Source organism: Ochotona princeps, chromosome 6 (assembly GCF_030435755.1).
Source record: "Ochotona princeps isolate mOchPri1 chromosome 6, mOchPri1.hap1, whole genome shotgun sequence".
Lineage (NCBI taxonomy): Eukaryota > Metazoa > Chordata > Mammalia > Lagomorpha > Ochotonidae > Ochotona > Ochotona princeps.
Genome location: NC_080837.1, coordinates 53,300,323 through 53,539,792, shown reverse-complemented (window position 1 = coordinate 53,539,792; position 239,470 = coordinate 53,300,323). Strand labels below are relative to the sequence as shown.

The window sequence follows — 239,470 nt, the reverse complement described above, 5'->3', positions numbered from 1 at the left end:
GTAAATAATGAACTGTAAAGAACTACACATTATGTGTGTGGCTTGAGGGTCAAGTGACAGAGAAGAGGATGGGATGCAGGTTGACTGGGAACTGGCATGTGGCACAGCAGATTAAAGAGTGCCAGCTAAAGGTTCAGCTGCACCAGTTCCCCCACCCAGCTCTATGCAAAGGCACCTAGGAAGACAGCAGAAGACTGACTTATTTGCATCCGTATTACCTCTGCATGGGAGACCTGGATGGAGTGCCTGTTCCTGGCTCCTGGCTGCTGCCCGGACTAGCACTAGTTGTTATGGACTTTCGGAGAATGGACCAGCAGATGAAAGATCTCTTCCAACCCTTCACTGTTCTCTCCCTCTCTCTCCTTCTCTGCCTTTCAAGTAAATAAGAGAAATCTTTAAAATATATATAAGGCAGCTGCCCAGATTATGAAAGTCTCTAAAGAATGCCAAATCATTTGGAGAGACTCATAGAAAAGTTTTAGGCAAAGAAATATCATGATCATGTTTGTGTTTTAGAAATATCATTATTAGTCCTAGATTTTTTTAAAAAGTTTAAAATGGCAAAATTAGAGAAACATCAGAGGGAAGAGACAGTTATTTTAGAAATCCAAGAGAGATGTTGAAGCATTGACTGAACATTTTTAGATTTCACTTGTCTATCAGCAAAACACATTCTGCTACCTGTGGTACAGTAATGTATTGAATTTAAGAATGCATGGAGAATGTTTATTACATAGGGTATGTTCATAGTCAATAAATGATACCTATTGTGATGTCTGCTGCTTGTGTGGAGCTTTGTGGTATGGGCAACTAGATGAATGGGCTGGCAGTTGTTGAGAGAACATATGGAACAAGTGAGACTACCATGTTTGGAGTTGAATGAGCCATTTATTGGGTTTATAGTTCAGCAGATGAAAAGTTCAGGACAGCAGTAGAGTTGTCCATTGTTTCTTCTCCAGCAACCACTACCTCCCACACGTATGCACACAGTCTCTTCTCAAAAGAGCATTCACCTTTAGTTCCTATGAATTACTACATCCTCTGACCCCTTTACCACAGTCAGTAATCCAATCAAATTTTGACACACAGCTGAAAATTGGTCTAATCGAATTCTCTCACTAGAGAAATTAAAAAGTAAAAAAAAAAATATTGCTCACTGTGGGCTTGCTTTTGAACTGATAGAGCTGAAGTGATTGTTTTCAGCTACATTCTGTGAAGCAGAAATGGCCGGTTCTAACAGAGCAGAAGGAAGCAGATCAAAAGAGATGGTGTACCTGTGGAGAACTGGTAGAAGAGCCGAGCTGGTTCCAATTCACCTTCAGGTTCCCACTGCAGTGCGCAGTGAGGCCTGCACCTGCTCTCCGCAAGTCTGAGATACACTCACATACATCCTGTCAATTCTGCTTCTGCCTTAGCCTTCTATTAACTCGTGAGATATATTTTTGATAACTAACCAAAGAATTTTTTCCCTGGAATTCTTTGTATCTCAATAACTCTTCCTCATTAGGCAAGTGATGGGGCATATTCTGAAACAGAGAAATGTCTGAACTGCAAACTGTCAGAGAAAAATTATTTTTTCTTTGCCTTTAAATGTTGGGACCCTTAGGAGAATGAGGACAGCTCTGGCATGGAAAATAAATTTGGTAGACCTGCATCATGATAAAAAGTAATGTTTCTCTCCTATCTTTTTTGCTATTATGTTTGACTACAGGTAGCAGAAAAGTATGCAAGTGTCTGAAACAATTAGGGGCATATCAGTCCTTTACAAAAAAATGCAGAGGTAGTAGTAATTGCAACTACCAGTGTGAACATAGGCTGACGTGGGTGACAAAATGAACAGGACCCATTCAGGTGGGTGCACACATGAGACAGGTCTGAGATCTCCAGATACAGGAGGAAGGAAAGGAGAATGTGAAACAGAGATCTCACCCGTTTTTCCCTGATCCTGGACCCTTCCTATTCTAATAAACTATGGAAACATCATCAAAAATAAAATTGATAAAAATGCAAAGGTAGGCCTTACCAAAAAAGGTAGGCCTTCCTTACAGAGCTTTGCAATAAAGTCTCAATTGTTTTGTGTCATTAGCTTGTTATGCTTATGTTTGTGGCCTCACAGTCACAAGATGACCGCTATACCTTCAGACACCAAGGCTGTGTTCCAAATACAACAAGAAAAGAGAGAGAGTTTTCCCTCTGAGCCTCTGCATTTTTTAATTCAGGAAAGGAAAACCTCCCCACACACCCAAATCCCAAATGGAGTAAAACCAGGCCAAAAGATTATTTGTGGAAACCAGGAAAGCTGATACATCAAGCATTTAGACATCTCTAACCATATTATAGAGCAAAGCAATAGAGACATAACTAGAATGGATCCCCTCAGTGTCTCCTAAAGAGACTGTATAAAGCTTCTGAGACTATTGGGAATGAATATATCCATTGGTTCTTTTTTTTTTTTTTTAAGATTTATTCATTTTTTTTATTACAGCCAGATATACACAGAGGAGGAGAGACAGAGAGGAAGATTTTCCATCCGATGATTCACTCCCCAAGTGAGCCGCAACGGGCCGATGCGCGCCGATCCGAAGCCGGGAACATGGAACCTCTTCCAGGTCTCCCACGTGGGTGCAGTGTCCCAATGCACTGGGCTGTCCTCAACTGCTTTCCCAGGCCACAAGCAGGGAGCTGGATGGGAAGTGGAGCTGCCGGGATTAGAACCGGCGCCCATATGGGATCCCGGGGCTTTCAAAGCGAGGACTCTAGCCGCTAGGCCACGCCGCTGGGCCCTCCATTGGTTCTTACAACAAAATTTGTAGCTAAGTAATCCAGTAGCTTTCTCAAGCCTCTTTTCCTTTGCCATCTTCAATTGTAGAGATTAGAAATCCACATACTTACCTTCCCAGTCTTCTATGCCAACTCAGATCATCATTCAGATATGGATGACTAATTCTGAACAATGTGTTATAAAGAAAATTTTCTGGGATAAGGGCTTCTGAGAAAACTTTCACTGTTATAATAGAAAGAAACATTTTGGTGCTATTTCTTTTCCCCATCTTAACCATGGATGTGACACCTGAAGATACGGCACTTGTCACCACGGAAACCACCATGACAAAAGACTCCCCTAAACTGAGAAAAAGCAGAAAAATGAATTCTTGGTGACATTGTATAACAGCTTTCTCCAGCCTTCTTGTTGTGCAGGAGTACTCAAGCTACTGTTAGCATTACTGTTACCCAAACTAAAATCATCTATCTCTACTACTGTTCCTAAGGATAATCCCCATACTTTTTGACCACCAACACTCTGTTCACACAAAGTCAGTCTCAGGTGGGCAGCAGCCAACAGAATCTCAAATCCTTTTGGGTGATGCGAGAACAGTAACATCAACACTGTTATTCCCAGGCAGAGCTCAATGCAGGACCACAGGGGAAAAATGGTTGAAGGAAGATTTAGACAGATAATTGAGTGGTCTAAGGTGTCGCCGATCATGAAGAGACCTCAAGGTCAAGACTGAGGGAAAACACAGCAACAATATGCTTGTTTATGTATGTGGTATCTCCTAGAATGCTGGGAAGAAGGAATAAGGACCTTAAGAGTTAAATTCACCTCACTGTGTGGAAATCTGAGTACTGCATAAGCTCCTGTAACCTAGCTATAAGCCTGGTGCAATCTACATCGAAAAAAGTTAAGTTTCAACCACCCTGACAGAGATGTACAAATAAATAAACACTGCTCAAAACAAAGAGGAATCCTTCGTATGTCTCTGAATTACAGGATGATATATTGCTTTCTAGAGAGCATGTATTTGCACCTGTTAGATTGCTTCTCCCTAATCATCCTAAGTGACCAGCAACTCCCTAGAAGAGCAGATTCCTACACGAGGAGGGAGTTATCCCATTACCTATCCATAAACCTACACGTCTCAGTGACCGCTGAGAACACGTTCTCCACTCAACTCACTAAGGAAGAACGGCATCCAATCTCTGTTGAATATAGTGAATAAAGTTCCTTCTATTTAAGAATACTGTCCACAAATGAACCTCTCATCCTATCCAAAGAGTCAGCAAAAGGTAAGCCTTACCTCATCTTTAGGACTTGTGTAGATGACAACCCCATCAATGACCTTACTTTTCCTCATAGCATGATCTCTCAAACTTGTGTTCACAACTTTAGCCATGAAACTGTCTCTTATCTACATTGAACACTGATTTTCACATTAAAATATAGAGTTTTAAGCCTCTGTAAATATCTTCCCGTTGATCCAATCTATCTACAGGAAACCTGGTCTAGGAAATTTGTGAAAACTTTGCCATAGCAAAGATTTTACCAGCCTCCCAATATCTTAGCTCACATAAGCTAGACAGAGAAATGCCCCCATTTTTATAATTGAATGTTAGACAAAGGATTAGGCATTGGGCTTGGAGGTTAGATATTGGTTAGGCTTCTGGATTCCCACATTGTACAATTACCTGGTTTTGATAACCAACTCCACCTCCTGATTCAACACAGCTGTAAAGACAGGTGGGTTCCTGTGGCACACCTTGGGGTCCTGCACTGAGTTCCTTCTTCCTGACTGTGACCCTCTGACTGTTGAAGAAATACAGAAAATGGGTCAGCAGATGGGAGATCTTTCTGTCCCTTTGCCTCTCAAATAGGTAAATAATTTTTAAGATCACACAAAGCAAATGTATGTATACATTTTAAACTGGGTAGACTTCTGAAAATTTGCCTCCAAAGACTAAAAGTACACATCTAAAATGTGACACAATTCTTTCCAAATGCCAGTCTCCAGAGCTGGCTGAAGCATAGATCACCTGACATTTGAATATCTGATTTATATATTTGAACTGAATCCTTGGACAAAGCTCACAGGTTTGCACTACAAATGAATATAGTCTCTACTTGATGTTTAAAATTTCAAAAAGTCCCTATCCTGAGAAAGCAGCCACATAACAGAATTAGGAAGCAGAATTTTGTCATTTCTAGACAACCACTTCCTACATACGGAACCTTAGCATTCCATACTTTTGCTTATGTTTTCTCCACAGCACCAAACTTGTATTCTTTAGTCAAACTCATCCTACCCCTCGATTTTGTCCTAGCGATTAGAGTACACAACTTTTCTGCAAAATTTTACTAAAATTTTATTTAATTGTATATTCACAAGAGATGTTCCTGTGTGCATTTTAGAAGACATTTCAAGGACAATGACAGAGCCAAGCCCCACCAACACACCAAACTTTCAATCCAGAGGATGTGAACCTGTGCTTTCTTCAGGGAAGAGGAAATAATGTCGGTTTGTGTCTGTACTACCAAAGTGTGAGCATGCCCTCTCTAATCATCTGGCTAGGATAATATCACAGTGCAGTTGATGTTCCGTCAAATCTTACTGCTTCATTTATTAGATTTTCTCTTTGTAATTTATTAACCATATTTTAACATATTATAGATTGTAAGTAATAAATATAGCAGGACCAAAGTCTGCTCAATCCATTTATGTGAGTGAGGAATACCTACAAATCATTATAACTTCTCAAAATGAATTCTATGTTCTTATTTATACCAATAGAGCAGAAATATCAACATTAAGGATTATAATATCAGTTTATTTTGGGGCAGGCTGGCAGTCTATCTCTGTTTCTGTCTTCTGTTGCTGCATCAAGTGTTCCAATTCCTACCAATCACCCTTGCAGGCAATATTTAGGTCAATTTTCCACAGCTTTTTCTTCTGTAGTTTAACTATATTACAATTTGAAAATAGGATTTTACTGGCCACCCATGAAACAAGCTAATGAGCTTCCTCTCAATCCTATTAAATCCCATCCACTAGCTATAACTCAACAATCCAAACTCTATTGAAGTGATAACTTCTAATCATTCTCATTTCATGCTTTGCCAGCCTTTACTGGTCTTCAAAACAGATTAAAATGACTTTGCCTGAAATATGTTCAGTTGGGGCCTAATTGCTCTAAGTAGTGTGATAGCTAATGTTTTGACCTGGTTAGGAATATCAACACCTCCTTCAGATATCTGATGAAGTTTTGCCAATTAATCAAAATCAAATATTTTAATATATCAATGCTGTATTTAATCTATTTGCAATTTCTAATCACAGGAAAAGATTATTTTATTCTCCTAAGATAATTTTTATGGGGTGATATTTTGGCAATTTGCTATTGGAAATGCCATTTTTGATAAGTTACTAGTATAACAAAATCAATATTTGCTGATGAAATCCATTATTCAAATATTTTTAAAAGATTATATTTTTCTCTAATACTTTTCTGAAATACAATTCTTCATCACTTTCCTAGGATCCAATGTGAAATTTTCTCATTTTATAGATGACAGCACAGAAAAAAATATAAAATAATACAAAAATACTTACTGGTTTGTAATACAATAGACAAATAGCCAACTGGAAATTTAAGACAATCCTACTTGTTTCCTTCTGGATTATAAAATTAATTGAATATGATTTTTTAATGAGGATTTGAATTTCTCTTTTTTTATTTTTACCTACACCATGAGTCAAATTAATCAGTTCTTGCCCAAAAGACTCTAAAATGGTCCTAGTGATCTTTCCTCCTAGTATTTTCTCCTTGGTGTAATCTTCTTCTAATAAGAAGGAACAAGACCTGTAACTTTCTTCTAAGGAGCAGAGCACAAATAGACATGATGCAACATCACTTCTGTGGTTACATTATCTAAGAGGACTGCAACTTCTGTCTTGCTATAGGATCCTTCACCCATTATCTAAGAGGATTGTAACTTCTGTCTTGCTATAGGATCCTTCACCCTCTAGTTCTAAAGAAGCAACCTGCCATGCTCCTTTTATAAATTTTTTTTATTTATTTTCATTTTATTTTATAGCTGGAGAATAACATCTTCATTCTACTAATTCACTCTCCAAATGGCTACAAGATTCAGGAACAGGCCAAGTCAAAGTCAGAATGCGAAAGTTCACTCCTGGTTTCCCATGTGGTTATCAGAGACGCAACTACTTGTTGCCTCTGAGGTTGTGCATCAGCAGAAAACTAGATCAGAAGTTGGGGAACAGAGCCTCAAACCAGGCACTCAGTGATGTAAGATGAACATGGCTCACAATGTAATTACTGTGTCAAATGCCCCTGCCCAAGCTGCCTATTCTGAAATGTCCCATAGAAATGCCCATTGGTAAGGAAGAGTCAACCGCCAGCAAAGAACTGGAGGACTTCAGTCCAAACAGCTGCTGGAAACTGACTTCACCCAACTGAATGACATCAGAACTGGATCCATTCCAGTTGAGCTTTCAAACGGGTCTCTAGCTAGGACTGATGCCTTAATTGCAGCCTTGTGAGAGATACGAAATAAATGACTCAGTTAAGTTATACTTCGATTTCTGACCCACAGAAAATAAGCAGTAACAAATGTGTAGTTTTTTAAAGCCCAACTCATGATAATTTATTATGCAGCAGTAAATAACACACTCAGTCATCCAGATTTTAATAAAACTACAATGAAATTGTAGTTCCTTGTGGGCAATTCTTTCTGCCAGTTTGGGGAGAGAAAAAGTGCTGTTTTGTTAAAGAAAGGATTTCCTTAGCAATTGTGATCTCTGTTGAAAGTTATTAATAAATATTAAAAATTCATTTGTTTTTATGACATTATCAAAACCATAAAATCTTAATATTTATGTTACTACACATAGTATAATATTATTTAACATTTGAGGGCCAGAGAATGTGGACATGAAGGCAGTGAGGTAAGAAAAAGTCTGCTTTACAAACCAAGTTTTGTTTTCTTAGATAGCATTGCAGTCATTTATAGGTGAAAAAAAAAAACTAGCTAATGTTAATACTTCTAATTCTGTCTTTCATTTGATAAGCAAATAATCTCCTCTTTGGTAGTTATGTAAAAAAACTAAGAGTTCCATCGCCATCCAGCGCCCGCACTAGCAGTTCATTACCACTCTTCAATAAACTAATTAATCTGAACACAAACATGAAGAAAGCACTTTTAATTCTTCATATCCAAATAAAATATAATATAAATAAGATGCTTTCCAATAATACTGTAAATAACAGTTAACTGCCGAGCTGGAAATTAACTCTGCTGATGAAAGATTATTTAATTCATATAAAACATTCCATTAATTGCACTGCACATATATCATATAGCTGTCTACATTTCAGGTAAAATAGAATAATCTCTATTAGAATCTTTGAAGACAATCCAAATCAATGCTGCAGAATTTGTCCCTAAAATTGCTGTATACAATCCATTAGGCCATAATCAGTACAATCCGTGTGTCCCAATTCTGGAGAAGAAAATGAGAAATCAGAGAGGTTAGATGGCTTGTGTGGGGGCAAATTGTTGAAGGTAAAATGGAAATGAAAATCTCTTATTACCTGTACAATAGTATTATGTGAGGTGAGGAAACAAAATTGAGCTAGAATCAGGAGAAAGACCTGGGGAAAACAATACCACCTTCACAGAAAGTAATCGAAATTTATGCAACATTATTTAATTCAGTAGGCATTTCCAACCCGAAGCTTGTAACAGAAATTTCAGTTTCATTAGTTTTAATTAAAAGTGATTTATTTCAGAGACCCATAAACATAGTAATGTCCTTCATTTGGATTACTTTTAAATTACTTTTTAACTTACAAAGGTGTTCAAATCTTCATTAAAACACTGTTCGTTTTGCGAGTTGTAACAATTTAATTCCCTCTGCTGTTCCTAATTTCATCATTTACTGAAATTCTGTCTCAAATCCACAAAATCTCTGATAATTAATGAAATGTTAATCTTCATCTTCCATTACATTTGCCCACATTTTATTGAACAAAGCATGAATTTAAGGTGCATCCTGATTGCTTTCATTTGAGTCAGTTATTCGCAAAGCTAACATCTATCAGCTAACGTCTATAAGGCCTCTCTTGAACAACCTGTTTTCAGTCACGATTCTCTATCACCCCTCATAATCAGGTTTATTTAAAATGAGGCACAACATCACTTTAATACTGCTTTATTCTTATCACTGTATCCTTAATTCTATGTAATTTTGAGAGAATCTTTCATCAGCTGGCTCACTACATAAATGCTGAAATGGCCAAAGCTGGGCAGATCTGAAGCCAGGAGCCAGGGGCCTCTTCCAGGTTTCCCATGTTGGGATAGGGGCCCAAGCACTGGAGCCATCTTTCTCTGCTTTCCCAAGGCATCAGAGGGAGCTGGATGGGAAGTAGAGCAACTGAGATGTGAACTGGTGTCCATATGGGATGCTGGTGCTGCATGTGGAGGCTTAGTTTACTATTCTATAGTGCTAACCTCACCTTACACCATTTCTTAATTTTGTATTATCTTACATAGGACTCTGGAATTTGAGTCAGAGTTACATCATAATGATTGTATGATAAGGACTACAGTGCCAAGCACATGGTAAGGACTCAGAAGTTGCTGAATGATTAGTCATCATTATAGCAATGCTCAGTGGAAATGTCAATGGGGAAGAGAAATTGGAAAGCCTGGGATATTGTCAGAACTCTATTACTAGCTGTATGACTGTGTACAAATCATTTAGCTTCTCAAACTTAATTATTCCATAAAACAGGAAGGCATTGAACTAGATAATTTGTAGATTTTTCTTCCAAGCTGTTATTGAGTTACAGTAAGAACTGAAGACAATAAAATTGTATAACCTGATGCCTGTAAAATAATTTTTGAGGAAAAACAAGCAGTTTGGAAATATCACAGACCAGAAAAAGAAAAACGTGTATTGCTTTACTTATGGAGGGCACAAATCAAAGATTTATTAAGGGATGTTTCATATTTAGTAGTGTAGCTTCATCTTAGAAATGACTTTTATTTTGGCTTATAACTTTTGTTCTGACTTTTCGTGATCCAGGAAGTCTTCAGCATTAACCCCAGATTCTGCCAGATAAATTGTTGTCAAAAATACCTGCTGAGTGCACAATGCAAAGACGCTCTCAGTGGCTACGATTGGGCTAGTTCAAAGCTGGGGGACCATCATTCTATCCAGTCCCATGCCCTGCTGCCTCCCAGGATCCACAATGGCAGCTTGATAAATACTTGAATTTTTCAAAACAAAGTCTTTCCTTTTTAAAGATTTTCATATTTTCTCTTTTCCATAGCCTGATCCTACAGCTCCCTGACCTGTGCCCCTCTCGTTCATACTAGATGATCCCATCCCTTTAGGGATTGAGAGTGTTATCAAAAACAAAACACTCAATGTTCTCACAGTGCGATTCTTATTGAAAGCTGTTTTTCTCTCCTGTGTAAAAGAAAAAGACTATGATTTACAGTTCTTGTATCTTGGTAATCTCATCCAAATCAAAATGGGAAGAAGCATTGGCTAGTAATATTATTTCCAAAGATAAAGTTTAAACAAGGAATCAGGAAGGAAAAAATGATTTAAAAGAACATAGATAATAACGATTCTCCAATAAACGGAGACAGTACTTGCAGAAATGGTAACATGAGCTTAGACTATCTTGAGCTTGTAGCGCAAGATTGTAAGGAAGTACTAAAAAAAAACACACAACAAAAAAATCAAAACCAAAACAAAACACATTGGTGGGAATATGTCACATTGACACAGAAGCCAAAAAAAACTGGCCCCAGTAATCAAAGCTAGAAACAGTGTAAGCAGTGACCCAAAGTATAAAATATTCATGAATCCATGCAGATATTATTAAATGATAGTAAATAACTTGGGGAAGACACAAATCTCTCTCATTAAATAGTTTAATGTAAACATTGTCCCATCTAGGAGGTGGAGCACAACTCCCCACACTTTACCTTGGAGAGTTTACAGCACGCATGGTTGATCTTAGACTCAGTGAGTTAAGCTGCTACCTGACACACTGGCAGTCTATGTGGGTGTTAGTTTTAGCCTCCACTCTTCCACTTTGTATCCAGCTCCTGGATAATGTGTCTGGGAAAGCATCAGAAAATAACCCAAGTACTTGGACCTCTACCACTTACATATAATTTTCTGATGAAGTTCCAGGATTCTGGCTTTGACTTGGCCCAGCCCAGGCCATTGCAGCTGCTGGAAAAGTGAGCCAGCAGATGGAAGATCTGTCTCTCTCTCTCTCTCTTCCCCTCGCCTCCAACCCTCTAATACAGCATTTCAAATAAATCAACAAGGAAGGAAGGAAGGAAGGAAGGAAGGAAGGAAGGAAGAAAGGGAGGGAGGAAGAAAGAAAATCAAGAATAGTATGAAAAGGTGGGAGGAGGGGATTCTTTTGCAGGGAGAAATCTAATAAATATCACCTCAGGGAGATTCCTGAGGTCAACGCCAATACTGTGTCATGTTGATAGTAGGTACTCAATGCATAACAGAGAATTTGACTGGTCTTCAGCTTTGGTTCCTGCAAACTAAACACTAAAACCTTAGAATTCCCCAAGTAATGGTAGTGTCTCTCTCACTAGGGAACAGCTCAGAATTAATCTCAAGATGGCTTAGGGCTGCGTGCTGAAAGAAGACCAACCATGTGTTAGCTCTTGAGGGCTTTGAACCAAATCAACCAGCCCAATTACAACTACTTACACTGAGAGGAGGGAGGGAGGGGATTAGAAATTTAGTTCAATCAAGAAGTCTACAATTCAATCATGTCCATGTCATGAAACTCCAGTGTAAACTTGGCACTAAATAATCTCAGGAGAGCTTCCCGAAGGCTAATGCAACCTGAATCTGTGGAAGAAAAGACATAAAAGCTCCATGTCTGAGACCCTCCACAATCTTTCACTGTCTCTTCATTACAATCTCTCTGTGTAATAAAGCTGGAATCATAACTGTCCTGTGAGTCTTTCCCATTAATTATGAAACTCAAGAGTTTTATGAGATCCCCTGAATTTGCAGGCAGCTGGTTAGGAGCACAGAAGACCTGAAACTCCCAAACTTAAGACCAATTTAAGAACTGAAGGACCCTTAACACAGAGTCTGTGCTAATTCCAAATGGTTAGTATCAGAATTGCAGTATTATAGCAGCTTTGTTATGATGTCACTAAGATGGCACTTAACCTCTGTGGTCTTACTCCTATAAACCATTAACACCAGTTTTATAATATAAAAGCACAAATCCTAGTTTAAGGACATTCTATACATAATCAGTGCTCCTCAAAATTGTCAAAGTCACCATAAACAAGTACATCTGTTGTACATGCAATACTGTGGAACACTAAAACAACATTAAATATAAACTAGGGGTACATGAATAAAGCATAGGCATTAATATTGATGCATCAACATTGCTTCATTAATTATTGCAAACATAGCTTAATAAAGACAGATATTTAAAATAAGGAAAAGTGGGTGTGAGATTTATGACTATATTCTTTATGATATTCACCACATTTCTATATATCTAAAATTGTTCTAAAAGAGAAGGTTTTTGTTGGTTAAAAGAACACAGAAAAGTCAACGTAGCTATCTAATGGCCTAGAATACAACTGATACACTAAATAAATCAGAAGCTAGTGAGTGGCTATCAATTGACATGGTTTAGTTTCTGCTCCAAGCACTCAAAGACACTTAATTCAATAAATGTACTTACTGAGCTATCCTTCCAGTTAAACAAAGCTAATTGAAGACATTTATCTATTGCCACCAAAATGTGGAAAGAAAATACAAAAGATATGAACCCATAAGGACAGAAAAGAATGGAAGAGAAGACAATCAACTATATACATTGTCAACATTCTAGAAGACAGGAAGCAGATGGGACAGCAGCAAATGGCTCTGGAGTTGAGACTGCATATAATCACCAACACAGAAGCTGACGATGCTGTAGTCATGTCCGGCCCAGTTCACCACCCCCATTCCAGTTCTTGCACTCACTAGCGAGAACCACAGCCCAGCAGGGGCGTCCTCTTAGCTTCCTGACCAAGTTTGCTCCCAGCCACGGATTTTGCACATGCCAGCAGTTGCTCTGACCCAGCCTGGCATAACTCATCACCCAGCTTGACCTTTGCCATCAGATGTTACAGCCTGGTCTTACCTGGTCCAGCCCAAAGCCCACTCCCAGTCCCAGCTCTCATTTTGGGTGCTATAGCCTAGGTCTGCCCAGTCTACCTGCATCCCAAACTTTCATGCAAACTGGTAGGGGTGATAACCTGGCCTGTTTCAGCATGGCCCACACCCCATCCTGGTTCCTGTACATGCCAGTGTACTATGGTTTGGCCTGGCCCTGCCTGGTCGGCCCACTACAAAACCAACCCACACAACTACCAACAAGTAAAGCAGCCCTGCCCAGCCTGATCAACCCAACCCTGACTTACATGCTCACTGGAAGTAGTGATGGCTCACCAGGGGAGTTCCCCAAGTTCTCCCACCAGGTGCACTCCCAAACCCAGATCTCACATGTGCCAGTGGGTGATAAGCCCTACCCAGTAAGTCTGCCCCACAGTGTCAGCCTTTGTGTGTAATGTGGAAGTTACAGTCCGACCTCTCACCCAAAATCCGTATGTGCCTGTGAGTGCTAGAGCCTGGACCAGTTTGGGCTGTTCCTAACCCCAGTACCCATGAGTGCTGGTGAGTTCCATGTCATGTCTAGCTCAGCCCATCAACACTCCAGCCCTTGAGCAAACCTGCTGGTGCGGCAGTCTCACAGGGGTGAGTCCACGATCCCCCACAGAATCTGTTCCCAGACTCAGTTCTCTTATGAGGTGGTTAGTGTCGTGGCCCAGCCTAACATGATTGGTCCCTTACCCCAACACTCACTGGCAGATACTGTGGTCAAGACCTGCCATTGTGCTATGGTTTGGCCTGTGTACCGGTAGGTGGAGGTTGATATCAACAATCCCAGCTTAGGTCTCCCATGTAGGCTGGTGTATTGGTTTGACCCCAAAAGTTTCTCTGATATCCACCTCTAAACCATTAGGTCTCAGCTACCTTGTTTACTTGCACGTGAAGCAGCCAGGTTGGTAGAAGTCCCCCAGAAGTCACGCCTCACCTGTCATGTTGTCCCTCAGCAGTCCTCTTTCCCACATACCTATATACCCACTTGCCTGAGCAATCCACAGCCACTCCCTGCTCGCTGATCCCCAAGCCTGGTCTGTGAAGCTGTGCCATGCCAGCCTGGGGGCCTGCCTGCTACACTGCCTTTCAAATAAATATTTTTAACAAAATCAAATTACAGGGCTGTTGTTGTGATATAAAAGGGTAATACACTTGTTGTAACACTGGCATTTCCTATTGGTGTTAGTTCTTATCCTCGTTGCTCTACCTCCTACCCAGATCCCTGCTTATGAACCTGAGAAAGCAGTGGAGGATGACCAAAGTGATTGGGTCACTGTGCCCACATGGGAGGCCTCCACTGAAACTTCTGGCTTTGGCATGTCTCAGCCCCAGACATTTTGGTCATTTGGGAAGAAAACCAGTGGGTAGAAGATCTCTGTCTCTTCCTCTCTTTCTGTAACTCTGCCTTTCCAACAGATAAATATATCTTTTAAAAGCAAAAATGAAATTACATAAACTTACAAATAAATAGATTAGGTTAAAAATAGCAATAACAGATACTCAAAGCTTATAGCAACCTATTTATTTCTACTATATTTTACTTTTATCTATTCTTGAGATTATTTATGCTGCCTACCTGAATAGCAAAAAACCTACATAATGATGAATTATTGTGCATAGCTTTTCAAGACCACTTTGAAGTTGGCCATTGTGAGAATATTTACATTGCAGATTTTGGCAAATGCTACAAAGCAACAATCTCCTCAGCACCTTTGTTAAAGTGAATCAGCTCATCACTGAGAAGGACTAGTGAAGGTGCAGGTAATGGACTCTGAGGCCCTTTCACCTTTCCTGCTCCTAGCATCTTTGCCTGTATCAATATCCCTCTTAAGGATTCCTCTTTGGACACATCAAAAGCTAAAAGAAAGGATCTACAGAAAACTCTAATTTAGAAACCTTCAACAAAAAAGCTTACTACAAAAAGCTCCACTCAACATTTTAGGATCTTTTGTGAACATAAAAAGACAAATTATGTCATTCAACCATTAAGAAATACCTGCAGTCTCAAAAGGCAACAAATAGAACAAAGGCTCTCAGAAGAGCTATTCAAATAGCAAAAGAAAAGCTTTCAAAACACTGATGAACAGCAGAGACTTAACAGAGAAAGTTATTTTCATTAGATAAGATGTATTTCTCTCTCTCTCTCTCTCTCTCTCTCTCTCTCTTTTAACATGAATTAATTTACTTGAAAAACAGGCAGAGTGAATGAACAAGTGCCCAAAAGAGCTTTCATCCATTGAGTTATTCCGTAAATACTTACAGTTAATGCTGAGCCAGTAACTTATCCAGATCTGTAGCATTAGTGACAGGGACCCAAATACTTGCACCTCCCAGGTCATGGTGTCTCCTGGATAAAACCAATGCATTTTTCCAGTTTTATAGTGGAAAAAATAGTCTATTTTGTCAAGGCAACTAGAGTTGACTGGGCTTGCAACAATTAATATATGCTAAAATTACCGATATACAATCAGAATTAAGTCAATAATAACAACAGCTAGGTCAATCTCACATACTCACTAACCCCACAGAGAGAAATTTGGAAAGGGGCAATAGTGCCTCTGCCAAGGAATCTGTCCACCATTTTCTCAGACCAAGATAGACATGCTATCTAAGTCTTTCCCCTTCTACTCCCTCCAACTTTAACCAATTCCTTCCCTGTGTGCATTTTTACTTAGAATATCACATCATACTTTCATAACTGAGATACAGTTAGATATAAAATCAGAATCCATGGAATGTTGAGGTTTACTGGAAAGAGCTTCATCTTTGAATCTTCTAAATCCGCCTTGGAACTTTCCCAAGGCTCATGAGTAGAATTCACTTATCACAGATCCTACGACAACTCAAGAAAACACTCAGAACAAACCTCTTCATCTTCAATCAGGCTTTTCCCCTTCTCGCGCTACTCATTTCTTTCCTGTAATATAGTAGAAGGCAGATTGAAACAAGAAGCCAGGCATTGTGCTGAATGTTAGCAATACAACAGAGAATTTCTTATGGAGTTTGAGAATTACTGAGACAGAAGAAATAAACCTTCATCAAAGATCAGGGCAGCTGTGAATGTGTGTCTTGATAATGCCACATCCCTGCTCCCATCATTGTCGGAACCTACCATGAAGATCAAGTTTTCTAAGATTTTACAAACCAGCCCTGACCTCCTCTTCTGTTACCCAGTGAAAGCAAGGATGCTAAGAGTGGAAGGTGATCCCATTCTTGCTAATAGCTACCAGAAATCTTCAGAGAGGTATCAGATGAAATCATAAGCACATATAAGGCAAGAAAAGATAGCCACAAGCAGAACCATGAAAAATGCCTGCAACTAGGAAACAAGAAATAGATCCAACAAAGGAGTAGGGAATCACTTAAGGGGAAAATAAAAGGCAATTTACGCTATGCCACATGGAAAGATGGAGGGAAGTCTTAGCAATAGACACTAGAAGCAAATTTTCTCTAGTGGCCAGGCAGTCATTTGTCATCCCCAAGAAGGTGATGTGAAAATTGTGGTAGAGTATTAAGCCAAAAGACAAGTGACAGTGAGGAGGAATGTAGTGAAGTGGCAATAATGAGTGTTACCTAGATGGTAAGAAGCTAGAACCCTCTCACTTTCTCTTCAAATAACCTTGACCAAGAAGGAGGTGGGGAAAAAAAAAAAAAAAACTCTTCTATACGAGAAGCTTCTCTCTTTCTGTCTCAAAGGTTGACCAGCCTAAGATTTTTCAAGTTTTAAAAGTGCCACAAGTGGAGAAATGGCTGTTGTTAAAAATGTTACATCAAGATATAACCGAAATATTGTAAGCGTCGCTGGCTGTGGTGATCATTACAACAATAATCCCTACTGCTATACAGTACATTGCTGTGGAGCTTTCAATGCCTACCAGTCACAGATCTCCACTTCTGGAGTGAACAGAATCCACACGGAATTTTCAAAAGTAACCCAGTTGCTTCTAAAGTACCCAAGATTAAGGCCTGTTTAATTAAAATAATCATTCATAATATCAGTGCTTTTCTCTTTTTTTTCCAAGACAAAGAACTACTATCCATTCACTGGTTCATTCCTCAGATACGATTAAGGACCAGACCAGGCCAAAGCTTGGAGTAAAAACTCAATCTGCCACATGGGTGACAGGAACCCACTTAACTCAGCATTCACTGCTGCTTCCTAAAGTCTGTATTGGCAGGAAGCTGGGCTCAGGAGCTGTATCCCAAAATAAGGGATGCAAGTGACCCTGTTGTCATTTTAACTAAAAGGCCAAACACCTGCCCATTCTCTAAGTTTTAAAATAACGAACATCCAACAGATGTAAAGATTTAGACATCCCTAAAAGGGTACATTTCTGCGAAAAGCGTATTTTAAATATTTTTACTTTGAATTCTAGGACTAAATTCAAGCAACCAAGTGAATTTTAAAATCAAAATACAGTGTAGTACTTTTCTTGCTCTGAAAATCTACATTTTGCATGAATGTCTGCTACTGATTACACAAAAAATCTAACAAAATAAGAAAGCATAATATTTAATTTCATACTGGTGAATAAATGTTTCCTTTGTATAAAAAGAAATATTTCAAGATTCAAATCTTTAGTCAGCTTTCCAAAAGCTTTTACATTAAAATGTAATTGATTTGTACATAAAATGAGATTGTTCTACAAATATATTACTCTCTGACTCAATTAAACAGACTCTGCTATAACCAGAAGAGTCTATCTAAAAAAAAAAAAAAAATGAGAATTCCAAAAAGTGCTTTAGTGTTTAAAAAATTTGTTCTCTAAGACACTACTTTGCTTCATATTAGGTGGACAAGCACACAAAGACATCACTAAAAGTTATTACATAGGTCATTGCTAATTATGAAAGAAAAAGACTTGATATAAAAGCTATTTAGTGATTAATAATAAAACAGTGACAAGGGACCTGAGCTCACAGTTTGTGTAGACAAGCTAAATAACGATGTTCTTACAACCCAGATTGGTCTCTACACTGAAGTTCAATTCGGTCTGCGTGGAGCAAGGCACAGCCCGTTCCTCTTCTCTGCTGTCCTGGACAGTCACAAGGTCTCTTTCTCTTTGGGGCTCTGTCCAGAAGTCACAGCACAAGACCTTCTATGAAAGAGCCAGCAGCATCTACTTTCCCATATTTTCCTGTATATTTACTCAAACAAAACATTTATGAAAAACCAACAGCTAATGTTACAATCGCTATTAAAGACAGCATGCTATTTCCGTAAAATCAGGCACAAATCATTTTGTCCAATCTCAATACTTTCATTCAGTATTATAGTGGAGGTTTGAGCTTGTATGCAAGAAATTTAAATAGAAATCTAGATTAGAAATCAGAAAGTATTACCACCTGTGCTTGCAGATGATATCATATGTATAAAATTATCATAAATCTACTAACATCTATTAGACCTAATCAATAAATTCAGCAAAGTTTTCAGCACAGAAGATCAATACACAAAAATCAGTGTATGTCTCTTCATTAGAGATTAAATACTCCAAAAATGAAAACTTCTGAAAGTCCATCTACACAGTATCAAGAAGAACAAAATACTTAACAAGTGTAGCTTTTCAGTGTAAAATCTATACTTTAAGAAAAAGATTTACATGTCACATAATGCAATGTAATCAATAAAAACAAAAAATTTTTTAAAAAGATTTACTTATTTATTTTTATTGGAAATTCAGATATACAGAGAGGAGGAGAGACAGACAGCAAGATCTTCCATCCGTTGATTCACTTTCCAAGCAGCCAGAACAGTTAGAGCTGTGCCGATCCAAAGCCAGGAGCCAGGAACCTCTTCTGGATCTCCATGTGGGTACAGGGTCCCAAAGCTTTGGGCCATCCTCCATGTCTTTCCCAGGCCACAAGCAGAGAACTGGAACGGAAGCCGGGTCTCCAGAACACAAACCGGTATCCATATGGGGTCCCAGTGTGTACAAAGCAAGGACTTTAGCCACTGGATTATTGCGCAGGGCCCAGAATTTATACTTTTACTGTACAGATTGTTGAACAAAAATAATATTTTTAAAAGATCTATTTATATTTGAAAGGCAAAGTTACACAGAGAAGGAGAGACAGAGAGGTTTCTATGTGCTGTTCCATTTTTCAAATTCCCCTAATGGCCAGAGATGTGCCGATCTGAAACCATGAGCCAGGAGCTTCTTCTGGGTCTTCCACATATGTGCAGGGCCCAAGGACTTGAGCCATACTCCACTCCTTTCCCATTCCATAAGCATGGAGCTGGATTGGAAGTGCAGCATCTGGGACATTATCCAGTACCCACTGGGATGCCAATGCCACAGATGGAAGCTTAGCCTACTATGTCATGGTGCCAGCCCCACAAAAAAAATATTTTAAATAATATAAAGACACCTCTTGTTCATAGATCTTGCTATTAAAATGGCAATATCCTTGCAAATTGCTATACATATTTAATCCAATTCTTGTGAAACTCCTATGATTCTTTACAGAAATTGACAAACTAATTCTAAAGTTTGTGTGGTGGAAATACAAAAGACTCAAAATAGAGAAAACAATACTGAGAAAAACAGAACAAAGTTAAAAGACTCACACTTACTTTCCGATTTCAAAATTTCCTACATAGCAACTGTATTTAAGACAGTATGGTGCTGACATGAGGATATGAATACAGAGCAATGACTCAGGTGGAAAGTTCAAAAACCAAACTTGCATGTTATAATTAATTGATTGTAATCAGAGTGCCTGGGCAATTCAAAGGAGAACGAACAGTCCTAACAATATACGCTGCCAGAATAACAAAACATTCTCATAAAAAAGAATGACATTGGACTCCCAACAAAGTCATACATAAAAATTAATTTTAAGTGAGTCAGAGAGATAAAAACTAAAAAACTCTGAAAAACAGAGAAATAAATAATAATCTTGGATTTAGCAGAGCCCTTTTGGACAAGACACTAAAAGGAACAACAAAAGATAAAAGATGAATAAATTTCATCAAAATTCAAAAATTTTGTGCTTTAAAGCACACCAACTGAAAAGAAACTGAAAATAATCCATATAATGTGAAGTTTTGCAAATCATTTACTTGTTGGAGGAGTATATAAAGAACTCTTACAACTGAATAATCAAGCAACAAAACTCATACACCAATGTTTAGAGACACTTATTAGAGCCAAAATTTAGAAGCAACCAAGATGCTCATCAGAAGATTAAGGGCCATCTGGGGAGTGAAACAGCAGAGGGAAGATCTCTCTGTCTCTCTCTTAGCATGTACTTCTGCCTATTAAATAAAATTTTTCTTGAAAGTACAAAAAAGAAAGACGTAGAGGGTCAAACTGTGGCAAGTGATACCAGCATTCCACAGGAACACTGATTTCGTGTTCTGGCTCTTCCTTTGCTGGTCCAGCTCTCTACTAATGACCTAAGAATGCAGCAGAAGATGCTCCAAGTGCTTGGGCTTCTGCCACCTGTGTGGGAGACTGCATGAATATCCTCACCCCTGGCTTCAGCCTAGTCCAGCTTCTGTGGCCATTTAGGGAATGAATGAGCAGGTAGAAGATCTGCCCCCACCTCTTTTTCTGTAACTCTGAGTTTCAAATACATAAATAAATCTTTTTAAAAGGTTATCAGCGTTTCTAATGCTAAAGCAAAATAAAATAAGGGAGATGGTGGAGTAGCGTAATAGGATAATCTTCCCCTGTGGCACTGGCATCCCATATAGACACCAGTTTGGTTCTTGTCCCAGCTGTTCCACTTCCAACTCAACTCCCTGCTAACGGCGTGGTAAAGCAGCAGAGGATGGCACAAGTCCTTGGGTCCCTGCACCTTAGAGCGAAACCTAGAGGAGGCTCCTGGCTCCCGACTTTGGATTCACAAAGTTATGGCCATTGCGGCCATTTGGGGAGTGAACCAGTGAATAAAAGGTCTCAGTCTCTCCTTCTCTTTCTCTGAAATTCTGACTTTCAAATAAAATGCATAAATCTTTAAAAAAAAAATAAAATAACAAGGAGGAACCACTGCTGATAAGATTTCTTTTGGGGATGATGAAATGCTTCAAAATTGACTGTGGAGATGGATGCGTGTCTTTGTAAACATTCTAAAGACCATAGAATTATGAAGTTCAGATTCATGAACTGCATAGTAGGTGAATTGTATTTTCATGAACTTATTATGAAAAATTGAGAATGGGCCTGGCGCGACAGCGTAATGGTTAAAGTCCTCGTCTTGAATGCACTGGGATCCCATATGGGCGCCGGTTCTAATTCCGAAAGCTCCACTTCCCATCCAGCTCCCTGCTTGTGGCCTGGGAAAGCAGTCGAGGACGGCCCAAAGCTTTGGGACCCTGCACCCGCGTGGGAGACCCGGAAGAGCTCCTTGCTCCCGGCTTCAGATTGGCACAGAACTGGTCGTTGCAGTCACTTGGGGATTGAATCATCGGAGGAAGATCCTCCTCTCTGTCTCTCCTTCTCTCTGTATATCTGCCTTTCCAATAAAAATTTTAAAATCTTAAAAAAAAAAAGATAAATTGAGAATGAAAAAATTTCTGAAAACAAGAAACAAAAATTTAAAATAGGCAATAGTACATATTTATTGATTTATTGATTTGAAAGGCACAGTTAGAGACAAAGGGTAGGGGGGAAGAGATCTTCTATCCTCTGGTTCACTCCCCACAATGGCCATAATAGCTGGAGCTGAGCCAGGCTAAAGACAGGAACTAGGTATATGTGCATCCCCACTGACCATTTCCTGTCTGGTTCTAAGCTTTCCTTGTTGTTCTCTGTCTATCTATTCTAATTTTTGGGGGGTGGGGTGGGGAGGATCCGGAGCGACCCTGATGGTCATTGCAAGAGAGGGTGGGGATCCAAAGTTGGAACTAAGTAAGGACCAGAGAAAGCTCCTCTCCCTAGTCCTGAAGGGAGTTTACTGTTCTTCTGTTTCTGTGGACCACTCAGGGCTCCTGGCTGTTGTTCCGATGACCTTGGATCCTGCAAGGAAGGATTTGGGCTTCTTGCATCCCATGTGGCAGATTCAAATGGGGCTGAGTGACCTCAGAGTTCTTGGCCTCTGAAGGCACTCCAATTCCCCGTGTTCTCCTTGGCTGTTGGGATGTAGTCCTTGGTGCCCGTACTGATAGTCCTTGGTGAGGATCCAAGAGTCTAGGTAGGACACAAAGATTAGTTACTCCTCACTAGGGTATTGAAGATTTCTCTGCACACCCCTCCTAAAACTGTTCTGCATCTCAACTGTTGACAAATGCTTTGCTAGATTTATAAGCCAGTTTAGACCAAAATTAAATAAGAGCTGAACAACTTGGTATAGCTGTTTGATTTCTCCATGGACCTGTTTTCACCACTCCAAAAACCACCATTTCTTAGAGGAAAAGGTGTACCACAATCTGGAATGCATCAGGATTAGCACACATTCTAAAAAGTCATTAGAAACTTGCTTGAAAGCTACTTTGATCATAGCAGTATTTTTACTTGTCTGTATCATGAGACTAACATACATGTTATGTCTAACTATGTATGTAGATGGGTCAGCAGGGGCCATTCCAGCCTGTTCTGCTGTAGATTCCACCTGTGGGTTGAGTTGACAATAGTCTCACTTAACAATTCCAATAAAACCATTTGGCAGTGATCAGGCTGTCTTCAACAAGGATAAAAATCATTCTTCTTGGCCATACAACTGCTTCAGCGGAGTGGGCTACTATCTCTCAATCCACCACTATAAAGTGGAGGCAAACTCACTGTAAAAAAACAACTGCCTTGCTGGCTCAAGGTGTGTCAGCTCAGCAGGGAGGGATGTTACAAAGGCTGATTAAGTGCAAAGGCAGAGAGAATGGGCACAGCCTTGAGGCCCTTTGGGAGCAAACCAGTGAGCAGAGGATCTTTCTGTCTCTCCTTCTCTCTGTAAATCTACATTTCCAATAAAAATAAGTAAAACTTACAAAAAGAGAGAGAGAGAGAATCGTCTCCCCAATAGCATGTTCTAGGCATCTACAAAATGAGAAGGTTGAACAAGATCATCTCAAAAGTCCCTTTCTTTTCTAAAGGTATATAATTCTCTGATCAATAGCTTGACTTTTTTAAATGTGGAAAAAAAGACTCAAGAAACTTTTAAGAGCTTGTTCATGTACATTCAGAATTATGTTACATGTTCCTAAAAACCAACTCATTCCTAAAATTCACTTTGGTCTTTGCCCTTTGAATATTTTCAATGTTCCATTTTAAAGTTCCTCAACACGTGATCCATAACACATTAGTCTCAACATCTAAATATATCAATCAGAAAAAAATACTATATTTTTATTTATACCAGGAATAATGTTTTTTAATCAAAATTTTGAATTTCAAGAGAAAAATTTCTTTGGAGAAAAGTGTTAGACTCTACTATAAAATAAATTATTTGAAATATATAAAATGTCCTAAAGCTTTGATTCTCATTGAATCCCATCCACGCCTTTACATCTAATGGGAAATCTCACCAATTTCAGGGAAAAAAAAGAATTAATAAATGTAGATATGCTGCTAATGAACCATGTCAAAACAGACATCAAGGTATATGAGAGTCATGAATTTCCTGTATGAACTATGACACCAAAGTGCTCCGCCTCATCTTCTGTCCTTAACTCTGTCTTTTCTTCTCCTGTCTTCTCCTAAATATTTCCTAAATGAATATAAAATGTGTGTGAAAATGCCAAAACAATGTCATCAAAGGCACCTAGTCTAAGAACAAAAATTGATTCAAACATAGGGCTAGTCCTTTCCTGATGTTGTGCAATGCCAAGAAGAGAGGACACAGCTCACAATCGCACTTCCTAAAATTCCCTGCCATGGTCTCCTGTCAGCTCTTTGCACATATCCCAGGCAACCCTTGCTTCTTTATTTTCAAGCTCCCAGAAAAAAAAAATGCTTCACCCAACCCTAACCTCTTCTTTTAATAAAAAATATATATATATGTCTTTTACTGGAAAGGCAGATCTACAGAGAAAAGGAGAGACAAAGGTCTTCCATCTGTCAGTTCATTCCCCAAGTGGCTTCAACAGCTGAAGCCGAACCAATCTGATGCCGGAAGCCAGGAGTTTTTTCTGGGTCTGCTATGCGGGTGCAGGGTCCCAAAGCATTGGGCCCTCTTCTACCGCTTTTCCAGGCCACTAGCAGGGAGCTGGATGGAAAGTAGAGCATCTGGGAACGAACTGGCACCCATGTGGGATCCGAGTGTGTACAAGGCAAGAATTCAGCCACTGGGCCTCGTATCAGACCTAAACCTCTTCTTTTCTGGAAATCTTCATCCCAATTCTTACCATAAGAATCCAAAACAATCCAGGCTAGAAATCATGCATTCATAATGTTTGTTAAGTTACCCATTCCAAGTGCTTTAGAAGATATATGAACACAGATATACCTTTAAAAGCCTATCCTCAAATGAGGATCCTTCAATTTACTGGTCACCCATAACAAGTCAAGTATTGTGCCAAGTTCTATGAACATAAAAATTAACAAGCAAGATTCTTGGTCATGGGAAAGTTGCTCCACATCCCAGTGTGGAAGCAACACATGGGCAGATAACCCTAACGCCACATGATAAATGCTAAAACTAACTTGACACAGAAAGCACTATGAAAGCTTGACAGAGGTCCTTGAAAAATAACTTATTTAAATCTGGAATTGAAAACAATTTATTATGGTGTGCCCATTCTCTCTGCCTTTCCACTTAATCAGGCTTTCATAGTTGGCAGCTTTATTTCTATTTCCAATAAAATCCTCCCAGTATGTGTTAGGGCTGTGTGGGAGAGAACAGGAGAGAAAGCTTAAAAAAAAAAAAAACACTAACTCTATCAGAGAGCTGCCTCACGAACCGTGAAATGTTTGGCATGGCTTTCATTGTATCCCATAGCAGTATCATAATCACAAACATTTCGCAAAGGTTAAAAAACAAAAAGCAAAATCTTATGTCCAAGTATTCTGTACCTTCCTGTGGATTTGTTTTTAACTCACATTCTTGCAGTGCCCTTATTGTCATCAGGGCAGACTCCCTTTGAAGTGGGCTCTGCACCAGTGTCTCCCAGTTGTAATTCATCTCATCCACTTCCAGATTAACATCCTTAACAGTATTTCATCGCATCACTCCCTCTTAAAAACTGCAGTAACTCCCCCAATGCTTGTGGGATAAAGCTCAAATATTTTTGTTTCACATAAAGACTCTTAAACATGGGCCCTCAACTGTCAGGTTGCAGTCTCTCTTTTGACTTCGGATTTAACCATAAGCTCCCATCAAGCCTTATGGGCAGTGGTTCTAAGAAACACCCCTGATTCTCCAGCCTGGTCTGAGGGGCTCCTCCTTTCCACCATTGTGGTTTCAGTTACCATGTCCTTCCAAGGTAATCCTGACTAACATCAATGATGGATCCTGCAGTGGTACCTAACCCTACACTGGTCCAGTGAATCCCTTCCCTGAGGAGTTTAGAATGGAAACTGAAAGATTCGAAGTTGCGATTGTCATTTTCCGTCAAACAAACCAGAAAGAGGAAAAAGTGACTACAAGGGGAAATGAAGTAAGCATGCAAATAGGAACAAAGACAAGAGGAGGAAAGACCACACTCTTGGTTCTGTTCCCCCAACCCAGCTGCATCCTGCTCACGAGGCCCAAAGTCCCCACTGCAACCATAATAATAAATGACGCCCTCTGCTGGGTAATCTGAAATGAATCCCCAAAGACTGGTAATTAATCATATTTGCATTTCAGAGGGTTCTTTATGTCCACATGTGGAAGGACCATAGACAAACAAGGGAAAAGGGGACAGGTGGAGAAACAATGAAATCTATACAGAATCCCTTGGAAGGATCCGGAGACAGAATTTAATGTTGACCGGACGAGGGATAAGTGGGATGGATGATTGAGGATGACCCAAATGAGTGGAAAGGTAGAAAAACTGAAGAATGTGGGGAATGGTATGAGCTCAGCTCTGCATGAAATAACGTGGGGAAGCAATGAACACAAGTCCCAGGCCAGAGCAAGTGCTGCACGACAGGAGCAGCCTCAGTCTCCTGCCACCCTCCCCCAGGTCTCTGTCTCCGTTGGGCTGTAAGCACCTAAGGGACCAGAAGGCCATATTCTGTTTCCCCATCACATTTGCAGTGGCTACTCGGGTCCTGGTGTACTACACTCAGCAAGTATCTGTGGATTCTCTTTGATTTGATGCAAGGCAGCTTTGTTTTGTTTATAAAAATGCTTCTTGTCAAAGTGAACAATCAGAATAGTATTGTCTTGATTTCCTGTTTTCGTGAAGAACTGCAATAATGCTCTTCTCACTGTAATCTTGTTTGATTTTAGATAGGTCTTGAAAAAGCCTGAATTCTAATAGAGGATCATTTTTCTTTTGAGGGGAAAGAAAAAAAAATCCAGCTCCAAAAAGAATAAATAAATAAGCTTTTTATGTATAAATATGTATAAACCTAAAAGCACTCAGTAAACATCAATGCACAGTACTCGAAAATAAATCCAAAAGCTGAATACAGAGCCTCCCTCCTAGTATAAACACAATCTAATCAAAGCCAGGAATTTGGAGTTTGAAACAGCTCTGACCAATGCAAGTCGATATGCATCTCAAATGTAACTATAAATACTTTTTTGGAATTAGTATCTTCTTTATTATCTATGCAAAAAAATATTTTCAATGTCCAGATAGATTATATCTCTGTATCTATTACATAAAATTATAGATAATACAAAATTACTTCATCTGATATATTTTAACTTCTGATATTTTAAGATCTAAAGTCTAATACAAATATGTATATTAGACACAGGGTAAATGTAGCAAGTATATTTAAATTATGTATTTAAAAATTCACCTTGGAGTTGAAGTTTGCCACGGTGGTTAACATTCTGCTTAAGACATTCACTTCTCATATCAGAGTGCCTTATAGATATGAGGTTCAAGTCCTACCTCCGCTTCCTGGCCAGCTTTCTGCTAATGTACATCAGGGAAGGCAGCAGTGATGGCTCAAGTCTCTGGATATCTTTTACCAACATGAGAGACATGGATTGAACACAGAACAGTCAGGACTCAAACTGATGCTCTGATACGGAATGTAGGCATTTCAGGCAGCAGCTTAACTCACTGTACCATAACACTAGACATAGAGATAAAATATTTTGAAAATAGTTTTCAAGCGCCCGGTGCGGTAATTTAGTGACTAAAGTCCTCACCTTGCATGCACCAGGATCCCCTATGGGCATTCGTTTGTGTCCTGGCTGCTTCACTTCCCATCCAGCTCTTTGCTTGTACTCTGGGAAAGCAGTAGAGGATGGTCCAAAGCCTTGGGACCCCTACACCCATTTGGGAGACCTGGAAGAAGTTCCTGGCTCCTGACTTCGGATTGGCTCAGCTCTGGTCATTGTGGTCATTTGGGGAGTGAATCAGTAGATGAAAGATATTTCTCTCTGACTGTCCTCTTTGTAAATCTGACTTTCCAATAAAAAATAAACAAATCTTTTCTATATATACATATATATATATTTAAAATACATAACTATAAAAGACCTGGATGCTCAGACATAAATTTTAAATAAGCTACATTATGAAAGAATACTTAATATCGTGATAAAATGTCTAGGATATAGTGTCAAATGAAAAAAAAACAACATATAAAAATGTATAATTTGATCCTAATTTCACAAAAAGGATAAGAGTACCACACATAGAAAGGAATTGTTGCATACAGCAACATACCTAAATATTGGTGGTAGTGGATAAGCAATTTTTCTTATTAATTGTATTCCATATTTTGAAAACATCTCTATAATGAAAATATATTAATTTTATAAGTGAATAAAAGAAAGTTATTATACAATCTAAATAAATCCCTAGTGCATGACAAATATTCTGCTAATTACTGAAGGATTCTATACTTTGGGATAATTAACATTCTTACTACACTCCAATCATCCAAAGTTTATATCACATGTAAAATCATTTCTAAAGTCCATCAAGAGCTGACCATGACAATCATCAGCAAGGTGGATGAAAGTCAAGTCACGACAAGGTTGGGTGGGGCAGGGTTGGGCACCGCGTAGGAGGAGTAGGCGATGAGGAGACACCAGACATCAACTTTATAAGGCACATGCTCTGCTGTGTCACAGGGTTTCCATGATTCATGAAATAGTTGTCCCCTGCCCTGAAATTATAGGTGGGTAGGCAGGTGAGAAAATCAATTACATTACAGCTCAATTACATGATGAAGCACAGGAAGTTATAGAAGTACAGAGAAAATGGGAATGATCAGAAAACACTTCTAAGAGAACCTGAATCCATGGCAAATTCCAAAGGACAGAAGACAAAAAAAAAAAAAAAAAAAAAAAAGCAGTTGAGAAAAAGCAAGCAAAGTATGGAAGCATGAAATCACTTGGCTATCAAGATGTGTTTGGCTTCATGTAGCCCCAACCAGGACGCCTGATGTCTGTTGAAAATTGATCCTTTGTGATAGACATGAAAAACCTCTCTGAACAAGCTCTGATGGTGTGAATCCAGACGTAATTAATAATTCCCACACGGCCATACATCTCAGGCATTTTTCACCGTTTATTTCATTTATACACTAAGAAGAAAAAGAAATCTGGGCAACAACTAGCACATCAGGGTGAAAGACCACAGGTAAATAGCAGAACTCACAGTCAAACACACAAAAAAATCCTTTTCCTCTTAGCATGGACCCTTTCCCTGGAAGGCAGAAGGGAATCATGCTGATTTAATTTGTTTGGTACATGGTATGATTAATGAGATTTACTTTAAGTCTCAATCCTCCCTCTTTTGAAGGACATTTAAATTCAGCCTGATAGAATGAGGTGAGCAAAGCTGGGTTTCTCTTCCCTTTGTCTCAAGCAGTACCCTAGAGCTACCCTCATACCAAAGCCTCAAGGTAAAGAACTAGAGAATCCACAGGCAATGCCTCTGTTCTCAAAAACCCATTAAGACCTTAACCACACAACCAGGGATGGCCACAAACACCAACTGACTGAATATGTAGTAAACAAGAAAGCATCAACATATTTAAATTATTTGCTAAAAGATCCTATAGACAACTTACATTTTTTTCTCTACGTTTAAGCTATAACTTTGAGCTTAAATTTTGAAATATAATTTTAAATCTTAATTTGAATAATTCAGAAACTTTGGAAACCACTCATAATGCCAACGTGCCAGTGTAATAGCTAAAGAAGTTTTCTCATAAAGTGCGTTACAAATCAGCTTACTTTGCTTCTAGAAGGGGAAATCTGCTATATTTTTAACCTCTTTAACCTGAATAAATTATGAGTCAAATATACTCACAGATTGAATTTATGTCTAGCACCACTGCTATAATTTTCACCATAATTAAGACATTTAGAGTATGTATACATAAACATGATAAGAAGTATATATTTTCTCCCTCTTCTGGATGGAATTCCCAGGCACATAATATCAGATTATAAGCAAAAAAATTGAGGTCAAGTCCAAAATAAAGAGAATTACCTCCAATTGGTCAAACATAAAATTCTGATTACTCATCAATGAATAATCAATATCTAAAGGTGAGAATTTTCAAAAAGCAGGAAACAAAATTAATAAATACAAAAAATCTTCAACTTCAAAGAAAGGTGATCTGGAACAAGAAGAAAAAATTTTCCTAGTAAAAATGGTCATCAACAAAGATTTTAGCTTTTCTGTCTTTGTGATATCAATTTTTTTTTTAGAAATTGCCCCTTCTTTGTTCCAAGAATCTTGGTGAAGTTGCTCACCACTGTTGACCTATATTCCTTCTTGTCCCCTCATTGGCGTCATCAGTCAGTCCTCCCTCAGAACATGGACAAAAGCATAACTTCCTCTCTTTCTGCTAACATTGAACCAACACAATGCTGGAACTCTTTGTTGATCAGTTTCTCTGGCCAAATAGAAGTTCCTTTTTAATAAGAGAGAAGACGCCAGTGCATGGAAGAAAGTACAGGAAATACATTGAAAGGGAGATAAAGAAGTTAGGGTGAAAGAGAGCTGACCCGTTAGTAACACCAATAAAGCTTGATTCCAAACTCTTGCACTTACCCCAGTACAAGAACCAAAAACTGCAAGTTTTTGTCATTTGCAATCAAGAATACTAACAGAGTATCCTGTAATTCATAGTTTTAATGAAATACTTATTAATGTACCTAAGGATAATTACAAACATATAAAAGTATTACTATTAGGGTTTTTTGTGGTTTCATTCAATAGAAAATTGACTAATTGTATAATTAACCATTAATTTTATGAACTAGTTTTTTTTAAAAAAGGTTTGTTTTACTTGAAAGTTAGAGTTACTGAAAGATCTCCCACCCACCGGTTCACTTTACAAAGCCAGAGCTCAGCCTGTCCAGAGCCAGGAGTTAGAAGCGTTTTCCAGGTCTTCCACTGTGTGCAGAGGCCCAAGGAACTGAGTCATCTTTCGCTGCTTTCCCAGACCATTAGCACAGAGCTGGATCAGACGTGCAGCAGCTAAAGCACCAACCAGCACCCATATGGGGTGTAAGTGCCACAGGTGGAGAATTAGTCTTCTTTGCCACTGTGCCAGTCCCATGAATTAGTAAAGTTGATCGACTCTTCATGTAATAACATAGAGGAAGAACTCTAGAGTTGATGTACGTGTTCAAGAAAGTACCAAGCTTCTTTCAACTTCCTGTTCTACCATCTTAACTTGTGACCTTCATCTTCAAAGTTGCAAAAAGCTGCATTAAGAGTCAGAAAGAAGGAACAAAGGGAAAAAAAGGAAAAAAGGGAAAGGTATTGGGTCACCAACATATTTCTTTCCTTAATTTAAAAAGTTTCTAGAAACTGAACCCAACCATCATCATAGAACAGAGTGCATGCAGTATTATGAACTTATCTAACTGCAAGGAAGTCAGAAGAAGTGAGGTTTTGTAAGAAGGTGCATTCCTGGGCCCGGCGGCGTGGTCTAGCGGCTAAAGTCCTCGCCTTGAATGCACCGGGATCCCATATGGGCACCGGTTCTAATCCCGGCAGCTCCACTTCCCATCCAGCTCCCTGCTTGTGGCCTGGGAAAGCAGTCGAGGACGGCCCAAAGCCTTGGGACTCTGCAACCGCGTGGGAGACCCGGAAGAGGTTCCTGGTTCCCAGCTTCGGATGGGTGCAGCACCAGCCGTGGCGGCTCACTTGGGGAGTGAATCATCGGATGGAAGATCTTCCTCTCTGTCTCTCCTCCTCTCTGTATATCTGACTTTGTAATAAAATAAATAAATCTTTAAAAAAAAAAAAAAAGAAGGTGCATTCCTATCCAAAAAGCTTTTATTGGGCCCGGCGCCATGGCCTAGCGGCTAAAGTCCTCGCCTTGAATGCACCAGGATCCCATATGGGCGCCAGTTCTAATCCCGGAAACTCCACTTTCCATCCAGCTCCATGCTTGTGGCCTGGGAAAGCAGTCGAGGACGGCCCAATGCCTTAGGACCCTGTACTGTGTGGGAGACCTGGAAGAGGTTCCTGGTTCCCGGCTTCGGATCGGCGTAGCACCGGCCGTTGCGGTCACTTGGGGAGGGAATCATCGGAGGAAGATCTTCCTCTCTGTCCTCTTATCCTCTCTGTATATCTGACTTTGTAATAAATAAATCTTTTTAAAAAAGCTTTTATTAATAAAAATAAGAATGGCTATTAGTTGGAGTATCTCGGTGTCCTTACAGATTAGTAAAATGCTTGTGAAATGCTCATTTGTCTTTTAAATTTATTTTATTTACTCAAAAGAGTGAAAGAGAGAATCTCTATTCACTGGTTCACTCCCTAGATTCCTGCAATAACCAGAGCTTGATCAGGTCAAAGCCAGGAACTGAGAACTCAGTCTAGTTCTTCCCCCTGGGTAGGAAGGAGTAAGTACTAGAATCTTCACCTCCTGACTCCCCAGGTGTACTTTAGGAGGAACCTGGAGTCATAAGCAAATGTAGAGCTCAAAACAGGTAATGTCACACAGGATGTGGGTACCTCAAACATCCATCTTCACCACTGTGCTAAATGCCTGCTCCATATTTTTAAGCAGTGTTAACAGATCAGTAAGATGAATGGATAGACAATAAGGAATTGGCTCACATAATCATGAAGGCCGGAAACTATAAAATCAGCAGAGCTTTTTGTCCTAGTTTGAGTCTGAAGGTTAATAGGCTATTGTAAAAGTAGGAAGAGTCCAGTCCCATTTCTAAAGTTATCAGGCAGAATTCACTTACACTCTTATAATTGGGGAACGGTTGGCCTTTTGTTCTGCAACCTGCCTTACTCAGTCTATGGACTTAAAAGTTAAATAAAATTATGTATTTTAAAATTAAATAATTTTAATAATTACTAATAATATGACAATTAAATTAAAATTTTTTTAATTTATTTGAAAGAATTTCAGAGAGAGTAGGAAAGAAACACTTAGAGACAAAGAGACAGAGACAGAGGAATCATTCATCTCTGATTCAGTCTCCCAATGGCCACAGTAACTGGGGCTGTACCATGCCAAATTCAGGAGTCTAAATCTTCTACTGGATCTCCCATGTGGGTGCAGGCGTGTGAGCATTTAAGCCAACTTGTACTACTTTCACAAGAGCATTAGCACAGAGCTGGATCAGAAGTGGAGCAGCCAAGACTTCACTCATTTGCAATGACACAGTACTGGCCCCTTAAATGTTAATTTTATCCAAACTTTTGTTAGAGAAATGACCAGAAAATTGTTTCACTAAATATCTGAACACTCTGTGGTTCAATCAAATTGACACATAAAATCATCCATGATAAATAGTTATAGGATAAACTGAATGTATGTCCTATGTTAAATTAGATTTTTTTTCTGCATTTTGGTCTTTTTAAAGAAAAAGGTAAAAATATTTTTGCACACTTGAAAAGCAGAAAGACAAAGCCAGAAGGAGACATTCTGTATATTGTTTGTTCCCCAAATGCTGGGGGAGACTGTCATTCTTGGTGTTTCACAAGAGTAACAGAAACTCTACTACGTGTGTCATTACCTGTTGCCTGCCCTGTGCATGTTAGCAGGAAGCTGAACTGGAAGTCGAGGTAAGACTTGAACTCTGATACGGGAGGCAAGCTTCCCAAGCAGCAGCATTTTCACCACTGCACCCCATGCCTACCCCTACATTTATATATTTTTAGATCATATATTTCCTCTGTTTAGTGCCTTTGTGGGGGTCATGTATTTTGCTTTTACACAGCAGGAATTTTTCTTCCACGTCTTTGTTCTTTCTGCTCTCTACACTTGCAATGCTTCTTCTGTAGTTGTGACATTTCTAAACCCTAAACCACTTCAGGCCCTATTCCAATGCTATAACCATCATGAAACATTTTCTGAATCCTACGGTCTTCATGCCCCCTACCCTTAACCACACCCCCAAGACACGTTACACTAGAAATAATTTTCCTTTCTCAACAAACAAAATGCCCCAATTCTGCTTTTCTAAAGGTATGTCCCATATCACTCTTGTTTTATTGCTTTTCATAAAAAGATTTGTTAGAGGTTGGCCACGTGGTGTAGTGGGTAAAGCTGCTGCCTGAGGCACTGGCATCCCATATGGTTTAGGTTTTAGTTCTAGTTGCTCCACTTCCAATCCAGCTCTCTGCTAATGCACTTAGGAAAGCAGTGGAAGACTGCCCAAGCGCTTGAAATCCTGTGCCCACCGGGGAGATTCAGAAGAAGCTCCTGGCTTCCGACCAGCCCTGTTCCAGCTATTGCCATCATTAGGAAGTGAATCAGCAGATAAAAATCTCTGTCTCTCTCTCTCTTTCTCTCTCTCTCTCTCTCTCTCTGTAACTCTGACTTTAGATAAATAAATAAATCTTTTAAAATGGTAGGTTAGTTTATAAATTCTGAAACATTTACTTTTTTCTTTATTAGGCAAGTTTATTTGGTAAAGTCACAGTTTGAAGAAAACGAACTGCTGGTCAAGCGCAGAATGTGGGGTGTCACAGTTTTCAGAGAAGTCCCATCATTCTCCTGCTACGTGATTTCCTTGGGATCTCTCCAACCCGCAGCTCTCCAACAGCACGCAGGATGTACCAATGCCTTCTTTGAAATCAGATTTTACTACAATTAGAATGATTCATGGTTGGCATTTAAATCAGCTTTCAGATGTGTCAAAATTTTCAAAGCTTTTCTTGTTTCTCCCTCTAGTGGTCAATAACATTCATTAAAATGGAAAGCCATGTAAGATGATCTTAAACACAGATGAAAGGTAAGAATGAGCACTCAATTTTGTTGCAAATAAATGTGAAAGTTTTCTAAATCTGTGTCTCCTAATCTTAGAAGTGACTTATTTGGGATGCAGTTTCTTAACAAACCACACAAAACAACCTCTATCTTTATTCTTCTCAATAATGGATACTACTGTGTTATAACAATTATTTAGGTGGTAGGTATACAATTAAGAAAAATGTGACTTTCCAAATTCCTGATTTGGAAATATATTCATATAGTTGATAGTAAGCACAATATTAAGTTTCTTTTTTAAATGTTTCCTTAATTTGAAGCCCACCACCATCCAATTTGCATTGCTTCATTGATGTTCTATAAGGTTATACTTTTGACTGAAAAAAAAAGTTATTTTTAATTAGAAAAAATTTTAAATGTCATGGTACTTTGGGTAAGTGTTGAGATTCTAATGTATGTGAGATACAGACTGCTTAGAGGCATAATTAGGAAATTCTTATTTCAGAGTTGGAAGAATATGGTCTAATATTTCTGAAAAGAAAACCCATTTTGTTTTTTAAATGTTTTTATTAAAAGTGATACAAAGTAAATAATCTTAAACGGAACACTGTTAAACATTATAAAATGCTGGTCTGCTCTGCCGAGGTCTACAAACTAGTACTTTTCTTTAAGAAACTGGAAAGTCATTTTGTTAAAGACAAAAATGTACTTTGTCATTGAAACTAGGGCATTATTTTTTGAGACTTATTTATTTGAAAGGGAGAATAAGTAAAAAAGAGGAAGATACAGGGAATTAGATAGAGAGAGAGATAGGAGAGAGAGACAGATCTCCCATGTGCTAGCTCACCTCCCAGATGGCCCCAGAAGCTGGGACTGAGCCATATCCAAGCCAGAACCTTGAAATTTCATCATGTGAGCGCAGGTGCCCAAGCACTTGGGCCATGATCTGCTGCTTTTCCAGGCATATTAACAAGGAGTTGGATCACAACAGGGCAGACAAGACTTAAACAAGCACCTACAAAGGATGCCAGCATTGCAGATTGAGGCTTAACTCACTGTCCTGCAACACCAGCTCCAAAATTGGGACAGTTTTGAGAATTAAGGAGACACTATCAATAATATGGGACTACAGGCAAAAATTAAGACTCTCCTGGCCAAATTAGAACATTCAATTACTCTAATGATCTGTATTTTATTAAAAACTTAATTTAGGACCTGGCATGATAGTGTAGCAGTTAAAGTCCTCGCCTTGAACACGCCAGGATCCCATATGGGTGCCGGTTCTAGTCCCAACAACTCCGCTTCCCATCCAGCTCCCTGCTTGTGGCCTGGGAAGGCAGTGAGGATGGTCCAAAGTCTTGGAACCCTGCACCTGCCTGGGAGACCTGGAAGAGGCTCCTGGTTTCAGATTGGCTCAGCTCCAGTCATTGTGGCCACTTGGGGAGTGAACCAACGAACGGAAGATCTTCCTCTCTGTCTCTCCACCTCTTTGTATGTCTTCCTTTCCAATAAAAATAGATTAATTTTTTAAAAACTAAAAATTTGTTTTTTCCAAGATATATGTATTTATTTGAAAGACAATTACACAGACAGAAAGAAGGAAGAGACAGAATGAGAAAAAGATCTTATACCACTTCTTCACTCCCCAAATGGCTGCAACGGCTGGGGCTATGCCAAGCTGAAGTCAAGAGCTTAATCTAGGTCTCCCATGTGCGTACAAGGTCCCAAGCACTTGGACAATCTTCCACTGCTTTCCTAGGTCATTATCAGGGAGTTAGACCAAAAGCGAAACAGCCAAGTCTCAAACTTTAGCCCATTTAAGATGCTGGTATTGTAGGTGGTGGTAAAATCCATTCTGCCACAGTGTTGACCCCTGAAACATAATTTATTTCATATATTTAAAAGGCAAAACAAGCCAGGCATTGGGCATGGTGATGCACATGAGGCTTGGAATGCCCACACATCATATCAGAGTGCCTGCATTAGAAACTTGTCTTACTTCCAGTTCCAGCTGAAGCACATCTTGAGGTGTTCAGTGACTGCTTAAATGAGGGGGTGCCTGTCATCATGTGGGAGACCCAGCTGAGTTCCAGTCCAATCCTGGCTGTTGCAGGCTTTTGGGAGGATGAGTCAGAAGATGGAACTTATCTAGCTTTCAAATAAATTAAATCAAAACTAAAGTATAAAAATACAAGACAAAATGTAGCAATCCTTTTACTAAAGAGGCTATGGCTAGTGTTTTGTTTGCTTTTAACTAAGGTTGTTTTTTGGGAGATCACAAAAGAACCAAAGACATTTAACTATTGGAATCGTTTCATATGGCGACCAGGTTTTCCATTGCCCTGAGACATCCCCAGTTTCAAAACCAAAAAGGTCCACATCTCAAGAACCTGTCAGCCCCACACAGCCCAGGCCTGCTAGTTATGCTAATCCCTGATGGCTACATTTTAGCAAGGTGGCATCACTTCATTGATGTGAGAAGGGCACTCAAAGCAAACCTCTGTCTATTACCAGCCTCCACATAACAATCTTGCTTCTTGTCTAGGCTTTCTGTTTCACTCTTCATGGAAAAGAATTGTTTGTTTTTTTAAAAAAATGGTTGATTAAGTTCTTTCTTGACTAACCTTGACCCAGATCTCGCTTGTTTCCCACTTTCCCCTGGAGCACACTTTTATCCCAGGGACACCACTGACCATGACCTTGGTATCACAAACGCCTTGTGCCGTGTGTGTGTGTGTTGGGGGAGGGGGCAAGTAGCAGATGTATCCCTGGATCTTTATGTGCCACACAAAGACCTTTGATTTTTACCAGCTACATCAGTGTTTTATATAGACTTCATTTTCAGTGGTGACTTCATCCTTTACTAAGACTTGGCATGCAGGAAAGAAATGAAGAGAGATTTCATCCTCAAAAAGAGTCATTATATTAAGCAGTATCTTTAGGTGCATGATAGCAATCACAGATCAAGCTGACTGGAAAATTTTTATTAAAAGGAATATTCCTCAGTGTTAACTACAAGACGCTAAAACTACCTAGGTGAGTAATTTTTTCATTTCTAAGAGGAAGATTTTTAACAGGGGATATACATTTTTACTGAAAAGTAAAGCAAAAGCAACAAGCAATATTGGTTGTTAGGGAGAGTGGTCAGTGTGACAGCAACTCCCTGTGTGATGGAAGCTGATTTCTTCTGCAGTGAGGAACCTCTGTTTCATCCATTGATGGTCCAGCTACATCAACAGAACTGCGCTTTTTTCACCACAAACCACTGTTTCTCTTTTGTAGCACCGATCAGATGCAGAAACCAGAAATACAGGTCACCCTACTCTCCCTGTACCCCTTATGCCATTGAACCCTTCCTCCCCCCCCAGGAAATGCTTCTGAGCAATTTCTCATCAGCTCCACCCTGTCCTCATAGCACACAGCCTCCCCAGGTCACAATCACCTTTCACAATAGCCTCACGATCACTGCCCTCTAATTCACTCCTCGTCCTACAGCTACAATCACATACTTGGATATGGAGCTATGAGCTGAATGAAGCGTGTCCCGGCATCTGTGTGTTCAAGCCCCAATGCCTGTATTTCAGAATAGAACTGCATTTGGAGACAGTTCCTTCAAAGAAATGACTCAGTGAAATAAAGACATTACTGCAGGCCTTAATCCAATCTGACTGGAATCCTCAGAAGAAGAAGAAATATACAAAGCGAAAGAGGAACCAGGAGCTCATCCATGAGGGCTAAGACCTCAACAGGAGTGTAGGCAGGCTAAGGAAGGATGCCTCTAAGTGTATCACTCCTGCAACATCTTGACCTAGGACTTGGCAGCCACCAGAAGTGTGAGAAAACAAGTGTCTGATGTTTAGGCCTCACAATCTATGACAGTTTGATTTGGCAGCCTTGAAAGTTAATACAGATGGCATATTCCACTTCCCATCATCTTTAAAATGGAATACAATAGATTCGATGTGGTTAGAAAGCTCTCCCTGGATTGGTCCTGCACGTGTCTGCTGCTTTCTCCCTCCCCTTAGCTCTCTGCCCTCTGGCTGTACTGACCTGTTCTCAAACAAACCTGGAGCCTCCTCACAAGGTGTGCAGTCCTTTTGGTGCTTCTTTACCCTGCATCTAACATCCAGCCTGAGCTCAAATCTCACTTCCTCAGGGAAATCTCCCTAACTGCTTGGTCAAGGTCAAATCCCCCTTCACATCAATACACACAATTGCTATTATTTACTTCCTATTTACGATGTTTTCCACTAACTCAGAGGCTCTACAATGATTCAACCATTCCTGTCTGCATCACTTCTCCATTTACAGAGCCAGCAGAGTATTTGGCACATAGCATGCTCTCAATCAACACTCATTAATCTGACGCTATCTCTCTTAGTACTGTACAGCCACACATAACACCTATAGCTCAGCAGGAGGTATAATATACTGGAAGGATGGTTACCAACAGACTACGGTGTTCTAGGCTCTGCCCCATTGTCAGGCATGTGTCAGGCATCAGAAGATGTGTGGGAACCTGAGACTATCTGGGAGTGCTTCTATACATGGTATTTAGAGGGAAACCGTGAACTAGCTCACCCAAGGCTACAGTGCTTTGAACTGAAGCCAAGATCACTTATAAAATTAATTCTTGGAATGTTAAAGGGGGTATTTTAAAACTAGAAATACAGTAGGAGGAACATGTATTTTTAATTAGGAATCTGGAATGTTCCCCATGCTCTGATCTCACTGAAAAGAGATCCTAGAAAATGGAAGCACTCTCTCTCCAGCACCCCTTCCCTCTCTCTCTCTCTCTCTCTCTCTCTCTTTTTCTCTCTCTCTCTCTCTCTCTCCCCTCTCCCCCCTTAAGTAAAATAAAAACAAATCAATAAAAAATGCTAACAAAGGACTCCCAAGGTCAACATTGTGGCATAGCAAATTAAGCTCCCATTTGCAATGCCACCAGCGTTGCACATCAGAGCACCAGAGTTTCACCTGTTTCCATTCACCTACCTTGGAAGGCAGCAGAAAATGATCTAAGTGCATGGGCCCCTGTCATTCATGTGGGAGACCAGCAGGGAGTTCCAGGCTCCTGGCTTTGGCCTGGGCCAGATTTAATTATTGCAGCCATTTGGGGAGTGAACCACAAGATCAGAAGATGAACAATCTCTCTCTCTCTCTGTGTCTGTCTCTCCCATTCCCCCATCCCTCTGTCTTTCAGATAACCAAACAAGTATTTTTAAATAAATAAAATTAGGGTCAGTGCCATGCTGTAGTATATAAAACTTCCACCTGCAGTGCCAGCATCCCAGATGGGCACCGGTTTGAGTCCCAGCTGCTCCACTTCCAATCCAGCTTCCTGTTTATGGCCTGAGAAAGCAGTGAAGAATGACCCAGGTCTTCAGATCGCTGTCTTTAAAAAAAAAAAAAAAAGATTTATTTATTTTTATTGGAAAGGCAGATATACAGAGAGGAGAGACAGAGAGGAAGATCTTCTGTCCGATGATTCACTCCCCAAGAGGCCGCAATGACTGGAACTGAGCCAATCCAAAGCCAGGAGCCAGAAACCTCTTCCAGGTCTCCCGCACAGGTGCAGGGTCCCAAAGCCCTGGGCTGTCCTCGTCTACTTTCCCAGGCCACAAGCAGGGAGCTGGATGGGAAGTGGAGCTGCCGGGACTAGAACCAGCGCCTATATGGGATTCGGGCATGCAAGGCGAGGACTTAACCACTACACTATCACGCCAGGGGCCGGACCCCTGTCTTTACATGGGAGACCCAGAAGAAGCTGCTGGCTCCTGGCTTTGGATCAGTCTAGCTCCAGCCTATGCAGCCTGTTGGCAAGTGAACCAGTGGATAGAAGATTTCTCTTTTCTGTAAATATGTCTTTCAAATAAAACTTAACAAATCATTGACAATTTTAAATAAAATAAAGTTTAGGACTTCCATGAAAACCAACTTTTTGTTCTGAGGTGCCATCTTTTAAAAATTCCTTTCCTCTGGAGCCATGGCTTGTCAGATCTTGAGTCAGCACACTATACACTTTGTATAGACTTTTTATATACTGCAAACAATGACTGGCCATTCCTTCCAGCTTGTGAGGCCGCCCCACAGTATGCATTGCACACCTCTTCACGAGTTCACCTGTGGGCTTATAACTTAACCACCCACAGCTGAAACTTGTTTGACAGTTCACCCTTTACTGCTTCTGTCTTCCCTTCTTTTCAACCTTACCAGGTTTCCTTGGATCACTTCACAAATAAACCATTTGCCCTGTAACTTTTGTCTCAGGGCCAGCTTCTGGGGAACCTGAAATCAAGAAAATAATTGTTCTTACAGTTTTCACTCTCACACTTAACCAATCCATTCTCTAAACCTCAATACCAGCTAACTCTTTAAACTATTGCTATGACCATATCACTCCCTCCTTTCTTTCCTCTTTCCTCTTCCTTTCCTTCCTTCAACAGAGAGACTTCATTTGCCGGTTTGCTCTTGAATATTCACAACAATCAGGGCTGGGCTGAAGCCAAAGAGAGAAGCAGAGATTGGTCATCAGCACCTAGATGCAGCCAGGAGCCACAAACAGGAATCACATCCAGCTACTGTAATTCAGGACATGAAGATCATCTTGACCATTAGGCTAAACAACCATTCCTTTATCGGTTCTTGCTTATCACCTTTCCCGTTGCTCTTATGATACTGACCACCTTACATCCAATTTCTTAATGTCAATTCTAGTGACTGATTCACTGCTTAATTTCCTTTGCCACATTATTCTTTTTTTATTTACTTATTTTTACTGTAAAGGCAGATTTACAGAGAGGGAGGAAGAGACAGAAACAAAGATCTTCCATCCATTGGTTCACTCCCGAAATGGCTGCAATAGCTGAATTCAAAACCAGGAGCCAGGAGCTTCTTCTAGGTCTCCCATGTGGGTGCAGGGTCCCAAGGCTTTGGGCCATCCTCTACTGCCTTCCCAGGCCACAAGCAGGAAGTTGGATGGGAAGTGGAGCAATCGGGACACGAACCAGCGCCCATATGGGAGTCTCACAGTTGCAAGCCACTAAGCTACAGTCCCAGGCCCCGTTAGCCACATTCTAAAGACCTTGCCATCATGGAAAACTGCTGCACCTCAAAAATTTTAGGTTCTAATAACCATGCCTCAGACTCCTTTGCTCATACAAACACTCCCAATCTGCCTGCCCTAAGACATCCAGTCCCTCAAGTCCCCCAACTGACAGATCCATCATGTATTGTACAGCCCTGTTCCACCTAAGCCTCACCATCATTGCGTCTACTGCTATCTTGTCAGCACCTTCCGTTTGCCTCCCCTCCTGGTAGTGTCACCCTGAAAATCATCCTAGATATCTTCACAGTCTGCTTCTGTTTCTACCCCAGACTGGAATCAAATGGAACAAAATTAACTGCTCAGAATTTTAAGCTTGCATGATGGAGTGCAGCCTCCTTCCCAGGAGGACAGACCCACACATAAGTGCTCCCTAATCTAAAACAGACCCTTAATATCAGTCCGTAATTTTTATACATCTCATTACTTTCTCAGGCAACTCTAAACCTTCAGTACTCGCCAACATCCTACATCTGTTAACTCTCAGCAGATTATCCTGTTTCTTCATTGACAGAGAAACAAATCTATCCAAGATCTTAACATTTTCACTCCTGTACAAAGTCTTTCCCACCTGTGCTCCAAATCCCAACCCTATCTCCCTTGATACTGAACCTAAATCCAAGGCCTTTTATCATCAAGATCTAGGCCAACATCCTAGCCTCACTTGCTGCTTCCCCTCCAGGCACATCCTGTCTACTACAGCCCTGGGAATAGTATCGAAGCATGGGGCGGGGAGGAGGGGCGGATCTAGGGTTCATCGTAGTAGATCAGATCCAATAAGGCCACCTGCTGGAAACAGATTCCTAGGAGAGTCTCCTACACAAAACTGAATTCCTGTTTCCACAAATGCTGTCATAACTAGGAGCTCGTGTATCAGTTTGTTTTCTATTACCATAGCAAAATGGAGGTGAGAACTCAAGCCTCCCTTATGACCTGAGTTCCAACTGCTTCCTTACCTGCTTACTTCAATACAAACAGGAAGCTGGAGTTGTTGGTAGAGCTGGGACTCCAATATAGGCATTCTGATATGGGATGCAGGCATCCCAGAAAGGTGGCCTAAGCAATAGGCTAAGAGAGACCACCTCTTTTCTCCTGAGAATTAGCAAGGATATTATGAGAACTATTTCAACTCCTTTGAGGTCCAGGCCCCTCACTAATGATAGTTCCACTAAACTCCATCCTTTAAAGCTTCCACTGCCTCTGGAGACCAGCCTTTCCACACGTGAGCCCTTAGGGGATAAACCAAACCACATCCAAACCTCAGTGTCCTTTGAAGGAGGGAGAAGCCGAGCTATAAACTGTGGAATAAAGTTAAAAAGTTGTGAGGCAAGGATTCTAGCTAATGGAAAGCCACATTAGGAGAACAAGAACAAACAAGGGGTAGAAAGGAGTCATTATGGAGAAAAACAGAAATGCAGCAGGTATGTGAGGTCCAAGGTTATGCTCTTCCTCTTCACCAGAGAGTTGGTTTCTTTGTGTCACAGTAACCTCATTTAATTATCACTGCAGGAAGGCCTTTGGGGATCACACCCATAAAAAGCAGCCACTTAGTCACATCACATTTCCATGTGTTTTTTTTTAAAGATTTATTTATTTTTCTATTTACTTGAAAGGCAAAGTTACACATACCCCACAGATATCTACCTACTGCTGGTTCACTTCCCAAAAGGCTGCAACAGCAGTACCCTGAAACCCCACCCAGGTTTCCTGCGTGGGAGGCAGGAACCCAAGTACTTGCATCTTCTTACTCCACTAGCTAATGTTCCTCTTCTTTATGATTTCAGCTACTGATGTATTGCCCTTCCCTCCCTACTAGGATATAAGACTCATTAACACACAACTCTTTACTCTGTACCCTCAATGATAAGAACACTGCTTCAAACACATTAAAACTCAGCAAATAGTGCATGGATGAATTAAATCTCAAAAACACCTCATACTTTTTTTTACATTATGTTTTATTTAAGAGGTGAAGAGAAAGCACTGTCACCTACCAGTTCACTCCTCAAATGCCTGCAACAGCAGCTGACCCAGGCAGGGTGGAGAGCTGACAGTTCAGTCCGGGTCTCCCATGTGTGTGGCAAGGATACTACAACTTGAGCCATCCCTGCCACCTCCCAGTATCTGCATTAGCAGGAAACTGGAGTCAGAAGATGGTTATTGAACCCAGACACCCCAACGTGGGATGTGAGCATCTTAACCACTAACCTCACCTCCAGCATTGTTTTTAAAGATTTCCAGGTGATTTTGACTCCAGCCAGCCTGGAAACCACAGGGCTAATGACTACAATTTTGTTCCCCTATGCCAGGATGTGGAGAGTGGTGAGAAGGAAGTTTGAAATGTTTGAAGCTAGGCAGACCAATGAAACATTGCTCTTGTTGGCTATGCAAGTAAACATACTACTAATCTTGTTACATGCTATACATGGAAGCTCTACAATACACTGTCTCCAACGTCAAGGAAAATTAGTCTGAATCACGAACTTTATTCTCACCTCTTTTAAACACTACATGGCATGCAACAGATACTCACTAAGTGTTTCTTGAATTCCATTATTCCGAGATTGGCTCCAGCCCACTGAGCTTGCTGATGTTCTTGTCTATCACTTACATAATAGTGCACAGTTGATTTAATGCACTGCAGCAACAATGAACCACATATAGCACAGTGATTCCACATGATTATAATATAGCCTAGGTATGGAATAGGCTATCTTATTTAAGTTTGTGTAAGTGCACACTACGATGTTCACACAATCATGAAATCACCCAACAACACATATTTTGGAATGTACGCTCATGGTTAATCGAGGCATGAGTGTACTTACTATATGCCAGGTATTGTGTAAGTCCTTGTCTATAGTGTCACTTAATCCCCATAAATTGTTTCACACTTAAAATGATGGGCTGAGACTCAAAAAGGTTTTTCATGTATACACATATGTATATGCAGGATAATCAAGTTTGGATGTATACCAAGAGTTTTGTTTTCTATCCTATATTGTCTTGTATAATCAATATAATCTCCAAAAGTACCTCATTGTTTTTAGTGTATGTTACTTTTGTCTCAACTCCTTTATTAACTAATTATGTAGTATAGGACAAGATCTTAAACATATCAAGGAAATTATTCTCTTCACCTGCAAAATGGGAATTAGGTAAAATTAACTCACTATCTCTTTCAGCAGCACCATCTACTTCCATATTTCTACGTATTTCACACTGGTTGTATCATAACAGCATAAAACGGGGCCTGGTGAGGTAGCCTAGTAGCTAAAGTTCCCACCTTGCACGTGCCAGGATTCCATGTGAGCAATAATTCTAATCCCAGCAGCCCACTTTCCATCCAGCTGCATGCTTGTGGCCTGGGAAGGCAGTCAGGGACAGCCCTAAGCCTTGGGACCCTGTACCTATACGGAGACCTGGAAAAGACCCTGGGCTCCTGGCTTCAGATTGGCTTAGCTCTGGCAATTGCGGCCACTTAGGGAGTGAATCAGCAGACATAAGATCTTCCTCTCTGTCTCTCCTCCTCTCTGAATATCTGACTTTCTGATAAAAAAAATTTTTTTAAATCTTTTTTAAAGGCACAAAACACTTTCCATTTCCGTAGTTCTTTCCTTGAAATCGCCTGACTTCATTTGAAATGAAAAGTGAACTGAACAGAGGAACATCACAAAGCCACAGAAGTTCCTTTCTCAAGTGCAGCTGTGCAGTTCCTGCCAGTTAGTATGGTGAGTTCAATTACCTGTGGGAGGAAATACTGGCTAATTCGAGTGTTGCATGGAAAAATTCAAAAGCAGCCACTGACAGTGGTACACACCCTAGTGCATGTTCTGGGGGGAAGAGGGAGGAATGAAGCACTGCTCCCTGTTGTATTTGTTATTTCTGAATGTTATTCATTGTAGAATTGAGAAATACAGAGGGGGAAAGGAGGAAGAGCTTCATCCAAATCCGTCCCTCCTTTTTTTTTTTTTTTTTTTAATTTTTTTTCTTTTTATTGTATTGTTGTTGACAATCTTTACATATTTAATTACAGTTAAAGGAAAAAGAAGAAAAAAAGAAAAAAAAGGTTCAGGGGGATAGGAAAGTGGGCAATGCCATTATGTCTTCCTTTTTAATCAGTGAAGAACTGTAGGAAGAAGCCTTTGGCTCTCCTCTTGGTGAAAACCTGAGTGATTCATTCACTCAGCGTCTCTATACTCAGCTTGCTAATCTTCAAAATGAGCAGTTTGGGATCAAATAATCCATGTTGATTCTGAATCTGTAAATTAAACCAAAGGGGATGGAAACATAGCAAGAACCGCTTTTAAAATGCAGTAACAGGGCCAGCATTGTGGCATATGGGTTCATCAGCCACTTGCAATGCTAGCTTCCCATATGGGAGTGCCAGTTCAAGTTTGCCTTCCATTGCTGCTCCCTGCTAATTCACCTGGAAAGTCAGTGAAAGATGGCACAAGTACTGGGGTTCCTGCAACCCAAGTGAGAGATGTGAAAGGATTTCCTGGCTCCTGGCTTTGGCCTGGCCCAGCCGCAACTGCTGCAGCCATTTGGAAGTGAACCAGCAAATGGAAGGTATTTCTCTCTCTCTCTCTCTGCCTTCCTCTCCCACCCCCATCACTCTGCTTTTCAACTAACTAAGAAAAAAATTTAATGCAGTACCCAATATGAAAAAGTTATTTCCAACTTGCAAAGAATATCAATTATTAGGATGAATGTCAGACAAATGAAGTAAGAGCTAAACTCTGAGCCTATGTTTGGTAAAACTACAGTCAAGTTTTAAAACTCTATCACAGATAACAGTTTTGATTCCTCAGCTCTTCCCCACAGAAGCTACACAATGGTTTGGATGATTCTGCCCATTAACAGTAAAGAAATGAACCGTAAAGCAAGAAGAAAAGAAATCGGAGTACTGAGGTCAGCAGGAGGAGGTTCCAGGAGCCTTTCAGAGACGGATCAGTGAGGCACCCAGAACATGCAGGGCTGTCAGTAATGGTTCCTAAGTGCGTTACCTGTGTGGCAGGGTTTCATATAATGAGCTCACCTTCTAGGATGTGTTCACCATCTCTACATTTTTTCCAGCCATTCTCCACAATTGTGCAAATGCAGATCATTCTGCCTGTCAGTCCTCATTTTGTCAAACTAAATAACACAAATCCTGGCCCTGTCCTCACACATTGCATTTTAATGTGAAATTCAATTTTTTCATACATTCCCTTTTAACGTGAAATTCACTGTTGAAGTTTTTCTTTATAAGCATTTTCACTCCAGCAAGCTTAAGTAGCTCATTTCTATTTTTGTCCATGCCCAATATTTAACACTTCCTTATGTACCAACACCAACCATCCATGTACTAAGAAATACAAGAATTGAGACAAACTGGATGCCTGGTGGTATGACCCAATGTAAGAAGGTAATTTCTGGGCCCAGCATGGTATCCTAGTGGTTAAAAGTCCTTGCTTTGCATCTGCTGGGATGCCATGTGGATGTCAGTTCATGTCCCAGCTGTTCCATTTCCCATCCAACTTCCTGCTTGTGATCATGGAAAGCAGCAGAGAATGGCCCAAAGCCTTGGGACCCCTGCACCCACATGGGAAACCTGGAAGAAGCTCCTGGCTCCTGGCTTCGGATTGGTTCTGCTCCAGCCATTGTGGCCACTTGGGTAGTGAACCAGTGGATGAAAGACCTTTCTGTCTGTCCGTCTCTCTGTAAATCTGCCTTTCCAATAAAAATAAATAAATCTTTTTTTAAAAAAATAATGTTTACATAGTCAATCAGAGTGAGGAGGATCTAGGGCTAGGGAGAACTGGGTATGATCATTGTTTCCAAACTTTCTACACTTGATCTTAGCCAAAAGGCCGAGAAGCGATATTGTTTCCAAACTTTCTATATATTCCTTCCATTTCTGGGGGCAGGGGAAAGATAAGGGGACAAGCCATACCCAACCTTTCCACCATCCCAGTACCTAAGGATGGGGTAAGACCAGCAGATATCAAACCAGGGTCACAATGGCACATGTTCCAAAGGTTATGCCCAGGTGGATATGTAGTTTCAAAATGTTGTGGACCTTGCTGATCTATGGATGAGAAATCCCTTCCAATGTCCATTGGCTGACACCATTGGTCTAGTAGTATCCAATTGCCCAGATATTTGGTGTTATTGTTTGGCTGGGGTTGTTGTCCATATATTCTGTTCTCCATTCTCTGCTATGGTACCAGATGTCCTCTGCAGGCCCCAATGAGCTACCATGTCCTCCATATGCACCATGGTCTGCCTTCCAGTACTCCATCCTTTACACTGACGAAGACCAGTTCTTCTAGGTGGGCTCATGGACCTGAGCTAGGCAACCTGGGCCATGCTGGACCTCGCACCCTGGGGCTCACAGACCCGGCCCCCACCACGCAGGCAGGCTTGGTGACCTGGACCAGGAGACCCAGGCCCCTCTCTGCTCCCCACGCCTGTGGCTCATAGATCTAGCACCTACTGCACAGGCGGATCCAACAACCTAAGCCAGGAGACCCAGGTCCCACTGGACCCCCCATCCCCAGGGCTCACAGACCTGACACCTACTACGTAGGTAGGCCCTAGCACCTGTGCCTGACGATCCAAGGCCAAGCCAGATCCCTCCACCCTTGAGGCTCACAGGCCCAGCACCCACAGGGCAGGTTGGCCCATAGCCCCAGACCATGTGACCCAGGACCCACCAAACCTCTCACCCCTGAAACTCATCGTCCCATCCCCCACCATGCAGGCAGGCTCGGTGACCTGAACCAGGAGACCCAGGTCCAGGCCCCTCCTGGACCTCACTCCTGGGGCTCACAGATCTAGCTCCCACCACATAGGCAGGCCCAAGGACCTGGGCCAGGAGACTCAGGATCCACTGAACCTTCTCTCCCGTGGGGCTCACAGACCTGACACCCACTACATAGGTGGACCCTAGGATCTGGACCAGGAGACCCAGGGCCAAGCTTTGTTTATAAAATACTTAAGTTATCCTTTCCAAATAGGGAAATAATTTGAAGAAGTACTCATATCTCTCCCTCCACCCCTTAAACACTGCTTTACACAGAAAAAAAAAAAAAGAACAGGAAGATATTGCTGGATATTTAAATAGTACGTTCAGGGTTGGAAACAGCCTCAGCAAGAAATGAAGGTCAAGTGCCAGTGATTTTTGTCCCTGTCCATAGAAGACTGATGATTTACAGTCACTTTGGCCTGCTCCAGACCTTCCTGGCGTGACATTACCCCAAGGTAAGAGTCCATGGACCAGTGGGTTTATTTTAATGCTTTTATCATCTGAAGAGACTAGGCTTGCATCAGATAGGCTTCCTGAAGTTTTCATGTTCCAGAACAGTCCCTCAGTGTCTCCACTGAGGAAGTGGAGTCTCTTGCCACCCTCATATGCCAGTTGGACATTTACCATCAGAGCCACAAAGAAGATGTAAATTTCAGAGTTCTGTCCAAGTAGATTTCAGAACATTTAAATTATTCTGAAAATCCCTGGAAATATTCTAGATTTCAGTATAGATGCTTTGGGGAAGAAAGAAAAGTAACCCGTGGTATTGAAAGCAAAATGAGCCCCTTGTTGGCCTTATTAAGACAAGTTGAACAAAACAGTAGATCAAACAAAATTGAACACTGTGTGCCATGAAAGGCACATTATCTCATTTAGACCTCATTAAAACATGGGGTTTTAGAACTAGAAAAGGCTTGAAGAGGTAAATGTCAAAGATAGCAAGTAAACCCAGGACTGTGGGGTGCCAGAACCTGAACATTAACTCATATTCAAGCACTTTAAACATATTTTAAAACAGGAATAAGGAAGAAAGATTCTCCCGAATATGTGTAATAAATCAAAATTCCTAGGAAACTTAATGATATTCAGAGAAGTTTTACTTGGATTCTGTCCAACTCTTACGTTAGTTTCAGATGCCTGTCCAGAGCTTTGTCACAGAATGTTTTTAATTAAAACCTTTCTTATAGCTAAGTTTCTCATACGCACTTACCAAATGAGACCACACACACACACAAAGCACAGACACACAAATATCATAGCTACTCACATTCCACAGATAAGCACACAAAGACCACAGACTCCACATACCACACACACACACCCACAGAGATCACACAAATATACCACTGACAAAGAGACACAGACCACACATTCAACTCCCTGCACCTATTCCATGGATGAAAACACTCACCACAGAGACCCATCAATAAACCACAAGATGCACAGAAAGACCACAGGCACATATACACAGACATGCACACACAGGTATACACACAGCACTGAAACTTCTCCTCGGGATTCTGTTTCTCCTTTTCCACTCAAGCCCCAATATCTATCCAGTTTTCACCACATTCATAATCTCATTCACAGCTCAACTCGTGCTGCTGATCATTTCTCTCCTTTCCATTCCATTCTAAATAGGAGCACAAAGTCTTCTTCTCTGCTTCTCTAGAACCAGTTCCAACACAAGACAGGAAGGAGATGAGCTACACCAAGGCAGAGCAAAGAAATTAAAATTCCAAATTGAACCTTCCTATGTTTCAATGCCCTGCGTCTTTTCTGCTTTTTAGATTATCTAATTGACCCTCTCTCCCCCTGAGGTCCCCTACCTTCCTCCTGGATTTTCCACATCTCCTCTCTCAAGGCCATACTCACTTCTCCCTCTTCCTCGGGACCCAAGACCTGCACGCAAACCCTTTCTCAACTTCTCACTTTCACTTGCCATGGCCTAGTGATTCCATTCCCTTCAGATTCCACATTTACTCCCAAAGTAGACTACTAAGGTGTTTTTCTGAAGACCATTTTTCTACCTTAGAGAAAGGTGATTCGAGTCCTTTAGAAGGCAAAATTAGCTAAAGGCAGTTGCAAGAATTTTTAAATTATGTATTTGTTATCCATTTAAGTGTGACAGCAAGGAGATTCCCCGTCTGTGGGTTCACTCTCTAAATGCCTATGACAGGAAGCCAGAAACAATCCAGGTTTCCCATTTAGATGACAGGAACCCAATCACTTCAGCCATGGACACTGCTAGGAAGCTGGAGTAAGAAGTGAAATCAAATTAGTGAAAATCCCTGGAAATTCCCATGGATGGGACACAGGCATCCTAACCTTCATCTTAATCACTGGCCAAACACACTGGTTTTAAAAACTATTTTATTCTCTGTGTAGTTGTAGAATGTTTTGTCCAGTGAGGGAAAAAAATCATTAGCAATTTCCACTTCTCTATCCAACTTATTGAAAATCAATTTGCTTATATAACTATTATAATAGTTATTTTCCAGAATATTCTCAGGCTTATATTTTTCATACTTTAAGAACCGTTATCTCCAACAAATTGGATATTTTTTAGGTTATCAAATACTCTGATTCATAAAGTACCATCAAAACACCGCAGAGGAATCATCAAAATAGATGAAACAATGGCAAGGGTTCTGACGTGATGCAATGGAGGCATGGTGGGAGGTGTTGATAGATAAGACATGTTGACCATTTGAAAGCCCCACTTTCTACTCTAATTAAAGATTTCCATTATATGCTTTTTGAGGGAAGAACTGTTCTTATGGCCATCTCCTGGCACATGAAAAATACTGGGTAAATGTGAACTCTTTAACTTTTCTCTCCTTCATTTACCACATAAGAAAGAACTATCAGTAAAATCCTGCAGAGCACTGATTTCTCCTTGTTGATGGTTCTGAAAGCACCTCAAAAGCTCATAGTGCCCTAGGATTCCTGTATGAATGTGGGTGCTTTCTACCACATGTCTAGTACTAGACTACTAAGTAGTAATGCTTACTAAATATAGCTAGCATATGAAGGAAATCTAATTTAGTAGTCCATGATTATAATTTGCAACAGCTGCTGGTTTTTTGGTTCTTTTTTTTCTTTATTTTTGGTTCATTTCATTAATAACATTGCCCTGTGTCTTAGTCAAGTACAACTAATCCTATGTTGCCATATTTAAGACCAGCCCAAGAGAGATCAAACTTCTGTTAAACATTCAAGTGGATTTCTACCAACCTAAATACATTTGTTAAGACTTGTCAAAATGTTGCCTTTTCTTTCATTTGCATTTCATTTCATCTGTAACATTGCTCTTTCTGATGTTCAAATTAATCTGATCTTAACTTCTCATGCAACATCAAAGTATAGACCTTATGAAAATATTTGATTGGTATTCTTGTAGGAAGATCATGTTTGCCACTTATAGAATGTTGTCATTTAGGGGCCTGGCATGCTAGCCTAGTGGCTAAAGTCCTCACCTTGCATACACCAGGATCCCATATGGAACCAGTTCTAATCCTGGCGGTGGTCCCCTTCCCATCCAGCTCCTGCTTGTGACCTGGTGAAGCAACAAAGGATGGCCCAAAGCCTTGGGACCTTGCACCCACGTGGGAGACCCGGAAGAAGTTCTAGGTCCTGGCTTCAAATCAGCTCAGCTTCAGCTATTGCAGCCACTTGGGGAGTGAATCAGCAAACAGACAATCTTCCTGTCTCTCCTCCTCACTGTATATCTGACTTTCCAATAAAAATAAATAAATCTTTAAAAGAATGTTATCATTCAGACTATTGCCATGCAAAGCAATCATTTTAGGTTTTTTTGCTTTTTGCTTTTTATTATTGTTGTTTTCATTGTTTTATTTTATTCCACAGGAAACTATGGATCTGATCAACACTACGGATTACTTGGTTGATGACTTTGCAGTAGTAAGAAACGGCACTCACTTCACAGTTCCTGCCAGTAAACTTGTCACTGTCCTTCCTTTATTCATGACATTTATAATTGGTGTCATCACCAATGGCCTCTATCTGTGGGTGCTAAAATTCAAAATGAAAAAGTCGGTCAATACACTCTTATTTTTTCATCTCATTCTCTCATATTTTATTTCAACATCGGTTTTGCCCTTTATAGCCACGTCCTTTCTTCAGGACAATCACTGGATCTTCGGAACTGCCTTGTGCAAGATCTGCAACAGCACTTTGACTGTGGGGATGTTCGCCTCGGTGCTGTTCCTCTCAGCCATCAGTCTTGACCGTTATCTTCTCACACTTCACCCAGTGTGGTCCCAACAGCACCGAACCTCACGCTGGGCTTTCGGCATCATCCTGGCTGTATGGATCTCTGCTGTGACCTTCAGTGTGCCCTATTTAGTTTTTAGGGAGACATACCATGACCAGCAAGGAAAAGTGATCTGCAGAAATAATTATGCTGTGTCTACCGACTGGGAAAGCGGAGAGCTGCAGACATTAAGGCAAAGGATTCATGCCGCCTGTTTCATCAGCCGCTTCATACTGGCCTTCCTTCTGCCTTTCTTCTTCATCATCTTTTGTTACCAAAGAGTAGCTTGCAAGATGAAAGAGAGGGGCCTCTTTAAGTCCAGCAAACCCTTCAAAGTCATGATGACTGCTGTTATCTCTTTCTTTATGTGTTGGATGCCTTACCATGTACATCAGGGTTTAATTCTCACCAAGCAGCAGCCACCACTTACAGAGGTGACTCTGACTCTCACAGTGGTGACCACTTCCTTCAATGCTGTCTTTTCTCCCATCCTTTATCTATTTAGTGGAGAGAACTTCAAAAATGTTTTTAAGAAATCGATTCTTACTCTGTTTGAGTCAACATTCACTGAGGATGCTTCTGCAGAAAGAACACAAAACCTACACTCAGGAGACATAATTTAAATTCTGAATTCTCCAGCAAACCTAGACTGTCAGTTACACCACCAGATACCTGTCCTTTGCTGTTATATACTGTGTTCCCTATATTAGAGAAACGTCAAGATTGTACTATAGTTAGATCTGTGAATATTAAAACAGCGGAGACAAAACAATAGGTCATACCACAAATGTGACTGTGTGATTTTTTATTATGATAAAGTACATATAACATAAAATTTGCCAATCTTCATGTATGTTTCAGTGGAATTTAGTATATTTAATGCTGTTTTAAAATTTTTCATTGTTCCAAAAAGAAACTACAGCCAATAAGCAATGATTTCCCATTTCTTCTCTCAACAAGAAGACACATTATTCTAATTTACTTTGTGTCTATTAAATTGCCTTTGTAAATATTTCATATAAGCAAAATCATACAAAATCAATCCTAGAAAATAAATAAACAGGGCCAGGCGCGGTGGCCTAGCAGCTAAACTCCTTGCTTGAACACGGCAGGATCCCATATAGGCGCCGGTTCTATCCAGGCAACCCCACTTCCCATCCAGCTCCCTGCTTGTGGTGTGGGAAAGCAGTCGAGGATGTCCCAAATCCTTGGGACCTTGCACCCGCGTGGAGACCTGGAAGAGCTCCTGGCTCCTGGGCTTCAGCACCAGCCATTGCAGTCACTTAGGGAGTGAACCATCAGACGAAAGATCTTTCTCTCCTCCTCTCCGTATATCTGACTTTGCAATAAAAATAAATCAATCTTCTTAAAAAATAAACAACTTTTTAAAGTTGTTTTAAAAAATTGCATTCATGGGCCAGCAACAAGGTCTAGTAGGCTAAGCTTCCACCTTGACATCTCATATGGGTACCAGAGTTCATATTCCAACTGCGTCACCTCTTATCCAGCTCCTTGTTTATTGGCTGGGAAAACAGCAAAGGATGGCTCAAGTCCTTGGGTCATTGCACCCATGAGGTAGACCCAGAAGAAGCTCCTGGCATCAGACCAGCTTAGTTCTAGCCATGAGACCATTAGAGAGTGAACCGCCAGATGGAGGATCTCTCTCCCTTTCTCTGTAACTCTACCTTTCAAATAAAAATAAAAACAAATACATCCTTTAAGAAGTTTCATCCAGTTTGTAATATGTATCACAATTTCATTCCTTTTCTTGGCTGAATTATATTCCATTTTATGTTTATACCACATTTTAAAAATTAACTCACCTACTGATGCACACTTGAATTGTTTGGCTACTATGTTAAACTCTTTCAGGAACTATCAAACTTTTGAGTTTACACTATGTTATATTCCAACCAGCAATATAAAAACTAAAAACTATTAGCTGTGTAACATCCTCAGCAAAGCTTGTTGCTTTCCTTGTTTGAATTGTTACTCTATTAGATTGAACTAGTACATATGTGATTCTAGCTAGGATATCAATTTTCAAATCTCAATAGTACTTGTGTATTTAAATTTTCTATCACAGAATCATTTATAAAACAGATCTTGAACTCTTTCTTTGCTTAACACCAAAATAACATGAGGATGACAAGACATTCATCTTGTCATATTCATTTGAAGCATACACTTACACTTTTATGTTATAAAGATATCTTAAATGTCTCTTTTTAATACCTATAGACTAAGCTATCTCTGAAATACTGGACTAAGACAGCTATAATGTTTAAGAATCTCCCAATATTGGGCCAGCACTATGGCACAATGGATTAAGTTGCCATCTGCTGCTACAGCACCCCCAAATCACCAGTTCGGGTCCCAGCTGCTCCAGTTTCTAGCCAGCTCCCGGCTAACATACCATCTTCTGGCTCATTCTCCAGATAGTTACAATGGCCAAAGCCAAGAGCTTCACCCAGCTCTTTCATGTAAGTAGCAGATATCCAAGCACTTAGGCCAAGCACTTCTGGTTTCCCAGCACAGTAGCATGGAGCCGAATTGAAAGTGGAATAGCCAGGACATGAACCAGAGTTGCCCCAGACTAATTTTAAATTGAAATTTTTATATGGTTTATAAGTGATGTCATAAATTTCCAAATAACCCTTGGCAGACAAACGTTTCCCCATCCTGCCCAAGATTGATGATGTTAATTCCAAATTACAGAAAGATAGGGAGATTAATCTTCCTGATTCGTTTCTACTGAGAGAAGGCAACAGGGGGAGGGGAATGCTCTAGAAATCCTGTGAATTGATGTGTCTGTCATTAAGACTTCCCCGGCACCTACATGCTTGTTCTCTTTTGAGTATGACAAAAAGTTAGGATGACTGAAAACTCACCCCTGTCAAGCTTTTTGAGCCTAGTTACTCTCCTTGGGATGGAGAGACGGGGTTAGTGGCTGGCCTGTGGCTCCCAAGGGGCTTTCCTAGCCTCCCCACAGCCCTTGGGGTCCTGACAAGCCCAACCGGAGCTCTGTCATGCCAGACTCAGGAAGGAATTGTCCTTTGAAAACCTCACAACCACAGAGAGTGCCTTTTGTTTGCCTCCTAAGACCTCTATAGTAACAAATGAAGAACAGTTTCTGGTTTGGGCGAATTTTGAGGGTTTTGGTATTTTTCACCCCCCAGTTGTATGCTGTTGTTCCTTGTAGCTGTCTTTGTACGCTTTGAGATTTTTTTTATGAGGCCTATTTGAGTGTCCATGTCTAGGAATTTCTTTCATCTTTCCATAGATTGTAAACTCCTTATGGACAAAAAGAAACCCAAGAATTTTTTCTAAAGTATAATACACTTCTGCTCTCTGATAAAAGATAAACAAAAACCAAATATAGGAATACAATATATAAAGTACTATACAAAATATAAGCTATTAAGTTTTTTAAAAAGAAATCATTTTAAGAACATATAGACTTAAGGAAATTTCCTCTAAATATATTTTTAACCTCCAATCAAGATATGGTTAATTTTTTATTAAACCACCTCAGTCAATTTTTCTTGATCTCATCAACTCCTCACAAATTCTCAGGACATAGGAGGTTTTATGAGCAAAGGATGAGCGGTTTTGCTTTGGAGGAGCTGCTAAAGGGAATCGGTGTTTCCAAACAATGTGCTTATTAGCGTCCAATTATGTAAACCTGCTTTGCTATAACTGAAAACAGCCATAGTTGGAACGGGTTTTCAACACCAGTCCTAGTGCTTTCTTCACAAAACAGCTCTTTGTTTGGACCAGATAAATAGGCTGGCCAGCTGTGGACATGTGAAAGGGTGAAGGTGAAAGGTAGGAAGGCAGGGCACACCTGACTCCATAACCGTGAGGGACCAGGAGAGTCATTGTTTCCTTGAGTGGTGTGTACACCTGGCTCAGGCGACCTCTGCAGGTGCAGTAGGAATGAGATAGTTTCTATCCTTACAGAGCCTAAATGTCTAGCATAATGGTTCCAAATTTGGCTCCAAGTTATAATTGTCAGGGATACTTTTTGAAAAACATTCCAGTGGTTACACCTCAACCAAGCAAAATAAAACAACAATCTCCAGAACAAGGACCCCGGAATTGCTATCTTTTAACAGCTTTCAGACTAACTCTAACTACAACCAGGAAGCCCCAAAACAGAAAACTTTGATTTTAGGGAAGCGAAAAAAAACATCAAAAGGTAATTATAGTACAAAAGAGTAAGATTAATGTTCCAGAAAACAGGCAAATGCCTCCAAACAATCCTTCATCAGGAAAAAAAAAAAAGTTTTCTTTGGTAAAAGACAACCTAAGTCACACAGAATGGTGTCTGGCAGATAAAAAATAATTCAACTGGAAAAACAGGCATACACTGCATAAAAAAAAATAGCATTACATGCACTTCAATATTCAAAGGAATTATCTACTGGTCGGGTTAAAATGTTGATGTTACACCATGCTGTAGCAAGTAAAGCCATTGCCTGCAGTGCCAGCATTCTCCACTGCCCAACCAGCTCGCTGCTAATGACCTGGGGAAACAGCAGACCATGACCCAACTGCTTGCAGCCACGTGAGAAACCCAAAGGAAGCTCCTGGCTCCTGACTTCAGACCCACCATTGCTGTCATTTGAGGGGTGAACCAATGGATGGAAAATTCTCTCTCTGTGCTGTGTCAGCCCATGGACCTTGGAGGGGTTTCCTCTTCCTTGCATCTGCAAGATCAACAGCACTCCAGAACTATCAGAACCACTTGGATCATGCTCCACATCTGAGACCCTGGGATGACATCAGGTAGCCGCTCCCCATCGCCAGGTACTGAGTCAGTTGGGAGGCTGGGTGTGACTTCCTCCCTTATCTCCCTCCTTCCCTCAGATACAGGAAGAAGGAAAAGAAATTTTGGAAACAATGATCTCACCCTCTTTCCCCTTATTCTGGACTCTTCCCACCCCTATCAACTATGTATTTGTGTAAATAAACATCATCAAAAATAAAAAAGATTCTCTCTGTGTATTATGTCTGCCTTTCACATACATACCTACATAAATAAATAAATCCTTTAAAAAAATAATTTGATGCTGATTCATTAAATCTAGAATATTAGCTGCTACCCAGAACAGAAAAACAATAAAAGACACTCCAGGAATTTTTTTCTTTACAAATAAATAATTTTCCTCTTTATGTAAAAAAATACTATAAAAAATCTGAAATAGCTCACAGACTTATTAGAATGGCTGGAGAATAATTCAATGAGGAGGTATCAAGAACGTGCCCCAATGTTCCCTGCCTTATAGAAAATGATGCCCACTGCCACTGATGCTACTACTGAGCCTAAAATACCATCCACTTGATTTAACTGCAGCTCCATGCTGTCAGAACCCTTTCTGGAGGCAGGCTTGGGCCCTCTGTCCCTCAAAGCTCTGCCAACAGGAGACAGTCTATCTCGTGCAGAGCTTGGGACTCACACAGATCACTTGCAAATCTAGTTTACACAAGGGCATCTGAGTGACATGCCTGCATCCTAGCTGTAAAAGATGCTAGTGTGCTTGGCACAATAGCCTAATGGCTAAATCCTTACCTTGCATGCGCCAGTATTCCATATAGGTGCCAGTTCATGTCCTGGCTACAACACTTCCCATCAAGCTCCCTGCTTTTGACCTGGGAAAGCAGCAGAGGATGGCCCAAAGCCTTGGGACCCTGCACCCACCCAGGAGACCCAGAAAAATCTCCTGGCTCCTGGCATCAGATTGGTTCAGCTCCAGCCATTGTGGCCACTTGGAGAGTAGACCAATGAGCAAAAGATCTTTCTCTGTATCTCCTTCTCTCTGTGTATCTGCCCTTCCAATAAAAAAAAATAATTTTTTTTTGAAAATCTAGTTGTGATAGGTATATCTTCATCTCCATATAGATAGGTTTTTGTCCATAGTTCCTAGTTCGAATCTTCCTCCTCAAAGCAGGCCATAGAAACTAGACTTTCTCTTCCCTGTGGCAAACGAAGGAAACTATTACTTTCCTGCCTGTCTTGGAGCTGCCCATACAGAAATTTTCTTACCTACCTTGCCTGACAGTAGGTCTTAAGCTCTTCCTCATCCCAGCAAGGTTGTGTGGCACGAGGGAGACAGCAAAGGATCTGATTGGGTAAGCTTTGCTAGGTTGCCCCTGCCTGCCAGTATACTAGCAATCCTGCCTGTCTCATGAAGCTCCACAAACACTCGACAGGATGGGTTCAGAGAATTTCGGCAGAACTGAACAAGCAGAGGGGCACAGATTGTGTGGTAGCTCTGCATGACTTCCCACATACCCTGTCCCAACACTCTCTATCTGTAGCCTTTGACCATACTTTAGAACGAAGCAGTACATGTGTTTCCCTAAGTCCTGTGAGTTATTCAAGAAAATTAATCTGGGTCAGCATTGTAGCACAGCAGATAAAGCCACCGCCTTTGGTGCCAACCCCCCCCCCCCATATGAGTGCTGATTTGAGTCCCGGTTGCTCCACTTCTGATCCAGCTCCCTGCTAATGTGCTTGGAAAAGCAGTGAAAGATGGTTCATGTCCTTGGGCCCTGCATACATGTTAAAAACTTGGAAGAAACTCCCAGCTCCTAGCTTTGGACTAGCCCAGCTCTGGATGTTCGAACCATTTGGGAAGTAAACCAGTCTCTCTCTCTCTCTCTCTCTCTCTCTCTCTCTCTCTCTTTCTCTCTCTCTCTCTCTCTCTCTCTCTCTCTCTCTCTCTCTCTCTCCTCTTTCTCTCTTTTCTCTCTTTTCTCTCCCTCTTTCTCTCTTTCTTCTTTTTCTACTTCTTCTGTCTGTGTAATTCTTTCAAAAAAATAATCTTCAAAAACAAAAGAAAGTTAATCAAATGTAAGACAGGGTGGCAGGAACCCCAGTCTGGAGCTAGTTGTCTAGAAGTTCTGCAGTCTCTGACTTGCAATTGATTCTTAAAGTGAGCTCTGGGGACTGAGCCTCCAATTTGTAAGAGCTGATACTATCCCCAGAGAGATGGTAGCACCACTGAGTTAGAGGATACCTTACTGGTATCAGTGATGCAAAAATGAGCTTTTCTTGCAGGTGTGGGGAAGCCCTCACCCATCTGGTATCATAAGTGATCTATACCGTCAGCATACACACAATAGGAGAAGCTAAAGTCGAGGTGTTCTTCCCCCCACCCCTTTTGTATAAACAGAGGCAGGAGTTGAATTCTAATTTCCACATGGAAAAGATGATATTCACCTTATGTCTTCAGAGACAAACAGTGGTGCCATTGCAGGTGTGGGGAACACATTGGGGACCGACACTTCAGGGTAGCAGATAAAGCTGCTGCCTGCAACACCAGCATCCCATACAGGTGCTAGGTTAAGTCTCACTTGCTTTGCTTCCAATCCAGTTCCCTACTAATGACCTGAGAAAGAAGTGGAGGATGGCCCACATGATTGGGCCCCTAACATCCACATAGGAGACCAAGAAATTCCTGGTTCCTGGCTTCAGCATGGCCTAGCATTAGTTGTTCTGGCCAACTGGGGGAGTGAACCAAAGTGTGGAAGACCTCTGCATCTCACCCTCTCTCTTTGTGACTCCAACTTTAAAGTAATTAAAATTTTTAAATAAAGAAAATAAGGATATATACAAAGAAGAAGGGAAGAAAAGGGGAGAGAGAAGGAGAGAAATTAAAGATGATGGTGTCCATCTTGAACATGTTAAATTTCAAGCTTCTGAGGGGCATCTAAGTGGCTTTCAATACATACTTGGATTTAAGGATCTAAAGTTGAAAAGTGTGGCCTTCTGTGTAAATGGATCCCTTTCTCTGTTCACATGTTCTCCAAGAGGTACACTTGCTGAAAACCACTCCTTTACACCTCTCTTTCTCTTCACAGCTCTATCACTTGCCTGACCATACACTTAATATGTATTTATGCACTGTCTTTCCCATTCTATACAATAAGCTTAATAAGGCACAGACTTTGTGATTTTGTTCCCTGCTATATTCCCATCATGGAAAACCATCCTTGGCTCTATGGATCAAATGAATAAATAAATAAAAGCTTAGTAGCTACAATTACGGAAGGAAGGCATAGCCTCAGGTGATTGTGCTAACACCGATCAACCAAGGCCAAGGTTGGGATACTGTTCACAGGCAAGCAGAGGCAGACCCATGACGAAGACTGCAGGAGTACTTGGAAGAGTCAGAAGCAAAACTGAGTCTCCTGTTTCTAGACCTTGTGTATGCAGACTGGTTAAGGAGAAGCGCTGAGCCAGGTCTGCTGACTTCAACCTAAAAAGCTGAGTCTGCAGAGGCCTTGAGAGTAGTGGCAACTCTTTTAGAGAACTCAGGAATAATTCTTTTTTAAGTCCTATTCTTTTCTTTTTCTTTAAAAAAATGTATCTATTTTTATTGGAAAAGCAGATTTACAGAGAGAAGGAGAGACAGAAAGATCTTTCATCCATTGATTTCGTTCTCAAATGGCCACAATGGTTGAAGCTGAGCCAATCCAAAGCCAGGAGCCAGGACCTCTTCAAGGTCTCCCAGGTGAGTGCAGGATCCCAAGAACTTGGGCCATCCTCTACTGTTTTTCCAGGGCATAAGCAAGGAGCTGGATTGGAAGTGGAGCAGCCACAGATGTGAACCTGTACCATATGGGATGCTGGCACTTGGAGTTGGAGGATTCTCCAATTGAGCCAGTGTGCTGATCCTCAGGGATAGTTTTTATCTTCTTCCTTCCTCAATAAAGCAACTCACCCATTCTACCAATTAGAGATTAATTTGTGTTAAAGAACTGCTATTAAAATGCAAATACACCTTTTAAGAAGGATAAATCTCACTCACAGTTAATGGGAATTGCTTTAATCAGCTTCACACTCAGCAGAGTGTATCTAAACACAGTACTTTGAATATTACACTTTTCATTATAGCTTGGAGGAAGGAAACAATTGGGACTGGAAGTCAAGCCTGCAGCAAATTGTGGAAACCCTGAAGACAACAGAATACAGGTGTAAAGAAGCTGTAAAAAAGAGAAAGGGGCATTGTGTGGTGGCACAGTAGATTGGAGTACTTAGTCCAGCAGTTCAGGGATCCCCAAAGAAACCTCATCCAAAGTAATCCCAGACCTGATTCTTGTGTGTGCTTGCCAGTACAGAAACTAATTCAGTCCGCCACCACCATCAGCCTATTCACTGGTAGTTGCAGTTAACTGAGTTGGTTCTGTCTCCAGCCCTGACTCTTATGTAAAACAATGGATGCTGTGGCCCAGCCCAATCCTGCCCACCACATACTCAGCCCTCACATACGCCAGTGGGAACTATAGTTTTCTCAGTGCAAACCCAAATAATCCCCTCTAGGCCCAGACCCAGCCCTGGTCCCTGTGCTTGCCAGTAAGTGCAGAAGACTGAGGTAGGCGTTGGGGCCTAGCTCTACCTAACCAATGCCACTATCCAGCCCTCATTCATGCTGGAGGATGCCACTGACTATCTGGCCAGGCCTGCCCCCAGCCCTGGTTTTCATGCTCACCAGTGGGAGTTGCATGCAGCCCATCAGAGGAGTGCCCACCATTTCCCTACTGGATCCACTCCCAAACCCAGATTGTGGACTCTCCAAGTGCTTCTGCAGTCTGGCTTGACAGGATTTGCCCCCCCCCCCCAGTCCTAGCACTTGTCAGCTGATGTTATGGCAAAGCCCAACCAACCTACATGTACTCTGGCTCATGCCTCTACTAGTGGTACAGTTGGTTAGCCCAGCCTGGCGCTCTCTCTAACCCTGTTCACATGCAGGTTAACAGGTATTAAGGCCCTGCCCAGTCTGGTCTGCTCCTGATCTCAGCTCACACTCACCAGTAGAGGTGATGACCCAGCAGGGTAGCCCATACCATGCAGCCCCTACACCAGGCTCTCACCATCAACCCCCTCAGATCTCACATGTGCTGGTAGGTGCTATAACCTGGCCCAACCCAGTCTGCCTCCAGTTCCAGCTTATGCTTCTGGGTGCTGCAGCCCAGCCCAGTCCAGCCCAGCCCTCCAGTACCAGCCCTAACATAAACTGGCTGGTGTTGTGGTCTGACCTGGCCAGTCCTGCATCCCATCCTGGTACTCAGGTCTGTCAGTGGGTGTTATGAACTGGCCCAGCCTGGCCTGACTCCAGACCTGACCCAAATGTCTGCCAGAGGATACCATAATCTGGCTTGGTCTGGGCTGCTCTCAGCCTTGGTTCTTGCATTCACCCACAGGGACTGTGTCCTGACAAAAGAGTTCCCCAAATTCTTCTAACAGATCTTGTGCACGCTAGTGGGTCCTTGACCCAGCCTGACTTAGTCCACTTCCTGTCCTGGCAGGAACAGTGGCCTTGCCCAACCAGCCCACAGTCATTCTTGTTCTCTTTTTTTTTAAGCAGGTGTTAATTTTTTTTAAGATTTATTTATTTTTATTGGAAAGTCAGATATACAGAAAGGAGGAAAGACAGAAAGGAAGATCTTATGTCCGATGGTTCACTCCCCAAATGACCACAATGGCTGGAGCTGAGTCAATCCAAAGGCAGGGATCAGGAGCTTCTTCCGGGTCTCCCATGTGGGTGCAGGATCCCAAGGCTTTGGGCCATCCTCAACTGCTCCCAGGCCACAAGCAGGGAGCTGGATGGGAAGCAGGGCTGCCGGGATTAAAACTGGCGCCCATATGGGATCCCAGTGCGGTCAAGGCTGGTTCTTAACACTGGATGCAACAACCCAGCCACACATGGTCCAAGCGCAACCCAAATGGTTCAGCAGGAGCCGAGACCTAGCCCAGTCTGTCCCACAACCACCGTGGCTCTCATGAGCACCAATGGGTGCTACATCAAGCGCAGTCTGGCACACCCCAGACCCTGTCCACATTCATGCCGAGAGACACTGCAGTGATGTCCAGCCCCAATTGCCAACCCCATTCCAGTTCTTATGCTCACCAGTGGGAACCACAACCTAACCAGGCATCCTCTTAGCTCCCCAACCAGACCTGTTTCCAGCCACAGATCTTGCTCAAACCAGTGATTGTTCTGACCCAGCTTGGCATAGCCCACCCTCCGTCTTGGCCTTTGTCATCAGATGCTGCAGCCTGGCCTAACCCAGTTCACCCCCAGTTCCAACTCTCACTGGCAGGTGCTGCAGCCTAACCCTGTCCAGTGTGCCTCTGTCCCCAGCTCAGGCAAATCAATACCTGTGATAGGCTAGCCTGGCATGATCTGCATTCCAGCCTGGCTGATATGCCAGTGAGCTAAGCTTGTCCAGCCCTGCCTGGTTTGCCTTCCTCCAGATCCAACCCACACACTTCCCAATAGGTGGAGTCCCCTTGCCCAGCCTGAATAACCCCTCCCAGCCTGAATCACATGCTCACCAGCAGGAACTACGGCCCACCATGGGAATTTCACAAGTTCCCCCACCAGGCCCACCTCTAGACCCAGATCTGACATGCGCCAGTGGGTGTTAGGCCCCTACCTGGCATATTCTACTCGTCCATCCCAACCTTTGTATGAGCTGGTGGATATCGTTGCTTGGCCTCCCCCACACTCCATTCTTGGGTATGCCTGCAGGTGCTGCAGCCTGGACCAGCCCAGTGTGTTCAAAACCTCAGTACTCATGAGTGTCCATAAGCTCCATGGTCATTCCTAGCTCAGCCTGTCACTACCCCCCCAGCTCTTAAGCAAACTAGCAGACATTGCAGTTCCACAGGTGTGGGCACACATATGCCCCACAGAATCTGCCCTCAGACCTAGTTCTGTCCCATGCTGGTCAGCGTCATGACCCAGCCTATTGTGACCCAGCCCCTGTTCCCACACTCATTGACAGGTACTGTGATCTAGCCCTGCCAGGTAGGCACTCCAGCCTGTAGTGTGCACTGGTGAGTGGAAGTTGGCAGTGACCCATGCTAACTAGCCCAGCTCAGGTCTCCCACATGGGCTGGCGCATCTGTGTGACCCAAAAAGGTCTGCAGCTACTCTCTCCAAACCGCTTGGTCTCAGCACCCTTGTTTACCATCAAGTACAGTGGCCTTGTTGGTGAAGTCCCTCAGAAGTCACTCCTCACCTGCAACACACTCCCTCAGCAGTCCTCCCTCTTACACATCTTTTCCCTTGATCAATCCACAGTCCCTGCAGCCAGCAGCACTTGGGTTCTCCAGCTCAGCCCAGTTTTCCAGTGGGGTGGTATGCTGGCCTGGAGCTCTGCCCATGCACTAGGGTCCCAAGCTCCTGGCACATATGCTGACCCAGGACCCTACCCCTCCACACACCGAAATCCCAGGTTGATCAAAGTTCCTCAAACCCAGTCCACCAGCACACCAGGCCTGCATGCTAACCTAGGGCTCTCCCCTCCCTTTCCTCATCTGAGACCAAGTACATGGGGAAATCCCCAGGCTCACTCTGCCTGCCTGGATGGGAGCCCCCGGGTTCCTGCACACACATCCCAGCTCCATTCACCAGGCCACCCTCAAGTCCGCACCCTCACAGACATAGAGAGGTGGCAGGCACAAAGAGAAATGTTATATAGGACCAGGAAATCCTCACAGGTTTCAGTATTCCATTAAAACAATAACCAGAAAACTCTTTCACCCAAATCAAATTTTCTCTTTTTTTTAAGAAAACTGATGCACTTAATTAAAAGGTAGTAATAGCCAGGCAATGAGAAATCTTCCACCTAATGATTCACTCCCCCCCTCCAAATGCCAGCAATAACCAGAGAAGTGTCAGGCCACAATCAGGGGCCTGAATCTCAGTCTGCCTCTCCAATACGAACGGCAGTGACCCAAATACTTGAGGCATCTTCTACTGCTGCCCAGGGTGCCCATTACTAGAAAGCTAGATGCAGGAGCAGAGCCAGGACTTGGACCCGGGACTCTAGTGTAGGATGCAGCCATCCCAAACTGAGGTCTAACAGCCAAACCAAATATCCACCCTCACAGTTTCCTTCTAAAAAAGGAAAAAGTACCAAAGTAGGAAAAATGTTTTAAAACAAGTTAACCTGGGCCCGGCGGAGTGTCCTAGCAGCTAAAGTCCTCGCCTTGAACGCCCCGGGATCCCATATGGGCGCCGGTTCTAATCCCGGCAGCTCCACTTCCCATCCAGCTCCCTGCTTGTGGCCTGGGAAGGCAGTCGAGGATGGCCCAAAGATTTGGGACCCTGCACCCGCGTGGGAGACCCAGAAGAGGTTCCTGGTTCCCGGCTTCGAATCGGCGCAGCACCGGCTGTTGCGGCTCACTTGGGGAGTGAATCATCAGATGGAAGATCTTCCTCTCTCTCTTCTCTGTATATCTGACTTTGTAATAAAAAAAAATAAATAAATCTTTAAAAAAAAAAAAACAGGCTAACCTGATTTGGCAAAAGGCCTCACAGACATACGCAAATATGCAAAAGGTCACAGAATGTTTTGCTATCACAACAGTATCATTTGAAAAATAACCCAAAGATTAAGATAATTTATCAACCTACCCTGGGGAAACCCTACAGACTGCCAAAGATATATATCACTGCCTTACAGCTAAAAGCACTTGCCATATTGTTACCTAGGCAACACACTAGCAAGTGATGCAGTAACAAATAAGAATTTTTAAAGGCAAATTATAGAGAAGACCGATGGACAAAAAGCTCCAAACCACAACCCATCCACTAAGCTAGGTATACAAACTATTCATGGGAAAGACAGATTCAGTTCAGAGGTGACACCCATCATTGGGTGGGTTTTGCATTTCCACACAGAGGAGTTGCCATGGACTGGCATTTCCGGCCTCAGTATCAGTATCAGCTCCACCACAAGCCCTATGCTAGTGGTCTGCCGTGGGCCTTTGACCCCTGGCTCTCATTTCAATATGCTTGCCTCACAATCTTCATGCATTCATGCCAAGCTCTATGCCTTCAGAATTCGCCTGGGTCTTCAGCCTCAGGGAAACCTGGCTACTGCCTCGTATCTTTTCTTCTCGTTGTTTTGGTTATTTATTTTTATTGGAAAGGCAGATAGGCAGAGAAGAGGAGAGACAGAGTGGAAGATCTTCCCATCCTATGGTTCCCCAAGCGGCCACAATGGCTGGAGCTGAGCCAGTCTGAAGCCAGGAGCCAGGAGCTTTTCTAGGTCTCCCACACGGGTGCAGGGTCCCAAGGCTTTGGGCCGTCCTCGCTGCCTTCCCAGGCCACAAGCAGGGAGCTGGGTGGGAAGTGGAGCTGCCGGGATTAGAACCGGCGCCCATATGGGATCCCGGTGTGTTCAAGGTGAGGATTTTAACCACTACGCCATGGCGCCGGGCCCCTGCCTCATATCTGTTGATGCCTCACACCTCAACACGCGTGAAGTTCACACAGACCTAATCATAGAATTCCACACATTCTCTGAATTTTTGGTAGGATGCAATAATAGACAAAAACCTAATTTCACTTAAATATAGTTTTGTTAGCATTCTCTGATTAATCTCAAAGAGACAATTGTCGAGGAAGCAGCAGCGGCAACAGCTGAGGAGAAAGCGGCTGAGGGGGCTGCGGCTGAGGAGAAAGCCGCCACAGGGGTGGGCGCTGGGAAGGGACACACAGACCCGCAGCCTTGAGCCCTGGGGGTCCTTCCGTTCTCCCTCCGTCCGGCAGTCCTCCTCAGAATACCCAGCTGGCTTCAGGACAGGAGTCAGACCTTGTCCCGACAGCTCTGGGAACACTCACCTCCTCCCCAGCGGTTCCCTGTATCTGGGGTTCAGCCCTGCACCTCCTTACCTTTGGTTTTGCCCGCGTTCTCTCCTGACTCCCTCCGTCCAGCCTTCTCAAGAGCCTGGCTCTGTCTGAGACACTGGAGGTTTGGTACCACCGCTCACTTCCGCCGCGCCCCGTCGCTCCAGCCTGAGAGTTCGACGTGAAGGGAAGCTGCTTTACCTGAACGTTGTCCCCCTCCTCTGTCTAATTTAGGGCATTTAGAATTTTTTACCCTTTATGTTTTTGAGAGAGTGGTAGATGCTTAGAAAATGATGTCAAAATCGGGGCTGGCATGGTAGCCTAGTGGCTAAAGCCACTTGCATGCCTTACACACGCCAGGATCCCATAGGGATGCCGGTTCTAATCCCGGCTGCTCCACTTCCCATCCAGTTCCCTGCCTGTAGTCTGGGAAAGCAGTCAAGGATCGCCTAAAGCCTTGGGACCCTGCACCCGCGTGGGAGACCTGGAAAAGCTCCTGGCTCCTGGCTTTGTATTGGTTTAGTTGTGACTACTTGATGAGTGAATCAGCAGACAGAAGATCTTTCTCTCCATATCTCCTTCTCTCTATAAATGTGACTTTCTAATAAAAAAGGGGAGAGGGGAACGGTTGGCAGGGTAGCCTAGTGACTAAAGTCCTAGCCTTGGATGCACCAGAATCCCATATGGGCACCAGTCTCCCTGCTTGTGGCCTGGAAAAGCAGTCGAGGATGGCCCAAGGCCTTGGGACCCTGCACCTGCTTGGGAGACCCAGAAGAAGCTACCGGCTCTTGGCTTTGGATCGGCTCAGCTCAGCTCCAGCCGTTGTGGCCACTTGGAGAATGAATCAGTGGGTGGAAGAGGTTCCTCTCTGTCTCTCTCCTCTATATATAACTTTCCAATAAAATATAATAGAATAAATCTTTTATTTAAAAAGATATGTGGAAATGGAAAGGATAGATGAGTCCGTTCTCTTATCTGACACTTTTTGTGTGTGGAGTTCAGGAGGTCTAAAGGCTTGGCCTGTATTCCCACATTCAAAGTTGGTGCCTCCCCCATATTGAAAATAGAGTTTTTAGTACCCACTAGTGGCAGGAATTCCTGGGGGTTGGGGGTCAGGAGAAGGGAGTGGAGTGGTCCTTCCTCTTTGTTTTTCTTCCTCTTCTTTGTTTTTCTTCCTCTTTTTTTTTTTTTTTTTTTTGGTTCAGGAAGACCCACGACCTTCCACTCAAAAACTGAACACCAAGATCTTCTAACTTACTTTATTGACTGCTTAAGACATGAAGTCACTTAGACTCCTTGTTTTCTGAGGTGGAGTGGTTTTTCTTTTCTTTTTTTTTTTTTTTTTTTGAATGCTCAAGTGACAGCTTGATCCAGTTTGCTTTCCAATCAAAGGAGTTTTTCTTTTTTTAATGTCTATGCAAAAATGATGGTGGCTTACAGTGGCGGTACATCTGCAGCAGGTCACCCCCCCCCACCATTACCTTCCACATCCTCCACCTCCTCATCTTCACCTCCGCTGCTACCTTCAACTCTGCCTTCCAGGTCAGCTGCTGCTGTCCACCCTGTGCAACAGCACACTGTTTTTTGCAGCCGAGGCAGCACTCAGAAATATGCCCCGCATCTTGCAGAATCTGATCTATTGCAAAAGAGTCATCCAGAAATTGAAAATGTTGTGTTTTTTTAACACAATAATGTAATCTCTGCATTTGACATACTCCAAATCCACATATTAACTATTTTGAAGAAATGTATCCTACTTAGGAGATATGAAAGAAGGGGACAATTTATTCTGATGATTATTAACTTATTCTAGTACCTTCTAGGGTTTAGGCCTTGAGGTATATTAAGTTTCATCCTTGCACAAATGGTAGAGTACCTGGAGCCAGGTAATTTTGATCTTCTATGTATCTGGAAGAGATGTTTTTTTTTTGTTTTTTTTTTTTTTTGCCAATTTATTATTTTTTTTTTATTATTATTAATTTCATTGCATTATGTGACACACATTTTTTTTTTTTTTGCACTGGAATTCCCCCTGCCCCTCCCCAAACCCTCCCCCTCCCACAGTGGATTGCTCCACCCCGCTGTATTTCCATAGTTCAAACTCAGTTGAGATTCTTTCATTGGAGGTTTTGACCAATCGTAAAGTCCAGCATCTAATTGTCCTGGCAAATTCAACGGCTTCCTGGTGAGACCATCTCTGGTCCAAAGGCAGAACCAGCAGAGTATCATCCCAATCAAGTAAAAAACTCAACCCAATATTTACAACCATTTACAGCATTATGGCATTAATTGACATGGTATTGATTAACCAATATGTTACTAGGAAAATGCATGTTCTCGACCACAACCTGTGACTTCCCCATAGACATTTCAACTTTGGTTTACATTCAACCATGGTCTATATACCTTAAAATGGCTATAGATTGCTATTCAGCTGTCTCTTGTCTTTTTCAATGTTAGTATTTAGCATTTTATAGCATTGAAGCGTGATTTTGCTGAACCTGGCTGTTTTTCGGGTAGTCCAACTCTATAACTTTAACAGGACAAATGTCAACAGTTCAGGTGAATATTTTTGGGAGGGGTGTGCAGAGAAATCCTCAACACCCCAGAGAGGAGTATCTGATCTTTGTGTCCCACCCAGTGAGTCACAAGTGCATCCCGGCTGGCCACTTCCTGTCTGCTTCCAAGCCTTCCCATCTGTTCTCTGTCTGTCTATTCTAACTTGTTTGTTCGTGTTTGTTATGAGAGGTTTCTGGAGCAATCCTGATGGTCCTTATAAAAGAGAGTGGGGACCCAAAGTTGGAAGCAGGCAAGGGCCAGAGGAAGCTCCCCTCCCTAGTTCCGAAGGAAGCTTACTGTTCTTCTGTTTCCGCGGACCGTCCAGGGATCCTGGCTGTCGCACCGATGTCCCTGAATCCTGCAAGGCAGGAATTGGGCTTCTTCCATCCCATATTGTAGGTCCAAATGGGGGTGGGCGACCTCAGAGTTCCTGGCCTCCGAAGGCACTCCTTTTCTCCCGTGGTCTCCTTGGCAGTAGGGATGTAGTCCTCGGTGGTCGTACTGATAGTCCTTGGTGAGGCTCCGGGAGTCTTCAGGGTTGGGACACAAGCCTCCTCCTGTCCCCCTGCTCCGCTCTAGGGTCCGCCACCGACTCTATGCGTATGACCTCCTGTTAAGAGGTTGTTAGGATTGCTCCTGATTCCCTCCACATGTCTTTGTAGTTTTGCTATTGTCTAATGCTGACTCGAGACTGCTTTCTATGAGTTACCAGTTATGATCCTGATGGGTTATATTTCCCCCGTCTTCCTCACACCTACTGGGGTGATGTAAGATTTCTCTGCCCTCCCTCCCCATTTCCACGTGTCATAGGGCTTTACAAGTTTGTTAGGTTTTACAATTCTTGATGTAGATCATAAGCAATCTGACTCATATCAATTGTTGGTTCATTGGTTACTTCACAATGTCTTATTGCTTGAGATACAGGCTGTTTGGGGTTGGAATAATGTTACTGTTTTCTGCATTGACATCATTTCATAACAGCCACATCATCACAACCACAACAACATCATCAATACCAGAGTATAGCACCCTGGTAAAATAATGGGCAGCTGAGTAACCAACACATGCTTAATTAAAAGGAAACACAGAAGTCTTTTGGGAAAAAATGATGCCATCGTCTGCTTCATGAGCATGTGATGAATTCTAGTAGTGGAAAGAGATTATTTGGGAGCAATCAGACATACATAAAAAACTTTACTGCTGTCTTGTCCAGTCTGTCCCGCCCCCCATCAAACTCTGGAAATTATTGATGCATTTTGATGCCAGACTCGACCCGACCAGCCCTCCACACAGCCCAGATAAAAACTGGCATAAGCATCTCTATTAAGCAATCCCACCCCTATCTTGGTTCCGTGTCCATCAGAGGGGTAGTTACCCAGGAGGAAGATGCCCACCACCTCCCAACTAGGACACTCAAGTGTCTGGGTCCTGGCTTGGTTGGCAACCCAATCTGGTTATAATAGTTCTTATGGGTACTCTCATTCAAGCCTTCATGTCAAAATTCTAATACTCCCACAGTGTTTATGTTTACCATTGCTGGGAAAAACCAGAAATTCATTTCTATCCCATACAAAGGCTGGCGCTATTCAAGAGTGTTACTGGGAAGCTTTTTCTGATCGTAAAAACTCTGTAGCTGGCCGCGGGGCGGCCAGCAGGCAGAGCCTGGCACCATTTGGTGCACTGGCCGCCCCAAGCCAGGGACCCCCCCACTGCCTTGTGGCGGTGGTCTTAGCATGCTGGCTCCTCGTTCTCGGTCCGGCCTGGCTGGGCCGCTCCCCCAGGGCCGCCCCAGCCCTGAGGGGCAGCCAGCCTCCTCTAGGCCAGCAAGGTTCCAGTCCCTCCCCCACTCGCCCCACCTGCAGCTTATGGCTGAGGGGCGGAGCTAGCCCTCCAGCTTGGTCTGGAGGTTCCCTCGTAGCAGGCTTACCCTGGGGGAAGCGGTAGCACTTGGGCCTGGAAGATAGCCAGGGACCCCAACACTGCCTTGTGGCGGTGGTCTTAGCATGCTGGCTCCTCGTTCTCGGGTCCGGCCTGGCTGGGCCGCTCCCCCAGGGCCGCCCCAGCCCTGAGGGGCAGCCAGCCTCCTCTAGGCCAGCAAGGTTCCAGTCCCTCCCCCACTCGCCCCACCTGCAGCTTATGGCTGAGGGGCGGAGCTAGCCCTCCAGCTTGGTCTGGAGGTTCCCTCGTAGCAGGCTTACCCTGGGGGAAGCGGTAGCACTTGGGCCTGGGAGATAGCCAGGGACCCCAACACTGCCTTGTGGCGGTGGTCTTAGCATGCTGGCTCCTCGTTCTCGGGTCCGGCCTGGCTGGGCCGCTCCCCCAGGGCCTGGAAGAGATGTTATTAACCTGTGCCGAAAGGTGATACACAGCTGAACAAATATTTAATACCTACACAGTCATATGAAAATCGTCGGGAACCCATTTAAGGATCAAACCAACCATACTGTAGTGAAATCCAGTAAGTCCGGTTCAGTTAAAAAAAAAAAAGGGAAAAAAAGATAACTGTCCTTCATTCTCTAGCTAAAATAATTACTCTTAAAAGCTGCCATTCAAAGTTTAATTGTTTCATAAAATAACCTCTTATCTAGTGTATATCGAGGTGAGAGCTACCATGCAATGAACACAGGCTCAAGTTGTGGGTTTATGACGTTCGCCTGCTAGCAGCAGTTGGCAGGTTGGTTTTATGGATTTCTCAGTAATTCTTTCTCCCTTTTTTCTGCAGAGATGGGCAAGTTCATGAAACACAGGATACAGGAAAGTCAAACTGGTTCTAGCCAGACAGGATGTAAATCTGTCACCTCGTCTGGCCCCTGTAGTCAAGCTCGGATGGCTGAGATTGACTGCTGTCCCTGTAAAGTGACAATGGCCAGGGAAAAGAAGAAAATCACCAAGAGATTAAATACCAAATCCTCTCCTGCTCGCGAGGTATTTTGTGGATATTTCTGTGGTCAAAACTATAATCAGAAAGCATGTCATCAGAGATCGTCCTCTGAAATGCAAGACATGCCAAAAGACCAAAGTCAAGTTCAGAGACAGGAACAAATCTGGCAATAAGTAATTCTTCCAGAAGGTGTGGTTTCAGATTCTTCTTTATATTCCGGACATTAAAAAACTGAAATATAAATAAATAAAAGGTAGCAAGGGAGATAAAAGTGGCTGTAAGGGTCAGGGCCTACATTCAGCCTTGGGAGGCCGTAAGTCCTGTCAAGTATTTTTCCTTCAGCCACAACTGCTTCTTCTTAAAGGCAACTGCTCCTCCTTCCTATTGTTTCAGAGCAGTAGTTGCTTCTTGCTGTTGCCCAACTGAGGCCCTGTCCACTCACCTTAACCTTTCACATACCTGCATAAGGCTCCTTCATTCAACTCTGCCACCATTTTTTAAAGTGTGGCATTCTATTCTCTATTAAGCCTGCCACTTTGACATTTTTTTCAAACCAGTTATATCTGCCATTGTATAGGTCTTGGGTGTCCTAATTTTTCACTTGCATGATATAGCACACATAAAACTGCCTCCAGAAATCCTTTTGTCTCTGTGTAGAACCAGCATAGCTGGTTCCTAATGTAGCCACTCATTTTCAATAAAAACAGTGACCTCATCAGTTGCTCTTTTGATCTGTAAATTATATTATCTTGGCTTGATAATATAGACTATCCTACTCCACAAGCCTAGCCAAGTATTAAACCTTGAAGTGCTCCATTTGTCAACACTACTCAAAAGCTCAGGTAAGAACATTGATTAAGATTAGGTAAAGGTTACAAAGTTTGTACATTAATCTTTGATAGTATGACTGTCAGACCAGTACATGACCACATTTGAAGACTTTCTGTTTTTCTTCTTCTATTTCATTTAATATGCAATGTAGCAGAAACAATGTGAGAGAGGTCTTGCATCTGCTGGATCATTCCTTAAATGTCTGCATCAGCCAGGGTTCGACCCTTGTAGGCTTCCTGGTTCTGGCATGGTGCTTGTCCCCACTGTGTCTCACACCAGAGTGCCAGTTTAAGTCTCAGCTGTTCTGCTTGCTGTACAGCTTCTTGCTAATGCTCTTTGGAAGACAAAGGACAGTAGTTCAAACACTTGAGTCCTTGCTATCCATGTGGGAGACCCAGCTTGAGCTTGTGGCTTCAAACTGGAATAGACATGGCTGAACCATCAGGTGGAAAATCTCTGTTTCCCATTTTCTCTGTCACATTGCCTTACCAATAAACAAAAAAGTCCTATCTGGTGAGCATGAGAACCAGGGCCAGGGGTGGGTCTGGCTAGACAGTCAGTGGCAAATGCTGACATGAGTGTGGACCAAAGAGTGAGGTCAATTGGGTTGATCTAGCTCCAATGCTCAATGATGTGTAGGAGAGCAGAATGGTATGTGGGACAGACTGGACCAGTGTGCTGCATGTGCAGGAACCAGCACCGAGGACAGGCCTCGTGGGAATTATTGAAGATTGCTTCAACTAGGCTGCAGTTCCCATTGGTGTTTGTGAGGGCTGAGTGTGAGGTGGTCAGGGTTGAGCTAGGCCGTAGCATCCATTGGTTTACATAAGAGACAGGGCTGGAGAAAGAACCAACCTAGCAATTGCAAGGCTGTGTATGCGTAGGCTGATGGGGGTGATAGACAAAACTGAACCCTGTACTAGGAAGCACACACAAGAGTCTGGTCTGGGATCACTTCAGATGAGGTTTCTTTGATGACTCAGAAAGCCAGTCATGGAGAGAATCGCAGCACCTGTGGTCTGACTGTGCAGTACAAGAGTCAGAACTAGATCTCCTCAATGGCTTAGACAAAACAGTGCATCCACCTACTTACAGTGCATCCAGTGCTTACCCAGATGCACATGGAGGATATGGTAGTCCATTGGAGCCTGCACAGAACATCAGGGAGGAAGACAGAATAAATTGGTCAACTACCCAGCCAAGCATTGACAGCAAGCATCTGGGATATTGGAAAGTCCAAGATGGATTATGTTAGGCAATGAAATTTGGAAGGATTTTCTGATGCTTGGATTGGCAAGATCACATTTCAGAACTATCGAAAACACTTCAGCAGAACCCTTGGAGCATGCTCCACATCAGGGACCCTGGGAGGACATCAGCTCACTGTTCCCTTTCCTGGGTACTGAGACAATTGAAAGGTTGCATGCGGCTTCCCCTCTTATCTGCCCCCTTCCCTTGGGTACAAGAAGAAGAAAAAAAATTTTTTTGAAAACAATCATCTCACCCACTTTCCCCTAATCCTCAACCCTCCCACTCTGATTAATATATAATCATCATCAAAAATAAATTTTAAAAAATTATATCTGTTCATTGGAAAGGCAGTGAGAGAGAGAATGAGATCGACCATCCTCTGGTTCAGCCTTCATGTGGCTGGAACAGAAGCCACTTGAGCTGAAGCCTGGAGCCGAAAGTTTCATTTGTGCCCTATGGTGGGTGGTAGGGGACCAAGCACTTGGTTCATCTTCTGCTGATTTTCCCAGACTAGGGTGCTTGGTCAGCAGTAGAGCAGCTGGAACACGAGCCAACATCCCTACAGGATGCCAAAGAGACAGGCAGTGGCTTTACCCACTACTCACAACACCAGCGCCAAATAAAAAACTATTTTGTTTTTATTGAATTCTCTCCTATGGGTGGGGAGCCATCACCTACTGCCTTCCGGGTTATGCTTTAGCAGGAAGTTGGATTGAAAGCAGAGGTGGAAGGTCTCGAACAGGGCATTCCACCATGAGAGTCCCAAGTGGTATCTTAGTCACTGTGCCAACGCCCACCCAGAGAGTCTGCTTTTATCAGGGGACATTTTAAGAAATTTACCTAGGAAATCTGATACTACAGTTGCCATAGCAACAGTCCACCATTGTTTCTCACTGTGTCCTATGGTTAGTACTTGGGGTCATGTTTCTTCATTCCCTGGAGAAATTAAGCTTTTCTCACCTCATTTTTTTTTGACTCCTCACTAAGAAACATTCTAACTTCTGTTTTTACTTTGCCTAAGAAAAAAGAAAATACTGGTCATAGAGACAAATTATTTCTCATAGTAAATTGAAACTTCTCAGAGTTAATCAAAAGGGCACATGTACCAGTCATGCTTGATGTGAGAAATTCTATTCCATAGAATGTTAATATTTTTCATTAAGAATGACTAAATTAGCATGCTAGTTCAACTGGCAATAGGCAATTTAGTTCATGTGAATCGATTGTTCAGGACCTCCCCACGCACTGTGCTTCGAAATAGAAGGCTGTGTTTGTTCCTGCCTTTCCTAAGGCAGAGTCCACTTCTTGTTGTTGCACTTCTTCTGATTAAAATACACCTCTGTGCAAAGTCTCACGTGAGGAGCTCATGCTAAATTTGGGGAAATGTTTTTTTTCTTGAGAACTATGAAACTGATCATCATTCCCTTCCCTGGCCTTTTCCTCTTTAGAATCAGGAAGGTAGGCCTGGAGGCGTGGCCTAGTGGCTGAAGTCCTCGCCTTGAAAGCCCCGGGATCCCATATGGGCGCAGGTTCTAATCCAAGCAGCTCCACTTCCCATCCAGCTCCCTGCTTGTGGCCTGGGAAAGCAGTCGAGGACGGCCCAAAGCATTGGGACCCTGCACCAGCGTGGGAGACCCGGAAGAGGTTCCAGGTTCCCGGCTTCGGATCGGTGCGCACTGGCCCGTTGCGGCTCACTTGGGGAGTGAATCATCAGATGGAAGATCTTCCTCTCTGTCTCTCCTCCTCTGTGTATATCTGGCTGTAATAAAATGAATAAATCTTTAAAACAACAACAACAACAACAACAAAAAAGAATCAGGAAGGTAAGGGGAGAAACAGCAAAGAATCCATTAGAGGGGCCTGCATTGTGGTGTTGGGTCAAGCCGCTACCTGCCGTGCTGTTTACCCACTAAGCCACAATGCTCAACATACTACTATTTTATTGAGTCTGGGACCTGTCTTCTTAAATTCTATGTGGAATTAATAATAAAAAGGAAATGTCTAATTTATAAATTCTGTGTGGAATTAAACTAGGCTTCAAGAAGGAAAATACAATTGGGAAGAGAAGGAAGAGAGGAAGGAAAGAGGTTAGATACACGGCACCGAAACGGCTTCAAAAGTTCTCAACATATAGAAATGATTAATAGTGTTAGAGGAGACATAAACACTAATTATTCTTATTTGATCAAATTATACTTTACCCCATAAATACTTACAGATATTGTTTGTCCATCTTTAAAAGAAAAAAATGAAGACATAGTTGACATTCTGTGTACAACTCTTCAACCCCAAAAAGAAAATAAAGGAAATGATATTTCTTCAATGACTGTTTGTTACTGCCCTCTACAGGTTGAAGGAAAGATTGCTGGGCCAGAACGTTACTCAGGAGACCTTCAACCTATTTGGGAAGCTACCTACAATCAATTAGGCTCCATTTATTCTCAAGAAGAAACTCCCAATTTGTTAAAGATCCTCTGTGGTGAAAAGATCTCTCTCTCTGTCTCTCTGTCTCTCTCTCTAGCTGTGTGTGTGTGTGTGTGTGTTTTACAATATGTATTTGAAAGGTGGAGTGATTAAGAGAGAAATCTTCTATTTATTGATAAATTCCTAAAATAGCCACAATAGCCAGAGCTGTTACAGGTTGAAGCCAGGAGCCCAGAGCTCTATGTGGTTCTCCCACAGGAGTGGCAGGGACCCAGGCACTTGGGCCATGCCTTCTCAGGTGCGTGCAGCTAGAAGGAAACAGAGCAGCTGGGGTGATGCTCTGCCATGGGGTGCTGACATTGCTGACAGCTGCGTACATCAGTGCACCACAAAGCTAGCCCATGTGCCATGATCTCTGGGAACCTTAAGCCCGATTTTAAACTGATCTCCCTCTCTCTAACATCTATGTGCAAAATGGACATAAAAGCTTTCTTATTCGAGGCTAAAGATCTCTATGACAAAGTTCCTTCCAAATCTAGGTCTAGGAGAGAAAGAGAGCAAAGATTCAAGAGTTACACTGACATAAACATGCAGACATTAAGCAATTCAATTTATCCGTACTTGCAGACAAACGTAAATAAATGTTGGAACCCCCGTAATACAGCCGTCAGATAATGAGAGATTTTGCTTCTCTTATTATTATTAAAAGTGTAAGACATGCTACAAGATAACTACCAAATGCACATCTTCAATGTTAGGTACAAAGAATCATTGGTTATGCCTGGATTATTTCAGTCATGCCACTTTGTATGAATAGCAACCCTGTCTGTGATGTCATCTTCTGCAACAGGCCAGAATGTATAGGCATATTGTGCCAACTGAGCCCAAATCAATGACCTGGGTAATGCAATCAGGGTAACACTATTATTCTTCATCAAAACCCTCCAAGCCCGTCGAAAAATACATGTTAATCTGATGCATGTTTCAGGAATGTGTTGGTGGGAAAGAGAAGTCAAGCCCTTGTTTGATTTTATTTGCATTTTAACATGTACTCACAGAGAATGCATAGCAAAACCTAACATCATACGTGCATTAGGATATACTGTTTTTGTAGCAGGCTGCATAGCTTATTAGCAGTCACACAGTTGCTTGAATAAGAATGTTTTTACAGAGGATATCTCCCAGCAAATGGATATCCGAATGTGTATTCAGGTGGCATACCAGTAATTCCCACAGCTGTGAATCAGAATGATTAATAGCGTTCCTGATGGAGGAGGCAGTGCCATCTTATTGACTGGGGTAAAGACATTTTTGAAGGATTTATAAGGTTTTCGTTCCATCAGCACTTGGTGTCACACCCAATTGATTTCGTGGTATTTACTGATCTTCCTAATGAACATAATATGGACTTAAAATATCAAGCATATTTAAATGTCTAACATCTGGAAATCTCAGCTTTCTGAGGTCGAAAAATGGTTCTTCAACATGTGCGCAGCAGAGACTCAATGAGACTTTTCACTGCTTTCAAACACACACCCAGCGCCTTCTAGAATCAGGCAGGTGAAGCAGAAGGGCTGAGGGGAGCACCGGCTTTGAAGCCGGCACATCCGGGACACCCAGGGCCAGGAGGACGCCCCGCCCCCAGGGCGGCAGGCAGGGGCGGTCCCTCGCCGAGCCCCGCCCCGTCCACCAGGGGCGGAGCCTCCGGGACGCGCGGCCGGAACCCGCGGCATCCTGGAGCGAGGGCGGCTGCTATGGCCGACGGCGGCCGGACGCCGCAAGCCCGTGCGCTCCTCCAGCAATGCGTGCACGCCCGGCTGCAGGTTCGCCCGGCCGAGGGGGACGCCGCGGCCCAGTGGGTGGAGGTAACGTCGGCTCCTTCCTGCGTCGTCGCGGTGCCCCGTCTCCCTCCGGGGTTCGCTGCCGGGTTCCCCGGCTTGTGCGGTGGGCGGCAGGGGACGCCGCGGCCGGGGTGCCGAACGAACGCTGCCTGCCTGCCCGCCCTCAGAGGAAGACGGGGGCCTTCCTGGGAGTGAGGACCACGGAGGTGTAGACCTCCTCACGCCCCAAGCTACTGATCCGGTCTGCGTCAGGCGTGGCCGGGGAGGGGTTGGCTTGGGCTCCAGATGGCGCCGAATGAGCCCCCTGCAGTTGACTGTAGCTTGGGTCTTTTCCGTCCTAAAGCAAACTATGGTACTTCGAGCAACCGAACAGAGGCAGAATCTGAGCTCTTCCCAACTAAGATACAAAGACCACCACATTTATAAAAATGGAACATTGTCCTCGAACACATTTCCTCCAAAGAATTTGCAACATGTCAATTCTTGCATCCTTGCCTTGTTCAAGACAGCCTGCCCACTCCTCCAGGCAAGAACAAGTCAGGTGTTCTTTAAAGCTCCTCACATACTTTGGGGAGTAACTGGAAATGAAGACTTTCTGAGGTGTCGAATATTTGAATGTGGGTCCCAGATCTTGGATTCCTTAACACAGTCCAAGTCTTTATTTGAAATACCATCCTTAAACCACAGCGTGCCATGGTTGCTGGAATCTGTTATTGTGTGCTGTTTTGACACATAAAGTTGACAGGTAGAAAAAATCCTGTATTCTCCCCTCTTCTCAGAAATTCACTTTTATTGCTGTTGAGATTTTGTTGATGGACTAAAGTCTCCCATATTTGAAATTTTATTATTTTTCTGTTTGCTGAGCTATCTAAAGAAGCACTCATGTTTGTAGTGGCCCCCTATCAGTATGAATTCCAAGCTAGTAAGCATTTAGGTTCCTTCTGTGCTTCTTATATTCGTTGTGCTAGAAAACAATTCCTACATGTTTTATTGCAGGCTTCCAAACTATTTGCTTGTGTTTGTAAGTTTTGAGTTTTCTTTTTTTCTTAAAAAGGCTTTCCCTTCCACTCCCACACACTTGAGTAAATTAAAAAGCTGACAGGTAATTAGATGTTAAGTGTAAATTCTTTCCTCTTTCTCAGGCACTGTTTGCCCTGTTCCTTATGAAGAGTTCTTTCAGAAGCAGTTTTCTGATTGACAAAAAATGTGAAGGTTATTTTGTTACTGCGTCTATCATTTAGTACTTGGCAATCACAGATAAATGTTTTTCGCCCCCCTGGAAATTAGATATTTCTAAGCTACAGTGAGGAATCTCTGTACTTTATAGGATTTTTTTTCAAGAAGTTTTGTATTTGAAAGGCAGAGGGACAGTAGGAGAGGCCTTCAGTCTGCAGGTTCACTTCCCAAGCAGCCACAACAGCCATGTCTTTGCTAGGCCAAACTTGGAGCCAGGGATTCCATCCATCCTGGTCTCACCTGGATGACAGGGACCCATGGACTCAGACCTCCTTCTGCCGCCTTCCTGGGTATAACAGCAGGAAGCTGGATCTGAAAAGGAGCAGCTGAGACTCAACCCAGTATGCCAAAGCAGAATGCCAGCTTTAAAAGCAGTGGGTGTGCCACAATTGCCAGCCCCTCTACATATATACATATATATGCATATATACACATACACACACATATGTATAAAGACTTCGTTTATTTGGGGTTACTGGCACAATGTCTCAATTGGCTAATCTGTCTCCAAGAACCCGAACGCCATTTGGGCGCTGGTTCATGTCCCAGCTGCCCTACTTCCCGTCACTGCCTGTGACCTGGGGAAACTGGAGTACGGCCCAAAGCCTTGGGACCCAGCATTCACATGGAATCCCAGAAGAAGCTGCTGGCACCTGATTTCGGGTCTGCTCAGCTCTGGCCGTGTGGCCATTTAAAGGAGTAAACCAGCAGATGGAAGCTCTTGCTCTTTCTCTCGTCTCTGTAAATCTTCCTTCCAGTAAAAAGAGATAAATCAGAAAGACAGATTTTGCAGAGCGAAGATATTTCATCACTGATTTATTCCCCTAGATGGCCACAATGCCCGTAGCTAAGCTGATCTGAAGCTTGGAGCCAGGAGCCTCTTGCAGGTCTCCCTTGTGAGTATAAGGTCCCTAGGACTTGGGCCAGCCTTTTGCTGCTTTCCCAAGTAGTAAACGGGGAGCTAGATGGAAACTGAATAACCAGGACACAGACCAGCACCCATATGGGATGCCAGCGTTACAGGATGGATGATTAGCTCACTGCACCACTGCACTGGTTACCCCCTATATTTTTCTGTATACAATCTGGCCTTCAGTTTCTGTGGTTTATACCTTCAGGATTTCAACTAACCTCAAAAGGAAAATATTTAAGGGGAAAAAAAAATAGCATCTTTACTGAATGTATACTTTTTTTCTTAGCAATTCTTAAACTAAAAAGTTTTATAAATTTCTAAACTGGATAGTTTTCTTTTTTACAATATAGGCAACAACTATTGCATCATGTTTACATTGTATTCGATATTTAAATAATCTAGGTAAAGTAGAGGAGAAAGTGCGAGGAGTAGGAGCATGGCCCTATGATTAAAATGCCCATATCATGTGTTGGAGACCCTGGTTTTGAGACCTGACTCTGACCCTGCTAATGCAGATCCTGGGAGGCAGTGGTGATGGCTCAAGTGGATGGCTCCTTCCAGCTGCAGTGTGTGAGAGCTGGATTGAATTTCTGGCTCCTGACTCAGCCCCACCCTAGTTTGAGCTGTTGTAGACATTTGAGGAGTGAGCTAGCAAATAAAGTTTCTCTGTGTCTCAGATAAGCATTTTAAAGGTGAAGGATGTATATAGGATATATGCCAATAGTATGCCTTTTTATATAAAGGACTTGAGTATTCACCAGAGGTCCTGGAGCCAGTCCCTCATGGATAATGAAAATGAACTATATTTGAAATATTTTATACCAAAGAAGCTACAGTGGAAGTGATTGTGATTTGAAGAGAGGCTTATCTTAATGAGAAGGTTATGGGATTAAGTGGAAAGAATATGCATAGGCTTAAAATTTTGACCCATGCCAAAAGCAATACCAGGGGCTGGTGTTTTAACCCAGCAAATTAAACTGCTGCCTGCAACAACAACATCCCATCAGGGTGACTATCGCATATGGCTGCCAACCCAAGTCCCAGCTGTTCCACTTCCAGTTAAGCTTCCTGCTAATGCACCTGGGAAAACAGTGGAAGATGGCCCAAGTTTGGGGGCACCTGCACCCACATGGGAGACGTGGATTAAGTTCCTGGCACCTGACTTTGGCCTGGCCCATTTCTGACTGCTAGAAACATTTGGGATGTGAACCAGCAGATGAAGAATTATCTCTCTGTATCTCCCCTTCTTTTTCTGTAACTATCTTTCAAGTAAATAAAATAAAAATCTTTAAAAAAGGAAAGTGGAGCTGGGTCATAGATGCAGGGACTGCAGTGTGGGATGTGGATATGCAAAAGATTACTTCATCATGGCACAAAACGTGCATTCTTTTTTTTTGTTTTTTTCTTTTTGTTATTATATTTATTGGAAAGTCAGATATACAGAGAGGAGGAGAGACAGAGAGGAAGATCTTCCACTGTTGATTCACTCCCAAAGTGGCACAACGGCTTGAGCTGAAGCCAGGAGCCAGGAGCCTCTTCCAGGTCTCCCATCTGAGTACAGAGTCCCAAGACTTGGGCCTCATCTGCTTTCTTAGGCCACAAGCAGGGAGTTGGAAGGGAAGTGGAGCTGCCATATGGGATTAGAACCGGCGCCCATATGGGATCCTGGTGCATTCAAGGTGAGGACTTTAGCTGCTAGGCCACGCCGCGGGGCTCAAATAAATACCTTTAAACTGCTGATAACTAACTAAGCTTGTGATGTAGAATTCATCTTGGGTGCCATTGGTGACACAGCTCTAAAACCAGTGGACGTCAGCATCGCGTATGGATACTGGTTTGTGCTCTGGCTGCTCTGCTTCTAATCCAGCTCCCTGCTTATGCATGTGGGAAAGCAGTGGAAAATGACTCAGAAACCTGGACCCCTGCAGCCATGTGGGAGGCCAGTATGAAATCTTATCTCCTGGCCCTGCCATTTTGGTCATTTGGGGAGTAAACCAGCAGATAGATCTCTCCCTGTGGAATTCTGCCTTTCAAATAAATGGATAAATCTTTTTTTTTAAACTACTTATTATCATAAATGTAATTTTCAAGGTCAAATTATTTACATTTAAAGCATTAACAATAATAATAATTGCTCTGCTTCCTGGAGTTGTACAGAGTGGATTCTTCTATATTAGCAAATGGATTGGGGAGATAAAGAGTGGTGCTGTCAGAAGGCATTCATTGCATTGTGGGCCCTCCAGCAGCCACATCTGGTGTAACGTAAACCCACTGGTACTGTAAATAGGGCCTGCAAACCGACTGAGAGTGTCCAAATTTGTCAGTCTTGTCTAGTGGAGAGGAAGCTGGTTGACAGGCTGAGTGGTTTTTGATTAGGAGTTAATGTTTGGAGGTAAAACTTTGCTCTTTAGTGCTCTTGGATAAATTTTAAACTTAATGAAAGGTGGAATAACAGGTGACTGTTTCTCATGTATTTTAGAAATCACTTTGTAAAATTTCTGTCTTTTTTGTCATCTGTGTCAATAACAGTTGTGAAATTAAATTTAGGTAGCTCCATCTCTCCATACAAATGTCTTTCTAATCCGAATTTACTATGTTGATTTCTTGTAGGTTGAGAGAGCTTTGGTGATCTATGTGTGCTTTTTCAAGGGAGCTGACAAAGAGCTTCTTCCTAAAATGGGTATGTAGTTGATGTTCTTTTTTTCTTTTTTTAAGAGCGAAAAAGAACACCAGCAGACAAATGAATCAGCAGTGGTAATAAGCACGAGGTGTTTTTAAAAATATGTGATTACTTACTTATGTATTTAAAAGGAGGGATTACAGCAAAAGAGAAGGAGAAGCAAAGGGACTGAAGGAACGAGAGAGAGATTGATTTTCCATCTGCTGGTTTGCTCCCCAAATGGCCACAGCATCCAGGGCTGGGCCAGCCTCAAGCTTGGAACTCCATCCTGATTTTGCATCTGTGGCAAAGGCTCAAGTGTTTGGGGGATGCTGATGTCGGAGACTGTGGCTTGACCTTGTGCACCACACTGTGTCGTAGGATATGTCATTAAATTATGTAATTCTGTCTAGTGTTGCAAGCTTTCATTATTTTAGTATTCCAGAGTTTGAGGGAACATAGTGAAATTCTTTTAAGATACATGCAGCATTAAAGGTGGCATTATCGATTTTTTTTAAGATTTTTTTTATTTTTAGTGAAAAGTCACATTTACAGAGAGAAGGAGAGAGAAAGATCTTCCTTCTATTGGTTCACTCCCCAAGTGACTGCAGTGACCAGAGCTGAGCCAATCTGGAGCCAGGAGCCAGGAGCTTCCTCTAGGTCTTCCCCGCAGTTACAGGGTCCCAAGGCTGTCCTCTACTGCTCTCCCAGTCCACAAGCAGGGAGCTATAAGGGAAATGGAGCAGCCAGAATATGAACTGGCACTCATATGGCATCCCAGCACATTGCAAGATGAGGATTTAGCCACTAAGCTATCACGCCAAGTGTGCTTAGGGCCAGTGTGGTGGTGTAGCACGCTAATCCTCTACCCACAGTGCCAGCATCCCATATGGGCGGCAACTCATGTCCTTCTTGCCCCATTTCCACTCTATTCCCTGCTTATGCATTGGGAAAGCAGCAAAGGATGGCTCAAGTCCTTAGTCCCCTGTACCCACGTGGGAGACCTGGAAGAAGCTTCTAGCTCCTGACTTCAGAGCTGCCCAGCTGTGGCCATTGTGGTCATTGGAGGAGTGAACCCATGGATGGAATATCTCTCTGTGTGTGTCTCTCCCTCTCTCTGTAACTCTGACTTTGAAGTTCAATAAATAAATTTTAAAAAATAATCAGAGAGCATGTACTTATATACAACCCATTTGAGCCCAGGATTCAGAAGCTTTTTGGAAACAAGGTGGCCACTTCAGGAGAAATAGGTGCTACATGTCTTAGTACAGTATTCCTTATCCTCCAGAGCCCCTGACAGGGATAGTAGATGACATTGTAAAAAGAAGGGGCATCACATCAGACCTTGCCAACTCAGGCTAAAATTATTGTTATGGACAAGTTTATACTGACTGCTCCTGCTCTTATTTATTGGATATATGTTGAAATATAAGGTTCTCCCGATTCTTGATTCAAACTCAGTGTCATCACAGGAAAATAGAGCCATGTACAAAGATCTCAGCAATAATTAACCTGCCTCCGATTTTCTAGTACTCTGGACAGTTTGGATCACTGCATATTCATCATAATAATCATGTTTTTTAGATAAACCAAATCAAATCATACCATGTCAAGACAATACTTGGCTATATCAGTTATGTTACACATACCAGAAAAGGGTCAGCAGTGTGGTGCAGTGTATTAAGGTGCTGCTTGCCATGTTTGCTGTCTAGTCTGAAAGGCAGAGTAAGCTAGTAAGATGAGATTCTCTCAACTGCATCTCATACTTACTACGTGAATTCATGATTTGGTCTTTCCAATCAAATCATATATCATATATCATTATGTTGGAAACATAACGATCAGTTGTATCTAGAATGTCCAAAATAGCATAGCTAACATAGAGATGTGTAGAATTTTCCTCAGTTCATCTTTTGTGTAATTGTATAGAGATTCAAGGACCTATACAAGCTTACCTTTCCGTGTACAACATTGTAGGCACTTGACTGATAACCTGTCTTAGGACCTTTGCATTTCCAATGTGTTATTAATTCATTGTCTCAATTCAATTCTGTTTTATTTGCATTGGGTTTACCTCTGCATACTTACATGTGTATACTAACAGTGTTGAGTTCTCATTCACTGCCAGTAGAGGGAGGTGTGTGGAAGTGTAATAAACTGCATTACCTCTCAGACATCATATTCTAAAATTGTCTATGTAATCCAAGGCCTGGGTAGCTAAAGAATGATTTCCACTAGAATGAAGTGTTCTGGAGGGTTACAGTTTCCTTAGAAAGCAGTCAATAAGAACTACTGGTTTCTTAGTAAACTCTAACTGTAATAGAGAAAATTAGAGTTGTTTAAAAGACAATTGATGGTGCTTAAAGAATAGCTTAGGGATTCATTAGTTTGTGCCCTCTGATGAGTTTGTAAACTGTGACAGTCGTGTTAAATCCTTTCTGATATTTACTACAAACTCTAATAATTGAAACAATTGACCTCCTTCCCAGAAAGCATGCCTTCTGAGGCCTAATTTTGGGAGCAGGGGTGTGGGGTTTACATGGTGTTAGAGATTCATTTACTTATTTGAAAGAGTTAGAGCAAGGGAGAGACAAATAGTTGGAACAACCAGGGTTGTTCCAGGCCTGAGTCAGGATCCAGGAGCGTCATCCAGGTTTGCTATATGGGTATAGGGGCCCAAGGAACTGGGCCATCTTCCGCTGCTTTGCCGTGTGCATTAGCAGGGAGCTGGATCAGAAGTGGAACAACCAATACTTGAACCAGTACTCACATGGGATGCCGGCATCACAAGTAGTGGCTTAACTTGCTACACCATCATTCTGTCCTCTTACTAAATTTTTTTTTTACCTTTGTTCTCTCAGGCTGGTTCTTTGCAAATGGGAGTCATTCATACCTTTATAGAAGCAGAGAAACCCTAAACCTGTTTGTATTAAATACCATACTTATTTATTGTTTTAAAATGATCGCAGTTGAAGTATAATTGTCTTCCAACATTGTTTTAGCTACACATGAATATTTATGGTGATTTTGACTCTTATTAGCCATAAATAATCTCATCAATGTTATATAGGTGATAACATCATATTTTCTTCCTTGTATATAAAGATAATGCCAGAAGCTCCATGTCTTTTGATTTACTTTTCCAGTTGTACTAATTAATTTTTGATAACTCTTGGTTGCACTTTTGCCCTTTTTTCCTGGGTTGTATTTGTAAAATATGTAGTGCTCTTAAGGTTATGAAACCACAGAGTTGACTGGCTTATAATGAGATTGAATCTGGAACCTTTGTGTCAACTTCAAACTCCAGGCAACTGTGTTTAAAATAATAAACACACTGAAACTTGTGTTTGCTTTTCTTTGCCAAAAAGCAGAATTTGATGTGGAAAAGTTCATTAGTCATGGTCTTTTCCAGTGGGATTTGCTTAAAATGTAGGGCAAAAGAAGTAAAAGCTTGTAGGAAAGTTTTCTACAGAATTATTTTGAAAACAAATTGATTTATTCATTCTGTATTATCTGCTTAATTACTTGAACTGAATGGCACTTTCTTTGTTAGTAGATATTATAGACTAAATATCCTCTTCCTCAACTTTCCCCTTGCCCACAGGCAACAATGTTTAAGGTTCTAGTATACAGTGAATTCTTTAGAACTTTCCAGGTAAATTTAGTGTTAAGTAATTTTAATTTCAAGTTAAATTTAAAGCTTTATGTCATTTTCTGCCTCAAATTTGCCTTATTTTTCATGGTAATAGCTTAGTGAAGCAATTTTTAAAAATCTAGGTAGAGACTTTACAGGTATAAGCTGAGGGGCCGGTGTGGTGCTGTGTTTTATGCCACCTCGATGCAGGCACAACAAATGAGTGCTGGTTTAATTCCTGACTGCTCCACTTCCAATCCAGCTTCCTGCTACTGCAGCTGAGAAAACAGTGGAACAGTCCCCTAATGTCTGAGACCCTACCACCCACATGGGAGACAAGATGAAGCTCCTGGCTTTAGTTTGCTTCAGCCTCAGCCATTGCAGCCATTTGGAGAGTAAATCAGCAGATGGAAGATTCTCTCTGTATCTCGCTTGGTCTATGATTCTGCCTTTCAAATAAATAATAAAGTAAACGTTTTTTAAAAACCTAGTTAAAAAGTTTGAGCTGACACATCAGACCTAAACGTGAAATTTGCCAAATAAAGAAGGTCGATGATTTCTCCTGACTTGTTTTTTTCACTTTCAAGATGTTTTGCCTTTCTTCCCCACCCAGTTAATACACTGCTAAATGTGAAATTAAGTGAGACAGAAAACGGCAAGCACGTCTCTGTACTGGATCTGCCTGGCAACGTGCTTATCATCCCTCAAGCCACTCTTGGAGGGCGAGTGAAAGGAAGAAGCATGCAGTATCACTCTAACTCTGGGAAAGAAGAAGGCTCAGAACTTTACGCCCAGTTTGTGTCTCTGTGTGAAAAAGAGTTAGCTACCAACAGCAAGTGTGCTGAAGCCGGGGTTGTGGTGAAACATGGCACTTACGGGAACCGGCAAGTGTTGAAGCTGGACACCAATGGACCGTACACACACCTGATTGAGTTCTGAACACATGAAAAATTTAGTTTCTATAGCTGTCTTATGGCACAGGAAGATCCAGACTATAATTAGGTTTTCTTCTTAGCCTTCAATATGCTGTTCTGCAGCATTTTTAGATAGGGAAATCCTGGGTTCCATAAGTAATTCTACAACCTAAATTCAGGATCTCAGTCACCTCTTGTCCTGTTTTTCTCCAGCTTGCCATCCAAAAAAAATTGAAAAATACTGTCTGTTCATTGAATACTCACTAGGGAAATCTTAGCTATATTTAAAAGCATAGTTTAAGTATTTTATGCAATCAAGAACAAAACATGTTTATGCCCCTGACTTTACTCAGTATGCGATTAAAAAATACCTTTGTGTTAGAACTAGTAAAAACCAGCATAAACCAGAGATAATCTTGTGAACTTTGTTTTGTTGTTTCAGTTTTCTGTATTTGGTATGAGTAATATGTATTTTACTATTTCATTTAATATTTATAAAAATGTAATCTTGAAATGCATTATATTATTTCCCATAAACATCCAAATGTTTTACATTGTTTTAAGCACCCTTAATTGATAAAAGAACAAGATACAAGGGTTTTTAAAATTATTTTTATTAAACTTTCATAAAAATTAGTTGATGTTCTATTTTTCTTTTTTTACCAAAATGATGTATGTCTTAACTTTCTGTTACTGGTTTTTAAAAGAAATTCTACTTCACAAGATTTTTGTCGGTTCATAAGTTTTTAGCATGCTCTACTGTTGGATAAGATAGTTGTCAGAGTAAGAAAAGGAAGTTTTCTGCAGGAATACTTTGGAAACAAATTGATTTATTCATTCTATATGATCTGTTTGATCACTTGAATCCAGTGGCACTTTTTTTGTTAGTCGATGTAACAGATTAAATGTCCCCTTCCCCTTCCCACTGTGTTAATATTTGTATTTGGGCCCTTGAGATAATCAGGATTGTTTGGAGTTGATAGGCTAGATGGAAACCATCAGAGATGTTGGTTTCTGTCTCCCCTCCCCCCCCCACCTACCCCACTCCACCTCCGTCCAAGGATATAGCAAGAAAGCAACTGTCTGCAAGTCAGGATAAGACCTCTCGCCAGAAACTGGTCATGCGCACCCATTGATCTTGAACTGTTGGCCTCCAAAACTCTGAAAATCATTGTTTAAACCACCTAGTCTGTAGTATTTTGTTATAGCTCACTGAGCTAAGATAATGAAATAAAGATGTACAGCTAATAAGTAACTTGCAAAGGTAAAAGAAAAATAAGAAATTAGAAAAACAAAAGTTAGTGAAAGGTAATACCCAGTTTTTGCAAACCCCTCTGACCTTGGAAAGATGTTTTTGAGAGTCAAGACCAAATTATATTTCCAGTTAACAAGATGAAGAAATAAGCTTGAATAAACATCTTAAGTAGCTGCAGAAAATTTCTTCATTCTGACTTCTTTAGGTATGTCTTCTAAGCCACTTAAAATCTTTATTACCACAAAAAAATCCTATTTTTTCTATACCCTTCCTGTACAATTCTTTTTTGAGATTTGAGAATCAATAACTGGCTCTGTAATGAGCTCATTGTCCCTAACTCTTGCTTTATTGATTCACAATATACTTACTGAAATGTAATAAACTACTCGTAAACTTGCAAACTCCCAGTTCTCTCAAAGCTTCTCCTGGAAGATATGTGTGTCTTTCAGAAAAATTATATTACCGATTTTAAATCATTTTGACTTTATGTCTAGGTAAAATGCTGACTCACAGTCCTGGATTGCCATTTTAGAGTTCAGGCAATTTTCTTTCTTAAAAAATTTGCTTGAGGTATTTGTAGAGAACAGCAGTTTTAAGTACAAGTGATAGGTTATTAAGCAGAAGGTGATGACCGACTTTGTTTCATTTACAGAGAAACTGCCGCAGGAGAAATGGTAGCTGTGAAAGTAGCTACCCCTTGGCTCTCTTTGGCTCTTCAGCTTTAAGGTTCTTAAACTTCAGTAGATATGCTCATAGTGTATCTGTTATGAGAATAGCGCCCTGAGAAGTAAGGAAATAAATGATACTTAAGTAATTTTGCCAAGGTCACAAAATTAGGAGGAATACTACTTTTTCTTTTTAAGATTTATTTATTTTCATTACAAAGTTAGATATACAGAGAGGAGGAGAGACAGGAAGATTTTCCATCTGCTGATTCACTCCCTAAGTGGACACAACGGCCAGAGCTGAGCCAATCTGAAGCCAGGAGTTTCTTCCAGGTCTCCCACGCGGGTGCAGGGTCGTCCCAAGGCCTTGGGCCATTCTCGACTGCTTTCTCAGGCCACAAGCAGGCAGCTGGATGGGAAGTGGAGTAGCTGGAATAGAAACTTCAAGGTGATGATTTAGGCACTAGGCTCTCATACCAGGCCCCAAAATAAATAAGTCTTAAATAAAACTTTCTGATACCTAATGATTTCATTGATAGAGCAACTGATATATAGGCAATTTTAGCCTCCTTTTCCCCAAACTTTTCCATGTTATTGAATTATTTGGTGCTGAGCTAGCTCGTGTTTTTCTCTTAAGGGCCCGGCGGCGTGGCCCAGCAGCTAAAGTCCTTGCCTTGTACGCGCCAGCATCCCATGTGAGCGCTGGTGCTAGTCCTGGCAGCTCCACTTCCCATCCAGCTCCCTGCTTGTGACCTGGGAAAGCAGTCGAGGTTGGCCCAAAGCTTTGGGACCCTGCACCCACGTGTGGGAGACCTGGAAGAGGTTCCAGGTTCCCGGGTTCAGATGGGCGCAGCACCAGCCATTGCGGCTCACTTGAGGAATGAATCATCGGACGGAAGATCTTCCTCTCTGTCTCTCCTCCTCTCTGTATATCTGACTTTGTAATAAAAATAAATAAATCTTTTTTAAAAAAGTGTAATAAAATTTGGCCTATTATGTCAGCGTTTTATCAGAATGTGAAAAGATGAATTTATGGGGAGAAAGCACCATACCCTATGGAGCAGTCTGAGTGTCCTTAACTGTTATTGTTATGAACCTTTAGGCTTTGGAAAGTGGGGGCTTTTTCCCAAGGGGAAGTATGAAGGTTTTTTAGGGACTGTCTGGCCCATTCAAGCACAGCTAATCCTTGGCTCCCACTTGGAGATAATGTTTACTTAAGCCTTGTATTATTGTGGATAGACTTGCAGGCCCCATTTCTGTTCCCTGCATTCTTTTGATTGATTTTGAAGCCTCAAGCTTAATACCTGGGCTATCTTATCTCTTGATTCTGTTTTTGCTTGTTTTCATGTATCCTTTTTTGTTTGTTTGTTTTGTTTTGTTTTTGCCATTTTTAAATACATTTGATTTATATTTTTTAATACATTTTATTATCATTGTATCTTTAACCTACATGTTTAAATGTTCGCACATTTGCTTGATACTGCATCTTTAATAGCCGTTCTCTACTCAAAGATTGTTGTCTTTACAATCTGCAGGTCAGCAGTAGAGTTGGGAGCTGGGTGACATTTTTCAAAATAAGACGCTTAAGCTCAGGAAACTTCTGTCAGTAAGAAATATGTAGATATAGAACTGCACCAGGTTGCTGTGGTCTGTGAGCATTGAATGAGGATTCTATACAACTGTAGATCAGAATTCTCAGGAATGGCCGTTCTCTGACATTAAAGGCTTAGCGAGCACCAGCTGCACAGTACCCAGGTTCTCCACTTTGCCTCAGTCATTCATGAGCCAGTCCCAGGATAGCAAGCAACAAGTGTTTCATTGATACAACACAAGTACACACTCCTGGTCAGATCCACGGTCTCTGGGTTGTGTGGAAATTATATGGTTGTTTAATGAAAGAGGAAATGATACATTCTAATGAAGGAGAGGAAGATTTGTGGCTAGCCACCAACCCTTTTCATTTATATTTTCACTTTTCCTGTCTTGGTGGGCTGGTGGGTGAGTCATTTTGCATATCAATGTGTTTTGAAGAGCATGTAATGCTCATTAGATCAATCTGGATTCATCTTAGCCCTGTAAACTGGTAGGAATCTGGTCTAGGCAGGGGGGCCGTTCATCTCCAGAACAGGGGGAATCAAACTCTCAACCGGTAGACCTTGAGATAATAGGAACTAGTTCGGGTGGCTCAACCACTGCCACCCTGTGTCAGAGAGGCTAGCCAGGAAAGTCCCAGATGCTGGAACAAGTTCTACATCTACCAGCAGCAAGGCCAAGAGAATTTTTATAATGAGAATATAGGGGAATTTGAGAGCAAATTCTTTACATTGAACTTAGCCAATGTTAAAGGGGTAGTATAATGCCAGTAGGAGAAAGTTTGGGGCCGGGAAGATGGTCAATAAAAAGGTTCTGATTTGCTTGGGTGAGAAATCTAGAGAATCTGCAGTAAACCGGTGGTGCCTGGTGGCTAGCCAACGTAGGAGTCTTTTATTGCCTTGGCCTACATCTATCAAGTGATTCACTTTCCTTATCTCTCCCTCTCTACCTTCTAGCCTTTGCAATTAGATTTAGGACTTCTGAGGCTTTTTTTTATTATGGTGATTTTTAAAAATTATTTATTATTTTTAATTCATTAATTACATTGTATTATGTGACACAGTTTCATAGGTACTTGGGTTCTCCCCACCCCTCCCCAAACCCTCCCACCATGGTGGATTCCTCCACCTTGTTGCATAACCACAGCTCAAGTTCAGTTGAGATTCCCCCATTGAAAGCGTATACCAAACATAGAGTCCAGCATCTTATTGTCCAGTCAAGTTCAACGGCTTCTTAGGTATACCCTCTCTGGTCTGAAGACAGAGCCAGCAAAGTATCATCCCGATCAATTAAAAGCTCCAACATACCATCAGCAAAAATTTACATCATTATGGAATTAATTGACATAGTAATGAGTAACCAATGGTGATTTTTAACTGCTCTAGGTATAGGTAACTGCAGAAGGAGAGAGCATGTCTGTGCAGCAGCAAATCACTGTTAAAGGCATGGCAACTTGAACCCTCCATTAAAGAAGAATTTCTATGGCAAAAGAGTAGGGAGATGCTTCAAGTTTTGTCTGGATTAATGAATGATAAGGTACCACTGAGACTTTTAAAGAGCTGAGTGACATCACTGAAACAGGTTGAGGAGCATTGACTTGGTAGTGTGGTACATGGGGATTACAGGAAGGAGAGAAGTTGTAGCAAGACAGGTTTCTGTTTTGAATAGTGGAGACATGAATTGATTAAAATTCACATCTCACAAGCTGTGAGCAGGGAAAGGAACACAATTAGAGATCCCTAACGAAGTTTTGAATAAAAAACACACTTCAGAATAGCTAATTGGTTAGCGACTCATAGTGGGGCTAAAGCTAAAGGATTTAAAAATCACTCAAACATGTTGTGTGTACTTTCTCTTTGCCTTTCAAATAAGTAAATTTAGAAGAAGGAGAATGGAAGGAAGAAAGAAAAAAGAAAGAGACAGAGAAGAAAAAGTCAAGTGGATGGGGCCTCATTTGTGATTTCATCACCCTGTACCTGCGTGCTGGAATGAGTCCTGTTAGTTTTGCTTCCAGCCCAGCTCTCTGCGGAGGCACCGGGGAAAGCAGCAGCAGTTGGCCTGTGTACTTGGCCCCTGCATCTACGTGGGAGACCTGAACGGAGCTGCAGCTTTCTGTCCTTATCCTGGCCCCGCCCTGGCTGTCAGAGCCATTTGGGGAGTGAACCAGTAGGTAGATGATCCCTCTCTCTCCCCCTAACTCTGCCTAAATAAATAAGTAAATATTAAGAGCGAGAGAAAGTAAAGTAAATAGAAACTGTTTCAGGAACTGGGGAACTGGGCACAAACATGTAGTGTTTGTTTCAGAATTTGTTTCAGGAATTGGAGGAGCAATCTCTGTGGAGCGCAGAATTGAATCACTACTTGGGATGACGATAACCCTTACAGGAGCGCCTGGCATCAAATAGGCGCCAGTTCTAATCCCGGCAGCCCCACCTGCTATCCAGATCCCTGCTTGTGGCCTGGGAAAGCAGTCGAGGACGGCCCAAAGCCTTGGGACCCTGCACCAGCGTGGAGACCCAGATGAAGCTCCTGGCTCCTGGCTTCGGATTGGCGCAGCACTGGCTGTTGCAGTCACTTGGGGTTTGAATCATCGGATGGAAGATCTTCCTCTCTGTATATCTGACTTCGTAATAAAAATAAATATTTTTTTAAAAGAGTAAATAAATCTTTATGTTTTATGTTTTATTCATGTTTAAAATAAATTATGTATAATTAATTAATTAATATTTTAAATGTCTTATTCATGTTCACTTCCCAAATGACCCGAACAACCAAAAGTGGCCTGATCCGAAATTAGGAGCCAGGGCCCAACGACTGGAGCCATCCTCTGTTTCTTCCCCAGGCCATTAGCAGAAAGCTGGATCATAATTAGAGTAGCTAGGACTCGCAGTGGTGCTCATGGGATGCCAGCACCACAGGCTGAGCTTGCTATGCCTCTGCACTTGCCCCAATAGATCTTTTTGAAGAAGATCTCAAATGATGCCTGGGAGGAATGATATCCATTTTTCCATTAAAGTTTATTAACTGTCCTTGGAAGTCTGATCTTCAAACTTTAAAGACAGAGTTTGATTTGTTTTCGAACAGTCTACCAAATATGGTCTGAGGACCCTTGAATCAGAATTACTATGAAAACATGTGAAAAATGCAAATTCCTGCCTCTATTGAATCAGAATTTCTGAGAGATACCTTGTAACCTACCTTTTAACAATCACTTCTCCGACCTAGTTTCTCTCATGTGGGCTGGCGTTTGAGAGCTGATGGTGCAGTCGTGATGAGCCAACGTCAAGAAGCTTCTGTTGGAGATTGTGTTTTCCCGTGAATCCCGTGTTATTCAATCACTCCAAGACTTGTCCCAAAAGGAAGGGAATTGTACTTGATAAACTGTAAGACTGACAATTTTACCACTTTGTAATAACCTTTAAGATTAGAAGGAGTTGGTATAACTTTAAAACAAGCTGTAAAAATATTTATGTTTGTGAAGACTTGAGCCATCGCTGTTTCTTTTAATTCAGCTAGTATATGAGTTATTCACCAAAACACTGACAGACTTCTTTGCGCAGTCTTCATTTGGTTTTTAAAAGCCCAACCATAGACAGAGCTTCAGGCATTTTTCACAGTCTTTTGACATTTCATAGTTGCAGGTTTCCTTGGTGATTCTAGTGTTCTCAGTCTGCCAGGTGCTCTCTGAGCCATTACCAGACCTTTTCCATTGTTGGTAATATCCCTTCTGCTGCTGCTTCCCATAAAGAAAGTGACTTATTTTCTCAGGGCTCTCAATTGACAGAAGTGACTGCAAGTTTTCCAGCTCTCTTCGCTAGTGAAAGAGAAAAGTGTGATAGTCTTTAAGCAAAGATTAAATTTTGTGTCCTCGGTCACCTGGGTGCCAGTTAGGTTTCTTTTCCATTGTAAATCAGAGCCTAAGTTTAACTTCAAAACGTTGTTTAAAGTGTTACTCAGGGGCCTTGCTGTCATCTAATAAATAATAATAATGAGCTTCCATATCCTCCAACAAGAGTTCTAATTCTTTTTTCCTATAGTGCTGGTAAAGATCTTCTTCCCAAACAAAATTTTGGCATATTCTGGTTTATTGGTGTTGTATGGTCAGCATAAAATTCATCAAGTATATGGTCCACATGTGCATTTATCCTAAAGCCCGTTTAAAATTTCACTTAGACTGGTACCATTGTTACCATCCCACTGTTCCCATTTTCCTTTAGAAATAAGAGAGAAAAATTACGCAACTGTTTCAATACTGGATCTTAGTTCATTAAGCAGCTAAGATTATTGCTGAATTTGGACCAGCTCCATGACTCAACTGGCTAATCCTCAGCCTGTAAGTGACTGCATCCCATGTGGACACTAGTTCATATCCTAGCTGCTCCACTTCCCATCTAGCTCCCTGTTTATAGCCTGCAAAAACATTGGAGGATAGCCCAAAGCCTTGGGACTCTTCCCCTGCATAGGAGACCTGGAAGAAACACCTGGCTCCCAACTTCAAATCAATTCAGCTTTAGCAGTTACAGCTATCTGGGGAGTGAACCAGCAAATGGAAGATCTTCTTCTTTGTCTCTGTAAATCTGCCTTTCCAATTACAAAAAAATCTTTTTAAAAATTGTTGCCTAATTTAATCAAACACATACTCTGTGGTATGTATCTGATAGACCACATAAGAATATTATATTCATGTTGCAGAATACCTACTATAAAGAAGTTTAAAACAGGGCTGGTGCAGTGGCAAATCAGGCTAATCTTTCATTTGTGGTACCAATTTGTGTCCTGGTTGCTCTACTTCCCCATCCAGCTCCCTGCTTAAGACCTGGGAAAGCAGTGGAGGATGGCCCAAGTCCTTGGATCCTTGCACCCATATGGGAGACCTAGAAGAAGCTCCTGCTTTCAGCATCCTATAAAATGCAAAGTTTGATCACAAGGGGAAAGGTAATGAGTATGATTTCAGGAAAGTAGTGACTGATTTAGACAACTAACTGAGAATAAATCATAAATAATGCAGCAAGTTAAAAAACATGGTCATGGGCCTGGCGGCGTGGCCTAGCGGCTAAAGTCCTCGTCTTTAAAGCCCCTGGATCCCATATGGGCGCCGGTTCTAATCCTGGCAGCTCCACTTCCCATCCAGCTCCCTGCTTGTGGCCTGGGAAAACAGTTGAGGACGGCCCAATGCATTGGGACCCTGTACCCGCGTGGGAGACCTGGAAGAGGTTCCTGGTTCCCGGCTTCGGATGGGCGTGCACCAGCCTATTGCGGCTCACTTGGGGAGTGAATCATCGGACGGAAGATCTTCCTCTCTGTCTCTCCTCCTCTGTGTATATCTGGCTGTAATAAAATGAATAAATCTTTAAAAAGAAAAAACCATGATCATGCAGTTTTCTTGGCAGTCCAAGAGCAGATTAGGGGAAAGTAATTTGTTAGTTAGATCCAGATACAAGGATGACCAAAGAGATGCAATATATTGAGGTCATGAAACAGAAGGAATTGTGAATACTAGTAACTATTTGAAACAAATGACCCCACAATCCAAACTGAATGAGGTAGGGATAAAATCAATAGTGAGCTAATTGACTAAATAAGGAGAGTAAACAAGTCAAGAGTAGCAGTACAGGGAGCAGTTGTGTGGCATAGTAGGCTAAGCCTCCACTTGACATAAACATCCCAAATGGGTACTGGTTCTAGTTTCAGCTACTCCACTTCTGATCCAACTCACTGCTTATGGCCTGAAAAAGAAGTGGAGGATGGCCAACGTCTTTGAGCCCTGCACCCATGTAGGAGACCCAGAAGAAGCTCCTAGTTCCTGGCTTCAGATTGACCCAGCTCTAGCTGTTGCAGCGATTTGGGGAGTGAACCAGCAGATGGATGATTTGTCTCTCTGCATCTTCTTCCCTCTCTGTAAATCTTTCAAATAAATGTATAAAAAGAGAAGAGAGAGAGCAGTAGAGTGGGGCTTGCAATTTGCTCAGTAGATTAAACTACCACCTCTGACTGGCATTCATATCAAAATGCCTGTTTGAGTCCCTGGTGCTCTGCTTCTGATCCAGCTTCCCACTCATGTGCCTGAGAAGGCAACGGTACAAGTACTTACACCCCTGCCATCCATGTGTGAGAGCAGGGTGAAGTCTCTGGATTGTGGCTCAACTGTGACATTTGGAGATGGAACCAGTGTGTGGAAGATTGTCTGTGTCTCTCCCTCTCTGTTGCTCTTTCTAATGAATAAACAAATAAATCTTTAGATACAGAGAGGAAGCGAGAAGACAGTGCTTTTAAGACTGTAGAAGAAGCATATTCAAACAGAGTAGGAACGGGTGACGCTGAAAGATCAATGACTGCTTACAGAATGACGTCTCTGAAGGAGAGCCATTCTGAGTGTAACAAGGTCTTGAATGAGACTGTGGAAATGTATAGTTACAGTGGAGGAGGCCAAGGCTTTTAAAAGTTAATAAGAGAATTGCTAGCCCATGTGAACAATAAACCAGGACGATAAAACTCAGAGGAGAAATACCCACAACCCTGTGCTCCAATCTTATCAAAGTGAGAGTCAACAAAGGTAGGGCTGAGATTGGGTGGAAAGCATGTGAGCCTCAGGAGGAATAAAGCACAACCATGGTCTGAAAACCTAAGATAGAGCCAGGTTAATGGCACCTGCCATTGGATCACCTTTCACTCAAAGGGACCTGTGTGATCGGAGGAAAGCAGGTTTTGTTTATGGTAAAGAGAACAAAGATTTGTTAGAGAAAGTTTTGCAGTACTGAGATGATTATTAGTAACAGAATGGTATTTTGGATAATACTGTAGGAGAGTCGGCAAATTGACAATGAGAAAGACCTGAGTGACTTACAAGGGAGACAGGACATTGAGAAGTACACAGAATTGTAGGGAGGGATAGAAGAGATGTGAACAGGGCTGGTGCTGGGCTAGCACAGCATGTTAAACTGCCAGTGGTAACACTGGGATCCTGTTTCAGAATGCCAGCTTGAGTCCTAGTTGCTCAGCCTTTGGTCCAGCAGTTTGGGAATGTGCCTGGAAAAATAGTGGATGGTGAGCTTTGTGCCTGGATCCATGCTACCCACTTAGGAAACCCCACTGAATTCCAAGTTTCTGGCCAGTCTGGTCCAACACTGACCATTGAAGCCATTTGGGGAATAAACTAGTGTGTGGAAGATTTCCCTTTCTCTCCCTCTCTGCTACTCTACCTTTCAAATAAATGAAACCTTCTGAAAAAATAAGGAATGTGAACAGAATTGTAATGCTACTTTTAGGCTGAATAATGTTTGGGACAGGTGAAGCAAAGGAATTGAGAGATAGAATATTAATAAAACTAAAACATAAATTATGGCTTAATATTACTGAAGAGATAAAGTAAATGGTGGTGATGTAAATCAAATGAAAGTGATATATTTAGGTTTAATATTCTTTGGAGAGATGAGGCAAAATGGAAATTATCTAAAAGCCATAAATAATGTTAGCATTGCTTCTCCTTAAAAGTCTTAGATTTTAGTTTCAAATAGTTTGTTCTGGGAAAGACATGTGGGCATATTCTCCAAACCCAACTTTGTACAGCTTTGTGTCTTTTGGCATTGCAAATACATTCATTTTTTATATTCTGTAATGTGTATTATTCAATAATTTTTAGAATATTCATGAGGTGACATAATATTGTTATATTGTACAATATTGCAGTAAGATTATACAAAGCATACCCACTGTATAATTCCAAACAATTATGTTAGTTGAAAACAATCTCTGCATTCCATAATGTTGCTCACAATATGTGTTTGCTCCTTACCTCCAGCTCCTGGTAAACATTGATGTACTTTTGATGTGCATGGATTTGACTATTCTAGACATTTAAGTGTAGTCATACAATATTTGGTCTTTTTTGTTTGGCTTATTTAACTTTGCATAGTGTTTTCAAGGTTAATCCGTTAATGAGAGCTAGATTCCTTTTTTTTTTTTTAAAGATTTATTTATTTTTATTGGAAAGTCAGATATACAGAGAGGAGGTGAGATAGAGAGGAAGATCTTTCGTTCGATGATTCACTCCTCAAGTGACCGCAATGGCCGGTGCTGCACCAATCCGAACCTGGGAACCAGGAACCTCCTCCAGGTCTCCCATACCAGTACAGGGTCCCAAAGCATTGGGCCGTCCTCGACTGCTTTCCCAGGCCACAAGCAGGGAGCTGGGTGGGAAGTGGGGCTGCCAGGATTAGAACCGGAGCCCATATGGGATCCCAATGCGTTTAAGGCAAGGACTTTAGCTGCTAGACCATGGTGCCGGGCCCGAGAGCTACATTCCTTTTATAAGTGAATATTTCATTGTATTTACTGACCACAGTTGTATATTCATTTATCAGTCAAAAGATACATTGTTTCTACTTTTTCTAACAGTACTGAACATTCCAGTACAAATTTTTGTGTAGGTAACGTGTTTTCAGTTCAGTTCTCTTGGGAATATAACTAGTAGTAGAATTTCTGGGTCATCTGCTAACTCTATGTTTAACTTTTTGAGAAGCTGCCCATCTGTTTTCCAAAGGTGATGCATTATTTGACACTCCAACTAGCAGCATAAGAAAGTTCCTATTTCTCACTTGCTAACTATCATAGATTATTTACCATTTTATTGTTTTTAAATATTCACTTATTTATTTGAAGGTCAGAGTTACAAAGAAAGGTGGAGACTGAGACAGAGAGATCTTCCATCTGCTTCTGGTTCTCTTGCCAAATGGCTGCAACAGCTGGAGCTGGGCCAGGCTGGAGCCAAGGGTCTGGAAGTCTGTCCTGGGCTCCATCAAGAGTGACAGGAATCCAAGGACTTAAACCATCTTCCACTGCTTTACTAGGTGCATTTGTTGGGAGCTAGACAGGAAGTGATGCAGCGGAAACTAGAATTGTCAGTCATATGGAGGTAGTGTTGTAGGTGGTGGCTTAATTCTATGCACTGCAAAGCCAGAACCCTGTTTGATTGATTGATTGATTGATTGATTTGTTTGTTTATTTTTTGAGTCAATATATGATCCGTGGCAGACATCTGATACAGTGGCTAGGTGGTTGATCGGGCTCCCAATGCAGAGTCCCTGGATTCAAGTCTCACCTCCGCTTTCTATCCAGCTTCCTGCTAATGCACATCGTGGGCTGACATACTTGGGTCCTTGTCACTCACATAAGACCTGAATGGAGTTCCAAGTTCCCTGCTGTGGCATGGCACAACCCTGGCTTTTCTAGTGAGTGAAACAATGGTTGGATGACGGTTTTCTCTCTCTTTCTCTCTCTGTCTGTCAAATAAGTAAATACTTTTTAAAAAATTATAGTCATCCGTGAGGATGTGAAATGATGGCTTATTGTGATTTTGCTTTCCAACTTCTTAGTAACTAACAGTTTTGAATGATTTTCATATGTCATAGCCTAGGTTTTAGAGGAATGTCATTCAAATCTTCTGCTCATGTTTTTTTCCTAGCCTGTAGAAAGTAATTACTTCACATCCTCCACAGCAAGAACACTAAATAGTAAAGAGATTAAACAATATATTAGGATATGATTTAGTTTAAATATTTCTTATCGGGAGAGGTCATCACACATTTACTCGTTTAGAAGAAACATTTTTATAATCCAGAGGTCTTTTTTTTTTCATACTGACTCATAAATTGCTAGGACAGAGGGCCCAGCAGCTCCGGCCCCTTTCCACTGGCTCTCACATGTGTGTCTCTGAGAGGGGCAGACTGCTGCTTCAGGGCAACCAGATCCTGTGACCTCCCTCTGATCGGCTTCCTTTCCCACTGCAGGAAGCTGCTCAGCTCCAAGGGTGCTTCCAGTACTCCCTGCTCACCTGCCCTCTCTTAGTAAGAGTCTTGCTCTTGTCCACTAGAAGGCCAGCATTTGCTGGGCACCATTTCAACTCTTCCATTTTAGCCAGAGTAATATTTATGCAGGCTTCTCTTTTGGAAAGTACCTGTTCCCTTGCCTTTCTTGTAGATGTGCAAGGTACAATTGAAGAAACAACTCTGTGTATTCTAAAAGTCACAGACAGCACACAGTGGGCACCTCCCTTCTTGCCCTTTGTGCTTGTCATTTTGACCAATCATGGAAGATGGTAGCTTTTTAAGTTGGGTTTTCGTCTTTCTATATTTTTAAAATTATCTTTACATTATAGATACTAGACTTATCAGATAGTTTGCAAATACTTTCTCTTTTATGGATTTCTTTTTGTGTTTTCTTGATAATGTCATTTGAATCACTGAAGTTTTTATAGTTTTTAAAAGGTTTATGTATTTGTTTATTTGAAAGGCAAAGAGAGAGAGAGAAAGGGAGAGAGAGAATGCGTCCATTCATCCATTTATTCCTGAAATAGCTACAACAGCCATGACTAGTCCAGGCTAAAGCCAAGAGCCAGGAAATTATTCAGCCCAGCATTTGCTGCTTTCCCAGGAAGGGAGCTAAACTTGAACTGGTAGTCTGATTTGGAATGTAGGAATCACAGCCTAATACTCTGTGTCATATCAACCCTTCAAGTTTCTTGTTTTGATGAAGTCTGATTTATCCTTTTTTTTTTTTTCCTGTGATTACTTGTGCTTAAGGCATGGTATCTGAAAACTTAATAGCCTTCTTTTTAATTCTCAAAGTTGTTCTACTAGACAATAAATAATTTGAATCCTGTATTGATAAATGTCTGGTTCCAGCTCAAGAAAACACGGACTGGCAATTAGAGGCAGCTTGGCAGGTGAGTGGATAACTGCTAACTTATTTTATGTGTATGACCCTATGGCTAGTGCTGTCCTTTGGCTTCTTTTTAAAGAAAATCTTTCAGTAATTTCAGTTGCCATTTTGTAAACTTACTCAAGAAGTTTGTGTTAGATACCTGCTGTGTGTCATGTACTTTCCCAGAAAAGTTTGCACTAGGAATGGCAGAGGAAACTTTCAAAAATGCTTTCCTTTTTGGGGCCAGTGTGACGGTGCAGTGAGCAAAGTTGCTGCCCAGAACACCAGCATCTCACATGGAGTTGAAGTCCCAGCTCCCTCTCTTACTGTACACCTGGGAAAGCTGAATAGGAAAGCCCAAGTACTTGTATCTCTGCCATCCACATGGGAAACTCAGCTGGAGCTCCTAGAGCACCTGGCCCTTCCCTGGCTGTGGCAGCCATTTGGGGAGTGAACCAGCAGATGGAAGAATGGTCGCTCTTTTACTCTGCCTTTCAAATAAGTAAATACGTCATTTACAAAAAAAGTTTTCCTTTCTCCTTTTTGTAAAATCAGTTAACAATTACAAATATTGAAAAGATAAACATTGTAGATTGGGGTAGCATTCAAAACACCACTTGCAACAGCCACTTCACATGTTGGAATGCCTAGGTTCAAGTCCTGGCTCCACCTCCAGTTCCAGCTTCTTGCTAATATGTAGCTACGAGGCATCAGGTTATGGCTCAAGTACTTGAGTTTCTGCCATCCATGTGGGAGACCAGCACTGAGACTCAGTCTCCTGATTTTGAACTGGCCCAACTCAGGTCATTGTAGATATTTGGTAGTGATCTAGCAAAATTTAACAACTAGTCTGTCTTTCAAAGAAGTGAAAATTAAAAGTTAAGAAGTTTTTATATGAGCCCGGCGGCGTGGCCTAGCGGCTAAACTCCTCATCTTGAACAAGCCCCGGAATCCCATATGGGCGCCGGTTCTAATCCCGGCAGCTTCACTTCCCATCCAGCTCCCTGCTTGTGGCCTAGGAAAGCAGTCGAGGATTGCCAAAGCTTTGGGACCCTGCACCAGCGTGTGGAAGACCTGGAGGAGGTTCCTGGTTCCCAGCTTCGGATTGACACAGCACCGGCCGTTGCAGTCACTTAGGGAATGAATCAGCGGACGGAAGCTCTTCCTCTCTGTCTCTCCTCCTCTCTGTATATCTGACTTTGTAATGAAAATAAATAAATCTTTAAAGAAAGAAGTTTTTATGAATTAAATTATTACATTTCATTTTTCAAATAGAATTCTTCAATTTTATAGTTACCTCCCCATTTATACAATTATATAGTTTTAGAAGATTTATTAATTTTTATTGGAAAGGAAGATTCACAAAGAGATGGAGACAGATGGCTGCATCGGCCAGAGCTAAGCCTATCCAATCTGAAGCCAGGAGCCAGAAGCTTCTCCCTTGCCTGGCATGCAAATGCAGGGTCCTAAGACTTTCAGCCATTCTCTGCTGCTTTCCCAGGCCACAAACATGGAGCTGCATGGAAAGGGGAGCAGCCAAGATCTGGTGCCCATATGGAGTACCAGTGCTTGCAAGGGCAGGATTAGCCAATTAATCCAGGCCCTGTACATTTATAATTTATTCCGTATCTCATAACCACACATATATGACAGCACAGTTCATTTAGGTAGCATAAGTGAAATTTCTCGAGATAGACCAATAATTTGAAATTATGAATTTGACTACAAGGACTTTTGATTTTCATCATCAGTTTTCACAGTTTCACACTAGAGTTTACAAATATATCTCCATTGGAAAATGAGATTTTTGTGAGATGAATGAACCATTCGTAAAGGAAAAGATTCTTTCCAAGCTCCCCAAAAAGTTTGCAAAATTGGTAGTTATGAAAAAAGTATTCAGCGATTCCACATTGTTTGTACCAAAATGAAGTCTGTTTTTTTTTTTTTTTTTTTTTTTTAAAGATTTATTCATTTTATTACAGCCAGATATACACAGAGGAGAGACAGAGAGGAAGATCTTCCGTCCGATGATTCACTCCCCAAGTGAGCCGCAACGGGCCAGTGCGCCGATCCGATGCCGGGAACCTGGAACCTCTTCCGGGTCTCCCACGCGGGTGCAGTGTCCCAATGCATTGGGCCGTCCTCGACTGCTTTCCCAGGCCACAAGCAGGGAGCTGGATGGGAAGTGGAGCTGCCGGGATTAGAACCGGCGCCCATATGGGATCCCGGGGCTTTCAAGGCGAGGACTTTAGCCGCTAGGCCACGCCGCCGGGCCCAAAATGAAGTCTGTTTTAAGTCTACTTTCCTAATTACTTTAGGAAGCCCCCTTGACTTTCCTACTTGTCTACAGGTAAGCAGTTGGTCTACCTGAAGCTCTTAGGGCAGGAGTTGAGGGTCTGTGTAACACTGAATTAACATAGCCCTTCTCCTCAGTCCCAGGGCTTGACATATCCTTTGCTTAGGCTCACGTTTAAACTTGAGCAGCTAATGTCATTAAATTTTCCACCTTCACCTTGAAGAACAAGTTTATGATTCTTTTGGCACACGGTGCTGTTTCCTGTGGTTCCCAGCAGGAACTTTGTGGCAAGGTAAACACTGACAGTCAGACCAAAGTCTCTTCTAATTCCTTTCAGCCCCACTTTTATTGATTGTCCACAGGCCGCTCCTTTTCCCTTCTGGAGAGTTGGTCACTGCAGGCTTGCTGCCTGATCCACCCCCAACTATGCGCAGAACCTTCCCGTGTTGCTGCTCATTCCACAGGGTCACAGCCTCCCCGGTCGCAATGTGGAGATTGTGTTGAAGCAGTAAGCTAAAGGAGATGTTCAGGGTCCTGAGACCCACCCAGGCGACATCATCTTAGCACTAGCTTCCTAAAGTCTCTCTCCCTGGCTGTCTTGTAAAAACCAGGGGGATGATGAAGACTCCCAGACCTTCACCACAAACTATTAATACGAGCAACAAGGACTACATCCCAACTGCCTAGGAGACCATAGGGAATTGGATGCCCTCGGAGGCCGAGTACTCTGAGGTCACCCACCCTCAACCGGAGCTTCCGCAGGGGATGGAAGAAGTCCAGACACTACCGTGCAGAAACCAACGTCATCGGAAAGACAACCAGAAGCCCTGAGCGATTCGCAGAAACAGAAGAATGATAAACGTCCTTCGGGACCAGGGAGGAGAGCTTTCTCTGGTCCGAGCCTGGCTCCACCTCTGGACCCCCGCCCTCCCTCGCGATGACCATCGGGATAGCTCTGAAAACCCCTCATAGCAAACAAACAACCATACAAACTAAAAAAGCCTAAAATAAATAGACAAACAACAAAAAGTAGAGCCTGGAATCTGATAGGAAAGAGCTGGCGTGGATTGGCTCACGCCTCGCTGGGTGGGACACAAAGATTAGTCATTCCTCACCATGGTGTTGGGGATTTCCCTGCACACCCCCCCCAAAAAAAATGTTCTGCACCTTAATTGTCGACAAATGTCTTGTTAGAGTTACAAGCCAGTCTAGATTACCCTAAATTCTTCCAAGATCAGCAAAATTATACTTCAACACAACAAATGGCTAAATACTAAAATGAAATAGACACGAGACAGCTGAATGGTACCTTATAGCCATTTTAAGGTATATAGCAGTCGGTCCTGTATATAAAACTAAAACTGAAATGTCAATGAGCTAATCATAGGTTGTGGTTAAGAACTTGCTTTTTTTTTTTTTTTTTTTGTAACATACTGGTTACTCACAACCATGTCAATTACATAATGTTGCAAATTGCTGTTGATGTTATATCGGGACTCTTAATTGACTGGGATGATATTCTACCAGCTCTAACTTCGGACCAGAAATGGTCTCCCCAAGAAACTGTTCAACCCATCTGGACAACAAGTAGCTGGACTCTATACTTGGTATACGTTTGCAAGGAAAGAATCTTGATTGAATTTGAACTGTAATACTACATCAAGGTGGAGAAAGCCACCAGGGGGGAGGGGGGGGATTCCCAGAGCCTATGAAACTGTCACATAATGCAAAATAATTAATAAAAAAAAAAAAACCAGGGGGATGATTCCAGGAGATGTTAAAGCCATATAGGGGGGAAAGGAGAATCATTCTACTTGCTCTTTACTGCTTGCCAATTACACTTACTTGTGTGTGGAAGGTAGCAGTTTTCCCCACAAGGTGTAGATCACAGTAATGTTTCCTTAACCTTGTACCCATATAACTGAGTGTTAGCAGTGTTATACCCAGCAACTGCTGTGAAGATGGCTGGCTGTGATATAATTCCTATGAGTACAAATTCGACATGCTACATATGATTTTGCATACAAATGTGTATTTATAAGCTTTTCATTGCTACAGTGAAAAACTCAAGACAAGTCACTGATCCAGAAAGATTTATTTGAACTTATGGTTTTGGTGGTTCATACCCCAAAATCAGGCAAGGCCTGTTGGTTCAGCAGTCTGATGATGGTGGAGGACACAGGGTAGAGTGCAGATAGAGGAAGGATCATAAGATAAGTTGGGAAAAGAGAAAACAGCTATACCTAACTTGGCCTTCACAACTTACTCCATAATGAGGACTCATTTCTGAGGGTCCGCCCCTCCTAAGTCTGAGGACTTGTAGCAAGGTCTACATTCTGGGCAACATGATTGGATTAAGTTTCCTTCCTCTCAGAAAGTTTCCTTCCAATTTTTGACTTTGAAATATAACTGTCTGCATGACTTTGCTGGCCATATCCTGTTGAAAACATGCCAGTATGTGCATAGCCATGGGAAGAAAACCAAATAAATGAAAATAATTATTGTGTGTGGGTAGTAGCATTAAATTTGTTTCCTAGAGCTCAAAAACATTTATGCTGAGTTGATGTTAATAATATTGCTAAATAAACAGGTGGATACATACCTAAGAAGCTCTTTTAAAAAAATGTTAGCTCCCTGCTAATGGCCTGGAAAGGTAGCTGAAGATGGCCCAAGTACTGGAGCCCCTGACACCATGTGGGACACCCCGATGAAGCTCCTAGCTCTTGGAGTCATCCTGGCTCAGCCCTGTTGTGGCCATTTGGGAAGTAAGCCAGTAGATTGAAGATCTCTGTCTCTCCCTCTCCCTGACTATAACTATAACCTTCAAATAAATTAAAAAATCTTCTAAATGAACTGTTGTTAATATATTTTATAGAGTTTTTGAATATAGTACTGTGATAATATGACAAAAATATCAGGCAAGGATTCAGAAAGCTTTGTTTTAAAATATTGCTTCTGGAGCCCAGCGTGGTGGCCTAGCGGCAACAGTCCTCACCTTGAACACATTTGAATCCCATATGGGCACCGGTTCTGGTCCCGGCAGCTCCACTTCCCATCCAGCTCCCTGCTTGTGGCCTGGGAAAGCAGTCGAGGATGGCCCAAAGCTTTGGGACCCTGCACCCATGTGGGAGACCAGAGGAGGTTCCTGGCTCTTGGCTTCGGATTGACACAGCACGGGCCATTGCGGTCACTTTGGGAGTGAATCAGCAGACAGAAGATCTTCCTTTCTGTCTCTCTTCCTTTTGTATATATGACTTTGCAATAAAAATAAATAAATCTTTAAAAATAAAATAAAATATTGCTTCTGGAATCTTGTTCTCAACATGGATAAACCACTTAGGTGTTTTGGACTTGACTTTCTGTTTCTTTAAAATAATGGCACATGGAGTGTAGTAATTAAGTTTCTGCTTGGGATGCCTGCATCCGATACCAGAGTTTATGGATTTGAATTCTGTTTCTACTTTCAATTCTACTTCCTACTAATGTGCATCCTTTGCAGTGACAAGTGATGGCTGAAGTACTTGGAGGCATGCCATTCGTGTGAATGACTAGGCTAAATCTAGGCACCTGGTTTCAACCTAGCATGGCCTCCATCACTGTGGGCATTTGGAGGGATGAACCAATGAATTGGAGATGTCTGTTTCTCTATCTTTCAAAGAAAAACTTTCAAAATACCATGCTGGGCCCAAAATTTTAATATGGACTCTGTTTATTTTGAAGAGAGTTCTGTAAGAGCAATAACAGAATATTTTAATTTAAAAACTAAAAAATGTGGACCCTGTCTTGTGGAATAGTGGGTAAAGCTGCCACCAGTAGTGCTGGCATCCCATTCAGGCACCTGTTCACATCCCAGTTGCTCTGCTCCTGATCCAACTTTCTGCTCAAGATTGAGGAAAAAGCAGAGGAAAATGGGTCAAGTGTTTGGGCCCCTGCTGCTTGTTGTGCCCAGATTTTGAGATCCCCAGAAATTACCAGGAGTCTGAAGTTGACCCAAGTGCACAAGGATGGTTTACTGACTGGCCAACCCAACACCCCTTACTGGAGTGTGGCCCCAACAGCACATTCAGAGTTTTTATAGGGGCAGTCCACAATAACTTGAAAAGGGCAATTCACAATAGCCTGCAAGGTGAGGGGAAATGCCACACATTCCCTACCTATCTCTGCTGGACAGCCCATGCCTCCAGCAACTAAGGTAAGCACCCACTTAATTACTTGGAGCCACCTGCTAGATAACCAGACTTAGGTGGGCCTTGATTCTTAAGAATTGGGGTCCATCAGTGCTGAAGGTCACATAGGCCATTTGGCCTGCATGCTCACAGTTTCTTAGTAGCAGTGAGCCATGAACAAATAGTTGGGATTTTGATACTGAGGTTCTTCACTACTCATGTGGGAGACCTGTATGAAACTCCTTTCTGATTTTGGCCTGTCCCAGTGCTGACCTTTGTGGCCATCTGGGAAGTGAACTAGTGGAGGAAGATCTCTTCCTCTGTCTGTCCCTCTCTCTGTAACTCTAACTTTCAAATAAATAAATAAATCTCTTTTTTTAAGATTTTATTTATTTTATTACAAAGTCAGATATACAGAGAGGAGGAGAGACAGAGAGGAAGATCTTCCGTCCGATGATTCACTCCCCAAGTGAGCTGCAACGGGCCGGTGCTGTGCCGATCCGAAGCCAGGAACCTGGAACCTCCTCCGGGTCTCCCACGCGGTACAGGGTCCCAATGCATTGGGCCGTCCTCGACTGCTTTCCCAGGCCACAAGCAGGGAGCTGGATGGGAAGTGGAGCTGCCAGGATTAGAACCGACGCCCATATGGGATCCCGGGGCGGTCAAGGTGAGGACTTTAGCCGCTAGGCCACGCCACCGGGCCCAATAAATAAATAAATCTTAAAACACACACACACACACACACACACACACACACGCACACACACACACAGAGAAAGATGTATTGAAGATCTATTCCCACAATAAAATGTGCTCATTTTCCAGAGGAGTAAAATATAGTTCAAAGACATTAAATGACTTGGTGTATAAAAGATGACATCAACTTTGGGGCAAAACTAAGTCTGCTTATCAGTAGACAACATATCCAGGTGCACATGAAGGATATGGCAGTCCATCGGAACCTGCAGAGGATACCTGGAACCACAAAAGAGGACGGAGGACAGAAGAAATCAATCTACTATGCCAGCCATGTGTTGGCAAAGGAAATCTGGGCAAACAGATACTCTAAGGTAAACTATGTCAGCCAGTGGATTCTGGAGAGATTTCATCATACTTGAAACGGCAAGATTGGCAACAATTCAGAACTGTTGTGTTACCAGAAATGCCCAGTGGGTTGTTTCCTCAGCTTAGTATAGAAATAAAAAGCCAGGAATCTGTTGCAGACAGAAAAGTTTATTTGCGAAGGGACCAGGTGAGCAGGGAAGGGAGAAGGAAAAAGCCAGGAGGTTTGGTGGCTCTCAGAAGAGGAGGGAGAGAGAGACACCAAAGGTTTGAGGAAGGCTCTTGGGATTTTAAGCATTCCCTGACCCCTTCTTGTTTGGCGGGGAACCTACAGGTATGATGTTCCCCATTGGTGGTCTCTTAATTAGTTAGAAAATGGGTGGGCAATGCTGGCGCCGCCCACCTGAGTGTGTGGTCAAGACCTCAGCAGGTCTGGATGATCTCAATTGAACTATCAAAACCACTTGAGCAGTGCCCTTGTAGCATGCCCCACATCGGTGACCTGGGATGGGTGGGAGGCTGGGTAGGGCTTTCCCCTTTTTCTCTCCCCTTACCCCAGATACAGAAAAAATAATAATAATGTGGAAACAATGGTCTTACCCACTTTCCTGTAGCCTTTGACCCTTTGTGCCCTAATCAACTATGTAAAGATTATCAAAATAAAATAATAAAATAATTTAAAAATAATAAATAAATAAAGTCTGCTTATGTGTCCAGGCAAAACTCTGTTTCCTCATCAAATCACAAAATGAGGACTTAAAAGAGATTCTAGGTATTCTGCTCAGGTATGAACACAGGAATAGTCATTTATGGTGTAAAATGTTATCAGATGTACAGTAGCAGATCTACCATGGTTTAGTATTCCTACCAGTTCTGAGTTTCACTGCTTCCTTCAAGGTGAAATGGCCTACCTTAACCTACTTGCCATCCTGGGTCAAGATCTATACTTCTATGTTTTAAGTACTACTCTTTTTTAAAGATTTATTTATTTTTATTACAAAGTCAGATACACATAGAGGAGGAGAGACAGAGAGGAAGATCTTCCGTCTGATGATTCACTTCCCAAGTGACCGCAACGGCTGGTGCTGTGTCAATCCGAAGCCAACAGCCAGGAACCTCCTCCAGGTCTTCCATACCAGTGCAGGGTCCCAAAGCCTTGAGCCATCCTCGACTGCTTTCCTAGGCCACAAGCAGGGAGCTGGATGGGAAGTGGAGCTGCCGGGACTAGAACCAGTGCCCACATGGGATCCCAGTGAGTTCAAGGTGAGGACTTTAGCCACTAGGACACAGCACCGGGGCCTTTAAGTACTTTTTGACTGAATATTTATAGTGATAGTTTGCCTACTGAGGGAAATCCTATCCATGACCCAAAGTTCTCATTGGGGAATTTAGCACTAAGAGCTGTCACATATTATAGCAAGATCAGCAATTTGTTGGAAAGTAATGCTTGATAGACTAAAAAGTGGAAAGCTAAATCACAAAGGGCCTGTGGTACTTTTGTTGGAGTGGGGTATCAGTGTCATTTCAAATTGAAAGCAACAGAATGGAAGCTGTGTGGAGCACATGGGTTTGTGACTTGAACTTGTCACTTGTACACCCCAGTCTTCTCAATGGTTCCATTAATAGTGAGCAATCTGGTTTGCCTGGAGCAGATCAATAATTACGCACTTTTTTAGGGCTACATATTCTAAACTCAACACCCAGGAACATTAGATCTGAAGGACATTGGCTAGGATTCCTTAAAAAAAATTCATTATTATTGTCAAATAAGTTGGAAAACAATTCATTAAATGCAGCCTAATAACATGCATAATAACTTTACAAGAAATAGCTATGATACATTAATATATCATGTTTATCGATCGATCTCATTTAAGAGTTATTTTTGAGAGCCCAGTAGCCTAGTGACTAAAGTCCTTGCCTTGCATGTGCCAGGATCCCATATGTGTGCTGGTTCGAATCCTGGCTGCTACACTTCCCTTCTAGCTTCCTGCTTGTGGCGTGGGAAAACAGCAGAGGATGGTCCAAAGCCTTGGGACCCTGTACTCTCATGGGAGATCCAGAGGAAGTTCCTGGTTTCTGGCTGCGGATTGGCTCAGCTCTGGCTGTTGTGGCTATGTGGGGAGTGAACCAGTGACTGGAAGATCTTTCTCTCTGTCTCTCTTTCTCTCTGTATATTTGACTTTCCAATAAACATAGATATATCTTTACCAAAAAAGATTTATTTTTGAAAAAAAATATTTATTTGAAAGATAGAGTGATAGAAAGAGAGAGAGAAAAAGAGGTCTTCCATCTGCTGGTTACCTTCTGAAATGGCTGCAACAGCCAGAGTCCAGGCCTAAGTCAAGATCCTGGAACTCCATCTGCACCTCTCGTTTGGACAGACGGCAGACACCTAGTACTTGGAATTATCTTCTGCTACCTTCCCAGGGACATAATAGGATAGCAGTAGAATCATTAGGACTTGAACCAGCACTCTGATATATGGTAAGCCAGAGCTCAGGTAACAACACCAGTTCCTAAGAATACCTTTTTAAAAATATGTATGGGCCTAGTGCAAGGGTAGCCTAGTAGCTAAGGTACTTCCCTTGAATGCGGCAGGATCCCATATGGGTGCCAGTTTGTATCCTGGTGGCCCCACTTCCCATCCCTGCTTGTGGCCTAGGAAAGTAGTCGAGGACAACCCAAAGACTTGGGACCTTGCACCCATGTGGGAGACCCGGAAGATACTCTGGTTTCTGGCTTCAGATCAGTGCAGTTCTGGCCGTTGTGGCCACTTGGGGAGTGAATCATCAGACGGAAGATCTTCTTCTCTGTCTCTCCTCTTCCTTGTGTATCTGACCTTCCAACAAAAAGTAAATACATCTTTTTAAAAAAAAAGTTTATTGGGAGGCAGAGAGATGAACAGATGGACATCCCTGTCTCCTCATTCACTCCCCAAATGCAGTCCACACACACCCCTGGCGAGTGCCCAAACCAGGAGCCAGGGACTCAGGCCAAGTTTCCCATACACGTGGAAGGAACTTTCTTGAGCCTTCACCATTGTTTGCCTTACTAGAAAGCTGGACGCAGGAGCCAGAGTTGGACAGCAAACCCGAGCAGTCTGACATGTAGGCATCGCAATTGGTGGTTTTTTGTTTTCGTTCTGTTTTTGAAAAGAGACAGATCTTTCATCAGCTGATTCCACTCACCAAATGGCCACAATGGTGAGAACTGAGCTGGTTTGAAACTAGGTGCCAGGACCTTCCTCCAGGTCTCCCACTGCTTTCTTAGACCATTAGCAAGAAGTTGGATCAGAAGTGGAGTGGCTGGGACTTGAACCAGCACTCATAGGGAATACTGGCAGCTCAGGGCCCTCACAGAGGCCTTTTTAAAACAAATTCCTATCAGCATCTTGAGGGATAAAAGCAAGATGAGAACTTCACATGTAGTAGAGACTGATATGCTCAGATGTGGAGACACAGTGCTATACGTCTCTATGCATACAGACCAAAGATGGACTAACAGTGAAAGAACTGAAAATGTTGTAATAGTAGGATGCTGGATGCTCTGACTTTGTCCATGCCTACATTGTTGGGAAACACTTCAATAACGGCATGATGGACTTATGACTGTTCATGAAGGACATCCAATGTAAAACTAGAGGGGAAACTGGGGTGGGGAAGGAATTTAGGGAGGGGCATGGGTAATGGCAGAGCTTATGGAACTGTATCATAAAACAAAACAAACAAAATATGAGGACTTCATAGTCCCATGGGTATATTAGAATTCTGTTGTTTGTGTACTTTGTCTTACATAATTGATATTATTTTGAATTTACCAAATATATGGTAGTTGCAGCCCCAAATCCTTGCCTCACATGTGCTTGAAAAATAATCAGTAACCATTGGTTTACTTCATAATTTTTTAAATGTAAATCCTTAAAACCAACAGTTCTATTTTTGAGAATGCTTCACGTACTGGTAGGAAAATTATTCCGTTATAATACAAACATTTATGATAAGGAATAGAAAATAGGGGGCATAATTTTTCTCTTTGTCTTTAACAACTGTTGTTGCTTTCTGCATTCCAGACATTAACACCAACTAAGTTGACAAGCTGATGTAAGTTGTGAGCAGAGAGTAAAGGCAAATGCCTGTTTCTAGCTATCATTGGAAAATTGGCAACACACTAGCTATTTTTTGTTATTTTAAAGATCATATATTTTTATTGGAAAGGCAGATCAGATTGACAGGAAGATCTTCCTTCTGCTTGTTCCCTCCACAAACAGCTAAGACGGCTGAAGCCAGGATGTGAACTCATCTCAAGCCAGGAGCCAGGAGCCTCTTACGTGTCTTCCACATGGGTGCAGGGTCCCAAGGCTTTGGGCCGTCCTCCACTGCTCTCTCAGGCCACAAACAAGGAGGTGAATGGGACGTGGAACAAGCGGGACATGAACTAGTGCCCCTATGAGACCTCAGCGTTTGCAAGGTGAGGATTTAGCCATTGAGCCATTGTGCTGGACACACACATTAGCCTTGGTTCCTAATTGGAGCTACTGCCAACATTTGGGGAGTGAATCAGCAGATGGGAATTCTTTTTGCTTCTCAAATACAAAAATACAAAGGACATAAAAGGGAAGAGAAGACCGCGGTCATGTTCTAGACTGAAGAGAACCAGAGATACAAGAAAATATACTACTTAGATCGATCTGAATCCCTCAATATAAGGATCGTTATTGGGACAATTGGCAAAACATAATGCACCATGCAACTTGTTTTTACTTATCATTCGGCAGAAGGCAGTTAGAGACAATGTGGCAGAGTGTCACTGCCGGCAACTTAAGTCTCAAACAAGAAACATTCTTAGCTCTTGGTACTATAGTTGCAGTTTTTGTGAGGTTGAAATTTTTTTCAGAATAAAAATGGGAACATTACATTGAAAAATGCTGAACACGGCTGGAAAACGCACAGGAGTCAGAGCCAGCTAGTCCCAGTTCAGTCGCTGGCTTAGGGTGTGACCTTGAGCAAGTCACTTCTCCTCAGGGGCCTCTCACCGAAGGTTCTCTGGAGAGTCCGTCCCTTCCTTAAGCAACAACATTCCACCCCCGCCACCTACAGCGACAACTGGTCCTGTCTGGATTTCTCCAGGTTCCAGCTATATCTTTGCTCTCGGATACCCCAAGGCTACAACCGCAGATTCCGGCTGGAGATTAAAAAAAAAAAAAAGGCAGTCGAAAATAGCTGTGGCCGGAATCCCGGGACTGCCAAACTGTCGCCCTCGTCTCCCACCCGGCCCGCGGACGGTCTCCATCGCTCTTTCCGCAGTGGAGCAGTCACGCCTGCCCGAGTGGGCGTTCGATGGCTCGGCGGCCGGCGCCTCGGGCTGGCGGCAGGGCGCGCTCCCAATCGCTGGCTCCCGCCGCGCCCGGCCGGGCGAGCTGGGCGACCCCGCCCCGCGCGCGTCGCCGCCGGCCAGTCACGGCGCTGCCGGGCGGCCCCCTCAGAGCCGGGAACGTGGCGGGAGCCGCTCGGGCGCTGAGGCGACGGCGGCGGCCGGCCGGGAGGAGCACCGCACGGCGGCCGGCTCTGTGAGAGCAGAGTGCCGGAGGGACGGTGGTGGAAACGACCGCGGGGCCGGAGCCCACCGAGGAGGGACTGGCTAGGGCGGGTCGCTGGGCAGCTGTCCTGGCTCCCGGGCTGCAGGCGGGCACAACAGGTAGGCGTGGACTGTGCGGGTCGGCCCGAGCCCCCCAGACGGCCCGGCGTGCGGGGAGGGTCGGGAGCTCCGGCTGCGGCTCCCAGGACCCGCCCTCTGCGGCGCCCCGGGCCGGCCCGATCCCGGGCTTCGGGAGAGGTTTCCAGAAGCCAGCCCTTGGAGAGAGGATGTTGCTTTCAGTTTCTAGTCTTGTCCTCAAGGAAAGAACCCTTAGCTTAGCCTGAGAAAACGTTTCTCCCCGGACTCTGGGCCAGCCCAACGTTATCGCAGGTGCTTATCAGGTCTGGGGGTGGGGGGAACTTCATAAAGCGCTTCGAGATACTTATTAACCACAGGATTTGTGCATCTCTGGCAGGTTAACCGTCAGGGCAGATGATGCCTACAGGGCTGGGGATCCTTTTCGAGGGTTCTGAAGCATCTTGTGTTCTGTGCGCATTCATGGCTGCAAGACACAACCCACCCCCGGCGCCCGTTCTGTGAGGTCCAGGCGTCAGTCTAGAGGAGTTCTGAAAAGTTTAAGAATGAAATCGTGGAGTTGGTAACACCAGTAACTTTTAAGAGGAAGTACTCAGCGAGTGACTGAGAGGCAGGGAAAGCAGGAGTGCTGTCAGCATGGGAAGGCCAGTGTTAGCTGGCTGACAGAGACATTTGAGAAAGGCGTGTTTTTTTTTTTTTTTTTTTTTTTTTCAGAGAGGAGCCTTGAAACTGCGATTTGTTTCACCTTTTCATGCTCTCAGGAGTGAAAAGGTTTTTCTTGCAGTCAGGGTTTGTAAGCACACTGAGAGTGGGAGAATAGGCGAGGTTGGGCTCCTTGTGCCTTCCCATGCAGTTTACTGAAAGCTACCATGATAGGAAGAGGCTCCTGAACTGTAAGGAAACCTTTATTCTAACTTAAACTTGTTAGATTAAGCCGCTCACTCCCCCCCATTTTGTTTATATTGTATCCGACTTCGTTATGATCCTTTAAATTACCAGATGTGGTTTTTTTGCAGAAAAATGTTTTTCAATTGTTTTTAACCAAGAGACGTATCTTTTTAAGTACAGCTTTTCTTTGAAGCAGTCATTGAGGTAGTTTATAAAAACCTGTACAAGCCTTTCTTAATTGACAATAAAACAAGGGGCAAAACTTTACGTTTTATCTTTTTAAACATTTATTTATTTTTGTTGGAAAGGCAGGTATACAGAGAGAAAGGGATACACAGAGAATGATCTTCTGTTTGGTGGTTCATTCCCCAAGTAGCCGTAATGGCCGGAGCTGAGCTGATCTGAAACTAGGAGCCAAGAGCTTCCTCCAGGTTTCCCACGCAGGTGCCAGGGTCCCAAGGCTTTGGGCTGTCCTCCACTGCTTTCCCAGGCCACAAGCAGAGAGCTGGAAGTGGGACAGCCGGGATTAGAACCGTTGCACCTATGAGATGCCAGCAAATTCAAGGGCAGGATTTAGTTACTAGGCTATAGTGCCAGGTCCCAAATTGTACATTTTTAGAAAAAAAAAGTCTTTATGATTTTGCTTACGTATTCTAAAAGATTATTTATTTATTCGAAAGACTGTTACAGAGAGAAGTCTTCCATCTGCTGGTTTACTTCCCATGTGACTGCAGTGGTGGAAGCCAGGGGCCAGGAACTCCATCCTGGTGTCCCCCATGGGTGGCAGGGGCCCAAGCACTTGGGCTGCCCTCCGCTGCCTTCCCAGGTGCATTGGCAGGGAGCTGGAGCAGAAGCAGCGCGACTGAGACTTGACCTGGCACTCCAGCCTGGTAGGCTGCCATTGCAGGCAGCAGCTTAACTTGTTGCAGCACTATGCTGGTCCTGTAGGGTTGTTGTTGTTGTTGTTTTTTAATTTTAAAATTATTCAAAATCCTGGTTAACCAGTTTATTGGCATCTGAGTTAGAAAGACTTTATTGAGACTTGTGGTTCATTAGTTATCTTAGAGTATAATTGAAGAATTTGAACGATTCTTTAATGAAACCAAAGTGCTTTTATGTAAATACTTCTGCTTTTTGAGACAAAGAGAAATTGTTACTAAGCCTCACTTGAGATATGAATTAACAAGGCTCCAGGAATTTGTAAACACTTGCCTATCTCTTAACTGAATCCCTCTGCCAGTTATGGTTTTAAATCCCATGGATTAGAATAGGAATCTCTTAACTATAGACTATAACCTACCAGCAAATCCATCTTGCTGTTGGGATTTGTAGGCAAAGTTGTATGTAAACATAACCATACTCACTTGTTATGTATTGCTTTTGTGTGATTATGTGTTGGTTAGATGTTGCCTAAAGTATTTACTGTCTGAGTCTTTACAGAAAAAAAAAAAAAAAAGTGTATGTCCCTGGCCCCTGAACTAAATGCTTGATCTCTAATTTTTTGGAGAAGGTCCTAGGTTAAACTCAGTTTTAATTCTTGACTTTGCTTTTTCGTTATAAATGCTGCCGGATTCTAGACATGGAAGAAGGGCAAGGCTGTTCTGCTGCATTTTCCTGGTGTAAAGGTCTATTATTTTGTCAATTAATAGATACCCAAAGGTTAAAATGGGATCTTGTATTTTTTTTTTAAGATTTACTGTTATTTTTTTATTAGAAAAGCAGATCAAGTTTATGGAGAGGCAAAGAGAAATCTTCCATCCACTGGTTTATTCCCCAAATAACCACCACAGCTGGAGCTGAGCCAGTCTGAAACCAGGAACCAGGAGCCAGGAGCTTTTTCCAGGTCTCCCATAAGCAGGGAGCTGGATGGGAAGTGGAGCAACCAGGATACAAACATGCTCATATGGGATGCTGGCGCTTGCAGGTGGAAGATTAGCCAGTTGAGTTATCACACCAGTCCTTGTAGTGCTAATTTTAGTAAATAAAATACTTTATGTGTATATATTTTCGGTATGTAAGATAATTATCATTATTGCCCAAGTAATAATGTATATAGAGAATTAATTCTTCCCTTGGCCAACTATGCAATATGCAATAGATTTATATTTGTTTCTGTTGCATCTGTAAGTTTTATGTACTGAGTATATGCATACCTTTGTGTCTATACCCACAATGAGGTTACCCATTGAAACATCAGAAGTTTAAAACTATTTATTTTGGGGGGCCACTGCCATGGTGTGGTAGGCTGGGCCTCTACTTGCTGTGCCGGTGTCCCACATGGGTACTGGTTCAAGTTCCAGCTATTTTCACTTTGGATCCAACTCCCTGCTTATGGCCTGGGAAAACAGTGGAAGATGGCTCAGGTCTTCAGGCTCCTGCCACCGATGTGGGAGATCTGGAAGAAGCTCCTGGCTCCTGGATTTGGATTGACTCAATTCTGGCCAGTGGGACTATCTTGAGAGTGACCAGAGGATGGAAAAACCTCTGACTTTCTATTTTTCCTTCTTGCTGCGAATATGCATTTCATATTAGAAATACTTTTTTAAATGTAAATCAGGGAGGGGAAGACACTTATACAAAAATGTCTTACTGTAAGTTTTCTTCTTTGCTCACTGGGCAGCAAAATATAGCCTGGATGACTACAGACTTACTAATTGTCCCATGAGAGGTGACTGTGTCTGTCTTTTCCATTTTTAAAAAGGTTTATTTATCTATTTATTTATTTATTTATTTATTTATTTATTTATTATCTATTTTATTGTATTGTTGTTGACAATCTTTACATAGTTAATTACAGTTAAAGGAAAAAAGAAGAAAAAAAAAGAAAAAAAAAACGTTCAGGGGGATAGGGAAGTGGGTAATGCTATTATGTCAATATTGTTTCCATCATGTTTCTGAGGTAAAGGGGGATATTGAGGGAGAAGCCCCACCCGGTTTCCCGCCCACCCCAAGGGTTTATTTATTTTTATCAGAAAGATATACAGAGAGGAGGAGGGAGATACAGAGAGGAAGATTATCTGTCTGCCGATTCACTCCCCAAGTGGCTGCAACTGTCAGAATTGAGCTGATCCAAAGCCAGGGGCCAGGAGCTTCCTCTGGGTGGGTTTCCCACATAGGTCCCAGTGCCCTGGCCTGTCCTCAACTGATTTCCCAGGCCACAAGTAGGGAGCTGGAAGGAAAGTGGGGCTGCCGGGGTTCGAATCGGCCCCCATATGGCATCCTGGTGCGTGCAAGGTGAAGACCTTAGCTGCAAGGCTACCACTCCTGACTCTGTCTGTTTCTGCAGAAAAATCAGTTAGTTTGATTATGGAGTGCTTCCCCATACCGTTTTGGAGTTTGATTCAGTGGGTGAATCCCTATGACAGTGACAACCAGAGGCAGGGTAACACGGAGTTCCTCCTTGCAGCCCAGCTAGACGCCAGACCAGGAGAGTGAAGCACTCTTTGCTGTGGACATACCTCAAGTGGGGCCCCAGGATCTGAAATAGAACTAAATTCAGTACTAGGTGTTTCTTAAGGCATATTGCAGAAAAAAGTGGGAGAAAGGCGTGGGTATTTGGCGTGGTGGTTCACAATACTACTTGAGACTCTCTATTGCTATTATTTTAGAGATTTATTTATTTGAAAGGTAAAAGAGGGAGATCTTGTATCTTCTGGTTTACTTGCCAAATGGCTGCAGCAGCTGGAGTGTGGAGCCATGAGCTTCTTCCGACTGCTTTCTTTTTTTTTAAAGATTTATTCATTTTATTACAGCCAGATATACAGAGAGGAGGAGAGACAGAGAGGAAGATCTTCCATCCGATGTTTCACTCCCCAAGTGAGCCGCAACGGACCGATGCGCGCCGATCCGATGCCGGGAACCTGGAACCTCTTCCTGGTCTCCCACGCGGGTGCAGGGTCCCAAAGCTTTGGGCCATCCTCAACTGCTTTCCCAGGCCACAAGCAGGGAGCTGGATGGAAAGTGGAGCTTCCGGGATTATAACCAGCTCCCATATGGGATCCCGGGGCTTTCAAGGCGAGGACTTTAGCCGTTAGGCCACGCCGCCGGGCCCCCGACTGCTTTCTGAGGGCTGGCTCAGAAGTAGTGCCTCTATGGGATGCCATATTCCTGGCCCCTGCTTGGAACTCTTACATCCCATGTTGGAGAGCCTGGGTTCAAGTCCTGATTGCACTCCTGATTCCAGATTCCTGCTGTGGATACCCTGGGAGGCGGCACGTGATATGTCTGGGAGCTAGATCCTTGCCACCAGTTCAAGACACTGCAATTGAGTTCCTATAGCTCTAGTTTTGGCCTGGTTTCTGGCTGTTGAGGGCATTTGAATAGTAAGTACCAGATGGTGGGAGATCTGTTTCTGTCTTTTTGTCTGGCTTTTACATAAATAAATAAAAAGTCGAAAATAGAAGCAGGAGCTGTGAGGAACAGCTAGCTTGTCAGCCTAGTGTGTGGGTTGAAGTTGTAACTGAACACCAGTCAGGGTGTAAGAGCCGTAAGCAGAGCAGGGGAAAGGATTCTTGTGGCAGGCAGGCCCTGATGGCTGATCTGGAAAGTCCTGGGTGGCACATGGGAGAGCAGCAAGTATAAGGGCGGAGTTACTTCAAAAACTGAGCAAGGATGCTGACCTCCTGTGAATTCTGCCGTGCTGGGGGAAGTAATGAAATCTTACATATTTTGCTCCTGAATCACACTAAATTGCTGTTCTTATTAAAATATTTTTAAGAAGTAGCATTTCAGGCTTTTTCATCACAGTTAGCTACCTCCACTGAATTCTTCCTGCTTTCAGTGGACCTTTCCATCACTTCTTTTTTTTTAAGATTTATTTATTCTTATTACAAAGTCAGATATACACAGAGGAGGAGAGACAGAGAGAAAGATCTTCCGTCCGATGATTCACTCCCCAAGTGAGCCGCAATGGCCGGTGCTGTGCTGATCTGAAGCTAAGAGCCAGGAGCCAGGAACCTCCTCCAGGTCTCCCACACGGGTGCAGGATCCGAAAGCTTTGGGCTGTCCTCGAGTGCTTTCCCAGGCCACAAGCAGGGAACTGGATGGGAAGTGGAGCTGCCGGGATTAGAACTGGCACCCATATGGGATCCCGGCGCATTCAAGGTGAGGACTTTAGCCGCTAGGCCACGCCGCCAGCCCCCATCACTTCTAATATGGTACTCTAAGTACCCCCTCAGCGGGATTCTGGATAACTGTTATCATTGTCAAAATGAAGAATGAGTAAACATTTAAGGATTTACAACAACAAAATCCATGAGTTCTGAAACAACTAACTAATGCATAGACTTGGTACGGTCTTTCACTTCCTGTTAGGGAATTCTCAGCCATGACATACTAAGTAGTGAAATTGCTAGGCTGTGACTTTGACATGAGTGTGGTGAGAGATTGGAAAAGAGTAAAACTTTTTTTTAAAACTTTTTCCATTTTCTATTATATTTTTGACAATCTTCACATGGTTAATTAGGGCAAAAAGGTTCAAGGCTACAGGAAAGTGGGTAAAGACTAAAACTTAAAATGTGTCCCCAGATAAAATCACCCTTCCCAGGGAGATGGAAGAGTTGTTGTATGGAATAAAGAATGGAATAATTGTCATGAATGTCCAAAGACTTAGGGAATGCTTTTAGGACTTGCAGATATACAGAGAGGAGGAGAGACAGAGAGGAAGATCTTCTGTCTGATGGTTCCCCAAGTGACCACAATGGCTGGTGTTGTACCCATCCGAAGCCAGGAACCTGGAATCTCTCCCTGGTCTCCCACACGGGTGCAGGATCCCAAAGCATTGGGCCGTCCTCGACTGCTTTCTCAGGCTAGAAGCAGGGAGCTGGATGGGAAGTGGAGCTGGCGGAATTAGAACCGGCGCCCATATGGGATCCCAGGGCATTCAAGGCAAGGACTTTAGCTGCTAGGCCACGCCGCCGGGCCCAGAAGACCTAACAATTTAACAAAAACCTTCAAAGTTCTTGAAAACATATTAGGAGAGTGACATGGTAACAAAGAACAGCGAAGCTGGGAGGATTAGATGACTCAGCAGCTGTGGCAATAGCTTGTAGTAACAGTCATGATAGGAGACCAGCAAAAAACTCGTTTCGGAAGAACATGGACATTAACACTATGTGGAAGTGGGCAGTACTTTCTTCCACTTCAGTCATTTCAGCATTGGGTAAGTTTCTAAAATCATTGTCCTTTGTAAAATGAGAACACTATCTAAGTATCAGCATTATGGGATTAAGTAAGATAGTGAGTTAAGATGTTTTAGCAAGTAAATCCTCAAAAATCACTGTTTCTGTTTTCCAATCTGTCTGGTAAGAAGTTGGCTTCTGGACTCAGTGTGTGATGGCTCAGTTGGCTAATCTTCCTACACTCCTGCCCTGGCAAGTGCCAGGATCCCATATGGGTGCCAGTTCTGTCCTAGCTGCTCCACTTCCCATCCAACTCCCTGCATTTTTTTTTTCATCCTTCATGTTTACCCAGCTGACTTGGGTGGGAAGGGTCAAGGACAGGAAATAGCTGTTGAGACTGCTATCTCCACACCTTCCTCATGTTTTTCCTGTATCTCAGGGGAGGGAGACAAGGGGAGAAATTACATCCAACCTCCCAACCACCCCAGTACCCAGGGTTGGGGAACAATTCTGTGATGTCATCCCAGAGTCTCCTGTGTGCAGCAAGTTCTGAGGGCTCTGTTCAAGTGGCTTTGATAGTTCTGACACGCTGTCGAGCTCAGCCATCCAAGGATGAAGAAACCCTTTCAAGCTCCATTGGCTGCCATAGTCCACCCCAGAGTCCCCACTTGCCCAGAAATTCTGTCAAGCTTCTCTGGGGTAGCCAACCTACCTGTTCTGCCCTCCCTCCCTCTGCCATGGCACTAGATATCCTCAACAGGCTCCAATGGACCTCCCAATCCTCCATGTTCCTCTGGGTATACCATCTACTGCACCATTCTCAGTAACTGAATAGGCCCCGTACAGACAAATGTACTCCACTCTCAGATCACAGATCCTGCCACTCTCCCCATGGTTGGAATTCTGCGTCCAGTGGTTCAGTTGGCATTACCCTCAAAGAAATCTCGTCTGAAGTGATTTCAGACCTGACTCCCATGTGCACCCACCAGTATGGGATCTGGCCCATTCCGTCACATACATTAGCCTACACACATACTGATAGTTGTAATTGCTAGGTCAGATCTGTCTCCAGCCCCATCTCATATGTAAACCAATGGGTGCTACAGCCCAGCCCAACCCTGCCCACCACACATTTGCCACCCCCCCCCAATCAGGAGCTGCAGCCCAGTCAGAATGACCCTTAAAAACTTCCACTGGGCCAGCCCAAAGCCTGGTTTCTGTGCTAGCCAGCATTTACAGTGGATTGGACTAGTCTGTCCCACATCCCATTCTGCTTTTGTATATATCATTGGGCATTGAAGGCTAATTCATGCCAACCAACTTCACCCTACAGCCCTCACTCATGCCAGGGGGTGCCACTACCTGTCTCGCCAGGTCCACCCCCAGGCCTGGTTCTCGTGCTCACCAGTGGTAGTTGTAGCCCATCAGAAAAGTGCCCGTAGTTTCCCTGCTGGACCCATTCCTTATGCTGGGTCTTTCACTCTCCAGGTGGTTCTGCAGTCTAGCTTAACAGGACTTGCTGCAAGTCCCAGCACTTGTCAGCTGATGCTGTGGCAAAGCCTGACCAGCCTGACCTTACTCCGGCTTATGTCTGCACCAGTGGTTTCAGTCGGTTAGCCCAGCCTGGCTCTCCCCAACCCAGTTTACATGCAGGCCATCAGGTGTTGTAGCCATGCCTGGCCTTTTCTGCCCCAAGTCCCAGCTCTCAAGCTCACCAGTGAAAGCCAGGCCCAGCAGGGGAGTGCCCCCCCAACCTCTCTACCAGGCCCCACCCAGGTCATGTGTGTGCTGGTGGTGCTGTGGCCCAGTCAGTCTGGCATGGCCCACCTTACCTCGGCACTTGCCAGTGGATACTGAAACCTAGCCCAGCCCAGTCTGCCGCTAGTTCTAGCCTTCATGTGAACTAGCTGGTGCTGTGGCCCAGCCTGGCTCATCGTGCACCCTGTCCTGGTTTTCAAATCTACCGGTGGGTGTTATGAACTGGTGTAGCCTGACCTATCCCCAGACTTGACCAACATGTAGGCTGGTGGGTACTGTACCTTGTCTGATCTGGGCTGCTCATTGTCTTGGTTCTTGCACTCACCTGCAGGGACTGCATCCTGGCAAAGGAGTTCCCCAAGTTCCTCTATCAGGTCACCTACCAGTGGCAGATCTCTCACACACCAGTGGGTCCTTGGCCTGAGCTGACTTAGTCCACCTCCAGTCCTGACAGGAACAGAGGCCTTGACCAACCAACCCATACCCATTCCGGTTCTTACTGTAGGGTGTAACAGCCCAGCCGCACCTGGTCCATGCTCTGACACAGCTCTCGCATGGTTCAGTGGGAACTGCCAGCTCCCTGCTTGTGGCCTGGGAAAGCAGTAGAGGGTGGCTCAAGTTCTTAGTCCCCTACACTCACATGGGAGATTGGGAAGAAGCTCCTGGCTCCTGGCTCCTGGCTCCTGGATCAGCTCAGCTGCAGCTGTTGCAAGCCATTTGAGGAGTGAATCAGGGGATGGAAGATCTTTCTCCTTGTCTCTGCTTCTCTCTATAGATCTGTCTTTCCAAAAAAAATAAAACTTAAAAAATATAACAAAGAAGTTGGCTCATACTACTTGATCTCCAACTTCCACTTCCCCCCATCCACCAGAACATTTGTTTTTTTGCTTTACAGGTTTTCTCTTCTGTAATCTGGAGGGTGAATACCAGAAATAGGGTTGCTCCAGTTGGGGTTCCCGTTGGCAATGTATCTTTCCATCCAGTACAACTTCTGTCTATTCCATTGTTCAAAAGGCTCCGAAGAGTTTTTTTCCTTTGCTTATTAGGCTGCAAAACATGGCCTGAACTGCTGGAACAGTGTTTTTAGTCATCTCATCTTATGCAAATATGTCCATTTTTTTGCTGCAGAAATACCAAATTAGGTTGATTATAGGGTGCAGCCCTAGACCAGCTTAGGAGTTTGACACAATAGAAGGTGTATATCCAGTGCGTTATATGGGCAGGGTTTACTCTCATCCTTAATAGTAGACAGGTATTTTGAGAGGGGGCAAGGGGAAGGATGCAAAGAAACTTGGTTTCCACTTCTGGCTGTTTTTCACACACTTTGTTTATAGTCCTTGTCAATAATTCCTGTGCCCTTCCTGTACCATCCAGCTGCTCAACCTGCTCACCTACATTTGGAGTGGTGTATATTTGCTCTTCTTAATGTCTTGTATTACACAGTGGTGAGAAGCAACATTTTTGCCATTCATGCCACATTTGCCAGAAATATTCTTGGCATCTTGGTACAGTGAATGTGTTTTCATTATATATTAAAATAGTTTATTAGTGTTCTGTCTGGTGCGAGTATAAATTAGGCTTTTCTGGTATAACTTAGGAAACACAGTAGCTTGATTGGGATTTATTTTCAGAATTCCAAAAATTGATTTAAAAAAAATTTGTGTTTTACTTGAAAGAGTTACAAAGATAGAGAGGAAGAGACAGAGAGAGCTTCCATTTGCTGGATCACTCCCTAAATGATTTTGATGACCAAAGCTGGGAACCTAGGACTTCTTCCAGGTCTGCCACGTGGGTGCAGGTCTTGTGCTATCCACTGCTGCTTTTCAGTTTATACACAGGGAGAGTGGTCGGAAGGGCAGCAACCAGGACTTGAACCAGTGCCTGTGTGGGATGCTGGTGCTGCAGGTGGAAGATTAGCTTGCTGAAGCACCACACAAATCCCCAGAAGATGAATTTCAAAATTTACAGTACAACAAGCCAGTTTTAGTTTGAAAAGGATGTATATGTAAAACTTATTGAGAAGTATAAATAACACAAATTTTATGTGATCTAATAGGTTCAAATAAATTAAATTGATTTAAGTTACCTTTTTTCTTTATTCGTATTTTAGGAATAGCTAAAAAATATTCTATTGCTACTTAAAATTGTGGGTATAATAATTTCATATAAATACCATTGGAAATGGCCTATTTTAAATAGAAATAAGGAATTAACTACTTATGTGTCTATTTCTAATAAAGTATTATATTATGGCATGAACAAAAGGAATTTTTCAGTTCTTTGACTTATACTAGTCTTGAATAACTAATATTTCTTTTTTTTTTTAAGATTTATTATTATTGGGCCGGTGCTGTATCGATCCGATGCCGGGAACCAGGAACCTCTTCCGGGTCTCCCACGCAGGTGCAGGGTCCCAAAGCTTTGGGCCGACCTTGACTGCTTTCCCAGGCCACAAGCAGGGAGCTGGATGGGAAGTGGAGCTGCCGGGATTAGAACCGGCGCCCATATGGGATCCTGGGGCGTTCAAGGCGAAGACTTTAGCTGCTAGGCCATGCTGCCGGGCCCGAATAACTAATATTTCAAAAATTGTGTTATGTACAATACCAGGGCTGCCTGATTCCTAACATATTTAACAAAACTGGAGGGAGAATAGTGTCAGCGAGAGACCTGTAGCTAGCACAAGTTCAGAAAGGTTCAATCTCGTAACTGTATGAAGGTCTGGGGAAGTCATGGTACAGAAAACTGCCACCTCAGCGTTTTCCAAAAGTCTTTTCATGTGGAATCTGCCCCCATCAGAATACCTGCACTCGCTCTCTGCCACTGCACTTGTTCCGTAAAGTACTCTTGTTAGAGTCCGGGCCAGAGCTTCCCCCAGACGTTAGGGTGCGAGCTAGTCAACCCCCAGAAAACGACAAAGAGCCTCGCTGGTAATGCAAAAAGCGAACAGAGTTTTTTGTGCCAGCATGCTGGGTCAGATCGTACTTGGGGCACACAGGCCAGCCAAGAGGATCGGACCCCGACCTAGCATAAGGCTGGAGATTATATACCCTATTTTGGCTGTAACATATATCAAAGTCAACTCAAAAGTAACAAATTTAGACTTATGTGGCTCCCAGGTGTAAGCAGTCTATTCCGTTCTCACACTCATTATTTATGGCTCATCCTATCCTGGCACCCTTATCTTTATGGCTCCTTCAGTCCCTGGGACCGGGACCAGGGAATTGTGCCCCTGAATTCCTGCACCGGGGTAAATTGAAGGTTACAAAGAAACAAGGGAGACAGATTTATCACTAACGTGGGGCTTTCCCACAGTTCAGGCGCCTCCTGACCTAGCGAAGTAGTGGCTTCTCACCCTAATGTGCCTAAAATATCGCCTAAAGCTAATATTCTTAACATTCTAACATACTAACATACCAACACTCTAACAATCTTTGGTGAACACCACCTATCTTATTCTGTGAAAGTTAAGTACTTACAGTTTTTAGAATTTTTAATGAAAGTGTAGTATTATTTCAATATGCCAAACTTTAACTATTTTTCTGGAGATGTTTTCTTTCCAGTTTTTACTTTTTTTTTTAAAGATTTATGTATTTTTTATTACAAAGTCAGATATACAGAGAGGAAGACAGACAGAGAGGAATATCTTCCATCCGATGATTCACTCCTCAAGTGACTATAACGGCCGGTGCTGTGCCGATCCGATGCCGGGAACCAGGAACCTCTTCCGGGTCTCCCGCACGGGTGCAGGGTCCCAAAGCTTCAGGCCATCCTCACTTGCTTTTCCAGGCCACAAGCAGGGAGCTGGATGGGAAGTGGAGCTGCCGGGATTAGAACCGGTACCCATATGGGATCCCGGCACGTTCAAGGCGAGGACTTTAGCTAGGCCACGACGCCATGCCCCGGAAGAGGCATATTCTTTTAACTTTTCTTTACTTTGGAAGAGTTTTACTTCATTTTCAAAGACAAAGTAAAGTTTTGCTGGGTACATTATCCTGGGCTGTGGCCTAGTGGCTAAGGTCCCTGCCTTGAATGCACCGGGATCCCATATAGGTGCTAGTTCTAATCCTGGCGTCCCCGCTTCCCATCTAGCTCCCTGCTTGTGGCCTGGGAAAGCGGTTGAGGATGGCCCAAAATCTTGGGAACCCTGCACCCACATGGGAAACCCAGAAGAGCTCCTGGCTCCTGGCTTTGGATTGGCGCAGCACCGGCAGTTGCGGTCACTTGGGAAGTGAATCATCAGGTGGAAGATATTTCTATCTCTCCTCTCTGTATATATATCTGACTTTGCAATAAAAATAGATAAATCTAAAAAAAAAAAGAATGCTGGAACCACTAATCACCTAGTGGGCTAAGAATTTGAAATGACCTGTTGGTACAGGGTCATTTGAGCGCTGGTTGCTGTCCTGGTTGTATCACTTCTCATCCAGTTCCCTGCCTGTGGCTTGGGAAAGCAGTAAGACAAATGGCTGAATACTTGCAATTCACCTCAGTCTTCAAAGATCTGGCATAGTGTGTGGGAGACTATACTTTGCTTGGTCCTTTTTGCTGTGCACTCCATCACTCTCAGACTAACACATATATATAAATATAGAAACTGCTAACTATACCAGTTTCAAGACAAATGCTAACGTAGTTTTCTCTATCAAGGTCAGAGTTTTGTTTTGATAGTTTTTTTTTTCAGATCTATTTTGTTTTTATTGCAAAGTCAAATATACAGAGAGGAAGATCTTCCATCCATTGATTCACTCCCCAAGTGACTGCAGTGGCCGGAACTGAGCCGATCTGAAGCCAGCAGCCAGGATTAGAACTGGTGCCTATTTGGGATCCTGCCACGTTTAAGGTGAGGACTTTAACTGCTAGGCCATCATGCCAGGCCTGTTTTGATAGTTTTGTGAAAGATTATACCATGCAAGGTTGGTGTTGGCCTAGCCAGTAAAGCCACTCACTATCTGCAGTGCTGGCATACAATTTGGTCACCAGTTAGCTCCCGTTGTTCCCCTTCGTGATCCATCTCCCTGCTAATATGCCTGGGAAGGCAGTGGAAAATGGCAACACCCAAGTGGGAACCTGGAGGATGCTCCTGGTTCTTGACCTCAAACTGGTCCAGGCTGGGCCACAGCGGTCATTTGGAAAGTGAACCAGTCAGTGGCTGGACAATCTCTGTCTCCCTCTTTGTGTCTCTCCCTCACTGATCTCTTCCCCAACCCCCTGTGTAACTCTTTCAAATAAACAAATCTTCAAATAAAAAAAATTATGCTATTTTAAGGAGGGAAAAGAGAAAAATTACAAATAACCAAAAAGAACATCAAATGCAAGTTGTTGATTGGATTGATTTGTCAGTTTTTCCTTCTAAAACTTCGAAAGTATAATTCACAAAATGAAAAAGAGCAGTAAGTGAAAACAGAGTTTTTCTGACCCTTGTCATAATTAAATCTCTACTTTTTTTTTTTTAAAGATTTATTCATTTTATTACAGCCAGATATACAGAGAGGAGGAGAGACAGAGAGGAAGATCTTCCGTCCGATGATTCACTCCCCAAGTGAGCTGCAACGGGCCAGTGCGTGCCGATCCGAAGCCGGGAACCCGGAACCTCTTCCGGGTCTCCCACGCGGGTGCAGGGTCCCAATGCATTGGGCCGTCCTCAACTGCTTTCCCAGGCCACAAGCAGGGAGCTGGATGGGAAGTGGAGCTGCCAGGATTAGAACCGGCGCCCATATGGGATCCTGGTGCGTTCAAGGTGAGGACTTTAGCCGCTAGGCCACGCCGCCGGGCCCTAAATCTCTACTTTTTACTTTCCTTCAAAAGACATTGCCACAACTTTGAATAAGTATTCAATATTCAGTTTCTCAAAAGGCATAAACAAACGCAAAACAGCAACAACAAACCTGTAACTCTCAACTACTCTGATACTTCAGGAAGCATACGTAAATCTTAAAACCCACAGCTCGTCCCAAAATAACAGTAATTAGCTTTCATCTAGAAAGATGCTGGATCATTCTACACTGACCTCACATTCCCATTTGTGATTCAGGCTTTGTAAAATTATAACAAAGGAACCCAGAAGTTAATTATGTCATGCTTGTTATGTTGCAAGAAAGTCCATTTTGACTGAAAGAAGAGGTCTTTTGGTTACTGCCCTTCATACCTCCAGGCTTGATCCCAGAGGTGGTTTAATACACTTCACTACTGTCCTTTATTGTTTTGGTATAAATAGATATTGAAATAACACCTTTACAATTTTACTTTGGGCATGCTGCAATGGGTCAGTGGCTAAATTCTTGCTGTGCCTGTACAGGAAACCCATATGAGTGCTGGTTGGTATCCTGATTGCTTCACTTCCCATCCAGCTCCTTGCCTGTGGCTTCGGAAAGCAGTAGGACATATACAAAATTTTTACACTTGATATTGAGCTTTTTGAAAAATTAAAAAAAAAAAGATAGGAGAATCAAGATGGCGGAATAGGGTAAGGACACATTTAGACAGACAGAAATATTAGCCAGTGTGAAGCAGAGAGGTCACATTCCAGGAAATAGGAGAGGACAGAACAACAGCAGAGGGGTACCTGGAGACTGACAGACACAGTAAAGCAGCGAACACAATGGTATGGCGTTGCAGTGACTGATACCCCAGTAGCATTCAGCAAACAGCTATTTGAACTCCACCAGCAATAAGGTTCCACCTAAGACAGGTCTGGTTAGCCCTCAGACCTGATGGCCAGCAGATCAAGAACTCTAGTAATATCACATCAGGCGTCATTTCTTACAGTGTGGCAAAGAATTTAAGGCTGCAGGGGACAGTAGTGAGCTGCTTATCTACTGAGCTGAGAGCGAACTCACTGAGCTCAGTGGATTGCAGTGATCCCACAGGAAAATAATACCAACTATGGCATTGTACGGGTCAAAATAGGTCCGTGTGGCCCTCAGACCTAACAGCCAACAGGTTCTGGCAAGATCAGCACCACCAACCACCTAGCTATATAGGACACCTGCTGTCTCCCTAATCCTGGGACCTGCTCCAACTGGAAGTGGGAGAAAGGTTGTACAGAAATCGGTGCAGCCTCAGCATGGGGTCACAGGAGGTGGAGACTGGTGAGCTAGGAGCTGGAGCTATGGAAATCTAACATAAAAACCCAGAACTGGAACAGCAATCATCCCATCCACTTTCCCCCATTTCTTGATGCTTCCCACCCTAATCAGAGGTCCACAGGGGCATGCATCCTTCTCAACTGTGTAAACATCAAAAATAAAATGAATTTATTAAATTTAAAAAGAATTGGCTGCTATTAAAAAAATGATTGTCAGTATTTCATGAATAAATGATACTGGGAGATTCAGATAGTCATGTGCACATCTCCCCCCACCTACCTGTCACCCTATGCAAACATCAATCCAAAGATGTCATTCCAAGATCTGATACTATTAGACAAAAACATAAGGAAAACACTTTAAGATACGCGGATAGGCGATGATTTTTTGAGTAAGACTGCAGAAGTATAGAGAACAAAAGTAAAAATAGACAAATGCGATTATTATCACATTAAGGAATTTTTGCATAGTGAAAAATAATAAGGGAATAAGGAGGCAACTGACAGAATTGGAGAAAATATTGGCATACTGCATCTGACAAAGGATTAGTATCAAGAATAAATGAACTAAAAAAAACTCAACAACATAAAAAGTGCAGTTAAGAAGTGGATAAAAGGGTATGCTTTTGATTTTGTTCATTGCCACTTTGGTGCCCACATGCCATATCATAGCCCCTGGACTCAAACTGCGGCTCCTCTTCCTGTGCAGCTTCCTGCTGATGTAGCACTCTGGAAGGAAGAGTTGACTTAGTACTTGGGTCCCACATAGCCGACCTAGATTGAGTTTAGGGCTCTTGGCTTTTGTGTGACTCAGCTCTGCCTGTTGCAGGCATATAGAAGGTGAATTAGTAGGTGGGAACTCTCTCATTACCTTCCCCTCCTGTTATTTATTTATTTATTTATTTATTTATTTATTTATTTATTTATTTATTTTAGAGGAGCAGAAAATCTGAATCCACAGGTCTCAGCAGAGGAAATACAGATGGCCAATAAATGCATGAAAACATGCTGAGCATCTCCAGCTATCAGAGAAGAGAAACAGGGCCATGAGGAAGTATCATCTAATCCTGGTAGAATGACTGGTCAAACAAAAAAGGGTTGGACAGAAGAGAACAATTTCGCACTGTTAGTGAGATTGCAAAATATTGAAGCCATTGTGAAAAACTGTGGAAATTCTTCAGAAAAATAAAGTAGATCTGTCATATGACCCAGCTATTCCGCTTCTGTATGTATTCCCTTTCTAAGAAAATGAAACCAGTGAGGAGTAACACATGGCTCAATGGCTAAATCCTCACCTTGCAAGCACAAGGATCCCATTTGGTGCTGGTTTGTGTCCTGGGTGCACGCTTCCCATCCAGCTCTCTGCTTATGGCTCAGGAAAGCAGTAGAGGATGGCTCAAAGCCTTGGGACCTTGCACCTCCATGTGAGATCCAGAAGAAGCTCAGGGTTTTGGATTGGCTCAACTGCGGCTATTGCGGCCATTTGTGGAGTGAACCAGCAAAGAGAAGATCTTTCTCTCTGTATATCTGATCTGTCTCTCCAATAAAAATAGATAAAATCTTTAAAAAGGAAAAAAGAAAATGAAACCAACAGATGCAAGATACTCATACTTCCGTGTGCATACTGTGCACTATTCGCAAGAGCCAAGGTGTGGAATTATCCCAAATATCCATCAAAAGATGAAGATAATGTATGTACATACAGTGGAATATATACTTAATTGCAAACTGGAATACAGTCTGTCATTTGCAGCAACACACAGATGTTCAATAAATAGGCCAGACACAGGAAGACAAATACTGTATTTCTTATGTGCAACTTGGGGGAAAAAATAGTGACTTAGCTTAGGACAGTAATTACTGTTGGAAAAAAAGGTTGGGAAGGTTTGGGTGAGTAGTAGAGGGGGACTGTGTATGGGTACCAGAACAGTCAGAATTAAAAAGTTGTGATGTTCTTTAGCACGTTGGGATGACTGTAGTTTGTAATAGTACATGTAAAGAGCTAGAAGAGAGGAGCTGGTAGGCTCTTAACACAGAATAAGGAAATAGAAATGCTGGTTGTCTGATTTGATTTGTTTATGCTTTATGTATTTCTTGAGATACTGTATTGTGCTGCATAAAAAATGCACAACTCTTGCCTGTTAAAAAAATTAAAAGCAGCTGAAAAGATTTTTAGTGGCTGGCATTAAAGTTGGAATAGCAACAGAATTTTTTAAATTAACTGATTTTATGGTACAGTTCCAAAGACCCTGGGACTTCTCTCCTTCCTCTCCCTAGACCTCCTCCCCCCACTGATTTCTTCTTTTTTATTACAGTAGTATAGTCCTTCAGAAACATTCACAAGTCAATCATTCTGCTATTTAAGAGTATCCTGATATTGTAGGTATGGAGAATGACAGAATCGAGCATCCCATTGTTGAGATATATTTTACAGTTTCATTGAGATTCCATCCTTGATTTGGAAGTAGAGATGTATACTGCATTGTATCTTCACATTTCTATATGATAGTCTCTTATACAGTTCCTCCAGATGACCATATATGTACATGCATGTTGATTGATTTTGTATTTTGATTTTGTATTTTCCATTAAGATTGCCTTATGTAAGAGAAAACATATGATACTTTTTCTTTTGGGATTGACCTGTTTCACTGAGCATAACCATCTGTAGTTGGGACCATTAGGTTACAAATGCTAGAATTTCATTCTTTTTTTTTTTTTTAAGATTTATTTGTTTTTATTGGAAAGTTAGATACACAGGGGAGACAGAGAGGAAGATCTGACTATTGATTCACTCCCTAAGTGGCCGCCACAGCTGGAGCTGAGCTGTTCTGAAGCCAGGAGCCAGGAGTTTCTTCCAGTTGTCCCACATGGGTGCAAGGTCCCAAGGCTTTGGGCCATCTCCAGCTGCTTTCCTAGGCCACAAGCAGGGAGCAGGATGGGAAGTGGGGCCGCTGGGACACGAACTGGCACCCATATGGGAATCCAGGCATGTGCAAGGTGAGGACCTTATCCTCTAGGCTACTGCGCCAGCCCCAGAATTTTATTCTTTTTAATGGCTGATTAGTATTCCACGGAGTAGATGTACCACAATTTCTTTATCCAGTCTCATTTTGACAGGTATCTGGGTTGTTTCCATGTCTTTGCTATTGTAGATTGTGCTGCTGTAAATATAGGAGTACAGATCCCTTTCTCATGCAGATTTCATTTCCTTTGGATGTATTCCTAGAAGTGGGATAGTTGCATCTTGTGGCAGGTCAATTTTTAGTTCTCTTAGCACTCTCCATACTGACTTCCATAGTGGTTCTACTAGCTTATACCACCAACAGCAGTGCAGGAGGATACCTTTCTTCCCACATCCATGGGGAATGTTAATAGTGTTCTGAATGTAGGCCGGTCTCCCTGGAGTTAGGTGGAACCTCAATATGGTTTTCGTTTGTATTTCCCTTATAGAGAGGGAGCCTGAGCATTTTTTCATATGTCTGTTAGCTTCTGAATTTGTTCCTTTGAAAAGTGTCTGAAACAGCAGTTTTATGACATGCTGATCAAGTAGCAACTAACCAAAAATATTTGGTTAAATATTTAGTTACTTTATAATCACAAACATGAGAATGAAAAATATAAAAAATCAGAATAAATATTCCTCAAATGTGGGATTGAAATTCTATTTATTTTTTAAAAGATTTATTTATTTTTATTACAAAGTCAGATATACAGAGAAGAGAGACAGAGAGGAAGACCTTCCGTCCGATGATTCACTCCCCAAGTGAGCACAACAGCTGGTGCTGCGCCCATCTGAAGCCGGGAACCAGGAACCTCTTCCAGGTCTCCCACACGGGTGCAGGGTCCCAAAGCTTTGGGCCGTCCTCGACTGCTTTCCCAGGCCACAAGCAGGGAGCTGGATGGGAAGTGGAGCTGCCGGGATTAGAACCAGAGCCCATATGGGATCCCGGCTTGTTCACAGCGAGGACTTTAGCTGCTAGGCCACGCCACCAGGCCCTGAAATTCTATTTATAAACTCAGTAATTAGCATTGGCTATATTTGTGTCTAACACTTCAGGGAAGAACTTGACCTCTGTAATTTGCAAAGTGCTTGCTTATCACATTCACTGGGCAAATGTGGAAATCTTAGGTGCCTTTTAGATGAGGAATTTTAGACAGGAGATTACCATTAGGGACTACTTCAGGGTAATTTATATGAGGAATGTGTTGAGGGCATTAGAGCTAACTTTATGCCGTGATTATGATCTGAAGCTTTTCACTGAATTATTTATTACCACATTGTGTTAGCTATTTTGCTTCTTGATAGATCATTTTACACCACCAAGTTGCTGTTACTTAAGGAACAAAATATCTTTTCAACAGCCTAATGACCTTTAGAAATTGCTCCCACAGAGAAAGAAGAAAAGAAATTGCCCCCAGAAAGGGTAATTGGATTCTGAAAGTAGGTTTTTCTTTCCTATTCCAATGGTTATAGTAAAGTTTCTTTATGCTACTGAGAGTTTTTTTTCCCCTCAAATAATCATAGGCATTGGTTGTAAACTTATCACTTTTTTATTATTGGCAAGTTGTATTTCTTTATTTCCATTTGCTTTGAAAAACAGGCAGAGAGGGAGACAGACACATACAAAGAGACAGAGAATGAGAGACCATCCTCTGATTCACTGCTTAACTGGCCGTAATGGCCAAGTCTGGGTCATGTTGAAGCCGGGAGCCTGGTGCTCCTTCCAGGTGTCCCATGTGGGTGTCAGGGACCCAAGTACTTAAGCCATCATCTGCTCCTTTTCTGGTTGCATTGGCAGGAAGCTGGTTTGGAACCACAGAAGGTTGATACAAACCAAGTACTCTGATATGGGTTGCAGATGATTACCAAACATGGTGCCAAACACTTCCCATCTTTTCATCCTCTGTGTACTGCATTCAGTTTCTTCCAGAAATTACTGCTGTAGCATTGACTTTATTCTTGATTGTGAAAATTTTTGGACAATTCACTTTTATACTCAGAGGAGTTTATTTTAAAGTTGACATTCATACAATCTGTAAAAATGAATTTCTTAGCACTGTTATCTTTTTTTGTTGGTCCTTAAGAGTAAGTCTCTAGAAAATAACCTTTGCCCGTGTAGGTTGTTTTAATTAAGAGTGTCAGAGGCAGGTCATGGGCATGTTGGGTGGGCAGACAGGACTGACTGGGATGCGGCAACCCATATGGCACATACCTGGGAAGACTGGCGAGGTGACAGCTGTCCTTGCCCCCTTGGGTGGTGTCACAGAATCCTGCAAGCCAAAGGAACGGCGGTGAGATTAAAGAGTTAGAGTTGAAAAGTTAAAAATCCATAAAAGTTAAATAGAGCTTAAGATAAAAAGCTATAGAAACACCATAAGTAAACAAGGCAGACGAGGGTATGACTGTGGGCTGTTGGATAATCCCTGCCCTTTTAGGTTGTCATTTGTTTCATGTGCAGCCCTGTTAGGTTTAAATGTTAACAACTGGTTTTATTTTTCAGTCCCCTGTAGACTAGATCTGGCCAACAGGGATCCTGATTGTGACTCTTTTAAAGAGAATCTTTTCGATTATGTGATAATCATGGTGATCTGATACTCTTAAGTAATGTTATACCAGTACATTCTGGGTGAAAAGAAAGGAAAGAACAGCCCTATGTCTCCTGCCGGGTAATCTAATACATTTTTATTTATTGGTTTCTCTGTAAAAGATTGAGATTTATCTAGAGGAATATAAAGCATATTACTTGACAATTCTGTTTTATTATCTGTAACATTCTACATGTTTCTCTAAAATTCCAGTTATTTCTTTCTATTAGGCTAGGAGTTTTCCTCATTTAGTTTCCTGTTTTTTTTTTTTTTTTTTAAATAAATGGCTTTTTTTTTTTTTAAAGATTTGTTCATTTTATTACAGCCAGATATACACAGAGGAGGAGGCACAGAGAGGAATATCTTCCATCCGATGATTCACTCCCCAAGTGAGCCTCAACGGGCGGTGCGCGCCGATCCGAAGCCAGGAACCTGGAACCTCTTCCTGGTCTCCCACGCGGGTGCAGGGTCCCAATGCATTGGGCCATCCTCAACTGCTTTCCCAGGCCACAAGCAGGGAGCTGGATGGGAAGTGGAGCCACCGGGATTAGAATCGGCGCCCATATGGGATCCCGGGGCATTCAAGGCGAGGACTTTAGCCGCTAGGCCACGCCGCCGGGCCCAGTTTCCTGTTGTTTTAAAGAACTTTTTTTTTTTTTTTTGATTTAGTTATTCATTTGAAAGTCAAAGTCACAAAGAAAGAGGGGAAAAGACAAGACAGATCTCTGTCCACTGGTCACTCCTCAGATGGGCAGAGTGGCTAGGCTTGGTTGGGCCAAAGCTAGGAGGCAGAAGCTTTAGGTGACAGGGGTGCAAGCATTTGGGCCATTACTGCTGCTTTTGCAGGTACATTAGCAGGGATCTGAGCAGATCAGGAACCAGGAACTTCTTCCAGATTGCCCACATGGTTGCAGGGACCTAAGGACTTGAGCCATCCCCTACTTTTCCAGGCTGTAGGCAGGGAGCTGGATTAGAAGCAGAGCATCCAGGCTATGAATTGGCACTTGTATGGTGTGCCAGTCTCTCAGGTGACAGCTTAACCACTGTGCCAGCCTCCTTATTTACTTTTAGCACATTGGCAAAGGAAACATCCACATTTATGTATGAAAAATTTCATGGAAAAGGATATTATGAAAGATATACATGGATTTTGCAAGTTTTTGTATGAAAATAATCATGTTTTTCTACCAAATTTTTTGTAAGATTTATTTATTTTTATTGCAAAGTCAGATATACAGAGAGGAGGAGAGAGAGAGAAATATCTTCCATCCAATGGTTCACTCCCCAAGTGACTGCAATGGCCAGTGCTGTGCCGATCCAAAGCCCGGAGCCAGGAGCTCTTCTGGGTCTCCCATGCAGGTGCAGGGTCCCAAGGTTTTGGGCCATCCTTGACTGCTTTCCCAGGCCATAAGCAGGAAGCTGGATGGGAAGTGGAGCAGCCGGGACCAGAACTGGCGCCCATATGGGATCCCAGTGCATGCAAGGCGAGGACCTTAACCACTACGCTATAGCGCTGGACCCAATTTATTTATTTACTTTTTATTACAAAGTCAGATATACAGAGAGGAGGAAAGACAGAGAGGAACATCTTCTGTCCAATGATTCACTTCCCAATTGACCACATCGGCCGGTGCTGCGCTGATCTGAAGCCAGGAGCCAGGAGCTTATTCTGGGTCTCCCACGAGGGTGCAGGATCCCAGGGCTTTGGGCTGTCCTCTACTGCTTTCCCAGTTCACAGGCAGGGAGCTGGATGGGAAGTGGAGCCACTGGGGTTAGAACCAGCATCCATATGGGATCCCGGCTAGAGCAAGGTGAGGACTTTAACCACCAGGCCACCACACCGGGCCCTTTCTACCAAATTTTGAGGTACCCCCTGTGCCTTCTCTATTTAATATTCTAAAGGATAATGGTAGTAATAATTTTTAACTTAATCTTAAAAAGTTTTTAGATTTATTTACTTTTATTTGAAGGCAGAATTTAAAGAGATAGGAGAGAAAGAGAAGTCTGTTATCCTCTGGTTCATTTTGCAAATGGCCATAACAGCCAGAACTTAGCTAATGTGAAGTTGGGAGCCAGGAGCTTCTTCCAGGTCTTTCATGTGGGTGCAGGGTCTCAAGGACTTGGGCCATCCTCTGTTACCTTCCCAGGCCATAAGCAGAGAACTGGATTTGAAGTGGAGCAGCTGGGATACAAACTGGCATCTATATGGGATGCTGGCATCAAGAGTGGAGGATTAGCTTGCTGTACCAGGTCAGTTCCCCTGCCCCATTTTTAATTAATATGCAATGCTTATGTATCTTGCTAAGGTGCAGTTTGTGATTTGTCAGCATATGTATATAGCGTGCGCTGGTCAAGTCAGTTTAGCCAGCACTTTTAATTCTTTTTGCTGTGAGTAGAACCTACCAGCTCTTCTTTTGTAGTTGTTTATGCAGTTTCTAATACCTCATTTCGAATTGTAGTTATTGTTAGGAAACATGCAGAACAGAGAGATGGTAGGAGTTCACAGCCACTCTTTCAGTCAGACCAAGTAATGTTTTATGTTTTTATTTTTTTTAATTTTATTTTTAATAGTGTTTACTTAGTTGAGATGGATACATGCCCATGTGGGGATCTGATTAGAGTGTAGAGAATCAGGTATGGAGGAAGGTGGATGGGACACATGTTTCGGTCTCTGTGTTGTTTTATCCCGTGTGCACGGGTTAGGGGGAAAGGGCCACTCCTTGCTGTCAAACCACATCAGCACCAGGGGATACGGGAGTCATTTGATGATGCTTAGAGATGCCAGTGTGAAAAGGAGTATTCTCAGGGTATTACCTGAGTGGTTTTGATAGTCCTGAGACATTGTCAGTTTCATTGCTCCAGTGTTGGGAAGATCTTTGTAAGGTCTGCTGGTTTAAAAAGCCTACCTCAGTGCATCCACAGACCCAGGACCATGTTGTTAGCTTAGTTACTAGAATTTTCCAACCTATTCTATTTCCCATTCTCTGACATGGCAGTTAACATCCCCTGCTTGCCTAGATGAGCTGGCTGTCATGTCCTCTTTGTGCAACTAGACATGCTGTTCACTGCATAGGCATCAGCCACTGAGAAGGCCCAGTTCTGATACATTCACTCCAAGGCTTGACTACACATTCTGTGATTCTCTGTGTGGCCAGGGTCTGAGTCCAGTGGTCTAGTCAGGGATTCCCCCAAGAAACCTTGTTTGGAGTGACCTCAGACTTGACTCTTTTTTTTTTTTTTTAAGATTTGTTTATTTTATTTGAAAGTAAGATTTACAAAGAAGAGATAGAGACAAAAGTCTTCAATCCACTGGTTCACTCCCCACGTGGCCACAGTGGCTGGAGCTGAGCCAATTCGAAGCCAAGAGTCGGGAGCTTGTTCTGGTTTTCCCACGTGAGTGCAGGGTCGGAAGGTTTTGGGTCATCCTCTAATGCTTTCCCAGGCCACAGGCAGGGAACTGGCTGGGAAGCAGGGTGGCTGTGACACAAACTAGCACCCATATGGGATCCCGGCTCATGCAAGGTGAGGATTTTAGCCATTAGATTACTGCACTAGGCCCTCAGGCTTGACTTTTATGTGCACCAGGCAGTACAGGGTCAGGTGTATTCTGTTACCTGCATCAGCCAGTGCGCATTCCAGTGGATGCAGCTTAGTCAGTTCTGCCTCAGCCCTGTATCTCATATGAACTGATGGGTGCTGTGTCCCAATCCAGCCAGCCTATACCACAGACCTGGTTTGCACGCATAACAGCAAGTGCTGCAGCCTAGTCAGGGCGACCCCCAATTACTCCCCCAGGCCCACCTCCAGCCCCAGTTTTTATGCCTAACAGCGTCTGGTATGGCCTAACCCACCCAGCCAACATTCCATCCGGCTCTTGTGTATATCCATGGTGCTGCAGCTCAGTTAAGCTCAACCCACACCCAGACCTGGCACTCATGTATACTGACAGATGCCACCACCTTGTCCAGCCTGGCCCACCCCAGCCCTGGTTCTTGTGCTCATCAGCAATAGGTACAGCCTACCAGGGGAGTGCCCACAGTTTCCCTGCCAGGCATCTTCCCAGCCCCAGATTTTGCACCTGTCATGGATTATTGCCAGCCAGCCTGAAAGACTCACATCCATACCTGGCACTTGCCAGCTGGTGCTGGGCCCAGCTCAGCTGGCCCACACCCATCCTGGCTCTCATGCATGCCAGTGGGTATTATGCTCCAACAAAACCTGACCTGCACCCTGTCAAGGCTCTCAGCCATGCCAGTGTTTGCTGTGGACTGCCCCTGCCTAGCCTGCCCCCTTACCCAGTTTACACATGTGCCAGAAGGCTGGTTTAGTTGGCTCTTAGCTGGCTCTTATGCTCACCAGTGGCAGCTGTACCTAGTGGGGGAGTTCCCCAAGTCCTCCTACCAGACCTGTTTCCAGCCCTGGATCCTGCATGTGTCATCAGGTATTGCTACCCAGACTGACATGGCTGACCCCAGTCTTGGCACTCACTTGTGGGTATTATAGTCCTGTCCAACTGATTATACCCATTCTGGCTCTCATTGATGGGTGCTACAGCCTGTCCCAGGCTGGCCCACCCCCCATCTTATGCCAACGCCTAATTTGGCCTTTCCCACACCAATTCTGGCTCTTGTGAGCACCAGGAGGTACTGGAGCCTAGCCCAGTCTGGCTTGCCCCAGATCCAGTCTACATGCATGCTGATTGGTACTACAGCCTTTCTCATTCTGGTTTTCCCTCAGCCCTGGCTCTTGCAATTATTAATGGAGCTAAAACTCAGCAGGGAAGTCTCCAGAGTTCTCTACCAGCCGTGTTCCCAGCCCCAAGTTTTGAGCGTGCTGGTAGGTGCTTTGATCCAGTGTGGCATGGCCCACCCATAATCTCAGCTCTCTCTGGCAGGTGTTGCAACCCAACCCAGCTGGCATTACCTATATCCTATCCTGGCTCTTGTGTGTGCCAACAGATGCTGAGACCTGGCCCAGCCCAGCCTGCCTCCAAACCTGGCCCACACAAATGAGGATGAGTGTTGCAGTCTTGACTGGCCTGGCCCACCCTAGCCATGGCGACTGTGCTCTCCAGAGGGAGCTGCAGACTAGCAGGAAAGTTCTCTTACCAGGCCTACTCCCAGCTCTGGATCTCACACATTCCAGCTGGGACAGCAACCCTATTTGGCATAGTCTACCCTTGGTCGCGACCCTTACCCTTAGTCCCGACTCTTACATTCGCCACTGGTGCTGCTGCCTGGTTCTCGTTGGGTCTAGTTAGCACAAATTTGGCGTTAACTGGCCCAGGATGTCTGCCAGCTATTGGCTGCTTTCCTTCCAGCAGTTTAACACTTGCCTAGGTTCCAGGCAACCTAATCAATTGTCTACAGTTAGGAAGTAATGCTTTACTTTTTAAAGCTAGCTTCTTTCCTTACTTGAAATATTCCTACTTTTTATTGTGATCTTTTTAAAAACTGCAAAAAGTTGAAGAATAGTAAACTAATTACTCACATATCCACTATTTACAGGTAACATTCTGTTGACTGATTTAACTGTTTGAAACTATTTGCAGCAAAACACACTTGGATTATTGTTGTATATTTGAGTATGCACTCTAAAAAGAAAAAAATTCTATCATACATTACAATGCCATCTTGGAAATTTATGGATGTGTGTGTGTATTTATACAGGCTTATGTGTGTCCTGGAAAGACTAGAGTATATCCAGGAAATAATGATGAATAGGGTCAACTCAAAAGAATACAAAAATAATGAAAAAAAAACTTTCTGTCTTTTTTTAAGGCTTATTTTATTGTTTTCTTCTCTGTCTTCTGTTTGAAGACAATGAATCTGGGTCAGAGCAGATCCTATACACTGGTACAATCCTGGACAGCATCGATCCAAGTGCCTTGAAAAAAATGTCTGCTTTCACAACAAAAAGAACACTATTAGCTGATATGGAACTCTTCTAAAATTCCTATCCCGTAACTAGAAAGTGTACCTTCGTTAGACTGAGTGAGGAACCAATGTCAATAGGTAAAAGTCCTTTTGTTCCTGGATTGGAGTTTCAGATAAATGACAAGTCCCGAAGACTTGGCAAGTTCCATGATAGAATTTTAGTAGGAGATCTGGGAATTTGGTTGTTGGTATGTACCTATGACTTGTTTCAGTAAATGGATGTTAACCTGATACTCAGTATAACTAACCTTAAAATTTACAGGATTCTAGTGGAAGCTTGTTTTATTTAACAGACTTTTGCATATGAATATTGATACTGCTACTTTATTTTGCCTGTCTGCCGTTAACAGATAGAGGTGGATTCTGTTGACCAAAATTTGTTGCTAGGGTTTTCCTGAGTTCATATTAGAATGGTTAAAAAAGATGTGTGTATTTATTTATGCTTTCACTTCTCTGTGGAAGATTTCTGGTATTATGATTGCTTTCCTTTTAATGTGTTTATCTTTCTCTGTTGCAGCTTTTTGTTCTGAGGCATACTGACTGAAGTTTAAGGAGAAGAATTGTGACCTGCTAAGAGAATTTGCTCAAGGAATGGAATCAGCTCATAGTTTATTGCTTAATGAAGAAGCATACAATCAGCTAGGTGAAGTGCAGAAGGCTGAATTTATTTTTGAGTGGCTGAGATATTTGGAGAAACTCTTACTAGCAACCAGCAGGGTGGGTAAAATTGTAAAAGTTGCTTTTGTTTTAAGGGCCAGATGAAGTTTAGTTTATTTGGTTTGTTTTTCTAGTTCTGTTCAAAATAACCAAAATTAACTTCGAAGTGCTAGATTTTGTTAAATCTTTAAATAGTTACATAGGGTAAATTTGTTGCTCTTTGCTTAAAAAATCAACATTGCCAAGAAGAAATTGCACTAAATTTACACTAAATTTAAAATTTAGGAAAAAAAATCAATAAAGTTGATAACTATAACAAAATCAGCTCTGTTTTAGGTTACTACTGCATGCATGTATTTATATTTACTTCACATATATAATCTCATTATACACATACATTATATATAAGGAGATTATACAAGCTCACATATGTAATCTGAATATATTAAAAATATTATATATTAATATTATATATTTATATTATATATTTATATTATATTATATATTCAGAGTACATATATAATACATATATACATATGCAATACATATATTTTATATATATATATATATATTCAGATTACATATACCTAATTAAGAGATTCTGATTAGTATGAATTTGACCTGCCTTTCAGATGTAAGAAGAAAGGTTTTAAATAAATAGAGCCCTTTTCTTTGTTAACAGAGACTATGGAGTAGTGTGGCTTGGAATTTATTTTTTGGACATGTTAGCAGGCAACAAACTGCTTGTTAGTGTAGCACAGTAGCCATGATATCAGCTTATTTAGAGCCTTTTTAATTCTTAAATATATAAAAGAGAAATTGCAGGGTTACCTTTGTGTTGACTTGGAAATATGTTTCTGTTCCATCTCTTTCCAGAATGATGTTAGGGAGAAACAGAAGAGTCTTGTTGAACAGCTTCTATATTTGTTGAACAGTTCCCCAGGGCCTCCTACTCGCAAACTTCTTGCCAAGAATCTAGCCATACTTTATAGTATTGGAGACACATTCTCTGTTTATGAGACAATCGATAAGTGTAATGATCTTATTCGTAGTAAAGATGATTCTCCAAGTTATCTTCCCACTAAACTGTAAGTTAAATTGCATCTTTCTTGTTCCAATTTTATTCATTAAGTACCAAAACTACTTCACAGGTGTTTTGAAACTGAATTTTAAAATCTAACTTTAACGTTATTCTTTGGCTGAGAAAGTTCCTTTTGGAAAATGTTATGTGTATTTGATGTTTTCTCAAATTTTAGTACTTGAGTGCCTACAACGAAAATATTCAGAGTTCTTCAGATTTGGGGTGTTATTTATAATTCCTTGGTTCTTGGTAGTGAAACTGACAATAAGTATCTTGGGAGAATATTCTTCTAAGAACCTAAAAGTAATGGCTTAGTTTATTTCACGAGATTCAATTCCTTTTATCACCTTTGATTTTAGAATGGGCCATGAGCACCCTGGTTCCACAGCAGTGACTGTAGAATGTTGTTCTGATTTTTTGCTTGTAACAGAACATATTCTCCCATGAAATTTTCAGGTTTCAAATTTGATGGGAGCCTTATGGCTTGTTTCTCTTACTCTTTATAAGTAAGTCCATCTTTGATTATCTGGTATATGACTCAAATGCTATGAAAATATTTTGCAAATTTTCAGTTTGTAAGAAATTTGAGGGATGGATAGATCATTTTGTTGAGATCTAAATTAAGAATGATGCAGCCTTTTAAAATTCTTGTTATCAAAGGTATGCTTAGCTTATTCACCTCAGTATTATGCCCACAGAGGGAATTTTATCCTTTCAAAGTAAAATTAATCTTTTCCTTCCAGACAGCTGACTATCAAGATGCAAACCACTGGTTTTCTTATCCTTCTATTGTATCATCTACAAAAAATTAACTCAAAATGGGCCATAGATTGAAATATATTAGCTAAACTATTAAACTCTCAAGGTAAAAAGCCTAGTAAATTTTTGTAGTCTTGAATATGACAGTGGTTTCTTGGATAAAACATCAAATGTGTAACTTGCAAGAGAAAATATAGTAAATGAGACTTTTTCATTTTTGTTTCAAAAGATGTTTCCAAGAAAGGGAAAACATGACCACGACAGTAGAAAAATTTTTCTAAATCACTTTTGCATATTCTAAGATTTTTTTATATTGGTTTTCTTAGCCTAATTTATAATTTAAATATCATTTCAGTGCTGCTGTGGTATGTTTGGGTTCCTTATACAAGAAATTGGGTAGAATACTAGGTAACACCTTTACTGATACAGTTGGGAATATTCTTAAAGCCATGAAGAGTGCTGAGGTAAGTTACCACACATTCAACTAAATATTTTTTTATTTTTTTTATTTATTATTTTTAATTCATTAATTACATTGTATTATGTGACACAGTTTCATAGGTACTTGGGTTCTCCCCACCCCTCCCTAAACCCTCACACCATGGTGGATTCCTCCACCTTGTTGCATAACCACAGTTCAAGTTCAGTTGAGATTCCCCCATTGCAAGCATATACCAAACATAGAGTCCAGCATCTTATTGTCCAGTCAAGTTCAATGGCTTCTTAGGTATACCCTCTCTGGTCTGAAGACAGAGCCAGCAGAGTATCATCCCAGTCAATTAAAAGCTCCAACATACCATCAGCAAAAATTTACATCATTATGGAATTAGTTGGCATAGTAATGAGTAACCAGCATGTTAAAAGTAAATGCGAGTTCTTAACCACCTTCTGTGACCACCTCATTGACATTTCAATTTTAGTTTATACGTAACATATAACATACATAACATAACATGTTATACATAACATCATATCATCTTAAATTAAGGCAAACATGTGGTATTTAACCTTTTGGGATTGGCTCATTTCCCTTAGCATTATGGTTTCCAGTTTGGCCCATTTGGCCACAAAGAACTGCATTTTGTTTTTTTAAACAGCTGAGTAGTATTCCATGGAGTAGATGAACCATAGCTTTCTTATCCAATCCTCTGCTGATGGGCATTTTGGCTGCTTCCATGTTTTTGCAATTACTGATTGTGCTGCTATGAACATAGGAGTGTATGTTGGTTTCTCATAAAACAAGTGTTCTGGATATATTCCTAGGAGTGCTATTGCTGGATCATACGGTATGTTGATTTTGAATTGTTTGAATGTTCTCCATACTGATTTCCATAGAGGTTGTACCAGCCTGCAGCCCCACCAGCAGTGGAGTAGGGTTCCCTTTTCCCCCGCAACCTCGCCAACAAGTGTCGTTGGTGCTTTTATTCATGTGGGCCAGTCTTACTGGCGTTAGGTGGTACCTCATTGATGTTTTAATTTGGATTTCCCTTATTGCCAGGGAACTTGAGCATTTTTTCATATGTTTATTTGCCTTTGGGTTTGTTCCTTTGTGAAGTGTCTGCCCATTTGTAGTGCGCAAAGATCTACTCCCATTCTGTGGGCTGCACGTTCAACTAAATATTAAAAAGATATGATTTTTTTCATGTTTTGTGCTTTCTTGATAAATATGACAAACTACATGAATATGTGTAACCTTTTTGCATTAATTATTTGCTTTAAAAAAAATTTATTTGAAAGGCAAAGTTACAGATTAAGAGAAAGGTCTTCTATGCACTGTTCAATCTCCAAATTGTTGCAGTGGCTGCTGCTGGGCCACACTGAAGCCAGGAACAGGAGCTTCTTCTGGGTCTCTCTCCTGAATGCAGGGGCCTAAGCACTTGGGTCATCGTTTGCTGCATTCCCAGGTTCATTAGTGGGGATCTGGTTTAGAAATGGAACAGCTCGTACTTGAACTGGTGCCCATATTTGATGTCAGTGTTATTGGCAGCAGTTTTACGTGCTGTGTCACCATCTGGTCACCTGGGCCATTGTATATTTCTCTTCATTTGGGATATTTCTTATCATATTCTTTTTGACTATGCTCTTCCCATTTGGCATTCTCAAGTTTCTCTTGAGTCCAAATAATCCAGGTATTTGCTGTTTTCATGCTATGCTGTTTCCCATAAACTTTCTTTATCTTTTATTTTTTTGTGTCTCTGAGAATATATATTCAAAAAGCCTGTCTCTGAGCTATGTGATTCATTCCGAGTTTACTGGTTCATTCTTCTGTTTATCTGTTCTGTTACTAATGCTTTCTTTCTTTTCTTTTAAGTATTTATCTTACTTAGTTGAAGCACAAAGTTAGAGAGTAAGAGAGATTATCCATCTGCTGGTTCACTCCCCAAGTGGTCACTGTACTCTGGGCTGGGCCAGGTTATAGCTAGGAACCATGAGCTTGTTCTAGCTCTTCCATATGAGTACAGGTCCCAGCACTTAGGCCCTCCCTGCTTTTTTTTTAAATGATTTATTTATTTTTATTGGGAAGACAGATGCACAGAGAGGAGGAGAGACAGAGAGAATTATCTTCTGTCTGCTGATTCACTCCCCAAGTGGTCACAATGGCCAGAGATGAACTGATCCAAAGCCAGGAGCCAGGAATTTCTTCCAGGTCCCCCACATGGATGCAGGGTCCCAAGGCTTTGGACCATCCTCTACTGCTTTTGAAGGCTACAAGCAGGGAGCTGAATGGGAAGTGGGGTGCTGGGATATAAACCAGCACCCACAGGGGATCCTGGCGCATGTAATGTGAAGACTTTAGCCACTAGGCTACTGTGCCAGGCCCACCTTTTTTTTTTTTTAAGTTGTATGAGAGATTGCTTCCATCTGCTAATTTATTACTGAGATGCTGTAATAGCTGAGTCTAGACTTAGCCAAAACCGGAACGTAGGACTTCATATGAATCTTCTTGTGGGTAGATTCAGGCATCTCAACTGCTAGGCTGAATAATTGCCTGCCAAGCATTGCCTATATAATTTTACATAATCTTCATGACAATTTTGTGTATTATTGGAATGTTTCTACCTTTTAAATAGTAAGTACCTCCTATAATAGTAATTATTAATGTTTCTTATCTGAATGAGTTGGTTGGAACGCACAAAAATAAATATCGATTTTTGGTGTCATTCTTCATAATATTCTTTTTCTTGTGTAAATATTTCTTTCTCCTTCCTTTGTGACAGTCTCAAGGTCGTTATGAGATTATGCTGAGTCTGCAAAATATCTTGAAAGGACTAGGAGCTGCTGCTACACCTTGCCACAGAGATATTTATAAAGCAGCTAGATCCTGCTTAACAGATAGATCCATGGCCGTTCGTTGTGCTGCTGCAAAGGTAAAATGATCTGTAGAGCAGCCTTGCTAAAAGTACGTGTAAAGAAATTAAGTCAGATTATCTTTGTGTATGCGTTAGCAACTGCCAATCATCGAGAGCCATAGCCTTGGTGATCAGCTGAGGAAACACAAGTTCAGGAGTTTAATGATTTGCCCAGGGTTCAGTCAGTTAGCAACACATCATGGGAAGTTTGTTTCCAGATTCTTATGTACTCATTCCATTCTGTTATGCTTTCCCTCTGTAATTCTGCAACCTAAATTTACATGTAAACTTTATTTTGCTTCGTAGTAACTTTGTATTTAGTCATGCCTTCTTAGTACAGTAGGTTAGATCATAAAATTTTCTTTTTATGTTGAAATTATAGTTGTACATAGCTGACAGATTGATTTTAAGAGCGTTTTTAATACAGTTCTAACTTAAAATTGGTTCCTTCTAACACCCTTTGTGGGAATATTGTCTTACATGCTATAATATCAGTGAATGTTAATACTCACTATAAATGCTGTGATCACTAGGTTGCTACCTTGGATTTGTGAATTTTCTTTGTTAGATTGTGGTAGTCTCTACAAGTTACATAAATTTAATCCTGACATTTTTATTTTGTTTTTCATTAATTTCTGTTTATCCAATTGAATAGTGTCTCCTTGAACTTCAGAATGAGGCCATTTTTATGTGGAGTACAGACCTGGACAGTGTGGCCACACTATGTTTTAAGTCCTTTGAAGGTTCTAATTATGATGTGCGGATTTCAGTTTCAAAGCTACTGGGCACAATATTGGCTAAAGCTATAATTTCTAAACATCCAGGAGCAGGTAAATTAATGTAATTATTTTCAGAATATCTTCAATAATTTTCCAGTTGTTATAAGCAAATATGTATAGCTTATAGCTACCTACTATTAAGAAGCAGCATTCTATCAGCCAAATTTCTTTTTAAAAAAATTTATATCTATTCACATATATATGTATAATTTAATTTAAAGGCAGTGTTACAGAGATTGGGAGAGACAATGAGAGAGACTTTTTGTCTGCTGGTTCACTCCACAAATAGCTGCAATGACTGAGACTGGGCCTAGGTGAAGCCAAGAGCCTTGAACTTCATCTGTATTCCCACGTGGTTGAATCCAAGGACTTACGCCATGTTCACAGTAGGGTGCTGGGTAGGAAGTAGAGCAGCTCGGAACCAAACCAGCACCCAAATGGAGTACCATTGTTGGCAGGTGGTGGTCTAACCTGTTTTACTGCAATGCTGGCTTTCTCAGCCAATTTTTCCCCCCACAGATACTGCTATAGGTCCTAAAATTTCTTCTTCAAATACTTCAGGAGATGTATGAGGAAATATTAAACACTTGGAGTGTAATGGGCTATGTTCAATATCATATTCCTTTACATTATGACCTTTTTTATAAAAAATAAATCATAAAGTATTCAGTAGCTGATTTATTGATCTAGAAGTCAGAGTGAAACTGAGGGAGAAAAAGAAAAAAGGAAGCATCTTCTGTTTTCTGGTTCATTTTCCAATGGATATAATAGGCAGGGCTGGGCCAAACTAAAGCCAGGGCCCATTTACTTATGCGATCATCTGGTACATTCTCAGACACACTAGCAAGAAGCTGGGTCAGTACTGGGGCAATTGTGACATGATCTGATACTCCAGTATGGACTGCTGGTATCACTAGTGGTTGCTTAACTCACTACTTCTTGAATATTTTTCCCTCTTGTCATCTCAGACCTCTTCCATTGTTGTACCTTAACATGATGGTCTGTTTTTATAGGCTCCTCTACCAGATCTCCCTACAAAGCAGAATCTCTTCCTGACTTTACCATTTTTATTAAAAAGGAATTATCCTGTCTCTTGTTAGAGCTCATCTTCTTATGTATGTGAGGACCTTGCTCTAAGATGCCTCCCATTCTCTCCTCAGTATCAGATTTTTCCTCTCACTGTTTTCTACCAAACATGTTTTGATTTTTTTCCCCATATTTAAATAAATAAGTAAGTAAGTAAGTAAATAAATAAATAAAACCTTCTCCAGCAATTAAGAACGTACTTTCTCTTTTCTTTGCAATTTAGGTCTTCAGAAGATTTCTTTTTCTTTCAAGTTTATGAGGCTTGGGGGATAGAGTCAGGCATAGGAGAGAGACATTCCATCTGCTGATCCATTCTCTAGTTGTTTACAACAGCACAACTGGGCCAGGCGAAAACTAAGAGCCAGGAACTCCAGCTGGGTCTCCCACATGAGTGAGAGGAACTGTGTATGTGAGCCATCAGCTGCTGCCTCCCAGGTGTATTAGTAGGAAGCCAGCTTGGAAATGGAGCAGGTGAAACTTGAATCCTTCCACTGTGAGGCACTGTGCCACAAGGCCTGCCCCTATTTTTTGCTTTATTGAAAGAGCTTTCATACTAGTTTTATAGTGCTATACCATTTTGTGTTCTAACCAACAGTGTGTAAGAACTTTAGTTTCTCTATGTCTTTGGTGACACTGATGTTTTGCTTTTTGCTGATAGCTATTTTGATAGGTTATTAGGTGATTTCTTCCTGTTATTTTAGTTTGTATTTTTCTGCTGATTGGTGATGCAGAACAGTTTTTTTCCTATTCTTACTTATCATATTTAAACCTTTTCCTATCATAATATTTTTGAGTGTTTATACTGGGCCAGGATCTGTTCTGAGAACATGAAATATATAAATAAAACATAAACAAAATCGTTCTTGTGGAGTTTATGTTCTTACAAGTAGCTTAGGCAAATCACTGGGCATTTCCCAATCAACCTTGACCTTTCAACAGCGTTTATCTCAAGTGTTCCTTCTCTATCCTTTTTCTCTTGCCTTTTAAGGCCTCATGCTCACATAGTTTTCCTTCCTCCTCACTGTGTAGTCCTGTTCACTCTTTTCTGATGGTGGTTTGCCTTTTCTGTGAAAAGGCTTGGTCTTCATCTTGGATTCCATCTCTGTATCAGTGATTCCTGTATTTATATCTTTAGCCCAATTTCTGTCTTGGACTTCAGACTTTTGATATTCAGCTGTCCTTTCACACCTCAGTTTGGATGCTTATTTATCGTTTCAAGTTATTTTGTATTGAACTGAACTTTTTCTTCCTTCCCCCATACATACATGTGTCTGCTGTACTTGCATGCTTGCTTAAATAGTTTGACAGTTCTGTCCTTCCAGGTGTTTAAGCCAAAATTTGTGAAGTCACCCTTAACTCCTCTCTTTCACACTCAACATCTATTGTACTTGGTTATCTTAAAACACATGTAGAACCAGCACCCCTTGAGGAAATAGCTAATTCTGGGGTCAGGGCTGGGAAAGTTCATGATGACCCCAACTATCTGATATCAAAAGAGAAGCAGTCTGCACAGATTAGCATTCTCAAGAGACTTACTGGTCAAATCTAGGATGCATTAACATCAAAATGCATAGTGACAGTTAAGCAAGAAGGGAATCAATGCAGACAGAATATGAATAAAAAAGAGAAAAAAAAATTTTATGGCAGAATGCCAACTAATAACTATAGAAGGAATAGTTGTTAGAAATTACGTTTTTATAATCATTACAGAAATAATTTATGGAATTAGGAATTCTCAAAGGATTTATGAATGAGAATGTGATGGGTTACAGAATATTTATGGCATCTTAAAGTATTACCAGATTGCATTATAATTATAAATGAAAATTTTGCAGTACATAAATCTGGAGACTCATCCAAGTGTTCACCAATGTTGGGACATATTAACATCATCCTTTGCTTGTTGGTGTTATACATTAAGGATGCAGTATGTCTACGTAGTTCTTTTCCAGACAAACTCGTATCAAGGATCATCCTGTAGAACAGCTGGCTGTAACTCTATTGTGGAAAAGTAATGAGGGTTTTAGAAATGAGTCCAGGGGGCTTGGCAGTGTGGCCTAGTGGCTAAGGTCCTCGCCTTGATCCCATGTGGCCGCTGGTTCTAATCCCAGCAGCTCCACTTCCTCTCTATCTCTCCTCCTCTCAGTATATCTGACTTTGTAATAAAAATAAAATAAATCTTTAAAAAAAAAAAAAGAAATGAGTCCAGGGCCCGGCGGCGTGGCCTAGCAGCTAAAGTCCTTGCCTTGAACGCCCCGGGATCCTATATGGACGCCGGTTCTAATCCTGGCAGCTCCACTTCCCATCTAGCTTCCTGCTTATGGCCTGGGAAAGCAGTTGAGGACAGCCCAATGCTTTGGGACCCTGCACCCGTGTGAGGTTCCCGGCTTCGGATCGGCGCGCACTGGCTGTTGCGGCTCACTTGGGGAGTGAATCATCGGATGGAAGATCTTCCTCTCTGTCCCTCCTCCTCTCAGTATATCTGACTTTGTAATAAAATAAATAAGTCTTTAAAAAAAAAAAAGAAATGAGTCCAGGTGAAAAGTAAATGGATGTTTATTATACTGTTTTTGCAAGGTTTTTTTTTTGTAAGCTTGATTTTTTTCTAGGAAAATTGAAAATTATGCCTGCTTGTATATCCAGACTGCGTCTACACTACTGTGCTTTGATCCAAATCACCGTCAGCTGTCATAGCTCTCCATACTTCTGCTTCTGCCCATAGACAGCAAGATGTTCTCAGTACATGTTCTGTTACTCCTCTGCTCAAGTTCCTTGACTGGCAGCTGAACTTATGTCAGCAACATGCTTATTAGAGAGATCAGCAAGGTGTCATATATGGTTCCATAGCCTGTCTCCTGTACCTCCTCAGTCACCGCGTCCACATTACCCTGTGTGAACTCAACTGGGTCTTGTACCCTTCTAGAGGCTGCATTACTATAGCTGTTCCCTGTTTTTTCACACTTTTGTTTTCTAGATATCCTCCTTCTTAATCTGTCACTACATTCACACAAATGTCACTACACTCACAGAAATGTCACCTGTCAATAAATCTTGTCCTGATGTCTTTTTAAAGTCGTAGTGATTCCCAACCCCGGAATTCTTGACTTCATTTACCCTTCTCTGTTTTTTTGTTGGTTTTTTTTTTTTTTTTAGATTTATTTTATTTTTATTGGAAAGTCAGATATACGGAGAGGAGAAGAGACAGAGAGGAAGATCTTCTGTCCAGTGGTTCACTCCCCAAGCGTCTGCAACGGCTGAAGCTGTGCCAATCCGAAGCCAGGAGCCAGGAGTCAGTAGCTCTTCCTGGTCTCCCATGCAGGTGCAGGATCCCAAAGCTTTGGGCCGTCCTTGACAGATTTCCCGGGCCACAAGCAGGGAGCTGGATGGGAAGCGTGGCCACTGGGATTAGAACTGGTGCCCATGTGGTATCCCAGCGCGTGCAAGGCGAGGACTTTAGCTGCTAGGCAATGGCACTGGGCCCTAGTCTTGATTTTTGAATAAACATTATTTTTGTTATTTTATTTTAATTGAAAGGGAGAGTTGAGAGAAAAGGTAGACATACAACACACACCAAGAAAAGATTTCCCATCCTCTTGTTCACTCCCATATGGAAACAGTACTGGGCTGGGCCACTGTCAAAGCCAGAAGCCTAGAACTCCAGCCATGTTTGTCGTGTGGGCAACAGAACCTTACTGCTTGAGTCATCATTTTCTGCCTCTCAGGGTGTCACCTGCAAGAAACTGGAATTGAAAATACATTTGGGGCTGAAACCCAAATTATGGGGTATCTCATATGGCATTTGCCAGTTTTCTCTTGAGTATTAGAGCCTAGGAGCCAGCAGAGGAATTTAGTAATGTTAAACTTTAATTTCTTCACAGACTAAGGAAGTAACAAAAGTATTGCCAGTGGAGAATTTTTTAAAATAGGGCATAGTGGTTGCTTTATAAAATTGTCATTAAAAGTTGTAGCATTTAGAAAAATAAAACTATAGTTTTTGGCGTTTTTAGTATGTGAAAGGATTTTCATTGCATTGTATGCCATTTTCATTTATTTCTTTGTTGCTAATTTTTGTTTATTTAAGAGAGCACACTTCTTTCTGCTGATCCACTCCCCAAATTCCCATAGTACCTAGGGCCAAAGCTGGGAGTTCACATGGTCTTCCATCTACATGCCAGTAACCCAACTGCCTGAGCTGTCACCACTGCCTACCACGGTCTACATTGACAGGAAACTGGTTTCAGAAGCCGAAACCAAGAGTTAAACCCCAGTAATCTGGTGTACAGTGTTATCATCTTATTTGCCAGGCCAACCACATATTCCTTCCCTTGTTCAGAAGAATGGTATCTTTTCAACTTAATGATGGAAAGAGAGCACTGGGGCATGGGCTTTAAGATTTATACACTTTATAAATATCCTTGCCATGGTAATTTGCGAGTCCATTCTGATTTCATCTCTGAACCCAACGTTCTATATATCATGCTGGCTTTTTTGTAAATCAAGAATATGCATTAAAATTTATCAAGTAAAAATATGTTTTGTTCTTTATTATAGCAGCCTCACGTCAAAGCACACGCAGAGTAACTCTGGAGGAAGTTCTGGAATTACTAGGAACAGGGTTTCTTCGTGGGAGTTCAGGCTTTCTTCGGGCCAGCGGAGATATGCTGAAAGGAACCAGTTCAGTCAGTAGAGATGTTCGAGTTGGAGTTACACAGGTTGGAATCACAAATCAGTGCACATGCCTAATTTTTACTGGCCTATCATTGAAATTTTAATGTCAGATTTCCCCAAAGTGATACTTTGCAAGGTCACTGCTTACCTTTTATGCTCTTGTATTTATACATAGATCATGGGAAAGCCAAAGCAGTTTTTAAAAGCTAGGTTACAAGTAACAGAACCCTATTACCCACAATGTTTTTTGAAGTTGCTATTATTGAAGTTTTTTGTTTATGTTTGTTGAAACACAAACAACCTATGTTTTTGCTTTATTTCGAGCCTTTGTGTTTTGTGGGATTTTATGGTTTGATATGTTTCCATTATGTTTCTTTGAGCCTATTCAGTCAAATGTAAGCTATTTGGTTCCTATTATTCAGTATAGGCAACAATATTTTGTATTGTTTCAACTCTAAATAAATATAATGGTTCTTAGATTTTTGATCCTTAATAAAATTTTAATGGCTGAATTAGGAAAATGTATTACAGAATAAAATAGAGATTTCTGCATTCTTTCCCATGAATTACCTTTTTTTCCTCCTTAATGTTACTATGGTTCACAGCAATCTTGCATTTAAAAAAAATTCATTGTTTTATACTGTACATAGACTCATGAAAACATGAGCTTCCAAGTATACTTGGAATTAAGCTGTGTGTTTCTAAGGAACAGATTACTAAGAAAACTGCTTGCCTTTGTGTCTCTGAAGTAAGACCAGATCATTAACATTCATGAAAATGCCGAATAGTGCCATTCATCACTGTAAACTTGCCTTTCAGGTTTTTAGAACTCAATTCCCTTAGAGTTATGGTGCTGGAGCATAATTAATTCTTATAATGTGTTCATATGTTTGAATTGGGTATGTGTTGTTCAGAATGCAAAGTACCCTGAAACCTTTGTTCAGAAAAGCTATGACAGTTTTTACATATGAGCTGGCTAAGTTGAGTCTATTAACTTCTCACAATCTCACCAAAGTAAGACAGAAGCAACATAAATGAAATCTCATTTGAAAGTCTTTGTACTGCACTTTTGATTTTTAAAAAAAAATGGTGCTAGATTTATTTATATCAACTGGTTACAAGTAAGGAAATTTAATTTGTAGTGAAGAAAGAGGAAATATTGATGAATTTTACATATTGTGAAAAAATATTAGCAAAGAGTTGGAAACAAGTTTGAAGATGAACTCCTTTCTCTTTTAGGCTTACGTGGTATTTATTTCAACACTAGGAGGAGGTTGGCTAGAGAAAAATTTTGCTGCCTTTCTTTCTCATGTCCTAAGCCTTGTGTCACAGTCACACTCAAAAGCTGCCCAAGCTCAGATTGATGCCGTCTGTTCTCGTCGTTGTGTCTCATTTGTCCTTCGAGCTACCATAGGAGGCCTTCTTGGAGAAAAGGCTCAAATTGCTGCTGCAAAGGAGATTTGCCAGGCCATCTGGAAGCTAAAGAAAGTTATGGGTATGGATTTTCTTAAGAGTCTATTTAAACAGTTTTAAGAGGATTGTGCCTTTGGATAAACTGAACTGGTATATTACTATATTAATGCAAGTATCTTGGGGGCTGATAATAGTCTGCCAGAAAACAGTGTTTAATTAGTTCATTTCCTGTGCTATCTGAACCCTACTCTGTTTACCTTTACTATCACTATTATTGAAATATCTTTTAGTTTTCCAAGTCTTCCTTTTCAGTGGCTCTTGCTAAGAGAATAAAGAGTCTCTGATTAGGTTGCTTTAACTTGGGAGTTAAATTTATTCAGTTTTTTTCTCTTGCTGTAAGTTCCTATTCAGATGTTTCGTTATTGCCTCAAGAGTTTCATACAGATTAAGTAGCTTTGGTAATTTTGCTTCTGTGCTTTTCTGCTTCTAACACCCATCCCCTACAGTGCATCTTAATAAAATGGTGATACATAGTTAATTCTTGCATTTATTTTAGATGCAGGGATGAGTGATGGTAATTTGGAAACCCGGCTTGCTTCTACAGACGTAGCAGCTAGCCAGCATATGCTAGTATGTGCGTTACAAGAGCTTGGAAATCTCATACATGGTCTGGGCACCACAGCTGCCCCTTTGCTGTTGGATTCAAGTGCAGGTACGTCTCTTGTTTGTGAATTACCAGAGTTTTTGTTTTAATTTGTATTCTAGGTAGATTCCTCCCAGGGAAGGAAATCTCCTTCATATAACTCACTCATTACAGATCCTACCTTACATTTCTTAGAACTGTTTCATGAGAAATTTATAATCAAGATTATTTAAAAATATGTGTGTATTTGAGTCTTTGATTTATTGAAATTATTTGATCACTGTTTATAATATCTTTGTTGAGGTAAAAGTCACAAAAAAAGTTCACCCTAGCAGTTTGTGGTTTTGATATATATGCAAAGTTGCACACCCACAACCTGTGTCCACTTCGTGTTTCTTTTTTTTTTTTTTTTTTTTAAGATTTTATTTTATTACAAAGTCAGATATACAGAGAGGAGGAGAGACAGAGAGGAAGATCTTCCATCCGATGATCCACTCCCCAAGTGAGCCGCAACAGCCAGTGCGCCGATCCGAAGCCGGAAACCAGGAACCTCCTCCGAGTCTCCCACGCTGGTGCAGGGTCCCAAAGCATTGGGCCATCCTCGACTGCTTTCCCAGGCCACAAGCAGGGAGCTGGATGGGAAGTGGAGCTGCCGGGACTAGAACCGGCGCCCATATGGGATCCCGGTGCGTTCAAGGCAAGGACTTTAGCTGCTAGGCCACACTGTCGGGCCCCCACTTCGTGTTTCATCGCGTGCTGTTAACTGTCTCTGCCACTGCTTTATTCTCCAGCCCCTGACAACCTCTAATCATTCTGTACATTTCTTATCAAGGGAATTGTGCAATATGTGGTGTCTAGTGACTCTCTTCTTTTTAATACTTACCTTTCAAAGTGTATTTTATTGGCTTTTTCAGATTTCCTGCTGCCTAGATCCTTACATTATATTTGTGATTAAAATCTATTTGAATCTGGAACACATAATATTTAGGTATCAGTTTGACAGGAAATTTAAATGGTTTTTCTTTTTGCATAGTTTTTAAAAGACACAGAAGGAAAGACATACACAGAATTTTCCCAACAGCTGCTTCATTCCCCAATGCCTGTAATAGCTAGGACTGCCAGGCTAAAATCAGTAGTGCAGAGCTTGATTCAGGTCTCCCACTTCTGGGGGCAGGGGTTTAACTAATTCAGCTGTATCGCTTACTGTTTCCCAGGATGCACATTAGCAGGATGCTGGAATTGGAGGTTGAGCTGGGTTCATAGCCAGGCACTTTGGTATGAGTTGTGAGCATCTCAAGTAGTGTCTTAACTACTATGCCAAGCACAGTATTTTTGGATGAGATATTGAATCCTAGTAAGTGTCAATGTTTTTGGTTTCTCACTAGTGGTGCCATTAGACTTTTAATAGATTAGCAGTCCGCTAAGGACCCAGTGAAACCTGGATAATGACATTTTGTTCACAAATACGAGTAATTTGATAGATAGGAAGTGTTATCAGTTATGCAGTAAATGAATTAGAAGAGATGAAAAACCATAAAAGCATGAGTCAAAGTGTGACTTTTTTTAAGGTGCCTTTATTATTTGTTAATGATTTTTAATTCCTACTACCTGCTTAATAATGATGTCAGGCCAATGAAGCCAGAGCATTGGGGCTGGCTGTATGGCTTTGTGTGTTAAGCTACCACCTGCAGTGCCAGCATCTGTAAAAGCTGGTTCAAGTCCCAACTTCTTGACTTCCCACCCAACTACCTTCCAGTGTGTCTGAGAAAGTCTTGGGCCCTGCCACTCAAGTGGGGAACCCAGAAGAAGTTCCTGCCTCCTGACTTTGGCCTGGCCTGGTCCTGACTATTGTGGCCATTTGGGGAATGAAACAGCAGATGGAAGATTTTTCTTTCTGTGTCTCCTCTCTAACTTGTCTTTTAAAAGTAAATAAATACTTTTTTTTAAAAACAGGCAAAATATTGGCTTCTTCAACAAACAAAAGAATTTTTGGTTTGCTGACTTAATTTAATCTAGTTTGCATGAAGGAAAGCAAATGTTAGAAATATTTCTCGGGCCCGGCAGCGTGGCCTAGCAGCTAAAGTCCTCACCTTGAATACCCCGGGATCCCATATGGGCGCCGGTTCTAATCCCAGCAGCTCCACTTCCCATCCAGCTCCCTGCTTGTGGCCTAGGAAAAGCAGTGGAGGATGGCCCAAAGCTTTGGGACCCTGCACCCGCGTGGGAGACCTGGAAGAGGTTCCAGGTTGCCGGCTTCGGATCAGCACACCGGCCCATTGAGGCTCACTTGGGGAGTGAATCATCAGATGGAAGATCTTCCTCTCTGTCTCTCCTCTCTGTAGATCTGGCTTTCCAATAATAATAAAATCTTAAAAAAAAAAAAAATTTCTCCAGTTATCACTTAATGACTGATTGTGGTTTTCAGTAGGCAATTGGCTTGATAGTTAAATTGCTGGCTTGGATGCCCATCTCCCACACTGGGGAGCCTATGTTTAGTACCCAGCTGCAGCTCTAGCCTCCTAGTTTCCTGCTAATGTAGATTCTGGGAGACACTGGTGATGGTTCAACTGATTAGATTCCTGCCACCCATGTAAGTGTTTCCAGCTCCTGGTATTGGTCCCAAGACCTCACTAGCTTTCAGGAAGTAAATCTGTAGATGGGACTTTATTCTATCATTCCAGTCAGTCAATCAATCAGTTGATCGATCAGTTGGATCTTATTGTTTGTTATGCATGTGGCTATTGGTTTTTTTGGCTATTTTGTGGCTGAGTGAGTTTTATCCATGTACCTAAGTCATCGCTTGTTTATTCTGTCCCTCCAGGCCTTCTTGACAGTGTCATTTCAGTTATTCTTCATCCTAGCGTTTCCGTTCGGCTAGCTGCAGCGTGGTGTTTACATTGCATTGCTGTGGCATTACCTTCCTACCTAACGCCGCTCTTAGATCGCTGCCTGGAACGGCTCTCTGTACACAAGTCTTCACCTGAAGCAGTGACTGGATTTAGTTTTGCTGTGGCGGCTTTGTTGGGAGCAGTGAAACATTGTCCTTTAGGAATTCCACATGGAAAGGGCAAGGTAATGATTTCATTCTTTATATGTGGTAAGGATGTTTCAGGTGTTTCCTAAAAATGTCACCGTCTTGTATATCATCCAATCAAAAACATGCAGGGCACATATCTAAGCAATTCTGTTCTTTAAGAGTTAAATATTATAAAAAAAAATGAGTTAAATATTGTAAAAAATGAGTTAAATATTGTAAAAAAATGAGTTAAATATTGTCAATATAATTGCTGTGAAAAATGAAAGGATAGCTTATTTAAAATGTATAAAAATTTTCATACTCATACAAATAAAGGAATATTTTCTGTACTTTCAGTTAGAAGTATCTAAAGGTTTTATTTTGTTGTCTGGCCCTGCTGTGTAGTGTGTAATACATTTAAAATTCCATTGTAAAAGACAAATTAAGCTGTGAAAGAACCATTAAACTTTATGTAATAATTTTATGATCAGTGGTTTTATTAGTGCTATTACTTTGAAGTCTGTTTGCATACCGACTTTAGATACATAATGATGAAGATGTTTATGAACTCAAAATGTTCTTTGTTGAAAAATGCTTATATTGTTTTGGCTGTCCAGAGCCTAGAAGCAATGATAACCCAGTAACAGAACATACCCAGTTATGACTCCAAATATGAATTCCAACCAGAAAGTTCCTGCTTTTCTAGAAGAGAGAGACTCACTATAAATGTGGGACAGGAAAAATGCACAGTGTAAAATTATGGTGTGTTGTTGTGCCTGAAAGCAAGAAACTTGTTTATCAAAGAGATAAAAGGGGATATCCTAAGGGGGCTCCCACTGACCAAAGACTGAGTAATTTCCACATCAGAAATAATTGCTACGGTAGCTTAAAACACCTTTAATATGTAAAACCTCATCAGTTTATAATGATACTCAACAATACCCCGCAAAATAGTAGTGATATAAAAGAGTTTTGTGGATAAATCTTGTGCTTTTGAGTGTAGTGTTTTCAATGCTGAACCAAGAAAGTAAATAATTTAGTTTTATTATACAAAGAATTGTGAAGAGAAGTAAACATAAAAATTTAATGAAATGTGCAAACACAAATACAACATGTAGTAGGATATTATCTGATATTAAAACCCACATCTCACACAACTATCAGTGTTTTTAATAGAATAAACCATCATTATTCTTTTTTTTCTCATGGTCACTCCTGTGTCATTATTGAGTTTTGTAATATTTCCTTCACTGTTGGAGCTCTGTCAAAGACCATTCATTAACTAAACAACTCACAAAGATGCTTTGGGTATTGACAATGCCATTGGACTAAAGTGGTTGTCAACTGGAGGAGGTACCAATTTATTTTTAAAAAATTTAGCTATATTCTGCACTAATACATCACATCTTGCTAGGCAAAACAATTTGTCATTGCATTTGTTTAATTAAAATTAATATCTGCAGATCTCATTATTCAGACAAGAGCTCTTAGTCCATATTATTGAAATCCTATTCTAAGATATTGTCTGTTTTTCCTATTTTGACTAGAATGATTTGTCTTGCCCTTATTCTAGTTAATCCTAAATTTATACTACTAAGTCTTTTTTTTTAAAAGATTTATTTTATTTTTAATTACAAAGTCAAATATACTGAGAGGAGGAGAGATAGAGAGGAAGTGGAGCTGCTGGGATTAGAACCAGCAGCCACATGGGATCAAGGCGAGGACCTTAGCCGCTAGGCCACACTGCTGAGCCCTATACTACTAAGTCTTAACAGATTACTGTCAGGGCCTACTGCTTAGGACCTGAAGACACTTGCATCCCATGTTAGACTGCCTGAGATCAGAGTCCTGGCTCCAGCTCGCAGGTCCAGGCCCTGGGAGGTAGTGTAGTTGAGGCCCTGCTGTCTACATAGGAGACTTAGGGAGAGTTCCTGGCTCCTGGTGTGGGACTCTTGCCGTGGCTCAACCCTGGTAGATTTGGGCATTTGGAGAGTGAACAAGCAGATGAGAAATCTTTGTTTCTGCCTCTTGAATAAAGTTTAAAATAATGATTGAAAAAAATTCTATTGGTGGTTCTAAAATAATGGTACTAAATAGCTTGGTTGTTTTAAAATATACCAGTCTTCCATTTCAGGACATTTATATGCTAGCTCTACACTTGCTGCTTTTGCAGAGGTGATTTGTGATATATATTTTTATGCATATTATCTGCTTCCTGGCCTTTGCCCTGTATAAGCATACTTTATTTGTAAATTTGAATATCCAGCTTTTTGTCTCATAGTACAATGCTGGCTATTCAGACTTGTTTAAAGATACGTGTGTTTTGTGTACTTTACAGTGAATTACAGGGTTGCTATGTACTGTCCAATATACCAATATTTAACCTTGAAAACTGAAGTTTTAGTAATTTCCTGTATGACATTATCTTAACATGTAGTCTATGATTGAGAGTTAATCATTTTTATTTGTTATATTTAAGTTTTCAAGAGATTGTTATTAGTTGCTGTACTATCCAGTGACTTGTAAGCTGATGATTTTTTTCTACCATATTCTTCTTTACTCAAATAGATTATCATGACACTAGCAGAAGATTTGCTGTGTTCTGCTGCTCAAAACAGTCGTCTTTCAGCTCAGCGTACACAAGCTGGATGGTTACTGATTGCTGCTCTGATGACATTAGGTAATAGTCTTGTAGAAAGTTCACATAACCTGGGAACTGTACTATGGTAATGATACAGGGGAACTCAGTGAGGAGGGAGGGAATTGGGGAAGGGATAAGGAAAATCCCATAAAATGATAATAAAATGTATCATAAAATGATAATAATAATTAAAAAAACAGTAAAAAAAAGTTCACATAACCACTAAATGCTTTATGTTTTCTGACTGAAAGAATTCTTTTATGTGATTTGATGCGACTAACTGTTCATATGTGCCATAATTTAAATAGCTACTTGCTTTTTCTTCAACTAGTTTCCTTAAGCCATTTCCTTACTTCACTTCCAAAATGTTTTGGGAGAGACAGAAAAAGGGAGAGTTCTTGGCACCTACTGTACTCCCTAAATGGCCACCGTGACTGAGGCTAGTTCAAGCTGAAACCAGGAGCCAAGAACTTCTTCTAGCTCTCCCACATAGGTGGAAGGGACCCAAGCATTCTGGCCTTCTTTCACTGCATTTCCAAGTCAATATCAGGATCTGGATTCTAAGTAGAGAAGCTGAGACATAAGGCAGTGCCCACGTGGGATGTCACAGGAAGCAACTTAGCTTGCTGCACTACAATGCTAACACCTCATCATTCCTTTTAATACTCAGATTGTCTCATCAGAGGAAATTCTTCAAATTGGCTCATGTATTTTTAACATAAATCTAGTGTTCTCTGAAAATGTGTTTCTCTGGGACATGACCAGATACCCAGCTTTTATATTCACAGCCATTTCCCTAAGGAACTATGATTCTTTGTGTGTGTATGTGAGAGAGAAGTGAATTTTAGAAAACAATCTGAGTGGTTTATTAATTTTTACATCATACTTGATGATTAATCACCGATGTTTAATTTTAGCTCATTTGTGGTGATTAATTTTTTTATCATTCCTTTTACCATTTATGTTTAATTACTTTTAATTACTTTTAATGTATTTGCTATGCTGTACTAAGGTAAGTGCAAGTAAACTGCATTAAATCATTTTTGGGATGCAAACTACTTTTTCTGATCTGGTTGTTATACTTCCCAGTTTATCTAATGTCTTTTAAAGCAACTTTAATTCACTTACAGATGATACCACCATATATTGTGTATCTGTGGATGGCTCATAGAGTGTGCATGTATATTGTTCTCAGGTGTGAAAAACTTAATTTTGTGGTTTAACTTTGCAGTTACTATAAACTCATTTTTCATAACTTAGTCTGTATGTGTATGTTATTGCATTGTCTTAAAGTCTACCCAGGCAGGAGATGCTGCATTGTCCACTGTTGAGGCAGTAATGTACCTTAGGGTACATTGGCAGGTAGCTTGTATAGATTTTCTCAGTTATGGATTCTCTCAGTGACTGTCCATTTTATTTTATTTTGTTTTCAAAGATATATTTATTTTTATTGGATAAGAGAAAGATCCTCCATCTGCCAGTTCACTCCCCAAGTAGCCGCAAAGGCTGGAGCTGAGCTGATCCAAAGCCAGGAGCCAAGAGCACCCTCCAGGTTTCCCATGCAGGTGCAGGGTCCCAAGGCTTTGGGCCTTTCTCTACTGCTTTCCCAGGCCTCAAGCAGAGAGTTGGATGAGAATTGGAGCAACCGGAACAAGAACTGGCTGCAAGGCAGGACTTCAGCCACTAGACTATTGCATTAGGCCCCTATTTTATGTTTTGATGTAATAAATAAATGCTGTTAAATATCGCTATTATATCCATTTTTAAAAGATTTATTTATTTATTTATTTGAAAGGCAGATTTACAGAGAGAAAGAAACACACAGAGAAAGATCTTCCATCTGCTTGTTCACTTCCCATATGGCCATTCAGCAGAACTGGAAAAAGCAACGCCTTGCAAGCTCAGAGATCCACCATGCTGGGGTGGCAGGGGCCAAAGGTTTTGTGCGGTCTTCCACTTCCTTCCTCCGTACATCAGCAGGAAGCTGATGGGAAGCCGAGCACTTGGGACTTCAGCAGTTGCTGTGATAGATGTTGGCGTCACAGGTCTTACCCTGTAGTGCTGCACAATAGTCTCTTATTTCTTAAACAGACATCACATTTGAGTGAACTAGGAGATGAAAACTGTCTTTGTTTCTGCTTCTTGAATAAATTTTGAAATAATAATGCTTGAAATGATTCAATCAGTGGTTCTAAAATAATGTTAGTAACTTGTTTGGTTGTTCATAGCCTTCCACTTCAGAACGTTTATGTGTCACAGCAGATCCAGAAAATGAGAAAAGACAGATAGTACCATGATAGTGAGTCACAATATTTGCATTAATTGGAAAGTTCTAGCTAAGTTAACAGTGACCAGTTACACTGACAAGTTGAATGAATTACAGGTCCTGCAGTGGTTAGTCATCACCTTGCCCGAGTTTTGCTGTTGTGGAAGTGTGTCTTTCCAGCATCTCCTAAAGATCTAGAAACAGAAAAGAGCCGAGGAGATTCATTCACGTGGCAGGTAACGCTGGAAGGACGAGCTGGTGCACTGTGTGGTAGGTTGAGTTTAGTCTTCTCTTTCCCTCTCCTTCGGCTCCTTCCATCCTTTGTCCTTACAGGTACCATGTGTCTCACCTACTGGAAGGGAGAAAGTGTGCCTCTAGTGATTTTTATATTTGACATAATTGATTTGTTGTCAGCCAAAGTATGATGTAACGAACCACACTTGAACAATTTTAATATTTAAGTTAATGTATATTTTAATTATTACAGCCCAGTTGAAAATGTTTTATTAAGGGCAGTCCAGTTAAAAACTATCAAGATTCCCCTTAAATTGCGTTATATTAATTATTCATTCTTCCTTTCAGAAATATTTCAATTTGACTTAATTTACATTGAGTTAGCACAGTTCCCATTTAGTCTATACATGCATATGTTAAAATAGGACCCTTTGATAGTAGACTGTTAAAAATTGCATTCCAACACAAAATTTTGAATTATGGATGAGAATTCTGGAAAGGTAAAGAAGGATTAGTAATGATTTTATTTGTTTCCTTATGACTTTTTAGAAGAGTTTATTTTGAATTTATCTTGAAACTCAGTCTAACTTTAAAATATTAATTTTATAATAATTCCTTCGAGAAAATCCTTTCACGTAACGCCTGTTTCAACTTGACATGCAGATTCAGGAGTCATTGTGGTTCTGTAGTAGTAGGACCTAATTTTAGTTTGACTGAATGAGCTCAAGGGCTGAGGGCAGCTGTTGCACAGAAACTGTTTTTTAATCTGGGTGTTGATCTCGGTATGAGTATGAATGCAAGACAGTAGCTTCTATTTTATACTAGTTTTTGTTTTTAACACAATTCTTTATTTCTTTAATAAAAATGCTATACCATAGTCTGGTGCTGCTTTTATTATTGATTACACCATGGCAAATAAATTTCTCTTTTTCAGCTATGAAGAGCTTTGTTTCCTACTGTGGTGATCTCCTCACTGACGAAGTAATCCAGCGTCTTCTTCCGCCACTTCCTTGTGCTGTGGATTTGCTAACTCAGTAAGGATTGGCTACTTAGGTCACATAAAATTTTTTTTTTCTTTTCTTTTTTTAAATTAATTTTACATGTACTTGAAAGAGTATCAGAATGAGAGGGAAAAAAATGAGGAAGAGAGAGATCTTTGATCTGCTGATTCACTCCGCAAACGGCTGCCAGTAGCCATTCGCTGGGCCAGTTGCTGGGCTGGAGGCAGGAGCTTTATGTGAGTCTCCCATGTGGGTTCAGAGCCCCAGAGACTTGCGCCACCTTCTGCTGCTTTACCAAATGCATTAGCAGGAAGCTAGATTGGAAGTGGAAACTCCGCAGCTTCAACTGATGCCCATATACAATACCAGTGCTGCAGGCAGCAGCTTAACTCACTGTGCCTCAGTTCCAGCCTCCATACAACTTTGTAAGAGCAACAAGTTCTCTTTGATTATGTGACACTCTTTATGTGTGTTAATATGGCAGATTTCTGTGGTGGCAAATGGTTTCCATTCTGCGGAGGGAGACAATTGTTTGGGCGTGTGTGGTATTTTATTAGACTAAGATCTTGAAAGAAACACATTAATAGAAAGAAACTTGTTTAGGAAAAGTATACCTTCCTATGGACAGATTTAACAAGAAATAATAAGATTTGCTAACCTTTTCAGGTGTCCTTATAATGGATTGTTAGGGTTGGTCTGCATTCATAAAAACTAGGTGCTTGTGAAGTTTTACTATTTTGTTTATATTGTCATAACTTTGAGTTAAACATAAAGATCGTGTGTATTGTGAATACTTGCAATTTCCAGATCAGTAAAATGTAAAGAGAAAGTCTTTCCCAAAAGTATTTAATGATATGACATTTTATATATAGCTAGAAATACATTTAAGATATGGCTTATAAAATCTGATAATGCACCTGTGGGTCCAAAACAACTACAGCAGTAGTTAAGAAATGTTTGCTGGGGCCTGGCGCCATGGCCTAGCAGCTAAAATCCTCGCCTTGAACGCCCTGGGATCCCATATGGGCGCCGGTTCTCATCCTGGCAGCTCCACTTCCCATCCAGCTTCCTGCTTGTGGCCTGGGAAAGCAGTCGAGGACGGCCCAATGCTTTGGGACCCTGCACCCGCATGGGAGACCTGGAGAAAGTTCCTAACTCCTGGCTTCAGATTGGATCAGCACCGGCTGTTGTGGTCACTTGGGGGGTGAATCATCAGACAGAAGATCTTCCTCTCTGTCTCTCCTCCTCTCTGTATATTTGACTTTGCAATAAAAATAAGTAAATCTTTTAAAAAATAATAATGATAAAAAATAAACTTCTCACTTAAAGAAAAATCCTTCCTTCCTACAAAGATGTAAAGTAGGGATCTGTGTGGTTCTCAAGAAATAGTGAAACCTGGGTATTTTATGAACAGAAATTTATTTTTCACAGGTCAAGAAACAGAATCCAAGGTAAGGTACCAGCAGGTTCAATTCTGTTGAGAACTGAGTCCCTACATCCAATGTGGTCCTTGTCAGTTTATTCTCCAGAAAGGAGGAAAACACCTCACAGGGCACAAGGGACAAAGGAACAAAGAGGCCAGACCCCCGTCTCTCTATTGTGCGCTTTTAACATGACATTAATCCTTTGAGAGGCAAATACCCTCCCTCTTCCCACTGATGGCATTAAGAGTTAAATTTCCAGTTCATGAAATTTAGGGGACACATTCAGACCACAAGATCTGAATTCATTTTCTTTTAATATGGATAACAAATTGTCCTGTACATTGCTAAAAAGAATTTCATACTTCCTCTAGTGAATGCTCTTCACTTCTGTCATGCATTATTATATGTTTCTATGCCTATGCATAATCTTTCTGCCCTGTTATTCTCCATTGGTCTATTTCCCTATTCCTACTCCAACACATATTACAACTATATTATTTAGAACAAGCTTTTTAACCTACTTTCCTTTAGTCATAGTTCAGTCTTTGTTGTGTTATATATCTCTCAAAGTTCTATTAATTTTTCATTTTTTGTACTTTGATACTAAGTAGGTATATGTACATTTAGAATTATGTTCTCATGGTGAATTGAATCTTTTGTCATTAAATAGTAACTTTCATTTTTTTAATAGTGTTTCTCATTGGAATCTAACCTTTAGGATTATTATACTTTTTTCCTATAGCATTGTTTTTAGGTGTATCTCATAAATAATGTGTAATTGGATTTTATATTAGAGTCTCTGCTTTAAATTGGCACCTACTGAATTTCTTTTTGAAAAATATATATTTTAAAGGCTTTTGGGGGCCAGTGTTAAAGCTACCACCTTTGAGGCCAGCATCCCACATGAGTGCTAGTTTGAGTCCCATCTGCTTCACTTTTTTTTTTTTTAAGATTTATTTATTTCTATTGCAAAGTCAGATATACAGAGAGGAAGAGAGACAGAGAGGAAGATCTGTCCGCTGATTCACTCCCCAAGCAGCTGCAATGGCTGGAGCTGATCCTATCCAAAGCCAGGAGTCAGGAACCTCTTCTGGGTCTCCCACGCAGGTGCGGGGTCCCAAGGCTTTGGGCCATCCTCAAACACAATGGCTGGAGCTGCACCGATCCTGAGCCAGAAGATTCTTTCTTCCTGATCTCCCACGTGGGTACAGGGTCCCAAGGCTTTGGGCCGCCCTCACTTGCTTTCCCAGGCCACAAGCAGGGAGCTGGATGGGAAGTGGGGCTGCTGGGATTAAAACTGGCACCCATATGGGATCCCGGTGCATGCAAGGCAAGGACTTTAGTCACTAGGCCATCACACTGGGCCTCATATGCATTTTCTTATGCAGCATGATAGAATGATTTCCACATTTGGTACTTCTAATACCTCTTATAACACCTTATTAAAAATCCAAATAGCACCAGTGTTTATTAATAATATGGATAACTGAATTAGGTTTACATATCAACCTTTTTGATGTTTGTACATTGTCATATAGCTTAAAATAAATTTTTTTTTGTTCATTTTAAGGCTTTCTTCAATATTAAAAACATATGGAAGTCCTTTGAAAACACCATCAGTAATTTATAGACAAAGGCTGTATGAACTGCTGGCTCTATTACCTCCTGAGACCTATGAAGGTATGTGTGATAAACTGGAGTCTTATTGTTTGTGGTAGAACAGTACCTGAAAGTAATAGTCATTTGTTAAGTGATTGAATGAATCTGTCAGTTACCGTGGCAGTTACCTAATGCCTTGTTTCCAGAAGGCTTAAACGGTTCAATCTTAATGCACATGTCCACCATTTTCTAGTGAATAAAATAAAATCTTTTTAAAATCTTCTTTTTAAAAATTATGTAGTTTTTATTTATTTGAAAGGCAGAATTACATAGAGAAGAGGAGAAAGAAAGAAGTGAATAAGAAATTTTTCATCTGCCAGTTCACTCCCCAAATGGCTGCCAACAGCTGGGGCTGGGCCTTGTGAAAGCCAGGAGCTTCATCCAGATCTCCCACATGGGTGCAGGGTCCCAGGCACTTGGGACATCTGCTGTTTTCCTGGACATATTAGCAAAGAACTGGATTGGAAGTGGAGCAGCCAGGTCTCAAACCGTCATCCGCATGGGATGCTGGTATCACAGGCTCAGGCTTAACCCACTTTGCAACAGTCTTTCATGTCTTGCTTTTCTCTCTCTGGGAGATGTTTTGGTTCTGCTCTGTGGGAGAGAATCAGTCGCTGATTTGGGATCTCCACCATTTTGCAGAGAAAGTATAATGTAAATCATCGTAAATTTGTCCACTCATAGTTTTCTTCAAAAACATTCATCTGTGGTATACTTTCTTTCCATTGTTTTATCCTTTTTTTTTTAATAACTCTATTCTTTATCTTGCCCAGATAGAAATTCAATATTGAGCTAACTTGTGAGATTGATTTTGCAAAGGTTAGATGTTTTTGCCCTCAAAGTTGACTTTCAGTTACTAAAATTCTGCATTTTGTAAAATAAACTTGACCTTTTAAAATTAGGTCTAAAGTCAGTTGTAATTTACAGTTTCAGTATAAATGGATTATTCAAGATGCTTGTTCTAGGAAGTAGACACTGGAAACTCATCTATAAAAACTTGTATTTTATCTTTTTTTTTGTTAGTATTTATAATTCTGAGCACCTGTGCGAAGCTGAATGTTATTTTAGATAAAAACCTTTAAAAAAAAACCTACATTTGCATATATCTTTTGCAAATAATGTATCCTCTTAGTTCAAAATATGACCATGACATTGAGCATTTATGTAACTGTTTTTACTCATATCAGCTCTCTTCTGACTTCACATTGTAAAATGTACGTTAGACATTGTTTAGTGTATATGTACTTTTTTTTTTAAAGATTTATTTATTTTATTACAAAGTCAGAGAGGAAGATCTTCCATCCGATGATTCACTCCCCAAGTGAGCCGCAACGGGCCGGTATGTGCCGATCCGATGCCGGGAACCTGGAACCTCTTCCAGTTCTCCCATACTAGTGCAGGGTCCTAAAGCTTCAGGCCATCCTCCACTGCTTTTCCCAGGCCACAAGCAGGGAGCTGGATGGGAAGTGGAGCTGCCGGGACTAGAACCGGCGCCCATATGGGATCCCGGGGCATTCAAGGCGAGGACTTTAGCTGCTAGGCCACGCCGCCGGGCCCAGTGTATATGTACTTTTTAAAGATCTGAAAAAAAAAAATACGTTGTTCTTTCTGAGAAACCTTATCAAGAGAACTCTGTACTAGGCAATGTCCTAGTGCATATCCTGCCACATTTATTACAGGATATTATGAAGAGCTGCTACATTTTTATCATTTGACAGATTAAGACTCAGGGAGATTATAAAACCAATTTAAGGAAACACATTCAGTAAATAGTGAACTCCAGATTAAAAAAAAATTACATTGTGCTGGGCTGCCTCTCCATTTGCAAGTAACTTACTAGAGGGCTAATAAACAAACAGTCACAGCTTTGTGATCGGATGTTACTCTGCTCTCAGTATAAAACCTACCTGTTACAAATGTAAAAGCTATGAGGAACTCAGCAATAGAAAGCTGAGAGAGAACTTCGAGGTTGCTGTGCTCAGATAACTGTTAAGTTGTGGCAAGAACAATCCTTGAACTTTTACTATAGTATTTTGTAACTATTTTCAAATTACAGATGAGAAATAGACATTTTTCAAGGCTTCATTGAGTTAACACTTGAGAATTCAAGGTTACAATTTGAGAATAATTAAAAAATAATTTATAGAAAAATGAATTTGTAGATTTTTTTGTTTCAACCAAAAATAATTATTTGCCAATTTGTAATGTGTGTGTGTTATTCATCTTTACCAATTTAATGATAGAAACAAGCCTTTTTTTTTTTCCTTAGGGATTTTTGAATTTAAAAGAAATTATTTTCTATTTGATTTATATAATGTATGTAGAGCGTAATAGTGACAACTGTTAAAATGTTAATTTCATTTTACATAATGTAACTCACAGCTCAAGTCAAAAGGTGAAATGTAGTAATATTTAAATGTACTCATTTTAATTCATTACAAGAAGAGGGAGAAAACAAGGAGAGTAATAGGAACAGTTTTTTTTTTTTAAAGATTTATTTATTTTATTACAAAGTCAGATATACAGAGAGGAGGAGAGACAGAGAGGAAGATCTTCCATCCGATGATTCACTCCCCAAGTGAGCCGCAACGGGCCGGTGCTGCGCCAATCCGATGCCAGGAACCTGGAACCTCTTCCGGGTCTCCCACGTGGGTGCAGGGTCCCAATGCATTGGGCCGTCCTCAACTGCTTTCCCAGGCCACAAGCAGGGAGCTGGATGGGAAGTGGAGCTGCCGGGATTAGAATCGGCGCCCATATGGGATCCCAGGGCTTTCAAGGAGAGGACTTTAGCCGCTAGGCCACGCCGCCGGGCCCAAGGAACCGTTTTAACATGTATACCAACTGACTGCAATGTGTGGATCCTGCTTAGGTAATGATCTATATAGAAACCAAGAACAACACACTTAGGAGACATTTAGACATGTGAATAATGCACGGATATTTGATGATTAGTGTTTTAAATGTAGGTTATGATAGTTGAATTACAGTTAAGATATCTGTGTTCATAATGTCAGTGATATCCATTGAAGTGTTTATGGATGAGATATTCTCTCTAGGTTTTGCTTCTGTGTCTCCTTTTGTGCGTGTTTTGATTTTCTACATCAAATGATTTTTCCTTTGAAAGTTTTCAGGCTGTTTTGTAGTAAATAAGTATGAGTTATCTTGCTTTTGTGATGACTTTTTAAGAAATGTTTCATACCTCTGTCATGTTAAGTAGTAGTAGTATTTATTCAGTCCTATAAGGTATGTTCACACATGTACATGGATATATCCCTTCAATTTTTACTTTTTTTTTAAAGATTTATTTATTTTTATTGGAAAGTCAGATATACAGAGAGGAGAGGGGAGACAGAGAGGAAGATCTTCTGTCTGATGGTTCACTCCCAAAGTGACCCCTATGGCCGGAGCTGAGCCAATCTGAAGCCAGGAGCAAGGAGCTCTTCCTGTTCTCCAACATTGGTGTAGGGTCCCAAGGTTCTGGGCCATCCCCAACCCCTTTCGCAGGCCACAAGCAGAGAGCTGGGTAGGAAGCAGGGCCGCTGGGATTAGAACTGGTGACCACATGGGATCCCAGCACATGCAAGGCGAGGACTTTAACCACTACACTATAGCACTAGGCCCCAATTTTTACTTTTTTTTTTTTTAAGATTTATTTATTTTTTATTATAAAGTCAGATATACAGAGAGGAGGAGAGATAGGAAGATCTTCCATCCGATGATTCACTCCCCAAGTGAGTGCAACAGCCGGTGCTGTGCCCATCTGAAGCAGGATCCAGGAACTTCCTCCAGGTCTCCCATGTGGGTGCAGGATCCCAAGGCATTGGGCTATCCTCCACTGCCTTCCCAGGCCACAAGCAGGGAGCTGGATGGGAAGTGGAGCTGCCGGGATTAGAACCGGCACCCATATGCATTCAAGATCCCAGTGCATTCAAGACGAGGACTTTAGCCTCTAGGCCACGCCGCCGGGCCCCTACTTTTACTTTTTTAAAGATGTATTTATTTTTAGTGGAAAGGCAGGTTACAGAGGGAAGGAAAGACAGAGTAAGATCCTCCATCCACTGGCTCCTTCCCCTAATGTCTACAACATTTCGAGCTGAGCTATCCAGACACATGAGGCAGAAGCTTCTTGCGGGTTCCCACATGGGTGCAGGGTCCCAAGGCTTTGCGCCATTCTTCACTGCTCTCCAAGGCCGGATGGGAATAGGAACAGCTGGAACATAAACCAGCACCACATATGGGATGCCGGTGCTTGCAGGTGGAAGATTAGCTAATTGAGCCATTATGCCTTGCTATTCATTTTCAAACCTGAATTGCAACATTTAGCTGAACCCATAATTGTAGCACAGTTTTGAAGAATGAGTAATGTAGTCTCTGATCATGATTTATGAAAGTGCCCATGCATAGATTAAAGCTCACTCTTGTTTTTTCCCTGTCCTCTTTAAACAGTTACCTCCTAGTGATACTATTGTTAATTTGCATTTTTTTGTTTGACTCAATAGGAAACCTCTGTGCTATCCTCAGAGAGCTGGCTGCTGACCTGACTACCTCTGAGATCCAGGTGGCAGCATCTACATTTTTACTTCCACCCCTGTGTCATCAGGATGATCTTTTGATATTAAATCCTTTATTACAAGAGACTGACCATAGATTTATTGAAGAACAGGTATGGCCATGTTAAAATAATTCTTGGGTATAGGCATATGGCAGAGTAGTAAGATGCAGGATGGGGCACCTACATCCCATGTTAGTACCTGGGAGTAGTAGAGGGTTTCAACCCCAGCTCCCTCCTGATTCCAGCTTCCTGCCTTTGCTCGCTGTAGGAGGCAGCTGATGATGAGTCAATTCAAGAGCTGGCCTGAGTTCCTGCCTCCCAACTTTTGACCTGTCCAGCGCTGGCCACTGAAGGCATTTGAAGATTCAATCATCGTATGGGAGCTCTGTCTCTCTGTCTCTCACATACATTTTAAAACATAGCAAATTTATAAAAGTAACTTTTGGATATATCCAATCTGTGAACACTGATTTAAAAACTTTTGTATACCTGGGCAGGCATAGTGTCACTGCAGGTTAAATCACTGCTTGGAATGGCCGTGTTCCACGTGGCAGTGCCTACTCAAGGCCCAGCCACACCAGTTCCAAACATACTTTCTGCTAATGCAGCCTAATAGGCAGCATATAATGGCTGAAGTACCCACAAGGAATACCTGGATTGGAGCTGCAGGCTCTGTCTGATCTGGCCCAGCTGGCTGCTTGTTACAGGCAGAAAGGTAGCAAGCCAACAAATGGAAGAACAGTCTTGATTGTGCTGTAAGTTCTTGTTCATTCAAGCAAATGAAAAGTGTACTTAATAAGATTTTTATAAAGAACGATGGAATCTATTTCCGCTATCCCTTGAATTTCCGTAAAACTCTTAAAAATAAATAAGTAAAACTTTATGTATCTTCTTTCTTTTTAGTTGCTGCTTGGTAATGGCATTGCTTGTGGAAGTCTCGAATTTGACCCTTATTCTATTTATGAAAAAGATGTAGAGGGAAATTCTGTGCCTAAGCCCCTCCCTCCAGCACTATCAGTTATTAGTTCTGCAGCCAAGCTCTTTGGGATTGTTTGTGCTCATGTGGGAGAAGCGCAAAGGTAAGCCTCTTGAAGCTCCCTTATCATGAAATACATAATAGGGAACTTGTGGGTAAGAACGTTGTGAGAAGATTTCAACATAAGCTTTACTTTTTAAAAAATTTACTGAAAATGACAGCTGAAGGCCATATGTTAATAAATGATTAAATGCTAAAACCGTGAGGCACTATTGTGGATACTATTACTATAGTTTATTATCTAGCTGAAAATGCAAATGAAAATGTCAGTAATGACACAAAAAACACTGATTTGTGAGTAGAGCAAAGCAAAAAAGCACTGTCCTGCTTAAGTAGGTCCCATAGGCTTTCCTACTTTGGCAACTTTATGGATCCATTATAGGTCTCCAGGGATCGTTCTTCAATTAGGCCAACTTCAAAATGTTCATTTTATCAGTATACTTTAAATTAGCTTTGGATCACATACATCAAAACAAGGGTAACTATGTCAGATGATGGATATCATAAACTAGCTTGGTTGCAATAAATTTTTATAATGTGTATATATATATATATGTATATATATATATCAAAACATGCTGTATTTCCCCCCAAATATATACACTTTTTATTTGCTAATTATGCAAGATTTAGAGCATTAGATAAAATAGTATGTAGTGATTTCTGTCTTATGCTGGTATATGTGAAGAAATAAATACCCAGAAAATGAACTTTGGTTTTGGAAGAACACTCATGATTTGTCACTGAGAATGGCAGTTTTTTAGTTGATAATTGGGCAGATAACTTTCTCAAGGATCCGAATCCATCATTTTAGAAATTCTGCTACTGTCTGAGGTACTGAAAAGTAAAACTCTCCACTAGGCTCTTTTGATTAACAGTTGACAAATTATTATTTACATTCATTCATATTTGCCCCCTCCGGTTAGGCCCACAACAATGAATTTGACTAAATCATACCTTTTTTACATTGTTTTAGCCGTGAACTTTAAAATATGTTCAGTTTTTTTCCCTACCTGGATAAAAAATAATATAATGAGAATTCAAGAGAAGGAAAAACTTCTTTGTAAAGATAGTATATGCAGAACCTGTTATTTTGTTTGGATTTTAACTGAATAAAATAGTAAGCAGTAGATTGCAGATTTCTGAAGCACATGGTCTGTCAGGATTCTAGATGCAGAAATAGGTTGTAAACAACTAACAGCAGTCTCCATTGGGTGTCATAAGAACCAGAAACTACATAGAGGGGAAAAGTTAGTAATTTTCTCATGTTCCATATATGATACTTGTTAATGGCAGGCATTTTTCTTTTTTTTTTTTTTAAAGATTTATTCATTTTTATTATAAAATCAGATAAACAGAGAGGTGAAGAGACAGAGAGGAAGATCTTCCATCCGATGATTCACTCCCCAAGTGAGCCGCAATGGCCAGTGCTCCGCCAATCTGAAGCCGGGAACCAGTAACCTCTTCCGGGTCTCCCACGTGGGTGCAGGGTCCCAAAGCTTTGGGCCGTCCTCCACTGCTTTCCCAGGCCACAAGCAGGGAACTGGATGGGAAGTGGAGCAGCCGGGACTAGAACCCGGCGCCCGTATGGGATCCGGGGCATTCAAGGCGAGGACTTTAGCTGCTAGGCCACGGCGCCAGGCCCAGGCATTTTTCTTAAGAGATTTATTTTTACATTTATAAAGAAGAGGGATCTCAGTTAATGTTTATGCATTTAACAGTTAAATATATCTGTATATAAAGCAATTAAATAGTTCAGAGGATTTTGTTATTATTGGTTAACATTATATTTAAATAATTTAAAAGAAATTTTTATCATTTCAGATTGCCATAACTTTGGAAATTTTAAGTTTTGATGTATGTTTGCATTGGAAAATGAAATTAAGCTACCTTTTAAATCAGCTGATTCTCTCTGTAATAGCTGTAGGGTTCTAAAAATAAGAAAACTTTGCAAGTATGGTGTTTAAGGCTAGAAAGTCCAAATATCTTATACATAAAAAGAAGTATTGATTTTGTTTTTCTGTTATTTCGGTTATTTTTAAATACACTTTGCATCTAGTTGAAAATAATGAAGCAATTCATTGGAGTATTATTCTACTTTGGCTTGCACATTGGAATCATGTAGACAACCTCTAAAAATCCTAAAGACTGTTCTACATTAATAGATTGCTTTGGGACTTGGGTTGACAACCTCTGCTGTAAGTGCATTGCATCAACACAAGATGTCGCCTGTGAGTTGATGAACAATGAAAAAGAATTTTCACAGTTCTTATTCCTAAAAAATCTTGCCATTACGTCTCCTCTCTGAAAGGGTAAAGTAAATCAGCATTTTCAAATATGATGTTTTTGCCATTTACGGAGTAACCATGTATTTTTGTTACCTTGTTTCCTTTTTTTGTTACCTTATTTCCTTCCAAACCCATAATTACAGTACATACTACCTTAGGATACCAATTTGATGTTACTGAGAACAGTCATCTCCAACTTTATATAGATTGGGAATTTGTTGTTGAGATCCCTGAAGGGATGTGTGTAGTCTTTTATCAGGTAATAGTCACAAAAGATTGAGAAACAAAGGAAGGAGATGATTTCAGACCCTAGCAGCCCTGTTTTTATAATCTTGAACCCAAGAATGTAGGAAAATTATATTACAGGTTGAATTATATTACAATATAACAAAATTCTCAGGCTCTAATGTTACATATTTTTAGTGCTCCCAACATGATACAGTTCCATTATAAAGGGTAGGATATGGCCTAAGGATGTTTTCAATTTTCAAATTGTTGTTTTGACCAAACAGTTGTATTAATCCTCGTTTAATACCACATTTACAATACAATCTTCTTGGCGGTCAATTTGAGCTTAAATATGTTCTCATATTTTCTTAAATATGGTCTTGAAAGGCAGGCAGAATTTATATGTGTTTGTGTATGTTTGTGTTTGTATATGTACAAAATTACCACATTTTTTACAGTATTAAAAGGTGCCATATATGTCACAAAATTAGGGGCATAGTTGCATAAATTATTATATTGCCTTACTGTGTAGTATTAGTAGATATTCAAATTGTTAATGAAAAAATCCCATATAAAGTTGTTTGGAGGAAGCCCAAAAGTTACTAACAAAAGAATGTAGAATATGATCCCAATTTCATAAAAGTTATATCCATTTGTATAGGAACAAAACATAAAAATTAAGATGCAAACATTTTTATGTTGACTTTTTCTATGTAATAAGATAATTTTTCTCTCATGTGCTTTTCTAAGTTTTCTAATTTATGAACAGACTTAACCTAGAAATGAGGAAATCAGTATTTTTTTAAGATTTTATTTATTTTTATTGAGAAGTCAGATATATAGGACAGGAGGAGAGACAGAGAGGAAGATCTTCCATCCGATGATTCACTCCCCAAGTGACCACAATAGCCGGTGCTGCGCCGATCCGAAGCTAGGAGCCAGGAACTCTTCCAGGTCTCCCATGCGGGTGCAGGGTCCCAATGCTTTGGGCCATCATCAGCTGCTTTCCCAGGCCACAGTCAGGGAACTGGATGGGAAGTGGAGCTGCCAGGATTAGAACAGGTGCGCATATGAGATCCCGGAGCGTTCAGGGCAAGGACTTTAGCTGCTAGGCCACGGCGCCGGGCCCGGAAATAAATATTTTTCTTGAATGTTTTTAGAGTACTGTGGTTTTTCCAGCACTTAATGATACACCATTTTTATTATATTCTATATAAGTTGATTTTACATTTACTTCTTTGCCCATTTTCTCTAACTTCTTGCATAGTTGAATTTTTTTAAAGACTTTTATTTTACTTAGATTAAAACACTGACATTTGGAGCAGATATGTACTTGCACATAGTAACCTCAACAGAGTGATGGGGATGCAACAGAGCACTCACTGATGTCCTCAGACGTGTATTAGGATCAGGTTTAAACATCCCACATGCGTTCTCCACCAACCAGGCCCTCTTTTCACTTACATTAAGCATGTTTCTTTGTTTCTTCCCCTTTCTTGATTTCTTCCAATGTACCAAGCATAAAATATTAGAGAATTGAAGATAGTTTATAAGACGTTATTCTTGTATCAAGATAATCCACAACTCTGCAAAATAACTGTCAATATTATTTTAGCTTTCTTGATTTGAAAATTGAGAAGGAAGGAGAAGAAAAACAGGGCTGAGGAATAATGTTCTAGAAAGGGAAGTTGATAAAAAGATCATAACTTGTGGTTATATAATTTAATCTTAACACAAGAATTAAAAAGTTCTATGGTGTAAGAGCATGAAAAGCAATTCACAGAAGGTGAATCTATTGGATAGATTCCATCCCAAACCAAAATAAGGTATATCCTCATAGAATTGTGAACATCAGAAAATTCCTCTCAGGTCTGCATGGTGACCTTGAGGCTAAGCCTCTGCCTTTAGTGCTGACATCCCTCATGGGCACTGGTTCCTGTCCTAACTGCTGCACTTTCCATGCAACTTTATGCTTATGGCCTAGGAAAGCAACAGAGGATGGTTCAAGGCTTTGGGACCCTGCACCTATGTTGCAGACATGAAAGAAGCTTGTAGCTCCTGGCTTTGGATCAGCTCAGTTCCAGCCATTGAGGATGTTTGGGAAGTGAACCTCAGATGGAAGATCTGTCTGTCTCCTTTTTGTAATCTGCCTTTCAAATAAAATAAATTTTAAAAAAGGAAAAAGAAGCAATAGATGTTGTATGCAGTGTTTAATGGATTTTGAATTCACAAAAGTTATCAGGATAAAATTATATGAAAAGTGGAACAGATGTAGTTTTTTAAAAGTTGTGTTTATTTATTTAAAATACAGAGTTAGACAGGGAGCGAAAGTCTAAGAGAAGGGTCTTTAATCCATTGGTTCACTCCCCAAATGACTGCAATAGTCAGAACAGAGTTAAGCCAAAGCCAGGATCCTGAAACTCCGTCTGTGCCTCCCACATGGGTCAGGGTGCCCAAGTATTTGGTGGACCATATTCTGCTTTCCCAGGTGCATCAACAGGGAGTTGAATTAGAAGTAGAACCACCAGGACTTGAACTAGTATACATATGGATTGTCAGAATTGCTGACAGCAGCTTAATTTGCTATACCACAAACCTGGCCCCTATTTATGTAATATCAAATGAGTAAAATAAGGATTAAAGTTTTGTCATATACAATAAGATTTCAGGCATAGGACTTCCTTCCTCGTCTCCCCTCCACCTCCATTATTCCCTGTGTTTTGGAGTAAAATAACCTATCAGGTATAGTCTTGACTCCAACTTCCTGCTATTTATGTAGGGTCATGACACTGTTAGTATAGGCAGTAGTATTAAGTTTAGTATTTTGTTGTCTTGGTATATTTAGAAGCTTCATTGGAAGCTTTTATTATTTATTTAGTAGTAGAGATACATTCTGTCAATTTTTTTTATCCAGGTACAGTACAGTATAGTTAGAAATTGAAATGATTTATTGCTTCTGCTTAACTACAGAGGACATTGGTTGGTGCTAACTGTAAATGGAACAAAAAATTTGAATCTAATGAATCGTGTTATTAAGAACAAAAATGTTAACAGTGAATCTTAGGAAGAAATGCTTGGGTGAAAAATGCAGGTTCCCCGTCATCTCTGGGGTTGAGTCTGCTGCTACTTTTGAAAATTTAATACTGCTGGGTTAACTGTGTGTGTGTGTTGGGGAAAGGGTTTGTCTGTCCAAGACAAGGAAACCTCTGTTCTAAATATCTAGCAAAACACTGTGAAAAAGGTATTTTGATGGTAATCTTTCCTATTGGTTAAGACAAAAATGGAAACAATAAATTTGTATTTTTCAAGTTTGTTTATTTATTTGAAAAGCAGATTTACCAGGAAAGAGAGAGGGGGAGAGGGAGATTTTCCATTTGCTGAGTCAGTGTTTAGAGGGTTGCAGTGGCTCGGGCTGGGCTAGGCTTGAAGTCAGGAACCAGAGCTGTATCTGGATTTGCTGTGTGGTTACCTGAGCCCAAACATTCAGACTACCTTCTGCTGCCTTCCCAAGCATGCTAGCAGGGGGACAGATTGGAAGTGAAGCATCTGGAACTGGAACCAGTTCCCATATGGGGCTCTGGTTCATCAGTGTCATACGCATTCCTGCAACACTGCAACACTGACCTCAAAAGGCCACATTTTTAAGAGATGTTAGATATTAATATTTTGTGTAGTTATATTGATATTGGGTAAATTTGTTAATATAATCTTAAATTTTAGTTTCCATATTATTGGAATGCATATCCTCACAAATACTGTAGTATTTGTAGAGCCTAAATTGTGAGGTGTAAATAGTATTCAGGACTGACCTATGTTCATTATATCCAGGTTCATTATATTCATGTTCTAGGAAAAATAAAGATACTGAAGTGGCGGGGGAAAGACAAAAAAGTTGATGTAAGTAATTTTTAGATGTGTTTGTTAGAAAATAGTCACTGAATTAGCTGAATTTGCTCAGCTAAACTCTTTAATTTTTTTTCACAAAATGCTTCTCCTCACTGTTAGAATGACCTATCATCAAAGTATTCCTCTATTGTTTATGATATGTTTTGTTTTCTGCTTCAAGGTGTACCACAGTAGTCTGTCTCATTTCAGTAGTTCCAATAAAATAATACAACAAAGTAAATTAACAGAAGGTACTCGTTACTGCCCTTTAGCTTGTTTTATCTATATTGGCAGTCTTACCTTTTATATCTTGTTTCTGATTTCAGGCTTGTTACATTAGAACAGCTTTTGAGCAGTATAAAGAACACTAAAGGAGCTCGTCAGCAGGTAGTTCAGTTGCATGTTGTTTCTTCAGTTTCTGGTTTCTTGAAGGTAATTATACTTTTTAAAAATTCAAATGTTCATTTTTTAAAATGCATGACCACCTAAATAGATTGGAAGGTGATTTTTAAAGTTTTAGTTTATTTATTTGAAAGATGGAGTAAGACAGAAGCAGAGATTAAAAAAAGAAATCATCATCTACTGGTTCACTCCCCAGATGGCCCAACATCTAGGGCTGGGCCCTGAAGCTAGAAGCTGGAGCTGCATCCAGAGCTCTCATCTAAGTGTCAGGGGCCGGAGCACTTGGGCCAGCTTCACTGCCTTCCCAGGTGCATTAACAAGTAGCTGAATAGTAAAAAGAGCAGTCTGAACTCAAACCTCAGTCCGTTTTGGAGACAGGTGTTACAGATGGCGATTTAATCCACTGGGCCACAACTCCAGCCCTGGAAGATGATTTTTTATTTTTAATTATTTTTTGGAGAGTCAGAAAAGTTTCTGCAAGCTGCCAGGCGTTTAATCCAGATCTTTCATGTGGGTGACACGGACCTAATTGCCATCCAGCATCAGTTTTAGCGAGAAGCTGGAATCAGCAGTTAGAGATGAGACTGTAACTCAAGCTGCCCACTCAGCTACATAGGCACAGCAACCAATGAGTTGTTGTTAGGCCAAGTGTATATTCCAGATGCTGTTCTTAAGGCCTTTGTTTTCTTTCATTTTTCTTAACCTCATAATGAAGATTATTCCTGGAATTAGAGTTCTCCTTTTACTTTTTTTTCATATAAAATGTGTTAGTCAAAAATCAAACCTCCAGCTTAGGGCAACAGATCAACCCACTAAATCTACAGTCCTAGAGAAGGAATTGAAGGACATTGCCTTGTGTATCAAATTCATTGAGTCAAATCTGCATTTTTGATCATTGAGTCTAAGTAAAATATATAAGAAGTATTAATCACCTAATCATTCATGTTATGGACATTTAATTTAATGTTTTAGAATACTTTTATACTACAGTGATAATTGATTTCCATATTGTTTCCCAGAATATTTAAATCATCAAATAGATTTGGGAGAAAAGTTATGTTTGTATGAACAATGTGGATCTTTATGTTCTGAACATATTTGGATAATTAGAATGTACATTCCAAAATGTATAAGAGATTTTACTACAATAGTAATCTTTGATTATTCTTCACATATTTCAGTACGTGTCTGGCTCAAAGGGAAATTTGGGTTCAGAAGAAATAAGAAGACTTGTCCTGACATTAGTGATTGGAGCCCTGGAAAGTTCCAACCCCTTGTTGAGATGTGCAGCTGCGGAGGCATGGGCCAAGTTAGCTCAAGTGGTTGATGATGGAGCTTTTACTGCTGGGTTAGCTCAAGTGAGCTTTGACAAGTAAGCAATTCCTTATTTACTACTTATGGGCTAACTCGGTTAGCCTGCTAGTTTGTTGGAACCAATAACAACTGCATTCTGAGATTTAACTAAGAAATGAAAAGTTGGCAAATTTGGCTTGCTGGTCTTAGAATTTATAAAGATTACTACTTTAGCTTTTCTCTTCTTACAGTAAGAAATATGAGTGGTATATGAGAGGTATAATTGATATACTACAGGCCACTGATACTCTAGGTTACTGAGATAGGAGATTTTATCATGTGAAATATAGGTAGTAAAAACCATCTGCTTTAGAAAGAAAAAGGATGTCAACTGCAAATTAGAAAATTTAACCTATTCTTTCATTTCTGTCAGCTTCCTGACTTTGGGTAGATCATATAATCCTCTCAGTTTTTCTGTGTTGTAGGAAATTATATTAGTTTTATTCTTGTATACATGAGTACCTGGAAAATCTGAATTAAAAGATAGTGGCATTTCGTGATTTGAAGTACTTGTGTGTGTCTATTGGCTTGTATGTATAGAATGTCATCAGAGACGACAGTGCACGTGGGACTTGGACTTTGTACTCCACTGAATGTGTTTACTTGATTTGATTAAGCACCTGAAGTTTGGAGTCAGATTACTAACTACTAAAATCTCAACTCTCTCATTAATAGCAAGTTACTTTATGAGAGTTTCTGTGGCTAGCCTTTTGGCTTCCTCAGGTGTAAAAAGGAACTGAAAATGGAATGAACCTTGGTGTTGGTGGGAGAATTAAGAAACTAAATACAAAGCACTTCAATAAGCACACAGTGCAGAGGAAATTTTAATAAGCACAGAAACTGTTGATACTAAGTAAATCATTGAAAACATGGAGACACTTTTATTTTAAATGTTTTCCTTTGTAGGATACTATTCAGATTATTTCAGAATTGTTATCAGCTAATAATAGATTTCTGAATTTTATAGCATTTCACTTAAAAGCTTTTACCTAAGTGACAGTATTCATGCATTATATGAGGTTATTATTTACTTTCATTTCCACAATTACAGATTGAAATCAGCAAGGGATGTGGTTACCAGAACAGGACACGCATTGGCTTTGGGGTCCTTACATAGGTATTTAGGAGGAGTGAGTTCTTCTCAACATTTGAGTTCTTGTGTTGGAGTCCTTTATACTCTATCTCAGGACAACACTTCTCCTGATGTGCAGGTGAGTATCGCCTGGGACTGTCCTTGGAATTCATGAGTATGCTGTTACTAACCATTAATCATTGTGAATAATGGTCTTTTTCCCATAGTAAATGTCAAAACCAGTGCTAACCTTTGTATTTTTTAGAATTCAAATCTACTTCTCACATTACAGATCCACAGTGTCTAAAGTCAATTTCAAATCTTTTCTGAAAATGGATCCCCTTTTTCAGCATAGAAATAATAAATTTTGGAAGATTAAGTAAGCACCAGGGATTATATTATGTTCTAAAAATGTTAGCATATTTAATCCTCAGAGTAGTTTAGTGTATATGGTATCTCCCATTACAGGGAAATAAAACTGGGGTTTATACAACTGACTAACTTGCTCACAGCTATAAAGCTAATAAATGATGAAATTAAGTCAGGAATATAAGCCATGAACTTAAAACATGGTTTTAACTGTTTTAATGCATTATTATGTATCTTACCCATTTCTGCCAAAAAAATTCATCATTCTCTTCATGTTAAATCTAGAAATTTTTATTCTTCCTGTTCTTTTGCTCCACCTTCCCTCATTTCTGTCCCCCTAGTAAGCATGTTGCTGATTACTGTAGTATTCACCAACCTGAATTTGAAAGGCAAAGAAAAGAAGAGAGAGGTACAGAGAAAGAAAATCCCCAAATGCCTGCAATAGCCCCTGACCAGGCAGGGGAACAAAGCTTGAAGTTTGAAACTCGGTTCAGATCTCCCATGTGGGTGGGAGATTCCCAAGTCCTTGAGCCATCACCTGCTGCCTCCCAGAACACACTAGCAGGAAGCTGAAGTCAAAAGTAGAGCTGGGACTGCACACTTTGATAGGGTACACAGACATCCCAAGCAGGACTTTAACCACTTGGACAAATGCTCCTATGGTCATTGAACCTATCAGGGTACTCTGTGACAAACACCTGGATCAAAAACCAGTGTATTGGGCCCAGCGCCGTGGCATAGTGGCTAAAGTCTTCGCCTTGAACGCACCAGGATCCCATTTGGGCGCCGGTTCTAATCCCGGCATCTCCACTTCCCATCCAGTTCCCTGCTTGTGGCCTGAGAAAGCAGTTGAGGAGGGCCCAGATCTGGGACCCTGCACCAATGTGGGAGACCTGGAGGAGGTTCCAGGTTCCCGGCTTTGGATCGGCACAGCACCGGCTGTTGTGGCCACTTGGGGAATGAATCATCGGACGGAAGATCTTCCTCTCTATTTCTCCTCCTCTGTATATCTGACTTTGTAATAAAAAATAAATAAATCTTAACAAAAATACCAAACAACTTGTGATAACTTGTGATGCTAAATTGCATATAAGCATACGATTCTAAGATAATTTCCTCTGCGTTAGTTTTGTACTGAAATTACCCTAATCTGTGTTTCTTAATACTGCTATAACATTCTTTATTGTGTTCTTCTGTTTTCACAGACCTGGGCACTACATTCTTTGTCCCTGATCATTGATTCTGCTGGTCCACTCTACAAAGTACATGTGGAACCTACCCTTTCTCTTATCATAATGTTATTGTTAAATGTGCCTCCTACACATGCTGAAGTTCACCAAAGTCTTGGCCGCTGTTTGAATGTTCTTATTACGACATTAGGCCCAGAACTACAAGGTATGTGTATTAATCACCTTCTCACTACTGAAACAGTCTACCTAAAGCAACTAACTTTATCAATGAAGAGGTTATTGTTTAGTTCACAATCCTATAAATTCAAGTCCAAAACTAGGCAGTCCCATTGCTTTACCCTCTAAAAAGGGTGGTAGATACTAATGCCAGGGTGTGTGCAGAGGAAGAATCCTTCCTCTGCATTGTACGACAAGTCATGACACAGAGTGACTGGGCCCAACTCGAGTTTTCATAACCAGCCATCTCTGAAGAACTACCTTCTGAGGGCATGTTACCAATAACCTAAAGACCTGCTAGGCATTCCCTCAAATACCACAGCTGGAATAAGTTTCCACACTCTGTAGCAGGCAATGGTGTAGCTGTTAGGATGCTACGGGCAACCCCTACTTTCCATGTATTAGTGTGCCTAGCTTCAAGGCCTGCTTCCACTTCTGATTCCCGATTCTTACTACTGTGTTCCCTGGCGGCCAAGTAACTGGGTCTTTGCCACCCTGATGGGATACCTGAGTAGAGTTTCATGCTCCTGGCTTCATCTTGGCCCAGTCCAGATGCTTTTAGGAGCATTTGGAGAATGTACCAACAAATAAGAAATCTCTCTTTTTCTGTCTTTCAAATAGATACATTTCTTAAAATGACTGGGTTTACATATTTGCATGAATTTGGAAACCAAACCCATAATCTAGAGCAATCTACATAACTGCTTTTATGATGTTTCATATTAAAAACGTATACATAGGGTGCTGTGCAGTGGCCTAGTGGCTAAAGTCCTTGCCTTGAACGCACCGGATCCCATATGGGCACCGGTTCCAATCCCGGCAGCTCCACTTCCCATCCAGCTCCTTGCTTGTGGTCTGGGAAAGCAGCTGAGGATGGCCCAAAGCTTTGGGACCCTGCACCCATGTGGGAGACCTGGAAGAAGTTCTGGGCTCCTGAAGTTCCAGGCTCCTGGCTTCAGATCAGCGCAGCACCGGCTGTTGCAGTCATTTGGGGAGTGAATCATTGGATGGAAGATCTTCCTCTCTGTCTCTCCTCCTCTCTGTATATCTGACTTTGCAATAAAAATAAATGAATCTTTAAAAAAATACGCATAAAAATGAATTCTGTTCCTAAATTTTATGCTTGGCATCTGGAAAATTTTACTTTCTTTGTTTATTTTGATTTTACATGAAAGTCAAAAAGACAAAGAAATCTTCCACCTTCTGATTCACTTCCCAGTGCCTGCAGAAATCAGGTATGGTCCAGGCTGAAGCCAACAGCATGGAAATCCACATCTCCCAGTGGATGGACCCAAATATCTAAGCCTTCGTCTGCTCCCTCTCGTGGGGTACATTGGCAGAGGGCTGGAACCAGGAGTAGAAATGATGTTCAAACCAAGGCACTGTGACACAGAATGTGGGCCTCCCAAGCAGCCTCTAAACTGCTGTATCAAAGACCCACCACAGTATATTTTCAGTGAATGTATAAATGCCATTTAGATTTCTCTCACTTTGAAAAGTCAATAATATATTTAGAAAGATCAAGTGATCCCCAAAGATGCTGCCATCAACAATTAAAATCACACAAAGTAGATTAGTATGATCTGTGTAGTAAATAAATGATTGTGATGTCTGTTTAAGAAATAAGGGACCATTGGGCCCAGCGGCGTGGCCTAGTGGCTAAAGTCCTAGCCTTGAACGCACCGGGATCCCATATGGGCGCCGGTTCTAATCCCGGCAGCTCCACTCCCATCCAGCTCCCTGCTTGTGGCCTGGGAAAGCAGTTGAGGACGGCCCAATGCATTGGGACACTGCACCCGCATGGGAGACCCAGAAGAGGTTCCTGGTTCCCGGCTTCCGATTGGCACAGCACTGGCTGTTGCAACTCACTTGGGGAGTGAATCATCGGACGGAAGATCTTCCTCTCTGTCTCTCCTCCTCTGTGTATATCTGGCTGTAATAAAATGAATAAATCTTAAAAAAAAAAAATAAGGGACCATCGTGTGGCAATACAGGGTAAGCCACCTGTGACGCCAACATCTATCAGAGCAAGTCCCAAGTGCTCAGCTTCCCATCAGATTCCTGCTGATGTACCTATGGAGGAAGTAGAAGACAGCACAAAACCTTTGGCCCCTGCCACCCACACACTGGTGGATCTCTTAGCTTCTAAGGCATTGGCTTTTCCCAGTTCTACTGAGCGGCCATTTGGGAAGTGAACTAGCAGATGGAAGATACCTCTTTCTGTCTTCCTCTCCTTGTTCTCTCTTTCTGTCTGCCTTTCACATAAGTAAATAAATCTTTTAAAAATTAATAATTTCGGGCCCGGCAGTGTGGCCTAGCGGCTAAAGTCCTTGCCTTGAAAGCCCCGGGATCCCATATGGGCGCCGGTTCTAATCCCGGCAGCTCCACTTCCCATCCAGCTCCCTGCTTGTGGCCTGGGAAAGCAGTTGAGGACGGCTCAATGCATTGGGACACTGTACCCACATGGCTGTAATAAAATGAATAAATCTTTAAAAAAAATTAATAATTTCAAAGTAAGCTCAACTAATATAAGCAGGGCTAAGTTTACAGAGTTCATTGGCAGTTTTTCATTACACTTTGTATGAAACAGTATGAAGCAGTTTCTTCTCTTTTTGTCTTTTTTTTTTTAAGATTTATTTATTTTATTACAAAGTCAGATATACACAGAGGAGGAGAGACAGAGAGGAACATCTTCTGTCCGATGATTCACTCCCCAAGTGAGCCGTAATGGGCTGATGCGCGCCGATCCGATGCCGGGAACTTGGAACCTCTTCCGGGTCTCCCATGCGGGTGCAGTGTCCCAATGCGTTGGGCCGTCCTCAACTGCTTTCCCAGGCCACTAGGCCACACCGCCGGGCCCCTCTTTTTGTCTTTTAAAAATTTGATTAATATATAGAGAACAGAGTTCACGCATTCCATAAAATGCCAAGGAAGCAACCACACGTCCCTCACTCCCCAGGCTCCTCCCACGCAATCCCCTTACCTTCCTCCCCTTTCTTGGTCAGTTTTTGCAGACATAATTTTTCTTTTTAGACAATTGCTCTGCTTTCTTTCTGTATCTGGTAGGGGGTGTGGAATAAAATGGGAGAGACCACATCCAGCCTCCCAACCACTTCCGTACCCAATGTTATCCCAGGGTCCCTGGTGCAGAGCATGTTCTGACTGTTCTGCTCATGTGGTTATGATAATTCTGAGATGCTGTTGATATTGCCACTTCAAGGATGAGGAAATCCTTCCAAGGTCAATTGACTGACATAGTCTGCTTCAGAGTCTCCATTCGCTCAGAAGTTTTCTGTCAAGCTTCAGTGGGATAATTGATCAAACCATTCTGCTCTCCTTCCTCTGCGAACCAATGGGTACTGCAGCCCAGCCCAGCCCTGCCCTCCACACAGTTGGCCCTCACGTACACCAGGGGAGCTGCAGCCCAGTCAGAGCAACCTCTAATAACTCCCACTGGACTGCACACCCCCCACCCCCGCTCTGGTTCCTGTGCCTGCCAGCATGTGCAGTAAACTGGTCCAGTCTGTCCCACATCCCATTCAGAACTCATATACATCATTGGGCATTGAAACCTAACTCATCCCAACTGACTCCACCCTCCAGCCTACACTTATTCCAGGGAGTGCCTCCTGGTGTTTAGCTAGGCCCATTGCGGTCCTTGCTTTTGTGAGATCAACAGATTTCAGAAATACTGAAAACCACTTGAGCAGAACACTTGGGGCATGCTCCACATCGGGGACTTTGGGATGTTACTGGGTGGTTGTTACCCATCCCTGGTATTGAGGCAGTTGGGGGGCCAAGTGTGGCTTCTCCCCTTGTCTCTCCACTTTCCCCAAATAGAAGAAGAAGGAAAAGAAAATGTGGAAACAAAGGTTTCACCCACTTTCCCCTTATCCTGGACCCTTCCCACCCTAATCAGCTATGTAAATATCATCAAAAGTAAAACATTAAAAATGAAAAAAAAAAACTGGAGGTTGGGACTAGCACAGTGGCGCCACAAGCTAATCCTCTGCCATGTGGCACTGGCATCCTACAAGGGTGCCAGTTCATATCCCAGCTTTCTACTTCCAATCCAGCTCTCTGCTTAGGAGCTGGGAAAGCAGCAGAGGATCGCTCAGGTCTTTGGGACACTGGAGACCCAGAGGAAGCTCCGGGCTCCCGGCATTCTCTGCTGTTGTAGTCATTTGGAGAGTGAATCATCATATGGAAAACCTTCTCTGTATTTCTCCTATCTTTGTGAAATCTGCCTTTCAAATAAAAATAAATAAGTCTTTGAAAAAAAACCCTGGAAGTAAAATTTCAACAGCAGTGAAATATGTTTCAAGAACAATGGTTTTATGGGCTAGTTTTAAAACCCGTCTGCTTTTCATTCAGGTAACAGTGCTTCAATGTCTACCTTAAGGACTTCCTGTCTGTTGGGTTGTGCAGTGATGCAAGATAACCCAGACTGCCTTGTGCAAGCTCAAGCAATCTATTGTCTTCAGCAGCTTCATATGTTTGCCCCAAGATATGTCAACTTGTCTAGCTTGGTTAGCTGCCTCTGTGTGAGTATAAAATTATAACTGATTCCTTAGTTTCTCTTATTTGAAACTTAGACTTATTCCAGTACACATTTCAGTTCACTAGACTGAACAAAAATATATCACACAAAGCTGTTTTCCTTCAGTTCCAGCCTGTTGTAGGTGGGTACAGAGCAGCTTTCAGCTTCACCTCTTAAATCTCTCATAAATGCATATCAGTTAATTTTTCTTGCACTAGTGTTGAACATAACATGTATAATGTTTTGTAAATTAATCAGTAACTTATTAGGTGTTTGAAATATCTGAGGCACAATATAAATGAATGCTTTTGGACATGCAGAAATTTATGTGGTCTTTTTTTTTATTGTTCTTTGTCTTTTCCAAATTCTTACAAAGTTCTTTTCAAACTGAATGGAAAATTGCTTTCCCTTAATAATCTAGCAACATCTGCATCAATAGTTAGATTCTAATTCTTTTTCTGCTGAACACAGAAAGATACAGGTAGTCTGATGAAATGGTTCCTAATCCAATCACCTTGAGTGTGATCATTTTCTATCTGGACTTGCCTCAAACATTGGGATGCTTGTGGGATTAGAACTTGACCCACTCCTTTCCCATTTTTCTGCTCCAGCCATGTTCCTAGCACTCTCCCTCTAGTATCATGGCTATCATGAATCACTCTTTCAGATACCTTTCATTTTCAAGCTTAAGGCAAAATCTGCAGCATTTCAGAGCCTGACATAGCCTCAGAGACTATGTCACACAGATTATTCTAGTTTAGTTAGATTATATGTGTCATTGAAACTAGTCCTCTCCATCAAAAGATAAACAAGAACCAAAGCCAAAACAAAAACCATCATACCTTGCTCAAGGTGACACATCTAGGCAGGAACAGCTAACTAACTCTGGTTCTAGAATCCAGGTTTCCGGACTCCTTTTCCAATCCTTGTTTCATTGTTTTATGGTGTCTTTGTGAGTTTTATGGATAACTTTCATTTCTACCACCTCCCTGTAATGTGACCAAAGCCGGATAACCTGTTCTAGCACTTATACCAACATGTTACAATTATAATTACACCAATGCTGCATTTGAAGTCACATGTTCCAGGCACTTAATTAGCACTCAGTAATGGCAGCTGTTTTTATTTTCTTGATGCATGTCTTAAACATATATTAATTATTGATACTGATAGTCATTAAAAACACCTTTTCTGACAAAAACTTTTGTCCCTGTAATTTTAGATTTCAGTCAGTTGTATATTAGGAAAAGAACACTTAGAGGAAAAAGGTTGAATCTTGGTCACTCAAGGACTTTGCCTGAGGAATTTTTCTGTTTGTATTCAAGGAGCCATTGCCAGAACTAAATACTGAAAAATTTCCTAGTCCTTTGCAGGTTGATCTTTTACTTTCCATTTAAATATATTGATACTGTCATTTGTTTCTTTTGAAAATATATAATGGTAAATTTCCATTAATCTCCTTCAAGTGATGCATGAATTCATTTATTAATTAAACTGGGTTGAAAAGTTAAAAGAAAGACAGCCATTAATTTATAATGAATAAAATCTAATCAAACTCAAAAAAATTTTTTCTTATACACACCAAAAAGGTTACATATAAAGAATTAAGTGTCTTACCATATTTTACCTTTGGGTGTATTCAAAGCAGTTGAGAAGTAATAGTCCCAAATCTTAGTCATATTTTTCATAATATTTAAGCTGTAGGAGATATTTTTACATTATTATCATTGCTGTGTGTTAATTGTTTGCCTTAATATTTTGGTTAGTAATTTAGTCTGAATTTGTTAGATTGAAAATTTTTTATCACTGAGAGTGTTTGTCCAAGTAAGGAAATTAGATATCATTATTAGGCATAAATCTTATTAGGAGGGTTTTTCTTCTATCTACGGGTTTTTTAACTTCCATTTTGAATGTGGCCCTAATTAGCAGTTCTGAGTGTTCTCAGTTTTATAACTTGGCTCCCAAGATTAGAAAAAGAAATCTATAAATAGCTTAGGTGAAGTAAATCATTAACTGTGACTCTTGGTGGACACCTGTTCCTATGAATGCAGTCCAGATCATTCCACTCATGCTCATGTCTGCTTTTGATAATGAAGCTTCATGGGAGAATCCAAAGGAAAACATAATTACACTGAATGTATTTTTTAATTATCATATGTTGTAAATCTTGAAATTTTCAATTGACTATTTTGAGTTGCTTAATACAACTCATATTTTAAATAAGGGGGAAGAAAAAAAGGATTTGTGACACATTATTTCAACTGAACCAATCTAGTTTGAGCAATAGTTCTATCAATATTTATGTTTTAATAGTGAGATGACTGTTTTCAAAATCGTCTTAGTATTTACTTTTGGTTCTGTCATGACCGGTCTGTCATTTGTTTCTGTGCAGGAAATCTTGTTGGATAATTCTGTGTTGGTAGGTCCCTGACCCTTGATTCCTAATTTTTTTTTTTTTTTTTTTTTTTTTTTTGAGGTTTGCAGTGCTGTTCTTTTGTGTTGTTTTTGGTTGTAGTTTTTTTTTTTTTTAATCTGCATCTCTTTGTTTAAGCTACTCATTAATGCAAAGTCCAGTATGCATAGCATGTTTTATGGTGTTTGTTTAAAGCAAAAATAAATAAATCCTTCTTAACTTTCTCCAGCTACCGCACTTTTTAAATTTTACATCATTTTGATGTAATATGGTCAATTCAGAAAGGAATTGGAGCCACATTTTTGTTTTCCATATTCTGCCTGCTTTCTTTGCTTACCTTGACCTACTGTTTGCTTTTTCTGGTGCAAATGCTGGAGAATGACGTGGAGATATTAAACCTCCCATTTTGCTTTGTGTGACAATCTTCACTTTTTTTCTGCAAAGCAAGTCAAGAGTTTTTAAGCATGCTTTTTCTAAAAAATTGTTTGACCAGCCTGAATAAATGCTTGATTACATTGCTTATGAAACTCCCATTAAAATAACTAGTAGGTTTATTAACTTTCCTTTACAATGTCTTGTGGTGTGCTTTTGTCATTGTTATTGAATACATAAGTTATCTTGGGCATGAGTACAACTTAGTCTGATGTTTATCTTCTCTGTTAACCTGTGTACTCGTTTTAACAACAGACTTCCTAAATATGACTTACCTTGAGACATTTCTGTAATGCCATTCCTGTCCTTCCACTTTTGAGTTCATGATTCTGTGTGAAGAGGGTATAATAGATCATGTTTTAATACCATTTTCTATCCCTATGAGTCACTGATGAAATATATATTCACAAACATCTTATGTTTTTGACTTCTCATAAAATTGGGGATTCAGTTTTTTCAATGTGTTTGTTTTTACATATTGAGATTAATTGTTCCACTTCTTTTTATTTTCCTCAAAATTTGGCCTCTGCTGTTTACACCAAAATTACTTATTTTTCCCATATCCACCAAATCCAAAGATCACTATTTTTAAAATTCCATTACTTCTCAAATTTTGCTTGAAAGTCACGATCATAAGATACATATTGGAATTGGCATTGTAACATTATGGGTAAAGCCATAGCCTGCGAAGCCTGCTTTCCATATGGGTGCCGGGTGTCCAGCTGCTCCCCATGCTATCCAGCTCCCTGTTAATGGCCTGGCAAAAGCAGTGAAAGATGACCCAAGTTCCTGGGCCCCTGCTACCTGTCTAGGAGACCTGGAGGAAGCTCCTGGCTTCAGTCCAGCCCAGTACTGCTGGTTGCAGCCATCTGGGGCTTGAACCAGTAAACAGATGATCTGATCTCTTCCCTCCCTTTCCCTGACTTCTCTCCCAATCTATTTCTGTCACTCTTTCAAATAAAAAATCTTTAAAATAAATAAAAAACCATGAAAAAAGAACATATTTATTGTTGAAGACCACTGCAAACTGATCTCTTTTCATAGTTACAACAAAGCGCATTTAAAATTATAGATTTTATTTTACTTAAGAAATCAATCAGTACAAATTTGTATGCAGAATTCCTTGACTTGTGATTGATCATTTGAGGGACATCAACAGGCCTGTCATTGGCAATAGGTAGATAAGAGTTACAGAAATTTTCTCTGGTGTGTTCATGTACAGATTTCTCTAAGTATGTATATTTGGAACTGCGAAATGTGCTGTTCTGTAGTACTTGTCTCTATAGAGTTTTGGTGAATGTTTTCTGAGTAAAGTTCTTTCGGCCTTTATTTTTAAAATGCATTTGTTTACTCCATGTCATCTGAATAAAATACCACTGTTAGAAATTACATTAATAGTAACTAACATTGATTGAGCATTTAATGTTTGCCCAGTTACTGTGGTAAGCACTTTGCATGTTACTTTGCCTTCACTTTATAACATTCCTGTGAGACAGGGTCATATTACAGATGAGGAAACTAAGGCAAAGAAAGATTAAATAATTTACTCAAGGCCACACAGTTCATAACTGATAGATCTAGGACCCAAACTGAGGCAGTTTGCTCCAGACCCTCCATTTTGTCCACTATGTTGTATTCTCTGTATGGTTTCCCACAGATTTCTGTGTAGGGAATTGGGAATACAGTTTCATGAGCACAAACAAATGCTTTCAATTGTATATATTCCTTCACAATTTTTTTTATCTTTATATGTTTTTCTTAACATTTTCAAGAGGCTTTTTTGATTTGTTTATGAACAGTGCATTATCTAGTAAACATATTACTCCATAAGCTGTTACAAATCATATAGTCAGAAGTGCATACTAGCATAGTTTCAAGAAGTTTCTGTGTATTTAATAAATTGTGTCCAGTACAGGAATGGGCTAGATAGAATCAGGAGGTGGTCCAGTGAATACTGGTAGCCCTGCAGATTGTCATCACGAATTGCAACTCTTTCATGCTATTTTTCAGGTGAATCTTTGTAGTCCCTACTTGTTACTGAGAAGAGCAGTCCTCGCTTGTTTACGTCAGCTTATGCAAAGAGAAGCAGCTGAAGTTTCAGAACATGCTGCTATGTTTGCTAAGGACAGCAAAGAAGAATGTACTCCAGGTGATTCTTTTTGTAAAGATATGTCCAGTTCAAATGATTGTTTTGATCTTAGAGTTTACATTTGCACAAAATGTAAATGTTAATATATAATATGTGAAATCTGTTATAAGAAACACTTGTTAACAATTACTATTGTTCTGATTAGTGATGTTCCTGGCTTAAGGTAGTGGTTCTCAAACTAAGATTCCCCACACCAGCAACATTTCCCTGATCTGAAACTTTGTCAAAATGCAAAATTTTGGGATCCCATCCCAGACCTACTAAGCCCGAAATCCGAAAGTCAAGTAAGAACCTAGCTTTTACAATCTATATTATAATACTTCCTATATTACTACTATAATTTTAGAGGCACTTACATAGAACAATTTTTTTCACAGCACACAATTGAAATTGGACTTATCCTTTAAGTAATTAATTATACCTGTCTCCTTTCACCCAATCTCATTTTAACACAATGTATTATTCATGAGTCCTAATTAGTTTTATGCTGTTTTTCAACATTTTAGAGCTAAAGTTAAGTTTGTCTATATCCCTTTATTTTAAAACTGATATGTGTCACCTAAAAATGCATATAAATGCAAAGAAAGTATTAGTCTCCCAAAAAGTAACACGAGTATCTTATACTTAGATACCATAAAACTTTCAGATTTATAATGTGGTTTTTTTTGTTTGTTTTGTTTTTTGTTTTTCATTTTTTTTCCTTCTTTTTTTTTTAAAGATTTATTTATTGATTTTTACAAAGTCAGATATACAGAGAGGAGGAGAGACAGAGAGGAAGATCTTCCATCCGATGATTCACTCCCCAGGTGAGCGCAACGGCAGGTGCTACGCCGATCCGAAGCCGGGAACCAGGAACCTCTTCTGGGTCTCCCATGCGGGTGCAGGGTCCCAAGCTTTGAGCCATCCTCGACTGCTTTCCCAGGCCACAAGCAGGTTGCTGGATGGGAAGTGGAGCTGCCGGGATAAGAACCGGTGCCCATATGGGATCCTGGCGCATTCAAGGTGAGGACTTTAGCCTCTAGGCCACGGCGCCGGGCCCTATATGTGTTTTTGCTGTTAGTAATCTGTTCTGTTTAAATTACAATTTTGTTGTTAGAACTTTTGCTCTGGCTTGGATTAATCAGCATTGCTGGACTGGCATAGTAATCATCAATAGGCTGCAGAATTCATTTCAAAGCTCTTATTGCACTACTTCTTTCTACCAGAGAAGTTTTTGTGTTCTGACAGTATGATACAGTCTTCCCAGAATGAACCTCACATCTATTGCTTTAGCCTTTGATGGTGTAAACATAGTGGCACATGTTCCTAGCTATGTGAGCAAGAGTATACTGAAGAACTCCTTATATAATTCCTTTTAAACACTTTATAATTTTTCAAATACATAGAGAGATTGAAAGACCTATGCAGTGGTTATACAGATTCGTCTGCTTAATATCTTGGTGATATTCATTATGAATGTATCTCCACATGCTTATGCATGCATGCACACACAGTCACACTCACATCCACAAATACTCCTTTTACCAAATGGTCTCAAAGAAGGCTACAGACACAATGAGAGTTCACCCTTACACACTTCACTTTGCGTTTCCCAAGGACATTCAGCTACATGACTACATGCTGTATTTCTACAACTAAGAAGATCAGCATTGATTTCATGTCTCAGCCTTTATCATCATCCTCAAACAGATTTCTCCAATTATTTGAAGAATGACCTTCATGGCTTTTTCCTACCTCATCACCCCACCCAAATCTCGGATCTAGTCAGGAGTCACACATGGCATTAGCTGTTATGTCTTTGTCAACCTCTGAAACATTCCTACCATTTCTTTCTGTCGTTTAGATAGTTGTGTAATGGCAGAAACATTTAAAACCTAAATGGTATCATAAATTCTAAATTAGTTAATTCTCTAAGACAGCAATTATTTGCTTTTGGGGGCATTTTCGTAAATTAAAGGAGCAAATGCTAGATCAAGGCTTATATATGTCCTTTAAAATGCGTTATTATTTTGCAATGAGAATATTGTATAGTGATTACTAATTAAATATGAACAAAATGAGTACTGAATCAGTAGTTTACAATAGCCTAGGTGTAATAATTAAATATTGTTCTCCATGCAATTCTCATAATAAATTTAAAGCCTTTTTTTTTTACCAGAATCAGGAACACTTAATTATGTTTATTTGAAATTCACTTTTGATAAGAATTTAAATAATCATACCAGGAAACATTGGATAGGGACTGGCATTGTGACTTATCAGATTAAACTGCTGCCTCAGTATCAGCTGCCTCAATATCTTTCCCCTCCTGTCTTCTCTCTCTCCCCGTTTCCTTCTCTCTATATATACCTTTGTTTTTCAAATAAATAAATCAGTCTTAATGAAAAATAAATATTTAACAAAATTTACAATGGCAAACATTTGTATAACAACTTCAACTTAAGAAGACAGGTTGATAGTCATTAACAAAGACTTTCCTTTCGGGTCCAGCATGATAGCCTAATGGCTAGAGTCCTCACCTTGCATGTGCCAAGATCCCATATGGGCACTGGTTCTAGTCCTAGCAGCTCCGCTTCCCATCCAGCTCCCTGCTTGTGCCCTCGGAAAGCAATTGAGGACAGACCAAAGCCTTGGGATCCTGCTCCCATGTGGGAGACCCAGAGGAGGCCTCTGGCTTCAGATCGGCTCGGCTCTGGCTATTGTGGACACGTGAGAAGTGAATCAGCGGACAGAAGATGTTCCTGTCTATATCTGACTTCCCAATGAAAATAAATAAATCTTAAAAAAAAAAGGACTTACCTTTCAGTGATCTTACTTAAGAATAGCTATTCAAGATCATATATAAACCCAAACTTCCACTGTGAACTAAATGGGTCTTAGTAGATTAAAATAAAATATGTGAGGTAGTTGGTAGTTGTTTGAAATACACAACACTTTGAGCAGCCGTGCAGTGTGTGAGCTGCTCATCTGGCTGTTTTGTTTTCGGTATTACTTAGATCAGTGATTTTCTTCTTGTCAGATGCCAACATCAGAGAAGTGGGCCTTGAAGGGGCATTATTGTCCTTATTAGACAAAGAAACAGATCAGAGGTTATGCCATGATATCAAAGAGACTTTGCATCATATGCTCACATCCATGGCCGTGGAAAAACTCTCCCTTTGGTTAAAGCTTTGTAAAGATGTACTCGCTGCCTCAGCTGGTAAGTACTGGTAATAACAAACTGAAATAATAAAATTGAAAACAAAAGCTATATAAAACTGTCTGCCAATGACAGGTCTTCAGTCCTGTATGAATATTTGGATTATACTTGTGTGGATGTTACTACGTTACTTTCTTTACATAAAGATTCTGTGATACACATTTGGCATAGCAGTTATGCTGCTTGGGACACCTTTGACCAGGTGTTGGAGTTCCTCCATTTGAAGTGGCTTCCTGTTCTGCTTTCTGCTAGTGTATACTCTGGTAGGCTGTAGGTGATGGCTCAGGTAATTGGTAACCTGCCACCCTCATGGGAGAGACAAGTTGCATTCCAGACTGCTGACTTTGGCCTGGCTCAGCCCAGCTGCCTGGGACATTTAGGAAGTGGGCAGATGGCTGTGTCTCTTTCTCTCTCTTCATGTGTCTGCCTGTCAAATAAGTAAGCAAATGAAGATTTTGTGAAGGTCTTCAAAATTTTGTGGAAAGTACATATCATGAAAAATTGCATGGGTTTCAAAAATGTTTTTGCACCAAAATAAATCTATCCTTTAGTTCCATAATTTCACAAACTTTAAAAGTACTCTCACATGGGGACGGCGCAGTAGCCTAGTGGCTGAAGTCCTCGCCTTGTACGTCCCAGGATCCCATGTGGGCACCAGTTCATGTCCCAGCTGCTCTGCTTCCCATATCTAGCTCCCTGCTTGTGGCCTGGGACTTGGGACCCTGCACCCGCTTGACAGACCTAGAAGAACTTCCTGGCTCCTGGCTTTGGATTGACTCAGCTCTGGCCGTTGCGAGTACTTGGGGAGTTGAACCAGTGGATGGAGGATCTTTCCTTCTGTCTCTGCTTCTCTGTATAAAATTTGGCTTTCCAATAAAACTAAATAAATCTTAAAAAAAAGAAAGTACCGTCATACTTCTAATGTTTAATTCTTATTAATTAATCAGTCAGTTTTTTGTTGTTGTTTAGTCACTAAAATCTAAGATTTAAACTTGATAGTTTTATTTTGATGGATGGCTTTCTAGTAAAATTCAACTAAAAAAGAAAATTCCTGTTTATGCTCTAAAAAGTATGACCTGATTCATAGTGGCCCAATTATTTCTTTTCATAAATATAACAAATAATCTGAAGTATTGTTTCAAATCAACTAAATAGAAAACTCACCAAAGATAGATTTTCAACAAACCAGTTTCTCTATGGTTAATATTAACTTGAGATAGTAGTGGCAGATATTTGGCTAAACTATTAAGATGCTACTTGGGTCACCCACATAATTCCTGAAATTTTTAATGTTCTTTTATGTCTATTTTATTCTTACTGGGCTCTTCACTTCCAGTAATTAAGATCTATTCTTTGAACAATTTGTCCTTGCATGTTTTCCTTCTATTGCCTACTAGAGAATTTTGAGCTTCTTTAAGGATTGCCTACTATGTACAGGGGGTCATGACCATCCTTCTGTTTAGATTTTAGTTTTTCATATTGGATATAATTTAATGACTTTGTCATTTTGACCTAGAACTTTTAGAATATTCCCTTTAGACTGTACTGTTATTTGTGGTATTATAACTAATCATTTGGTGGTATTAAAAAAGGTATCATGGGGTAAGCATTATGGCCCAGTGGGATAAACTTGTTTTGTTGTTTTGTTTTGTTTTGTTTTGTTTTGTTTTGTTTGTTTTAAGAAAATGTGATAGCTCAGCAGTAATTCTGGTTTGCATCTGGTATTTTTTGTGTTCTTTCCTAAATGCATCTTCTAAATAATTGTAATGACATATATTTTGCATTGATAAAAGATTTTACTACTATAACATCTGTGGACACGATGCAAGAGGAAGAAGGAGATAAGGGGGATGACGGCTCAGTCCTGACCACCAGGAGTGATGAAAAGTCCCACCCTTTTACCAACCCCCGATGGGCTACGAGAGTCTTTGCTGCTGAGTGTGTCTGTAAGATAATTAGCCAGTGTGAGAAAGCCGACAGTGCACATTTTGACATTATTTTGGCACAAGAAATGAAAAAAAGGGATTCACGAAGTAAGTGGCATCATATTATGAAAATGCCAACAGTCTTCTGAATTGAAACTTTTATGAAGCTTCTGCTTATCCATTATCTTGGTGTAATAGATGTTGCCTGCAAAACATTTGAACCTATCTTAGTGTAAAGGAAGCCTAATTGTAACACTGTTTTTAATCTTTACTATTCAGTTTTATTATTTCTTACCTATAGGTGTATATGTGTGGCTTATTGTTATTTTTAAAATGTACTCAAGAACATATGCTCAGAGATACAATGATCATCTGTAAATGCCTTAGAAATATTTTTTGGGGCCCAGAGAGATAGCCTAGTGGCCAAATCCTTGCCTTGCATGTGCCAGGATCCCATACGGATGCTGGTTCATGTCCTGGCTGCTCTACTTCCTATCCAGTTCCCTGTTTGTGGACTGGGAAAAGAATAGAGGATGGCTCAAAGCCTTGGAACCCCGTATCTGCTTGTGAGACCTACAAGTTCCTGGCTCTGGATTGTCTCAGTTCTGGCCGTTGCAGCCACTTAGGTAGTTGACCAGCAGATGAAAGATCTTTCACTCTGTCCTTCTCTCTGTAAATTCTTCCTTTCCAAAATACTAATACTAATACTACTACTAATAGTAATAATAAATCTTAAACAAAAAAGAATATCAGACAGAAGAATTATAAAATAAAATATTGATACTGCTGGTCTGAGTCTGAATTAGTTATCTCCTAGAACCTTAACAAGTATAAAATTAGTATTCCATAAATACTTAATGAGCCCTAGGTTCACATTGTAGTTGACATTGACTAAGATATGTCAATTCTTTTTTTTTAAAGATTTATTTATTTTTATTACAAAGTCAGATATACAGAGAGGAGGAGAGACAGAGAGGAAGATCTTCCATCCGATGATTCACTCCCCAAGTGAGCCGCAATGGGCCGGTGCTGTGCTGTGCTGTGCCAATTGGAAGCTGGGAACCAGGAACCTCTTCTGGGTCTCCCACGCGGGTGCGGGGTCCCAATGCATTGGGCCGTCCTCGACTGCTTTCCCAGGCCACAAGCAGGGAGCTGGATGGGAAGTGGAGCTGCCAGGATTAGAACCGGCGCCCATATGGGATCCCGGGGCGTTCAAGACGAGGACTTTAGCCACTAAGCTACGCCGCCGGGCCCGATATGTCAATTCTTTACTGTGAACTATAGCTCTGTTATTCTTCTGATTGATCTCTATATCTAGTTAATTCTAATACATTTGAATATTTACTCTCAAATTCGCATACACATATATTCAAAATGATTATTAGTACCTCCTAATTGTTTTATTGCTGAATATTGTTAAGTGATTTTCTAGCATCTGTTCCCAGAATATTTTTCATTCAGAAGAACTTTTTTTTTTAAAGATTTATTGATTTATTTAAAAGGCATAGTTTAACAGAAAAGGACAGACATCTGCCATCTGTCCCCATGGCTGCAGCAGTTGGGCTTGGACCAGGCTGAAGCTAGGAGCCCAAAAGTTCATCCTAAGCACTTAGGCCATCTGCTGCTGCTGTCCCAGGCACGTTAATAGAGAGTTAGATTATAAGTGGATCAACTGGGACACAAACCCATGCCCCCTATGGGATGCCAGGGTCAGAGCAGCAGCTTTAGTCAGTACAACACAATGCTGCCCAACAAAATTTTTATACTGACTGGCTTGTAGGAATGAAGAGTTCTCAACTGTAATTTCTATAGCCAGAAGTGTCTTTTATGTTCTTGTCATTTGTGTGTTTAAGAAGACATACAGAGTGTGATAGTCTAGCCCGTATAAAGAACCACATGAAGAGCCAACGTAGTGTGATTCAGTGGGTTAAACTGTCACCTGAGTTGTTGTCATCTCATATGGGTGCCACTTAGAGTCCTGGTAGCTCCACTTACAGTTCAGCTCTCTGCTAACACACGTAGGAAAGCATCAGAAAGTGGCCTGTGTGCCCTGCAACTCACATGGCAGTCTCAAATGAAGTCCCGGGTTCCTGGCTTCAGCCCGTCCCCGTCCTGACCATTGCCATCATTTCAAAGATCTCTCTTCCTCTCTTTGTGTAATTCTGGTTTTAAAGTAAATTAACTGGGGGTTGGAGGAGAAGAAGAGCCACATGAAGTTTTTTTCAAAAGGAATATTAAGTCTTCTAGCTGCAACTTGACAGAAGAGAATAAATTACTGCCTAATTTATCAAAGCCCAAAGTCTGCTAAGTTTCAGCTAATGTGCTTTTATCAGGAAGTCTGGTCAAGGTTTCTTTTGAACATACCCTTCATACTCTTTTAAAAGATGCTCTTTCTGCCTCTGGTGTTTGAGTAGCTATGTGTAGTTACTTGGTTTGGGATAGATTTGGGTATACTTACAGTATATATTAAATCTAGCTTTAATATCTATATTAAACAGTATAATAAAACAGTTTCGTGGAATCGGGAATAGTAAGCCTGGGTTACTTAAATTAAAGAAATTATCACTTAACCTAAGTCTTAGTTCCTGCACATTCTTTGGATCTTGCAGATGACTTTTTGGTGCTACATCTTGCTGACTTGATTCGAATGGCTTTTATGGCTGCCACAGATCACAGCGACCAGCTCCGTCTTTCTGGCCTTGAAACACTGTTAGTTGTTATTCGGCGATTTGCAAGTGTTCCCGAACCAGAGTTTCCAGGTCATGTGATCCTGGAACAGTATCAGGCCAATGTAAGCACTTTCTGTTACAGAATTTTATTATTAAACACCTGGATAAAAAGTCCTTGAAACTGACATGTCACCTCTTAATTCATATTTGAGTATATAACCTCTACTAACATATCACTAGAATAATCAGTAGATAAAATATATGTTTGAAGAGGAAATTTTACAGCTAATTCTTTATAAAGCTTCAAAGAAAAGCAAAGTGGTACATAAAACGGGTCTTACATAAATTCAAGTGTTAATTTTCACAATTAAAATTTTCTTGATAATTTGAGGAAATAAAGTACTTTGGTAATGAAATTCTTTTGAAAATATCTTAATAAGCAACATAACACTAAGTCACTGCTAAATATTCTACTTAGGCCACGTGAATGTTTTGTCTTCAGATCATTACTCCTAGAATAGAGTATTATTTATAACCATCTTCCCACCTCCCCCCATACTTAGGAAAGGATTCAGGTTTCTTTTACTGGCTCTGTTGTCTTTTTAACTAATTGTGTTTGGAGCAAAAGCGTCACCTGTCTTATAATCCTCTAGCAGTCTTCATCATTATGATTTAGACTAGCATTTATGGAGACCAGAGCAGTTCACCAATTTAGTTAGCAGCTTTCAACAGGTAACAACAGTGTGTGTCTAGGGAGAATGAATCAATTGAAGTTACACAGACTATCAAATATAGGAGCTCTGTTATACAGTTAGTACTTTGGAGTTCCAAGCGTTAGATATTAAACTTAAGACTTACTTAAACAAAAGAAAATTTGGGGTCTAGAATCTCTTAGTTGACTCTGCTTTCATCTTCTACCTAGGTGTTAGCCTCAGTTTTTATCTCCCCATGGTATCAAGATAGCTCTCCTAGAACTCAGCCCCTGGGAAAAACTTTGTTTCTCAGAACTCACAGTCAAAAGTCTTGAGAATTTATGCTATTGTACTATGCATCCCCAGAGACAGGCAGTGCTGCTGTCTCAAATCAACTACACTGACTGAAAGGTGCAGAGGGAACTGGTGCCCTCCAGGAAAACCTGGGAGGTCACTCTCTGAAAACCAGTGAAGATAACAGGGAGCCAGAAAGCACACATCCACACTAGCTCTTATAAGCAAGCGATTTAAAAATACTGTTCAAGAGAGAACTTGTTACTGTCTTATATACTGATGTTTCATGTCATAATTTCTTGCCAGGTAGGAGCAGCGCTCAGACCAGCCTTCACTGCAGAGACACCACCTGATGTCACTGCTAAAGCATGCCAGGTGAGTGGTTGAAAAGATGAACTTCCAAAAATCACTGGGGAAGTAGTTCTCCAGGTAATAGTTAACATCAAGATTCTCAATGATTTCTTCCCATCTGTCTCAGCTTGCACCTTTCCTTTTCATTCTCTACAAGGCAATCTAATGTATGGATATGCCATTGTTAATTCAGTCCATACTGGTGGTCACGGGACTTTTTTCCTCATCTTTTGCTCTCACAAATAGTGCTACCATAGATGACATTATGTAGGTCACACCACTAGATACAAATAGGTGAGTTAAATCCTCCAAAACTGAATTGATGGATTAAAGGGTATACTTTGGATTTTAGCATTTTAAACTCTCACCAGCAGGAAACCTAAGTGTGTGTTTTCCTAGTCTCAAGAACAATCTAAGTTTTAGATTTTTGCATATGGTATAGAGTAAAAAGTATTTCAGGGCAGTTGAGAATTGTGATTTTGAAGAAAGTGGAGCATTAGACAGTTGCTTTTCTTTGAGTAGCATGTCAAATTCAGACAGACCTTCATGACCTAAGGTCTAAATAAAAGCAGGACTCATGTCAATCAGTTAACTGTAAACATCATGGAAAAACAAATTCTAAACAGTTCTTTCTACACTCTTTAAATCAGTTTTCTGTTGGAAATATGTAACTGCCTTAAACATTTAATGATGTTAAGTGTTCTGTGTTACCATTTTGTGTAAGTCACTTGAAGTCTTCAGCTGAAGGTACAATTAACACATCAAACCTATTGAGCATCATAACAACACACTGCCTTACATGGTATTGTGATCACATAACTGATTGGGAACTTTGCTGCCCTCCCACCATCATAAAAGGAGCTAATATGACATATCACTTGCCCAGGAATAAATTCAGAGTATATTTTGTAGCAAGTGTATATCACTTTTACACTGTTGTTAAGTTGAACCATTATTAAGTTACGGACCATCTGTACTTAAGTAAGAAATTTTTTTTTCCTAGGGAAAGAAAAATATGGCATCTGGAAAAACTAGACTGCTCCTGATAACTGAGTAAACTTAGTACATTATCAAATTATTTGTAATGTTTTATTTTAAAATGTAAAATATGTTGTCTTCAAAATAATCAAACTGTTCACTTGGAAGTAGACATTTAGCCTGGCAGTTAAGGTGCTGGGTAGAATGTCCATATGCCACGTTATAACACCTGGCTTTGGCCTCTAGTTTCAGTGTGCTGTTAATGCAGATATGAGAAGCAGTGGTGATCCCTCAAATAACTGGATTTCTGCCATGCATGTAGGAGATCTGGATTGAGTTCCCAGCCTCTGGCTCTGGCCAGCTGTTGTAAGCATGTGTGGAATGAACCAACAGATCACAGTTCCCTGTTTCTTTCTCTTTCTGCCTCTCAAAAATCTCCAATGAAATTTTCAATATGTAGTGCTGTCTTTTAATTATGTAAGCTCTGACTTGAAAGAATTAAAATAAACAAGATTAGAATTTTATTCCAATGTTAACCCAAACATTGATAGTCATGTTTTTTTTTTTTTTAAAGAGAGGGAGAGAGAGACTTTTTTTTTTTAAGATTTATTTATTTTTATTACAAAGTCAGATATACAGAGAGGAGGAGAGACAGAGAGGAAGATCTTCCATCCGATGATTCACTCCCCAAGTGACTGCAATGGCCGATGCTGTGCCAATTGGAAGCCGGGAACCAGGAACCTCTTCTGGGTCTCCCACGTGGGTGCAGGGTCCCAATGTTCTGGGCCGTCCTCGACTGCTTTCCCAGGCCACAAGCAGGGAGCTGGATGGGAAGTGGAGCTGCCAGGATTAGAACCGGCGCCTATATGGGATCCCAGGGCGTTCAAGGCGAGGACTTTAGCTGCTAGGCCGTGCCGCTGGGCCCGAGAGAGAGACTTTTTAATTTTTTTTTGAAAGAGATCTCCCATCCATTGGTTCACTGTACAGATATTCACAAATGTCCACAACTGGTGAAGTAGACCATACCAAATCCAGCAGCCAGGAATGCATCTGGGTCTCCCATGTGAGTAGCAGGTACCCAAACAGTTAAGTCCTGCCTGCCAGGGTGCATATTGGTAGGAAACTGGAATCGAGAGTGGTGGGCATCCCAACTGGCACCTTTATTTATTTAAGATTTATTTGAAAGAGTTGTAAAGAAAGAAGGAGAGCTAGAGAGAATCTTCATCTGCTGCTGGCTCATTTCTCAAATGACGGCAGTGGCCAGGACTGAAGCAGACTGAAGTCAGGAATCTAGAACTTTATCTGAGTCTCCTATATGGGTACAAGGCCCCAAGTACTTGGGCTTTCCCAGGTGCATTAGCAGGGAGCCAGATTGAAAGTGGAGCAGCCACAAATTAAAATGGCATACATCACAGGAAAGTCCCAGCTGCTATACCACAACACTGGCCTTGCCAGAGTGCCATCTTAACTACCACACCAAATAACTAACCCATGAATTTTTTTTTTTCAAGTAATGAGGTGAAGTAGATTTATTTCATACGTTTGTTCATGTATTTATGGTTATGATATAATGGCTTCATTTCTCTCTCCATATTAACAGAATATCTAAAATTTTATAGACTTAGTCATGCTTATACTTAATGTTTTACACTTAATTATACTGTTTTCCTGATTTGATTTCTTGCCCTTTTAAAACTGCTGCCTTCTAAGGACCAATAACAGCCACTTTCTGTTGAATTTCTTAATAGTAAGATGGTTTCAGTGACTGGAGTCCTTAGAAATGGGTGAGCTATGCTAAACTGAAAAGAGAGATACTCATACTTTTTAAATATAACTTTTTAAATTTTCTTTAAAAACAGGTTTGCAGTGCCTGGATAGCAAGTGGAGTTGTGAGTGACCTTAATGATCTCCGAAGAGTTCACCAGTTGCTTGTTTCATCGTTAACCAAAATACAGGCTGGAAAAGAAGCTCTAAGTCACTTCTACAATGAAAGTGCTTCTACCATGGAGATCTTAGCTGTACTGAAAGCTTGGGCAGAGGTTAGTATTTCTTAATTTATAAGTGGGATTTAGGAATTTGTCAATAAACACCTTAGGCCATAAGTTGAAATTAATTTTAAATACAAATAAATCCATTTAAGAAGTTTATCATTTGAGGACCCAGCACAGTAGCCTAGTGGCTAAAGTTCTTGCCTTTGCACGCTCTGGGATCCCATACGGGTGCTGTTCATATCCCAGCAGCACCACTTCCCATCCTGTTCCCTGCTTCTGGCCTAGGAAAGCAGTAAGGGGATGGCTCAAAGCCTAGGTACCCTACACCCGCGTGGGAGACCCAGAAGAGGCTCCTGGCTTCTGGCTTCAGATGGGCTCAGCTTCAACTGTTGCGGACCACATGGGGAGTGAATCAGCAGATGGAAGATCTTCCTCTCTTGTCTCCTTCTCTCTGTATATCTGACTTTGTAATAAAAATAAATAAATCTTTTAAAATATATTATTTGAAAGTCAGGTTGACACAGAGTGAGAAAGAGTTTTTCATCTGTTGGTTCACTCTCCAAATGGCTGCAGTAGTTAGGGTTAGACTAAGTTGAAGCCAGGAACTGGGAATTCTTTTTTTTTTTTTTAAGATTTATTTTTATTACAAAGTCAGATATACAGAGAGGAGGAGAGACAGAGAGGAAGATCTTCCGTCTGATGATTCACTCCCCAAGTGACTGCAATGGCCGGTGCTGTGCTGATCCAAAGCCGGGAACCAGGAACCTCTTCTGGGTCTCCCACGCGGGTGCAGGGTCCCAAAGCTTTGGGCCGTCCTCAATTGCTTTCCCAGGCCACAAGCAGGGAGCTGGATGGGAAGTGGAGCTGCCAGGATTAGAACCGGTGCCCATATGGGATTCCGGTGTGTTCAAGGTGAGGACTTTAGCTGCTAGACTACCATGCAGGGCCCAGGAACTAGGAATTCTATTTGGGCCTCCTGTGTAGGTGGCAGAGACCCAAGGTCCTGGGCCATCATATGTTCCTTCTCAGGTGCGCTAGCAGGGAGCTAGGTCAAGGCTAAAATCTGATACGGGATGCTGGTGTTGTAGTAGGAGCTTAGCCTCCTGCACCAGACTGCCAGCCCATGTAAGTCAATTTTTAAGGTAAACAAAAGACTTCCAGCTTGAGACTGGCTTATATGTTAATAGACATGTTGCCCAGCCTTTCTGAAGAGTCTTCCTGTTGTCTTTTTTCTACTGATTTAAACAGAGGCAGTTATTAGTCAAACATTTTAAGGAAATCACCTTTTATTGAGATCTGAATTCATGGAAATATGAGTTTGTTTGTGTGTTCTATCCACTCTGTAATTCATACTTTGGTGTTTTTAATGTTTTTAGAATGAGTTTGAATATTAAATAATTATCATGTTCTTCTCCCTGAATAAAGAAATTGCATTGTAAAATGTTTAATTATCCTAAAGAACAGGAAAGCCACATCATTTTCTATTTATTATCGAAATGAGTAGGCATACACAAAAGAAAGTAAAATGGTATATTTAATACACATATATCCATCACAGAGCATTAGCAGCTATCAAACTTTGCCTATCTTGGTTCATATGCCATTTTTAAAAAGATTTATTTGAAATATGTAGTCACAGAGACAGAAATATTCTGTCTGCTGGTTCACTCTCCCAATGGCTAGGCAACAGCTGGGGCTGGGCCAGCCTAAAGCCAGGAGCTGGGACCTGCACCCAGGTCTCCCTTGTGGGTGTCAGGGCCCCAAACACTTGGGTTATCTTCCATGGCCTTTCCAGGGGCAGCTCTTGTATTGCATTCTGGCATCACAGGTGACAGCTTAACATGCTCTGCCACAGTGGGAGCCCCTCTACTCTAGTTTAGTGTGTGCGCATTCTTACACGGCTGCCTTCTTAATACTGCATTACATTTTAAATTTAATATGCTCAAAGATGAATATGCCTCTTCAGGAATATATACTATATTATGACACCTTCTCAGTAGATGCAAAATTTTCCTTTTTATAAACTAACCTTTAACAGGTCTACATAGTTGCTGTACAAAGACATAAAAACCACCGACAGCCCTTGAAGACCCCCACCGGCTCAGAAGAAAGTGACAAGAGTGGGTCCTGTTCCTCAGATGGACTGCTTGACTTAGTCCATACTGACCTGGGCACACTGAGCAGACTCTGGCTGGCCGCCCTTCAGGATTTTGCTCTGCTAACTTTACCTTCAGAATTTGCCTCCCAACTTCCTATTGAAGGTAAGGAGATAAAATATTTAGATAATTCCAAGAGTGGTAGTAAAAATTATATTTTTAGAACTCCTCTAATTATCTTTACCATAATACCCTAATTTTATTCTTCCCCCTCCCCCTTTTTTTCTTATTCAAAACTTTCATTCCAATTTTATTGATGTTTAAAGTGTTTTGCACATAAATTCATTGTAGCTTGAACTTTGTGCACCACTTCTATTTGATCCAGTTAAGAACAAAGCCAAACTACATTCTTCTTAGGACTTAAATGGCACTTTGCTAATGATTCTCTATTTGAAATAATCTTTAGCAAGAATGCCTAAGTTGCATTGATTATGCTTCAGGAGATAAAAAAAAAAAAACACCTAATGGTAATACAGATGGGCACTTCCAGAAAGATTTACAATTCTTGCTCCATTCTAGCTAGAGGATTTGTTTGTTTGTTTGTTTTTCTTTTTTTAAATCTGGGGGTGCTGAAATTAATTTCTGATTAATCAGATTATATGCAAGTTTTTGCAGTAAGTGGAGAAGAGAATCCCAGCCTGGCACTCAGTAGGCCTCCCCTGCAGATCAAATCACTGAGTGGGTGAGCACGGTGAGTCTTCGAGATAAGCACAGGCTCCTTGCTGGGCCATCTAAGGCCACGTGAGAGAGCTCTGGGGAAGCCATTGTGGAATAGAGACAGCCTAAGCCTCTGGAATACTCTTCACTTGCATGGCAATTCAGTGCTCTGAAGGCCAGATGAATGTTTATAAATTTCTTATGATTCTTGTGGTCTTGAAGCAGTGTCTGAAGTCTTCCCAGTAGAGCAAAAACTTGCTTCTGCAGTCCCTGCAAATACTGCCACCTCACCACAGGTGGCCGACTCTGGGGCACTGACAGGCTTAGGGGCAGGCAAGATACACAATCGGGAGGACCACTGGGTTGTCTGCCGCCTGCATGGAAAGGAACTATTCCATGATACAGGTTTCAAAACTCATCCTTTATTACAAAAGGAGGATCTCTGAATAGGCAGGCAGTTTGCTGTATTGTTGAGTGCTGAGCTACAGTCACACAGGCAGTGCTTTGTGTCATCAACATGTGTAATGTGAAGTGATGCATCTTGTTTTGCTGGTGTCAGCGTTGGTGGCTTCTTTCTGGGCCCTGGAATCCATTGTGTGGCTTAAGACCTTTTCTTCTTGAAGGATTTTTAACAATGTTTATTTATTCTAAAGGTAGAGTCACAGGGAGAGACCGAGAGATCTTCCATGTGATAGGTTTATTCTCTAAATCCCTGCCCACAGGCAAACCTGAGTCAGGCTGAAGCCAGAAGCTAGGAAATCCATCCAGGTCTTCCACATAGGTGGCAGGGACCTAGGTACCCAGGCCATCATTTGCTGCTCTCCAGGCTCATAAGCACGAGGCATGGGATGTAGGCATTCCAGGCAACTGCTTAATCCAAAGAGGCACCATGCCTGCCCTGACCAGAGCACTGGGTCACAGGATAACGAGAGTTGTTTCTTGCTGCATGCCCTGAAGTTGATTCACAGTATCATAAGATGTGCCCATCTTGTGAGATAGTGACAAATTACTCTTAGCGTATATTTTTAAGATTTTCTTCCTTCCTTTCTTCTTTCCTTCCTTTTTTCCTTTCTTCTCTCTCGTTTTTTAAGGCCAAGATACGAGAGGAATATTCTATCCACTGATTCGCTCCCTAAATGGCCACAACCACCAGAGCTGAGCTGATCCAAAGCCAGGAGTAAGCAGCTTCCTCTGGGTCTCTCATGTAGGCACAGGGGCCAAGGACTTGGGCAATCCTCTGCTGCTTCTCCAGGCTATAAACAGGGAGCTGGATCAAAAGTGGAGCAGTCAGGACTCAAACCAGTGTGCACATAACATTCTGGTGCTGCAGGCAGAGGCTTAATGTGCTATGCCATGTACTCAGGCTGAAGCCAGGAGCTTCAACTGGTTCTTCTAATTGGTGGCAGAGGCCCAAACACTTGGATCACTTTTTGCTGCTTTTCCCAATTAGCAGGAAGCTGAATTGGAAGTGAAGCAGCTGGAACACGAACTGGTACCTGTATGGTATGCCTGCATTGCGGGTAATAGCTTTATGTGCTATGCCACAATGCCAACCTCTAATGCTTTTTAAGTAAACTTGTAAATATATAAAATAATGAATTTATTTGGGAATATACACATTATTATAAAAGCGACTGATTCAAGGAAAGTGATGACAGCAGAAGAGCAATCAATGATGTAACACTCATGCTTTTAAGAAAATAAGACAAAATGGTAATGTCAGCATTGAAGGTAGGAAAATAGATTTTTTTTGCAATATTTTAGGATTACATTATTAAATGTTAAGAATTTGCCTGTGGATCTCTTATAAAGTTGAATGTTAAGTCAGTTCTTTGACTCAGTAGTTGTATTCCTAGGAGAAATTAAAGCATTAGAAACAACGTTGATAAGGAATAAGCATTTGGCCTATCAGTGAAGGCAGCACTGGGATGCCCACTTTCTGTACTGCTAGAATGTACATTCTAGCCTGGACTGTATTCCTGCTAAAGAGCACAATGAGAGGCAGCAGGTAATAGCTTTGGGTTCTTTCCACCCACATGGAAAGAAGCTCTTTGTTGCAATTTACCCTAGTCCCATATGTTTTGGGCATTTAGGAAATAATCTGGCAAGACTAGAGTCTTTGTTTCAAAGAAAATAAAGTTTTAAAATAATAATAGGGGCCAACATTGTGTTATATATAGCAGGTTAAGCCAATTCCCTGTGACATCAGCCTCACAGATGAGCACCGATCTGAGTCCCAGCTGCTTCACTTCTGATCCAGCTCCCTGCTATTAGCCTGGGAATGTACCTAAAGATGGCTGGAATACTTGGGTCCCTGCCACCCACACAGGGGACTGTGATGGGAGTTCTGGGCCCCTGGCTTTGTCCTGGTCCAGCCCTGTCTGTTGCTGCCATTTGAGGAGTGATCAAGCAGATGGAAGAGATTTTTCGTATCTGACTCTGTCTTTCAAATAAATAAATCTTTTTAAAAATAATGACAATAATACATTTCTAAAAAAAAATATTAGGCAGGAAAACAGTAACAAATGACTACATACTATGCATATGAGTGTATTTATATGAAATCCAGGAACAAGCAGAACGAATCTGTTTTGTTTAAAATCAATAAGCTGTCGAATTGAGGGGTAGCAGACTGATTGGAAAGCAGTTAAAAAAAAAAAAAAAAAGAATGAGAAATCAGAATTTGGAAACCAGTCTGCTTTTTCTCTTGAAACTGTTTGCTTCCCCGCACTCCTTTCTTTGTTTTTATTTCTGGTAGGTGGTGCTTTCTACACAGCAGAGACTAGCGAAAATGCAAAACTTCATTATTCCAACTCCTGGGCACTTATCCTGCATGCCACAGCGCTGTGGCTTACCAGCACCGGCCTTGTGGTTGCTGACCCGGATGAAGGAGCTGCTCACCTCTCGAGGCCTGTGACACCGACTTCCATGGGGCAGGGCTCATCATCCGGAGAGACTGTGAAGTCCCCTGAGGATGTCTACACTGATCGATTCCATCTGATTTTAGGTAAAAGCTTTCAAGGTTACAACCTTGCATGCCTCCCTGATTTGTGCCTCACTGCCTTCACTCCTTCGTAGGTGTTAGCTGAAAGCCTGGTCATACATAGGGAGATTTGTATACATTTCAGGTAATATGAATTTAAATGTATTACGTCTCCAATCCTATTGAAAGGTAACTTCAGTATCAAGTTGAATAAATTGTAAAAGCCTACTGCTTTCACATTGTTTTAAGAGATGGTGGCATCTAAAAACTCTGTTCATTTCTTGGGAATACATATACGCTTAGAACTTTTCTTGCTTGTCCTTGAAGGATTACAAGGATCAAGAAAGTATGATGATTAGCTAGGATTCCAAGCAGGTATTAAAGGTCAAAGATCAGTAACATCATTAGATTTTTAAGTTTAATGCCTTTTTTCTTTTTTAGCTTTCCTGGAACTTCATTTTGAAAGTGAGGCTTCTTTCTAGGAACAGTAAGCTTCTAGAAAAAAGGGAATGTTTTTCATATTAGTGTAGTTCTGAGAAACAAACTAAAACCATTTCCTATAAAGCATCTATTGATTATGTGAGTATGAGGGTTATAAAAGTAAATGATTAAGCAAGATTTATGGTTCATAGAATCTGCATTTACTGTTCATTGCCAGGCCAGACATGACCAGGTTTCTGTGTCCCTGAGCACGCTAAAAATTGGTTTCCAGCTATCTTAGGACAGAATCTTTTTTAAAAACAAACTTATAGAATGAAGTTTACATTTTTATAAACTGTTTGGCTTAATCACTGAAACTTTAACCAGCATATACTTATGAAATTCTATGCATTACATTCTGCGGTACAATTTTATGTAACTTGTGCATGTTTGAATTCTTACGAGAACTAATCAATGGTGCACAACCCTCTTTAAGTATGTAGAAAGCAAGGAACTGTTAAGGGAATTGCCTACTCACTTAATTGTTCAAAGTATTAAATTATTTGTGACTCATTTGTATTATTTTTTTGCTAAACTTATATATGTGTGTGTGTATATAATTTCAAAATATAATTAACTTAATAAACTATGAATCTCAACTTTTTTTTTTGCCTTTCACAGGAATCAGTGTGGAATTTTTATGCTCCTTACGTGCAGATGCAACCATGGAAAGCATAACTGCTTGTTTACATGCATTACAGGCCCTTCTGGATGTTCCTTGGCCCCGATGTAAAGTTGGCAGTGATCATGTAGGTGACTTTTTGTTTTTTGTTAGGTGTCTGTCCATTTCAAGGAGCAGAAACATGTTCAGGCTACTACACACGGCACATGGAAAGTGAACATAGAGCAGTAAAAGCACACCTGGCCAAGTGGCCACACCTCAGAAATGGAGTGCTGCCAGCCTCTGTGCTGTGCCTGGGCAGACATGCCTCTGCTTCAGCCGCTGTCATTTTCTGTTTGTTCTGGTTTCTCTGACAATGGGAAGGTTCTGCATTGTACTGCGCACTATAGTAGCCACTAGTTCTGTGGCATTCACTGCGCTGCTTTCCACTTCCGTGCACCCTGCTGTTCATATTCACTGCTTTATCCCACTCCCACCCACAAGGAATCAGGTTGGTCCATATAGTCCCTGCATGTGACATGGTATTGCTGTTGGCTGAATTCCCCCTCCAGGTCCTTTTATGAGATTGTTGCCCAGCCTACAGGTGAAGTCAAATGTTCGTGTCTGTCCTGTTTGTGGCCATGGTTACAGGACTGCTACCCAAAGTATGGCGCTTTGTTTAAGTGCTTTTCTCCATGTTAGCCAATATATTAGTTTTGTTATCACTGACTCCTTCAGTGATCGGTAGTATTTCTTGCATTTATACACTTGTAATTTGAGTAATTAACACTAAGATTTATTAGATTTAAAGCATGAGTTAGGCTCCTACTTGCCTTGAATTGGACTGGAATGAATCTTAAACTCTGTATTTTTTCTAGATGCTAAAACAAGTATTTTACTAACTTATTTACTCTTTTTTCAGGTTTTAAACAAAAGAACCATAATTAACCAATTCAAAAGAAAATGGAGTGTCTCTCAAGTGTGTTTTATTCTTTAAAGAGATTACATTCTCTGCATATTAACTTACAATTCACTTTTTTTTAAAAGATGTATTTAATTTTTATTGGAAACTCAGATATACAGTGAGGAGGAAAGACAGAGAGGAAGATCTTCTGTCCGGTGATTCACTCTGCAAGCAGCCACTACGGCTGGAGCTGAGCCAGTCCGAAGTCAGGAGCCTCTTCCTGGTCTCCCATGCAGGTGCAGGGCCCCAAGGCTTTGGGCCGTCCTGGACTGCTTTCCCAGGCCACAAGCAGGGAGCTGGATGGGAAGTGGGGCCGATGGGATTAGAACTTGTGCCTGTATGGGATCCCGGCTTGTTCAAGGCGAGGACTTCAGCCATTAGGTTACCATGCTGGGCCCACAATTCACGTTAATATTATACTTCTCCCTCATTCTTTATTATTGCAAGAAAACCTTAGTATAAGCCCCTATGTTATTTTAGTCAAAATTCCCAGCTTATTTTAGAAATTTCCATTTTCCCAGTTCAGGTTGTTCGGAGGTAATCTCCCACAAAATTAGACAGGAAATAAATAAATATCTAGAGTTAATTGAAATTGGAGCAAGTAGGTACAGGCCTTGTGATGTAGTGTATTAAGCTGCTGCTTGTGACACCCACATCCCACATTGGAGATCCTGGTTTGAATCCTGGCCCTGCCTCCAGTACAGCTTCCTGCTGCTGCACGGATCTCATGTGGGAGACCTAGAAGCAGTTCCTGGTTCCTGGCTTTGCTCTGGCCCAACCTTGGCTAAAGTAAAAGTGGAGCAAGTGTCACATAATTTTATTGCACCTGTCTTTTTCGTGAGCTGTTTAAAAGTGTGTAATTTCCAATACAGTGTCCCCACCTTGTTTTCTATGATAGGACTTGGGTATTGAGTTGCTGAATGTGTTACATCGAGTAATTCTGACAAGAGAATCCCCTTCGATTCAGTTGGCCTCACTTGAAGTGGTCAGGCAGATTATCTGTGCAGCACAAGAACATGTGAAGGAGAAAAGGCGAAGTGCAGAAGGTAAAACAGGTCTCTTTAATGCCTAGTGAATCAAGGAGCATCATTATTTTGGGAAACATTATTTCCATGTATCTGTAGAGTTTTGATAATGTATTCACAAATGAAACATCTCTAGGCATAGCTTTAAATGCTCTCATTCACCTCTACTTGGCAGTTTGGATATTGTCAGTAGCTGCTGTTCTTTAGGAAAATTAAAATTTTAACTATCTGGTGGGGGGAGGGAATCCATTCTACTACAAGAGTACATTTTAAGCTATCTACCATTATACATGGAAAGAACTGGCAGTTGTTCGTAACTTCAGTTGGCAGATTACTTGTTCACAAGTGTGATATGACCTTGTTAAGTCTATTATTTTATTTGATTACACCTGACTTCATATAATAGACAATCCAGTATTAACAGTGTATTTAAAACACAAAGATGTATTTCGCGAAGAATTAAGCCCAGAGGTGGACAGTTTGGGGCTTTGGGACATGAGAGACTTAGACTTCTGTTTCTGCCTCGTCACTCTCATGAGCTGATCTCCCAAGGCCACTGCTGTGGCCTCAGCTGTCAGACCCATTTCTGTGTGTGTGCCAAAGACCAAGGGACAGGTTCACATGATTAGTAATGAAGTTTGAGCACAGCAGTATTTTAAAGCTAGTAGGATTACAAGGATATAGGCTGCAAGAGAAGTCATAGTCAAAATAACTTTTACCTCCTTAAGTGCTCTCTTTCTGTTTTTAAGGCTTTAGCCATTGAATGTGTTGTCTGTAACAGAGATGAGCTAAATTGTACTCATCCAGAAGCAAAGCAAACAAAGGCATTATTAGAACCACTTTCCTGTCTTTTAGTTGATGATGGGGCTGCTGAAAAGGAAACCCTGCCAGAGTTTGGAGAGGGAAAGGATACAGGAGGCCTGGTGCCGGGAAAGTCTCTGGTGTTCGCCACCCTGGAGTTATGTGTTTGCATTCTGGTCAGACAACTCCCAGAACTAAATCCGAAATTGACAGGGAGCCCAGGCATGAGAGCTGCAAAGCCACAGATGCTGTCAGAAGACGGAGGTAGATTGGTGTCCACCGCCTTGATCATCCTTTCTGAACTTCCTGCAGTGTGCTCTCCAGAAGGTATGCTGTGGCTTGTGGTTACCTAATTTGACCCGGTGGGAGAGAAATGGTTTTAATAGATAATGGAGACCCTTGCTATTATTTTTCTCATTAAATGAATGCTGGGAAACATTGGGGTATCTTTTTAAATCCTCCAAGATTAGCATTACATTTTAGTGATTTGTTTTACCAAAAGGCTGAAAATAAATAAAAAGACCATCAGTGGATATTCTCTTCTATGGTTAATGGTGTTTTAAACTAGCTAGTGGCAGTTGTTAACTCTTGGTCACATTGTGGTAATCTAGTGGATTCTTCCCACCCTGGTGATGAGAGAAGTTTCTCATCAACCCCAGCTCCATTTGGATCCAGACCATACACCTTGACCTAGCTTTTCAGGCTCTTCACTGGAACTCTGCCAAGTCACAGCCTTTTCCTGATTCCTGCACTTGATCGGAAATGACCCCATTACTTCTCTGCTTCTCATGATTTTTCTTCCTTCAGGGCTCAGCTGTAGACACACATAATCTATAAAGTCTCCCAGAATCTAGTTGATGTTGAGTTTTACTTTTTCATGTAGAAATATGGTATTTCTGCAAGTTGATCTACAGCTTTGATCTGCTACATGAAGCATAAAATGTTTAAAACATATTTTTATATACAGATGCATGTGCTTTGTTTCCAACTATACTTGAGTGTGAAACCTAGCACATAATTATAGGAGAATTCTTTGTTGGTAAGCATACACTTGCCTAAGTGTGCCTTGACCAATTCATCTACGATCTTTTTTTAGCCTAATGACCTGAGGCTCCAGTTTGAATTAAACTTGCACACCTGTTCTCACACATGGTTTCATACCAAGAAGGGCAGAAAAAAAAAATCACTAGCAGAAGATTGAGGATAAAACTATATTAGATGAGTTTTGTTGAGTAGTCTATGGAAAATGAAATTGACCATTCAGCTTTAGTTTCTTCACAGTCATATTCAACTTAGAACTAAATTCTCAACTCCTTAATGGCCATGAAAACTTTTAATATTTTGTACTGAGTGAATCTCTACAAATCCCTTGAGTTTAATTTAAAAAGAGTATGATCTAAAATAAATTAAAATGGGGCCTGGTGTGATAATGTAGCGGTTCAAGTCCTCGCCTTGAACATGCCACCATCCCATGTGGGTTCTGGTTCTAATCCTAGCGGCTCCACTTCCCATCCAACTCCATGCTTGTGGCCTGGGAAAGCAGTTGAGGATGGCCCAAAGCTTTGGGGCCCTGCACCTGCATGGGAGACCTGGAAAAACTCCAGGCTCCTGGCTTCTGGCTTCAGATTGGCTCAGCTCCAGCCGTTGTGGCCGCTTGGGGAATAAACCATCGGACAGAAGATTTTTCTCTCTGTCCTCCTCTCTGTATATCTGCCTTTCCAATAAAAATAAATAAATCTTAAAAAATAAATAAATAAAAATAAATAGTAACAATGTTTACACAGTGTAATGTCATTGGGTTATACATTTTAAGTAGTTAAAATTATAGATTTTATGTAATTTTGGTTTTTAAAAGGTTTGTTTATATATTTGAAAGGCAGAGTCACAAAGAAAGATTGTCCAGCTACTGGCTGATTCACTCTCCAAATGGCTACAATGGCCAGAACTGAAATGATCTAAAGCTGCAAGCCAGGAGCTACTTCCTGGTATCCCAAGTGAGTGAAGGCAGGGGAGTAAGAACTTGCGCCATTTTCCATTGCTTTAGCAGGAGCATTAGCAGGGAGTTGGATTGGAAGTGGAGAAGCCAGGACTTGAAATGGTACCCATTTTGGATGCCAGCACCACAGTGGTGGCTCAACATGCAGTACCACAGTGCTGGCTCTGTAATGTATGTTTTGTCACAGTAAAAAAATAAATAAAATAAAATAAAATAAAGAATAAATAAATAAAATAGGAAAGAAAAGGTATAATGATACTAAGTTTTACAGTTTACCATTTAAATGACATCTCCAATTGTAAGCATCAAAACTTCCTCCAGCCTTAAAAATCATCATGAATGCAGTGGATCGCTGTGGGTGCATGAGCGTGGACATGGCCTGCGCCGCCGCGCGGTCGCCGGCCGACCAGGACAGGCTGTTGAAAACCCCACGGCCACCGAGATTCAGGATGTGTGCTCAGCAGTCGGGCTGAACGTGTTTCTTGAGAAAAATAAAATGTATTCTCGAGAGTGGAACCGTGACGTTCAGTACCGTGGCCGTGTCCGGGTGCAGCTCAAGCAGGAGGATGGCAGCCTCTGCCTGGGGCAGTTCCCCTCACGAAGTCGGTAATGTTGTATGCAGCAGAGATGATACCCAAACTGAAAACAAGGACGCAGAAGGTGGGAGGTGGTGACCCCAGTGTCCAACAAGGAGATGGAGGCAAAAAAGGCAGAGGAAAGAAGAAGTGACGGAGCTGAGGCTTGAGGGCCACGGACGGACGCCACTGCTGGGTCACTTCCAGACCTGGGCGTCCCTGCTGCATCCTCATCCTCACTCCAGTGCAGTGGACGCACGCCACGCGTCTGTGTCTATTTTTATGCAGGATGCAAGAAAGAATTTGTCCCTCAAGATTTTTTGTGGAAAAAAGGAATATTTTTAAATGGACAATGAACTGTACCATAAGTTACTTGAAATCCTGTGTTCCTCTGTCCTCTATATAGGCACATGTTTCAGACAGGTTTAGAAAGATTTGAAAGACACATTTTTTGTTCATCTCTTAAGTTAGTAAAAGTATCAAGTGACAAAAAAATCTTCATGAAATTGTATTATCTTAATAGTTACAATCCTTTATGAAAATAATCTTAAAAGCTAGAAAAATGTTTGATATGTCTTGCCCATTGATGATCTCTTCTAGGAAACATATTATATATGAAAAAAGAAATGTTAAAATCCTATATGTTGTAAAACCTATCTTACAGGAAGCATCTCCGTTCTCCCTACTATACTGTATCTCACGATTGGGGTACTCCGTGAAACTGCTGTGAAGCTCCCGGGGGGCCAGCTCTCTTCCACAGTCGCAGCTTCCCTGCAGGCTCTGAAAGCAATATTATCTTCTCCTATGGCCCGAGCAGAAAAGAGCCACACAGCTTGGACAGACCTTCTCCGAAGCGCTCTAACAACAGTCCTTGATTGTTGGGATCCAGGTAACAAAGACCTTTTAGAAGCAGCTCTGCAGTGTGTGTTCAGAAGTGAAAGGAGCAGGTTTTTGAGGACATGCCATGTATCATCCAGAGGAGACACCCAAGTAATTGCCATGTGAGAGAGTTCTCAGACATTCTGTTTTCATATTCTAATGCAGTCACAGGATAGGAAGCATACATGTTGGCAGTGAGACCATGAGGGGTAATGTTATGTTTATTTAAAAATGTACTGTGATCCCTGTCTAGTTGACAGAATGATTTGATGCTCACAATATGCCACAACTACATAATCATCCGTTACCAATAGTAAAGAAGATCTCAATATCAATATGTTTAATCTCTCCAGGAGTTACAAAGTGACTAGCCAAGTTACTAAATTCCCCTGAGACTATTTTCTCATTAATAAATGACAATCTTATATTGCAGGAAATTGTTGGAGTAGTTAAGATGGCAAGTGCAGAGCATTTCACTTATGTACCTTGTATATATATCAATATCATTATAACCAGGATTATCTTTAAGATCCATTTCAATTTGGTTTTCTCTTTTTTATTCTTGCTACATGATTTTCATTTTTAACAGTATGTTTCCTTGACTGCAAAAAGTGTTTTAAGTATACATCATATCTGCCTTCCCTGTTCTGTTTATAGATGTCACATATTCAGTTTCATATATAAGAAATTTTCCATTGAATTCTGCATTCACTGACCACCTATTTTCCCCAGCTTTGAGAGCTTTAATAGCATCTGATAAGTGCTGTATGATGTGATAAATACCATCCTAAGGACAGTGATAGTATCTTAAATCATGGCATCTCTCATATAATACAAAGGGTACTAAATATTGTGAGTTATTAGTTGAATTTTTTTTTTTTATTACAAAGTCAGATATACACAGAGGAGGAGAGACAGAGAGGAAGATCTTCCGTCCGATGATTCACTCCCCAAGTGAGCCGCAATGGGCTGGTGCGCCCCGATCCAATGCCGGGAACCAGGAACCTCTTCCGGGTCTCCCACGCGGGTGCAGGGTCCCAAAGCTTTGGGCCATCCTTGACTGCTTTCCCAGGCCACAAGCAGGGAGCTGGATGGGAAGTGGAGCTGCTGGAATTAGAACCGGTGCCCACACGGGATCCCGGGGCTTTCAAGGCGAGGACTTTAGCCGTTAGGCCACGCCACCGGGCCCAGTTGAGTGAATTTTGAACAGTGTCACGAGTAAGTTTCTCCAGAAGCACACACAGAGATGTGGAGCTTTGGGAACAAGAGGTCTGTTAGGGAACAATCTCTGAAGCGAGGAGGGGAAGCAATGTTGCGTAAAGGCAAGCAAACTACAGTGCAGTTCCCCAAGCTGGTTGGAGGTGTTGAGAGCTCCAAGCCTGCCTGTCAAAGTGTCTCACGTGCCACAGAAGCAGCCATGCCTCATGCAGCCCCTTGGTATGGGTCTGACCTGAGGCACAGCAGCTCCAGAAGCTGAAGGTGACCACACACCCTCTGGGCAGTACACCCTCCCTGGGAGGGACCTCAGTGGGGCATCTCGGAGGCCACCAAAAGGCTCCTCAGAAGGCATGAGAAGCCATTTTTCATGGTGACAGTATAGAAGGGGACTCTAAGTACAATAATCTCCAGATCAAAAATCTGGAGACCTAAAAATATTGTCACTTAGGGACAGCAAGTGGAGTAGTCAGACTTGGAATAGGAAGGGAGGGTAGGAGAGAGAGGCCTGATGGCATGTGGGGAAGTCATGTGATAGGCAGGGCTGACTGGAGAATTTGACATGATTTATGATTTGAGCTGCTAGTAATAAGCTTGTGGAATCTGCTAAATGGTTTTCAGAGAGCAAAACAATATGACAGGATCTGCATTAGTGTGTCTGTGACAACTCTGGAGAAGAAAGACTGCTAGATAAGATAATAGCTGCAACAAAAGGGAAAAGCAGAATGAAGAAAAAAATGTTATACCATTTTTTTTCCTTTAAAGATTTGTTTATTTTTATTTGAAACACAGGGTTTACAGAGAAGGAGACAGAAAAAGAGGTTTTCCATCCACTAGTTCTCTCCCCAAAAGGCTGCAATGGTTGGAGCTGAGATGATCTGAAGCCAGGAGCCTCTTCTGGGTCTCCCAGCCAGGTGCAAGGTCCCAAGGCTTTGGGCCATCCTCTGCTCCATTCCCAGACCACAGGCAGGGAGCTGGATGGGAAAGGGAGCAGCCAGGGCACTTACCAACAGCCATATGGGATGGCAGTACTGCAGGAGAGATTGCTACTCCATCACGCTGGCTCCATGTCACACCATTTTCAACAGAAGTTATTGATACTTTGATTTAGGAGTTGAAAGTATAGAGTGGGCCCGGCGGCGTGGCCTAGCAGCTAAAGTCCTCACCTTGAACGCACCGGGATCCCATATGGGCGCCGGTTCTCATCCCGGCAGCTCCACTTCCCATCCAGCTCCCTGCTTGTGGCCTGGGAAAGCAGTTGAGGACGGCCCAATGCTTTGGGACCCTGCACCCGCATGGGAGACCTGGAAGAGGTTCCTGGTTCCCGGCATTGGATCAGCGCGCACCGGCCCTTTGCGGCTCACTTGGGGAGTGAATCATCGGACGAAGATCTTCCTCTCTGTCTCTCCTCCTCTCTGTATATCTGACTTTGTAATAAACTGAATAAATCTTTAAAAAAAAAAAAAGAAAGTATAGAGTGATGCAAACATGGTGCCACTAACAGGAATAACAGCTGCAGGTTTTTGAGGGAAGATAGTAAATTGAGTTTGAAATGGCTATATGGTAAAGTCTGGTGGGGGCTGAACGTGCAGGGATCTGGAGCTCAAAAGAGTTGGCCTAAGCCAGAGTTACTTTTGGTCTGTATCTGTTTGAGTTGTCAGTGCAACCTGCAAGCTAGTTAACTTCACTTAGCTTGAACTTACGTTGCAAGAAGAGGTCCAAAATCAAGATGAAACTCAGAGGTAATGCAGTCACTGAAGACAAAGGAAAGAGTTTTGAAAAGGGAATGGCCAGCAGCATAAAACACTATAAAGACAACGTCCAGTTGCATGGGATTTATGGCTCACAGTATCGCAATACAAGGATGGACTATATGCTCCTCTTGACGGGAGGAGAGCAGCTGAGGGGAAGGTGGAGTGCTGCAGGCTTTTGATGATGCAGCTCCAAGATTGTTGCTCCCAAAGACAATGTCTCAGAGATGTGTAACGCAGTTCATAGGTTCTGTTCCTAATGAATCATTTCCCTCTAGCTGACGGCACAAACCAAGGACTTGATGAAGTCAGTCTGCTTACTGCTATCACAGTATTCATTTTGTCCACGAGTCCAGAAGTATCTACCATCCCGTGTCTTCAGGAGCGCTGTATTGACAAATTTAAGGCCACTCTTGCCATTAAAGATTCTCTGGTAAGTGTCTGCTAGGACTGTTCAGGGTTTTGCAAAACTTTGCTGATTTTGTTGGCTCCAACCAAAATATCAAATTACAATTTTTTAATTTTTCTTTTGGGATGAATGCCTGTTCTTGGGGTGATCAACCCAAATAATGATGGTCTTGTTCTATTGCTCTGAAGAGTAAAGGGTTGGGAGAAAGAAAGGGAGAGAGTAAAGAAATGTTTAAAATGTAAGATTTGCCATGTGGGCATCCCAACATCCATATAGCTCCAGTACTTTACAAAGAATGAGACCATCTTATGGTGTACTCTGGTGGATTTCCTTTCAAAGGGCAGGGGAGGCCAAGCCCCAGTGCCTGCTTTTGGCATCAGGCTTGTGCCATCCTGGGCCCAGCCCAGAGACAGCACACATCGTAGGGTCTCGGAGATCCCCACTTAGGCTTGTTGCAAGACACTGTCACTGTAAGGGAACTCAAAGCAGAAACATAGATGAAGGCGCAGGGATGGATTTCAAGAGATAGACCGACTACCTAAGTTAGGATTCTCCTTTATAAGGTGAAGGTTGTGACCTAATTGAATATAGAAATGGAATAAATTAGTCTTTTAAAACTTGGGATGGAGCTGGGTGGGGGCTTCAGCATAGACATGATCTCACGCTGTGGATTCTGCCCATGAGTGTGATGCCACCCAAGGTTGTCACGGTGGCTCCTGCATGTTGGGGAGTGAGTGTGCTGAGCCTGCAGCCAGTCTCGTAGCTCCCTGCCTAGTGCACATACCTTCATTTACCGATGTCTTGTCCTTTGCTATGTTACAAAATGAGTGTGTGGCCCATGAGCTCTATTGGTGTCTCCCGTCCCGCAGAAGAAATCACACTGGAGAGCGTTTCAGAGGCACTTTTATTCCAACCTTCAGTTCATCCTTTTGGGCAGAAGCCCCTGGCTTATATATCCATCCTATCCATTAAATCCGTTACCCAGAAGCCTTCAGTTAATTCTGTTAATTCCGTTACGCAGAGGACCTCCTCCCCCCTCCCCCAAGGCCCCTGGCTTATCTCTCAATCCTAGCCAATCAGCCTACACGCCCGAGGCAAGCCGTAAAGGGCCAATCACAGGGCACTTCCAAGGCTCCAAGAGGAAGTAGGGTCCAGGCGTCATCTTAGGGCAGGGCATTGTCAGTGCCCCCAATAGAGCTCAGTATATCTACTCCTAAGGATAAAGTTACCAGACTGAGGGTACAGAAAATAACCACTCAGATGGCACCTCATTAGCCCAATGAAGATGATTCCTGCACCTGCTCTAGCCTTGCTGCCTGTGTTCTCTGTCCCATTTGAGTCATGCTCCCTCCAGAGCTGTGTGCAGCAGTCTCCACTGTTGGCCCTCAGGTGTGAGGACAGACCCTTAGTGTGGTCCTGAGGAGTGTCCTTGAGTTGTTACACACTGGAGTGCTAGAACTTTTCTTGTAGTCAGCAAATATTTTTCAAGTTTTTATGTATTTTGTTATTGTGTTTTATATATGTAAAATGGTGAGGGGCATGAAACAGCCAATGGGAACCAGAGCAAAGATGAAATGTGAGCCCTGGGGGTCTCCTTCCTTGTGGAGCCTGTAAGCCTCTGTTGCACTCCAAACTGTCATAGCCACTGCTGGCATCGAATCTGGAAACTGTCAGCCCAGATTGCCCAGGTTAGAGATAAATCAGGAATACATTTAAATGCCTTTCCTTTCAAGTTTTTTATTTGAGAGGCAGAAGAGAAAAAAAGAGACAGAGCTACCATCTGCTGATTCACTTCCCAAATGCCAGGAGCTCACTCTAGCTCTTATACTCGAGGGGGAGCATGGCAGTAACCCAGTTACTTGAGCTACCACCTGCTGCCCCAGGTTCTGCAGAAGCAGGAAGCTGAAGTCAGGAGGCACAGACCAGCCACTGGAACCAAGGATGCTATAGGGTGTGGGACACAGCCATCTCAGCTGCTTGGCTGGCTGGCTGCTCCCCTTGGCTACTAGAGTCCCCAGGGACCTGTTTAGGGAGCTTTATTTTTAAACTTATAGTATGTACTGTTCTTGTCTCTTCCTGTCTAGGTACAAATCAAGACCTATCAGCTCTTACATTCCATTTTCCAGTATCCAAATCCAGTTGTTTCCTACCCATACATACATTCTTTGGCTTCCTCTATTGTGGAGAAACTGCGGGAAGTGGACAAGAGAAAACTGGAGGACAGCGCTGAGCTGCAGGTCTTTCAGGAGGGCATCAAGGTCTTGGAAGCATTGGTGACAGTTGCTGAAGAACAACATCGTGAGTGTTGGAACTAAACTCAGGGCAACCGAGGACTTGTGTGTTTTATTTACTTGATAGGCAGAGATTGTTCTTTAAAAATATTTATTTATTTTTATTGGATAATTAGCTACACGGAAAGGAGGAGAGGCAGAGAGGAAGATTTTCCGTCTGATGGGTCATTCCCCAGTGATTCATTCCCCAAGCAGCCGCAATCGCCAGAGCTGCATTGATGCAAAGCCAGGAGCCCAGAGCCTCCTCTGGGTCTCCCATGGGGATACAGGGTCCCAAGTCTTTGGGTCATCCTCAGCTGGTTTCCCAGGCCACAAGCAGAGAGCTGGAAGGGAAGTGGGGCTGCTGGGTTTAAAACCAACGCCCGTATGGGATCCCAGTGTGTGCAAGGCAAGAATTTTAGGCTACCATGCTGGGCCCAACAGAGAGATCTTTCACCTGCTGGCTCACTCCCTAAATGCCCACAACCTCCAGGACTGGGCCTGGCCGAAGCCAGGAACTCAGAATTCCAGAGTCTCATATGTCAGTGGTAGACTCAAGAATTAGAGCCATCACCTGCTGCCTCCCAGGGAGCACACGAGCAGGGAGCTGGATCAGCACAGTGCCACTAGCCCATCCCTCAGGATTTTAATTGTCAACCTTCCGTTAATCCCATTTTGTCTGCTTGAAAGGTGTTGTGTTAATCCCATTAGTAGTAACATCATTAAGTATTAATTTAGGAGAAGAAACTAAAGGAATCATCTTCCCTCTGGGTCAAGAGGAATGTTTCAGGTGAAATGCAGCCCTCACAGCAACCGCCCTGCCCCTTGATCCAAATCTGTTTCCTCTGCAGGCTCCCAGCTGGTGGCCTGTCTTCTGCCCATCCTGGTTTCCTTCCTTTTGGATGAAAATGCTTTGGGAACTGCGTCTGCAGCAAGGAGAAGTCTACATGACTTTGCTTTGCAAAATCTCATGCACATCGGGCCTCAGTTTTCATCAGTGTTTAAAAGTGTGATGGCTTCCTCTCCCACCCTGAAAGCCCGCCTCGAGGCTGCTATTAAGGGGAATCAGGAGAGTGTCAAAGGCCAACTTCCAACCTCCAAAGCCAGCAAGAACCCAGGAAGGAATGCAAGCATCCAGTTAAAGACCAGTTTCCTCTGATGTTACTTCTTGGAATTGAAAGCACCTTAAAGGTAATATGGTCCTTTTCTCCCTTTGGGGACAAAAGTGACTTTTCAGACACAAGTGCACTTGCAAGTCTAGTTGGTTGTGTTTACTTTAATAGCTGTGACTTTTCAAAGTGACAGCAAACTTAGCATTTTTGGTGAAATTTTTTCCCATTTATTAAGATCATAAAGCTAACAGAATTTTGCCAGGAATTTCAAAAAAGTGCTGAAGAACTAAATTTACTTAACATGTTATGTTGCCAATGACTTTAAAAACTTGGATTCTGTAACAGTTCATACACACATGGTGTAAACACTGACAGAGATTTGCCTGGTACAAATGATCTGCACTTACACTGTATCCAATTAGTGAGTTCAAAATCTGACTTCATCAATAATAGCATTAAAGTTTCCTCCACTCCTCTAACAATACCAAAGGATTGGAAACTTATTGAGGAAACCTGGTTGAGAATTATCCACAAAATTAGTACAAATGAATGATTACCCTAAAATTTGGCATAAGATTTTGGCTTTCATAAATAGTGTGGTTTTTCACATTTTGCCTAAGTTTGTATTGAGATCAAAAGTGAGTTTTATTTCTTTTACAAAAACTAGGGCATCTCCACTTTACTCTTTCTGAGTTGGATTTTCTGTTGCCTTCATTACAAATAATTTGGTTCATTTTCATTTGTGATAAACATATCAATGAGTTTATTATCTGTTCACATCTATATTATATTTAGATCAACAGTATGTTTATATAATGCCAAATTTAGTACAACAGATTTAGTTAATCCATCAAGGAATACAAGTATTTTTCTTAATGTGAAACATATTTTAATATAGAAAAAATCTAATAATAAAGTCTTACTGGTTGAAAAGTATTTTTTAACTCTGTTCATGACCACTGACCCTGCTTCCAACTCCATGTTAAACTGTGTGAGTCAAAACAAATCATCTCCCTGTTAACTATAAATGAAGTGGCAGAAGCATACTGAGAGAACACTTCAGCCCCAGCAAGAGCAACGTGACGGAGTTTATTTTATTATGTTTGTACATAAATACTCTTGTAAATTGTTGCGAATAAACACATTTGACAAATTCTAACATTATAATTAATTTTTCTACATACATAAATAAAGCTAATTTTCTGTATCCTTCTTGTATTTTAAATTATTTTACCCACAAAAGATGGCTGATTAGTCTCATGGACTCTAGAAAAGCGCGACTGTCAGGTGAGTGAGATCTCTGTAGCTTGGTCTTTCCCTGGAGCCTTCTTCACAGTGGGTGAGCTTCTGTCTTCCTGAATAGCTCCAGGAAATAAGTGTGTCTGTCTTTCACCTGGGATGCCCTTTTCTCTCCCTTGTTCTAACTGGCGGCCTCCTACTCCTTTCAGGTTGGTGTAAATGTCACAGCCCCCTGCCTGCCTCCCCTCACAGTTCTTACCCTCCTCCTACGCCAAATTCACCTGCTTCCCGACTGGTTCCCGTACTTAAATATGTTCTTCAGTATGCAGGAAACTTCACACTGCACTTTAGTCCTCCTTGATTGCTTACTCAAAGGAAGAAATTTCTCTTTTAATTTTGCTTCTGCTGCTCTAACTGGTACTTAATGGCTATTGAATTGCACAGGTATAAAATGAATCTGGACTCAAATTATTGCTTTACCCAAGCAAATGCTGGAGTAGCATATTCTCTACAAGATACAAGATACTGACTTTTGGGTTTTACTTTTTTGTTTTGTCTTAATTGTTTCAGTTCTTAAAAAGAACTGAGTTCATTAATGATGTCCTGAATTGTTTGGGTTAAAGGTGACATATTAATGTCAGTAATTAACAAAAATATGTCTAATTTCATGGAATTAAGACTTTAACCTTTTAAAAATACACCACCTTATGTAATACAACACTGAATTAATAAATATTTCCTTACTGATAAGATAATTTAATAGTTGGGGCTGGTGTCTTGGCAGAGTGGCTTAAGTCACTGCCTACAGTGTGAACATCCCACATAGGTGCCAGTTCAAGTCAAGGCTGCTTCTCTTCTGATCCAGCTCCATGACAATGCACCTGGGAAATATGGCCCAAGCCCTTGGGCCCCTGCACCCATGTGGGAGTCCTGGATGAAGCTCCTGGCTCCTGGCTTCAGTCTAGCCCAGCCCTAGCCATTGTGGCCATTTAAGGAGTTAATCTCTAGATGGCAGATTTCTGTCTTCTCCTATTGTGACTTGAGAGCTCTACCTTTCACAGATATAAATAAATCTTTGAAGAAAAAAAAAGATTGAATAGCTGGGATTCATGTTACCAAATGAAGTAGAATCACTGCAAAACCCAATCTGTAACAATGGTTTTGTGAGAAGAGAAAGACTTTTTATGTTAAGGGACACAGTGTCAAACCTGTATGTCACTCGTGAATCCAGAATTGAGAAAGAGAAGTTGGGCGAGGACAGGCCTTGGGCCTGTGGCAGGTCATGTGTTGATCAGTCAGTATGAAGAATGGGCATTCTTCAGACTCCTCTCTTCCTAAAGCTGCTGGCCCTTCATCTGAGTGCTGGGGAGACGTGGCAAGCTCCCATCTGCTGGGTCACTCCCTAGATACCCACTGAAGCCGAGAACATAGTGCTGGTCTCCCATATGGATGGCAGGTACCCAATTACTTGCCATCACCAATACCTGCAAAGGTCTACACTGGCTGGAGTCTGAAACAAAGACAGGACTCTTGGTGGCCCAACTGGTATCTTCAACCCCAGGCCAAATGCCTGCCCTTGTCTGGCTCTAATGTTTCCCTTCCTCCTCCCATTTTTGGAGCTGTGGGTTGGGAGATGTACCTGGTTTAGTTCATGTCTACTTTGTGTGCTGATGCCCCTCCCATGGTATGAAAACAACATCAGGAATCCTGACTTAGTAATTCAAATTCAGGCTGAAGCCTACTGATCAAGAATGAGGCCCCGGGCAGGTTTCTAAGGAAACACGCAGCACACACAGAGGTTTCCCACATGGGGTAAGCAGGCTCAATCCCTTGGGCCATTTTCCCTTGTTTACCCAGGAACATTAGCTAAGAGCTAGATCAGAAGTGAAACAGCTGGATCTCCAACCAGTGCCCATATGGGAGGCTGGCATCACAGGTGGTGACTTTACCACCTATGCCACAGCATTAGCCTCTGTTACAACTTAAGACTACTTAAAATAAAATAGATATGAAAATATTGGGTTGTACATTTTTAAAATCTTTTTAAAAAATCAGAACCTAGGTCAATAGCTAAATAGAAACTGGAAACATACTTCAAAACAAAAGAAAAGTTCTACTATATTAGCCAGAAACCCTACAGTCACAACTTGAAGAAATATGACTGGCAGGGCCTGGCACAATTGCTCAGTGGCTAATCCTTACCTCCCATATGAGCATTGGTTTGTGTCCCAGCTACTCTACTTCCCATTCAGCTTCCTTCCTTGGAAAGCAGCAGAGGATGGCTCAATGCCTTGTGACCCTGAACCAGCATGAAAGACCTGGAAGAAACTCCTGGATCAGCTGAACTCTGGCAGTTGTGGCCATTTGGGAATTGAACCAAATAATGAAAGATCTTTGTCTCTGTATAACTCTGCCTTTGAAGAAATAAAGAGTTCAGAGAGGAAAACAAGAAAAAAGGGAGAGGGAGGGAGGAAAATGGAAGTAAGACAAAGTTATAAAATGGTAACAATCTTAGTACCTTGGAAACTACAAATTAAGTAATGTCAACTAGCAACTTTAATGCATTTACTAAAGTGGTATGTTTGTCTAGAGCTTTATAGAGGCAAAGCTACTACTGCAGTCTCATCCTGTTTAACCCATTCCTTAGAGCCTTTTAGAGGGTCCAATACAATGCCTCAATTGGCTAATTCTTCCTTTGCAAGCACCATCATCTTATATGGACACTGGTTCGTGTGCTGTCTGCTCCACCTCCCATCTGGCTCCCTGCTTATGGCCTTGGAGAGCAGTGGAGGATGGCCCAAAGTCGGGACCCTGCACCTGAGTGGGAGACCCAGAAGCAGCTCCTGGATCCTGATCAGCTCAGCTACATCCATTGCAGCCACTTGGGGAGTGAACCAGTGGACAGAAGCAAAATTTTTAGTTATAAAACAAACCTCACCATCAACTTAACAGGAACATGAGCTGAGCAGCTTGAAGCATGGTGTGCTGTAAAAGAGGGAGGTGTCAGGGAGCCCAGAGAAGAAACATGGAGAATGCCAGGCAGCGTTCCTGGCCAGAGAACCCTCTGCTAGAAGCCTGGAGAGCAGGACTTCCGTTATGCAGAGATGCACCTGTAATCCTATGGAAGAATTCCCTTCATCCTTCACTCTCATACCGGATGTGCATTACAGGAGAAAAAAAATCCCACCCTCAAAGCTATAGACAATAATACTAATAGAAGCTGATAAAACGGCGGGCTAAGGCTGCATTCTTATGTTTCTTTACAAAGCCCTGTTACTGTTCATCACTGTGTAGTCCAAGCAGTTACAATCCTCTCGATCAACTGCGTATAGTTTGCTGTTCACAAACTTGACAGGTGTTCTTGTACATGTCCATATGCCACTCCTTAGGTAGACAGTGCATTTAAAAAAACCTTATTTTTGGAAAATGTATTGCAACAATTCTAAATGTTCTATACTTTTTAACAAAATAAGTTACTGCTGCCAATACAGAGCTGGCAGGCGCTGATACTATTTTTGCTTAATGGAAAGGGTTAACTCAAGAGGCTAATCCTTCACCTTCAAGTGCCAGGATCCCATTTGGATGCTGGTTCACATCCCGACTACTCCACTTCCCATCCAGCACCCTGATTGTGGCCTGGGAAGGCATCAAAGGATGGCTCAAGTCCTTGGGACTCTGCACACACACACACACACCCCTCCTTTTCCCACATGGGAAACTGAAGAGGCTCCCGGCTTCAGATCAGCTCAGCTCCAGCTGTTGCAACCACTTGGGCAGTGAACCAGTGGATGGAAGATATTTCTTTGTCTCTCTTTCTCTCTGTTAATCTGCCTAATGAAAATGAATAAATCTTTAAAAATTATTGAATTCTGGGGCTCGGCAGCGTGGCCTAGTGGCTAAGGTCCTTGCCTTGATCCCATATGGCTGCTGGTTCTAATCCCGGTGGCTCCACTTCCTCTCTCTCTCCTCCTCTCAGTATATCTGACTTTGTAATAAAAATAAAATAAATATTAAAAATAAATAAATAAATAAAAATTATTGAATTCTTTAAAAAAATCTGAAAGGCAGAGTGATAGAGAAAGAAGGAAACATACACACATCTTCCATCCATTGGTACACTGTTCAAATATATAACAGCATGCTGAGCCAGACCCCAGCCAAGACCCAGAAGCTGTATCCAAGTCTCCCTTGTGGGTGCAAGGGTCCAAAACTTGGAGTCTTCCTCTGCTGCTTTCCTAGGCAGCTTTGCAGGGAACTGGATCAGAAGCAGAGCAGGCAAGCAGTGGCTTAATCCATTGCACCTCAACACTGGTTCATGATACCCAGTTTTTAAAGTTACTTTACTTAAAGGTATTGTTACAAAATCACAGAAAAAATTACAGAATACACTGTGTTGCTTCTCATCTGATGTCCATGGGATGGTGACACATCCAGCTGTGACCTTAGCAAAGCCACGTGACCTTTTGAGGTTTCTCTCTTCATCTGCAACACTGTCTCCCTACTTCATTTTTAATAGTAAGAACCAATTGTGATAAGAAATTTGAAACATTTGGAGTCCAACTATAAAGAATTACTCTTTCCATATTATAGATTATCTAAGTTGCTCAGAAGTCTTAATTAAAATGAACCTATGCTCCTCCTTATCAAGAATATCTAACTGAAAGAACCATCTGTAGACACTAGATTAAAATCCACATTCCTGAAGTAGACATTTGAAGGCAGTAAACACAGTGATTAATACATCACACTCCACGAAAGAGTGGCTGGGTTTGAGTTCCAGCTCTGCTTTCAATTCCAGTTTCTTGCTAATGCACACCTTAGGAGGCAGACAGTGATCCCTCAAGTTCTTGGGTTCCTGTCATCCACGTGAGAGACCCAATTTTAGTTTGGGCTCCTGCTTTTGGCCTGGTCCGGTCCCCGCTGCCATGGGCTTTGGGAGAATAAACCAGCAAGTAGAAGACTGATGTCTCCCTGCAACTCTTGCAAAGACATGAAAATAAAACAACAAAAAATGAAAGAGAAGACTAATTCATATTCTTGTAGCTTACCCCAACACTTCTAAATCAGAATCTGCAGAAAAGGAATGTTAAAAAAAACTGGATTTTTAAGACTGTTTGCTTATTTTGCCTTTTATCTACTTCAAACAGTGACAGAAAAAGCAAACACTCCCATTGGCTGGCTCAGTTCCCAATGCTTGCAACAACCAGGCTGAAGCCCAGAGCCCTTGAACTCCATCTGGGTTTGCTACATGGGTGGCAAGGGTCCAAGCACTTGCGTGGATCACCTGCTGCCTCCCAGCGTGCCTGAACGGGAAGCTGGAGCTGAACAAGAGTAGCCGGAACTAGGCACTGTGACGTGGGATCCTGGCATTTCCAGGCAGTGGCTTCACCCACTCTGCCACAGTGGCCATCCTGAGACTGACAACAGTTCCATGTGACTCCTAGGACTATAATACTCCCTTCATTGCACTCCTGTATGTTTCAGTGCAGTGTGCCTGAGAACATTAATAAAGTTTGCTTGGGGTGGAGGGGAAGGAAGCAAGCTTCAGAAAATTTTTAAAAGTTCCCAGAACTGAAAATACCAGAAAGTCATGAAAAGCCAGAAGCAAACAACTGAGATTTCTCAAGGTCTGACAGTTGCAGAAGGCTAAAGCTGGAGCCTTCGTGAGCTCTGGGTTATAGCCCAATGTATGAAGCCAGTGTCCGCAGTCTGTACACGATGAAAGATACTGAATGGTGGAGGACGAACAAACCTGCCCCGCAAAGGGTTCCCTGTAATTTATGTAAATATTCCACCCTCCGGGAGGTGATGCTCACCCTCCCCATGTGCTTGTGTGGGCTGCACACAGTGACTTCCTCTTCACAGAGTGCAGAGGGGAGGGCGAGATGGTGATGGCGGGGGAGGCTAGGTATGTGATGCCGCTTCACAACTTGGCTGCAATTATCAAGCTACTCTACATTTCCAAGTTTATTTGGGGGGGGGGGGAAGGAGTGGGTGAAATTCTTGTTTGGAGCATCCTGGGTAAGGTACATAAATTTGCACATCTCACCAGCCTTCCTTTCCCATCCTTTCCTTCTGCTGCTTCTGAGGGGGTAGCTGCAGGGTCATGCTTTAACTGCCATCCCAGGCTGGCCCTTAGCCCAAGGGAGGACAGCTGTGTGGCCACGTGACCACTGACTTAAGACTGCTGGTGGACAACAGGGAGTTTCAAAGTAGGCCAGCCTGGCCTCTGCTCACCCACGTTGGAAGCCATTAGTCAGGAGAATCACTGGTCACTGGCAGGAAGAGGTGTGATGGAACAGCAACTGTAGGTGCCTGGCCTCTCTCTGAGGAGTAACACCCACCTTAATGAGTGTCAAAACACCTTAGTCACTTCCCTTTTGTTTGTGCCACTCCCTTCCCAGGTGCCACTTCCTTGGGCTCCATCCCAAACAAAACAAACCAAGTGCCAAACAACACTCCAGTACAAAACAAGCTACTGGGAACCGGCTCTGCCCTGTGGCATCAGGATTCCCTGTGGGTGCTGGTTCGTGTCCTGGCTGCTCCACTTCCCATCCAGCTCTCTGCTTATGGCTTGAGAAGTCAGCAGAAGATGGCCCAAGGCCTTGGGCTCCTGCATCTGCAAAGGAGACCCAGAAGAGGCTCCTAGCTTCTGGCTTCAGATCAGCTCAACTTCAACCATTACAGCTATTTGGGAAGTGAACTAGTGGATGGAAGACCTTTTTCTCTGTCTCTCCTCTCTATAAAATCTACATTTCAAATAAAAATAAATAAGTCATGAAAAACTAAAAAGCTGTTGAAGGCAGGCAGGAGGAACTGGAGGCTTGCAGCCCCTTGTTTCCAGCAGTCATTTCTCCAATCTTCAGCCTCAGCAAGACACACTGAGGATGCTTTGTTTGTTGACTGGCACCTGCAACACCAGCATCTCCTGCAGCTGGGAAGATGGTGGCATTAAAGGGACTATAGCCCTGTTTAGGTGAGCCTCAAGAAGTACACATGACCAACCCATGGCCCTTGGTGATTTCTGGATACTTCATGAAAATCTCAGCTTCCAAGGAAGAAAACTAGCAAAAATAAAAACCACAAAACAAGAAAAAAAAAGGGGGGGGGAGGAATCATGAATCTACTAGACAGTTACATTAGGAGATGAAGGGTTTTTTGTTTCTTTCTTTCTTTCTTTTTTTTTATTGCAAAGTCAGATATACAGAGAGGAGGAGAGACAGAGAGGAAGATCTTCCTTCCGATGGTTCATGCCCCAAGTGACCGCAACGGCTGGTGCAGCGCCAATCTGAAGCTAAGAACCAGGAACCTCCTCCAGGTCTCCCACGCGGGTGCAGGGTTCCAAGGGTTTGGGCCATCCTTTCCTGCTTTTCCAGGCCACAAGCAGAGAGCTGGATGGGAAGTGGAGCTGCCAGGATTAGAACCGGTGCCCATATGGGATCCCAGTGCTTTCAAGGTGAGGACTTTAGCTGCTAGGCCACGCCGCCAGGCCCAGGAGGTTAGTTTCTTAAAAGATACTGAAAATTAAGTCCTTGAAGGTCAGGCGACAGTGTTTATCACAAGGTTATTACCACCTAGGTGTGTGTTGTGTGTACATCACGGTAACCTTTCTTTCCTGCTCCACGCTCTTTCCCTGATGACAGGAAAATAATTCTTCCTTCTCAGTATTTACACATCATGCTGCATCTCTCCACGCTCCCTGCTGCAATGTTGCTCCAGCAGACCTCACGCTGATCTCTGACCTTGGCACAATCCCATCTGCTTAATCACTTCTGTTACTAAGCTCCCCGTCCCTTCGTTCACTCTGTCCTCTTCTATACAGACAGCCGACCTTACCACTGATTCATCGTGACCTTGAGTTACAGCCATTACTAACTAGGAATTTTACAATCATCCCTGCGGAGCATGACCTTTGAACTTAAAAAACAGCCACAACCTACTGTGTGCAACACCTTGTTGGGAACACAAGGACATTCTGGCACAGAAAGGGCCCTGAACCCTAGCTCTGCCACATCTGGGAGTTAACACCAGCTCTGCCACAGGCCAGTTTTGTTAGCCTCGTGGGCCAGCCTCTTCCTTGCAGAAACTGTTGGGACACTAGTGCCTGGGTGTGTCTGGGATTCCCCATGAGAGCACAGAGTTCTGTGAGCTGAGTCGCTTGTAAGTCAGGAGAAGGGTCTGTTCTCTTTTCAGGTTCTGATTCCCAGAGCTAAGTCTCAGCAGCTTCTCAAGGCTGTAGATTCCCTTAGAGATACAGTCTGGGTCCTGAGGAGGAAGGGAGCGTGGGAGGGGCTACATGCTGAGCACCTGGAAGGTCTCCGCCTCCAGACCTCTGACTCACTTAGGAGGCCACAGGCAACATTGCTAACATCTCACCGGAAGAGAGCTCTGCTGAGTGTGGTAGACTCAGGCAACACTTGCTTGGGGAAAAAAAATTTCAAAAACAATTGACTAATAAGAGGAATTTGTAGCAAATGTTAAGGCTGCCAGAATTCTTGCAAGTGAGCCAATGACCTTTTAAGCTGTGTCTACAGCTGACTAGCTTCCTGGCTATCATCCCATTGAAGGCTCCTTTCCCAGCTTAGTACTCTAAACTGGCTTGGCAGTAAGGCTTTTAGCATTCTCAGGTACAGATTGATTCCAGTGTGAGTTCACATGAAAACAGTTTTCTTTCTTTAAAAACCAAAGTTTTATTGGAAAGGCAGATTCTACAGACAGAAGGAGAGACACAGAGAAAGATCTTCCATCTACTGGTTCACTCCCCAAGTGGCCACAATGACCGGAGCTGAGCTGATCTGAAGCCAGGAGCCAGGAGCTTCTTCCAGGTCTCCCACACAGGTGCAGGGTTCCAAGGGTTTGGGCCATCCTTTCCTGCTTTTCCAGGCCACAAGCAGGGAGCTGGGTGGAAAGTAGAACAGTCAGGACACAAGCCAGCACCCATATGGGATCCTGGTGCATGCAAGGCAAGGACTTTAGCCAGTAGGCTATTGTGCTGGCCCCAAAACAGCTTTCTAATGAAGGCCTTAACAAGACAAAAAAGAGGGTGTACGTTTGGTGCAGCAGTTTGCTGCCTGAGACAAGGAAATCCCCTGTCAATAGTCTGGCTTGAGTTCTAACTATTCTGCTTCTAATTTCACCTTCCTGCTGATGTGTACCTTGGTAACCCAGAGGTAACCTGGAACAGTTCGGGTGGTGGGTCCCTTCCAACCATGTGAGTCCACATGGAGGCTTAGGCTCCCGGCATCAGGGTCTGCCCAGCCCCTGGCTGGTCTGGGCATTTGGGTAGTGTGAGCCAGCAGATGGGTGGTCACTGTGACTGTCTCTCTCTCCTTCAAATAAGCAATAGATCCTAACCAAATAAAAGGCTGTGGTAGAACAACATTAATTCTAGAAGAACTGTGGTATGAATTTTTATAGTATAAATAAATGAAAATAATGCACCAAAACCCATAAATGTCTTAAGTTTACAATGCTGTGCTTGTGAGAAAACCATGAATAAACATAAGAACATAAAGTCAAGATAAATAATTAAACCAACTGTCTTATGATAAAAAGCCCAGAAGGAACTGCTGGAGGAGAATCTAGTCCTTCTTTGCTTCTCCATATAAGGTTATTCCCAGAGAATCTCTCCTTAGGGGAAAAACAAAACAAAACAAAACACAACTACTTTAGTTTCTTGGTAAGTCTGAGATACTTGGAAAGGAGAAATCCTGCCTCATTTGTGGCATTGAAGAAGAATATCTTTAAAGTTGTTTCATTTAGGCTTGTCCCTAAAACTGTGACACACACATTAGGAACCTGCAGAATCCCCCAGGATATCACTTGTGCTTTCTTGCTCAAGGTTACCTCGGCATTGATGGACTGCTGTCACTCCCCAAAGCCGCTGGAGATCTTGTAGTTGGCCAGAGAAGTCAGATCTTCAAAGCTGACTTTCAGGTCGACGCAAGCACTGATCCACTAAAAGGGCACACAGGCCTTGCCTCACTTCTCCCAAAAAAGTAAGGAAACATTGCAGAAAGTATCTGGGAATCCTTGCATTTTAGGTACGAGGCCCTTGAAGTGCTAAGGTTTCAGGTTTCAGCAGGAATACCATGTGCCATGCCCCAGGGCACCTGGACCCAGAACAAATGTCCTTCTCTTCTGAGGTCCAGGTGGACCTCTACCTCTTCTTCAATTACAGCCTCTCTCCTCGGACAAAGGCATGAATGTCCTGAGGAAACTGCCAGGAGGTGGCAGACACAAGGCCATACACTTCCCTTACCATTCAACACAGAGAACCCTGAGACAAGCAGGAATTTCTCCTACAGCGTCCGTCCGCTGTCCTCCGCCTTGCAGGCAGACAGGAATGGAGGGCTTGGTGCTGCATGCGGAGCTCAATGTCTCCAGCACACAGAGGGTGCTCACGGCTGCCTGGCTCGCTCAGCACAGGCCGGCCCTGGGCTTGCTGATTCCGAACACACAGGACTGAATCAGGCTTTAACGGG

General features: G+C 41.6%; 3 protein-coding genes and 1 non-coding gene across 10 annotated transcripts; 3 read left to right on the top strand and 1 right to left on the bottom strand.

Moving 5' to 3' along the window:
- Positions 1-46,992: 46,992 nt before the first annotated feature.
- On the bottom strand, positions 46,993-47,191 carry LOC131480715 (U2 spliceosomal RNA). Its single transcript, XR_009245764.1, has one exon. It is a non-coding gene; the product is annotated as a U2 spliceosomal RNA (small nuclear RNA).
- A 4,802-nt stretch (positions 47,192-51,993) lies between these two features.
- On the top strand, positions 51,994-53,181 carry GPR33 (G protein-coupled receptor 33). Its single transcript, XM_004584935.3, has one exon. The coding sequence runs from the start codon at positions 51,994-51,996 to the stop codon at positions 53,014-53,016; it is 1,023 nt and encodes a 340-aa protein (XP_004584992.2). The 3' UTR covers positions 53,017-53,181.
- A 25,507-nt stretch (positions 53,182-78,688) lies between these two features.
- Positions 78,689-88,826, top strand: DTD2 (D-aminoacyl-tRNA deacylase 2). The gene is made up of 3 exons (XM_004584742.4): positions 78,689-78,858; positions 83,594-83,663; positions 87,890-88,826. The coding sequence occupies exons 1-3, from the start codon at positions 78,748-78,750 to the stop codon at positions 88,213-88,215; spliced, it is 507 nt and encodes a 168-aa protein (XP_004584799.2). The 5' UTR covers positions 78,689-78,747; the 3' UTR covers positions 88,216-88,826.
- Positions 88,827-115,474: 26,648 nt separating this feature from the next.
- On the top strand, positions 115,475-228,954 carry HEATR5A (HEAT repeat containing 5A). 7 transcript variants are annotated; one of them, XM_058666308.1, is made up of 37 exons: positions 115,476-115,494; positions 143,490-143,689; positions 144,506-144,717; positions 145,825-145,933; positions 148,688-148,837; positions 149,475-149,649; positions 155,239-155,396; positions 156,592-156,847; positions 157,322-157,477; positions 160,230-160,480; positions 162,993-163,104; positions 165,449-165,601; positions 166,500-166,599; positions 169,561-169,670; positions 174,149-174,312; positions 175,105-175,280; positions 181,965-182,070; positions 183,222-183,412; positions 184,445-184,604; positions 186,040-186,229; positions 190,615-190,784; positions 193,173-193,199; positions 195,636-195,774; positions 198,794-198,973; positions 200,767-201,006; positions 203,508-203,689; positions 204,860-204,928; positions 207,742-207,921; positions 209,912-210,134; positions 213,445-213,693; positions 214,771-214,898; positions 216,613-216,760; positions 217,595-217,867; positions 220,776-221,000; positions 224,235-224,389; positions 226,450-226,663; positions 227,487-228,954. In XM_058666308.1, exons 2-37 carry the CDS (start codon positions 143,564-143,566, stop codon positions 227,792-227,794), a joined length of 6,165 nt encoding a protein of 2,054 aa, XP_058522291.1. In that variant the 5' UTR covers positions 115,476-115,494; positions 143,490-143,563; the 3' UTR covers positions 227,795-228,954. The 7 variants fall into 7 exon arrangements, with proteins under 7 accessions (XP_058522294.1, XP_058522291.1, XP_058522287.1 ...); XM_058666304.1 differs by having other exon boundaries at positions 155,236-155,396; XM_058666305.1 differs by lacking the exon at positions 115,476-115,494 and adding an exon at positions 115,530-115,622 and having other exon boundaries at positions 155,236-155,396.
- The last annotated feature ends 10,516 nt before the right edge of the window (positions 228,955-239,470 follow it).

Coding starts and splice junctions, on each gene's coding strand:
- DTD2 (XM_004584742.4), top strand. CDS start 78,748: ATGGCCGACGGCGGCCGGACGCCGCAAGCCCGTGCGCTCCTCCAGCAA. Junction 78,859..83,593: donor CCGCGGCCCAGTGGGTGGAG/GTAACGTCGGCT, acceptor GATTTCTTGTAG/GTTGAGAGAGCTTTGGTGAT. Junction 83,664..87,889: donor AGAGCTTCTTCCTAAAATGG/GTATGTAGTTGA, acceptor TTCCCCACCCAG/TTAATACACTGCTAAATGTG.
- HEATR5A (XM_058666304.1), top strand. CDS start 143,564: ATGGAATCAGCTCATAGTTTATTGCTTAATGAAGAAGCATACAATCAG. Junction 144,718..145,824: donor AGTTATCTTCCCACTAAACT/GTAAGTTAAATT, acceptor ATATCATTTCAG/TGCTGCTGTGGTATGTTTGG. Junction 155,397..156,591: donor TTCGAGTTGGAGTTACACAG/GTTGGAATCACA, acceptor TTTCTCTTTTAG/GCTTACGTGGTATTTATTTC.
- GPR33 (XM_004584935.3), top strand. CDS start 51,994: ATGGATCTGATCAACACTACGGATTACTTGGTTGATGACTTTGCAGTA.